Source organism: Macaca nemestrina, unplaced genomic scaffold (genome assembly GCF_043159975.1).
Source record: "Macaca nemestrina isolate mMacNem1 unplaced genomic scaffold, mMacNem.hap1 Scaffold_76, whole genome shotgun sequence".
NCBI classification, from domain to species: domain Eukaryota; kingdom Metazoa; phylum Chordata; class Mammalia; order Primates; family Cercopithecidae; genus Macaca; species Macaca nemestrina.
In genome coordinates this window covers 62023-340604 of record NW_027257867.1, presented here as the reverse complement: position 1 = coordinate 340604, position 278582 = coordinate 62023, and the positions used below count along the sequence as shown (strand labels likewise).

At 48.1% G+C, this 278582-nt stretch overlaps 1 protein-coding gene across 35 annotated transcripts; it reads left to right on the top strand.

Annotated features, from left to right (window-relative positions):
• The first annotated feature begins 36800 nt into the window (after positions 1-36800).
• LOC139361627 (disco-interacting protein 2 homolog C-like) lies at positions 36801-219358 on the top strand. 35 transcript variants are annotated; one of them, XM_071090277.1, is made up of 7 exons: positions 46159-47122; positions 72957-73074; positions 73801-73907; positions 155650-160174; positions 174258-174467; positions 176961-177095; positions 200954-201940. In XM_071090277.1, exons 4-7 carry the CDS (start codon positions 160153-160155, stop codon positions 201151-201153), a joined length of 567 nt encoding a protein of 188 aa, XP_070946378.1. In that variant the 5' UTR covers positions 46159-47122; positions 72957-73074; positions 73801-73907; positions 155650-160152; the 3' UTR covers positions 201154-201940. The 35 variants fall into 35 exon arrangements, 30 of the variants coding, with proteins under 30 accessions (XP_070946380.1, XP_070946378.1, XP_070946387.1 ...); XM_071090286.1 differs by lacking the exon at positions 73801-73907 and having other exon boundaries at positions 158111-160174; XM_071090276.1 differs by lacking the exon at positions 73801-73907.
• The last annotated feature ends 59224 nt before the right edge of the window (positions 219359-278582 follow it).

Sequence of the window (278582 nt, the reverse complement as noted above, 5' to 3'; positions counted from 1 at the left end):
TAGTTTGAGGAGGGAGGTGGCAATATGCCCTTTCTTCTAAAATTGATATGTTAAATCACAATGGACATTTACATGATTTTGAGCACTTGGGACTCCCCTGGGGTTCACTGGTATTGCAAGGTCAGGGCTGGGGATCTTCTGCTGGAGAGGCCCCCAGCGTGCCCAGCGCAGGGTCCTGAGTGTGTTGCTGCAGGACAAGCTCTGGGCTTTGCCCTGCAGCGGCCGTCGCTCTGGGAAGAGCTGGCTGCTCCAGGAATGAGGCCTATGCTCTGAAGCTCACAGTCAGCAGACCAGCAAAGGTCAGCACAGATGACCTTATATGAATCATTCATTTAACAAGCATTCATGGAATACACATTCCATGCAGTTGGAACTTAGAGTGGAAGGCCATCAGTTCACTGTTGTCTCAGCAGAACTTTGTCCCTGGGTCCCTGTTGAACTTAGAGTGGAAGGCCATCTGCTCACTATTGTCTGAGCAGAGCTTGGTCCCTGGGTCCCTGTTGAACTTAGAGTGGAAGGCCATCAACTCACTGTTGTCTGAGCAGAGCTTGGTCCCTGGGTCCCTGTTGAACTTAGAGTGGAAGGCCATCAGCTCACTGTTGTCTGAGCAGAGCTTGGTCTCTGGCTCCCTGTTGTAGCCTCTGCTCCTAGGAGGTGCACGGTGAGTGTTGGGGGACCCTCCACAGGCACAATTGCTGAACAAGGACCCCTCCCAAGGGTGTCAGCCCTAGGCCCTGAGCTCTGAAGAGGAGGAAGGCATTCCTGGGGCCATCTCCCCTTCTGGATACTGAGCTCTGCACAGAGAGAAACTCTTCCACATTCACTGCAGTGAAGTTCATACTTTAGAGACTGGGGCCTGCATTCCCCAGAATTTCCATGGCCACAGGTGGTGGCCGCACCATGTGACTGGGGTCTGCATTCCCTGGAATTTCCGTGACTGCAGGTGGTGGCTGCACCATGCGACTGGAGTCTGTGTTCCCCAGGATTTCTGTGACCACAGGTGGTAGCTGCACCATGCGACTGGAGTCTGTGTTCCCCAGGATTTCTGTGACCACAGGTGGTAGCTGTACCATGTGACTGAGGGTCTGCGTTCCCCTGAATTTCCGTGGCCATAGGTGGTGGCTGTACCATGGGAATGAGGGTCTCTGTTCTCTGGAATTTCCATGGCCATAGGTAGTGGCTGTACCATGCGACTGGGGTCTGCGTTCTCCAGAATTTCTGTGGCTGCAGGCTGTGGCTGCACCATGCGACTGGGGTATGCATTCCTCGGAATTTCCGTGGCCATATATGGTGGCTGTACCATGTGACTGAGGGTCTGCATTCCTTGGAATTTCCATGGCCATAGATAGTGGCTGTACCATGTGTCTGAGGGTCTGCGTTCTCTGGAATTTCTGTGGCTGCAGATAGTGGCTGTACCATGTGACTGAGGGTCTGCATTCCTGGAATTTCTGTGGTCGCACATGGTGGCTGTACCATACAACTGGGGTCTACATTCCCTGGAATTTCCTTGGCCACAGGCGGTGGCTGCACCATGCATCAGGTCCTCTGTCTCAGGAGTTGGTGCCATTGTCTCTGTTACTCCCTCGCCTGACACACAGAGGCAGTTCCTGACTTTATCACTCCCAGGAAACACACAGGCATCTGTTTTGGATCCTTGTTTTATTTCCCCATCACCTTTCTCATCAAAGGGAAATTCACATCCCTCTAAAGCTGAAAATGGTGTGGGGCCCCCTGGTGGTCTTTCCAAGGCATTATCAGCAGGTAAATTAGATCATGTGGGCCAGTGTACCTGAAATGAAAACAGAAAGGTAAGTCGTGTCACTAAGCTTTGGTGGGAGATTCAGGGTCTTTGTTAGTGGCAGAATCATCCAAAGTAAGTTGTTTGTTCACTGCAGATCTAGATGGTTGGCTGTGTCAGGATTAAACTTAGCCAGTGTCGACAGAGTGTCGCTTAAGCCCTCACGGAAGCGTGTCAAGTACATTGAAGAATAGCTGCCAAGTCTGCTATTGTCGGGAGAGAGGCAGGTACGTCTCTCGCTTAGCCCAGTGCTGCAGGAGGCCAGGCTCACGTCAGGCTGTGCGTGTGAGTGGGTTGGATTTTTAGCACTCTGGGACGGTAAAGCACAAACATCTATTTTTAACTTGTGGGTGACCTTCTTCTGTGCTGCTTGAGTCTCTGTGGGCCTTTCTGTTTCCTTCCTGAGGAGTCTGTGCCGGGGTCCCAAGCGTTCTCTGGGCTGCACCTCCGCGCCTGCCCAGTGAGGAGCCTCCTCCTGGTGGCTGTGGGACTGGGCTGGGCCCACACTGTCAGCATCGTCTGGGGTAAGCAAGCCCGTCCTTCCACACCTCAGTGTCCCCAGCTGTTGAACAGGGCTAATCAACTGACCGTCAGGATTAATGGGGATCAGATGCGCTCATCTCATAGCCCTGCTTGGTAAATAGCCACTTCCACTCTGTCCTCCAATGTGCTACTCTAGACTTTTTCTTTACCTCCATTTAGCCAGGTGATTCGAGGTGACAGTGACTATCAAGAGGGATGTACAGAGGAAACCAGTGGAAGAGAGCTCGAGGAGCAGACATGGGCGCAGGGAGCACAGTGCGGGGAGCACGGCTTCAGGGAGCATAGGCATGGGGAGCACAGATAGGTGTAGGGAGCATGGGCGCAGGGAGCACAGTGCGGGGAGAACGGGTGTGGGGAGCACGGGCGTGTGAAGCATGGGTGCGGGGAGCACGGGTGCTGGGAGCACAGGGCATGGAGAGCATGTGTGTACTTGCTCTGCTCTGACAGAGGCTGCCGAGCATGTACTCTGTGCTCAGATGGGTCAGAGCCTCAGTGCCTCTTTTTAAAAAAAAAAAAAAATCTTTTTTTAAAGATAGGACTTCTGTCTTCCTGGTGGCCCCTTTTAGTCGATACTCTTTTAAGCCTGCTTTTCCAGAGAAAAGCTAGGAAGGATGGCCTATCTAGGTTCCAGTCTGGGCATATCTGGAAGAATGGGTCTTTTTTAGGTTTGAGTCTGGCGTACCTGGGGACATCTTTGAACCTCCACTCAGAGTCCCAGAACCACGTGTAGAGGCTCCCCAAATGTCTGCTGTGACTTTCCCCTCTGCTCGCGGATGATGAAGAGCAGAACCTCACCCTGCCACGACCTCTGGGGTCCTCCTTCCTGGAGGGCAGTGCCTTGGTGACCAGCGTGTGTAGGAGTCTGAGCTGGCACCTTCGGGCTATGCTGTGCAGCGGGGGCTCATGCCATGGGGCATTCTTGTGTTCTGCACCGGGACTGGTGACGTTGGGCATCCTCGTGCACTGTGGACCACATGAGGTGCACATGAGCCAGACAGCTCCCGGAATTCGGAGCCTGGCTCTGTCTCAGGCCACCCACCTGTCTGTGGCATTTTTGAGGGATTGTGGGGACCGTATGAGTCTGTGTCCCCACCCTCACTGGCTGGACACCTGTGCCAGGCTGGAGTTTTATGTTTCACCATCCCCTGTTCCGAGTTGTGTGAATATTTATTTTCATTACCTACTCTCATGAGCTTTCCTTTTTTTAAAAAAAAAAATCGGAGACAGACTTTGAAGTCCCCTGGCCCCACCGTTCGTGGACCTAATGGTATTGCAGAAATTATGACTTCAATTATGTATAATAACTGGGGCTACTTTAAAAGTCATGTAAAGGAACAAGGTGGAGTAGCCATTTCAAGCTGTACATCATGCTGGATTCTTAAGTGAACATTATCAGGCTTTCAACACGTTTTCTCTTTTTATTTACTTTGGAGAATATAATGGATGCTCAGAAGCTGTTGGGATTTAGTAAGAGGAAGTTATCCTTAAGAAGCTATTTAAGCAAGGGGACGGTTGGAGTAAACGTAAATTATGAACACACACCTATTCCAAACCAGAGAAATAAAAGCATCAACTGTACTGGGGTTGAAACTTGGGTGCTAGTGTGTCTTTCCTGCCCACAGTGACTGTGGCAGTGCTGTGGGCAGGAAATTCTGGAAAGAAGACTTGGTGTCAGTGGTAATTTTTGTGACGATTCATTTGCTTTCAGCTCAAGTGACTATAGTCTTACTTGCAAATGGCTAGGTCTCCACCAATGGACCACAACACTGACATAGGACACATGAGAAATGACCCTTGGGTTTTTAACAATTATTATTTTTAATGGACACATTATAGTACATATCCATGGGATACAGTATGATATTTCAATACATGTTTTTCTTGTGTAATTAGCAACTCAGGGTAATTAGCATGTCCATCATCTCAAACATTTGTCATTTCTTAATGCTGGGAATATTTAAAATCCTCTCTTCTAGCTGCTTGAAAATATACAATAAATTGTAAACTATAGTCACCCTACAAGGCTATAGCACACTAACCCTTATTTTTACTATCTAGATGTAATTTTGTATCCATTAGACAACCTCTCCCTTTCTGCCTTCCCGCCGCCCTTTCCTGTCTCTAGAAGCCACTGTTCTACCTTCAGAGGGTAGAATATCGTTTTCCTCATAGAGATCTTTAACCTTCTTGGTTAGATTTCTTCTGAGGTATTTTTATTTTTATTTTATATTTTTGTAGTTAAATGGGATTGCTTTCTTGATTTCTTTTTTCACTGGCTCATTGTTGGTCTATAGAAATGCTACTGATTTTTATATGTTGATTTTGTATTCTGTAACTTTACTGAATTTGTTTATCAGTTCAAAGAGATTTTTGCTGGAGTCTTTTTTTTTTTTTTAAATATATAAGAGCACATTGTCTGAAAACAGACAATTAGAGTGCCTCCTTTCCACTTTGGGTGCCCTTGATTTCTTTCTCTTGCCTGACTGCTCTTGACTAGGACGTTCAGTGCTGTGTTGAATAGGAGTGGCACAAGTGGGCGTCCTTGTCTTGTTACAGATCTCAGAGAAAAAGCTCTTAGTGTTTCCCCATTCCCCATTATGTTAGCTGTGGGTTTGTCACATATGGCCTTTATTGTGTTGAGGTATTTTTCCTTCAGTGCCTCTTTTGTTGAGACTTTCTATCATGAAGCAGCGTTGAATTTTATCAAATGCTTTTTCTGTATCTATCGAAATGATATTATGGTTTTTGTCCTTAATTCTGTTGATGTGATGTAGCATGATTATTGATTTGTGTTTGATGAGCAATCCTTGCATCGTGGGATAAATCCCACTTGATCATGGTGTATAATCTTTTTGATTTGCTGTTGGATTCAGTTTGTTAGTATTTTGTTGAGGATTTTTGCATCTGTGTTCATCAGGGATATTGACCTATAGTTTTCTCTTTTTATTGTGTCCTTGTCTTATTTTGGTATCAGGGTAATGCTGGTCTTGAAGAATGAACTTGGCAGGATTCCCTCCTCTTCAATACTTTTGGAATAGTTTGAGAAGAATTGAAACAAAAATGTGTAGAATTCAGCTGCGAAGTCACCTAGTTCTGGGCTTTTCTTTGTTGGGAGACTTTTTATTATTACTTAGTCATACATGTTACTCATTATTGGTCTGTTTTAGGATTTCCGTTTCTTCTTGGTTCCATCTTGGTAGGTTGTACGTGTCCGGGAATTTATCCATTTCTTCTAGGTTTTCCAATCTGTTGACATATAGCTGTTCAAAATAGTCTGTAATGATCCCTTGTATTTCTGTGGTATCAACTGTCATTCTCCTTTTCTGTTTCTAATTTTATTTCTCTCGGATTTCTTTTTGTTTGCTTAGTGTAGCTAATGGTTTGTCTATTTTATTTATCTTTTCAAAAAACCAACATTTTTTTCTTCATTTTTATATTTGTTAGTTTCAAGTTTATTTAGTTCCTCTTTGATCTTTGTTATTTCTTTTCTTCTACCACTTTTGGATTTGATTTGTTCTTGCTCTTCTAGCTCATTGCAGTTCGTTGTTAGGTTGTTTATTTTAAATCTGTTTTTTAAATGTAGGAGTTTATTGTTATAAACTTTCCTCTTAATACTGCTTTTGCTGTATACCATAAACTTTGATATGTTGTGTTTCTGTTTTCATTTATTTCAAGAAATTTTTAAATTTCCTTCTTAATTTCTTCATTGACCCATCGGCTATTCAAGGGCATATTGTTTAATTTCTATGTATTTATACAGTTTTGAAAGTTCTCCTTGTTGTTGATTTTTTTTTAAATTAAACTTTGTGTTCTAGGGTACATGTTCACAATGTGCGGGTTTATTACATATGTATTCACGTGCCAAGTTGGTATGCTGCACCCATTAACTCATCATTTACATTAGGTATATCTCCTAATGCTATCCCTCCCCCCTCCCTCCTCCCCCCTCCCCACAACAGGCCCCAGTGTGTGATGTTTCCTTTCCTGTGTCCAAGTGATCTCACTGTTCATTTCCCACCTATGAGTGAGAACATGCGGTGTTTAGTTTTCTGTCCTTGCGATAGTTTGCTGAGAATGATGGTTTCCAGCTCCATCCATGTCCCTACAAAGGACATGAACTCATCCTTTTTTATGGCTGCATAGTATACCATGGTGTATATGTGCCACATTTTCTTAATCCAGTCTGTCATTGATGGACATTTGGGTTAGTTCCAAGTCTTTGCTGTTGTGAATAGTGCCACAATAAACATACGTGTGCATGTGTCTTTATAGCAGCATGATTTATAATCCTTTGGGTATATACCCAGTATTGGGATGGCTGGGTCAAATGGTATTTCTAGTACTAGATCCTTGAGGAATGACCACACTGTCTTCCACAATGGTTGAACTAGTTTACCGTCCCACCAACAGTGTAAAAGTGTTCCTATTTCTCCACATCCTCTCCAGCACCTGTTGTTTCCTGACTTTTTAATGATCACCATTCTAACTGGTGTGAGATGGTATCTCATTGTGGTTTTGATTTGCATTTCTCTGATGGCGAGTGATTATTGTAGCAGGACTAGCCTCAGACAAAACATGATGGGAGGCTACATGTATCAGCTAACAGAACAAAACGTTTTACACTGCTTTCTCAAACAATGTCTGGAATTTACAGATAACACTAGTAGTTTTGGTCAGGGGTTAATATTATTATTATTATTTTAACCACCAGGGCCAGGTGGTGGTGCCAAGGTCGTCTAGCTATTTATCTTACTTCTGTTTCTTTCTAACTTTTTGTTTTCTCCCCCTTCTCCTGTCTTATAAACTAGGGAAAAGGGGAGACGGGGAAAAGCTGGGAAAGACAACAGGAGAAGTGGTGGTCTCATTCTATATTATGAGCATTTTTTCATGTCTCTATTGGCTGCATAAATGTCTTCTTTTGAGCAGTGTCTGTTCCTTGTTGTTGATTTATAGCTTTATTCTGTTAGAGTCTGAGAATATCCTAGATGTTATTTCAATTTTAGAAAAAAATGTATTGAGAATTCTTTTGTAGCCTAGCATGTGGTGGATTCTAGAGAATGTTCCATGTGCTGAGAAGAATGTGCGTTTTGTATCTGTTGGATGAAATGTTCTGTAAATGTCTGTTAGGTCCATTTGGTCTACACTGGACTTTAAATTTGATGTTTTGTTGTTATTTTTTGTCTAGATGACCTCCAGTACTGACAGTGAGATTTTGAAGCTCCTACTATTGTTGTGTTGGTGTCTCCCTGTCTCTCTCTATACATATATATGTATATATAAATTTATTTGAGACAGAGTTTTGCTCTTGTTGCCTAGGCTGGAGGGCAGAGGTGCAATCTCAACTCATTGCAACCTCCACCTCCTGAGTTCAAGTGATTCTCCTGCCTCAGCCTCCCAAGTAGCTGGGATTACAGGCATGTGCCACCATGCTGGGCTAATTTTTTGTATTAGTAGAGACAGGGTTTCACCATATTGGCCAGGCTGGTCTTAAACTCCTGACCTCAGGTGATCCACCTGCCTCCACATCCCTCCCAAAATGCTGGGATTATGGGCGTGAGGCACCGCGCCCGACCTCTCTCTCTATTTAGATCTACTAATATTTGCTTTATATATCTGAGTGCTTTGTTGTTGGGTGCACATATACTCGTAATTGTTATATCCTTTTGCTATTTTGATCTCTTTATTATATAATTACCTTTTTGTCTCCTTTTTACAGTTTTTGACTTAAATTGTGATTGATCTGAAATAAATATGGCTACTCTTGCTTACTTTTGATTTCCATTAATGTGGAATGTGTTTTTCCATCCCTTCACATTTAGTCTATGTGTGTCTTTGCAGCTGAACTGAGTTTTTTGTAGGCAGCATATAGTCGGTTTTTCTTGTTTTAAATTCATTCAGGCCGTCTCTATCTTTTAATTGAGAATCTTGGGATTATTTTGCTATTGATATCACAGTCCAGACATTAAGATTTTCTCACTTAAGTCGCTTGTACACAAATTAATATGAAGAGGAAGTAGAGTTTTTCTTTTGTCCTTTTGAAGAGAGTGATGGATTATTATTTTGACTTCATGCAAGTGAGGGACTCACCATGCCTGTTGGGATTTTAGAATTTCTTTCCTGTTATTAGGAACAGCAATGATCTGTAATGGGTTCCTGGAATCATCCAGTGATGGTCTGAATATCTTAAAAGTTTCCTTTCATGTCTCATTTTCTATTTCTCCCCTAGTAGCCATGCACCCGGGGCAGGACATGGCCTTACATTTCCTTGGTTTCTTGATGATTTCTTAGGTTTAGTGTTTGACACAGTTAGGATTCTGGATAAAATCAGCCCTTCTGGGAAGTGTGTAAGTCAAACAAGGACTTTCTGGTGGCGTTATACAGGTTTCCCATGCCCCGTGAGTACAGGAATAGCCCCCTGGGGAAGGAGAATGGGCACATGATGGCAGGGAGCCATTCTTGGATGGTCCCATCGTTCTGCAGGAATTGTCATGCAGGAAGAAGAAGCACATGGCGACTGAGCTGGTAGTGATTCTGCTGATAGTTTTGATCGTTATGATTTGCTCCTGAAAGGTGATGTGGAATGAACTGCAATATTTAGAATGCTGACATTCCTTGAAACAAAGATATAGAAAAAGGCTTATAATTGCATGATGCCTTGTAGTTTTCAGCTGCTCTCATGTGGATCCTTTTTCGTCCTTCTGAAATGCTTTCCCAGGAGAGAGCGTTGTTCTTCGTGTATAGATGAGGAGCCTGGGTTTCAAATGGTTAGGATTCAGTGCACGCATTGGAATCTTTAGTTTCCTGGAACATTTTCTATTCAAGTATAGACCACATGGCCTCTAAAGGCTGGCTCATTCTTAACACCGCGAATGGGGATCCAGCCTCACCTCTGGGGTGGGTGGCAGGAACTCCACAGCCATCCTGGGTGCTCTGGGGTGGGGTGGCTGAGCTGTGGCAGCCCCTCCCAGCTGAGCAGCAAGGCTGGGGAAAGCTCATTCCATTCCCCTTTGTTCTAACCAGGTAGAGGCTTACACTGCACATTTCCTTAGCTGGGAACCTTTAGAACTTTACATGTAAATCTAGTCTGTGATCCAGGGGGTAGACACATGGGTATTCACTGTACAATTCCTACATTTTTTGTATATTTAAAAAAATTTTTTATGTGTCGTGGATGACAAAAGAAATGAGACCCCTTTGAGTTAGCTTTTCTGTACAGCATCTTCTAGAATCAGGAGGCTGGACAGGGTTTAGTTTCATCAGAAATCTGAATCTTTCTGGTCAAGAGACGGCACTATTAAGTTCTTGGTTGTGTGGTTTCTGGGAAAGAAATATTCCAAATGAGTTCCAGGAATCACCTCTGTGGGATTTCTACAGGAAAAGTGACCACTCTTGAAGCTTCGCTGTCACTAACAAGAATAATGGTGACGGTTTCTAAGCTGTCTCCAGCCAATCTTTAGTTCTTTTATGCAGAGTGCTTTTATTCCAAGTGAAGTGCCCTTCTGTTTAATAGTGACCTCCAGTTATTACAGGGATTGCAGCTGCATTTGATGGACGTGAACCTGCTCATCTCTGGCTCCCCAGCTTCGCCTCTGGGGTGCGTGGCAGGAGCTCCACAGCCATCCTGAGTGCTCTGGGGTGGGAAGTCTCTAGGGGGAGTGGACAGTGCATGGCCGGGACGTTCCTGTCCGACGTTCCACACTGGTGTATGGGCGTCTCTGCCCTGTTTCCTCCGTCCGTGCGTCTGTGGCGTTTCCTCTGTTCGTGCATCTGTGGACTGTTTTCTCCGTGTGTGCCTCTGTGGCACGTTTTCTCCGTCCATGCGTCTGTGGCGTTTCTTCCATCCGTGCGTCAGTGGCGTTTCTTTCGTCCCTGCGTCTGTGGCACTTTTCCTCCCTCCGTGCGTCTGTGGCACTTCTTCCCTCCATGCGTCTGTGGTGTTTCCTCCGTCCGTGCGTCTGTGGTGTTTTCTCCGTCTGTGGATCTGTGGCGTTTCCTCTGTGAGTCTGTGGCCTGTTTTCTCCATCCACGCTGAAGGCCGTCACTTCTCTCTAGTCACCACTTACTGATCGCTCCCTGTGTGCTGAGCCTGTGTCAGGCGTGTGGCGTGTGTCACCTGTGTGGCAGGGGTTTGCGTGACACACAGGGACACACGCTTGGGGAGCTGCAGTGTTGGGGTCATAGCCACGCAGCTCAGCCCTCGGTCTGAGGGTCTTGGTACCCACCCAGCTCTTCCCGAAGCAGTCTCGGGGCAGATCCCAGCTCTGCTTTCTCTCCTCGAGGTACCTCATGAGGTAAACTAAGCAAATCGAAAGTAGGAAACAGTTGTGAAATGAGGCCTGGGTTCAAGTGTCCTTCTCGGGACCTGCATCCTTCCTCTGTGCTTCCTGGAAAGCCACACCTGGGACGTTGGAGTTCAGGCTGTCCTCCAAACCGTTTGCTCCTCTCTGAAGAGCGCCCCCCTTGACTGGCCGTGAGCAGCTGGAGTGGATTGCAGGGAAGGGAGGTGGGTGTTCCTGTAGAGACGCCAGGTTCTTACCTGGGGAGAAAGGAGCCTGCACTGGGCAGGCCGCCCTCCTGAGGAAGGGGATGGGGTGGGAGGAGGCTCTCGTGGACAAGGGGCCCACCTCCTGCCCTCCTTCCCTCTATCCCAGTCTGTTGTGAGGGAGGGCGGGACCCTAGGTGATTTCTATGCAGATCTTCAATTATCCACGCTGTGAAACAAATACTTCTGTTTTTAAGATCAGAGGAAATCTCCTTTGTTTGTCTGCCTTTTATTTTATTTTATTTTATTTTATTTTATTTTATTTTATTTTATTTTATTTTATTTGAGAAGGAGTTGCCCAGGCTAGAGTGCAGTGGCGTGATCTCGGCTCACTGCAACCTCCACCTCCCAGGTTCAAGCAATTCTCCTGCTTCAGCCTCCTAAGTAGCTGGGATTACAGGTGCCCGCCACCACATCCGGGTAATTTTTGCATTTTTAGTAGAGATGGGGTTTCACCATGTTGACCAGGCTGGTCTCAAACTCGTGACCTCAAGTGATCCACCCGCCTTGGCCTTCCAAGGGGTTGGGATTACAGGCGTGAGCCACCGTGCCCGGTCTGTCTGCCTCTTAGTTAGAACCTGTGTATTTTATGTTTTACATTTCACTTTTCTGGGTCAGAACAGTAGTGTTTCTTTTTCGTAGTGTTGCTATGAATGTCCTTTACGATTAGGAGACTGGGTTGGCTGCCCACTGGAGAGTGGTATCAGTGGGTCACGGTCACCATCTGCCGCAGCAGCGTCCAGAGTGTTTAGAGTCTTTCCTGGACGTAGACACCCTTTTGTCTGACATTCAGATAAAACCAATCACCACATTCAGATAAAGAGGTCAGAGCTGGGAACGGTTAGTGCACATCCACCTCTCCCGAGAGTGTTCACGCCTCTTCCACGCGGGGCTAGGCTGCTGCTGAGCATGGTTCTGCTGGCTGTGGCTGTGGCCTCTTTCCTCAACCACAGCCATCGCAGGCCTGCCACAGTTTTTATTCTTCTAGAAGAGAATAGGCAACACAAGAGAAGCAAGGTATGTTAGATATGAAACCGTTAAAAATTATTTCCTCAAACATTGTATATATTTTTTGCCCATACCTAATTTGATAGCAATTTTAAAAAGATTAAAATGAAAAAAAAATTCCCCTATATTAAGTCTTTGAAAGGCATCCAACTTAGTTTTCATACAATTATTCTCTCTTTGGAGTCATACTTTATTGGTTTCAGTAATGTGTAACAAATGCACCAGCATAAACAGATTTAGGAGCAAACAACTGCTTCGTAATTATAGTTCAGCTCGCGGGGCCCGGCTGTGGGGGTGCAGCCTGCGCCTGCCTGTGCGCCAATAGGGCTGGTCACCTTGAGCATCTGGGAGTGTCTGGGTAAGTGAGGTCTGGGCAAGGCAGCATCCACACACCTGCGTAGTTCTCACTTTGTCCACGTTATCCGGCAATGCCACAAAATTATCAAGTAAGTGTTCTCCAAGCGCATATTCAGTTAGTGTTTGGAAAGTGCATAGGTACCTCATACAGCACCTTTAAGAGGAACTAGGAGCCCAGGAATGAGAGCGGGTGTGAGGCCTGTACTCTCTTTGCATAGATAAAATATGCATGTGCATATCTGAGGCCAGAAAGTTAGATTGGGGCCAGAATGTGGAAGTCCTTACCTGTGGGATACTAGGGAACCACTGAGGGTTTCGGAGAGAATCGTGTCTCTGATGTGCGGCATGCCGTGGAGCCGGGGGGTGACAGGGCAGGCTCATGCAGGGCACTCGCCGTGGCCGGAGGAGGAGAGAAGGCAGCCAGTGAGCTGAGCAATTCGGTGCCTGGGTCAGGAGGGGAAGAGGGAGTACAGGAAGGCGGATGAAGCTGCGAGTCTGCACCCCGAGGTCGCCGTTGCGCTTTGCCGGAAATCAGGAGAAGCAAGTGTGGACCTGACTCAGAGATACTTAGAGACACCACTGCAAGCTGCAAGTTTGGAAATACAGGAGGAGGCTTGGGGAAAATCTGGAGCAGGGAGCATTTGGGAGCCTCTTAGGTAGAAGTGCAGGTCAAGTAGCCAGAGTGTGAGGCGTGCATGTCCGGAGAGAGGAGGCCAAAGGAAAGCCCACATTTGGAAATGGAGGAAGGGTTGGAAGACCCAGAGAAGGCCCTGCTTAGAGTGCAGAGAAGAGCTGGATGGCACAGTTCACTAAAGCCCAGAGCCGAGAGTTTCCAGGAGAAAGTCCCAAGTGTTGCTGAAAACCAGGGGGCAGGACTCCAGTTGGAGCCTGTGAGGGGAGCCTGGCGGCCCTGATCCCTGAGAGCAGCCAGAGCCTGGGTGTCATGGTGGAAGTGGGTGGGAAGTGCAGGAAGCAGGTGGAGATGGTCCTTCAAGGCCTGGTGCTTCACACAGGTAGCCAGCTGTGGACCGAGACACAACTGGAGAGGGGCCTGAACCCGGAGCATCTCCAGGTGGAGGAGGGAGCCAGGAAGGGCAAAGGTATCTGGAAGAAAGGGGGCAGGCATGGAGCCAGGTCCCCAGGGAGGCTGCAGTCTTCTTTCCCTGTTCATGGACTGGTTGTTGGTTATTTTGAGTTCTCAAAGTCGTCCACTCGGTGCGGTCCAGAGAAAGTTCCCAGGGTCTCAAGCCGGAGCAGGCCTTGTGCTTTTCCGAACACTGTGCGTGTTGACTCAGGGTTACCGTCAATGGCTAATTCTAGCGTGTCTTTTGTTGAAGTCTGCAGAAGAGCCTCAACCAGCGCCGGCTTTTGAAGAACTTAGAAAACTTGTGTTCTTCTGATTCTGGGATTTTTGCCTGAAATGCCTCGTATATTTTTGGCTAGGTGTTGTTAGCACTTGTGTTACAGCATTTGGAGCTCTGTATTTTTGTGATGTGCTAGCTGTGAGGATGTTTAAAATTAGATTCCTAGAAATCAGGTTATAGGAGCTCTCGGCCATGCTTCATGGGTTATGTTTTGACCCCTCATAGTGGACCCCGTTGCAGTGGCTATTCTTAGTATTTGTGGAACACCTGACTGGTGATGCTAGGAGAATGTGATTTGTTTTCTTTGTAAGTCTAAAGTCTAACGACCTTGTAGAGTCTTTATACCTATCTCTTATAAATCAGCTTTAATATACTTGAAAATGTCCTCATTGTGCCCTTGAAAAGCAGGCTCACATTTTAAAAGTCATCCTTTTAAAATCCTTTTCTGCAGCCTGTGCCCTTTGTCTGTTTTGTTACCTTCACTGCAACATCATGAAACAGGGACAAGGGCTATAATCTATTTCATACACAGAGCTTGAAACAGGGACAAGGACTAGAATCTCTGTTTCATACACAGAGCTGAACTGTGCTGAGCGACCTGCTATGCTGACGTCTGTTTCTGTCATGAGAGGGAACCCAGGCCTCTTGACTTTTCCTTTTGTACATTTTCAAAAAGAATACTTTTTCCTCTCTTGGGTCCATTCCATTGTGGGATTCTCTCCTAAGGCTGTTTCTTTGCGTTCCATTTTGACAATTATGATTTATTTCTGAGATGATGAAAGGGCAGTGAAAAGGCCTGGGAAAGAGAAAGCAGGAAGAGAAGGAATTGTCTCATGATTTTAGTCAGAAGGAAATCACTCAGACAGAAACGCTATTCCAAATGGGTCAGATCCCAGGAAGTGGGATTGAATAAGTGACATGATATCGCACAACTCTGTTTTACATTCTTGCTGTTGCCAGGGGTAACGAAAAGAACGAGTATATTCATTCCGAGGTCAAATATATATCTTTGCTGACTCTGACTATAATTAGCAGAATTCGTTCAGTTCAAGTTTGAGAATACCTTTACAGAAGAGGGTCTTCGTGCACGTGTGCCTATTTCTATTTATATGTTCACACGTATTGGAGTATAAATGTGTGTGTGCTGTGTGTGAGACCTCATTATTTGAAACAAGAAATGTGCAGTAGAGCTTATTAATTACGGGAAGGTACATTTGGGGGATAAACCACTTTGTTTAGAATTGAATAATGGGGTCTTTGAGGGATGTATGTATGTATGTGTGTTTGCATTTATGTGTATGAAAGTGTGTATTGCATGTATATGTGTTGTGCATGTATGTGTGCCTTTGTGTGTAATGTACATGTGCATGCATGTGTATATGTGTGCATGTGTATTTGTGTTGCATGTATGTGTGTGCATGTGTTACATGTTTAGGCACGACTGCACATATGTGCAAGTAGGCATGCATGGATGCTCATGTGTATATAGTTATACATGTATATTTGTGCATGTTATGTCTACGCACTTACGTATGTATGTGTGTCAGAATGTGTATGTATATGCATGTGTGTTTGAGTGTTGTGTGTATGCTTGTGCGTGTGTGTTTGAGTGTTGTATGTTTGTGTGCGTGTGTTTGAGTGTTGTGTGTATGTGTACGCATCTGTTATGTGGTGGTATTATGTGATTATGTGAACGTGTGTGCATGTGTGAATGTATGTATTGCATATAGGTGTGCGTGTCCGTGTGTGTGTGTGTGTGTGTGATATGTGTCTGTGCATGCATGCATGTGCACATTTGATTTGTGAATCCTCTCTGGGAGGGGCATGTTCCTGGAGACAGTGCATGGGATCCTCCGCTGTCCTCTCAGGGAGAGAGACATTGTGAAAGTTCGAGCCATTAGGTAAACATGCCTGATGTTCTATAAAACATATATTTAAATATACCACTGGGGTTAAATATATGTTAAATGGGTGCAAAGCTGTTATATTGCATTAAAAGTCATGTTAGTACTTCCTGGTTAAAGGCTTTGTGAATGATTTCCTGTACATGGGACATAATACACCACACAGAATTACAGCAGGTCAATGGTATTTGCCAGGAGGTCTGGCTTATGATTGGTATTTCTAGTTGCAGACATGCAGGTTGAGCTTTGCTGGACTTAGAGGAGGGTCATTGACTCTGCCCACTGAATGATACCAGCGTCTCTGCTGCTTCCTTTTTCTGCCGGCTTCATCCAGAGCTGGGACAGCTGCTCTCAGACGCATTGTACTTTTTTCTACATAAAAATCTGCAGCATTTGTTAGCAGTCCAGTAGCAGACCGAGTGGCAGGTCCAGGGGCAGGTCCAGCGTCAGGTCCAGCATCAGGTCCAGCGGCAGGTCCAGCATCAGGTCCAGGAACAGGTCCAGCAGCAGGTCCAGCGACAGGTCCAGGGGCAGGTCCAGCAGCAGGTCCAGTGTCAGGTCCAGCGGCAGGTCCAGCCAACTTTCCACATGGCCCATGTGAAAATGTACCCTCTCCCTTCCATTTTTTAAAGCAGTATCATTAGTAGAGCCTACTGCCATTTCTCCTTGAGCTCCTCACAGTGGATGGTAAGCATTTGCTTTATTAAAGCAAAGTTCCGTGCTCTTTGTGCTAAGTCCCCTCTGCCTTTCTGTGAGAGGCTAGAATTGGGATCGACCCTCAGCTGTGCCAGAGCCTTGGTACATGTCTCAGTTCTGGAATCTACTCTGTGCTTGTTGCCTTCCATCCACCGACAGCCGTCTGTCTTCCTGTCACTCCTTCAACATGGAGTCCAGCAGTGTGCACACAGGTGAGCCTGTGTGAATGCTGGTTTTGTAGGATCTTATCGGGACCTTAGTCATCTTTTCACTAGGAAACCAGACACTGCAAAGGACTTAAAGAAAAGCCCAAAGAAGCCGTATCAGTAGAATCATAGAGACAGAATTCTACAACCATAGGAAATGGCATTGATTATCATGAAATGTGCATTTATGTGAGGCATAGTAAAACATCACATTTCTTACTGGGTAAGAGCTTGGAAAAGATTATGAAAGTATAACTGACTCTACTCTTGTATCGTAGAACATGGTAAAATGATGCAAGGTATTGTATAGAATGGAACAAACAGAATATAATTATATAGAGTAGCGCAGAATAGAACAAATAGCATAATGTTATATAGGGTAGCATAGAATAGAAGAAACAGTGTAACATTATGTAGTGTAGTATACAATAGGAAAAATCGTATTACATGGTCTAGAATAGAACAAGTGGGATAGTATTGTAGAGTATTCAGTTGAACTAATGACGTAGTATTGCATAGCATAATACAATCTAGATTAGAACACACAGCATAGTATTAATATTACGTAGTGTGGTGTGGAATAGTAGAGTCGCATGGCACAGAACAGAGAGGATAGTGTTCTGTAGCACTGATGCAGGAGTTTTGCTCTTTAGCTCAGCTGGGTCCAGGTTCTTGTCTCATGACCAGGAAGAAACAGGCACGGGGACATCGAAGAGTGAGTGCAGTGGAACTCGTTAAGCTAAAAGTTAAGCTCTCAGCGAAAAGAGGGGTCCTGAGAGCAGATTGCTGGTCGCCCCCTTCCCAGTTGACTACAAGGGCTTTTATATAGAAGCTGATGGGGCTGGTCTCGCTGTCTAAGGAGCAAATATCTGGTGGTTCCACCCCATTCCCTCGTGTGCATGGGGACCTTTAGTCTGCTGTGAGCATGTTTAGGAGGGCCCCCCCGTGCAAGTCCCCCTATCTGCACAAAACACGGGCTGGAGGCTCTCTGGGACCCTTCCCTTACTGTCTGCCTAAAGCAAGCTGGCTAACTCCTTTCTGTATAGAAGAAAATAGAATAGAATAGAACAGATAGTACAGCATTTTATAGTATGGAGTGAAGCTGTAGTATTCTATCATAGAGAATGGAATAGTATAGAATAGAACAAACAGATCGTACTAGTGTAGTATAGAATAGTAGCCTCAGGCAGCACGGAGCAGGGTTGTGCTCCCTATGTACAGAGTGTAACCACCAGGAGAGCGTTCTTCAGTGGGGCGTCACTGGCCCTTCATATTTCTTTGGTTCTGCGGAAATGAGGAGAGGAAGTTAATAGAGGGGGAGGAGGTTGGCTTTCTTACTTTTAAGGCGCTCATTACTTCTTGGGGATCATTTGATGGTCCCCTTTGGTAGTATTCTGTGAAGCAGTCTCTGTACTCTGTGTAGGGTGAAATGTGGGGCAGTCTGTGGACTCTGTGTAGGGTGAAATGTGGGGCAGTCTGTGGACTCTGTGTAGGGTGAAACATGAAGCAGTTGAGAAAGGATGAAGTCAGAAGTAGCTCAGCAGAGATGCACCAACTCTTACCTGGGAGACTGTGGAGCAGTCTGTGGACTCTGTGTAGGGTGAAATGAGGTGTTTTGTGTGAATTGTTGTCTCATGCCTGGCACATAGCAGAGCCTCCGTGGATCTTGCCATCGTGAACCCTCTGATAACTTCTCTACAGTGCCGTCCACACTATAAATACCACACATTGTGGGAAGTCCAGGCCTTTTCAAAGGCTGGGTTTCATTTTAACAAAATTGTTATGCCCTGCTCATTTGGAATGGCCAGATCATCCTGCACTTCTGACTTCACCTGTCCAGCTGGGTACACCTCCCTGCGTGCTGCCAAGGTTTACGGCGGAATTCCCTGACGCCACTACCCTCACTGCCTGCACCTGAATCTGCTGTGGGGTGATTTCCTTATTGGACTTGTCTGGGGACCTCCTGAGGGGTGGATGGGTCAGGACTGGGTTATCTGGGGAAGGTGTTCATGGCATTCCTGGTTGCAGTCTGTGTCTCTGTTGGAAGAGATGCTTTTAGCACATCCGTTAATCCAGACGTGATTAGCAAGGAGTGTCTCTCCCAGGTAAGAGTTGGTGCATCTCTGCTGAGCTACTTCTGACTTCATCCTTTTTCAAGTCTGTTACAAAGAGAACTTTGGTTTCTCAAGGTTTAAGAATTGATGTCAAAGAGCAATTTAGTGTTCTTTTTGAGTCAACAGCCTTGCTGTGGATGATTCATGAGTCTTTGGTGGTTAGGGCCACAGCACAATCGGTGGGCCGTCTGTTCCCCACCCTGGTGGATACTTTCTCACCCAAAGAAATGTATTCTGTTAACATGTCTCAGTTAGAATATTTTAGTAGGAGACAGAGTTATGGCTCTTGTTTTAATTTGTAATAGATGATTACTGTAGCAGGGTCAAGGTTGAGACTTGCAGTGTAGCTCATGGAAAACATTGATTAGAAACACCCAAAATATATCACCAGCTTTGTTGCTGCAGCTCCAAGGGACTAGGAATGCATATATATTTTTTCTTTTGTTATTATTTATTGTTTTTATTTTTGAGACAGAGTCTTGCTCTGTCACCCAGGCTGGATTGCAGTGGCATAATCTCAGCTCACTGTAACCTCTGCTTCCAGGGTTCAAGAGAATCTTGTGTCTCAGCCTCCCAAGTAGCTGGGATTACATGTGCCTGCCACCATGCCCAGCTAATTTTTGTATTTTTAGTAGAGACAGGGGTCTCACCGTGTTGGCCAGGCTGGTCTTGAACTCCTGACCTCAAGGGATCTGCCAACCTTGGCCTCCCAAAGTGCTTACATTACACACATGAGCCACTGTGCCTGGCCACCATGATCATTTTAAATGTGGCACTGAATATCTGCCTTTTTTTTTTTTTTTTTTAAGAAGTGCAAATGTTACCTCTCACACCTCTATTCTGTTGCTGGCCTGGGCTGGCCAGCAGGGTTCCCAGGCTCGAGGCCATGTCTGAAGTGTTGTTGGACAGTGTGGATCTGTGACCCCTTGGTCTTTGGGGACATGGGGCACCCCGAGACACCCACAGTCTTGCGAGGGCTTACGGCTCTGTGTGTGGCTGCTGTGAGGCAGCCTTCGGTGGGGAGGAAGGAGAGCAGAGCCCATCTGTCCTGGTGCGGAAAATGCCCAAGAAACCAAAGAAATGGTACAAAAAAACATCATCTGCCCTGGTGCCATTTCTGTAAAAAAAAAAAAAAAAAAAAAAAAATTCACTCTGAATGTGGTTCTGTGCTTGAGGAGGATAGAAAATACCTGGAAAGGCACAGAAAGTGTTCTTATGGGGTCAGCGCCGGGAAGTGGGATGGGAGGCTTGGGAGTGTGTGCAAAGGAGGAAGTGGCATATTTTATTCTAGTTTATTTGGTAGAGCAAGTGATGAAAGTGAAGCTTGAGTGATCAGAGCAGCTCGGCCTGGCCATGGGTAGATCCCAGCGTGTCCCGCCTCCCGCCTGCAGCTGCAGCTCTGTTTCTCAGTCACAAATGAGACAAGTGGCCTGAGGTTGTGGGCCGAGGAGGGGCAGCTCGGTGTCCCCAGCACCTGACTGTCCAGGCTGCTCTTGGGCCAGCCTGAGGGAAGGGGCGGAGGAGAGCTGGGAGGGTGCACAGTGTGTCCTCCTCCCCCGCCCTGGGACTGAGGTAAGCCCAGGCTGCTGTCAGGATGGAGGAAGATGCCCTCAGGAAGGAGGAAGAGGCCGATGGAGTTTGGTCAGCAGCCAGTGTTGTCTTTCCCACAGGGGATACGCAGTGCCCCAACTAGCAGGAAAAAACTCTGCTTTAGTTTTTAAATTTTGCTCATTCTCTTTATCGTGCTGGTCATGGTAAGATTTGGATATTGTTGGTAGGAATCAGTGTCAATTGCGTACAGTTGACTCTTGTCCAACACAAGCTTGAGCTTTGCGGGTCAACTTATAGGTGGATTTTTTCAACCAAACTCAGGGAGAAAATACAGTGTTCTGCCACGTGAAACGCATGTCGGAGGGCTGATTCTTTGTACACGCAGAAAATACAGTGTTCCTGCCATGTGAAACGCGTGTCGGAGGGCCGACTCTTTGTACACGCAGGTTCGGCAGGTCCACCTGTGGGGCTTGAATGTGCCTGGATTTGGTGTCCATGGGGTCCTGGAACCGACTCCCTGAGTCCAGCGAGGCTGGCCCCGGGATCGACTCCTTGAGGACAGCGAGGCTGGCCCCGGGACCGGCTCCCTGAGGACAGCGAGGCTGTTTCTAGTAGCAGGTGGTTTATTTTGTGTTTTCCCCCTGGCTCCACACCCCGTTCTCAAAGACACGGCTGTCACAGGGGGACCAGCTGGGGCAGGGGAAGAGTGGAGGGCACCTGGTAGAAGTGGCCGTGGACTCTCTTAGGAACGATAACCGTGACACCTACCGTAGACGAAGATGTTGTTGGTCTGCACTCTTCTCGTGTTGGTCTGGGGCATACAGTGGCCGTGGGCTGGTGTGGTCCACAGCCCCGGTCTGGGGCATGCAGTGGCTTTGGGCTGGTGTGGTCCACAGCCCCGGGCTCCGTGGTCCCTGACCCCGAAATCCCATCCGGTCCTGTGTCACCTTGGGCCAGCTGTCTCCTGAGGGGAAGGGAACAGGGAACAGCCCTCCCCGCATGGCCTCCCCAGCACCACCCACCCCCAGGACCTCCAGTGTTGACCCTGCTGGGGGCTCCTCTCTCCTGGGGGGACCTTGTCCCAACAAGAGGACTCCATGGGCTGCAGGAGGTGTCGAGCTATTTTCTCTCCTGGAACTGGGTTGCTGGCAGCTCCCAGATGCAGGAGGAAAGGCTCAGAAGTGCCTTCATAATAAGGAGTTGTTGACGTGAACTTTGGACAGCAAACACTGCTTACATTTCCTTTTCCATTTTGATGCGTTAATGGTGTGCGGCAACACCGTGACACACGGGGATGCAGGTGATGGGTGACCCCCCCGCAAGGGGGCCATGCACCTGTTTGATAAGAAGGCATGCTTCTCTTACTGCAAATAAAAACTTTTAATGGTTTTCTGCCAGAAAGACCCTGTCCTTTATGTAGGATACATAGAGGATCATTTGGCAAGGGATTGGGGATTTGGGGTTAAACTAAAAACAAATTAATTTCATTTTGTAGCACTCTGAACCCATTTGAGTTAATTATTCATTGAGAATTTGAATGGCACACACTGTTCTGACTTCCAATTTCCCCCTAATGAACGGCATTTGCTGTAACATGACAAAACCCTTAGTCTTAGAATTACTGGGTAATGTGGAAAAAGTCAAAGTTGGTTCTCTGTTGTTTTGCTTTAAGGAAATTATATTACTTTGCAGCCACTTAGTTTTCTCCTTTCCAGTAAGAAAAATTGCTTTCTTACTACCTGAAAATTCGTGAAGGTCAAGGGGACACAGGCTGCAGTGCATTAAAAGCCACCATCACATGTGGACGTGGACCGAGTTTTCCCCTGTTCTCTCCCACCATCAAATGTGGATGTGGACTCAGTTTCCCCCTGGTCTCGCCCATCATCAAATGTGGACTTTGACCCAGTTTCCCCGTGTTCTCGCCCATCATCAAACGTGGACGTGGACCCAGTTTCCCCCGTTCTTTCCCACCATCAAATGTGGACGTGGACCCAGCTTCCCCCTGTTCTTGCTAACCATCAAATGTGGACTTGGACACACTTTCCCTCTGTTCTTGCCCACCATCAAATGTGGACACGGATTCAGTTTCCCTCTGTTCTTGCCCACCATCAAATATAGATGTGGACCTAGTTACCTTCTGTTCTCACCCACCATCAAATGTGGGTATGGACCCAATTTCCTTCTGTTCTTGCCCACCATCAAATATGGGCATGGACTCAGTTTCCCTCGGTTCGTGCCTACCTTGCCACCATGGCTCATTTCACAATCACTCAGGAAAGGAAGAAACATTATTTTTAATAGGCATGAAGGCAGTTGTTTTTAACCTAAGGAACAGGACATAATTCCAGCAATGGGAATGACCAGCCGAGTGGGTCTGTGTGAGGTTTGGAAGAAAAAAAGGATTTTAAGTTCCCCTCTCTGTGTGTGCCCACCTCCCCCAGTTGAGAGTCACAGATTTAATTACTTTAATTTTGAGCTTAAAATAATTTGACAACCTAACAAAAACTACTACAGTCCTATAAAATTCTGCTGTGTGTTTGGTTTTTCAGTTGCTTTTCTGAATATGGTAAATGAATGCATTATGAGTTGTTATTTTAGTAATTGCTGTAAAAATTAATGTATGTTATAACCAAGTGTTATAAAGTTAATTTAGCACCAAAGTAAAGCTAAAGCTGCATTGATTTCCCAGTGTAGTTGTGCATAACAACGGCTCCATGAGGCAGGGGCTGTGACCCTGCAGTCTGGTGGAAGCAGGTGCCACCTGGCTGGTGCGTTCGCTGCCCGTCCCCTCTTGCTGCCAGGCAGCTTTGCAGTTTCCAGGCTATGCGGGAATTGAGGCCGGTGGTCAGTAAGAGACGGTGGGGAGTTGGGTGGTGCAGGTTGGCGTGGGGTGGAAGGAGGCGTGGAGAGCCTGGGGAAGCCTGGACAGCAGCTCCGGTACCTGCACAGGGGGGCAGGGTGCAGCGGCACGGGACAGTGAGTAGCTCCTGGAAACAGCCGTTGGGGTTTTTATAGATGAGTCTGTCTTCAGCTCTGCATCCCTTTCCTGCTGAGTCCGGGTGGAGGGTGGAGGCGTCGAGCGCTTGTTTCTCCAGGTGAGGGCCCATCGGACACAGCCAGTGTTTCCTGGAGTCCCCTCACCTGGGAACGTGCCCCTGCTCTTTTCAGAACAAAACAAATCTTAGTTAAACTTGACACATCACCTTTCCAGAAGGTGTTTAAGTCTGTATGCCTGTTAAGTCACCTAACTTTAAAGAGTAATGATACAATATGCTTCTTTTTTGGGGAGAAAACCTAGCTGATTTAAAAGATAAAATCAGAGGTTGGGGTCGCAGCATTTTGGAGGAGACTTGGTTTATGTCCTAGTGGGCAGCAGTGTTTCCTCAACTATGGTGTTTGCTCTATTATTACATTACAGAGGTGACACTTCAAGCATAGGGAAATGGAAGGCAAAAGAGCGCCCCCATTCAGAGATAAACGTTATCAACATATTCATGCACTTCCTTCTGCTGTTTTTGCTCTTCACTTTTTGTTTTAAGACCACGTTCGTAGGATGGATATATAATTGTTTATGGTGACTTTAAAAGCACCTTTCTTGCTAAAAAGAGTATTTTTTCAGTCTGGAAAATTTAGACAACATGTTTTGTTTAAAAATTAATTATAATACCACCGTGAAGTCATCAATGTTTTTATACATTTTCTTGGTCTCTTTATGGACTTAATAGATACAATTTAACAAATTGGAAATAACGTAATATTATGCATAAAATGTTTCTTGGCATTAGAGATGGAGCAGAGAGGAGGCACAGGGCTTCCCGCTGGCTGAGGTCCTCCCAGGGTGTGACCAGCAGCCTCCCAAGTTTAGGGTCTGCACGGAGTAAGATTTCTAAATTGCCTTACACCACAACCCCTGCAGCCACGCATCCCTTTGATAAGGGGGTGTAGTCTGATAGATTTTTCAAGACAAGAGTTTGCTGGATCTGAGGCTGTTTCAGCTGCTTCTGGAGACGGCAGCTCTGGGACGTTTGTGCCAGCTCTCCCTCAAGACCCCACGGATGCCACATCCTCATCTTTTGGAACCCAGTGTTGTAGAGGAGAAATCTGAAGCCAGTTTGATTTTTGCTTCTTGGTAGGAAACTGATGTTTTCAGGCTTTTCCCCTTTATTTCCATAATGAAGATGATGTCCCACCTCATCCAGAGGTGTGTTTGTTACCTTGTCGGGAATGTCCAGCCCTTATGTCCCCCTTCAGGTCCTCAGTCCCTTTCTCAACTTCCTCGCAATCCTCCCCATCTCATCCATCTTCACTGTAATTCTGTTATTTTTTTCATTTTTGTGCTCACTTTCCCATGCGACTTTTGTTCTTGTTTCACAGATGCCCGTGCCAAACTTTATGTCTGGGGCTCGAGGGCCGTGTTTTATTCTGTCTGCCTCTGCATGTACTTTTGAGAAGTGGGGTTGGAGGTTGCCCCCCAGGTGCTGTTTCAGCTGGGCCTGCCCAGACTCTGTGAATTGGGGGCGTCGGGCAAATCCCATGTGGCTCTATGGTGGGCCGTGCCGCTGAACCGTACGTCTGAGGTTTGGGGGCCGTGTTTCATTCTGTCTGCCTCTGCATGTACTTTTGAGAAGTGAGTGTGGGGGTTGCCCCCTGGGTGTTTCAGCTGCACCTGCCCAGACTCCTTGAAGTGGGAACGTCGGGCAGAACCCGTGTGGCACTACAGTGGGCTCTGGTGCTGACAGAGCAAGAAGCCGCACTCCCAGGACGTGCTTGCAGCTGTGGGCAGGACTGGGATTGTGACAGGATCATTTCCTTCTCTAAAATACATCTCAACAGTTATCCAGAGGGTTGGCTGTAGGCTTTCAACAGCTTCACTCTTCTTAGTTACCAGGAGACAATTCACTAAACAGAGTTGCTGTCAGGGTTTAATTAGGAATTTCTGCGAGAGGCTGGTGGTACAGCTCCCTCTGCAAGCCTCCTGCAGCCTACCCGTCCCCACTCTTGGGCCCAGCCACCTGCATTGGTCTGTGGAGACTGCACATTCTCTGTTCTCCTAAGGGGCTCCTGGACTTCGGGACAGCCTTGGTAAGTTGATGTGTAACTCCCAGTCTCTTCTCTCTTTAAGTAAGTACGTTCATGGAATCCTGATCTTCGAAATTGTTTCATCTTTGTAAAACAGTCATAGTTTCCTAAGCCACCTTGTGTCTGAGTGTGAATCACTTGTTATTTTTCACTGCAGAATGAACAGAACTGGAATCATAAGATTTAGAGGGTTATGAAAAGACAGAGGTTAGCATATTCCATTTTCTCACCTTTTCCTTACACTTTTTCCTTAAATGCACCCCTCGTATGTCTGTGAAGTTCTTCCCAATTCTGTAACGTCACTCCATCCGCAAGTGGAACATTTGTGAACAGTAACAAGTATTGATGTATACACCTCTGCAACCCCGCTGGAATTAATGCTTTTTATTTATGAATGGATGGTCATCAGATGGCCAGAGGGATTCCCTGTGAATTGCGGGGGTCCTCATGCCTGCTTGTGAGTGACATGCACATGGCGAGGGCTAGGGAATCTGAGTCTCTGTGATTCGAGTAGTGACATCGTTTACGCAAGGCAGGTGGATGACTCTTTGAGCTTGGCATGCTCCTGGGTGGCACAGCACAGCTGACATGGAGTGGGGCAAGGGCTTGTTCCACGAGTTTCTGTGTTTTTGTTGTTGTTGTTGTTGTTGTTATTTTTTTTGAGATGGAGTCTCTCTCTGTCACTCAGGCTGGAGTGCAGTGGCGCGATCCAGGCTCACTGAAAGCTCCACCTCCCGTGTTCACACCATTCTCCTGCCTCAGCCTCCCGAGTAGCTGGGACTACAGGTGCCCACACCACGCCCTGCTAAATTTTTTGTATTTTTAGTAGAGACGAGGTTTCACAGTGTTAACCAGGATGGTCTCGATCTCCTGACATTGTGATCCACCCGCCTTGGCCTCCTGAAGTGCTGGGATTGCAGGCGTGAGCCACCGTGCCTGGCCTGTTTTTGTTTTTTTGAGACGGAGTCTTGCTCTGTCATCCAGATTGAAGTGCAGTGTCATGATCTAGGCTCACTGCAACCTCCACTCACTGCAACCTCCGCCTTTCAGTTCGAGCAATTCTCTTGCCTCAGCCCCCCTAGTAGCTGGGATTACAGGCATGTGCCACCATGCCTGGCTGATTTTTGTATTTTTAGTAGAGACAGGATTTTGCCATGTTGGTCGGCTGGTCTTAAACTGTTGGCCCCATGTGATCCACCCGCCTTGGCCTCCCAAAGTGCTGAGATTACAGGCATGGGCCACTGCACCCGGCCCTGTGTTTGACTCTTAAATCTTCTTTTTCTTTTTAATATTTCTGTTTCTGGACGGCCACTCAGTGGATATGGAGGAAGAGTTCACAGATGTCCGTATTACATTTCTTACTTAAATTAGCCTCCCTTGAACACTGCTATAGGGTACAGATGCATGAAGGGCTGAAAGGGTGGTTGCGTCCCAGTAAGTGTGAGCGTGGAGCTGGTCTGTGAGACCCCGGTGCCAGTGAAGGCACCCGTGTGAGATGGCCTGGGATGGGGGTGTTCAGAGCCCTGACCGTGGCACACACCCTTCAGCTTTGATGTTTCAGGCCATTGCTCTGGTCATCAGTGAGCAGAAGGTCTAACAGCAGTGATATTTATCACTAGCTGTGTTGGCCAATGTGTTAGGAGGGTGAACCTGTTTGACTTAAGCTGTTTGACGGGTTTGCATTTAAATAGACAACTGGTGACCTGGTGCCTGGACGCTTGCTCTGTGACTTGCCCTACGTGGCTTCTCCCTCTGGTATGCGTTAGATGAGATGGGCGTGTTTAGGGTGGTGTGGCCCTAGACTAGAAATGCAAACCCTGCCTCACCCCAGATCTGCCCCACCCCAGTGTGACTTTTGGAGGTGGAGGCCCAGCATCCTTCACCTGCCCTCCAGGGTGATGCTGAGGATGCTGAGGTTTCAGAGCGCTGCTTTGTTGGCACTCCAGCAAGTCCTGCTTAAAGAGGCCAGGATCTGAAATGGCAGGTTACCAAATTGTATAGCAGAAAAATAGAAACGTTTCCTTAGAATGGGCGTAGGAAGAAAAATGATTTCCTTCACCATATCTGGAAAAGATTTCAAATTAGCAGGCACTATTTGGAATTATTAGTGGTCTCCTGTATTTCTTATCCTTTTTTTTGTTTTTTGTTTTTTCTTTATTTTGATACAGGGTCTCACCCTGATGCCCAGGCTGGAGTGCAGTGGTGCAATCTTGGCTCCCTGCAACCTCTGCCTCCTGGACTCAGGTGATCGTCTCACCTCAGCCCCCTGAGTATCTGGGACTACAGGCACGATACCATACCTGGCTATTTTTTTTTTTTTTTTTTTTTGTAGAGACGAGTCTTGCTATGTTGCCCAGGGTGGTCTCAAATTCAAGCATTTGTCCTGCCTCAGTCTCCCAAAATGCTTCTGTACCCCTGACCCAACAAGGAAGGACAAGAGGCGTGAGCCACACTCCTGGCCTCCTGTCTTTCCTTGTTGGAGTAGGGATGTAGAAGCACTTGCCGCAGCTGACTTGAGTATATCTCGTTTTGCTTTGTTTTCGTCACGGGTAACCTGGCAGTGCTGTGCACCAGTGCTGCTGGCCAGTTGTTTTTTCGATGGACTGGCAGAAAATCAAACTGAGACCCGGGTTCCTTTCTCCCCAGGTACTGACCAGGTGGGAGAGGAAGGACGTTATCTGAGTATCAACTTCATGAGGGCTGGTGGGGAAACGTCAACTTTAAGGTGCCTGGGATCTAAGGCATGGAACCCAGAGTGCAGCGGAACATAGGGGATGTAGCCTTGGGAGCAGAGACGTGCGGGCCAGTGCCCTCGTTCCTGGCAGGTTCTGAGTGCAAGAAAAGGTTAGTGACCCAGCCGAAGTCACGGAGCAACCTGCCAAGACCTGCCTGGATGTGTGGCTGGCATCTGTGCTGGCCCCAAAACTGCCCATTTGGGGATTCCTTGCAGTTTCAGACCCATCTAGGGGTCCGGAGAGGGTCCCAACCATGACCTCAAAGAACCAGGTGTTGCCTTGAGATCCTCCAAGGTGAGGGTAGGAATTTTTTTTTTTTTTTCAATTAGCAATAATTTGTTGTGAATGATCTTGGACCTATTTTCCACTTCTTTGTATAGGAAGAGAGACAGAATAAAAAGTCTCAATGTGCCAGATGCCATGTAATGAAGTCGTGGGGTTAACATTGTTGATTATTATGTAACATCACGTTAAGTGGAACATATTCACACGTGTCCACAGCGTGTGCGTGTGCCCAGTCCGATGAGCAGGTTGGGTTGGGGTCGCTGCTGGTTCATGCAGCCCCTCTGGGTGGTGCTTTCTCTGTGACTTGCCCAACACCGTTGCTGCTGCCTCTGTTGGAGTTCAGCCTTGACCGGCCTTGCTGCCACCAGGTTCTCGGGGCCTGTGCACCCTCTTCCCCGCGCGCACCCTCTACCCCGCGTGCACCTTCTTCCTGGGGCACACCCTCGTCTCCGCGAGCACCCTCGTCCTCCGTCCTGCCCACCCGGGGTCTGCTGTGTGTTTCTACTCAGCCCATGCCTGCCTCTTGCTGTGAGCTCAGTTTATTGAGGTGCGGTGAGAAACCAACAGAGGGGAGCAGTGTCCCAGCTTGTCAGGGCAGGAGGGAGCCTTGGGCATCTCTTCCCCAACTCTGGCGACCCACCCTTCGCGATATAGTGCTGGGGAGAGAGGTGAGTTCTAAAGGTAAGACGGCCGTGATTTCCTGAGTCTTAATTACCTAACACTGGGTCATCTGCCATGTCGCCTCATCGAAGGGCACCTCTAGAGACAAAGCAAAGCCTCTGGTGGCCGTGGGCGGGGTGGCCATGCCTGTCTGTGGGTTCTGTAGAACCTACCCAAAGCCCCTCCAGCCGTGGGGATGTTCAGGCACTTGCCGCCTGTAGGAAGTGTGCGTTAGCCACGTGGTAGGTGCGGACGCCTGGAGGGATAGGCACAGGCCCACAGGCGTGGTGAGTGTGGGAGATTTAGCCACGTGGGGACGTGTGGCGGGATAGGCACAGGACCACAGGCGTGGCGGGTGTGAGAGAAAGTGCACAGAGTGCCCAGCAGATGGCGTGTGGTCAGCGGAAGCCGTGAACACAGGCCGGGCTCGGGAGACACATTTGGAAATACACTTTAAGCAACATCAATGGATAATGCTGCGATTTGGTTTCCTCCCGTGGTCCAAAACATGTTCTAGAGATGCCGCTGCTTTGTGTGTACCTGAGACAAGGGTCTAAATGTATTAGGGCCTTGATGTAATCTGTAAGACAGGTACAAAATGCCTATTTCAACGAGGCACTGAACAAGAAAGCGTGCTCTATTCAGTGCAATGAGAATGCTTCATTGTCATAAGCAAAGTAAAATGCCCCCAAGGCGAGCTTGCCATGTGTTTAATGACCCTGGACACGAGCCTCCTAAACCTGCCAGAAAGTGCTTCCAGCGTGGCTTCATGCAGTGGTTTCATGCAGTGGCTTCAGTGGAGAATGTGCATATGTGGCTGATACTGAGAGCTGCGCAGCACCCTCCTGACCTGACGCATGCCCATGTGTGGACCGTGAGCCGGGCAGCACCCTCCCGACCTGACGCATCCCCACGTGTGGGCCATGAGCCGGGCATCCTGACCTGACAGGTCCGCATGTGTGGACCATGAGCCGGGCAGCACCCTCTTGACCTGACGGGTCTCCTTGTGCCTATTGTGGGACCTCCGTCAGTCAAACAAGTGACACATGTCAAACTGAATGCAGGGAAGAGGGTCCAGGATTGCACGCAGGCTGCATGTCTCATCCTTCTGAGGCCTTCTGGGAAGCCAGGAGGGCAGTGGGGTCTTTTGCGTGTTTCCTCCTGGTGGCTATGAATTTGTACCAATGGCTTTTTGCAAAAGGGCCCGGAGGCGGAATCAGACCCTGTCTTAGAAAGGATGACGTCTTCACGGGCACCTCTTTCCGCCACTCTAGTGCTCCTGTGATTTTTCAATATGTGCACCCTGCAGACTTCAGCCTGTTGGTGTCTTGGGGGAATAGATACCAGGATTGTTCCAATGTGTGCAAACCTGAAACAGGAATTTCTCTGCATTAAGTTGGTCACCAAAATGGGAGGTAAGGGGAGAGGGGAAGGAACTTCTTGGCCTCATCAGCCCTTTTCTTGAAACTCACAGTCAAACTTTGTCAAATTCTAGATGATGGTGCTTTAGTCGATGCATTTATGTATGTTATGTCTCGTTTTCTGAGTATGGTGCTTCGAGAATTTAAATATTAAGGTGAAATTGCCATGCACGGTTGAATTGGCACCATAATTTGACTCTCTGTAAAGCCTTTTGGTTTTCTGTTAGAGTGACTTACCATTTTTTGAGTTAACTGAAACAAACTCTGCTGTCAGCACGAAGGAACCACTGTCTAGTTAGGACATCCAATTAAATAGAATTCTCCTAAATAGAGCGTGCTCTTTTCATAAATTTTAAAAATTCATCTATTCATCAAACACATATTGAGTACTTATCACCCTGGTTGCTAGTCACTGTTCATATATATTTTTAAGGAATTACTTCCACCTAGCTCTGAAATAACATTGTATTTAGAATTTAGCCCAGAGGTGATTAAGCATGAACTTTTCTCAGCAGTCTTGTTTTCATTTTTACTTGATAACATGTTCTCAGACTCGGTGCCCAGCTGACGTTACTGTGCATTGCCCCAGGCACACACCTGGCCGGCGCTGTGTCTCTGGGGCTTTAGAGCAGGAAGGAAGGGCTGCCAGGTGTCTGGCCCTTCCATGTTTCCCTGGGGGAAGGATTAGGCCTTGGGCAGGAGTCTTGGCTTGTCTTACTGGATTAGCTGGTGTCATTCAGTCAGCTCTGCCTTGGTGTTAAGCTCTGGACTGACTCTGACCTCTGAATGGCAGAGGAGAGGATGGCGTTTTAGAATCAGTCATGCAGACCGGGGCACCCAGCAGGTCTCGGATAAAAAGTGGTGGCAATTGATCACTTCCCTTTTTGGGAGAACTGTGTGGATTGACTCAGACCTCTTTCTTTTGATTTTATCTTGAGACTTTGCAGAAGCAAAAATGCCTTTAAAAAAAATTAAATGATGGGCTTTTGTAATGTTTGTGTCTCCCCAAGATTCACAAGTTGGAATCCTCACCCGCGAGGAGATAGTGCTAGGAGGGGGAGCTTTGGGCGGTGAGGAGGTCGTGAGGGTCTCATAAATGAGATTTGTGCCCTCAAAAAAGGGACTACAGAGAGCTCCCTCGCTCCTTCCATGGTGTGCGGACCCAGTGAGAAGCGCCGTCTATGAACCAGGAAGCCCTCACCAGGCAAACCTGTCAGGCCTTGACTATGGACTTCCCAGCCTGAGACTGAGACTGAGAGCTGTGAGAAATGAACTTGTGTCATTTGCCAGCCCCTGCCCAGCCTGTGGTGTGTTGTTAGAGCAGCCTGGGTGAACGAAGGCAGGTCGTGAATTTTCTGTCATGCTTTCTGGCTTCAGATACTTGCTAGGGAGATGTCACCATCTTACCCAGGTGGAAGTGTCTGGAATCAGACGTTCCGTTATGATTTGACCTTGTTCTTGCCCCACGCCTGTGCCGTTCACACCTCCAGGTGTCTCGGCTGCCCGCGGCCCCTCCAGACGTTTCTGATTCGGGGTGTGGTGCTGGTCGCGGCCGTGCCGTCAGTGACCAGGAGTAGGAGCTCGCGCCCCTCGTGAAGCAGCAGCCTCACCCGGAAGCTGCCGAGAAGCATTTGACAGAAGGTGATCGCGCCTCGAGACTGAAACTTCCTGTTTACAGGGAATGGAGGTGCATAGTAGGGAATTTCATGATGGCCCTAGAAACAGATGCCTCTGGGGTAGGGGATATTCTGCAGGACAATGCAATGATCTTCTCGAAAAGTGAAGATCACAGATAAAAGGGGTGCGAGGCTGTCCCTGACTAAGACGGGGAAGGAGAGTCACTCAGCACAGTGTGTGCCCCGGATAGAAAAGACGTTTTCGGAACGATTGTGCTACCTGAACATAACCTGGACAACGATGCTCTGAAATCATTCTTGTCTGCCGATGATGGTACTGCGGCTGCAGAGGGGCCTTTATTCCTAGGGAACGTGTGCCTGAGGACTCGGTGAGGCAGCAGGAGCCTCTCACCTTCAAGTGGCTCCAGAGAAGAAACAAATCTGTCTCTCTGTCTGATCTACAGAGAGAGTGAGAAAGCAAATCTAACGAAATGTTAGCAGTTGTTGGAGCTCCACGTGGAGAAAACTTGACCACTCGTTGTACTGTTCTTCCACTTTTTAAATATGTTTGAACATTTTCATAATGAAAATGTGGGAAAGTAAAAATAAATCTGGAAATTAGAACGGAAGTGAGCCCAGCCAAGTGCTCTTGGGTTCAGCCGGGAAGAGCCAACGGTCCGTTGGTGTTCTCTCGACTCGTCGTGGGGATTTCCTCCTCCTGGGTTCACCACCTAGTTTTCCTTGTGATAGTTATTTTATACATAGCTATGAGCATAGGTGATACTGAAAACACACGTTTAGTGTGGTTTGTCATTAAGAATTTGGAGAACTGGCTAAATAAACCACTTGTACAGAGTTGAGATGAGCACTACCTGCCTCAGCGTCTGTGGTAACAGCTTCATTTGGGTGCAGAGCTTGGCAGAGGTTTGAGTGACTCTGTCTCGATGGTCCTCTGTCAGAGGACAAGGTTAAGCATCACCACCGAGGGCCCTGTTGAGCCTCTCGGCTGGAAGTAACCTCCCCCTGGCTGGTGAGGCAGCCTCTGAGGGCCTTTCCTGACAAAGCCCTTCACTGAGCTGCAGTTTGGCCATCTCTGCCCTCACCTCCCCGACTGCAGGGCCTCGAGGTCTCACCACCTCCAGCCTGAGCACCCAGTGCCCAGGGGCAATTTCCCACCTTCCCTGGGGGCTCAGGATTCTGGCTCCCGGGGCAGTGCCCGCAGCTGGGCCCCTCCTCCTGGGCTGGGGGTAAGGCTGGCCACGGCCTCCTGCTATGTCCCACTGGCCACTTCACCGCAGCTGCAGCCCTCACTGGGTGGCCCCTCCTGCTTCTGTTGGATGAGGAGATGCAGGCCTTCACCGAGGCTTCCTGGCCTCGCCCCTGCTGGCCCCAAGGCTGTGCCGCTTCCCCCTTCCCAGCCCCTGGTCTCTGTACAGTGTCTGTCCAGGATGTCTGTCCATCTGTCCTTGACATTCTGTCCAGAAGCAGCCACTGTCATCTTAGTTTGTGAGGGGCGAGCAGAGCCCAGGTGCGGTCGATGTGGAGATGCTCATGCACTTCAGTGTGCAGGGAAGTGAGTTCCTTCATATCTACAGCCTCTGCACAGCCAGCTGGGAGCTCACCCCATTCACAGGTGGATGTGCCTTGTTTTTTGGCCCAATCACCTGCATTAACTCAGAAGAGTCACAGTTCCCTGCTTTTCTGTCTTTCGTGACCGTCCACCTCCCTCCTCTGCCTGGGGCTGAATGGTGGGGTCTGTCGTGGGTTCGTGGGACCCTCTGTTCTTGTGCGGCCACCAGGAACTGTTATCCGGGCTGATTCCACAGGAGGAGTTTGGGGTGAGCTCCTGAGCGAGAGTTGGGAAGACTAACGTCTGTGTAAACCTTGCTTGTTCATGGTTATTCCTCTCAGTCTTCTTAAATTGTGAAAAATTGGGGACCATTTTGAAATATGGATTTAGGTATGGATTGGTGAGGAGAGAACGTTGATCTAATTGGGTTTACGTTGTGTGTGATAATTTTACACTATCCTTGGGAAAAACTGAAGATGTTGACAGGGTCATGAGAATCGTTTCTTTCTTTCTTTCTTTCTTTCTTTCTTTCTTTCTTTCTTTCTTTCTTTCTTTCTTTCTTTCTTTCTTTCTTTCTTTCTTTTCTTTTCTTTTCTTTTTTTTTTTTTTTTGAGATGGAGTCTCACTCTTGTTGCCCAGGCTGGAGTGCAATGGTGCAATCTCGGCTCACTGCAAACTCTGCCTCCTGGGTTCAAACAATTCTCCTGCCTCAGTCCCCCAGTAGCTGAGATTATAGGCGCTCACCACCACGTCCAGCTAATTTTTTGTATTTTTGGCAGAGATGGGGTTTTGCTCTTAAGGGCATTGTTCGTTAAGTATTAATTGGTGGCCTGCTGTTGAACTAATGTTAGTGTAGTGCTGACATCATCAGCCATGGCAGAAACTTACTTGGCATCCCTGGAAAAGAGGGCAGGGAAGCATAGTGCCCTGATACCACCTCATTCTCCAGTGCTACTTCCAACTCTGAGCTGATGGTCATTATGAGTGGATCTGCCCTGGACAATTAGTTTAGTGCAGCTGCCTTGGACAGTCAGGTTAAAAGTAACAAACCGCCACAAAACTCAGCTAATAAAATGTGAGGAGAGACATGGGGCACCAGGAAGGGGTGAGGCCTGTCTCCCTGTGTGCCATCTGTGTGGAGCCTCAGTACCTAGGGGACAGCGTTTACACAGAGCCCCAGGTTTTTATTAGCATTTCCCTGAATAAAATGTCACTGGTGAGCTGCGGACTGGGAGGCTTTTTCTGATGATTAGGTTTCGTAATGTGGGATCATCAGTAGGCAAGGTGGGCCTGAGGGCCATAGGATCTGGAGACTGTCCAGGGCTGCTTTCTGGGGATGACAGGCTTGTCCCTTCAGCAGTCAAGACACCAAAGAGAGTCTTTCTGAGAATAAAAGAGAGAAGCTTTTAAGGAAAAAAGCAGTTTCTCTCTCTGTTTGGGAGTTGAGTGCATTTTCCTACATTTACTCGGAGATGTTCCTTGGTTCCCACCATGTGCCATCGCCCCGCTATGGGGTAGGGTCACCCCACCTCGTACCTAACCCAGGAAAACTCCTCTGTAGTTATTTCAGAGGCTGTGTGCATTTCTCTTGCCTCAACGGGTAGAGTGAGTTTTTCTTCCTACTGTTTTTAGTCAGTTTTCTTAATCTAGCCTGTTACTGGGATAAGTTCCAGAGACGAGCAGTTTTAAAAACAATCTTTGTACGTTGAGTAGAGAGCAGTCCACCTGTAACCAGTTTGTTCTTGGAGGTACCGCAGCGGCCTTGGTTACGCGAGGGCCCCGTGGCTCAGGATGGGCCGAGGAAGGAGTGCGTGAGCAGTGGGCACTGGCCGGAGGCAGGGGAGGCGTGGCCACCTGTGGCTCGAACTCCCCCCATCCACTCTACCGCACCGCTGGGACGTGAACATTCTCGCCCTGGACGTTTTGTCTGAATGTTCAGTGCCCAGGCTCTTGGGTACACAGGCGGCCCCGGGTTTTATTTCAAAAGGGTGTCACGAACAGTGAAGTAACCCACGTGCCTAAGCTTTGATTGACATGAAGGAATGTAGAGGCTGCTGAAATCCTGGTCATTTTAGAACAAAGTATTTTATTAACAGTTTTCTAAAAGAAAGAAATCATTAAAAAATTGATCCCTGTTGAGGTAGAAGGATCTCGTCCTCATGCTCCTCAGTTCCTTCCAGAATCAGCTTCCAGTTCAGCTGCAGAACAGGTTCTGGTGGTGGCTGGAGCAGCCCAGGCACGTGCCGTCGGGTCTAAGTTCACACTGGTGTCCGTGTGGTCTCCAGTTATGGTGCGGGCCGTGGGGTCTGAGTTCACACCATTGCCCATGTGGTCTCCAGTTACGGTGCTGGCCATGGAGTCTGAGTTCACACTGGTGCCTGCGTGGTCTTCAGTTACAGTGCTGGCCATTTGTGCCTTTCTGGGAAGTTAGAAGGAGGATCATTTCATCACGTCTCTGTCCTCCCACACCTGATCTATGCTGGGCCACCGTGAATTCTTCCTTTTAACTGTTTCTCTCATCACGGGCAACACTGGTGTTCTGTGGTCAATGTTTGCCATTTCTGAAAACGGATTCTGTGTTTCTTTATATAATCACCTGGTCTCTTTTACGAATTTCGCTTTTCTTTAAGAAAATCATCGTGCTTTTATCTCTTCAATGTCAACTCTGTTCCCTGACACAGGCTCTTACCAGCTCGAAAATTAAAAGTAATCTTTGATTATACTTAATACTTTCTAAAGTTTTCAAAAGTTTATCAGCATGTGGGTTACTGAACATTGCCTGTTTATTTAATGGAAAATTAGATTCTAAGTAGAGTATTAGAGTGAAAATGATCTTTTGATTTTATTAAAATATTCAGGTGAAAATATTAAAATGCCTTCGCCAAACTTCATGCCTGTGTAGCGTGAAAACATTAAGCTGCTCTCTGCTCCCGGGAATGCATGAGTAGAGTATGTGTTTGAAAGCGTCATTCCAGTCTTAAGTTTTAGGTATTCTTAAAGGGGTTGGCTGGAGAAGTGACATTTAGCATTGAGTGAACGTTTGACAAAGATTTGTCTCGATATAAAAATAGTTAAAAACAATCTTTAGTGTTTCCTGTCAGGGTTCACCCATTAAAGAATGGTCTTGTAAAAAACTCATCGAGAGTGTCGGCGCCCAGAGGTGCTACCTTGCCCACAGTTGTGTCATCTGCTGTCACCAGGCGACACGCCCAGCGTTTAGCTGCACGTCAGATGTGGCCACGGGGCCACAGGACATCCCTGCGGACGGATGTTCTTATGCAGATTAATGAGGATGGAGACCGCTGCAGAACTGTAAGCCCCCCAGGGGCTGACGGAAGCCTGGGAATACCCGAGACACCAGAGTCGCTGCTGCCCTGGGTGGAAGGAAACCTGCCCTGGAAGATGGGAAATGCAATAAGGAGAAAGTACCAAGGTACATGATGCTGTGAAAACGGAGATGTTTTAATTAAATTAATAATTAAAATCATTTTAATTATGTGAATTATTTGAATTCATGTTAGTTCTTTTTAGGAAATTAATACTTAAAGCAAGTTTGTTTTCTGAATTGTTTGATTTAATTGAGTCAGCACAAGAGTTAGCATTGATATCTGACCCTCTTCCAGGGTTGGGGCAGAGGAGATGGGGGCAGAGGAGACAGGCCTCCCACCCGCTTTCCCCTGGAGCTCAGCCAGAATTTCCCATTGAGGAGCCCTCAGCTCCCTGAGAGCCAGGAGCTCTTGCGGAGAAGCCGCTGTCGGCATGCCACCCGCTTTGATGGCCCTGCTCTGCCATCCCTGCGCTCCAAGGGCCGGACCCTGCCGCTGCCTGTGCCAGACGGGTCTCAGGGAGGTGCCAGCCAGGGGTTATGCATGGCGGGGCCTGGGCATCGCTGTCCAGATTCCGTGGCTGCCGGTTTCATTCTCTCGCTGTTTGTCCCCCTAGCAAGACTCATGAGGTTCCTTGAGGACAAGACCCCCTCCTGCCACCTGGTCTGTTTCATGAACGTTCTCTGCACGAGTACAGCCCCGGGATGCAGCCCTCGGGAATCAGGGTGTCGGCCATAGTAGGGCGGGTCGCTCTGCTGGGCACCATGATGGATATTAACCGCTGTGCTTCACTTTGGGGACGTGTTTAAGTACAAAAGTAATTTTAAAATTTCACCATTATTTCAAGACAGCTAAGAGCCTATTAGCACAGAATCCCTGGTCTGAATGAAATCAAACGGTTCTTATTAATTATTCATGATGCCACGAATATGTAGCCTTATTTTTTATAATTGCCAGTCTGTATAATTAACCTTTCATTTGGTTAAAGTACTTAACACTAAGTAGAGCTGTAATTTCAACTGTTTATAAAGCATATGGAAGAATGTTTAAATGTTTAATTAGAAGCACTTTTTTAAGTTTCATAGAGAATTTTTTTTCTTGTCAACAAGGGTCTTTAATTATTTAAACCAAAAGAGAAAAACAGACCAGAAAAGAAAAACAACTAGTAAAGCTCGGAACTGCGAAGGTGGCATCATTCCGTTAGTCTCGGGTTTTGCTTCCTGGGTTTGTGACGTGGTCAGAGTCCTTGTCTTTGATTTCCTAACACAAGTTGTTAAAGTTGGAAGTGAGTGTGAAATTGAGTTAGTCTAGCTTTATTCTTTCACGGATGAGAAGTGAATTATCTTCAGCAAGGTGGGTGCAGGCGTGGTCCCCGGGGGTCACTGTGGTGAACAGGCCGCCCTTGTGGGGAGCCAAGTTCGTCATCACTGGGACAGAGCCCAGGACACTTCCCCAGCTGGCCAGCCTCTTCCTAGAACCTCACACATTGCAAAGGATGGAGTCCAGATCTATACCGTGAAGAAACGAGGGTGGTTACAGAAAGCACCACGATCTCAGCTGAGTGGCTCTGAGCACCCCAACGTTGGGGCACCTCAGCATCCTGTGTGGCTCAGGCTGTGCCCAGCAGGGAGGCCGGCCCGATCGAGCTGCGGTCTCCACCCTGAGAGTGAGGGCTCCTTCCCCCAGCGCGAGTTAAAGCATCATGTGTCCACCTGTGCAGTGGCTGGTCCCAGTGGCCCTGGAGGGCTGAAACCCTGGGTCCCGCCACTGGTCCGGGGCATCCGTTTCCCCTTCCTGCAGTTCCTGTGTCTGTGTGTCCAGGGGCCTCCGATCCCTGTCTTAGGACCATGGCTGAGGGGTCAAGTTCACCCGCTTTGGAGCTGGCCCGGATCTTGGTTCTGTGGATCCTCGCTGTGTGGCTCTGGAGCAGTTCTGTCCTCAGGAGATGGATCCTCACAGCCGCCTCTTGGGGCCATGAGGAGAATTAATAGGACGACCCCCGGGTAGCTGCTCAAAGCCCTGTGCGGGGCCAGCCCTGTGTCTCCACCAGTTCCTTTGCTCTGTGCTCCCCCCCACTGTCACATCGCCAGCCTTTATTTCCTTTTCCTTGGACCCGGACAGCGAATGCTCCGCTGGTCTTGGCAGCCCCTTCTCTAGTCTATCCTCAAATCACTTCCTGACGGACAGCCATGACTAGCCATCGGCGTGACCAAAACCCCACAAAATAGAACCCAACTTTCCTATTAAGCTGTACAGAGCTGTCCCAGCCCCACTTCCCACAGGCTGGCCTCATTCACCATGGGATCCGTGGTTCTCACCTGGGGCTGGGGGTGCCCCTGGCATCTGGTGGGGAGTGTCAGGGATGTCCCTCCAGGCCCAGTACAGTCCCCCAGCCAGTGGCCGGCAGACAGCAGCACCCAACCTGATGTCCCTGTGGCTTCTGGTTCCCCGAGGCTGGCTGTGCTTTGCTGCCTCTACATGTTCTCAGACGTGTGCCCTCTCTCCACCTTCACTGGTTAGCAGTGTTCCATCCATTAGAGCTCAAAGCACTGCCTCCCGGCAATGCAGCCCCTTCTCCTGGCCTACCGTCTGCCTGTGCCCCACGGTCTGTACCGTGTCCTCACGGACCGATCAGAGCGAGGCTCCCAGGGATGGAAAGGTTCCTGCTTGTGTCTCTGTCCCGCCTTCTCTGGACCCGGCACCGTGGCCTTTGCCGACAGAGGTCTTGGGTTGATTGTCAGCGAAGCAGACAATCTATATGGCTCTAAATGGCTGTGAACATGCTTGATTGGGTTATTTTAAAAATAGTTGTATATGTAAACATTTGAGTGTGACACAGGTGGATTTTTGGGCTAATGGTCTTGTTCTTCAGGGAGTAACCACAGGCCCATGCACAAGGACCATTTCCAGCCGATTTATGGAACGCTGTTCTACCTGGTTAATTTTCAACGTTATCTCAGCCTGAGAGGTAGGTCAGCATGTGACGAAGTTCACTGGTTTGAATCCTAATCTGCTCCTTAGGAGCTGCACCTTCCATGCCTTCGTTTCTTCCTTGGTTAGGTAGGGAAGGGATGAGCTACCTCAGAGTTGTGAGTGAGGCCTGCATCGAGTGACCGCATTAAAGTGACAAGGACTGCACCCGGAGTGTTGATATTTAAAGACCTTTAAACATCGCGATGCTGCATTTTGGTACCCAGGTAAAACAGCAAAGTTCTTTCAGATGCAGACACAGACCCTCGGTGAGGTGGGGGGCTGATGGCAGGAGGTGGACCACCGACCCTGTAACGAGGGCGTGGTCTGCTCGAGGCTGAACGAAGTGCACATCATTGCATGTACCACGGAAGTCCCTCTCGTGAAGTCCTGGAAGGGTCCATGTGGCTGAGCCGTGTGGTCTGTCCATGACGTCCGGCAGAAGCAGAGCTTTCGGGTGCAGCCTTGCTCTTGTGCGCACAGCCCTCAACGGTCTCAAAAGTCTGAGGCTTAAAGCAGGCTTGGGGTTTCCTTACACCTCCTGGACATCTAATTTGCCTGGCAAACATGTTTTTCTTGAGTGTAAAGGTGAAGGAGTGGGTGATTCTGGTGAAAGTGTACTAATTACTGTACTTCTGGGTCAGTGGCGCTCGGTTGAAGACACTATCTGCCCTGGATGGACATCTCTGGGATGGTGAGAACCGGTGGCTGGATGTCGCGGGGTTGCCAAGAAGATGCCAATTTTCTCCTTTTTCCTGAGTAACAACACCCTACTTTGTTTAGGGAAGCAGCACACCCAGCTGAAAATCCAATTCTCTTGTACGGCGGAGCGGCTGGTGACACAGGTCCAGATGCTGGGATGCTGATGGGGGGTCCTGGAGTGGGAGGTGTCAGGAGGCTTTCCTGACCCACAGCAGCCCTGGGCCCTTGTCCGGCCTTCTTGCCCGGGGCATGACACCTGGAGGGAAAGCAGCTTCGGGGGCCCGAGGGCCAGAAGGCAGAGTCCTGGCGTGTGAGGCAGGCCTGGGCCAGGCTCCTCGGAGGATGTCACAGACCTGCTGCCCATGCAGGGACCACCCACCTCTGAGCCCCACGCAGATTTTCCTCCATAGCCGAGTGAAATCCTGGTACAGCGAGTGAGGCAGTCAGAGGCACCTTTTGTGGAAGGAGGACAAAGCTGGAGAGAAAGAGGTTTTCCTAAAGGCACAAGGCGCTGATTCTGCGTTAGGGATAATTCCTAGGAGTGTGGTTGCTGGTGGGTGGAAAACTAGCCAGAGAATAAGTGGGAGTGGCACTTGCTGGTATTTAACTGATTCGTTCACGAATGGTCCGAACAGTTCCAGTGAAAAGAACATTTCGGACCCAGAAGTTTTCATCCTGCCTGACAATGAGCATGACCGTGGGCTGTTCCATCCTTCCTGGGCGACAGTGAGAGGGTCTCAGGCCCTTCCGGCCCTGTGCTGGCATTTCCCCAGGGTGTGTGCCCCATCCTGAATAGGCTGGAATGCCTCTGGGTGCAGCTGAGTCTCTTGAAAAGGGAAGAGACATGTGATGTGCTCTGGCTGAACAGGAAAACGAGGGAGGACAGGGAGAGGGGCCTGGAGGTGAGGAGGATGGTGAGCAACACTGGGGACAGAGGAAGTAGGGTAACACCAGGGACAGGGGGACGGAGGGTAACGCCGGGGACAGGGGATGGAGGGTAACACCACTTCTCCAGGTGCCTTTGGGGGATGCTGCCGCCTCTCGCACCCCAGAGTGAAGTCAACAGGATTCTGTCCCGAGGAGCCCCAGAGCCTGGCAGCTGGGATTGTCGCAGTATGAACCACTGTTCACTAGCTCTGCACCCTGGGACAGGCTCCCTGGTGTTTCCACCCTGGTTTCCCATCTGGACAGTGGGACCCTGAGTGTCCCCGTCCCAGCTGCGCCCAGAGCCCTGGACTCCAGCGTGTCGTCGGCACTCATTAGCGTTTCTTTTGTTGTGGTCCGTGGACGAAGTGGCTCTCTCTTTGTGTGTTCACAGCCCTCCTGCTCACTTTACCTTCTGGGAACACTTTTTACATAGCTTCGTATGTGGGGAGGACTCGAGTGATTAATGGAATGTTTCATCAGGTGCAGTTCTTCTGTTTCCCAGTTTTGACACAACATTTGGTGAAATTTCCAGGGACTCCTGTGGTCAGCCTCACGGTTTCACTCTGTCACTTTCTAATGCAGTATTCTTTGGGAGTCTTTTCAATTAAGCGCCATCATTTAAAAATAAGTTTTATAATATGCAGTTTCAGGTTAATTCTTTACCTTTGTGTCTCAGGCAGTAGCTACCTACCTGTGAGTAGTCACAAAGGTTCACGCAGTTTTCTCTAGCTGTCCCTAGCTCGTAGCTCAGCAGGTCCCTTCAGATGAGTCAGCCAGCTGTGTACCTGCATGTTCAGGATACTTGTCAGGGGCCTTCCTCAGAGCAAGACCGACGCTCACCTCATCCTTGGGACTTTGGAGCCCGCCCTGGAGAGACTCCAGCCACGTCCAAAGGGGCCGTCCGGGTCCCACAGGCTGGTGGGAGTGACTTCTGAGCCACTCCAGACCACACTTTGTGTTCCTACACCCCACAAAGCCACTTAAAGTGCCATGTTCTGGTGCTGTGTGCCTCACCAGTGTGCCATACAAGCCTGCACGGGGATCTGAGCGGGCGCTGCCTTCCTCAGGCTATGCTGGAGTTTTGGGGCAACTGGAGCACTCCTGGCTGTGATTCTCGCCACTGTCTGGGCTTCCCTAGAGGGTCTCACCTGCAGCGTGAGGACCACATCGGCAGCCACTGAGGAGCCGCCAGGTGCAGCGTTGGTCCCACTCAGTCCTTCTCGACTTTGGTGAGAGAGTAGACAGCAAAACTTCAGCTGGGAGCCCCAGGCCTTCTCTGCTTGGGGCCCTGGGACTGACATAGCACAGATCCTGCCATCCACGTGCTGGGGGCCCCGCCGTGCGGCTCCCTCCTCTGGTCGGGGGCTGCACCCTTGGGCTGTGCAGCTCCTGGTTCTCACACTCAGGGGCCCAGGGAGGGTGGTGGATGAAGAGAGAAGGAGAAGGGTGGCAGTTTGAGCCCAATTGTGTTGGCTTCATCTTCCGCCTCTTGTCCCTAAGTACATTGGCAAAGTTTTCCAGGTGAAAACTCAGAAGGGATTTTTAATGACTGGAATCTGTGAATTCCATGGAAGCCAAGTCTGTCCACCTCTTTCACCCACCTCATTTCTCCCCGTTGGGGCTGATTTTGGCAGCGTTCATAGGGGCAGGGACGGAAGGGGTGGGGGCCAGCCGTCGGCCCTGTGTCCCTCCCTTCCTCCCCTCAGCGCCACAGCATTTCGGTGTCATCCCCTTCCGTGCACGCGTCCTCATGAAAACCAAGTGCGGCTGGAGGGAGATGCCTGCGCCCACTCCCGTGACCTTCCCGGCCGGCCTGGCTGCAGCGGCCTCTCGGCAGGCATCTTTCTGGTGCTGCCTCCGTGCCCCTCCCATCACCTGATGCTCGTGTTCCTGAATCTTCACGCGTGTGCTCTGTGCAGCCACCTCACGGGCTCCCTGAGAAGGAAGACAGTGTCTCACACTGGTCAGAATGCTCTTCTCTGTCCACTGAATAGTCCAACACAGAATCATTCCTCTGTGATTATTTATGCTTTGTTATGTAGAACTGGAATAAAGAAAAAGTGAATTTAGACATTACAGCCATCAGGTTGAAGCTTAGTAATTGCATTAGGGAATTAAATGGAAGCATTTGAGCTTCTCGAGTTCTAATTCCACATCTTCGTATCCCCATCACCCCCCATACCCAGTGTCTAACAGAGCTCTTGGTCTAGGAGTTTCTTGATAAATGCTTACTGAATTGAACTGGACTGAGCTTAACATTCCCACCCAGAGTTAGAAGCCAGTCCCTGAATAAATTGCATTTAGAATATGAGTTTGATGTTACTGTGGTAAGGGGTATCCTACACGTCATAATTCCTAGTCAATATCGGGTATTTAGTCAAATAGACTCAAGTATAGAGAAGCATAGGCCCATCTGGCAAAAGGGCAAGGCACGCTGCTTTAGGTCCAGGTCCCCAATATCAACTATGAAAATAAAACGTCAACTCCAATGACAGCCCTGTCCTCAGCTGGTCACTGTTTATGCTAACAATTATAAACAGCTTGAACTTGCTGTCCTGAGAGGCAACACACCCTCCATACTCTCTGCAGTGTAGCTGCCTTGGTGGATGGAACATGCCCCTCCTCCCTCCCTCTCCCTATCCCTCCCTCCCCCCTCCTCTCTCCCTCCCTCTCCCCTCCTCTCTCCCTCCTTCCCCTCTCCTTCTTCCTATCTTCTCTCACCTTTCTCCCCCCACCTTCTCTCCTGGACAAGGGGCAGAAGAGAGGAGATCTCCGGAATCTTCTGCTTCATCCAAGCAGCTTGGGGGCAGCATCAACAGCTGCAATTTGGCTGCCCCAGCAGGTGCCTCAGGGCAGCCTTTCTAATGGGAATCCTGGAATCATGTCTTTCCTTAATGTGTCCTAAAGGCTGGAGGACATGAAGTGAAACAATGCTCCATGCTCAGTCCTGTGATTTTGTGTAATTATTGGACTTACTTTGAAATTTAACTAAATGATACCCAAGGTAGAGCATGAAAAAAAAGAAAAAACAGGCTATGGTGTTTGAAAAACAAACAAAACCGTTTGGTTTGTTGGTTTGTTCTTAGACCTTCACAGGCTCCTAGGTCACACGTTTCAGTTTCTTAGCAAGTGGCATTCTCTGCAGAAGCTGTGTCAGTCTCTGTTTGATGATGTCAGCCACAGCAGAAAGAAGCACTCCGTAGGCCCCGTGCTCAGCACCTTGGCGTGAGCTCCTGCCATCTTCTGTTCATGCTCATCACAGCTCTGTGCAGTGGGCATCCTCCTGATCCCTGTGGGAGGATGGAGGATGGAGGCGGAAGGGTGAGTGATGGCAGGATCACATGAGGGGTCTCTCCCGAGGTAGGGAGGGGAACTGGCCCAGGACCTTAGTGCCCATCGCATCCTTCTTCCTCCTCCTCTGCCTCTCTGTGACTGTTTGACTCAGGCTGCAGGGACAGACATGAGTATGTGCAGAGCCTGTGTGCACCCCTGGGAATGTGTGCTCATATTGGCAGGGAGGGATGTGAGTGTGTACAGAGCGTGTGTGCACACCCTGGCGGTGTATGCCGGCGTTGGCAGGGACAGATGTGAGCGCGTATGGAATGTGTGTGCACACCTTGGGGATGTGTGCTGGCATTGGCAGGGACAGATGTGTACAGAGCGTGTGTGCACACCTCGGGGTGTATGCTGTCGTTGGCATGGACAGACGTGAGCGTGTACAGAGCGTGTGTGCACACCTGGGGGTGTGTGCTGGTGTTGATAGGGACAGATGTGTACAGAGCGTGTGTGCACACCTGGGGGTGTGTGCTTATGATGTTTTGTAACCGGCAAATACGTGGCCTGTTGCATCGGGCGGCCCTGCGCCCATGCTGAGCCCGTCAGTGGCCCTCGGGTTGGGGTCTCCATCTGTCCAGACAGCACTCGAGTGGCTTGAGGTTTCAGATTCTTCCTCTACGGATACTTGGGCTTCCTCAGGACCAAACATCAGAACCAGCCAACTGCAAACTACAAGAACGTTCAAATGCATCTTCAGTAGGAAAAACAAAAGCAATTGGAAAAATTTTCCAACGTGACCCCGTGGTTAAGCCGTTAGATACTCCAGCCAACAGATTGAGTCACTTTAAAATTCACACCAATTAAAATGGTTGTAAGAGTTGCAGAGCTTTACCGCTAAACCTTGAAATAATTGAAGCATTCTGCTCCACTTGCTTACAAACTAGAGTTGGGGATACCTTTCAGTCCAAAGTAGCAACCTTCTAAATCCAGCTTAGATGCGAGGCTCCCACTGACACAGGAAGAGACAGTGGCCCTTGATTATTCTCCTGTGTTCAGATACTGTGTCATTTCTTTTTGTTTTTTTCTTTCTTTTTTTTTTTTTTTTTTTTTTGTATCCTGATCATCACTTCTGCTTTTCCAATTCAAACTAAAGGGAGTTTAGCTCTGTTTTGGAGAAGCTGTGGTTAGTAGTTTCTTTTCATGGTTTGCTTAATCTCTTAAGTCTGGTGCTTACATTACCCAAATAGACTTTTCTTTAGTACGACAGTGCCATAACCCAGGGCTTCTCCCTCCATATCTGCTCCCCAGGAGGCTCCCTAGGAATGGGCGCTGGAGATCCAGCCCCCCTCCATGTGCCATTTTCTTTGAGTCCAAGGTAGCTTTGGCTCAGAGAAGAAAAGAGGCCTCCGGGTTAGGTGCCTCTGACTGCTTGCTTGTGAAATGTTTAATGATAAGGCGACTTCCAAACTAATTTACACATTGATAGTTGTAGCTTGAAGTATCACCGCAGTCATAAGAACAAGAAACACTCCCATAAAGTAGATAAGCAGAAAAAAGCCATAGAAGTTTAATACAGCGCAAATAAAATGGTGTTGTAAGAATGTCCAGTGGGAAATGCTCTCAGTCCAGCCAGATCCAGCTGTGGCGTCAGTCCAGCTGTGGTGTCCTCCTGTAAAAACATTCAGCCACATGTGGCCCTGATCGCAATCACTACTCTGAATTGTGATCCAGAATGTTCTTGGGGGCCGATGCTGGGACTGTTCCAGCAGCTCAATCTGATTGGGCGTCACGGTGGTGATGTGCTTAGCGCGGCCAGCTGGGCTGAGTGGTGGCCACCCGTGCACTCGCCACGTGCAGCCGTTATTCTGGTGATGGGGTTGCATGCGCCCCGGCTTGTCCACCTGGGCTATTAAAGTACTGGGAACCCAACCGCGGGCGGTGCCTCCCGATATGGGAGCTGTCTTTTTTATCCAGGGCCCTCTGGCGCTGCAGAACCCTGCTGCCAGTCTGAGCTCACAAGGAGGTACCGGAGGGCTCTGCTGGGGCATGGAGGTCCCTGAGCAGGTGGTCGCTTATTGCTTGTGGAGTGGTCCATGGCCTGTGAGTTTATTCTCGGGGTTTGTGTGGGCGAGGTTAACCAGTTCACAGCTGGGCACTTACCCCTTACACAGGTGACACTAGTTAAAGTGGAATCTATATTAGCTCACACGGGAGTGTGTGAGGAGCTGGGAGGGTGGGGAGGCTTGGCCTTAGCACTAGGTTCCCGGGCTCCTGACGTTTCTGCGTCTTCCAGTTGAGGGGCCGTCAGAGCCGCTGTGGGTCCTGAAGACAGTGGGTGCCATATGGACCAGGGGATGCAGAAGCCTCTAGAGGCTGCGGGAGGCAAGGAGACGGTCGCTTCCCCAGAGCCAGCCCTGCCACCACTTCGACGTTAGATGGTGGGACCTGTTTTGAACTCCAGCTTCCAGAAATGTGAGAAAATAAGTCAGAGTTTAGGGCGCTAAATTTGGGGTGATTTAGTGGAGAAATAGAAAACTAGCCCACAAATGTGCACGCATTGAAATGTGCTCTGTCCAGGTGTTCACAGTGGTGTGAGGGAGATGGCATCAGGGTTCTGGGAACTGTGCAGTTTTACTGAAGGAAGGGGGCTCGCCACGCCTTTCCTCATATAACTGAAGGTATGTATGCCTGCCACACTGCCCAGGAGACAGGGACTAGAATTCTGACTTTATTTCTTATGGGAACCAAGCCACAGTCAGAACACGGTGAGGGCCGAGACGAGCTTCCTACAGCGTGAACTGGGAAGAGGAATCGCAAGTAGTTTGTGTTTTTCTACACAGACCTGTCCTTTTCAGGTTTTGTTAAGTTTTGGAAAAAGGGAGAAGCCAGGCACACCTCGGCGAGGGACAGTGTTTCTGGAGGTGGTGCGGCTTCAGCCTGAAAATGGCCGTGTGGTTGGGAGGCTCAGAAACTGCCCTCCAAGGGCACTCATCTATTCCTTATTGCAGTAATACCTCGTTTACAGAAATCCACAGAAATGACAGTGCGGGAGGCTTCTGGTCTGGATGGGTTTGTGTGGACCGAGGTCACGGGGTGTTGTCCCAAGTGCTAATCCTGACCTGGCAGAGGCTCTGTTCCCAAATAATTATTCCACAGTTTCAGAGCCTATATCTGAGTGATAGTCTTTTAACTTTGTTGCATAAAAGGAAACAAAGTATGTCTTGAGGGTCTAAAAATCCATGTGGTAATCATGGCTGTAAACTCATACATGGGGCTTTGGGATGGAGTGAAAACCACCGTCACCTGGCGTGGACGCTGCGTGGTATTTTTAGCATGGTGGCCTGCTCTTGCCTTGAACTCTATCTGCAGTGTGAGCAACAGCTGTGCATTTGAGAAATGTGGACAGGTCAGGCTTGCTCCTCCAGGGGCCTGCAGGCATCCGGGTGAGGGGCCTGGGATGAGGCCACATCAGTGGGAAGGAGCTTGGTTGTGTCAGCAGATATGTCTGCCTCTACAGGCCCGCAAGCCAGCCAGAACCCAGTTTTCCTTTGGTCATCTAATGCCAGAAGAAACCTGTTTCTTAGAGATTTTCATAATTTATATTAATGAACCATTTGACCGTACATAAAATGTTATAAATGCATGAGGCTTTACAACTTGGCAGATGTGTAACTCACATGTCATTGTACCAAACTGTTGAAGATATTTGTTTCACTTGAAGGTTGTTAGCATTTTATGTGCAAAGCAAATGCCAGTAGCATTTTGCAGGAGTATTTTGGAATTTTAAACACAGTGGGATAGTGCTGGGTCTCTGGGATACTGGTGAGGTGGACGTGACCTCAAGCTCTTGTAGCTTGCAAGCAGGATTGCTAAATTGTCACAACTGCAGTGCTGGAAAGTCAAAGTGGATTTCTGTAAATGAGGTATTAGTGCAATAAGGAACAGGTGAGTGTCCGTGGAGGGCAGTTTCTGAGCCTCCCAGACACCCCAGGAGGAAGCGGGGGACGGGGGCAGTTACCCACCAGAACCTGGACGGTGAAGCTGGGTTTGCCGGTGGCCCTGCTTGGCAGGTCATTACATGCAATAAGAAACAGGTGAGTGCCCTTGAGAGCGGTTTCTCGGCCCCCTTCAGAACCACAAGTGGAAGACGCTCCAAGGTGGGGGGTGGGGGTTCGGTTAATCCACAGGAGCCTGGATGGTGGAGCTGGGTTTGCTGGTGGTCCTGCGTGGCAGGTCATTACATGCAATAAGGAACAGGTGACTGCCCTTGAGGGCGGTTTCTCGGCCTGCTTCAGAACTGCAAGTGGAAGACGCCCCAAAGTGAGGGGGGGGCTGGTGGTCGGTTATCCAGTGGGGCCGGATTTGCTGGTGGCCGCTGCGTGGCAGGGCACGGCGTGGAGCGATGGGAGGGGAGTGGAGTGGGAATAGAGGATGCACCCTCCACAGCTACTGCTGGGAGTTGGCTCTGGTAGCAGAAGGGGCATAGATAGAGGGATTCCCATCAGGGGCAACACGACTGGGGTCCCACGTGTGGTGGATGCCGAGGTGTGGCTATATGTAATCTCAGTCTGCACAGCCGTCCTGGTGAGTGGGTTCAGTTACCTTCCCATCTCACATTTGAGAAATCTCGGGGGCTCACATCACAGCTAGGTGGGTTGGAACTAATGTCTCCGGCAGGACGTTGGCCCCAGAGCCCAGATCTTACCCGCCCCCGCTCTTTTCAGTCCACCAAGCTTGTAGAGAGGGTTGTGTGGTGGTGGGTGGCGGCTGAGAAACCAACACAGTAGAAGGCGGGGAGGAACTAAACCAGGCAGGAGACACAGGCAGTGCTTGGGAGGTCTGCACGGGGTGTGGGTGTGGGAGACACCTCTGGGCCAGTGAACCCCGTTCTGTGCTCCTGGCTTGCCCAACCTTGGCCCTCAGCCACATGCTGCGTGCTTTAGGTGAAATCTCAGTCGCTCGTGTGGTGCGGGCATCTTTTCTCCCTGGCTTTGCCTCTCTTTAAATCACGGAGTCTCAGTGGGGATGGCGGGGCGGATGGTGGTCCATGGAATTTGCCCTCCACCTCCTCATCCTTGTCCTGTCCTGTCTGGCCTGTTACCTGAATCTGTGTCTCTTCAGAGCCTGCAAATGAGTGGAGGCCACGACAGCCTCTCGCTGACCGACCTCTCAAACTTTTATTCATCAGAATAGTGTTAAATGCCGATTCCTAGGCACCCCCATTGGACTCTACGCCTGCCTAGCATGGGTACTTTGGGGAAGGTACAGAGGGTTGCTGGGCTGTTCCAGGGGGGAATTTGCATTGTTGAATGTCTATTGTGTTCCTTCCAGCACTCTACTTTCCACGCACACGTGGCATTAAACCTGGAAGACCTCTGGGTGCTGTGCTGGTGAGGAAGCCCCGGCTGGACGAGGGGCTGCTGGGGCTCGGACTTGATTCCTGGGCTGGGGGCTGCGGGCTGCGGGCTTATTCTCTTCAGTGGGTCTGCTGATGGGATGCCCTGAGAAGTCCTGCTGTGCACTCAGGGGAAGGTGCAGAGACAGGCTCAGAAAAGACAGACCATGGATTTAAAAATTCCTACTGGAAAATCTTTTATGAGCAAAGTAATTTGCATCTAACTGAAGACAATCATTGCTTGAATAATTGGTTTGTTTACAAAGTTGGTCCTATGAACAGATTAAAGTTTTCATTCATGCCTTATCTATAATGTGAATAGGAGCTATTACCGCAACTTAAATTAGCTTTAAATTTCGTATCAGATTGCAGTCCAGATTACAAACGGCTGCTTGATAATCTAATTGATAAAACGGAGGAATTTAGTGCTTGGAACCCAGAGTGAAGGGAACAGAATTGCTTTGGTTTCTCAAAAGGGTGTTGACTGAGTGGTGACCTGGGGTGAAGAGAAGTGGCTAGAGTCATTACACTCGAGGAGATGATCTGCCCCCGCCTTTCTCAGCTGTCTTCTGGACAAAACAAAGGGTGATAAATGGAAAAAATTCAGCACTGAGTTCGTCTATGCCCTGAGCTTCTCATCCAGTCATTAATGGGCTGTATCTGTGAAGCCTCCATACAGGCACAAAGGAATTAGGCTAGAGTAAGGCGGCCGGCGACCTCTGGCGTCTGGACCGCGTGTCACTTCCTAAAGCCCTTTTGGGTGAAATGACAGTGGCAATGTCGTTGTTCGGAGGAGTGTAATCTCACGTATGAGATGCAGATTTTAAACACCAAAGTCAGGAAGCTTGGTGGGAGTGGCTGTCTTCCAAGTGGTTTTCTGTGCTGCCATGGATGAGGCGTGGATGTGTCATCTGTTGGTGAGATCCACTGGTGAAGGGGCTAAGCAAACCATGGAGGTCGGGGGTGTGAAGCTGCATCTCTTCTGGCATCCCAAGGAAATACATCTTGTAAAACTTGTGAATTTGACCCTGACCCTAACCCCAACCCTGAGTGTTGAAGTCTGGTGCAGTGTCTTGAGCCCTCTTCTGCATTGAGGGTGAGTGACTGTAAATGACCGATTCCTCAGTGGTGAAAGTTCAAATGTAGCTTCCCTGAGGAAGCCAGACCTCGGTCACCCGTATCTCCATTGTAAACACTGCGGCCCCTACGCGGGTGGCTGCAAGTTTCCAGGCCTTCCTTGGAGAAGCAGCCGTGAGGTGCTTGATGATTTGATAACATCAGCCACCTTCTGTCTTCTGTCTAATCACGGTACAAATGATTCTCCTACAAGGAAATGGATCTGGTTTCTTCCTGATCGTTGGAAGAAGCAGCCTGCCTAGGGACTCCACCGTCCTCTGCACTTTCACAGCGAAGCCTGTGTCTGTCTCCAAGGAGTGTCACGTGTGTCGTGGGAATCGCTTCCTTAATTCTTCCTGCTTTTGATAGCTCGGGTAGCTCTGCCTGTTTCACCCGGGATGAGCAGCGGGTGGTCTCTGGCTGCTGTGGGACTAGGGCTTGGGGGTGCATCATCACATCCGGTGGCCTGTCCAGGTGGGCATCATTGTCTTTTGCCTGTTGCCTGAGGCAGCTGTGATGCCATGGGGGTCATGCTTGTCAGGGCCAACCCAGTTCTTCCCGTGTACACCTCTCCTGCTGGAGTGCCTTTCCTTATGATGACTTGTTGAATTAACGTGGAGAATGCAGAGAGGCTCTGGGCCTCTCTCTCTCCCATTCTTACTCCCTGGAGCTGTGAAGCCCGAGAAGGGAGCCCATAGCCAGAGGCTCCTTTAAATTTAATTAGAATAAAGATTTGATTACATAGCTAAACACATTTGAAAAGAACTTCACAGATGAAATTCCAGATTCAACCCTTCAGGCCCAGTGGCCACGTTTCGGGGCTCAGCAGCTGTAGGTGGCTGTTGTCTTTCTGTGTTGGCTGAGCAGATTGGGGCGTTTCCAGTTCAGCAGGCAACTCTCTTGCATGGCTCTGCCTGTGGTGAGGGCACCTAGGCTGGAGAGCCTCGTGGGGATCCCTTAGGCCTCCGGCTGCAGCCAGGCTGCACGGTTCCTGTGCCCCGGGTCCTCTGCAGGCCCAGATGGATCCCACCACAGAGCCAGCACTGCTAGACTTGGGTACTGTGTGCAGACAGCAGAGGGTCACGTCCGGGCCTTGCAGGGGCTGGGGTGACTGGCCTCCTTGGCCAGGCTTCTGTTTCCGAGTCTTCAGGGGAAATGCATCCACCATCCACCATCCACACCGTGCACCAGAGGAAAACTGCAGGCTTCTCTGTGGATGGTGAATTGAGATCATGCAGAGTGACTAGGTTTGGGCTCCTGAGCAGCGTGGAACCTGATACCTTTAGGTGGAACCTGACATGCCTCCATGTGTACATGGCAAAGAGAATGCAGCATTGTCAGCTTGAATCCAGATGTGCTCCCGTTTTGAGGTGGAAGGTTCTGGGAGTATTGGCCATTGGTGATTGTGCTGCCGTGGAGGACTTTGAATGCAGGCACTGGTTTGGGATAACCCTGGTTTCCTGGTCCTGTATGTGGGCATCCCTGAATATCCCGGACTGGAGGAAGGCAGGGCAGATGGGAGGGTGACAAGAGGTGTCAGGTGTTTCCAGCTTTGGGGACTGATGCCATCAGACGGCCGAGATCAGGATGGTGGTGGCCAGGGACCAAAGCAGGGGTGCGTGGAAATGCCATGTTCCTCGGAGCATGGGGAGGACCTCTTGAACTCTATTCCTGGGCAACAGATCTTCCATTCTCAGGAATCTGTGCCATTGTAATTGAGTAGCAAATTCTGTAATTGCTCTAATTACTTACTGTTAAGTCCCCATGCCAATTACCATAAATTAGCAACAGTGATAACAGTTTGCCTGGTCAAACCTTACCAAGAAAAACCAGTGGACCTAGTTTTAGTTGCCTCCAGTTCCCTCCAAATCAGATTCCTTAGCGGCTTGTGTCCCCACACTTGCTGCAGTTCCTCCTGGGCCTGGCAGGCACATTCCAGACATTCACATCTCAGCTCAGATGCAGGCGTGCACATTATTTATAGAAAATCGCACTGCGCTGTGATCGGCTTGAGCTGACGTTCTCTAGGTGGGAGGTGGAGGTTCAAAAGTTCTAATGGGATGAAAGTAGAAATATGAATTTTAAAAATTCACGTGTTATGAACTCTGTTCAGTGATTTTCTCTGAAATGAGAGACTATTTGCAGATGAGGCAGTCAGCCTGCAGCTCTCCTTAAATCTGTCCTAGACCTCGATGCCATCCTTCGGCCTCTTCCTGGGTGTGGGGTGCTCTGCTTGAAGCAAAACCAAAGGAAAGAACGTGGTCTGCATCACTACTGCAGCCAGCTCAACGCGCACACCCACTGGGAGGGGGGTTTGATCACTTAACATTTTAAATGCATTTAACATTCAACCAGCAAGTCAGCCAGTGCTTTCTGTACGCAAGCTGCCTGGCTCATGGGAACCTGACACTTGACTTTTAGGAAGAGAGTACTTGCTTCTGTGGAGTGTCAATATTTGCCTCATTTCTTGAGACTCTGCTCAAAGTGATGAACGTGAGTAAATTAGGACCTTTTTTTTGTAAATTGGGCCACAGACCTCTCTAGGCAGAGTCAGGGGAGTAAACGGCTGTGAAAGATGCCGCCTGATGTGAGCCACGGCCAGGCACTTTGGAACCTGGGATCCCATCTCCAGCCTTTCAAAGGACACAGACGAATATAAAATGCAGATGGGAGAGTTCATAATTTGGGCATCTCTGTTCTTTTGAAATCAAAGTGCAAAGAAAAAGTTTTGCCTTGAGGTCTTAACCCATACTTGTTTTTCTCCTGAGGTTTTAAGATTTTCTTAACTGCTTTTCTCTCCCCCAATCCTTGAGGAAGTTCTATCTTCATATCTTCTTAAAAGGTATGGTTAAAAGATATGGTTAAATTCAACACTGAAATATAAAAACATGCTTTCATATTTTTCTTTAAACTGAGGTATCTGACATTGGTGAAGAACTAACTGGGAGTATTGGTTTATTTTTATTTTTTTGAGACAGTCTTGCTGCGTTGCCCAGGCTGGAATGCAGTGGCACGATCTTGGCTCACTGCAGCCTCACCTCTTGGTTCACGCCATTCTCCTGCCTCAGCCTTCTGAGTAGCTGGGATTATAAGTGCCTGCCACCATGGCTGGTTCATTTTTGTATTAGTAGAGACGGGGTTTCAACATGTTGGCCAGGCTGGTCTTGAACTCCTGACCTCAGGTGATTCGCTCATCTTGGCCTCCCAAAGTGCTGGGATTACAGGCACGAGCCACCACACTCGGCCTGGGATATTCTTGATTATAATTGTAACATATCCCTTTAATAAAAACAAAACAGAACAACAACAACAACAAAACAACAGCTGTCTGAAAAGTCTCGAAATTAAAGAGCTCAATTGGACAGGGATTTGGACACCAGTTGAATGGCCCAGCACACCATAGTTACATGGGCCACTCGGCCTGTTAGGTCCTTAGGGTATTTGAAGTCATATGGATATTTGCATTTCTGCCTCTGGATATCGTGTTAGTATTCGGCTAGTGTTTGAGGGCCAGGCTCAGATCCGGGAAAACAAGAGCCCCTGCCCTCACGGCACTTCTCTTCCATGTGTGTGTGTCAGGAAAATAGAAAGCATAAGATATTTTTTTCAATGAGCTGGGAAGATGGAAAAACAAGCTTAAGATGTTTACTTGTTCAGAAGAAGGGAAGTGCAAGGAACACTCAGCTTTGTTGCTGCTGAAGGAGGCCCCTGGTGGAGGCTGTTTCAGAGGTGGGGTTTCTCTGAGAAAGGTGGTAAGAGCCAAATAGGATGCCCCATCTGGTTTGCCAGAGATGGGGAAAGTTAGTATCCCCAAAACAGCTTCAGCATTCTGGCAAAGCTTTGGAAAACCAGCTACGGTGTAGGACCTTGTTGGCCGCTGGGTAGAAGGAAAACATTGCTGGTCCTGAGGACTGTACTGTTGTTCCACTGCTATAAAGAACTATCTGAGGCTGGGTAATAAGGAAAAAAAATGTTTAATCGGCATACAGTTCTGTGGGTTGTACAGGCTTCTACATCTGGGGAAACTTACAATCAGAGTGGAAGGTGAAGGGGAGGCCGGCGTGTCTTCACATGGCTGGAAGGGGAGAGAGAGTGAAGGGGAAGGTGCCATGCACTTCCAAACAACCAGATCTCAGGAGAACGATCATGAGGACAGCACTTGGGGGATTGTGCTAAACCATTAGAAACCACCCCCATGAGTCAATCACCTCCCACCAGGGCTCACCTCCAACATAGGGTTAGAGTTCAGCATGAGATTTGGGTGGGGACACACAGCCACACCATGTCAGGCTTCCCATTCTTCTCCTGCACGTGCTTCGCAAATGGTTCTGTCATTGGTTTTTGTTTCTGTTGATACATAATATACGTACATATTTTCAGAGTGCATGTGATACCTTGATTCACCCCTATATTGACGAAATCTGTGTACTTGGGATGTCTTTCACTTTAAATAGTTTCTTTTCCTTGTGCTGGTTATGTTAAGTTATTCTCTCCTAGCTGTTTTGAAATACACAGTAGATGACCCACTGCCATCCCCCTGCTGATTTATCAATAGTAGGTCTCGTGTTCCCATTAGGCTGTGTGTTTGTGCACATTACCAGCCTCTGCCCATCCTGCTTATGAGTGGGCTCTGCTGGGCCCTGTTGACCACCTACTTTTGGCCTCCATGAGATCTGCTCTCAGCTCCTGCTTATGAGTGAGAACATGCGCCGTTTCCTTGCTTGGCTCGTTTGCTTAACGTAATGTCCTCCAACTCCATCCATGCTGCCGCGGATGACAGGGCTCTCCGCTGTGTGGTGGAGTATTGCTCCTGTGTGTGTTCGGGCCACGTTCCCTTCATCCCCTGTTGACGGGCACTCAGGTGATTCCAGACCTTGGCTACTGTGGATGGAAGCTGAGAGCAGTCACTGGCTTTATACTCGGGGGACGTGAGCCACTTTGATGTTCTCAAGCAGCCTATCCCCAAAGCCCTCCGTAGAATGCCGCATTCGTTTGTACTCATGGCTTCTTCCACTAGGATGAACAGCTGGGAAGGGGCTTTGAGTGAATGCTTGGGTTTCTGTCTTTAATTGGTACCCAGCTACACTGGCCAAGTAGAGGTCCCAGTGACCCTGGACACTACCTCACATAAGGTCCAAAGATGCAGTTAGGTTCTTTTTTTAACTTAAAAAAAAAAATGCTTTTGACCTGGGTAAGCTATGGCATCATCAGTTAGAGTTTTTCATATTGGAAAGGTGTATATTTTATTTTCTAAGAAGGAAAGAAATCCTGTTAAATACTCTAACCACAGATTAAATCATGTCAAGGAAAGAGGTACTATTTTGGGGGAAAATTACCCCTTCATGTCAAAGATCAAGGAGATGACTTACATTGTTTAATTGAGTTAATTATGAAATCTTAAGTGGTTTTAAGAAGATGAGCTGTGGATCCTACAAGACATGAGACTGATACTGATTTAATGTTAGTCAGCCCTGACAGAATGTGGCTAATATTTAAAGCTTGCTCCAGTATTGCTTGATAGATTGTAAGTTAATGTAAAGATCTGTTTGACGCTTTTATTTTACAAAATATTATTGAGAAAAAGTTTGACAGCCAAGGAACGGCCTTCAACCAATTTCTTCCTAATTTCTATCACCAGAAAATTTTGTCCTGTTAATTCCAGAATTTACTTTTGGAAAGTTCCCGTAAGGAGAGCAGAGGTATTGGTGGTTGAATGGTGACTTGAATTTAGGTGAAGATCATTAAATATTTCATAGTCATGTTTGTCTTGGTGGTTTTAGCAATTTTATATTAAACTTAGAACTGTGAGTCAAACCAAATCTGTTCTTTTGCTTTTGTGATACTCCTTTGTATGACTATACTGGTAAAGAATGATAAAATGTGTATTGGGTATTTTTTCTGTGTAGATATTAGGATTTTTAGGGGAACAAATTAATCATTCTTCTAATATACACTGTGCTGTGTGTTGGGTCCTTTGTATATTAGTTGAATCACTCTAATGAGGACCACTTGAAAGTCTGTTTCTATAGCAGATGTTTTATATGTTGACTTGTGTTATGCAAAATCCTTCATCCTCTAAGAAGACTAAGCAATGGGTTGGAGGAGAGATTTAATCACCCATTAGGTCTATTCCGAATGCCCAGAATTGAATGCAAGTACTAATTTTGTTTTTGAAGTGGTGTGTGTGTGTATGGGTGTGTGTGGTGAACTCCTTTTTAGGTCATGGGAGGGAGGTAAAGCGAAGATGAGATTTGCTGATGAACATTTGTGCATATGCTAGTGGAGAAGTCATATGACTTGACTGCACCTGCGTACTCTGATTTTGGTTTCGTTAGTGTCCGTAGCCACAAGCCTCAACTGCCTCTGGGACCCACCCTGAGGGGCTGTGGTGAGGGTTATTACAGAGTCGTGCGTCTTAGTGAAGGGCACAAACGGCCTTGTGGGCCTACTTTGGCTTTGTTTGAACGTCTAGATTGTTAAACTAAGTTTAACATTTTGAGGATTATAAATTGTGATTCTTGTCTAAGAAGAGGTTTCTGTTGTCTCTGAAGACAGGAGCCCCAATACAGAGGGTCCCTGGCTCCCAATTGTTACATATCTGATTTTTTTTTTCAACCTTGTGATGGTGTGAACTAGTCACACTCAGTGCATTGTTTGGCCCAAGATGGGCTGCCTCTGGATGAACCCGTTGTAAGTTGAAACTATGATGTCAAATGCACTTTCTATTTAGGATATTTTCAGCTTACGCTGGGTTTATTGGAACAGTTTCATCCCATGGTAAGTCAGGGAGCATATGTGCTCATAAAAGTGGAGACGATCTCATAGATACCGTGAGATATAGTGTCTCTGATGTTATAGAGATACGATGAAAACAATCAAGTGGGACTTGGAAGCCTTGGAGGGACTCACATGGGCGGCTCCTGGAATGCAATCTTGAGCGCCACTGGCTTCTGAATGTGACATCTGTACCTTCTGCTTAGCCCAGTGTGTTATCGGCTGCTCTCGAGGGCAGAGAGGTCCAGCGTTCCTGTGTTTAGGTATTTGAGCTGCCTTAAGAGGCTAGGTCAATTCTCACTGGTGTCTTCAGGGCTTTAGGCCTTCTGAACAAGCAGGAGGAAGCACGACTTTGTAGAGCTTTGGAAATCTCAACGGACTTCAGGGCCATCCCCTTTGGCAGGAGAGAGCCCCACTGGAGGCGAGCAGGGTGCCGTGCGGGCCTCTGCTGGGCCCAGGCATGTACGGACGTTGTGAGGGCCACAGGACACAGATCGGTCTTGGTTCACAACTGGTGTCGATGGCCACGCAGCATTTCTGCCAGGTACATGAGTGCGGGGACTTGGGTTTTGGGGTGTGCGTCCTGGTTGCCTAGTTGCTTGGAAGACCCCCATTCAGACCCCAGCCTGAGTCACCGTGACAGGCCTCCTGCTTCACACGCCACACGGAAGCCGTGGCGTCGGTCACTGACGTCCACCGGGTGTCAGATGTGCGTGTGTATCTTCCTTGGTCTCGGGATGTGTCTTGTTTTGAGGTTATAGTAAACGTTCTTTACGAGGGGTTTTGGATTTTTTATGTTGTTTGCAAGGAGGCAGCAGGGAGTGCTTGAGCAATGAGATCCCCTTTCCAACCAATACAATTTCAGATCCCAGCAGGTAATTAAGGCAGCGGAGCTGTGGGATCACCTTTGCAACCAATGAGAATTCAGATCCCAGGAGGTAATGACGGCAGCGGGGCGGGTGTCAGAACCCTGAACTGTGGCTGTTTCTGGTGTCTTGCCCCGCGGACAGAGCGTTCTGGGGCCTCCGTGGTCCTCTGTGGGGTGAGTGGAGCGCATGAGCTGGGTGCTGCTGGGCCCTGGCTGGCTCCCCAGCCCGGGGTTTATGCAGGACTCGTTAGACAACTTGGAACCCAGAAAGCAGCACGAGGAGAACGGGATTGTGCCTTTCTGGATCCTTGGTGCTTCCCAGTCTCAGACACTGAGTAGGCTCTGAGGGGTCTCGCCGGGAAGACTTGCACAGTCGGCCCCCGGGATGGAGTGGGGCTGCAGCGGGTCTTGCAGGAGCTGGAAGTGGGGGTGAGTGTCTCGCAAGCGGGACCTTTCAAGTGGGCCCAGCAGGATGCATCTGTGGAAATGGTGCCACCTAACGCAGGGCTGCGGCCAGCAGGACCTGAAAGGCTACAGCGGGCTGTGTTTCTGCTCTCTCTCTCTCGAGTCTCTGCACGGTTTTCCTTGGTTTTTGTCTGTTTGGAGGACGCTTCCCCCTTTCTTGCGCTTACCTAGCCTTCTGAGCTTCTTTGTTGAGTACGACAAAGCCCTGAGAAGGCATTTTTATCGCATAATTGTGTTATCCTGGTGGCTGGATAAATGACCTGCAAATGTGGGTGACTCAGGAGCTCTGAGGGTGTTCAATATCCAAGACAGAGGTGGGAAGGAAATGTTCAGGCAGGCATCAGAGGATCTGTTCTCTGCTTTACACTGGGGCCCTGGTTTGCTGACAGTCTTCACACTCGATCCAAAATGGGGGATAATGAAGTCTCACGGATTCGGCTTCAGCTGAGAGCTGCCTCCAGCACAGTCTTGTGTGAGTAACAGTTTCTATGTTTGGTGCGAAGGGCGGGCGTCAGTCAGTTGATCTTATTTGTGGTGGTGCTTATGGTGGGTTTTCCGTAAGGAATGTAGACTTTATTAGCTTTGGCAAGGGAATCCTGAGTGATAAATTGGAAGAATGTCTCAGGAAATTCTGGAACCTGCAGTGAATCTGGAATCTGTATGAAATTGAGATTTGGATTCTCACGATTTCCTAATGCTACCCCGAAACCCAGTAGTTGAGACAGTCGTAGAGCTTCAGTTGTGCTGCCCCGGTTCCCCATTTTAAAAGGGACACGTTGCTTTCCTCTAGAATGTTCTGAGCTCTGAGTGCTGCCGGCAGAGTGACCAGCTCTCTGCATCAGAGGGGAAGCCAGGGCTGCGTTCACGGCGTCGCGGCAGCCGGGAGCTGACCCTGGACCTCAGGCACGTGTGAGGCTGACCATTTTCTGTAAACTCCAAGGGTGCAGTGGTCTCCTTGGCCCTTTACAGTCTTCTGAAGCTTTTGATGTGTCTGCACTTTGTAGATTTTTCAGAAGTAGACAGCCTTTTCCCACACCCTTGGGCTGAGTTTCGTCAGAGGCTGGTGTGTGGGAAGCACCACACCCACATTCTGACAGGGAAGACTCTGGTGCCCAACTGAGGTCAGAGTGGAAATTTGTTCTTCCTTCCCTCCAGTCTGGTCCAGCTGCTCCCTGCTTGGCCAGAAGAAAATCATGCTTATTCAAGTCGTAGGCAAACCCCCGAAGTCAAACATTTGTCTTTTTTCTTTAATATGCCCATTTAGTTTATATGGAATGATAGCTAGAGAAATGCCTTTTAGGGGAAAATTAATTTCCTTAATTACAGAGAACTTTTTGGATAAAAATCAGGAGGCTATTTTGTAATAAGATCTAGTTAAATACTACAGTGGAAAGCTCCTTATATTTGGTCTTACACTTGGGCCCTGTGTGCGTGTCCGCATGCTCGTGCTCATGACGCCAGGCGCAGATGTGAACTACAGGCACAGTACATACTTTCTGGTTGCTTTTTTGAACGTCTTATTGCTTGACCTCTCCGACTCAAATGTTGAGTTATGTTGATTCTGTTCAGAATGTTTATCCCTCCGTCTAGGGTCCAGTCGTCTTTCAGGGAGGAACCGTCTTCCTCATCTCTGTCTCCTACAGTATTGTATATTTAATAGTCAAATATTTATAGGTTACATGGGTGACTGATCTGTTCATTAGGAGGAAAACAATGCCAATTTTCACATCATTATAATGGACTTGTTAAATGATTGTTAGTATAATGAAGTTTCCATGGCAAAAGAGGCTTTGCAGATGTGAGTGTAACGGACAGTGAGATGGCGGAGGACCCTGGGTTGTCCAGGCGGGTCCAGTGTCTTCACATGTGCCTTTTGAGAAGGCAGTACGAGGGTCTGCCTCAGAGGAGGAGACCTGAGGACGAGATAGAGGCCAGAGGGCTGTGGGGGTGAGGGCAAGTGTGGGGCAGGGGCAGGGTCCGGAGGGGTGCAGGACTGAGGCCGGGGCAGTGGTAGGAGGGGTGTGGGGCTGTGAGCCAAGCTGCATGGTGGCTTCTATGAATTGGGAGACTCCAGGCAGGAATACAAGCTACTGAGCCCTTGACTTCAGCCCTGGGACTCCTGACTCCCAGGGCTGAGAGGAGGTTTGCATTTGTGGTAATTTGTTGCAGCAGCAATAGGAAGCTACTGCATTGTATCTGTTCTTCACCTCCAAACCTTTGAAAAGTAACCCTGTTGTATTGGCCTTTTGTGTGCCCTAAATTCTAATGAGATGGTTTGTAGGAAATAATGGACACAAACGATGGCAGAACAAAAAGTTGGACAGAAGCAGTGTCTTCTGTGGTTCTGTAGTTTGGGTCTGGGAAGTTAGATTTCGGTCAGAGTGTGTGGTCTTGTTCAGCGTATACCTGGAGTACTTGTTCAGAGCTCCTGGGGGAGTGGTCTTTAACACTGTTAGGATTAAAACTCCAAGCACATCAGGGCCAGAGTTCCTGAGTCAGTGTTAGGCGACCTTTGAATAAGAGTTGGCATGTAGAGTCTGCCCACTTTACTAGTATGAAGAAGCAAAATCTTTTTTTTTTTTTTATTTTTTGAGATGGAGTCTCGTTCTATCACCCAGACTGGAGTACAGTGGCGAGGCCTCGGCTCACTGCAAACTCCGCCGCCTGTGCTCAAGTGAGTCTCCTGCTTCAGCCTCCAAATTGCATGATTTATTTTCCTGTTTTATATACTTAGTATGTGAAAACTCTGCAAACTTTATTAATACAAATGACATGCCAGAACTTAGGAGAATCTGGTATTTTCCCATGCAAATTAGTAGTGATGTGGAATTCCTGGGCTGATTTGGTTTTATAAGACATGGGGCAGATTCTTTGCCTTATTTCCGTGGAACTAACAATTGTTAATCACCCAGCACTCTTACCTCCCCCAACAGCTCAGGTGAGGGGGGTGTTACCCCCACTGTCGTGATGAGAGGCAGGAGACTGAGGCTTAGATGAGCAGGTGACACATTACTGTCCAGCCCCACCCACCCTGTAGTTTCCTGCCATGGCTCAGCTGTCTTCCTGCAAGAAAGGACAGACACCCTGGTGCTGGGTAGAATTCCTTGTGAACCCCTTTCCATCCTCCAGGGAGTTCTTGCTTTACAGTGGTGGCTCATGGGGAGTCCTCTGGCCCACTGAGAAAGTGACTCATGTTGTGACATTACTGTCTCTGTCCGGCTGCTGTCGATTGGGTGATTTGTAAAGAGACATTTATTGCTCACAGCTCTGGAAGCTGGAAAGTCCAAGGTCAAGGCAGTCCAAGGTCAAGGCACCTGCACATCTGGTGCCCCAGGGCCTGTGGCTCACAGACGGCAGCATCTCGCCGGGTCTTGCGTGGCAGCGGTCATCTCGTCAGAACTCACGTGGTGGAGGAGCAGGAGGGCTCCTCCAGGCCTCCCAAGAAGGACACCAACCCTGGTCCTGAGAGCAGGACCTCCCAAAGGCCACACCTCTTAATGTATCCCTTCGGAGATGGTTTCAGCATGAGGTTTTGGGGACATTCAGGCCAGAGCCATTGCTCTGCTGGGGTGTTAGGGCTGCATGGCATCATTACTGCAGCAGAGCCACAGCTTCTTATCTGCATTTGCTGCAGGAGAAGGACGCAGGTGCCTGTGCAAGTTGGGGTTCGGTGCAAGAAGTGGAGACCCTCTGGGAATCTTAGCAGGAGGAACTTAAGGACTTTGAGAACTGACACCTTAGGACTGTAGTTTTCTTCAGACTGTAAAAACCTTGGTGTGTGATAATACTGAACATTGCCTGAGCCCTGTGATCCTTCAAAACAGTGATGGTTAAGACATTCCCCTTCCCCACAACTGCGCCCCCACTTTTACTTCAAGAAGCCCGTTCCCATGTGGCTTAGGCTGACTGGTGGGATGACCATTTACCGAGGACAAGACCAGGTACAGGCCTTCAAACCCCCCTTCTCTGCCTTATAAGTGATTAGCTAAACTGCCTGTTCCCACTGATCAATCACTTCCCACCTTGAAATGGTTCTTCGTGGTGCATTTGCGCCTAGGGGGATGGACTTGTCTTTGACTGTCGCCTTCCACAGAGGACAGTTAGGGTGGGCAGGAAAGAATTCTCTGCTACAGGTCTGCATTCCTGGCTGTTTCCAGAAGTGGGAATTCTGGTGCCCTGGAGTGTGGGAATGGATTTCTAGTGTCCCAGCTTCAGGTGGAGTTGAAATTGAGTGAGGCAACCCACCACACCCATCTGGAGCCAGGGACTAGAGCCATTTTTAAAGTGGCAGTTTCTCCATAAGATTACCCAAAAAATGCGCTCAGCACGTTTCTTTCTTTCTCATATGCATTTGGCCATCTAAAATGGGAATGGTGGTTTTTTGAAGCATGGATGTAGTTTTAAATTTTGAGTATTGTAAACCTTAATGTAGCTTCTTAAAATGTTTGCCTGATTATCTGGAGATTTACTAAACCTTTGGAGTGGTAATAATGAGTTGATCTATATGACTTTGCTTTCTATGATGCAATGAAAGTACTCTAATTAAAACCTCTGCAGTTGGGTCAGCACGCGATTGGCCAAAACAAATTCTGCTTTTTGGGTTTCTTTAACCAAACAAGGGAGTAGAGTGTAGGCTGAAGTGGCAAATTCATTTCAGAGCACGCCAGAGCCCTCGTGACACCACAGAGCCACACCTAGGAAGATGTGGTTTCTGTAACAAGCTTTGGAAAACCAAAGTTCAACTTAATTATCCAACTTTGTTACAGAAAAAGCTTAGACCAGATGGCCAAAGACCTGATTGTTTCATGGTTGAGACATGGTTATAAAATTGCCCTTACTTGGTGCCAATCAGTGTTGGTCCACAGTGATACTCCTCCAACCTCACTGAATAGTTTGGAGACTGACATGAGACTGTGAAAATCTCCTTAAGGTGAAAAGGTCTCTGGAGCACCTGGGAATATCTGCACACCCGTGGCCATTCCCCTATAAGATGGAAAGGACGGCTGGGTCACGCGGGAGCATCCGCACACCCGTGGCCGTCCTCTTTAAGACGGAAAGGGCTGCTGGGGTGCCCCGCAATGTCTGCACACCCGCGGCCATTGTGGCTGTCCCCCTTTCTGCTCAGTCACCTCTGTGTCCCCGCATTCAGGCTTTGGGACACTCATGAACAGCTCGTACCCTGGGCTGGTGAGGAAAGAGTGGGAGGTTGTTCTGAGGCTCTGTCACTGTCTGCCCTGTCATGAGCTGGGCAAGGCAGTGGCAGTGACCCTGGAGGAGTCTGGTCAGTGAGGGCTCCGGCAGGAAGTGCTGAGGCTTGAGGTGGCTCTGCCAGTCGTCACCAAATGTCTTCCCTCTTATTTCCATGATTCCTTCTAGTTCTGCACCTTGCACTGCAGAGTCTCTGTGTGTCTATAAATACACATGAGTTACGATACAGGTGTCTCTTTCCCCTCTTTCAGGGGCTGGGCCCAGGGAGTGAAGTGCAAGACTCCCTTACTGCTGGATGCCCACCAGCACGAGGCACTGCCTGCCCTGCTGACGAATGCCTACAGCGAGTCCTGGAAGCCTCCTTCTGAGCACCTGGCCTGTTGACGGTGTATACGGGAGACAACGGAGCTCCCCTTGCCCCACCCTGAGCAGAGACTGGGGAGGCGGGGGCAGCACTGCCCCCATGGTGCATCCTTGGTGCATGGAGGAAAGTCTGTTTAGCCGGGCGAGGTGGCGGGCGCCTGTAGTCCCAGCTACTCGGGAGGCTGAGGCAGGAGAATGGCGTAAGCCCGGGAGGCGGAGCTTGCAGTGAGCTGAGATCCGGCCACTGCACTCCAGCCTGGGCGACAGAGTGAGACTCTGTCTCAAGAAAAAAAAAGAAAAAAAAAACACAGCCCATCCTCTCAAAAGCAGGGTGACAACCACATTTACTTCTGGAATCTTAAGAAAGGGCCTGTCTCTTTGAGAGAAGAATGTGGCATGAATGTGTGTACCTCCTTTGTTTTTTTTGAGACAGTTTCCCTCTGTCACCCAGGCTGGAGTGCGGTGGTGCAATCTCAGCTCACTGCAAGCTCTGCCTCCCGGGTTCATGCAATTCTCCAGCCTCAGCCTCCCAAGTAGCTGGGACTACAGGCACCCGCCACCACGCCTGGCTAATTGTTTGTATTTTTAGTAGAGACGGGGTTTCACCGTGTTAGCCAGGATGGTCTCGGTTTCCTGATCTCTTGATCTGTCCACTTCGGCCTCCCAAAGTGCTGGGATCATAGGTGTGAGCCACCGCGCTGGGCCGTATGTGTGTACCTCTTTACAAGTCTTGCCCGATCTTTGCATTGAAAAATTATTGAAAACCTTAAGGATGTAACTGACAAGATCTTTATAGATTTCTCCAAGTAAAAATTTGGAAAAGTGAAGTGAACCCATAATTTGTTTTATTTCTGAGTCCCACACTTGGATTTTTAAATGTGGGCAAAACATCTGTATGTTCTTCAGCCTGATTTCCGTGGAATCGTGAAAGAAACGTGCTGAAGTTGCCGTGCGGATTTTGTTATGTGGCGGTGACAAGTGGGGCTGGTCATTAAACAACTGGAGGGATCCCTATCCTTTCTGTGCTCTTGTTGGACACTAGGCACGTGCTTGGGTGTTTTCTGTGTGTGTGGACAAGATGAGGACAGAATTTCCAGATTCACACGGTGGTATCTTCTCCCTTTTCTGTTAAAACGTGTCTTCTGCTGCTTCTACATAGACCAAGTGTTTCTTTCTCTTGCCTGTCTACAGAAACGCTGTTTAACAAAAACTGCATTGTAAGCATGTGAAGCTGAATTCCACATGATAAAGCAGATAGAGATGACTGAGTATACTGTTTTGTGGAAGGAAGGTTTAAAATGATTTTTAGCTTTTTCCCTGAAATAGGGAATACTTTTAACTTTTTCCCTGAGATAGGGAATAATGAAATGGGAAAATAATTAAATTTTCCCATATAATTGTTAGATTATATTTAATTATTAGATTATTCATGTATTGCAAGGGAAAAAGGAACTAGATCATCCCATGTACCCAAATGAAAATTTAAAGGGTATGGGCGAGTTCATTTGAACTCCTTTAATTTGTTTTTGTTTGTTTGTTTTTGACAGTCTCACTCGGTTTCTCAGGCTGGGTGCAGTAGTACAATGACAGCTCTCTGCAACCCCAACCTTCTAGGCTCAAGTGATTCTCCTGCCTCAGCCTCCCCAACTGCTGGGATTTACAGGCGTTAACCACCACACACAGCTTATCACCTCTTGGAGACTAGCTATGAGTTTGGGCATTCACTGAACTATATTTTGGTTAATTCTCAAAGTTTGTCACTGTTTATCTTTAATTTGCTAAAAATCTACATATATTGTAAAATGAGTTACATTTCCTTAGCATTCACGGATTCCCTGTTAGTGGGGCAGAGACGCAGAAGGGCAGAAGGCATTCGGACGTCATCAGGTTTGCAGTTGAGTGCTTTCCCCGAACACACTGGAGCTCTGGGCTCTGTGGCCCCACGGGGGTCCTCTGTCCACTGAGGGGGCCAGGTTACCTGGGAGGTCCCTCCAGCCTCTGCAATTTTGCCCTTTTCAGGTTAACATCTCATCGTTGTCCTGGACAGCACTGTCTTTCGTTCACTGACCCATGAGTGGACAGCTGGTCAGTGGCCAGTGCTGCTTCCTTCAGCTGGGAGGTGGTGATGTGATAACACTTCCGTGGAAATTGGTTCTTGGTGTATTAAGGGTTCAGTTGTATGTTTATTTTTAATCTGCACCTCTGAATTGGTCTTTTGATTGCAAAGAGATTGCTTACTGGATTTGTTTCTGAATATTTGGTGGATAACAGGAGAACCTTGCTTATCTGTGTATTCATTTAATGTGTTTTTGCCAGGCATTTATATGGGTGTGTTAGCCCCTAGCCCACTTTCTGTGTGTGGTGGAGTCATTGAAATCATTTATGTGAAGTCTCTCTTCTATCAAGGCTAGAGGACGTGGGGTGGTGTCTCCCTAAACTAGAGGGAAATGGCATTGTTCTGCCCTCCTCCCTGGGAACGCTGGTGTTTCCAGGTCTCTGAACTTGGCTCCCACACTGGGAGAGTGGCTGTGGCTTCTGGAGCCCGTTTTGGGCGGGACTGACTCCTTCATTTGCTTTATTCCCCACCGTCTTTGCTGCTTTGTGACGCAGGGATGAGGGAGTTGGGCCCGGGGGCCTTGCCTGTGCCTGAAGGGCCCGATGCAGAAAACTCCTGGTGGGAAGGATGTTCCTTGAGGGCAGCTTTTGGAGTCTCTTCCTACTTTTAACTAAGAAGCAGCTATTCACATGGTTCTATTCTGCTGGTGTGTTTCAAAATAATTGGTGTAGAGTTGCGAAGATGTCCGAGACACCCATGATCCACTCCGGGCCAGTGCCGGGCATTGTGCTCAGATGCCTTCAGACCACATTCACATGCCAAAGATTCTTGCTTGGTTATTCTCAAACTTAAGAGAATCTAAAACGCGAGCCACGGTATGGATTTTCTCTTGAGCCCCCATGACTTTGCCTTGTATTTTGGGCATGAATGACTTCATCAAGGGGAAAGAATTTGAGGAAGGAGCCTCTGAGGCTAGGAGGGGGTGGGAAGGGGTGGGGGGAAGAGGAGGGAAAAGGAGCTGTAGAGGGAGGAACCAGGCTGGGGCTGGGGCGTCTCCCCATGATGCTCCCCCACCCCTGGCGCGAGGCCCCAGGGACTGACTGATTTTCCCACAAGAAATGTGTATAATTGCGTGTCTGTTTTGTGGGCTGGCCATTTGGATTGAGGGAATGTCTGTGTTGTGATTCCTTATTGATTCGAAGGTTGGAAAGGTTTGTGCTCAATACAGGGGTCTCTTGGTGCTATGGGAAATGTGATCGCAGCTGCCTTCTGGGTGGGGAGAGCCCTCGAGGCCATCAGTGGTGGCCGGTGTCGGCCTTCGCTTCCCTGGGTGAGCTGCCCTCAGGGTGGGAAGGGAGGCCCTCGGTGGTGGCCGCTGTTGGCCTTCGCCTCCCTGGGTGAGGGCTGCTCCATCCCCGGCTCTCCGACTCCTTGCCTGGCACCTTCCTCGTTGGGGGCCGTGATCCATCAACTTTGTCCACGCGTGTCCTGCAGACTAGTGCTGACTGCAGGTTGAGGAGTGGTCAGAGGAGGCCAGAGGAGGCCCTCGTGATGCAAAGCTAAACGTTTAATGATGGCGCTGCTGAGTGCATGAGCCACGTCAGCCCAAGAGTCTGAGTAAGAGGAAACCGCGGGGTGGAGGGAAGACTGGACAGATGGGTGCTTTCCTCGGCCCCTGGGAGCACGGCCATGTCCACGCTCAGACCTCCTGGTTTCTCCCATATTTCCATAAATAGCAAGGGAAGGATATGGGGCACCCAGGGACCTCAGGGGTATAAGCTGTGTCCTCGCGTGGCCCCAGCTGTGGCCAGTGACGTTATTCTCTTTAACCTCAGGCTTATTTTCTATAAAAACACAAAGGGACAGAAGTAGTTCAAGGGCCTGTAAAGACTTACGTAATTGTTAATAGGCCTACTTTTATGCTTTCTTATGTATTAAGAGCAAATCATGAAACAAACTCATTTCTGTTTGAAGAAATCTCTACTGCTCTCATTTTTGTGGCAAGCAGCCTTGATTCTTTGCTTAGTGAGCGTTAGTGCCCTCCTGCCCAGTGCTGCTGCCTGGCGTGTCCTCGCACACACCTCTGTCCATTGGTCTCCGTTCACCTTTCCGCCTAGAATTGTAGGAGGGGCGCTGGGATCTTAGGGCTAGAAAGAAACCCTGAAGACCACTTTTAGGGGCGACTTTTAGTCAGGGCTTCCAGAGAGACAGCCAGCCAGGTGTGCGTGTGTCTCCAGGGCGAGGCCTGCTGCAGGGGCTACAGAGTCCAAGAAGCCCCAGGACCCACAGCCTGCAAGCTATAGTCCTGAGAGGGTGTGGCTTGAAGACTTGAGAAGCGGAGGTTGCAGATCCGACCAGGGTCTGAGGAGCTGAGACCCAGGAGCACGGGCTGCAGAAGACAGATGTCACTGGCCCATCAGCCAGAGAGGTGGAGTGAACCCAGTTTTCCCCGCCTTGCTGTTTTACTCGGGCCCTGGGGGGATAGGGTGGTGCCCCCCACACCGGCGAGGATGGGTCTCCACTCAGTCCAGAGACAAACATGCATCTCACACAGAAATAATGCAGAACCAGCCATCTGGGCACCCCGGGCATGCTCAGGTTGATGCACAAAACCAATGCCGCGCGTGGCCCTGACATCTGCGTGTTCGCATCACTCCACACACATTGCTCAGTCATCGCCTTGGTGAGTTTGTAAGCTCGTTGTGTGGTTCTGGGGCTCTTTGTCCCTGGTGATGAGAGGCTCCCCACTGTCCCAGCTCAGGTATGGAAGGTGATGGCACCAGCGGCTCCTTGTTTCTCAGACACCTGAGTGGGTGCTCTGTGCAGCCAGTTCAACCTGCAGCAGCATCTGTTTCCTATGCCGATTCCATTCGGAGTATGTGCCTCCCTTCTGTTGAGGGTGCAGCCTTCTTTCAGGGAAGAACTGTGTCCTGTTCGCCTATATCGCCTGTGGTGTATCTCATGGCTGAATAAGTAGCTATAGGATACCTCGGTGGCTGAATGATAGGTTCATTGGAAGGAAAACTTTATATTTTTTTTTCTTTTTGGGATGGAGTTTCACACTCAACGCCCAGGCTGACGTGCAATGGCACGATCTTGGCTCATTGCAAACTCTCCCTCCCGGGTTCAAGTGATTCTCCTCCCTCAGCCTCCCAAGTAACTGGGGCTACAGGCTTCCGCCACCATGCCTGGCTAATTTTCGTATTTTCGTTAGAGAAGGGGTTTCACCATGTTGGCCAGGCTGGTCTTAAACTCTTGACCTCAGGTGATGCGCCCACCTCGGCCACCCAAAGTGCTGGGATTACGGCCATGAGCCCCTGCACCCAGGAACTTAATACCGTTTTTTTTTTTCCTTTAAATCGTAATGGGCTTGTTAAATGCTTACGGTTTTTTTTTTTTTTTAATTTATTATTATTATACTTTAAGTTCTAAGGTACATGTGCATAACGTGCAGGTTTGTTACATATGTATACTTGTGCCTTGTTGGTGTGCTGCACCCATCAACTCGTCAGCACCCATCAACTCGTCATTTACATCGGGTATAACTCCCAATGCAATCCCTCCCCCCTCCCCCCTCCCCATGATAGGCCCCGGTGTGTGATGTTCCCCTTCCCGAGTCCAAGTGATCTCATTGTTCAGTTCCCACCTATGAGTGAGAACATGCGGTGTTTGGTTTTCTCTTCTTGTGATAGTTTGCTAAGAAGGATGGTTTCCAGCTGCATCCATGTCCCTACAAAGGACACAAACTCATCCTTTTTGATGGCTGCATAGTATTCCATGGTGTATATGTGCCACATTTTCTTAATCCAGTCTGTCACTGATGGACATTTGGGTTGATTCCAAGTCTTTGCTATTGTGAATAGTGCCGCAATAAACATACGTGTGCATGTGTCTTTATAGCAGCATAATTTATAATCCTTTGGGTATATACCCAGTAATGGGATGGCTGGGTCATATGGTACATCTAGTTCTAGATCCTTGAGGAATCGCCATACTGTTTTCCATAATGGTTGAACTGGTTTACAATCCCACCAACAGTATAAAAGTGTTCCTATTTCTCCACATCCTCTCCAGCACCTGTTGTTTCCTGACTTTTTAATGATCGCCATTCTAACTGGTGTGAGATGGTATCTCATTGTGGTTTTGATTTGCATTTCTCTGATGGCCAGTGATGATGAGCATTTTTTCATGTGTCTGTTGGCTGTATGAATGTCTTCTTTTGAGAAATGTCTGTTCATATCCTTTGCCCACTTTTTGATGGGGTTGTTTGTTTTTTTCTTGTAAATTTGTTTGAGTTCTTTGTAGGTTCTGGATATTAGCCCTTTGTCAGATGAGTAGATTGCAAAAATTTTCTCCCATTCTGTAGGTTGCCTGTTCACTCTGATGGTAGTTTCTTTTGCTGTGCAGAAGCTCTTTAGTTTAATGAGATCCCATTTGTCAATTTTGGCTTTTGCTGCCGTTGCTTTTGGTGTTTTAGACATGAAATCTTTGCCCATGCCTATGTCCTGAATGGTACTACCTAGGTTTTCCTCTAGGATTTTTATGGTACTAGGTCTAACATTTAAGTCTCTAATCCATCTTGAATTAATTTTCGTATGAAAAAACTGCTTTAAAGTTCATGTGGAACCAAAAAAGAGCCCGCATCTCCAAGACAATCCTAAGTCAAAAGAACAAAGCTGGAGGCATCACGCTACCTGACTTCAAACTCTACTACAAGGCTACAGTAACCAAAACAGCATGGTACTGGTACCAAAACAGAGATATAGACCAATGGAACAGAACAGAGTCCTCAGAAATAATACCACACATCTACAGCCATCTGATCTTTGACAAACCTGAGAGAAACAAGAAATGGGGAAAGGATTCCCTATTTAATAAATGGTGCTGGGAAAATTGGCTAGCCATAAGTAGAAAGCTGAAACTGGATCCTTTCCTTACTCCTTATACGAAAATTAAATGCTTACGTTAATGTTTATTTTTAAAAATGTTATCTGTGACCTTTCAGCTTTTCATAGCACTTCTCGTGTGAATATTTTAAAAAGGCCCTTTAGTCGTGGGGGAGAAGGAGGTTATCCCTTTCAGCAGAGGGAGATGGAAGAACAGGCCCTGGTGGGTCTGAGCACAGGCAGTCACCCCAGCCTTGGTGCTTGCTTAGGTCTGTTCTCCGTTCACCGTAGCCGCATCCACTCTCATTGTCAGCTTAAAAATAAGCTTTTTCCTCTTTCTAATCGGAACAGTTAGTTTGTTAACCGTCACATTAAGGTATCGAGAATGATGGCTTTCAGGCCTCAGATATGACACAAGTAATAAATGCAGCTGACCCTGAACAACATGGGTTTTGAGCTTCGAAGGATCACTTATGTTAATTTTTTTTCCAACCAAACCCTTACTGAAAAAACCTGGCTTTGTGGAGGGCCGACGTTTCCTACATGTGGTTCCATAGGGTGGCCGTGGGGTCCTGTGGATACGTAGATTTGGGTAAACTCGGGGCGTGTTCTGGAATCCATGTCCCTGTGTATACAGAGGGACAATTGCAGCTTTTTAGAAGTTTGTGTCCTGCCTTGTCCTAAAAAGGTTCCAAGGTGGATGCAAAATTATTTCATTCCTTTGGTTTTCTTGGTGGGATATTGATGTTTATTCTTCAGTGTCTAATATCCTGAGTGAACAGAGTTACCGCTTCAGGAACAAAGCCAGTCTGGAAACACATATTGAGATATCCACCTTTTCTTCATGGTTTCACAAAAGGCCATGATCATATTTTATTCAGTTGAACTGTAGGAAACTGCCAATATTTGCTGTTTTTGGCCTACAAAATGGCAAGTTCGTACGATATTAAAAACAAAGGCTTCCTGGATGGGGAAAATAGGAATCGGTAAGAACCTGAAGTTCTCTGTCATGGCCTCTGAGTCACAGGTAAATAAACCTGCGTGAGGGGGAGTTGACTGTACAGTATTTTCCTTCTGTTTTGATACTGTCAGAAAAAGGTCAGTTCCAATGTGTTGGGTCCCTTTGCCTCAGCTTTGCTGCAGAAGGGACTTGCCATTATACCTCTTGTTCCCAGTGCCCAGGAGGCTGATGCCACATAGAAGACCTGCAGGTCGGTGGATGTGAAACAGGCATCGGACACGCTGTGCACCTTGGGACGCATCTGAGAAGTGTGTGCTTGCAGCAGATCTGAGGTGAGGGCGTGTTCCATCTCCTCTCCCTTCTCTGGCTTTGCAGGCCTTTGAAGTTGGTCCTGGAAGGTGAAATTAGTTAATGCTGATTTAAGCTCCAGGTCAAAGCCTGGGGGCCGAAGAGACCCGCCCTTCACTAGGAGTGTGAAGCATTGGGCCCTCCCATCAGGAGGCAGCAGGGACTCGAGAAAGCCCCACATGCCCTCCAGTTCCCTTATGTTGAAAGTTTTTGTACTCGGCCATGCCGGGTCATTTTGGGAGGTGAGTAGGGGATTCACATGGGGGTGTGCAGTATTCTTAGGTGTCAGGTGCGAGAGTTGAATTTGTAGAAGCTGTGCAGATAGGAAAGGGCCTGGCAGGGAGTGCTGTTTACACGGAGCCGATTTAACGCGAGGTCTGTGCTCTACCTGGGTCCGTGTCTGACTGCTGTCTCCCAGTCTGCAACAGGACGTTGACGTGACTTGGCGCCATCGTCCCACTCTGTGTAGATGTCTGAGGATCTGTGCGCAGCTGCTCTGTGAGAATGCGTTGTGATAATGAACTGAGAAACAGTGAACAAACCCTGAATTGGTTAGCACTGGTTCCACGGCCACTTCTGCTGTGGTTGGAGTCATTCATAATAAAGTGTGCTGGACTGCTATGCAGAGCTCTGAATTTCAGAGGCCCTTTAACTTGGCAGCTAACCAGTCGCTTCCTTCAGAAGACATTTGAGTCCCCTTTACCTACCAGGGTGACCCTGGGAGTTTGAAGATGAGTGAGACAAGCCCTCTGTGTCCTGTGGATTTTACTGTCCAGAGGGGAGACAGATGTGGATGGTGAAGGAGGCCCTATCAGAGGTCAGTGCACGTCAGTTTTGTTTCTTCAGCACTTGCTGTGTTCAGGGGGTGCCCCGGGCCATGTGCAGAGCATCTGGGGACCCTGCCCATGGCATCCCAGGCACAGCTAGCATCTGCGCCATCTTCATACTTGGCCTGAGTTTTGGGGAAGTACCGAGGATGGCTTCTGCCTTTGCTGGAGAGAGTTGGAAGTCAGGGCAGCCCTCCACAAGGAGATGATCGCCAGCTGATTCCTCAAGAAAGAGAGGTGGTCCCCACATGGGTAGAGCAGGGCAGCATGTACAGACCTGGGTGTGGGTCTGGGGCATGTGCATCTGAGTGGGTTCTGCTGGGAGACAGCAGGGGTGAGGTGTGAAGGCAAGTTGGAATTTACAGGATAAATTATCACTAAGGCGATGCCTGGAAAACATAAAATTGGGACTCTCTGGGGTAAACGTGGACTTAGGGTGACCCTGGGCGTGGGTGTTTTCAGGCTCTGAAGGCAGAGATTTAGGAAATTGGGGCAGAGCTGAGCCCCAGACGAGGATGAAGACCACCCTTGGGATGTTGAATGAGACAGGGGTGGAAACCCAGTGAATGTCCTGGGGGGTCAGTCCAGCAGGCAGGCAGCAGAGGAGACCGGTGTCCTCAAAGGCCCCTTGGGCCTACCTCTCAAAGTGCTGGGATGACAGGCATGAGCCACTGCTCCCTGCTGATACTTTTAAAATTTCTAAGCTACTCTCTCTCATACCCACTCCCGTATTTTTTTAAAAAAACCAGGTTTATGGCTATATTTTTTCCAAGGGAACCAAACAGTTACCTGTTTGAAGTACAAATAACACCGTGTTTAAAAACCGAAAATGCCACTTTGCATAGAAGTTTCCAAATACCCAGTTGGTTTGAGCCTTGCATTGCAGTGTCACTACCTGCTCTTAAATTTCTACCCGATGTATAGATAGCGAGACAGGGACGGCTCGTACATCTTCAGGTTTCAGTTCTACTACCTTGGGCTATATTTTCATTTATTTTGGCACAACTGTGGGTGTGGCAAGCAATGCCAGGGTATTTATTTTGAAGCGTGTCCAATAACAGTTGGGAAGATTTTCACATTTTTAGAATTTTCATAGTAATAGTTATAATTTACAAAGAATTTAAAATTGTGTAGTCATTATTTTGCTTTTTTCTAGATGTGCCCCGAAACAGGGTTGCTAACTATCATTCTACATCACAGGATTAATAACAGTACCCTTTTGGAGCAGATGCCTGTAATCAAGGAATTCTGCCTAGTCAGTTCACTTTAAGCGTGTTTAAAAGGTTGTCTTTATCCTAGTTGGCACCTGTGGCTATAGTTTGTTTTCACTGCTGAAGAATATTCCACGATGGAAGCCGTAATTCATCTGTTTTTCATATCGGTGGACATTTGGATTATTTTGGGTGGGTGTGTATGTCTATTCAGCCTTCATTTTTTCAGGATTTTTTGTAGAAGATAATGTAACAGTGTAACATCCTCTGCTAGGGAGCCAACACGAACCCTGATTACAGCCACACAGACTCTCACACAGACTCTCAGGCCTTGTTACCAACACACAGAACCATTTTCTTAAGTTGAAACACAGTAGCAGAACCTGAAGCCATGTGAACGGTTCCTCCGATCTTACACTTGGAATTCACTTTTTATTACTATGTCTGCTAATTAGGAAGCATATCAATTATACAGAAATCTGAGAATGTAAAATTATACGTTTATAACAGAAAAAACCTTATTTAATAGCCCAGAACACATGGCTATGTTTTTCCCTCATGCCCCACCACTGTTTTCTTTGCTTGAAATGGGAAATGACACTTGAATGCGGTTTTCTAGCGACTGTTAGCCTGGCATAGTTCTTCAGAGACAGAGGATGTAAAGCACATGGAGAATTTCTGTTTGTGGAATGTGATTTCCCGGTCGCCTCATTCAGGCTGCCGCCGCCTTCCCCTCTGGCCGCCTGCATCGTGGGACGTCTGAGAAGGTCCCTGTTTCATCCTCTGGAAATTCTGAAAAGGAAGGAGAGGAGGGTGTACAGGGTGTGGTGCATTTGTGTTGGTCTTCCAGCTTTTATCCGCTACCTTGGTTCCTGCCTTTATGTCCCTAGCTCGTGGCTTCATCCTTGTGTCTAACTCACAGGCAGACAGATGGAAAGGGAAGTTGTATTCAGCCAACAGCTTGATCTTATTCTCAAGGCTTAAATCGACTGGGTATTTGGAGACTTCTGTGCAAATGGGCATTTTTGGTTTTTAAACACCGTGTCTTATTTGTACTTGAAATGGGGTAACTGGTTCTCTTGGAAAAAATATAGGCATAAAGCTGGTTCTTAAAAAAAAAAAAAAAAAAAAGGGAGTGGGTGTGAGAGAGTGGCTTAGAAATTACACCAGTAATGGTCGGGAGTGGTGGCTTATGCCTGTAATTCCAGCACTTTGAGAGAAGGAGGCAGGTGGATCCCCTGAGGTTAGGAGTTCGAGACCAGACTGGTGAACATGGTGAAACCCCGTCTGTACTGAAAAGATGAAAATTAGCCGGGCATGGTGGCAGGCACCTGTAATCCCAGCTACTTGGGAGGCTGAGGCAGGAGAATCACTTGTACCCGGGAGGCAGAGGTTGCAGGGAGCCAAGATCGCACCACTGCACTCCACCCTGGGCGACAGAGCAGAAACTCCATCTCAAAATAGAAAAAAACCAAAAAACTAAACAAAACAAAAACCCGGTAATGAAAACCTGATTGCATCATCTGTGATGGAGATGGCGGATTATTTCATTTTTAGTGACAGGATGAATTGGATATGTTTGCAGTATTGATTTGACAAGGGAAATGGTGAGAACCAAATGTGCCGCCCAGCTTGGGCCTCGCCGTTGGCAGAAAACCGTGGCGGGCAACAGACTGGAGACTCGGAGACCGAGGGGAGAATTCTCACGCCTTGACGCTGGTGCAGTGTGTGCTTCTGGACTCCTGCTGGAGGGAGCGGCCCCTTTGCCTTGCAGACTTTGGTGCAGTGGAGACCTTAGGACCTGCCCCTCCTGGCACACCTGTGGGTGTGGCGAGCAGTGCCAGGGCTGAGGCACAGGTGTTGAGCCAGGAACGTGGGACGGGAGAGGCTGCACACGCCGGCAGGCGTCTGCTCCAGCAGCCGGGGGTTTCCGCAAGGGGGCGGGGCGTTGGTTTTCCTCCTTGAATTTGGGTGGGGAGGGTGTCCTGGAGTGCTGTGTCTGCACTTGTGTTGCTCTGAGGTCAAGTTGTGGCCCCGAGTCCCTGTCTCTCTGCCAAAGTGAGGGTTTGCCCATTTTCAGGTCAGATTTCCCTTGGGTCCGGGCCTCTAGGAGTGGGGGGTAGTCGAAGGGGGCGTGAGCACGGTGGACGCGCGTGGGCCTGTTCCTCTCCCCTCAGCTCCTGGGCTGTGTGTGAAGAGCTGCCCAGCGGAATCACCCTCCTGCCTGGTGTTTCATTCACCAGAAATCGTTCTCACTGTGGACTCTTGAGTCAAATGTAATCCAGGAATGGAACGTGCTGTTGCTGGATGCCACACACAGCATCAGGAGCCTAGTTGGGGATTATGTGATCTTACCCCACACCTTAAAAGTAAAGACTATAGTTGTCAGGCGTCTGAGCCCAAGCCAAGCCATCGCGTCCCCTGTGACTTGCACGTATATACGCCCAGATGGCCTGAAGTAACTGAAGAATCACAAAAGTGCAAATGCCCTGCCTGGACTTAACTGATAACATTCTACCAGAAATAAGTCAAAATGGCCAGTCCTTGCCTTAAGCGATGATTTTTTGTGTGTGTGAAATTCCTTTTCCAGGATCATCCTGGCTCAAAAAGCTCCCCCACTGAGCACCTTGTGACCCCCACTCCTGCCCGCCAGAGAACAAGCCCCCTTTGACTAATATTCCTTTACCTAACCAAATCCTATAAAACGGCCCCACACTTAGCTCCTTTCGCTGACTCTTTGGACTCAGCCCGCCTGCACCCTGGTGAAATGAACAGCCATGTTGCGCTCACAAAGCCTGTTTGGTGGTCTCTTCACATGGATGTGCATGACAATAGTTAAGGGGATACTGAAGTCTTTGGCAGTTCCAAGAGCTTTTTCAGTTTGTGTCGGGCCATTGTAGGCAGAAGGAAATACTTGCTTAGAGACTCTTACAGAAATGTTCGGTGCAGTGCCATTAACTCGTGGAATAAATGTGTAACTTTCCATGGCAGACCTCTGGAAAGAGATGCTCTTTGAGTGCACCCTGGCCTGCTCGCTACAAGAATCGGCCGTGTCACCCCGCTTTCCGTGGGTCTGCAGGTGTGCGTGGTCCATTGCCCTGCACTGTGGCCATGGAAGGGAAGATGATCTGGAATGCTGGCGACAGTTATCGGTGCGTGTTGATATGTGCTGCTTTCTACAGGGGAGAACATTTCTGTTTAATAAACATCTCATCTCGATGATGACTGCAAGATATTTGAGTCTCATTCAATAGTGTTTCTGGGTTCCTTCTGTTTTTAATCTGCTTTCTAGCACTAGGCAAGTGAAGACATGGAAAGTAAAAACTCATCGAACTTGTAGAGACATGGTGTTGTGTAGGAGCAGACTGTAGCCTCTGGCTCTGTTTAAAGATTGTAGTAAACCTCTTACCTGGCACGGTCAGGGTGTAAATTATCTTGTTTAATCGAAATGTGTATGAGTCAAAGCTGGCGCCTGCATTGTTGATGAAATACCAGATTTTAAGGGAACATGTCAATGTGCTGTAAGATACCAACAAAGTTCCTCACTGAGGTTCGGGGCGGGTTCGGAGCAGCTGGCCCTTAGGTCACCAGGGTCGTCTCTGGGAGCAGATGCTCAGTGTGGGCATTAGTCACTTAGCCTTTCCAGAGCCGAGGAATAGCTCTCTGTGGTGATGTTTGAAACCTGTATTTTGAGTCAGTTTGTCCCACTGGACTCGAAGTTGCCGCGTGATATCAGACCTTTGCCTCCACCGTGCGCTCGTTTTCTTGTCCCCTGATAACTGCCTCGGTTGCCCCAGCCTGACATTTGAGCCTCGTCGTTCATGGACACAGGCTCCGTGGTGGGGCCAAGGCCGCGAGTCCGGCTTGCACAATTCCTTGCCTCTCACCATGGTTTATCACATCACTCCCGGGATCTCCCATTTAGAGGAAGAGTGTCCCTTTCCTGCAGGCCCTGTGTGGTGTGGAAACCACCCCTACCTAGCTTTTTCTGTTTGAACTGTACCGTGAAGCTATTTCTGTTCTAGTCAACCGTCAGAATTTAAGGAACAGTGATTTATGTAACTTATCACACGCTTCTCAGCAATTCTTTATGAATTTCATTCTGTTGTGAAATTATTGCAGTTTTCATGGCTATGCTGGTCTCACGTTGTGGCCCTTGAAATGAATTCCCTTCCCCATTGTGTGTTAAGGGTGTGCCTGGGAGCTGTTGAGGCCTCACCTCTGCTTAGGGCAGTGGCTTTGCTCTCCTGACAACAGGAAGAATCTTATTTAGAGCACTTCTAATGTAGTTTTTGCTTCCAGACAGAGTTACTTTTTTTCACAGAGACAGCCACTAAAGTCATAAATTATGCTCAGGATGGACACACGGGTCAGCTGACAGAGTGGAGTCCAGAACAGATCCAAAGACACAAAAGCAGTTCAGTGGAATTTGAGTCTTTTCAACAAATGGTGCTGGAATTATGGGACAGCTGTATGCAAAAGAGTGAAAACAGGGAGAAATTCCTGTATGAAAAATAAGGTGGACCATAGGCCTGAATGTAAAATACCAAACTACAAAAGAAAGGGAAATTGTGGAGACCTAGGGTGAGAGCTCTTAGCCATACCATGATCCATAATCAAGGAAGAAAACAAGTAGGTAAGACTCATCAAAATTAAACTTCTAATATAAAAGACACCCCTAGGGAATTGAAGAGACACATTTTCGATAGATGGGGAGAAGATGTCTACGAACCATGCAGCCGGCAAAGGACTCGTATCCAGAATGCACAGGACTCCCACGGCTCATGACAGAGAACAAACCACCTGACTTAAAAGCGGAAGAGACCTGAACAGATGCTTCGCTGAGAAGGACGGGAGGATGGCCCGAAAGCATCTGAAATGACCTTCAGCATGACTGGTTGCACCGAGATGTGCACCGAAGCCGCAGTGAATTTGTTCACACCCCTGCTGGAGCCGCCTGACTAAGGTCTTCCGACAGCCCCAGGTGCTGGTGAGGACCGGCAGTCGGGACTCCTGTGCGATGCTGGGGTTCAGCATGGCCCGAAAGCATCTGAAATGATCTTCAGCATGACTGGTTGCACCGAGATGTGCACCGAAGCCGCAGTGAATTTGTTCACACCCCTGCTGGAGCCGCCTGACTAAGGTCTTCCAACAGCCCCAGGTGCTGGTGAGGACCGGCAGTCGGGACTCCTGTGCGATGCTGGGGTTCAGCATGGTGCAGACAGCTTGGCGGTTTCTTACAAAACTGAACTCACACAAACGTGGGTCCCAGTGACCCCAATCCTGGGTATTTACCCTAGAGAAACAGAATCTGATGCTTAAGAAAAACTGTGCCCAGATGTTAATAGCGCTGTCTATGGTTGTCCAAAACAGGTTACAATGTGCCACAGCCATATGTGGAATAATAAATACCCAGCAGCCCCGAGGCCTGGCTGTTGATCACAGGACACCCTGGGTGCACCTCCAAGCACGATGCCCAGGAAATTGTGATTTTGCGAGTGTTTTGCCACAACGCTCGCAAAAGATAGACCCGAGTCATGGGAGGACACGGAAAGGGTGGTTGCTGAGAATGGGAGGGTATGCTTATGAGGCCCCGTGAGTGGGTTTGGGGCTGTTGGACTGTTCTGCTTGTGTGATGATGATTATGGGAATATTGTGCCGAAATTCACAGAACTGAACACTGTCCACTTTACAGTAATTTTTAAAAAGTGGTAATATGTTCATTTTCAGTACTGTTTTTAATGGAAGATGGAGTTTGCAGATGATTTGTCAGGGCAAGCCTGTTTCAAGAGTTTGTAGACAATTCGTTAGGGGCCTGTCTCAGGGCCCTTGGGTTGGGTTGGGTTGGGTTGGGTTGGGTTGGGTTGAGTTGGAAAAGCCTTCTCTGTTGTGGGCAGTAGTACGGGGCGTGGAAAGGATATTGCCAAGGAAACATGTAGAATCCTTTGAGGAAACGTGTATTTCTAACTTGCTATAAGATAGAATTGGAAATTGTAATGGTTTTGTTTTCTAGAGTCTTGGTAGAATAGGGAAGACAGTGTAATAAAAGCTAATTTTGAAATGAAGAATTTTAAAGATTTTCAACAGCAATTGCTCTAGGAAGTCACCCTGGAAATGTTTTTAAAGATGTTCAATAGCAATAGCTCTAGGAAGAGTCACCCTGGAGTTGCTTCTTGAGCATTGGTTTCCTGGCTGTATCTTCCAACTTTCATTTTTAAGTTTTGCTGTGAGTTGGGGATGTGTGGGAATAGCCATCCCAGCCCTGCAGGGGGGTGCATGTGCCCCGAGGCCTGAGGCACTGTTTCAACCTAGCTTGCAACATGGGGACTCTTGTCAGTGGCTGGAGTAAGAGTACCAGCCTGGCAGGCTGGGGGGAGCCCCAGGGTGGTCTGGGCTCTGTCCTCCCTGCCTGCAGGATGGCAGCTGGAGGAGCTCGAAGGCTGCCTGCCTCGTGGCTGTCAGCGCAGCAGCCCCTCCTGGCCCTGGAGCAATCTTTGGGTCCATGAGTCTCTGCACCGGGACTTGCCTCCTGGGAACTCCGCCACAGTCCTGAGGGCCCTGGTGCCACTTTCCCGGTGGGACCCAAGCCTCAGGCAGCTGCGACCCCAGATTCGGTTGCTTTCCCTGCCGTCTCATTGCAGCACGAGTGCTCATCTCACTCAATGTAGAACCTCAGGTTCCTTCAAGATCCCCAGAGATGGAATCTCCCAATTTAACAAGATAGTTGGTGACAAGATTTGAGCGGCACTGATTTAACTCAGCTTCCAGAGTTTAAGTTCCCAAGACACAGTCCTGCTCCTTCCCTGGCCTCATCCTGTGTGGCTGGTGTGGATGCGGGGTTTCCGGAGGGTGGGGCTGAGGCAGGTCAGCCAGGGGGATGGCTCATTATTGATCGCTCAATGCCTTGAGGATAACTAGGCCTTGAGGATAACTGAGGATTAATGACCTTTATAGGGCTGTAGGTTTGGAGTATATATATATGTGTGTGTATATATACACATATTTAAACGAGGTGGACACGGTTATCACTGCATTATTCTGACATGAAACTTGGAGAGCAGAGGGTTTAGGAAACTCCTGAAGCCACACTGTCAGCGGGACTCGGGCGGTCTGGCCTTAGACCCTGCACTGTTTGCCCCTCACCACGCTGTCAGCAGACCCGGGTGGTCTGGTCTTAGAACTCACGCTGGTCGCCCCTCCCTGCCACGTTGTGGGGTTTTTCCTGCTTCTGGGCAGCATTTGATAGCTTGTGAAACAAGACCAAGACTTACTATGAGTGGATTTGCCATTATCTGAGATCCAGAACGTTTCCTGGACCTGGCGTTGCCGATGTCACGTAAGGAAAGGTAAAAACATTTTCATTGTGGTCACTGGGGCTCCTGAAATGGTATTTTTCCCAGTGAAAGTTTACTCATAAAAATCTTTTAACTCAATACTATGTGAACAGGAAGAAATGTGTTGGGCTCTAGTTAAATGTCTCAGAGCCACAGAAGTAAATGAGGGCACCTTCCGAGCACAGCCTCCCGGAAGAGGCCAAGGACGTTTGTCTGGAGGGTTTGCCATGAAGCAGGACTTGGGCAGGGCTGGTCTGCCTAGGGAGGCCTCTGCCATGATGTAGGTTAGTTGAAGTAGTTGACGGGTGGTGGCTTGAGGTCGGTGGTCCCCGAGGAAGCCCCTAGCAAGGCCGGTTTCCGTGGGATGGAAAACTGCCGTTCAGTGGCTGTAATCTTGGCTTCACGGGTCTGACATACAATCCTGCCCTCGGATACTTGGATCCCAGCCAGGTCAGATGGCCCTGAAAGGACATTCGGACTGTGATGGCTGCACCCATTCTCAGCATCTGTAGGGTCTCCTATGTATGTCTGTGTTTCCATTTTCTTTTAGCACAATTTCTCCCAGTGAAGTCGTGAGAAATAGAAGGAAAGGTGGAATGAAGATGTGATTGAGGAAAGTGTGGTGTGGTCTTCGACCTTATTTTGCCTTGGTTGGTGCTCAAGAACTCCACCTGACCTCAGAGCTGAGCGTTTCTGCCAGGAAGTCCTGCCTTTTATCCTACCTCGAGGCCTGTTGAGACACTCCAAGAAGCTTCGTTAACAAATTGCCTTTTCCTTTTACAGCAGTTGGATATATTTGCAGCAAAACAAAGGAATAACCCCCCAATATGGTGATGAAATGCATTTAAGTATAGATAGCATTCAGTCTTGAAGGGCCTGGGATTTTAATCATCTTTGGGTCATGTAACAAGTGGTGTTGGTGATTAAAATCTCCTGACAGCTTTGTTCTGCCACGTTCCTCAGTTTTGAATGATGATCTTCCTGGTGTTGTACCTTGGGAGGGGCGTTTGTGTCAGTAGAGAGCAGAGTGGTGGTTCCCAGAGGCTGCGAAAGGACAGAGGTGAGGCCCCTGAAGGACACTGGTCTTCCTGGTTTAGGGGTTTGGGGCTCAGCCACCTTCCTGTGTCCGTGTAAATTATACCCAGGATCATTTTCACTCGCCCCACTTTAGTTGAGTATTGGAGCTTCAGGATATGTGTGCCCACGTCACCTGGGCTGTGATCCTGGAGTTGGGTGAGACTGATTCCCGGGTTTATAGAATTACTCTGGGATTATTGAAAACAGAAGCACTTGAGGCATTCATAATGCTATTTCCTGAACGTAATTTATGTTCAGTTCTTCAGAAACATTTATCTGAGGAAGCATCTATCATTTTTGTTTTCTGCCACTCAGTGCTAGAAAGAATTGTGCAACACTCAAGTGAGTGGCATTATTCCTCTCCCTCCACCATGCAAGCAAGATTAAAGGTACCTCTGGCTCCCCTCAATCTTCTCATCTGCAGGGTGCCTGGCATGGCAGTGTGCTGCCTTCCGTCTTCTTTTTGGGGAGAATTAGTTGTGTTTGTGTGTACTGCTCAGCTCAGCCTCGTGCAGTTGTGTGGATGAGGAGCTTGGATGCTAGGTGACCCTCCCAGGCCTGCCTCCCACCTCCCTAGGCCTTGTTCTAAACTGACAGATAAACAGTGTGTTTTGGAAGAGGACAGCAGCAGGGCAGGAGAGAGTTTGTTCAGACTTTCTCCTTGCACTGACGTTTGAGCCTTCATCCAGCCTGGGCACTTTTACAGAGCTGCGTTTGTGTGTTGCAAACCATTCCCTCCCAGTAACCGTGCTTTCAGAGGTTTGGAAATGTGACTTAACTCATCTTCAATTTAAAGCATACTATCAAATTTTAGTGTTGAAACTGATGTATTTTATGGCCTTTATTTGATTTCTCTTGATTTTTTTTCCCATATGAGACAGGGCATCTTAAGGGACACAGCCTGGTGTTGGCCCCCTTTCCTAAGGATGGAAGTGAATTCTGAAAGCCCTTTATGTAGGCAGCGAAGGCCTCTTTTATTTTGGCCTAGTCAGGTATATAATTCTTTTTCTCTTTGGTTTTTTTGAGACAGGCAAAAAAACCTTTTTGTTGCCCAGGCAGTGGTGTGAGCACAGCTTACTACAGCCTCAACCTCCCAGGCTCAAGTGATCTTCCTGCCTCAGTCTCCTGAGTAGCCAGGACCCACAGGCACATGTTCCATGTGTCCCCATGCCTGACTTAGTTTTGTATTTTTTGTAGAGATGGAGTTTTGCAATGTTGCCCAGGCTGGACTTGAACTCCTGGACTTAAGCAGTCCAGCTGTCTCAGCCACCCAAAGTACTGAGATCACAGGCATGAGCCACCGTGCCTGGCCAAGTGTGTTTCTAATTTCAAAATTAAGAGGACACCCATCCAGTTAATTACATCTCTATTGGAACATGCTGCTTATAGTGCATTAGGAAAAATCATCCAGAACTTGGAAAAGGAGCTGGACAGACACAGCCCTTCGAGGTTGTCCGATGAACCCCTGGGGTCTTTAACTATCTGGAGGGATGTACCATGTCAGACTCACTGTTGACCGGCTGAAGCCTAGGTTTCATGAGGTTATGTGTCAGCTTGTAGTACTTTCTCTGGCAGAGATGCGAGTGACTTCTGCTCAGTGACAGGCTCATCTCAGGGACTTCATGGCCTGAGGGACGGCAGCCTGTTTGAGCTGATCGAGCAATCTCGCACTACCCTTATTTTCTGAAACGCCTATGAGTGACTTCTCACACGGTCTTTGAAGCGGCTTCATGCCCGCGCTCCTTGGTAATGATCGAATGCTTTTTTTGACCCCTCATCCCTTTCTTTGGGGTGTTCCAGTCTCAGTTCTCATGATGTGTTCTGCTTCTGCAGGAATTTCTGAAGCTGCTGAGTGTAGAAAGCACTGAGGAGGCTGTGCTCCCACCCCTGTGAGCCTTCCAGGCATCATCCTCTCCCCTTGGTGAGGCAGCGTCCATGACACACCGAGGAGGCTGTGCTCCCGTCCCCCGTGAGCTTTCCAGGCATCCTCGTCTCCCCTCCAGAAGGACAGGAGGAACCTTTCAAACCCTTCTTAAACTTGTTTTCATGTCTTTGTTTTAACAGTTTTCTTTGCATCGTCTCCCTTATCCAGAAGTGAGGGTGAACGCTGAGTTATTCACGGGAGTCAAGAAACCACACGCAGCCCAAAGTGACGTTTGTTTCCCTGAAATGATTTGTGTGTGTTCACCTTAAAATGCAACTCAGTAAAACAGGTGTGTTTTGAGGAATGACTTTAAATTACCTAGGTAAAAATGTGACAGTTAAATTTCATCATCTGTGTGGGTGTCCACAACCCCCTTCTGTGATTGCGTGTGAGTTTGTGACTTGTGGTTATTTTTGAAGAAAGAAAATCTGTTGTTGAGGACTTCAGATGGTGTGCTGGGATTCTGTAGGGTGGACATCGGGGGCTTCAGTGTGTGGCTTCCTTGAAGAGGTTCAAATTAAGGCTGAGAGTCCCTACTCCAAAATGCTCCAAAACCTGAAACATTCTGAGCTTCCTCGTGACACTCGAAGGAAATGCTCTTTAGAGCACTTTGGATTTCAGGCTGGGGATGGTCAACTGGAAAGTGAAATATTGCAAGACCCTTCTGGCCCCAGGAGCTTGGATAAGGACATGGAGGGGGCCTGTGCCAGGTATCCCTGGAGTGCAAGGCAGCCTGGGCTCTCTGACTGGTTTTTTGTAGGAGCCACAGAAGGGAAAAGAGGGTCAAAGTGGCCACGCCTGGCTCCTGAGAAGGCTGGACCAGAAGGAGGTGGATGCGGAGGACAGCAGTTGAGTCCCCAGCGTCCGGGACTCCTGTCCCTGGTGGAGTTGAGAGCCTCCTCTAGTTGTGGCCTCTCCGCTGTCAGCAGCCACTGAGGCCTGAAGGGAGAGGGGGCTGAGGAGAGGAGGAAGGATAGGCCTGCTTCTGGAGAGGGCCAGCATCGGCCTGTGCTAGCCTCGTTTGTTACTGCTGCGTCCAGTGTGCACGGCCGTGCCTCGTGGTGTAGCGGTTCCCGGGATGCACAGCGCTCTTGTCTGCAGTAACGTCTTTGTCTCCGACCCTTGGAGGCAAGTTACCTTTTTCTCCAGTGAAAAGAGGTAGAAAATCTTACAGAAATACATTTGCTCTAATGTCTGTTTTCCAATAAGACATGGTCGCTTAGGCTAAATCTTTGTGAGGTCAAGACAGGAGGATCACTTGAGGCCAAGGGGTTGAAGACCAGCCTGGACATCATAGCAAGACCCCATCTGTATAACAGAAGTTAGCTGAGTGTGGTGGTGCGTGCCTGCGGTCCCTGGTACTCTGGAGGCTGAGGTGGGAAGATCACTTAAGGCTACAGTGAGCTGCTATTGCTCCACTGTACTCCAATCTTGGCGACAGAGCCAAGACCCTGTCTCAGAAAGAAAAGTTAAAAAAAATCCAGAAATGTCATTTTCTTTTAAAATCATCCCAAAAGAAAAATCGTTTTTTTCTAAGAATGTAAAGGGTAACTGATACGATTCTTTCCTTGCATTGTTTCTCCTTTTCGAATATTTACAGTAGTCCGTCCACATCGTCTCTCATCTCATTACAAAGCAGCAGGTGTCTTTGAGGTTAGTGGTGTTTCTCTGTGTCGCACCTTGGAGAACAGCCAGCATGAAACCTCTTACCACGATCGTGCACATCGTTTGTAGTCCCAATTAAAATCCTCTCCAGAGACGCCTGTGCTGCTTATTATAGCAGAACTTTGGTTGTGCTGAAATGTGCATTCAGCTAATGGTTTTAAGTTCATATCTGAGATGATGCTGTATAATTCCTGAAGCATATGGGATCAGTAATGATTGAAGATAATTCTGGCTGATGTCATTTGGAGGATATTTTTCACTTCAAGTTAAAACTTCCTTCGCGATAGTCATTTTGGGATTCATTTAACTATGTGCTTTATTTCATAGCTCAAATTTTCATTAGTCATTTCATACCATAGGATTTTGAAAGCAGATTTGGCAAAACCTTTCTAACAAAATGTTTGCTTATGATGTCCCAAGGAACAGCACTCAGAATTGCTGGTAACTGTGGTACATTTAAGGCTGATGATAGAAGTCACTTGAATGGTAAGGGCTGCTTTGTGAGGCAGATGGGGTTTGAATCCCGACCCTCCTGATATGCAAGCCCTGACCGTGGCCTTCTCTCCTCTCCCCTGGGAGATGGGAAGGTGCCAGCATCTACCTCACAGGCCGTCCTGAGAACCTGGGACTAAGGGCTTGTGTTCCTCTTGCAGGTGGCACAGACGTGGGGGCTTGACGATACACACACTGCAGGCTGCCAGTGTCAGGGTAATCCAGTTTTAGTCATAAAGGTGGGATTTGCTTTGCTCCCCTGCAGACCAGGTGCGGTGCTGCTGTTGTAGCAGGTGTGTGGATCCTCTTGGGTGGTCCTCAGGTGGACAAGGAGTCACCGATTCGGATTCCGAGTGTTAGATGTGAGGGGACCATGGACCTCATGTGTTCAGAGGGGAGGAGTAAAAAGCTTCCCTTGTATTTCCAGAACTGTCTATCCCAGGAATGCCAAACCACTGGCTTTCACCTGACGCTGTCGTAGGTGACACTGTCTGGAAATGAGGACTCATGTTCCGCATACTTGAGCCAGTACCCGTCTCCCTCCAGGGCCGTGGCCCAGCCCTCCTCATTTCGCTGGGTTGCCAGCCTGGGGATCTGTAAGCCCAGAGACGTCTCCGGTCTCGGCCCCCGCTCCCCCTGGGGACAGGAGGTGGCTTCAGGAGGCTGGTGATGAATGCCTGAATGAAGCCGACTTGTGACTGCAGTTCTGTCTAAGGGCCTCCCCGGGTGTTAGATGTCAGTAAATGACACCTGTGTGTGGATCTCATGTGATGAGAGAAACAGTGGGGGAAACCAAAGCTTGTGGAGTCTACAGGTTCTGAACTTGGAGGTGTGTGCACCTGTGTACTTGGTGAGGGGTGTGACGTCCGGAATGAGTGTGCACGTGTGTCACGTTTGTGCATGTGTGGTTGAGTGTATTTAGCAGGTGTGGGTGGAGTGAGCATGTTCATGTGTGTCGTATGTATTTGAGGGTGTGTGTGGAGTGTGTACACGCATCATATTTGGTGAGTGTATTTGAGGGTGTGTATGGAGTACATACATGCGTTTGCGTGTATACTATTGGGTGAAGCGGTGGCATGTGTGGAGTAAGCATGCACACGTGTATGCTGTGTGTGGGGTTTCTAAGTGGTCCTCCCCTGAGCCTGCTCCTGGGCCCTGCTGTCCTGGCAGCTTCACAGTTTGGTGCGTCTTTGATTCCGGAAGATTCTGGAACCAAATTCTGAAGCTGTGATCACAAACTTGCAGCCCTGGAGGACGCTGGCCCGTGGAGCCGGCACGAGGGTCTCTCTGCTGGCCTCTCCCTGGGCTCTGTCCACAGAAGAGCATGTCCGATGATTGAGCTGTGCGGGTCTGTGGCTCCCCAGCCTCGAGTCAGCCCTCGGTTCTGTCCCACCTCTGTTTTTCTTGCTGAGGGGCTCCGGGAAGTGGTGCCTGGGATGGCGTTTTCACCCTGGGGTTGCTTGGCCAGCTGCCCAGGTGCTGGCTGCCTGAGACCTGCTGCCGTCCGGGGTGGACGGGGCTGTCGCGGGGACATCCCTGAGCACCCGCGGGAAGGCAGGTTTAGGAAGTGCCAGAGGTGAGTGGCTTCCTCTCACACTTGATTTTCTGGAAAGTTCTGGGTCTCCTGTTTTTCCCTAAGGGAAGTTAGAAACTGAGTTTCTCTTTAGGGGAACGTCTTTGCAGAGTCTGCTGTTTGAATGTTCCCCAGGTGTGGAATACTCAGGGCCATATGTGTTTGGGAACATCCGTGTCCTGAGCGAATTCAGTAAGGAATGGAGAGAGGCCTCCTATCAGCTTGGCCTCTGTTTCCAGCTTGTTGAGGGTTGACGGCTGCTGGTATCCCAGGGAGAGTTAAACACTGGGCGGTGTGGGATGGGAATGTTTGCTCTGACAAGGACAGTGGGAAAGCATCTAAACAAACGTCGCTGTTCTCCGGGCTCCTCGGGGTCGAGCTTGTTTTGTGGTGTTGAGGGAAAGCTACCCTTGTTCCTGTTCCTCACCATTTGAAAGGTGTCCAGGACACGTTCCTCTGGAGAGGTGATGTGCGTGAGTGGGGGTCAGGTCGCAGGCTCCGAGGTTATTTGGGACCTGTCAACTGATTTCCTGAACACACAAGTGCTTGGTAAAGATGTTCCTGATTAGCTAAAACATTTCAAGAGGACGTGATAGCTGGTGGTTGTTTAAAGACTATCACAATTTTCCTGTTACTTTTTAAATGCCTGTTGAATAAGGGAGGATTCACGTATTTTTATTTTCCTGTCTGCATACTTGATATTTTGTTTTTTGTTTTTCATGTGGGTGTGCAGTTAACAGGATTTAGAAGCAGTCTCAGCCCTGGGGAGACTTCAGGGCCGCCTCAGTCAGTGCTGAAGGGAGGCAGGGATTTGGGGGCTGCTACCTCCACAGGAAGGGACACCAAGGGCCAGAGGTCAGCAATCTCAGTGAGGTCACAAAGACGGGCACACCCAGCACCCTGGCCCATGTGCCTCTCCTTCACCTTTGTCTCTGCTCAAAGCTGCTCTCCTGGGTCATCACTGGTGATCTCTAGGTGCGTGCTTGCTTCTTGCAGAAGTGGTGTCTGGCTGTGGTCAGTGTGGGCCCTCAGGACTTCCCTGTTTTTGGCTCACATCAATATTGGGCAGTGGTGTATGTTTGCTTTGGAGTGGTAGATCCGGTGGATTTTTGGCTTTGCCAACTCATTTAATGCCTGTTCTCCTAGGTGCTGGGACCCTCTCCTAAGTCGCCTGTTCTCCTAGGTGCTGGAGCCCTATCATAAGCCGCATGTTCTCCTAGGTGTTGTGACCCTATCATTAGCTGTGTGTTCTGCTAGGCGCTGGGACCCTATCGTAAACTGCTTGTGAGAGATCTCGGAGGTGCTGCTTATGAGGATCCGCTGCCTGACCTGAGGTGCAACAGTTGCAATTCAAAACCACCCCCCAGAAAAATTGTCTTCCATGAAACCCATCCCTGGTGCCAAAAAGGCTGGGGGACAGCTGGCCTACCGCGGGCTAAGATGTCAGTAGATTTTTGGACTTGGGCCTCAGTTGAAGAGGATTAGATTTTGAAAGGTGGGGTTTGAAGGCTTCTAAAGGGCAGGTTTTCATCTCCAGTGGGGCCTGGCCAGAACTGGGTAGAACTGACCCAGAAGCTGACAACTAGTCAGGCTGGCTCACTGCCTGTGTCCTGTGTGTGCAGCCTTGCTGTTTATTCAATTGTCTGGTGGTGGTGTGGATTCCATCCACAGCCTCAGAGTAGTGGAAGCCATTACTTCAAGGCTGACCTTATTTAACTTTATCAAAAAGACATGAAAATCATTTAGTATAAATCTTCCAGATACCTGTATCCTTTCTTTTCCCAGAGGCTTTTAAGTATTGCAACTTAAAAATCTTCAAAAATAACTTGAAAGGAAAACCTCTAAATATATTTTTGATGAGCACCCTTGACACCTTTAATATGTGAAGTAAATTCCCTTGACTTTTGTATTCCTAGAAACTCGTTCATGTTTGCAGATGACTTTGTATTTTGTCAACAGTGGCCACTGGTTGGTGACCATCAACACCTGCCGTGTATCATTTAGAAAGTTGGATGTGGATGTATTCACTTTTCAGACACACAAACACATGGGCTGTTTTTGGTTTTGATTTTTTTGGTTTTTTTTCTCCCCCCAGCTGAATTCAAGAAAGGGAAACAAGCAGACAGAGTAAGTACCAGAAAGCGTCTAAGTGGCTGGGTGGGGGATCCTACTATGGTGTTGGATTGTGTTCTGCCAGACATCGCTCCTCGAAAAGCTGACCCTGAAACGGCTGGCATTGCCCTCACCCTGGGACATTCGTCTGTCTCACCAGAAAATGAAGAATCTGCCAGAGTACTGTGAGTCAAATTCAGTCAGAACTCGATTAACTAAGAGGCTTTGTCTCAAAGGCCAAAACATGAGGACACATTTTTAATTTTTAAGGAGTGCTTCATTGTGAGTCAGTTCTGATGTGTACTGCATTAGGAAACCTCTGAACTTCCACGGTCAGGCCCAGAACTCTGAGAGAAAGTGGTTGTGCCCTTCCCACTGTTTTTGTCACTAGCTGTATTGATTTCCTTAAAAACCCTTTTTATATGAGTTCTATTATAGTTTGAAAAAAATTCACTTAGGTAGAACTGGAAGCGTTTGCGCCGTGTTAATACTCATGACCCGTTCTGGGTCTCGGTGTATGTGTTCTGTATAAATGTACATGTGTGTATGTGGTGTACACATACTACGTGTATTTCCACTGCATGTATTTACAGTGTATAGGTATGTACACTACATTTGTGTCCTACACACGTGCATGCTGTAGGCATGCATGTACATGTGTATATGTGTGTATCTACGGGGATGATTATATGCACACTAGTTGGACACCTATCTGTTCTACATGTGTACATACATGCATGTATTTAATGCCATATACATACCTGTGTACGTGCACCATGTGGGTATGTGCACATTATTTCTGCAGATGTATATATACATATGTGCACACAAGCATGCATGTACACTATGCACACTGAATAAACTTCTGGATATGTACACAATAATACGTATACATGCTGCATATGTACGTACACTATTGCATATGTGTATACGTTTTATACGTTAGTGTACTGATGTACATTGTATACATGTGCATATGTGTACACTGCACATGTGTATGCATGCTGTAGTGCACCTACGTACATTGGATAAGAATGTATGTTATATGCATGTGTATACATATAGCAAATAGCATACCTGTGTACATACGGATGTGCATGTGTATGCCATATACATGTACATACAGGTTATAGTATACCTGTGTACACTGTATGCATATAGACGTGTGTACATGCTCTGCATGTACATACATGTTAGCATACCTATGTACATTTGCTATATGGATGTGTGTATGCTCTATGCTTGTACACACGTAGTGAACTTGTTTGTACACTATATATATTTGGATGTGTGTACACTCTATGCATGTACCCTACATGGATCTGGATGTGTGTGCACTCTGTACGCACGTAGTGCACTTATGTACACTCCACGTATTCGGATGTGTGTAAGCTCTATGCAGGTACACGTGTTACAGTGTGCCATATACGTACGTTATGTGGATGTAAATGTGTGTGTGCGCTCTATGGCACCAGGAATAGGGCTCCCGCAGGGATCCAAGAACGCACCATCTCGCTGGCACCGGAGAGTGTAGGATGAAAACAGTTGTTTGTTACAACCTAGTTGAAATTTGGCAGGTTACTCTACCCTTTGCAACGATCTAGGAACAGTCACTTCATTGATGTGTGTGTTCCTGAAATCATAAACAGCTCTGTGAGGTGTGTCTCATCCCCAGACGAGAGAGGGAACCGAAACAGCAATGACTCGGTCACTTAAGTGAGGTAGAACTAACACAGCAGCTGTCTAGCTTTCTGTATTATAACTTTGTCAGCAGCTCAATGAGAAATCGGCCCTCATCAGGAAATGTGTCCACTTTCTACTGTTCTTTATTCGTGGCGTATTAACTGCCTCGTGTTATTCCTCACGATGTAGCAAAATCCCTCCTAGAGCTGTGAATATAAACAGTTCATGACAAATGTAGTATCTTCTCTGTAACGTTGAAAACGATATGTAAGTTCATCTTCAGATATTGTTTGGAAGGATGAGAAGGAAGATGTTTAGGACAAAAGAATAGAGAGCTTTCAAGTAAACAGGGAAAAGAAGGACTTTGTGCAAAATATTTCCAAATTTGGAATTTGAGAATACTAAATCTCACATCTAAGATCATAGGTAGTTTTTTTTTTTGGGGGGGGGTTAAAATTAGTACTTGGTTTTCCATGCCTTTGGGAATTTCAGTCCTGATGGAGGATTGCAAGAATAATCTGATTTTTCAGAACAGAAGGGCAGTCTGTCTCAAAGGTAAATTCCAGGTTGTACCATAGAGAAATAGAAATTGCTGTCAACTTTCTGTAAGGTTCTTCAGTTCTTTCCTCTTCTGTGGTTAAAAAACCATCTCTGGGTTTAGTCTCAGCCAAGTTCCTCTTATGAGGTTGCCTTACATTTCGCACAGCTGTTGAGAGTCTTCATCATTCGTAGTTAACTTGTTAAAAGCAAAACCTTGTACTAGTTAGATCTGGGCACCTTGAAGGCAGGGCTCTGTTTTATATTTTTAATAAGCAGCAGGGTGATGGCAGGGCTAGGGCCCTTCATCCCATCATGCATTCCTCTGAGCTTTCAGAGCTCTCACTGCATGCTGAGTGGTGTTGGCTGTTTAGGGTTTAAATAGGAAGACGAGGCTCTGCGACTTGGGACGCTCTTACTACCTTCATAGAGAGCTTGGTGACAGTTCAGCATGACAGTTTGTGCCCCTGCTGTGTATACTTTGTTACGGCCTCACAGAAAGGGTATTGATTTAAACGTGACTAATTTCTTCATGTTTATTTTTGCCTTTATTCCTAGTTACAGTCCTGATAATTTTTCTTCCTTTAAAATCTTGCTAATGGTTAGTGAATTAGTGATAAACTATATTTACGTGTTCTCTAAATCTAGCGATTTAATTGGAGGTCATTCTTCTTGCACCATGTGTCAGTGCTATGTCAGGATGGCTCAGTTTTACATTGTCAAAGGATTAACTAGAGCAGGATGCAGCCTTACTGGAAATTGCTCGTTTGTGAAATACAGGCACTTTATTTTTTGTTATACTCGAGGTGTGTTCAAATGTAAACATTTTGAGCCGTGTTAGAAGGATATACAAGATTGTAATGAAGAAAGCAGCAACTTGATCAAGTACTAGCTAATGAATTTTATGTTTTAAGTATATGGACTGTGGACCTTGGCAATCAGTTCTCATCTTGACCTTTTATTGTTTTATTAGAATCTTGCTCTGTCACCCAGACTGGAAGGGTAGAGCCCAGGAGTACAATCTCCATTCACTGCAACCTCTACGTCACAGGTTCAAGCGATTCTTATGCCTCAGCCTCCCTAGTAGCTGGGGTTACAGGGTGTGTGCCACCATGTCTGGATAAATTATTTTTAGTAGAGATGGGGTTTTGCCATGTTGGCCAAGCTGGTCTGCAACTCCTGACCTCAAGTGATCCACCCACCTCAGCTTCCCAAAGTGCTGGGATTACAGGTCTGAGCCACCATCGCTGGCCTGACCTTCTGTTCTAATATTGGTTATTCAGTCTCGATGATAGCACCTGGTTGTATTAACTTGGGGTAGAAAGCACAATTGCAATGAATCTGGTTGTGTATATACGTGCTGACTTAGCGTTCATGGCAGCACTGTGAGGTGGGCATTGTTCCTGAAGGAAGGCCGATGGGCAAGTCGGGGCTTAGATACGGGACTTGTGGGCAATCACTGCTGTCCCATGGCTGAGATCAGGCCTGTCTGTCGCCTGTACCCTGAACTCTGAACACACAAACGAGCAACTGTCAAGAGTCGGTGCTCGAGTGTGATGTGGCCTGTGGTGTTTGCCTCGCAGCGCTGCTTTGGCTCGGGGCAACAGGGCAACAGCTCCCTCCCTCGTTCGGCTGCCTGGGAGTCCCAGGAGAACCCACTGATACCGTTTATAAATGCCGGACATCGAGCGTTCTCCTTGGTACCAGCACATCTGGAATTGGACAGCTCGGTTAGATTCTCGGCCAGCAAACCTGTACAAGAGTGTGTGAACTCTGCGTTTGCTTCGCCCGGACAAAGGTGAATTCGTGGTCACTACTGGATGGCAACAGGTGTGGCCTCAGGAGCAGCACGGAGACAGGCACCCGGGTGCAGGAAGAGCATCTGCAAGAGGGGGTGGGGAAGGTGACAGACACAGGCGCGAGTTTAGCTGTTACCGTGGATGGGGGGTGGTTGGGTAAGACCAGATTTTCTCATTGTTGCCCCTTTCTGAAAAAGACCCTGAATTGACTTCTCTGTGGCTCCTCGCGCCTCCTTGTCAGGTTGGAGGAGACTGCTCTCCTGGCTCAGGCCCTGCTTGCGGCATCACGGAAGCTGCTGTTGCTTGCCCTGCCCTCCCTGTGACGTCCTCTGTGCTGTTGTCCGGGAACAGTTCTGCCGAGCAAGCTTGGACTCTGCTCCCTTCTGCTCTTGGATTTCCTGTCTGGAAAGCTTGTGTTCTTTCCTGATTTTTGATGATGCTGAGCTATGTTTTTGCAAGGATCACGCGTGCCTATAGCAGGGAGAAGCCCCTTTGCAATTTTAACATCTTGACGCTCTCAAGCAGAGCTTGCTATCGAAGTTGACAGCCTCCTGTGTTTTTGTTTTGGCAGAAACTGAATTTCAGTCCTAGGACAGCTTCAGCACACTTGATCCTAGCTCTTCTCTCTCACTGCTCCCCTCGTGTGTGGCAGAAATCATATGCCCTGAAGTTTACCAGTCCCTTCATTTGAAAATCAGTTAGTGTATGTGATCCTCATGAGAATTTTACTTTTTATAAAAGCAATCGCAAAGACTGGGTTTTGCGAAACCAGTGTTTTATGTGTATATTAATTGCACTCACAATAAGCTTTGTCTTCTAAATATTTCATGTTTCAGATTAGCCCTGGAATCATGCCCTGGAGTAGTTTTGCTATTCCGCTTTTATTTTTGGCTAAGGTAAAGTTGAGAACATTGTGATATTAGATGTAGTGAGTCCTTTTAGTTTCTTCTATGTCTGTTTTCCTTTAAGCCAGAACCAGCAGACTGATACCAGTTTGTGAGCACCTGGCATCTCCCAGGCCTTTCCTGGGTCTTCCCTCCGCTGTCTTGTGGACAGGGCAGTCATTGGTGGAAGATGAACTTGAGAATCTGTGTGTGGAATTAAGTAAATGTCATAGCTCTCTTCTGTGACAAACTGAATGACATTAAGCCCAGTAAATTGTAACAGCAGACTTTGCACATACAAAGCATTGAACACCAGGAAGGTAACCAGGCTGCGATGCTTCTGGTCCTGCACAAGACCTCCGGTATCACAGCGCATTTAACATACTGGCAGCATTGAGTGTTTGAAAATGTTGTGTATGTACCATGTCCGTGATTTTCGAGGGCCTGGATAAACACCTCTGGTTATCGCAATCTTTATCAATGGGAGCTTAAGGTTAGTACTGGGGCAGACTGTGTTTTAAAGAATTAAGGTGTCTCGAGTATGTTTCAGTTTTCCCATGAAGAAGAAACATGTCAGCTGTTCTTTCCTAGACTGTGGCTATCACAGTGCCCCACCACGGTCGGTCACATGTTTACTTCCCCTCCATTTAACCGGGCTGGGCTTGGGCCAGAGTACTTCGGTTGTCAAATGTCATATGAGGCTGAGGAACTGTCTTCTGCTTCATCATTAGCTTATGGAAACACTGTTTTCCAAAGCATACTCTCCTTTATCATTTGTGTTTATATAAAATAATGGAATGGTTATTTTAACTGTGCAGTTTCCTATGTTTGGTTATTTAATTGCAGAAAGATAATGGTTTTATTTTGCTAAAATCTGTGCTAGGAATTGTGCAAAATCTTTGTGAAATGCCCAGTTTACTAGCTTAAGTTATAGATCTTTGTATAGAAAAGAAAAAGCCTATTGCTACAAGGAGCATTGTCTTTATCGATGCAAAAAGCTTTAAACTTATTGGCCGTGTAGTAGGTAAAAATGCATCAGAATGTGACGAAAATTGAGAAAAGCATTGAAGTTTTAAAATCTGCTCTGCAGTTTTCTTCAACTCCCTTGCAAGATACTTAATTTGAATAAAAGACAGAATAAAGTGTTCCCACTGAGGAAAGTGGCAGGAGGACTGTTTAGAATGTGTTCTGAATCTGAGCAGTCCTGCCACACTCGTCTGTGATGTGGTGGTGTCCATGGTGTCACTTTTACAGAACTTTAAGAATGCCTCTGTGAATAAAATACATTTTATTCTTAGTATTTCTGTTTTGAGTTTTGAGGTGTGTAAAACATGTTAATGGTTTCTTTCCCTTACAGAATTTGCTTGTTCTTTTTTTTTTTTTTTTTTTAAATGCCTACAAGACTCTGAAGCACATTAATCGCTTAAAAAGGAAAGAAAAAAAAAAGGGCCAGGCGTGATGGCTCACGCCTGTAATCCCAGGGCTTTGGGAGGCCGAGGCGGGTGGATTGCTTGAGCCTCGGAACTCGAGACCCAGGGAACCAGCCTGGGCAACCTGGTGAAATCCCATCTCTACGGAAAACACACAAATTAGCTGGGCATGATGGCTGCACACCTGTAGTCCCGGCTACTCCAGAGGCTGAAGAGAATCGCTTGAGCCTGGGAGGCGGACCTTGCAGTCAGTGGAGATCACGCCCCTGCTGTCAAGCCTTGACAGAGTTGGGACCCTGTCTGAAAAACAGCAACGTTCATAACGTATGGGTGAACTGCCCGGCTGCTCTGTCTAGAGTAGAATAAATCTAATTATGTTTTTGCCTTTTATTAGCATTGAAATTTTCTTAATTATCCCTTTGTTTTCATTACATTGTAGCAATATATTGCCGCTTAGAGTCTGGAACAAGTAGGCTTCTCTGGATCAGGTTCTTACTGGATGGCTAAAACTTAGAATGATTTTTCCCTTCCTTGGATGTGACTTATAGAACTTTGCCTTTTGAGGTGATGTGCTGCATTTGATAGCGGACACAGGAATGCCCGAAGAATTCACTTACAGGGCTAAAATATACGTGCTTTGTAGTGTTTCCCTCCTAGAATGAAAACGGTACCTCTCATTTGTGGGTCGATGATGCTATTTGCTGAAAACTTTTAAAATTTTATTTATTTTATTTTATTTTTTTCAGACGGAGTCTTGCTCTGTCGCCGAGGCTGGAGTGCAGTGGTGTGATCTTAGCTCTCTGCAAACTCCGCCTCCTGGCTTCACGCCATTCTCCTGCCTCAGCCTCCCGAGTACGTGGGACTACAGGTGCCCGCCAGCACGCCTGGCTAATTTTTTGTATTTTTGGTAGAGACGGGGGTTTCATCGTGTTAGCCAGGATGGTCTCGATCGCCTGACCTTGTGATCTGCCTGCCTCCTTCTTCCAAAGTTCTGGGATTACAAGCATAAACCGCCGCCCCCGGCCAAATACATGTTTGTTTACTGCCTCAGTCCTACGTTGGGTAGCCCTGTTCTTCGTCGAATATTCAGGGAGCGGGGGCATCTTGAGTCTTGAAAGGTGTGCTCTGCGAGATGGGAATCTTCCGGCTGCTTATTTAGGGAATCCTGCCGGCTGTCATTTACTGGAGAGCGCAGTTTCCTGGCTGCCCTGGTCTTTGAGGGGAGGGAGACTGAGGGGTCATTTTCCCACCTGGACCAATGTGTTTATTAAACCTGGTTTGTGTATCATTTGGATCTTTTTATGAAGGAAAAGCTACATCTGTGACTTTCAGATGAGTGGAAGTCATGTTAAAAAATATATATATATATATAAATATATATATATATAAATATATATATATATATATATATATTGGCTACTATGGAGAAGTTTTGTTCTTGTGACCTGTGAATACAGTCACAGGAGAGCAGAATGTTCACGGTGTGGGTGCTTACAGTGTACATGCAGAGTCACATTCTTCACTAGTATTACGTTAAAAAGTGACAAATAAGAGAAAAATATTTTGCTCATTACAACGTCGGTAAGAAGCTGGCAGCACTCTTGTTTTTGGAGGGGTGTGAAGGGAATATTGAGAAAGTGTCATCAACATTAGACTCGCCCACTCTGCAAATCCTGTGCCAGCTGGAGTGAGGATCCCGTGATGGAAAGATGCACCCCTGTTCCCGGAAGGAGTTGAATCTTTGTAGCGCTCAGGACGCATGGTTCATCTCTATATAAAGGCAGAGTGTGAAACGCCGTGGAGGCTGAGAGAAGCGATGTGGTTAGCAAGTATGAGTGAGACGTTTGGGGCTTGTTAGCACCTGGCGTGTGTGCAGCAAGCTTTGCTATCTGCACATGTGTGATCCTTAGAACACTGGCGTCTGGAGCCATGGGGGCTGTCGAGGGCCCCAGCTCCCGGCGGGCTGAGGAGTTCCCTGTTACCACCAGGATAACCATGATTTTTGAAGGCTGTCACTCAATCCCAAGTCCTGGAAGGGGGCTCCTTTCAGAGAGGAAAACACCCCTAGAGCCTCAGGCAGAATTCAGTGATTTTTCTTATAATGTTGCTTAGATTTCGCAAACATGAAACCAAGAACATATTTCAGAATGCTTATGGTTCTTTTGTAACCATGGAAACAAAGTAAGTTGCAGTCGATGGACAGTTTGCGGAAGCTGAACTGCCTACATCGTGAGCACGGCGCTCTCCCTACCGCCCTGGGCCTTGCTCCGGTTTTCTGGGGAGGCTTTGCAGGGCCTCTTGGCTGGGATACCTCTCTCATGTCCAATGTTGCTACCCCTGGTCACAGCCATACTGCTGGGCACCTGCGACGTGAGGTCACTGAGTGGACACGGAGCCGCGGGGCAGCAGTTGGTCAGGAGGTGGCATCCACATGGTCCGAAACAGGTTTCTGTTCATTAAGAATGATCATTGCAATAAAAACAGAGTGAAAGAAAACTCTACTGACCTGAGAATGCGTCCGCTGAGTTCCATAGGGAAGTGCAGTGAGGAAGGTGAGGGCTGAAAGGAAATGAGGGAGGGAGAGGAAAGGAGAGAAGGGAAGCGAAAGGGGGAGGGCGGATGGGAGTGAAGAGGGAGATGGAGGAGGAAGAAGAGAGAGGGCGGTGGGCAGGAGCCTGGGAAATGTGTCCCAGAGCCGGTTCCTGACCGTCGTGGGTGCGTCAGAGCTGATCTTCCAGGAGAGGTGGCCTGGGAGGGCTGACCCTTAGGAAGTGAGGGCCAGGGGGAGCTGATTTTTTGGCCCTCAGCGGGGCTGTTGTTGACCTGAGATACAGTCGATAGTTTTCCTGAAGAGATCGTCTGCACAGCCACCGTTTGCTGCCAGGTTGGAGACAGAAGTGCTCCTCCCCATGGATTCTTTCTAGTTTGTGGATTTTTCCCAGTTTACCTGAGCAGCCTGTCAGTGGAAATGTCGGGGATTACTAACATGTCTCCATTCTACAGAGCAGTCGACCAGCTTCCAATCCTGTAGTTGTTGGGGGCACCATTCCGGTCCTGTCAGTGCCGGCCCAGCGTGGAAGCCGCAGCCCGAGGCGCTGGGAAACCTGCGGGGCTCTCACTGCCAGGGTTCTGATGGGAATCGAGCGCTGGAAGAAAGATGTCCTTAGGGCAGAGCCTGGCGAGGAGGGGGTGCTGCTGTTGCAGCAGTACATGGAATTTCAAATGACAAATGAAACAAGCTTTTAATTATGACCAGAGCCCTATGCTCTGCGTTTCTTCAAATGGAAATGTTGTGCTGAAATGAAATTGCTGTTAATCGGTTGCCTCATGCAAGACGCAAGACGGAGGGCTGGGAGCAAAGTAGAACGTGGACTTATCTACAAAGCTTCCTCCTCTCAGACTATCATCAGCTGGATGGTGCTACACAGGAATATGTGAGAATTCGTGTGAGAAAGGTGATGGGTGCAGACCTGTGTGACCGGCAGGTGTGGGGGAGGTTTGAGAGAAGCTTTTGGCTGAAGTGATGTCAGATGCAGGAGCTGAAGTGTGATGTCTGTCTGGATGGAAGAGCACACACGCCTCTGGGCTGCGGGAAACAGATAAAGGAGGAGGTGGACAGACGTGAGTCGTGTCTTAGGAATGGTAGCAATTCAGGCAGACCCAGGATCAGGCTCCCACGGGGGAGGAGTGGATATCAGGACCCAGGGAGCGTGGGGCGGGGGTCATGCCCAGGCCTCTGCGGGTCTTGCTCTTGTGTCAGCAGGGCCCTGTGCTTGCCCTCCTTAAAACTTTCCTGATCCATAAAACGGGCACGACAAAATCCACCTTGTGACACTGAAGCTTAAATGAGATGATGTACATGGTGTCTTCCTTCCCTTCCTGACACATCCTAGACTCACAGCTATGGTAGCAGCGACAGACTGGATGGAATGCTGGAGCCCCCTTGCGCCTGGTGAAGCCACATGGATTTGTGCAGTGCTGGCGACTGTCTCTGAAAGCCTTTGGTCATGGCAGTGGCAGCCTGGAGTGGCTCCTGGCATACTTGAGTCTGTGGAGTGCAAGGTTGACTGGAGCTCCGGGGCCATTGATACTGTCCAGGGGTGAGCTGATGAGGCCCTAAAACATGGGGGGAAGGCCGAGAGGACTTGGCTGCCAGAAGCATTGTAGATTTCTGGCTTCGAGAACTTGCTGACTTATGGACATAGGAAGGTAAACCCAGATGGCTCCAAAATTGTAAGTCCAGAAGAAAGGTGGGAGGGTACAATTGCTGACTAGGTCATGGTTGCCCTGTCCCTTTGTTTCTGGCCATCGTTTCTCCTCCCTCCCCCTGCCTTTGTGGGCTGGAGGGCCTGAGCCTGCACAGCGGTCTATTTCATGATGACAATGGCCGATTATTACCCTGCAGTAAGAAGTCTCTCCATTTTATTTGGCAGCAGTAGTTAAATAAATTTAAGGAGTGATGGTGTAGTAGTATTTGTTTTGTTTGTGCTTTTTTTTTTTTTTTTTTTTTTTTTTTTTAGTGTCATTTAACTGAATGTTATTTCCAATTTCACTGATCACTTTGAGAGGCCAAAACATGCTTTGATTTGTTATTTTGTGTTTGAGCTAGTTTATTGCCTCACAGGAATGCCAAGTATTCTGTTGTCACACATCATTAAGTATCTCAAATTGTGTTACTATAATACTTAGCTGAATTACCTCCCTTATTTTGGCTTTTAAAAATCTAAAATCTGTGTGAAACACAGGATGGTGCATCTCCATTGAGGGTTGTTGAGAAGTGTGACTTTTGCTGGCATGCTTGAGAATCAGTGACATTATTTTATAGAAACACTTTGTAACTGACAGCAAAGCTAGAAGCTCCTGTAAAGGGCAGAGTAGGCAACGTGTGATGCTTTGAGGGCCATAGAAGTCTCTGCATATATTTCTTTTGTGAAAACGTCAAAGTGTAAAAATCACTTCTGGTTCCCTGGCCAAGGCTCGGTCGGGGATCGTGGTTTGCAGACCCTTGACAGCAGCTTAGCTGAAAGCTGGTCTCCCATGCGGTGAGCAGGAGCCTACCTCATTGCTTCAGCCAGAAAGATGCTGCCCTCATGCTGAAATTTACTTCAAACAAACTTGAAAGCTCTGGCACCGCTGCTCATTTCCATACTGTTGCAGGCTATCTAAAATACGGAGGATGCCGTGGCGTTTTGATTTTGTTACTCCTCTTGAAGGGCTCTGAGATGGCTCATCGCGAGTTAGACATTTGCAGAAATGATCAAGCAGAGCTGCAGTCATCTTGCAGATCAAGTGACGTTTTTTCTGAAAGCTTGTTACAGGCTTAAATTTCTGATCCCGTTCCATCCACTGATCTTGTATGATTGGTTTTGTTTTGCACCCATTTGGGTCTGTGAAGCGTCTCCCCACCGTGGTAGAACTTTAGCTCTGATTTCATGCATGATTCGATATCCTTACTCCTCTTCTGTGAGGAGAAAGCGCTGTAGCTCCTGCGTGGTTTCCGGCCCCTCCCTGCACGCGGATGGATTGGGAGGTATTTGTGGTGTGTGAACTTGCTACCCCCAAAGGCTCCTTGTTGACTCCCCTGGACCAGACTCTTCCCTACTCCCATGGACTGCACTCCTCCCTCCTGGTTCATTCCCCGGACCACATTCCTCCCTCCTCCTCCCTGGCTCACTCCCCTGGACCACACACGTCCCTCCTGGTTCACTCCTTGGACCACACTCCTCCCTCCTGGTTCACTCCCTGGATCACACTCCTCCCTCCTGGTTCACTCCCTGGGTCGAACTCCTGCCTCCTGTTTCACTCGCTGGGCCGAACTCCACCCTCCTCCCTCCTGGTTCACTCTCCTGTGTCCCCACGCCTCTCTCCTGGTTCACTGCCCTGGGCCCCCACGCCTCCCTGTTGGTTCACTGTCCTGGGCCCCCATGCCTCCCTTCTTCTTCACTCCCCTGAGCCCCCACTCCTCCCTACTCCCCTGGGCCACTTTCCTCCCTCCTGGTTCACTCCCCTGGGTCCCCACTCCTCCCTCTTGGGGTCGTGTTAGTTTCTGCTGTGCTTGTGCCAGCACGATAAGGCTGAGTGGCAGCTCCAGGGCTATGGCTGCGCGCGCAGCTGTGGTGTTAGTGCAGAGAACTGTGGGGATGCAGCTGCCCTTGCTGTGATGCTTCGAGTGTCACAGTCGGTATGGGAAACTGGGTGGGATGTGGATGTCCCAGGAAGGGACAGGAGCCTCCCCTCAGCCTCTGTCAAACAGTTCTCAGCCAGGCATGGTGGCTCATGCCTGTAATCCCAGCCCTTTGGGAGGCCGGGGTGGGTGGATCACCTGAGGTCAGGAGTTGGAGACCAGCTTGACCAATGTGGTAATTTTTGACACGTTAAGGATTAAGGAAAATGACTCTCACTCGTTTGCCTTGCTTTTTAATTGATGATTGGTGTAGCCCAGTAGTCTGAACTTGTTAAGCAACCATTCTTACTGAAAGACTAATGTTTAAAAGTCTCTTCCTCTGGACACGTCTTTGGCTGCTGTAATCAAATGCAATGTAATCAAATGCAATGTAATCAGCACTGGTTAATGGCTTTCCTTGTTTGGCTAACAAATGCTCCTCAGAAACTTTGGTTTCTTGTTATTTTCATTTATAATTATGTTTTAAGCCTTCTAATTTTTCTAGCTTTCCTGCGAGTTGGGAATAACTGTGATGGGTGCTTAGTTTGGGATGTTGACGTATACTCTATGCCCAGCTACTATGCCATTGTGTGAACACTGATTTCTCACTTTCTCATGAAGACTGATTTCACCTAGTTTGGTAAATTCTATTAATTTTAAGGAAGGGAGTGGAATGCAACTGCTGTTAGGAGGCTTTTTTAAGGATCGGGGAAATGTTGCCATGATTATTACCGTTACAGAAGGAACATAAAAATACGTGCTGCCTTCAGTCATGATGAATATGTAAGTCCGCGTCTGGGACTGCAGAAAACGGCAGCCCCAAATCTTAAAATCGTGTGGATGTACCAAGCCCATCTGCAGGGCACTGTGGAGCAGCCTGCATTAGCCGAAGTTGGCCCACAAGCCCTGAGGGATGGTGTCTGAGTTATGATAAGGCTCTGACTTGGGATTTAACAGATCTCCTAATACTGTGATATTCTAAACAAAGACACGATAATGCCCAGGGAGCCCAGTGGGCACCTGTAGGCAGTGCAGGTGAGAAAAGGTTCCAAAGAAGCTTCCTGCAGCTCAGCTAGGAGGATTCTGTAAGGCAGTAGACACATCAATGTTCACATAGGAGTGTTGAGCTATATTCATTCCTTTTAAGCAGCCAGGCTTGTGTGTGTTTTTAGGGGCACTCACATAGCGCCCCTTCCACCCTCACTGCCGGTTGTGCCTGTTTGATGTTGCGGATTTCTGTGTTAAGTGTGTCCACTCTCCAAATGTATCTCTGTCTCTAGAATATTTTAGAGTAGATCATTTATTGTTTAAACGCTTGCTTTTAGTGAGGAAGAAATCTTTAAAACGGGCCATACAGACCCTGCTATAAATGTTGAACAATGGAATGTGTAATGTTTAACACGTCGTGTTTAAAGTAGAAGACAGTTTAATTTAGAAATCCTGTTGGAATGCCAACTTAAATTACCACCATCCGTATGCATATGGAAAAGAATGAGAGAGAATGTGTACAGAATTGGAATTTTGTCTATTTTGTCGAGATTCTGTAATGTATCAGGTACAAGCCTCACTTCATGATTTAAATGCATGAAGCTGAAATTACAAAACTTGACAAAAACATGCCTTTGAATAGTGAGCCTTTATCCTCCTTGAAATAGTGATTTATTCACTAAAATGTCCACCTGCAACTTTGTCAAACACATTTGTTGCATTAGTTCTCAAGTGAGCTCAGTTTTCCAGACAGGGAGATTATTATTGCTTAGTGTTTGTCCTGATGATGTTGGTGAACAGGGAAAATCCTATGATGTGGATCCTCTGTGTGTGTTACACAGCAGACGCGGCCTGCCCAACCCTCTGCCTGTAACTGGGAAGCTTGACTGTCGGGATCATTGTAGAGAACCTTGAGGAAAGCAAAACAAAAAGCCTCTGGAGTAGCCAAAGATGTAGCTGATTTCATGCAGTAAAACTTACACATTTTTCTTTAAAATGCATCCTTCGGAACCTCAGTTTGCTGATTATTTTAGAATTACTGTAGTCTGCTGACAGCAGTCGTGGGAACAGGTGCATGGCCCGGCTGGTGCAGGGGGTCTCAGAGCGGAGTCACACTGCTGACACCGAAGGAGGGGCTGGAGCCATCACGCTCGTGACTCGTGCAGATGGCCTTGGCTGACCTCCAGAAGAGAAAACGTCAGTATCCAAGGAGGAAAAAGTCTATTAATTTCATGAGTGTTTGCCTTCGCAGTGGCTACAACCCTGAGTTTGTGGCACCTGCTGTCTCTGGAATGAGGAGTCTTCCCTTCCTGGCAGACAAGCTCTAGATGGGCACAGGAGCTGTGGTTGCTGGATTGAAGAGGTTTCCTTCTTGGGGAGGTGGCCTTCGAGCCTGACATGAAGGAAGCTGTGACTGGCGGGAAAGGGCCTTGGAGACAGTGTATTTACCAGGAGGGTCAGTGACTGAGAACCATCCTGTTCCGAGTGTTGCCATTCTGGTTCTAGAGTAAACTTGGGGAGAAACAACAGCCAAAAGCCTCGAGGAATATTCTGTGATGTTGATCACGTTTGGTAGATTTGTTGCTGAGACTCTGAAATGAGAAGCCCGGGAGGTGCAGGTCTATCAGGCCGTGGGACGTGGGAGAGCTGCTGCTTCAGGGGTTGGAGTCCCCGTGCCAGAGGCTCAGTCCTGCAGAGACTTTTGCACAGTGGGCAACTGCTGCCTCTGGTTGATTGTGAGTCCCCCAGATGAATACCCATGAAAGGTACCATGTCAGTAAAGAGTCAAACTCTGTGAAGCATTTGGAGATTTATTCTGAGCCAAATGAGTTACCATGGCCCTTGATATTACCCTCAGGAGATCCTACGAACGTATTCCCGAGGTGGTCAGAGCCCAGCCTGGTTTTATAGCTTTTAGGGAGACATGAGACAATCGATCAAATAAATGTAAGATGTACATGGGTTTGGTCTGGAAAGGTGGGACAACTGGAAGCAGGGGTGTCCAGGTCATAGGTAGATTTGAAAATTTCCTGATTGACAGTTGGTTAAGAGAGTTGTCAGATAAGGGGTTGTGGAGACCAAGGCTGTGTCATGTGGAGGAAATCCTCCAGGTAGCTTCGGAGAGAATAGATTGTAAATGTTTCCCATCAGACTAAACGTCTAAGTTCTGTCTAATTCCAGAAGGGAGGTAGGGTGATGAGGCAAGTCCGACCCCCCAGCGATCATGGCCTGGACTAGTTTTTCAGATTAGCTTTGGAATGCCCTTGTCAAAAGCCGGGGCTGTTCAGATGGCCAAAGTGGCTTCGAATTCTAATGTTTTTACAACCAGAAGGTGATTGTGTTTTTTTCTGTGGATGACAGCCAGTGTGGTAATTAATATTTTGTTAGCAGATTAAGTTGGAAGTCAATGTGTTTTCATGTATGTTAATTATTAAATCATCAACAAACAGAGAAGGGCTTACTTTGAAACCAGCCTGAGACTCAAGAGACTCATCAAAGAAAACGATGGACTTGGGAGAACTGATTCACGTGTTTACTGCGCCAAGTTTCAGGCATTATGAGAAGTCTGTGCTGATACATTGTGACTTGAGAACTTAAATCTTGATGGACTCTTAAGAGTGAGGCTTTTTTCTTTTTCTTTTTCTTTTAAACGGTCAGCGTTTCTGTCTCCTGTGTTTTGTCTTCCAGCTGTGGAGCACTTTAGGTTTGTGTTCACGTGGCGTTGTTCGCTGAACCACCAGGTTTGTGGCTCCGCGGTCCTGCCCGCCTTGATCGCGTCTTCCCCGCCCCGTGGGTTTTATCCTGAGGACGGTTCTCCGCTGTGTGGAGTGGAGGATCAGTGGACAATGGCTTTACCGACTCATTTTCTATGTAGCTCCCAGTTTCTCAAAATCATAATTGTCTTGGATTCCCTGTGAACTGGGAGTCAGGCCTTGGGCACAGTGCTGGGTGGCCTTGGGTGCAGTACTGGGGAAGGAGGGAGAGATGAGAATAGGAAGGATGGGTTTGTCAGGGGAAGGACCCCTTTGCCGCATTCCTGTGTCTGTTTTAGGTTAAAGATGAATGGCCGGGTGGTGGATGTCTCCCCTGCTGTGGCTGGACCTCGCTGTGCTGAACCCTGAGCAGGGGCCCCAGCAGCTGCCTCCTGCCAGGCCGGGGCCACAGGGCTGGGCTGCTGCCTCTAGGGTGGGTTGCGAGGGCTCGTGCCAAGTTGCAAGGGTCTGCACCGCTCCTGTGTGACCTGAGGGGCATGGGGGAAGCTGGTCTGTGCTCCTTACCTGGGAGAAGTTGAGCTCACCTGGGCCAGAGCCTCTGGGGAGGTATTAAGGCAGAGGCCTGGAATTCCTGCTTTCCCCAGACAGCAAGAAAGCTCAGTGTTGCACCTGCTCTGAGATGCCCTCAGCAGCCATATATAGTTGACTTGAACATGAGGGAAGGTGCCAATTAACCCGGCTCTGTGGAGAGCTTTGAGGAGTCCAGGCCCTGGGCCCCGGGCTTTTTAATATGTTCCTTCCTGAACAAAAAAGAACAAAAGGTCCCTGTGGCTGATGCTGACTGCAAGGGGTAGGACATGCCGAGCTTGCGTGGGGCTTGCCCCTGAGTTTTCCTGGTGCTCCTCCCAGCTCCCACGGACACCAGCCTCTCCAGGCCGAGGCTTGTCCTGTTTAGACCCTTGTTGGTGGGGTCTGTGGTCCTGGATCGAGGGCCCAAGCACTTCTTTCATGATTATAAATGATTCACCAGAGACGCACGGCTGCCCCCAAACATCTCACGAGCATGAGATACAGCCAGTGTCGCCGCCGCAAGCTCATAATTCTAGTGGAAAGAGGAAATTTTACTTTTAATGTGCTCGTGTGACTCAGATGCAAATATTTAATTCCCGTTCAACTTTCAAGACCTTGAGAACCTCTGAGATTCCTTGAAAGCTGTTCCTTTGCCCCACGACTAACTCTCCTGTGGAAGGAGGCTGGGGTGGTCCGCGGCGTCTGGGGTCCTGCTGCGTTCTCCAGGATTCCTTAGGTTTCATCATTAGTCCCAGCTCTTCAGCAGGTGGAGCTGATTGACTCTGACATTTCCATTATATTGTTCTTGTGTTGCCTCAGTTAACTTAGAATAATCAGTATTTACCAGAAATAATTGATGGCGAGATGGGAATTATTGGTGATTCCCTGACATAGGCAGCCTGTATAGATAAGCGTGTTACACGGTGTCTGATTTCTGAGATGTTGGTCCAAACATTCTCAGCAACACACTTTGAAGGGTAGATTCCTGTGCAGGAGAAGCTGCTTTTCCCCGAGACGCGGTGGCGGCCCCTGCACTGGCATGGCAGGGTGGGCGTGTGACTGGGCAGGGCTGGACCTGCTCCTGTCCGCCCCTGTGCGGGGCGCGTACCTCCGCACCACATGTGTGTCGAGGGTGCCTGCCTTTGTTCCCCCAGCTCGAACTCATAGAATTGTATACCTTCCTGACACATTCCTGCATAGAGATGATTAGATCTGGGGGCTGAATCTCAATCTCACATGCATGTAGGTAAATTATTCACGTAAATGACTTGGGTCCTCCACGTTCAGGGTCAGGAGGCGCGGGGTGGGTTTGGAGACAACTGCCTGGCCTCAGGAAGTTTCTCTCAGAGCCTGTTTCTTTCTCTAGCAAAGTAAATGATGCCTTCCTCACGGGGCTTGACACACGCTCAGTACTCAGATGCTGTCTGGTCTTTATTATAGTTAGTATTTGGGGAACAGCATGGCTGGTAAGAAAATGCGTTATCTTTACAATTTATAGAATGTCACACAAGGCAAGCGTGAAACCGGGACTCTACCCTAATCTGAAGGTGCTGGTGCTTAGTCTTCTGAAGCATTTTGTTGTAATTCTGGCGTGTGTCAGCCAAGTCATATGATGGCACCGCATGCGTGATGCCAGCTCAGTTACCTTGGAACGGGGAGCCTGAGGCTGCCAGGGAGCAACCCTCCTACCTCCAGCCTTCGGCGGTTTCTCTCTCTCCTTCCCTCTGTCCCTCCCTATCCCCCACTCCTCCTTTCCACTCCTGCTCCCCTCCCTACCCCCCTCACTTACTCTACAACAGAGGTCCAGACTTTGACAAATCCCAGCTGGGCCTATTTATCACTGGGCTGGGAAACCAGAGGGAAAGGGGCCCAGTTACTACAAAAATAGAGAATTGAAATAGAATGTGAACTACTTTTGCGTATTTTTTATTTTAATCTGAATATGAAAGGCAAGTATCAGCATAAAAAGGGTGCTAACTGCGCCACACAGCTCCAAGTCTGCCTTGTCGGGGCTCCGTGGGTTCCCACGCCCTGGCCTTCTCTATGAGTGTCTGGACACGCCGTGGCTGCGAAAGGAGCATTCAGTTATGGTCCTTTGAATGTTGCAGAGTCATGTTTAATAAAAAAATCTTCACGTTTACCCACAGCCAAGTCTTGATTTAATAACAGGTACTGCAGGTCTCTGGGTGGGCCTGAGCCTCTGTTTTAGAAGCAGCCGCACCATCCGAGGGGCAGGTCCGTGTGGGCTGGCAGGCGGCCTGGTCCTTGGAGCACAGGGTGGACCTGACCCAGTCCTGGCAGTGGGGGGCCTTGCAGTTCTAGAATGTAGTGATGCAACCTGTGGCATAAATAAAAAGCCTCATGTGCCCCCATGAGAAGCTGGGGCTTCCCCTCAGTACTGTGGTGTGCTGTGTTTGTGATCGTGCAGATGTAAAAGGGTGAGGGAGATGTCTAAAAACTAGGCTCCCAAAGACAGCCCTTCATGTCGGGTGCTTTCATGTGTGTATGTACACCTGTTTGACGAGTGTACACCTTCACGCGTGCACCTGTTTCACGCATGCACACCTGTTTGTGCATGTGCCTGTTTCACACTTGTGCCTGTTTCGCGTGTGTGTGTGCCTGGGCATTCCCCTTGTATTGCGTCATACGTTGTATTTTACAGATTGTTTTTTTTCAGTTTGTATCGTGAGCTTGTAACGACGTCGTGAAGAAAAGAGGGGATCCTGGCAGCCTTTGGCTCTGAGAAACGTGATGTCACGGGAACAGATGAGACAGCCCGGGTGAGGCCGGCAGAGGCCATCGTGGCCTGGGAGTCCGTGCACATCCACTGTCTGTCGCTGTGTGACAAGTGACCACAAAACTAGGGGCTTAAGGCAAAGTACACGTACGACTGTACAGCTTCTTCAGGTTGCAAATTCAGGGCAGCCTTGCTGAGCGGCTCTGGCCCAGTCCCCCGGGTCACCGTGAAGATGCTGTCCAGGGCTGCAGCCGTCTGTAGGCTCAGCTGGGCTGGAGGTTCTGCTCCAGGATGCTGTGCTGACGTGTCTGCGGGCAGAGGCCTGGTCCTCCACACCTGGTCCCTCCCTGGGGCTGCCAAGTGCATTCCTGCCCAGGGCCGCTCCTTTCCCCAGAGACGTAGCAGTGCTGGTCTTATGCCCAGCGTCAAGGTGGCCGGGTCAGGAGCAAAGACTTGTTTCCCCTACTCGGCGGCTACTCCTGCAGGGCTGGGAGACAGTGGAGGTCGCGCAGGAAGGTGTTCGCTGAAGACCGTGCTCTGTGACTTGACGGGTGTTCCTCCCAGGAGGGTGAAATGGAGACTGGACGCTGGGAGCGGCATCCTGCGTGACCCCACGTGTAGTGGGCTCACAGCAGAGCTAAGTCCTTCCTTTACAGATACTTTTCAGAGTTTGCCCGTCTTTAGATTCTCTGATTAACATGTCTGAGGAGGGTCCCAGGAGTCTGCCACCTGCCAGGCCAAGGAGGTTCCCTACATGTAGCTGGTACCCTGACACCCTGAGAAATGTGACTCGAGAGGATCATCTGAGTTTCCTAAATGAGTCACCTGCCTTCTCTTCCCTGTGCTTTTATGCCTCCCCCAGGGTGGGTCAGTCCTGTCAGCCGCAGCGATACCTGCATGCTGGGGTTCCAAGGAGATTGGGGGTGTGTCGGGTCCCCCAGGGAGATTCGGTGACTGAGGATGCTGTCATAGCAGCCAACATGTCCCTATCGTTTTCACTTTTAATGAAGTTCAGTTACTAGGTTTTCTGAGGCACAATGATGTCCTTGTGAAAAATTGGTGATCAGGGAAGCAAGCAAGTGTGGGAAAATGATCCTGCCCTTAAATCTAAAAAATGATGAAACAGCAAAGAGCCCTGAAGAGCCCATGAACCTCCTCATGGGGCAGTGAGGAGACACCTCAGTAATGGCTTAAAAAAAAATGAGATCATACTGAAGAAAAAGTACACTAAATTTTGGGTCTCCTATGGGTAAAGAGATTGTGGTTTACATTTTGGAGGCATGCATTTATATACTTATTTATTTTTCTTTGCTGGATTTAGAATTAGTTGAAATAATTGTGTTTTTTAAATTTAAAAAAATGGGGTATACGAAGTCTAATCTCTTTGTGACATTTCTGTACTGTGAGACTCCACATACAAAAGTGAAGCCCAGACTGTCTGTCTCTAATGAGCCAGAGAGAGGTGGTCATCTCCTGCAGGCCGGTCTGGTCTCCAGGCATCTGGCCATCCTCCCAGTCTTGGGCACACCTGCATCACTGGTGCTTCCTGCCAGACTGTGACTCTGCCCAGGTTTCAGGAGCACCCGGAACTGTTTTCCTAGGGCCTCCTGCTTTGTCCTGGCTCCTGGAAGCACAGGCTTTTGATGAAGGACTCTCCCCACTGCTAGGTAAATTGGTGATTGCCCCACAGTCTGTGTTTCTTGCATGGGGCGCAGAGCGTCTGGGCGTGGTGTCGTGGCCCTGGAGCCAGCTCTAGGACTGCCCGGCGGCCTTGCCTCCGCCCCTCATCTGGGAACAGGGCGGTGGGGAGGAGAAGGAAAGCAGGGTCTTGCCCCTTCTGCGTCTCGAGAACACGGGAACACATCGTCCCATTGCCTCGCACCATTCACAGCCCAGGCTTGTGTGAAGTATTATTTTATAACCTCCCCTGACAATGATGTATTTTATATAAGCAGCACATAAAGTGGTAATTTAATACCCTATCGAGGAGGATTAAACAATAAGGAGCAGATATCGCTGTAGAAAAGTTACTTTATCCGGGAAACATTTATCTACTGCAGGTGGATGTGAACCATGGCTTCCTCCTCGGTGGCTCCTGACGAGCCTATGAGATTCTGTCCTGTTCGCCACTGTTAGTTATAAGCTACACCTTTCCTTCTATGATGTTAGTTACAAGCTCTACCTTTCCTTCTATGATGTTAGTTATAAGCTCTACCTTTCCTTCTATGATGTTTATTTCTTGCCTGTTCACCACTGTTACAGTTAAAAGCTATACTTTTCCTTCTGCGATGTGTATTTCTTCCCTATTCACCACTGTTAGTTACAAGCTATACCTTTTCTTCTGTGCTGTATATTTCTTGAAGGCATGGACTAAATCCTAATTCCACAGTATTTGATGAACACGCTCAAGAGATACTTGTTTGAATGAATGGATTAATGGAAAATAGAAGTGGTGACTTCACTTTTAATTCATTATGTCAAACTTTGTTTACATGGAAAATTTTATGGTCCTTTGGATAAACAGGGCCTCTGTGCAGGGTTGTTAGAGATTGTGAGAGTGCCTCAAATGGCTCTGTGGCTCTAGGCCCACAAAGGTCTTTCAGGGACTTGGTGGCGGCACCTGTGTTGAAAACTGAGTTCTGCAAATCCATTCGAGTGACCTGCCAGCACACACAATCCTACTTCCCAATTGATTTCTGCACAGAGGCTTCTCCTGAATGCCCCAGGTGAACGTGGGTTTAGCCAGCACTGCTGGGCTTCCACAGCAAGCCAGGGTGCTGCAGGGATGAGAGAGAAGAGGGGCAGGACCAGGATCTTCTTGGGACCCAGTCCCCGTGTGGGGACGCTGCCTGGCCTGGCTCTTCTGTGGGAGGTCAGGGAAATGATGGCATGGAGGGACTGTTGGCACGAGCTGCTTGCTCAAACATAGATCCCAGTTCTGTGTGAGAGGCAAAATAGAAATTTATGTGGATATCATCAGTAACATAGCAAATATGGGCTTCTTCCCTAGGGTGGCTGTGACCCTCTTGCTCATCTGCTGAGCAAAGGCCAGGCCCGGCCTTCTGGGCCTCCACAGTGAGCTTTTCCCAAGCTCTGTCCACTCCGTGGAGATGGCCAGAGCCAGGGCAGACAATGGGGTGTTTGCCACTTTTTGTTTTTCTTTTTCGAGACGGAGTCTTGCTCTGTTGCCCAGGCTGGAGTACAGTGGTGTGATCTCGGCTCAGTGCAAGCTCCGCCTCCCAGGTCACGCCATTCTCCTGCCTCACCCTCTCGAGTAGCTGGGACCACAGGTGTCTGCCACCACACCAGGCTAGGTTTTTGCGTTTTTAGTAGAGACGAGGCTTCACCGTTTTAGCCAGGATGGTCTCGATCTCCTGACCTTGTGATCCACCCGCCTCGGCCTGCCAAAGTGCTGGGATTACAGGCATGAGCCACCACACCCGGCCAGGTATTTGTCGGTTTTTGAAAGCTACATTTAAAGAATGAAATAGACTGAACAGAATTACTTCCTTTTGAATGTTTAATACTTAATCTACCAGAACACTTAAATACAGTTAATGTATTCAAATAATAAGAAAGAACTTTCCCTCCATTTCCAAAGCAAAAGTATAAACAATCTTTTACTTGGCAGGGATTTCACTATGTTTCTTAAAAGCCGGCAAGCACTTTTCCTGAAATAGACCCGTCTCTTCCTCTGCATAGATCCTATGAACATTTTAGCTACATTTCTGCTATATCTTGATGTGTGATAGATTATAGAAAATTCCTTGCTACTGGAACTTCACGATGCTTTCCTTTTAAACATCAAATAGAAAGTATGGATAGTAAATCTCAGATTAGTTGCCATTCTTGGTCTTGGTAGAGCTGCCACCAACAGCCTCTGTCAATTACAACAGAGTGTGTCTCCCCAGCAACTAGGTTTAGATTGCAGACCAAGCCAGGATCACCCAGGATTCAATGCAACGTCTTCCAAAGCTGTAGCCACTGCTCCTGGAAAAGATTTGAGAAGCCCTCCCTTTGATGCCTGTGCATGGCTGTTCTCAGATCACAGCAGCTGCAGCAGCATCTCGGAGGATGCCGGCAGGGGTGTCCTGGGTACTGACTCCACGGCAGGGGCCTGCAGTATCTGAATGAAATGGCCGTGACACTGTGCACCCTAGAGGAATCCACAGCCACGTTTCAAAGGTGCAGTGGCCCGAGGTGAACCCCAGAGCACTGAGGAGCCTGGAGTTGACCTGTCACAACTCCATTGAGAGAACTGACTGAATTCCGAACCTGTGCGGGCAAAAGATGGCTATTTGCGCTTGGCTCCTTCCCAGGACAGGGCAAGGGAGGTTGTCTGTACAGCTAGTGGGAGCTTGACTCTGTTCACACTCGGGGCTGAGTCACGCTCCTTTCTGTGAGCCCAGGGAAGATAGACATGCCTAGCTTTCCTGGAAGAGGGCCCTGATGAGTCGAAGCTGAGCTTCAAGATGTTCGGTGTTGTGGTGTGCGTGGCGGGTTCCGAGTCGGTGTGTGCTGAGTGGGGACCCGGCTGCTGCTGTCGCTATTGGGCTCAGCAGACGCTGCGGGGGAAGTGGCTCCTGTGGTACTTGGTTTTCTCCTCACAGAGGTGGGTTTCCCTGCGGTGAAGGTGTTGGTGCTGTGACAGGCAGCCTGGCAGGAGGAAAGGTGCTCGTGGGGTTGTGCCCCGAGGTCCCCTTCCACTTGAGGAGTAGGAAGTGGGTTTGGGACCCTGCTTCCCGCTGCGCTCCCTTGCTAGGTTCTTGGCCTCGGGGACCGGGAGAAGCTGAGTAGAGGCCTGAAACCTGGACCCCTTCCACAGCCTCCGCGGCACTTGTGGTGGTATGCGGGACATGGCCCTTGGAACTCCAAGCCCTACCCTGGCATGCCCGCCCACTGGGGCGTCTCGGGCACCTGCTGTGTGCTAGGCTCCGTGGTGGGGTGGGCGGTAGCAAGGGCTGTGGGGTAGAGTGGACACGGTACGCGGATGATGAGAAGCGTCAGGGAGGCAGTGAGAGCACAGCTGAGACCTGCAAGGAGGGGACTGGCTGTGGGTGTTGGGGCTCAGGGAGCTGCCTCTACCCAGAGCCACAGTGGCCAGTGAGGGCAGAGCAGGGGACCGAGGCCCAGGGAAGCCGTGTGTATGGTTCGCATCAGGTGTGCGGGTCTGCCGGGCTGTGCGGCCCTTCTCAGTCCTGGCTGGGCCTGGGGTCCCAGAGGGAATGGAGGGTCTTTGCATCTCCCTCCTCTTGCTTCCCTGCTGCTTCCTGGTCAAGGGATGCTTCTTTATTGCAACTCTGGCAGTTATTGTGCATACTAAGAGGAGTTTCACAAAATCATAGGGGGAGAGGCGGACTAGGGATTCATTTTTTTTCTCCCCCTGATTTTATACGGAGGCTTCTACTATCCCTTAGTGTGGAGGCAGAGTGCAGATGCTCTACAGTTCTCTGTCCAGGAAGAGAAGAGCTGCTGGGAAGCCACAGAGCTGATCATTGCAATAGCTCTGACATTTTAAAGTGGGAAAATGCTGATGTCTATAATAATCAGAGTAAAACTTCAGTAGCTTCAACATAAAGATTCTGAGATGATCTTAGAGCCATTTCGTCCCTAGATCCTTCTACAGTGTGGAGTGTGACATCTCTACCAGCCGCTGGTCAGTGGCCGCCTGGGGGTAACTGAATGCTTGAAGTGTAAATGAGAACTTCTAATTTTATTTAATTTTAGTCAAATTTAAATAGCTCTATGGGCCGGGCACCGTGGCTCATGCGTGTGTTCCCAGCAGTTTGGGAGGTCGAGGCGGGTGGATCATGTGAATTCAGGTGTTCAAGACCAGCCTGACCAACAAGGTGAAATCCCATCTGTACTTAAAAATATAAAAAATGAGTTGGGCGTGGTGACAGGCGCCTGTAATCCCAGCTACTCGGGAGGCCGAGGCAGAAGAATCACTTGAACTCGAGAGGCAGAGGTTGCAGCAAGCCGAGATCGAGCCACTGCACTCCAGCCTGGGTGACAGAGGGAGACTCTGTCTTAAGAAAAAAAAAAGATTTTAAAAAACCCTACATGCCCCTAGTTGCCTCTGTAGGAGACGGCATGGTTCCAGAAGGTAGACTTTGTGTTGAGGACTCTGCAGCGTCAGGCTGGAGACAGTCTCCCTTCCTAGCAGCGTGGGCCGCTGGGTCCTCTACCAGAAGGGATGGTGGCGTCTCTGGGAGGTATTTGTGGACTCAGATCTGTGTGGATTAGTGACTTGTGTTACTCACAGATACTTAATTTTATGGGTAAATGAATACCTGGACTGGCTGCAACTTCAGGGCGAGATTCGGGAGTAGGGAGTGAAAAGTGACGACGGAACCCTGGGCTTGTCCTGCCATCCCCAGGACCCGGTCGGGGTGCCTTCTCGTCTGAAGTCCCAGCACGTGGTCAGGGTACCCCTCCCCTCTGAACCCCCCCGGAAGTGATCGGGGCACCAATCCCCTCTGAAGCCCCAGCACCTGGTCGGGGCACCCCTCCCTTCTGAATCCCCCAGCACATGGTCGGGGAGCCCCTCCCTTCTGAATCCCCCAGTACCTGGTCGGGGCGCCCCTCCCTTCTAAAGCCCCCAGACCTTCCTGGCCTGCGGTGCTGCTTCTCCAAATTCTGCCCTTGGCTGTTTTCTAGGAATCACCTGTACCCGAACAGGCTGCGTGTGTCACTTTTTGTCGGATCTGGGTCGACGGTGAAGCTCATTTATCTTGTCTTCCTCCTCACGTGCCATATCTCACCTGTTGTCTGTCTGAGTTTGTGTGAGTGCGTGTTGTGCGTTCTCAGGCTGTGCTTGGTGCTTAGGTGACAAGAACGTCTTAGAGCAAGGGACTGCCTGCTCCAAAGGACGCTGTGAATGAATGGAGACACGGTTTACTTGTGGGGTTTAAATTTCCTTGGTGTTGGAGGCAATTAGGGGGAAACAAGGTCTAAAAAAGCCCCTGGGGATGAGGAAGGCAATAATGAAAGAAATTACTCTATACACACTTAGCAGTTGGTTTAATTTGTAGGTGAATTTTGCATTTTGAGAACTACTAAAGCTATTGTTTGTAGGGATTCCTTGATGAGCTTCTTGTTTTCTGTCAAGTAGAAAGTAAAGTGGATCGGTTTTGCCTTTAATTCTGACTGACTAGAATCTACTTCCTTTTTCCCCCCCATTCACGTTAGGGTGGGGATTGGACTAGAAGAGCTGTAGGATCTCTTTATTTCTGATCTTAAATGAATTTTTTCTTTAATTAGTTTTTTTGTTTGTTTTGTTTTGTTTTGTTTTGTTTTCGGTGAGCTATTACTTTTTCCTTCAATGCACTGTTCTTTGGTTTGGAAAACGGGCTCTATTTGTACCGTGCTTTAAATGTACACAATGGTTCTAAATTGCTACTTTTCGTTAAAGTTAGATACAACATCTTAATTGAAATGTCATCCATAATTGAGGCACAGTCTGAGGCCTGGAGACCCCTCTTGTCACTTCCTTCCAGCCGTGTCTCCTTCTCTGGCCACGTTGCCCCTGGCCACATCTCCTCCCCCCACCACGCCGTGTCATCCCCCCACCACGTCACCTCTGGTCACATCAACTCCCTCCCGGCCACATCACCTCTGGCCTCACTGCCTGCCTCCCTCTCTCCCTGGTAGCCTCTGTGACTCCTGCTGTCTACCCTCCCGTGGGTCTGTTCAAGGCTCCTTCCCCGTTTTCCACTCCTGAGTGGGTCTCAGGGCCTGGATGTTTCACAGGATGCAAGTTTCTTCCCTTCCAGCCGCGGGTCTCTGAGCGACAAGTCCAGAGAGGGCACTAAGCTCTCCTTACCCACCTCGAGGTCCCGAGCCCTGACCGCCGACCACCAGGGCTTTTCTGCAGGGTGTGGGGCAGACTCATGCGTGAATTGGACAAAAAAGGTGCTTCTAGGAATCCTTGTTTTAAGTGCACTGGAGCAGAGATGGGGAGAGGGGACCACCGGGTTTGCTCAGAATTGGGCCCTGCTCACAGCCAATGAGGCAACATAAGCACCTCCTAAATGAAGCATTCCACACACTGATTTTACACATGACGGTTGTGATGGCTGGAAAAGGCTTCACACAACGAGTGAGTTTGAGCTGCATTTGAAGGAAGAACAGGTCCCTGTAGGTGGAAATGAAAGATAAGGGTGACCCAAGCCATCAGCAGCAGCGGGGGTGGGGTGGTACAGACTCCCCATGGATGGTGGGCATGGCTGAAATGCAGGAGAGGGCAGGGGTGCGAAGGAACAGCAGGGCGGCAGTAAAATTCCCCTGCAGAGAGGGGACGTGACTGAGATATTACCACATGTATACAACTGAGAGATGATCTGAGGATGATTTCTGGGAGCCTATGGGAAGAGCACGTGGTCATCATCAGTTCCCGGGATCTCTTTTTATGAAGTGAAAACAGTCATGCCTCTGTCTATCTTGTGAGCTGTTAAGATCAAATCAGATAATCTTCAGCAAGCCTTGTAAATGCTAAAGGTTATGACAGACTGTTCCAGCCCGCTTGTCTCCACCCTCCTTTCCTATTCGGTAACGTGAACCCTGCTGGGTACCTCACTATCTGCCTGGCTTCCTCCTCCATAACGTGAGCCTTGAGTACTTGCTGGGTACCTCGCTGTGCACCTTCCTTCCTCAGTAACGTGAGCCCTGAGTATTTGCTGGATACCTCGCTGCCTGCCATACAGCTGGCTGTAGAATTGTCAAACGCACTTGACTGGCACATAAACAGAAGTGCTCGCCAGGCCTTGGAAGGGCTTTCTGACATGTGGGTGCCTTCTGTTCCCTGTTAGGCTGGAGCTGCAGGAGCCCTCCTAGACCAGACAGAGGACCAAGGCTGGGGCCTCGGGGTGGGGGCTGGGGGATCTCCCTGGGTGTATTGTGTGGGTGAGAGCAAACTTCAGTCCCGCTGTGGCATTGGGATTCAGGGTTCCTTCTGGAATGTTCTGAGTGAGAAACAGGAAGTGTGCACAGGTGCGTCTTCTGCGGATTTTATGGTTATCTCTTGGGAGAGCACTGGTGCCTCTGAACTATGAACCTGCAGAACCACTTCTTCCACTAACGGCCGCCTTTATATAAAGAATGACTTACAAAAGATGCCACTTCAGATGGAGGTATTTGCAGGTGTGGCCTGAAAAATGAACAAAATGACTTTCATCTCAAGGAAAGTACCTTACATTATTCCCAATGATAGACATTTGAGCTTTCCAGCGAATATTAAAATATAAAAATCTTGTGTCTACCACTTTCTCATGTGATTAATGATATTGATGCGGTTTGGTTTGGTTTGGTTTGGTTTGGTTTGGTTTGGTTTGGTTTTTTACATATAACGAAATGTGGAAGCTGCTCATAACTCTGAATTAGTGTTATCTAACCAATGTGTGATTACAAAATCGTGTGCTGGTAAAAGCCATTCAAGTGCAAGACGGACCAGTTGACTTAGAAGGAATTGGGGCAGAAAGGTCCAACGAGCAGAGCACAGACTGTGTTGCAGACAGCCTGTACGGAAGTGCCACTTGTTACATTTGGCAGCAGAGAATAACTAAAGTGATCTGAAAACACAGTGAAAATACCGCTTCCTAATTGTATATCAGTATGGGGTTGGACTTTCTTCATAAACTTCAGTCACGGTTCTACAGCCCACTGAACGCAGATGCAGGCATGAGAACCCTGCTGTCTGAGGTGCAGAGATGTTTGGTGTTTTCACAGCACCACAAACTGTTGCCACGCTGCTGCTTATTTTGGAAAATGGTTTCTTCTTTAAGACTGTGTTAAGGTGTAATGACTTTATCCTTGTAAAATAAACTAAATTGTTACTTTTTTTTTTTTTTTTTTTGAGACAGAGTCTTGCTCTGCCACGCAGGCCGGAGTGCGGTGGTGTGACCTCAGCTCACTTCAACCTCTGCCTCCTGAGTTCAAACGATTCTCCTGCCTCAGCCTCCCTAGTAGCTGGTACTACAGGTGTTCGGCACCATGCCAGGCTAATTTTTGTATTTTTAGTAGAGACGGGGTTTCACCATGTTGGCCAGGCCGGTCTCGAACTCCTGACCTCAAGTGATCCACCTGCCTCTGCCTCCCAAAGTGCTGGGATTACAGGCATGAGCAGCCACCACTCCCGGCTTGATGAGAAAGCTTTTTTGTGCTCTTTAATAAAGTGCAAAGGGTTCCTGAGACCCAAAAGTTTGAAAACCACTGGCTTAAACTGACAAAATTGTCCACGATTCTTCAGTGTATCTTCTAATCTGTTGATGGAGAAAGGACGGTAAGGGATGCTTTACTTTTTGCCTTTCACAACTCAGTGGTGCCGGGACAACTTGGGTATCCACATGGAAAAGGATGGACTGGACCCTTCCTCACCGTACAAGCAAAGCTCAACATGAATCCAACGTAAGGAGCTGACTGAGACCCATTCTGTCAGTCTGCTGGGTACCATAACGGACACCACAGACCGTGCGACTTAGACAATAGCATCTTATTTCCTTTTTCCTGGAGACTGGAAGCCTGGGATCAAGGTGGGGGCAAGGTTGGATTCTCTGGGGCCTCACCCCATGCTGTGTAGATGGCGTCTTCTCTGCGTCTTCACAGGTTTCTCTTATGTGCATGGAGCACTAAGGACTGTGTCTAAATTATCTTAAAAGAACACCAGTCATACTGGATCAGGCCCTACTCTTAAGATCTTATGGGACCTAAATTACCAAGCTAAGGCCCTGTATCTAAATACAGTGACATTTTAAGTTTCTGGGGTTGTGACTTTAACATGGAATCTTGGGGGGCGGGGAATGGGACAGTTCAGCCCATGACACCTTCAGGGGAGAATCCTCGAGAAACTGTTAGGTTGGATTAGGCAATGTTTCCTTGGCTGAGGCGTCTAAAGCTATAACAAGCAACTGAAGGGAAAAAGACGGTATCAAAATTAAAAATGTTCATTTCAGAGGATACTATTAAAGTAAAAAGACAACCCACAGAACAGGATACATTATCATGATAAGGACCTGATATCAAGAATATATTTTAAAGCTCTTAATAAAAATCCAATTTAAAAATGGAAAAAGGATTTGAATAGACATTCTCCAGAGAAAGACATATAAATGCCTTAAAAAGCACGTGAGATGTTTAGCAGAATTCGTCATCTTAGAAATGGAAATCAAAACCACTGAGATACCACTTCACAACCACTGGATGGGTAAAATCCCAGTATTGGACAGTGACTTGGTGGTGAATTTGGGAAAACTGAAATCTTGATATATTGCTAGTGGGAAGGGAAGTAAAATGGTACAGTTGATTTGGAAAAGTCTGGCAGTTCCTCAGAAAAGTTATGCATGAAATCACCATACGACCCAGGAATTTCACTCCTAGGCATATGCCCAAGAAAATTGAAAACATTTTTACAAACAAAAAAAAAAATCTTATGCAAGAATCTTCAGAGCAGCATTATTTGTAGTAGTAGAAACAGTCCAGGTGTCTGTCAACAGGACACTCACTGTGAGATTCCACTCACCTTGGACGTGAAAGATGTCAGCACCGAAGGTCACGCCAAAGATCATGCACTGTACGATTCTTCTCACAACAGATGTCCAGAATGGGCAAATCCAGAGAAACGGAAGTCGGCTGGCAATTGCCAGGTGCTGGCGGAAGGAAGGAGCAGGTGCTGACTCTTAATGGGTTCAAGGTTTCTTTGGCCCATGGTGAAAAAGTCCCAGAATTACATACTAGTGGTTGATGTGCAGCTTTGAGAATGTGCTAAAAAGACTGAATTGTATCCTTTAATATTGGGGCTTTTATGGTTTGTAAATTCCTTTCAATTTAAAAAGGAACTCAAGAACTTCTTTGGTGTTGATATTTAGATGGTGAAAGAGACAGTATCCAAAACAAGTTACTATGTAACTCACGTCGACAGAGTTAAACTTCATATTCTGAGGATCTTAAAGGAAGTGTGTGAGCCTAGGAGACACAACGATCCTACACTAGATGTTACACCCCATCTTACTGATTTCTATCTCTCATAACCATATTCAGGGAAAACCGACATGTAAACGTGAGCTACATGCTATGCAGAGGCACACTCCTCTTACCCGGATGATCTTTAGTGGCACAGTAAGAGATGAGGTCATAGCAACGTTAGTTTAGTTAAATTTCTATGGCAACAGAAATTTGGCACATCTGATGAGTTAGATCTCTCTGCACAGCTCCTAATGGGGTTGCCCATTTCTGTCTGGTGTCTGTGTATATTCTTGCTGTGGAAATAAGTGATAGCACCTGCACAAACACTTGCCCGGAAACGTGCACGAAGCTGGTGAAGGCAGAGGACAGGCAACAGGGAAGCATGGCTCAGCCCTGGCAAAGAAGACCGTTATTCCGAACGCAGAAGATTCAGGAACACAGTCGTTGGGAAGACTGGTGATGTCCGTGGATCTCACTGCTGTTGTGTTGTATCTGTGCAGCGAGTTACCGGAGCTGTCAGAACCGCACGTGTTGGTATTGGTATCATCACTCAATGCTTCTGACTTTTCCTGGTGCTGAGGATGACTGCATGTGGCGGAAGCAAAGTACTGACCTAGCACAGATCATCAGATCCCAGTTCTTTTTTATGAAGGGGGGCAGGATTAGAACCATCCCCCCACACTCCCCAATCCTATAAGAACTGGGATCTGATGATCTGTGCTGTTGAGAGAGGCAGGGTTAGAACGCCCCACTCCCCAATCCCATTGTTGAAAATAATAGTTGGCTTGGGAGGGTTTTTTCTCCTAAGGTTGAAGCTGTGCATTTCTGGAGCCTGGGCTGTCAGCCATGGTGACTGGGGAATGCTGGGGCTGCGGTCGTCCGGCCGCTGGTGGGTCCTGCCTCTTTGACACCGTTCATTTCTGAAGCTTGCTTTCCCCGGTGTTGGAAGTAGCAGCACTGGAAGAATGGCCGCCTTCCTACAGTGAAGCTCTGGCAGAAGAGGAGAAGACACGGAGCGTCTGTTCAAGGACGTGACGTTCTGGGCACCGCACCATGCGTTCTGCTTCTCAGCGGTGCCTCTTGGTTGATGTTACCATCACCTGGCATTTCCCAGGAGGTAACTCGCAGATGTCACACTGATGGAAAGCCGCAGCAGCGCGGTTCGAGTCCAGGGCCAGCTGGAGCACATCAGCAAGGTCAGGCTGGATACATGTGCTTGCTGACAGGAAAATGACAGGAAATATGTCATTTCAGGGAAATGACAGGAAATGTGCTTGCTGACAGGAAAATGACAGGAAGACGACAGGAAAGAGGCCCATGAGGAGAGGAACCAGTGGATTCAAGGCGGGGAACTGAAGGAGCGAGTCATCACAGGGTGGGAGGCTCAGGAGCCAGCAGGCAAGTGGGATGTGGCCTCAGGGTGCTGCTGGGTTGGTGAGGGGCCTTCTGTGACTTTTCTAAGAGTGCAGTCAATTGTAGGGGTGGGTGCCGGCTCCCGGCTCCCGCACATAAGAGCCAAGCGTCTTGCAGGAGACCAACGTGTGCACTGGGAGTTCCTAGTTGCGTGTCCCAGCATGCGGCCCAGAGGCCCCTGACAAAGCTCAGTGCACCAGGGACACAGTGGACTTTTGGTTCCTGACCCAACGAGGAAGTGAGGGAGTGAGTGAGGGCCGAGACACAGATGCAAGGATGCACAGGATGGGGTGCAGTCAGGTGGAGAGTCATGCTGTGGGGTCCGGGAGAGATGGGTTCGAGAATAAATGGGACCGGGTTGCAGTCAAGTGGAGAGTCATGCTGCTGGGGTCTGGGAAATGTGTTGTGTTTGCTTCTATGTGAACAGCGGGACCTGAGCATGTCTGTGCTTTGACGTTTAATCTGTACACTATCCTTGGCAGGGTGTGTATCTCTGTGGCAGAGGACACCCCGGCCACAGTGGATGTCAGTGGCGGTGGCTGGACTCACGGTCCGTGAATGTTGCATGATCGAACGCGTTTGGTACATTCTCAGCTCCTGCCCAGGTGCCTCCCGAGTATCCGGTGCTGTGGCTCCCCACACCCTTCCCATCTGTGTGTAGCATGACCACCATCTTCCTACCATGTGTTTGTGCTACCACGGCTGCCATGTCTAACGGGCGCTTTGCTTTCCAGCTACTTTCCTATAACCAAACCCTTGAACGACTTTGCCTGCGTTTCAGAGATGATTAGGGTATTAGTCTTTCAAGATTGCTCTGAGGATTTCCAAAAGCAAATGCAACTTACAGGGTGCAAGATATTGGAAATGACAGTAATTATAGATGAGTTTTCTCAGTGTGTTGATTGCGGTAAAATTACATAGCACTCTATTTTTAAGTGTATGGTTTGGAGGCATTAAGTGTGTTCACACTGTGGTGCCACGATCACCGCCATCCATCTCCAGAACTTCCTGGTCTCCCCACGCTTGAAACTCGGTCTACCCAACACCAGCTCTCCTCCCGCCCCAGCTCTGGGAAGCACTACAGGTTGCTTACAAAATAGGCTTTTTCAGTAAGAGAAGGGGAAGGAAAAGAGCTCTAAAGACTGTCTTGAGATTTGAGGAAGTGTTTTAGGTTTTGTTGTCTGGTTCCGGGTGTAAAGGAACTATTGAAGACGTGGGAAGGCGAAGGTCTGTGATCTCAGGAAGTGCTGGGCTGGGCAGCTTTCCCGCTGTGACGGGGGCACTTGCCCTCAAACCCGCCTGAGATAATCGCGTGAGGATGGTGCTGCATTGTGACAGCTCTGAACTTGGTCTCCTTGAACGTTGCCAAGTACATAAGCTTTGGCGGTTACCGTCTAATGTCTGCGGGAGACCTAGAATTTGAACATTGTTGACTTTAGAACACTCTCATTTTTATAACACTCTACCTGTTCTCAACAATAGGAAATATGCTGTGTCCTTTTTTTTAACGCCTTAATATTCTGTGTTGCGGTGGCAGTAGTTGCAGCGGACGCTACTTCTGGTTCATGGTCATCGCCAAACACAAGCTTCTGGAAACCGTGTGAAAAATGAAGGGGAAAGTGCTTTTCTGCAAAGGGCTTTTTTGAACATCCTGTTTTTTTCTGGAATATCTGTTGTGGTGTAAAACGTTTTCATATTTAGGGGTTTGTAACGTGTTTTATACTGGTTAGCTTTGAAACCCCATGTTTTTGCATGTCATGGGGCTGCTTTATCCTATTCTGTGATATAGCTGGTTTGCAAAACTATTGGTTATTTCACTTTAAAAACCAAAGCAGCTTACAGATTGAGTGTGATTCCTGTAAGAATTTAATTGTAAAATTGATTTGTGTTCAATAAGCTTACTGGAATGGCTAGATCCGTGGACAAAAAGATAAGAACATGTCAAGTCTCTGGGCCAGGAAGGACTTCCAAATAATACAAGTGATACACGGTAATTTCTTAACAAACAATTAGATTTAGTATATAACTGGTTTAAAACCTCTATATTTTCTATTATAGCCATTCCACAGTGCCCATGGGGGTGGGCTGCAGGACTGCCTATGGAATCCAAGGTCTGTGGGCACTCAGGTCCCTGCAATAAAATGGCATCGTGTTTGCATATGACATATGCACATCCTCCTGCAGACAGTCATGTCAGGGTTGCTCGTAACAGCTATACCATGCACATGCCATGCGAGTAGTTGTTTAATGAATAATAAAGTCTGAATGCTTAGTACAAACACATTAAAAAAAAATCTTGATCTATGGTTGGTTGAATCCACAGGCCTGGAACCCCGGGAGAGAGTACAAACTCTAGAAGCAAAACGAACAAAGCACTTGAGGTCAGCAGTGACGGGTGTGGAATCACACTGAATCTCATGTGTTTTGCTGTCTGTGTCACTGTGTCCCGTGTAAACGGGAATCATTTGTAGCTTAAGGTAAAATAGGTAACAGGAAACACTACAGAATGGGCACGAAGGCGCGCCACTCATTACCCCGTGTTACAGCCAAGCATCTGCCTCCTGGGGAAGGATCTGTTCTGTGGGGAGACTAGATGTTGATGATTTCCGGATGTGTGAAGGGAAACTCCCTCCGAGAAGCGTGGCTTTGGCCGGAGCACATCAGATGAGAGTTAGCGCGGCATGGAGTTTCCACAGTGCCCCTCAGGCCTGCTGCTTCTCTCCTCTCCCCACCCCTGGCCCTGACGCTTATCAAGGGAGGAAAGTTCAGCTCCAGCTGAGCCCCGCACAGGGCTGTGGGTCTCTAGGGCAGGTGCCACCTTCGTCTGAACAGGCTGTGTCAGAGGAGGGTCTGGCTGTACTTGAGCTGTGAGAGATGCTCTGAGAGATCCAGCATCCTGAAAACCCAGGTGCTGAAGGTTCCTCCTCTTCCACCATCCTGCGGGGAAGGGGGTCTTATCCTGCTTCCCCTCAACCCGAGCTGACTTCTTGTCTGTTCTGTACACCTAGGTTTTCAGAGCAGTTATTGTTAATCATCTAGCAGACAAACAACCATAAGGTGATAGCCTGGGAGGGTAGACGGCGCTGGAAGGTAGTTTTCTGAATAACAGCGTTCAGTTTCCTGTTTTGCCGTCATTTGACCCAAGGCCCCAAGATAATTGAAATACCGTCAGCCAAACACCGATTTTTTACCTGAGGTTTTTTTTTTTTTTTCTTTTTAAGTTATGGGTGCAAACTTATAACCAGGGACCTGACAAAAGAGAAGGATTTATTTGCAAAGTGAATGTCGGGGATGGTTGGCATTTGCCAACTCTGACTAGCAGGGACCCAGGCTGCTTCCGTTCTGCCGCCCGACTCCTGACCCTCCAGCTCCTGACCCTGTTCCCACCAGCAGGAAGAGGAGCGGGAAGGTGCCTTTTCCCCTTTAAGGGGATGAGGTGAGAGTTGCACCTGCCAGTTTGCTAGTCCCTGGGGTGATTCTCCAGCATGGGTGGGAGTTGGGTTTGGAGGCCTGAGCCCCGTGAAGCTGGGGTTGCTGTTCCCTGAGCAGCAGGAAACTGGACTCTGGGAAGTGGGGTCAGAGGGTAGCATCCGCAGGAGGGGCCTCTCGTCCCGTTTGACATCTTCACTGCAAAAGGGGGTGTGGGCTTCATGGTCCATTGACAAATAGAACGTTATTTTTGTGTTGTTTTTTAAGCACATCGAATCCTAATTCCTTTGGCCTTTACTAAAGTGGCATTTTGTAATTCCACATGATTTCATTGATATACTCGCAGGAAAGAATGCTTCCTGTAAACCAGAAGGATCTCTGAGACGGTTCTCGGCCCATAGAGAGTTCATTTTCCCAAGGTGAAAGACACAGCCTCAGGCGGGGTTGAGGACACACTGCAACAGCCTCAGGAAGTCCTGGACATGTGTCCAAGGTGTTTGGGACACAACTTGGTCTTACACATTTTAGGGAGACGTGAGACATCAATATATATGAGATGTACGTTGGTTCGGTCCAGGAAGGGAGGCACGGCTCCAAGCAGGGATGGGTTTCCAGGTCACAGGTAGATCAGACAAATGTGTTTCTGGTGTACCTTTCCAGAGGAAGCAGCCAGATCCGCATTTATCTCCGTGTGCAGATGGGGACTTTGAATTCTCTCCTCTGTCCATGAGGAATTTCCTTGTGGATCGGTTGTGAGGGAGGTACGTGGCTTTTTTTCCTCCTCCCCCCAGTAGCTGTCTCTGTTCGGAAGAGCATGGGAGGCAGGTTTGCTCTAAGCTCTTCCTCACTATGACGTCCCTTTATCGTAGTGATTTTGGGGTCCTGAGATGTAGTTTCAACTTCATGTTTCTGAACACACTGGCACTGGAAACAGTATTGTAGGAGGCATCTAACTTACTTAGAAGAAGAATCTATTTGGAAGGACTTGAGCACATTCCTCCTTGAGAGAACCAAGCCTTTGTTTAGTTTGCTTTGCCCTGAGGCTGTTACGCTGCCCCAGGCTGTGCGGCCTTAGAAAGCTGTGCCCCTGTGAGCTACTGCCTGTGGAATCTGGTGACTTTGAAGTTAATCCAGCAGCTACATGTTTTGGAAAGCAGATTGCCTCTTAAAGTGTTGGTGATTATGATTCTAGCACTAGAATTTCAGTGTGTATTTTCCACCTTCTTACTTTGTCTCCTCATACACTGAGATACTGCTGCATTTGCCCTTAGGCTTCACGGAGGGAGGGTCAGTTCTCACCCTTTCTTAGATATTGATCTTGAACGGACAGAATCGAGATTCAGAAAAACTCTCGAGCTGTGAGAGTGTGCTGATATCTATGTAAGTGGGGTTCATGTGTCAAACTCAGGTTTAAGAAAAACCAATTCTAGGCTGGGCATAGTGACTCACACCTGTCATCCCAGCACCTTGGGAGACTGAGGTGGGCAGTTCACTTTTGAGCCCAGGAATTCGAGACCAGCCTGGGGAACATAGCAAGACCCTGACTCTACAAAAAATTAAATAGGAGTGGTGATGTATACCTGTGGGCCCAGCTACTTGGAAGCTGAGGCTGGAGGTTCACCCAAGCCTGGCAGGTTGAGGCTGCAGTGAACCATGATAGCACCACTGTACTTATGGTGCACTGTGCCTGAGTGACAGAAGAACAACCACCCCCCCACACACAAAGTATCAATTCATGCAGTGGCCAGTTCTGCTGGGACCACCTGTTAAGGCTACTCTGGGCCTCACGGTGTGAGAAGGGTCTGTCCAGCGGTGAGAAGGAGTGGCTTGAAGGCCTAAAAGCCAGTTGCTGTGGTTCAGCATGACTGCGGGTGTGGAGTTGGGGGAACGGCTCTCCATGGCATGAGTGGGTAAACGGATGGGCTTCCAGAACGAGCCCCTGTGACTTTGCCTGGTTTGCATCCGTCCAATACAAATCCACAGGCTCTTACTCTAGCAGCTTCTGCCGGGGCTGATGGACTGGCCTGGGGACAGAGGGTGCCCTCAGAGCCTCAGGGTGCTGTCTGGTTTAGGAAGAGCACTTAGTCACCTAGATCTAGGATTTATGACACTACAAGGGGACTTGTCACACTCGGAGCAGCAGCCATCTGCATTCTAGACTTGGTTCTAGGTGAAGTATTTTGGAGCCTGTTGGTACCCTGTGTTCTGTTTATGTGTAAAACAAGTTAGAGTTATAACTAGTTAAAACCTATTTTTAAAATTTTGCCACAGAATATGGCAATTGTGGTGGAGCCTGGCCAGAGACCCCCACACTTGGACGCTGCCGTGTGCTGGGGCTGCAGGCGTTGACTGCATCTGCTGTCCCTCCCGGCGTGTCTGTGTTCTTGACACGGGCGCCCATCGAGGCTCGGCCTGTGAGAATCGTGCCACCGTTTGTCTCCATGTTCCTCTGAGGTTCCGCAGACTTCACGGTCCCATGGCAGAGCGTACGGTATCTGCTTGCGTACGCTCTGATTTCCCCAAACCCCAGGACAGGCCAAGAGTTAGTTACACACAACTGCAGAGGGCCCCGTGGTGTGGATTTGCGGTGACACAGCCTTTCCCCAGCTCGGCCTTCGTCTCCAGAGTTGGCTTTAGGGCGATAGAAGCTTCCTTCAGACTGGGGGGCCCTGAAGCTTTGGTGCTAGGAATTCGGTGAGCAGCACGGATGATACCCCATTTCTCTGCATTTGTAGCAATAGTTGTTAACATGACCACGAGATGTACAGAGGAAGGAAAAAGGAGGTTTTATTTTCAGAGTAACACTCTGTGCTTTGGGAAATGTGGTCTTGGGGGAGCTGTAAGCACACGCCCCTCAGGAGGAGAGGAGGCCGCGGCGTTACACGTTCCGGGGTTTGTTGGCTGTGTGTGTTCATCGGGCTCAAGGAATGTCTGAACGTTTACAGGGAAAGTGGGGTTTGTTCATCCGGTTCGTGCAATGTCTGAACACTTACAGGGAAAGTCTAGCACACATGCAGTGAGTTAACCTGTAACATCCATGTTCGCCTTGGGGCGAGCGTAACATTTGAAATGAAGTGGACTGGGCGTGTCATATACAAAGGTGAGCTGTTGGGTGCAGATGTTTATGCGCAGCCTCAGTCACAGCCAGGACTGGCTCAAGGTCTGCAGCTTGTGGCGGGAAAGGACACTCACGAGGTCATTCTGTCCAGTTGGGGCTGCCGGCAGGGTCCGGGGGGGGGGTTGTCTGGTCAGCCAGCGTCTGGAGTCCACCCAGGTCCCGTGGACAGCGTTCCTCTAAACCAGGCTTCTGATTGTGGAGGAGACTTCATGCTGGTTAACACACTTTACAGGAGTACTGCCGTGGGGCTTTGGGGTTGACCTTCCCTATGATGCCAGTTACATTTCTCTTCAGATCTCATCATAGCCACAGAGATTGTACCTCCTCTGACAGCTGGGGGTGCCATGTTGATATAGTAATTTATTGTATTAAACTTTTTATTACTATTTTAATAACCTTTTTTTTTTCTTTTTAAAGAGATAGGGTATTGCTGTGTTACTCAAGCCAGTCTTGAACTCCTGGCCTCAAGCAATCCTCCCACCTCGGCCTCCCAAAGTGCTGGGCTTATAGACGTGAGCCAGTGCGCCCAGCCTACAGCCATGTTTTTAAAACTCAGCTGTTTAAAAATCCTACTCCTTTCACCCCCTCAAGCAGGCTGGTTGGCCTTGTGCAAACTGGGGTGTCACGATCTTAGCCTCCCCCTTTTATTTTTCTCTTTGGCCTCAAGTTCTGATGAGAACAGCAGTTACAAAATGGGCATTAGGTGATTCTTCCGTTACTAAAGCCAGAATTCTCACCAGTTGGAGATGTTTGTCCCCAGGATCCCAGAAAGCTGTTTTGAATCAAGCCCGTAGTAAATAAGTAAGGAACTAAACTCTTGGTCCTCTACTTAGTACCAGGGGAATGGGTTAGTTGCTGATGCCCTTTGATCTGTGCTCACGTGCTGCATCTCATCACGGGAAGCAGAGTTGCCCTGTGGAATAAAGCCCGGCTCATGGTGGCAGGTCGAGACGCTCGGGGCTGTCAGTCCCTTATACAGCGGCAGACTTGGAGACTCAGCATCGCGTGCAGAGCCCGGGCAACCGGAGTGCATCCACTTTAGAGACCACACGGACGGTCGGTAAGGTGGACGTCCGGGCATATGGCCTTGATAGGCCCACTGCGAGATGAATTAGGAATTCGTTAGCAAAGAAATCAAACTCGCCTATGGGTCCCAGCTGCTTGGAAGGCTGAGGCGGGAGGATTGCTTGAGCCAGAAAGTCAAGGCCGCGATGAGCCATGATTGTAATACTGTACTCCGGCCTGGGTGACATAGCGAGACTCCAAGTCAAAAAAAAAAAAAAACACAAAAAAACCCCTCAAACCTTACTCTTCATAGCAGGAGGGAGAATTTGTCAAAGTAACTGCAACAAAATCTTAGATGATATAATTTCAGTGGCTAAGTGAGCTGTCCATCCCACGTGGCTGGCTCACAACGCAACAGAGCCAGGTGCTGCTGCAACTGCCCCCCTCCCCACCCGATTGCTTGTGGACATTTTCTGTTTCCCCATATCTCCCTTTTGGATACATAGCTCGCTACTTTATAGCTAAGCATCAGTAAAACAGGTTGTCTATTTTGAAAAGTAACTATTATGTCTTTTAAGGACAGAAAATGAAGCAGGTGACAATAGCATGGCGATCTGGTGAATAGATTTAGAGGAATATTTAATACTTGGCACCACTCTGAACCCTTCTTCTCTCATGCTAAGTTACAGCTACCGCCTTCTAGGACAAAACACTTTCAGCTCTGTGAGTAGGAATTAAACATGTTCTAAATCAGAAGTTTTAGTTAAGCAGTATTTTACGTGAATGCCCAGATCCTAAGTGTTTACTGTACTGGGGTGTGGTGTTGAAGAAGGAACGAGGGCTTGGGGCTGTGTTTATGGTGCAGCGTCCGGGTTCCCATATGTGAGATGAGGGCCATGAGACACGGCCTGGAAGGTTCAGACTGTGGGATTGAATGGATCTACCCACTCCTGGAAAGCCTCAAGTCTAACTTGACTTGGGCTGGTTTTAGGGAGATGCTGGCAGCGCTGCCCTCACAGGTTACCGGGAGGGGCTCTGGCACCGTCCCCGTCAGGTGTCTCATGATCAGTCCAGCTTGCTCTTCTCAGAAGCTGCTGGTCGTGTTCTCGTTCCTGTTGTTTGTTGCGTGTTATTTAGGGTTCTGTTCATGTGGGGACCTAGGAATTTTTCACAGTGAGAGGAGAGCCGCTGAGCCGCCTTCCTGCCTGGACGCCAGCCCCACGGAGGACCGTAACTGCTTGAGGTTGGCTTCTGCCCCCGGCCTCACCTGTGGAGGCATTGATGCAGTGGTACTTTCTAAGCTCCTGGGGCACACAGTGCTGTTGTGTGGATCCACAGGCTACTGTGGCGTCCAAGCACGTGCTCCCGGAGGAGAGGACTCTGCGGGCACTGATAGTGGGAGCTGGCTGAGAGTCCAGCAAGTGAGACTCCCTGTGACGTGCACAGCTGCCATCTGCACAGCCCCTCCTGACGCCAAGATGGTCGTGCGATAAATGTACAAAGCGCGTCTCCAGCAAAAAGCCGCCAAGTGTCCACATCCAGGATATCCACCAAGGTGGCCTTTTGGTGTTAATCCGATGAATGTGAGCGGCAGGTGGTCTGCATTGAGTGTGACTGTGCCACTGCAGTTTTGTTCTCATGTCTTGATGAGCATGAACGGTTCCTGACGAGGGTAGGTAAGGATGCTGTGACCTGAGACTCTGCAGTACTGTAGCTTGAGGAACCAAGGAGTTCTTCTCTCTTGCAAAGCCGTCAGGGAGGATGTTCCAGGCTGGTGACTGCTCCATGAGGTATTCAGAGATCCAGGTTTCTTCCCGACCCCTGCTCTGCATTCCCAGGGACATGGCTGTCCTTGCTGTGGTTGGGACTGGGTGATTGCCATGCTGGCAGGGGAGGCTTAAGGTGAGAGTGGCCGTGATTTACCTAAGTTACATAATGGCAGGGAGCCTGGGAGTAAAGTGTAGCCGTAGCCTTGAGGATGGATGATGGGTGTTGGTGAACGACTGGCTGCACTCACCGCACCTGGCCCAGGAATGGGGAAGGATGGCTGAGTATGCCATTCAATGGTACCTGGTTCTTTCAGATTTGACTTCCTTACGGATTTTCTGCTGTAAAGAGGAGAGAGCCTGTGGTTCTAGGCCAAGCATCTCACTCATCTCATAACATCTTGTATCCCTCAGCCAACATTTATGTCAAGTTTTAGAAGTCCTATCAAACTGGCAAGCATTTCTCAGTTTGGTTTAACCATTGGATTTTATATCTGTGTCTGCATCTCTATTTTACATCTATGTGGTTATTTGACACTCTGTAGTACCTTTGTAATAGGTTCTCTTTGGTGGAAGTTACTTTCAACAAACCCTTGCTACTACTTGAATTTTCAAGGTTGCAAGTAGAAAGGAGAGAATAAAAACCACATCTTCTCTAATTTTAAAATTTGTTGTTTCTCAAATCACACCAGAAGTACAGATATTACAAATTACAAAAGCAACCAGAATCAAGGTTAAGAGATTTCTGGGCGATTCTGGCTAATCAGCAGTATTTGCTGAGGTGTGTGCAGCAGACCAACATGCCAAAAAGCCCGGGACGGGGGAGAGATGGGAGGCCAGGCTGTGACTTCGGAGGTGCTGTTGCCTCAGGGAGAGGAGCCTAGATGTAGAGAGGATAAATGGACACAGGTGTGACCACCGCCATCCTTGCCGTGGCACGGAGGTCTTTGTACAGGGACCTTTGTGAGCTGAGTTAAAAATTGAAACAGAGAGTGCAATGCATTCTTAGTTTTTAAAATAAAATGCTAATAGAGAACATTTTGTTTGTAAGAATGTAAAATGTTACATCTTTGTTAAAGAATAATAATTTGCTTCTGAGATCTTTGTGACTGAGATTTGAAATCTTAAGTATGGTTTTTTCTTCCATGTTTTATACATATGCACGTATACACATACATGTAAGGTATATAAAAGGAAAATAAGCATATCTGTATTCACATTTATATACACTTCCATAATGTGTATACTTCTAGTCACACATAAGTCTAAGAGACTATGACTTGACTTGATAACCATGAGAGGGTAATTAAATAATTTATCTGCTCTTAGCCTTGCTTTTGTATGTGAGCAGGGACCCTGCGAAACGCGCCTCCCGCGTTCCAGGCCTCACACAGCCCGTGCCAGGTTTTGGAAGCAGGAGTTTGTCTGCAGCCACTTCGGGAAACATGTGGTTGCCAGGATTGCCTAGAGCTCCAGGCTGTCTCCAGTCCCAGCCTCCCTGGGGTAGAAGCTGCCCTACCAGGGGCCTGGACATGGACGTTAGGGCCTGGAGCCAGGGAGCGCTCCTGAAGCGGGGGGCTCCCCTCACGGTTGGGCATGAGAACCGAGGATAGGAGGCGGAACCAGCCTCGGGCCAGTGCACGGCCTCCCTGAAGTGCTTGCGGGAAGCCCCAGCTGTACTTTGCTGACCCCATAGACAGCACCACACTCTGTGAGATCCCCCTGGCCCACCCCTCAGGTTCCTAAAATGATGAAGGTTTCCTGAGCTCTGAATTTTTAGGTCTAGGCTAAAAAGTCCTGGGACAGGCTCACAGGGTTCTTTATGTAGAAATGATGAGTGTGCTGGTGACTCAGAGCAGGCACTGTACCCTCACTCCAGGGTCCTTTGTGCCAGGTGGAAACGAGCGTGTGGGTCACCCAGAGTCCCTGCATCCTCACTCCAGGCACTGCTCTTTGGTTTCTTAATTAAAAGCCTAAAAGCCTTGATAATGAAAATGCATTCTCCCCAGAGAGTCGAGTTTCCGGTTATGGAGGCTCACCTGTAAATGCCGTGCCAGGTCAAATATGCTGAGATCTGGGCCAGGTCCTGCTTCCTGCTCACGGCCAAAGCAGGTACTTCATTTGGGAGGTGACCCAGGGGGATATCTGAGAGGCCTGCCGGTCCCCGAGGGATGAATCCGCTGGCCTTCACATTCTGCTCCGGCCTCCATCAGCTCCTTCCTACCTGCAAACTGCCAGCTTTGACGTTGCCATCATTGGAGATATGTTAGGGACTTGGTATGGGTTGACACCCATAGGACCAGCAGATCGTGAAAAGGTGGGAACCAGGGCTGGGAGGGTGGTGACCACGGCCAAACTGAGAACCGTGGTGGGCTGGGAGGTCCATCTTCTGTCTGAAGTGTTTTTTAAAATAAAAAACATTGTCTCAGGAGCATGAGAGGGGAGGCCACAGACGGGGAGAACGCATCTGTAAAAGACTCATCTGATAAAGGCTGTTATCCAAACCGTGCAAGGAACTCTCAAAACTCAACAAGAAAATGAACAACCTGATTAAAAATGGACCAAAGACCTGGACAGATACCCCAACAAAGAAGATACACAGATGGCAAATCTACACGTGGAAAGATGGCCCGCGTCTTATGTCATAGGGCGAGGCGTCACTGTGCACCCATCGGCCTGGCCAAAACCTGAACTCCGACACCACCACGTGCTGGTGGGTGTGTGGGCATCAGGACCCTCACTCATCGCTGGGGGAAGTGGGGCAGCTCCTGTGGGAGGCAGCATGGCGGTTTTCCGTGGAACTAAGCTCTCCGACCACAGAAGCAATCACAGTCCTGGCCGTTTACTCGGAGGAGCTGAAAGCTTACTTCCATGCGGAAATGTGCACACAGACATTGACAGCAGCTTTATAATTGCCAAAACTAGAAAGCAACCAAGATGCCCTTCAGTAGGTGAATGGATAAACTGTGGTATGTCAGATACTGGGATATTATTCAGCACTAAAAAGAACTGGACCCCTAAGCCATGAAAAGACACAGAAGGATCATAAACGCATGTTGCTAAGTGAGACTCCAATCTGGAAAGGCTGCCTGCTGTCTGAGTCCAACCACAGCACAGTCTGGAAAAGGCAAAGCTGTGGAAACAGTCAAACAATCAGCGGCTGTCAGGGGTTGGGGAGGGGAGAGATGAATGGGAGGAGCATAGGGGGTGTGTAGGGTGGGGCAGCAACTCCAGGTGGGGCTTTCATGGGGGATCCATGCCGTTCCACGTCTGTGAAACCCACAGAGTGAGCAGCAGCAGGCCGAGTCCTCGTGTGAGCTGTGGACTGTGGGTGGTGGTGCCGTGTTGATGCGGGTCTGTCGGTCGTAGAGACATGCTGGTCTGGTGAGGGCAGGAGAATGATGGAGGCTGTGCCTGTGCTGGGAAAGGATATGTGAGGACTCTCTGTACTTTCCTCTTGATTTTGCTATGAACCGAAAACTGCTTTTAAAAACGTCATTGAAAAGGCAAACAAAAAAGTGCTGGCCAGACAACATCAGTGTGAGGGTGTGGCCTGTGTTCTACGTTCAGAATTTCCCTTTTAGAATACACGTATCTAAATTTTTCAAAGTTAAACCTTTGCATTAAGTAACTCACTACCAAGTTACAGTATCAGCTTGAGCACTGCCAGGATGGCCAGGATCCTGTATCCTGACAGGCTTCTCCCCTTACAGGTGCAGTTGACGTCCATGGCCACATCCCAGTAAGCGGCAGGACTGGAATCAGGAGTCAGGCTTTGCGGGACAGAGAGGAAGTGTGAGATCTTGTAAGCACGTGGCTGAGGGCGGGCAGGGAGGAGCCCGTGGCGCAGGGAGCCGGCAGGGATGACTTTTTGACCAGTTTTCCTTATCGCTGAGGCCTTCTTAGACTTGGGGAGTTGGGAGTCCCCACTCTCGGGTGCCTCAGAAACCAAAGGCTGCTTGTAATGCTCAAGTTCCAGATGCCTCAGGGAGAGGTACCTGGGTTGTTGGGTACAGTTCCGTTATTTGCTGCTCGGTGGGATTTGCCCGCAACATTTCTGATTGTTTTTAAGAGCTGATGTTTGAGCTGCTTAAAATCACATATGGATGTCGATTTATCTATAAAAGTTAAGAATGGAATTTGAGTGCAAAGAGTTGTGAAAATGCTCAAGGTGATGTACTAATGTATACATTACATTTGTGGAAATATTTGAAAGTTCAGGATTTACATTAAACACTTCTCTTGATTTTTGTAATATCTACCTGTCATTTTCCCATTTGATTAATAGATGTCAGAGGGCTTAAATTTTGAGTGCCTGAATTCACTGAAATTAAAACTTCTTACATCAAATGTAATTAAACTGAATGTAGCAACAGTGCATGCTTTTATAAGTACTGATCAAAAAATATATAAAAACACATATCCATGAACATGCAGATGGGGGCAACATATTAAACCATGGAAGTAGAATTAGTATTGTTTTCTGAGAAGACAAATTTTTAAAAAGCTAAGGGGTCTTATAACTTTCTAGTTTCCAACTTATTTACCCTAAAGTGGAAGATTGACAGCAGCAGAAGAGGAGATCCTGGGCCAGTGCAGGCTCTGGGAGCAGCGGGGTGAGTGCTGGAAGGAGCTGGCTGGAGGCAGAGCCAGGGAGGTGCTCAGGCAGGCCAGGACGGCCTCAGGGCACGCGGCTCAGTGAGTGAGAAAAGGTTCACATTTCTTGGAGAGCCCTTGACTCTGCCCACGGAAAACCCAAACTCCTTCCAACGGGGATGTGCATCTCATGTAAAAGTTGTTACTCCCAGAAAGAAAACCAGTGGATGTAGAAATATTACGTATGCAGAAATTACTTCAAATTTGTTTCTAACCTTATCCTTTTCTTCCCCCATCTTAATGTGTGGTGACTTTCTGCAGGTGACGCACACATCTTAGGAGAGGGCTGTATTTCAGTTGCTGTTGGCTCTGATGTGACTTTGTGGTGTCCGATGTTCTTGTTCTGAGGTTCTGCCCAGAACGTGGCTCCTCCCTGCTGAGCGTTGCTTGTTGAAGGCCCGTGTGGAAACTTTCCCTGTAAGCTCGTTGACCGCAGCAGTCTTGGTTAAGAAACCTTTGGACCTCCTGAGACTTCACACAGCCTTCTAACCTTTCTAGTGTGTCCTTTTCATTTTACTGTTCCCCGTTAACCCAGATGTTTTCTAGAATGTAAGTAATCTGCTGAATGCACGGTGGGGGGTGCCCTCCGTTGGCTCTGGGGAGAAGCATCGCTGTTTCTCCGGGTGGAGCTTCCCGCCCACCATGGTGTGCTCCAAGACGCAGCAGGGTTCTTTGGCAGAAATAATCGTCGAAGGCCTGCGTCTCCGTGGCAGGGTGGCTGTGGGTATGGGACCTCGCGGCCATACCGGCCCCTCCCTATCAATGGCACCACGGAGAGGAGCAGGGGGAGGCCTGGGATCTGTCTCCAGAGTCACAGCTGTGCTTCCGAGACTGCGTCGTCCGTTTGTAACTAGACATGCAGAGAAAGTGTTGGAGATCAGCAGGAGACGGTGTCTGTCCCTAATGAGCTCAGGCGTGCCCTTGAGAGGGTCAGGTTTCTGTGCGGCTGATCTGGACTCAGCCTGGCTGTGGCAGTGCAGGTGACTGCTGGGCTTTGGCAAGGCTGCACCCACTATCCGTCTGAAATGGCCCCCTTCCCTGGCTCGCGGTGTCAACTGGGCCCCCAGGCCTGATTTCCCGCCAGGACGGAGGCCCTGTGTATGTGTCGGGGATGGGGGAGGTGGGGGTCCTACTTTATTGCCGTATCCAATGCCACGCGGGGTCAGCACTCAGGAAACATGTGCTGTGTGGGTCAGCGATTGAGTTCAGAAACCTGGAAAATTCAGCAGTGTAGGCTTTGGGCATGACCCGTCCAGCCTTGGGGCTCTTTCTTTCTCTGAATTTCCTTCCATGGCATCCTCCTCATCCCAGGGGCCCCTGTTCCCATATGGCTGTTGGCAACTTCACAGGTTCCTCTGCCTCCCCTCCCGGGCCCTGGTGTGGCTGGGGCAGCTAGTAGCTGTGCAGACCCCACAGCCAGTAGATCATTGGTGCCAACGCCTTGGGCCTGGTTTACTTGAGTCAAGGACGGCAGTACATGGCTGAGCCCACCCCGAATGCCTGGATCGGAAGGCCTTGGGTTGCAGAGGGGTGGGGGTTGGATATTGAAGGACAACCTGCAAAGCAGAAGGGGAAATGGCTGTGCTGATGGGCAGCTAGAGGAGTCTGTGCAGAGCCTGGGACCCAGTGCAGACACAGAGCTGACATGGGCAACGCAGTGACACGGCCACCGTGGAAGTGGGCAAAGTTACAGGCTTCAGACCGATATGGAGGGGCTGGTCTAAAAGGATCCTCATTTTCCTTTAATCCTAACAATTGCTGGCTTACAGGGTGGGGGAGTGAGATCTGTGGTGGCCGCGAGGAGAGACAGGGATTTTAATTAAACCCCTCTTTCTGGGAGAGGGGAGTAGCCGTTTCTGTAGGGCGGTGAGCATCGTCATCTCAGGCAGCTCAGGCTGCTGTAACGAAACACCATTGACTGAGCGGCTTATGAACAACAGGAATTTGTTTCTCACAGTTCTAGCGGCTGGAAGGCAGGATCAGGGTGCCGCACGGGTGAATTCTGGTGTGGGCTCTTTCCTGGTTGGCACACACCTTCTCTCTGGCCCTGACACAATGGGAGGGTGAGGGATTTGCTGGGCCCCTTTCTGAGGCACAAATCCCATTCAAGGGTCTCCAGCCTCGGGAACTCATTACCTCCCAAAGACCACCTGACAGCATCACATTGAGGCTGAGGATTTCAACCTGTGTTTTGAGGGGCAGGCAGGCAGTTTGTAACCGTCACCCTCTTTGTGTATTTCTGACTCAACATTGAGTCTGCCTTTGGCTCTCCAGTGGACAGAGCCTGTGTGGACACTGAGCAAGGTCAGAGCTGCAAGCATGTACACATCGGGGGCAAGGGAGCTGCCAGGGGTGTGAGAACGGGGTTTCAGCATCAATCGGAGCTGCTTTCCTGGCAAATGTACTCATAAGCTATCCTGGCAACATTTGCTTTTCACGAAGAGTCGATGAGGCAGTGGGGGCAGCAGGCGGTGTTGCCAGAAGCTTGGAACTGATGAGCAGCAGAGAAGGGGCAGAGGCCACGACCTTGGGGTAGTCAGCAGTGCCAGGTGTCTGCCCTCCAGGCCTCACGTCTGTGACTGTGTAGAGACCGAGCCGACCGGGGCTTGCCGGCCAGTGTGGCTCTCATACAGGTGATTATCGCATTGTGCTTTCTATGTAATGTTCCCTCAACCCCACGCCCACCCCACCAATTTCTGTGCCTAGCAGAAATCATGCTGCGTTTCCTTGATGAAGCCTTGAGTTTCCTGTGGAGATGTAGGAATAGCATGATTTGGCTCACGTCAAAATACTTTGCAGTGAAGCTGCACGGAAGAGGTTTCTAGGCTTCCATTTGACGTTTTCAACAATGCCTGAGTGTTACAGGACCGTCTTGCTTGTTAATAAAGCACCAGATGAAAAAGGCTACTGGTTAATAAAGGAGACTTTTTACATTAGCACAGAGAGGGTGGCTTGAGATAAATTCAGCGTAACGTAGGTGTGTTGGTAAGCCATCAAAAGGACCATCTCTCTGCTGGTGACACATGTTTTCCGGTATTGGTTTTGTTCTGTAAAAGGATGACTGGCATTCGGCAGAGTCATTCCAGAATTCACCTGGAAGGCGTCCACATGGTGCCTTGTTTTCTCCTGACATTCTGGGCACCACGAGGGATTATTCCTGTCTTCAGCACTAGCAGGAGACTTTTCCTGAACACCTGCTCCTCTTTGGCGTTGTGGGTGTGAAGGGGTCAGAGTGAGCCTGTCTTCATGGAGTTTTCAGACACCATGGGGATAGTGTGGCACGAGTGTCGGGCTCGGGTGGGAGGGAGACTTTCCCCAGAAAACAGCTGCCGTTTCCAGGACGGCCCTCGACCCCTCCTCCCTCTGTTCCTCTGCGTCATGTCTGAATTAAGGCTGTTCTATCGTAGCGGGGGTGTCATGTTAACTGGAAGTGTGCTTTTTTACTGGGCAGTAAGTAAATTAATGGTACATTTGCCAAGGACAGCGAGGTTTGATTTGATGAATCCAGTGGGGGAAAGGAGAAGGGGCTTGGCTGTGTGGGGATGTATGTGATGGGAGCAGAATGGAGTAGCCATGCAGGCTGTTGGGATGGAGGGGCCACGCCCACATTTCCATGGGATCCGTCGCTGTTTGTGCCACTAGACCTGAACCTCTGTCTCTACTTCTAACACCCGTATAGTGAGGAAGCCCCTGATGGGCCTGAGTTGTTACTTCCCATGGCCATCGCTGGGAAATGCCCCAGACGCCTCTCCAGGCTGGTGACGGCCCTGGGGCTGGACACTGGCTTTGTCCTGAGTTGTTTCTTCTTGTGGCCATCGCTGGGAAGTGCCCCGGACACCTCTCCTGGCTGGTGACGGCCCCAGGCCTGGACACTGGGTTCGTCCTGAGCTCTGCGAGGGGCTTTGGCTCCACGTGCAGCAGGCATCTGTGCATCCCTTTGGATGTGAGATGTTGGCGCTCGGCTTGGAGGCCAGCGCAATCTGGGTGTGGTCAGGATCCAGTTCATCCTTTGGAGAGAGAGCACCTGCCCAGGGACCCCTCTGAGGTACATAGTCATGCAGTGCCCTCACAGGATGCCCGGTCCCCCGAGAACTTCCCGCCATTCCCCTGGACCCTCAGGTATGGGAGTCAAGTGTGGTGTGTGTGTCACAGGCGGGGGTACTGAGGACACCACGTGCCTGCTCGTGCGAAGACCTGAAGTGCTGCTTGAGCTCGTTCCCAAGGGGCCGTTGGCATCTGGGGGCCTGTGGGTGTCTTTCCACTGGCAGGAAATAATGGGTGGCCCATGTTACCTTTTGTGTCTTTTTTTTTCTTTGCCGAAAAGCCCTAATGCCAACGTCGCTGTCCTGCTATTGGAACCGCCCACCTCAGGCTCACTGGCCCTCCTGTTTCTGGGCTGCTGCAGTGTTGTGTTGGGGTAACTGTATTAACTTCGTTTGAATTTTCTTCCTGTTCTTTTGGAATAAGTGTTGATAGTTTGTGCTGCTTGTTCACCCCAGAGGCGAGGATGTCCTTTAGGCCTGGAGGAGCACAGCCCCTAGAGGGAGGTGCCGGGCCTCTACCTCTCATGTCATCAGCAGCCCTCTCCACACGTCTCCTCTTCACTCCTCGTGCCCACGGCTGGGGTCACGGGCCGCTCGCTCTGCTGTTTGAGATCCTCGGAAAAGATGTTTGCCCTGAAGAGAGATTGGGGGTGTGTGGCTGATTTTAAATAGGAGGAAATGATTGTAACAGAATGAGCAATGCCTAGCACTTAGTCTCAGGCTTGAGAAATTGTGTTTTAGAAGCAAGGTATCCCCAACTCCGGTTTCCTTCAAATTAAATCTTTTAAAGAGTCCACAAATATAAATAGTTAAAGCCTAAAACTATGCAACAGAGGGCCTAGAGCCCAAGCCACTGCCACCTCTGACTCCAAGACACCTCAAAAACTTGGCCCTCCTCCTCAGAGAACCCCCCTTCTGCTCCTCCTTCCACACTGCTCCCTCCACAGTGCTCCCTCCACAGTGCTCCCTCCACACTCCTCCCTCCACACTCCTCCCTCCACACTCCTCTTCCGCCCCTCCCCTTCTTCCTTCCCTTTCCCTTCTTCCTTCCTTCCTCTCCCCTTCTTCCTTCCTTCCTCCCCTTCTTCCTTCCTTCCTCCCCTTCTTCCTTCCTTCCTCCCTTTCCTCCTCCCTCCTCTACCTCCTCCCTCCTCTTCCTCCTCTTCCCCCTCTTCCCCCTCTTCCCCCTCCCTGTCCTTGGGCAACCTCCATGGAACTCTGGTTCAAAGTCACTGGTCTGTGGGGCCGCCCATTTGATAGACGACCACGCTGGGGATCAGACACAAGTGACTGACTCAGACCAGCTCGCATGTCGTCTCCTGCCTCCCGTAACACCGGGTTGTCCCTAATGGAAGAGAATCAATGATGCTGCTTCACTGATCTCCAGGGAAAACAGGTTGATAACAGGTTATAAACATGGGAATGTTTTGGAAAAAGCGTCGTCCACTTGTCAGCTCCATCTCTCCTGCCCGGAAGATGTAGGGGAAACCTGCCTTCAGCCCACCCTCATCCCATAACAGGACAGAGGACAAAGGGGCAGAGACCCAGGTCCTGTCAGTGCCCTCAGGAAACCCCCCATTTCCTCCTCATGGTGGAAGTGGAAACCATCCCACTGGACTAGATTTTCCCGGGAAGCCCCTTCACCCCGAAAGCAAGGAATCTGGTTTGAGCACACACCATTCTCGGTGCCATGACTTTCTGCTGCTGAACCCTGCATACGTGGCCCATTGATCTTGCTAGTCCAGTGTTACTGGGTCCTGGGAGTTTCTGTGGGCTGATGGCAGGTGTTTACCATTGTGTTCAGAGGGGAGAACAGAACTTTATTTGTCGAAATCAGATGATAACCATTGCCATGTGATTCCTTGGGTTGGTTTGGGTGGGGGGTGCTCAATGCTTTTCCTGAGGGCTAAGTTCTAGTTTGAGACCGTCTCTCTTTGTCGCCCAAGCTGGAGTGCAGTGGTGCGATCTTGGCTCACTGCAACCTCTGCCTCCTGGTTTCAAGCAGTTCTCCCTGCCTCAGCCTCCCAAGTAGCTGGGATTATAGGTGTGTGCCACCACGCTTGGCTAATTACAAAAATATTTAATATAGGCTGGGTTTTGCCATATTGGTCAGGCTGGTCTCGAACTCCTTGCCTCAAATGATCGGCCCACCTTGCCCTCCTAAAATACTGGGATTACAGGCTTCAGCCACTGTGCCCGGCCTGATCCTGACATCTTTTAAAGCTGCCTTCATGTACCAAAAGCCAGTCTATGTTTGAAAATCAGTCTTGAAGAGCCTAGGAGGAGAGGGATAAGCTTCAACTAGGTGAATAACTATGCATATGTTAAAAATATGGGCCAAAATCCTACCCCAAATGTTAACTCTTCTGCTTTGCGTATTATATCCATTTATAGTTATTTCAGCACTAAGATTTTTAAAGACTCTTTTGATAATTATGGAGAAATTACTATTAAAACTCAGCTGCATTTGTAACACTTCAAAGAACTAATTGGATGACATCATTTTTCCCAGAGACATTTTGGATTGTTATATAATTAATGTTTATCTCTTTGCCAGAAATCTTTTTTTTTTCTTTTCCAGAACAGATACCTGAAAAGAAAATTTCCTTTGCATTAAGTGTTATTTCACTGTGTGACAATCAATTTTTGAACGTGAGAACAAGATCATCATGTATTTTGGGGATAAATCTTGCTTAATAGTGATAATGCTAAGTGTTAAAATTATGCAACAATTTGTTTCTTTGAAAATTACTATTTGCCTGCTCACCAGGTGGGAGCTGATGAGAACGTGGATGTAAAAATTAAATTGTATTTAGCTTGTATAAAAGAAGTTTTAAAAAAAAAAAAAGCTTTTTTTTTTGTTTTGTTTTGTGCTACTACTGAAGTTGCTTCGTTGTGGAAATGAGGTTATTGCAGGCACCTAGAATTTTATCTCCTTGTACAATGGGAAGAAATTCTCCAACAAGCACAGGAATCTGACTTTCTGATATTGAGACTCCTAGGCATCAAGCCCCGTGGAAAGGTTGGTGATTTACGTGAGCGTTGGCGTTGATGTGGGCACCCTCCAAGCCGGACGCAGGGAGCAGGGAAGGGCAGAACAGGCCCCTCAGGAGCCATGAGAAAATCAAGTGTTGGCAGCAGTGGTGAGGGTTGATGTCAGGGGCCAGGAGGAGGTGGTGAAGGGAGTATGTGCCTCAAGGCAGCCCTGGAACCCGTGGTCCCTGCAGTGAGGTCTGATCTGCAGGGGATGTGGACGGCCATGTGGCGAGGCCCACGGACAGCCTGGACTTGGCTGCCTCAGAACTCTGGTGGACGTTGCAAACGGCCCCACAGGGTTGCAGTGCACATTCCTCGGACAGAGAGAAGACGCTTGTAACTGTTCTCGGCACGAAGCCAGCGCCCTGTGAACAGTGGCCACTGCTGTCGTGACTGAGTGCCGTGCAACTGGAGGCATTTGCTCTGCTCAGTTCACTTAATTGGGCCAGGAATGGGGTTGCCCTGCCTTCAACAAGCTTGACGCATTGAACGAGGACTCAGTAAAGTACTCTGTAAATATGCTCTCCTGGCTAGAGTGAGCAAAGCCCAGGGAGAGAGTGGTTCCTCAGTATTAGACAGGTGTTTGGCGGGGCCAGCTGTGTGGCTGCCAGAGCGAATGTGACCAGGAAGCCTCTGTTCCCCCGGAGGTGGCCAGCGTAACTGTTACACGTGCCGTAGGTAGAAAGTGGGCACTGCTGGGAAACTTGCTCATGCTGCTGTTTCCTGATTGGAAATTCAAGGTTTCTGAGCATCCTACATCGAATTTGTACATTGCTGAGACTGTACACCTTTCAACACTTGTTTTTTCCTGCTTTTCGGATCTATACAACCTGATATTTGGCCGTGGCTTCCAGAACAGGCTGGATGCAGAGTGAAGTCCTCTCCTCACTGTCAATCTTTGCAGATGTCTTTCTTGAGAGTCTCAATTAGGTTTTTACTTAACTAGACTTTTTAAATTGCCATGCACATAACTCTACCAGTTACAATCGTGAGCTAACATGGGATTTTGGTTTTACTTTGATGAATGTTTAACATTTGCATGCTGGATGTAGGGGTGGAGGTCATTTATCTGCTTTTCATTTCCTTCTTGGTTATACTTAGTGACTTTCAGGTACGGTGTGGAAAGCCTGGTACAGGGTGAATTGCAGGCTGCAGTGTGGCGCGGTGGACGAGAGGCGTGGGCTGCAGTGTGCACAGTGGATGAGAGTGAAGCTATTTCCATCCTGGAGGGAAACACACAGGAAACAATTTAAAAAACTGATCATCTAGCTTGAATGAGGTCCAACAAATTCAGTTTGCAAAGTTTAACTTCCAAGTTAACTTAGTAACTTTTCCCCTAAGTCATTAATTTAGTAGCTTATGTTTATTGCCTAAAGCATAATAGTCATAAATTCTAAAATGAAGGACTAAACATGTAATAATTTAGGCATACAGCACCTGAAGGGAAAACTGCCAGTATGCTAAAATATTGGATACAGATGCTCAAAAAATATAATGTAGCATTCTTACAATGCATGTGCTTTTAGCATGTAACTTGGTGAGTAGTTTTGAGCTATATTTGTAGGAATGTGTATCTTGAATACTTTAGGACACCACTGGAGATGTGTGCTTGAGAGGTATAAATACTGAATGTTCTTCTCCCTTCCTTTAAATGAAAAACATTAGCTCCCTTGATTTTTATTTTTATTTTTTGAAGTGGACTCTCACTCTTGTTGCCCAGGCTGGAGTGCAGTGAGGCAGTCTCGGCCCACTGCAACTTCCGCCTCCAGGGTTGAAGTGATTCTCCTGCCTCAGCCTCCCCAGTAGTTGGGATTACAGGTACCCACCACCATGCCCCGCTAATTTTTGTATTTTTATTAGAGATGGGGTTTTGCCATAGTGTCCAGGCTGGTCTCAAACTCCTGACCTCAGGTGATCTGCCCACCTCGACCTCCCAAATTGCTGGGATTACAGGCGTGAGCCACTGCGCCTGGCCAGCTCCCTTCTATAATGATTTATACAGTTGTTTTTGCTTTTCGTTTTTTCGAGACGGTGTCTCACTCTGTCGCCCAAGCTGGAGTGCAGTGATGCAAATCTGGGCTGACTGCAGCCTTCACCTCCTGGGCTCAGGTGATCGTCCCACCTCAGCTTCCTGAGTTGCTGTGACTAGACACACGTCACCATGCCCAGCTTTATTATTATTATTATTGGTATTTTTAATAGAGACAGGGTTTTGCCATGTTTTCCAGGCTGGTCTCGAGCTCCTGGGCTCAAGCAATCTCCTGGCCTCAACCTCCGAAACTGCTGGGATTACAGGCGTGAGCACCACATTTGGCCCATTTTTTTTTTTCTTCCAGGATTAGGAGTCGACTTTCAGAAAATCCTTCAACCTTGCAAGCTTAATTTTCCATAAAAGTATTCCTCTAGGATAAAAACAAGACACAAAGAAGTACGTGTGGACTGCAGTTAAAAATTTTCAACACAACTTAGCTTAGGAAAGTTGACATTTACAAAGAGCAGGAGGCCCGTTCAGTGCCTTCTAGGCACTGGGAATGGCGGTCTGTGGGCGACCCTAACATGTGCGGCGTCCTGAGACGTGATCGTGGTGTTCACGCTTTTACCGAGGGCTTCCCGGGAGTACCAGAGGCTGTTCTTCTGCAGTCGGCCAGCCAGGCAGCAGCTGCTGGAGAAGGAACAAATAGCAAAAGACAGATGTACACGGTGTTATTGTGGCAGAGAGGTTAAAACCAGGGTCACTTTGTTCTTACAGTTTTAAAAAGCTAATAATGAAGTCCTTAAATATGTTTAGGATTTCAAAGTAGTTGTGGGTGTGTCTGTGTCTCTAGCTCCCGTTCGGGTGCTTCCTGCGAAGAGAGCTCAGAGACGCCACCTTTCCTTGATGAGGTGACAGGGCCTGGAGAGGTGTGAACCCCGTGGTGGGGGGATGACTGACCTGGGGTGAGTCTGGGTCAGTGTGGGGATCCAACCCCACTCCACATTCCTGTAGGGAATCCATAGTTCTAAGTCTTTATGATAGGGGTAAAAATAACCTGGAAGAGGTGTTATTTTTTAAGAAGTAAGTGCCATGCTCTTTTTTCCTCATACTTTTCCGTGTTTAAGCAGCATTGAAGGATAAGGCACTAGTAGCATGTTGTTTTGAAAACAATGTTGTTGGTTATTTTACGTTGAATATGGTACTAAGGTTGCCTGGTAACAGAAGTTTTCCTTAAACAACATAGAACTCTGTTGAATCTGTTGCCCCATTGGCTGAGCCGTCTGAAATCAGTGCAGTAGCAGCTGAAGAGGCCTCTTCCCCTTGGAGGAAGCCGCTGGATTGGCAGGAGGCACCGCGCTTGACTGAGGGAGTGAGGCGCCCTTGCAGGGACCCCACGTGGCCCCTGCAGCTCTCTCCTGCCCCCTGCTGGTTGGCCAAGCAGCCTTGCGACAGTGTGCTCAGTGTGAATGTTCACTGGGGCAGGCCAAGGCTTTTGTTCCAGAAACACTGACTTCAGAAATGGCCGGCTGTGTGTGTTGAGCATGGCAAGAAAGACTTACGTGTGTCTTAAACCTCTTGAACAAAGCAAGTTGATGTTTCAAATGCATCTCGAAGGCTAATGACTTTGCTATGGTCAATATTCAGGAGAAAAGAGGGTTTGATGAAACAGAAAGACAGGAGTGGCAAGGGACGTGCTTGTGCCCCGTATGACTAAGCGATGTCCTGGCCGTTCCACACCACGGCCTCTGAGCAGCCAGCCTGCGGATACTGGGTCAATTTAGATACCCTTGATCTCTGCAGAGGTTTGATCAGGTAGCCCAAGAGCAGATAAACACAAACGCTGACTGGAAACCCTGGCACACGGAGACACTGGAAACAGCAAGCTGCTATTAACATCATAGTAAGAGAGTCGCCTGCTCTCAGGGGTGTCAGTTTCTTTTGCTTCTAGACGTTCATCTGCGTTACAATACAGTTTTGCTCAGTTTATCCCCATTACTCCACTGTCTTCGCTGTTAAAGTCTCAGCCAGCACTTAGCTCTGACACTGCAGGAGTTTCACTGTGCGGCTGACCAGGCCTACCTGGCTTGGCTGTAAAGCAGGTGAGATTTTCCGGAAGGCAGTAACGAGAACCCGAGGCAGGAAAGAGCATTGCTGGTCTACATAGGGCAGTGCACCTGCAGCAGAGCATGTACGTGCACGTTCAGGCTAAACAGGTGTAGGAGAGAAGAAAATCACCTACAATTAGTCACTTAAAATGCCACACACCCAACCCTTGAGACCCTAGCACATAGAGCAGTAGTGGTCTTGGAGATGGCAGGTGTGCTGAAGTCTGATTTTCTCACTTAGCTTTTCCAGCAGCGTTTTCCTCATCTCTAAGCTGGGGCTAACAACTGCCACGCGTAGATTTGTGCATGGAACCGTGCGTGTAAAGTGGGGTAGCCCCCAGGACCTAGGAAGGACTCGTGGTCAGTGTCGGTGGTCATGCGTGCTGTACGGGTCCCCCAGGAAGATGATTGCTACAGATAACTCCCTCCGTTCAATGTCACTGAATGTAAAAGGTGGGACATTGGCTTCTGATGTGTCTGGTTTGCTGTAGGCCACGCTGCACCCCGTGGTTCCTGAGCCCTGAGCTGAAGTACATCCTGCTGCATCGCCTGTGTCGCTTTTGCTGTGTCACTTAGAGCTCCTGCCCTGGGAAACTTCCTCGCGCCTGACGAGCACCACAGTTTGCAGCAAGACCTGTCCAAAGCGTGGACTGCGAGAGCCCCGCTGTGGTCCTCTCCTCTCCATGTTGGGAGCGACTTTGTGGGGTTTGTCGGCCCTTCTCTCAGGTGTCCTGTGTCTCATGGATCAGCCGACGAGCCCCGTCTGGAGGAGCACTCTGCAAAACGCTGCCGGCCACCCAGATCTCCTAGCGCAGAGTGAGGCCACATCTGCAGACTTGACCGCACAGAGTCCCGAGGCATTCGGCAAGAAGGGGAGTGGGATGTGTGTGAGATCCCACTGCGGAAGCCGGCTCTGCTCCGTACTCTGCGTGCGGGGTGCCTGATGTTCAGACCTGCTGTGTCTATCGGGGGCCATGGCGGGGTGGTGGGAGTGGGGGCAGGGAGCAGCGTGGATGGATCCAGGAAAGGACTTAGTTGAATCCCAGCTGCCCACATACCTGTTGCTGGTCTTGGACAAGGTCCCTAGTTTCTCTGGGCTTTCGGTTTGATTGTAAGACTAGGACGCCGCCCTAGTCTGAAGATGTCGGTGTGTGCGGGAATGCCTGGCGCAGTCACCATGGGTTTTCCTTCAGCCTCCTCCGTGCCCCTCCCTGGGTCAATCAGTATCCATGCGTGCCACAAGTAAATTACAGTCCCTCCGAAAACCAGTTGACCCGAGTTTTATGGTCGAGCATGGTGAGTGTCCTTGCCAGGAAATGCCACTAGATGTCTTGGGCCTGCTCCTCTACCTCCACAGCAATCCCCGGAACAGGCTGGTTCAGGACGTGGGAGGTGGGAGTCGGTGTTGTACCTAGGACAGGCTGAAGTCAAAGGCTCATTTGCTCTGTGAGGGGTGATCAGGATGACACATCAAGTGGAGCCCCATGGCTGACCCTGGAGGTGGACGGTCGGGTCGGATTGGCTGCCCTCCAGCACGTGTTTCGAGTGATGCCTTCCCTGGGTTACGCAGCCCTGATCTGTAGGGCACAACTTCCCAGCTCCAGCCAATCTGGTCTTGCCGTCTCCTTCCAAGAAGGTAGGTGCGGCGCAGTTGCCTTTAAGCGGCTCCTTCTGGACACCGCAGGGCAGCAGCAAGCAAGCATGGGCGACTTTTTTCTTACGTTGACCACAATACGCGGGGCCAGCTTTGCACGATCCCATTCAGCATCACACGTGTGCATCGGCCACTCACCTGTCCATCTGCCACAGACAGGCTTGGACAGGACCATTGAGTGGCCTTTACGGCAAAGAGCCTAAAGGGCTCACAGGAAACCTGGACCCAGCGCAATGGTAACAGCGCAGCAATACCTGTCATTGATCAAGGGGTATTCTGGGCCCGACATGGTGTTAAGTGATCCAGTTCGGTTAGCACTCTTAGAATTAACCCCCTTTTGCCTATCAGGAAATCGAAGACGGAGGGCATTAACGCCAGGGAGCAGGGAGTAAGGGGACACACAGAGGGGCTGAGGGGCTGGGCATTCTGAGCCCACGGATCTGCCCACAGGCCCCGGCTGCACGGGCACCAGGGCTGCTGCTCTGGAGGGGATGAGGAGCTCTGGGGAAAAGATGGAGCCTGACGTGGGTAAGATTTGGATATTTTCAGAAGAGATTTTCAGCCTGGAATGAGGGTGTAAGTGACTGAATCGGAGTGATGAGCCAGATAGCCCGGCTGCGGGAGCTCCCCTGTGGGGTGAGGGAGGAAGGCCTTGGGGGCGTGTGGCTGAGCAGAGGCGCTGGGTCGCCAGGAGCCGCCGCGGGTTTGGAAAGGGGGAGAAACGCAGCGCCCTGCACTGCAAGGGCACCGAGACGTGGTTGTGGTTCTTCCTGACCGTGACAGGCACAAATGGTGCTGATGGTGGAATGCACGGAGTTTGCCTTCAGAGAACTCCTGCTGTCTTTTAAAACCTGGGCCTCTCATTTAAACTTGGTGGCCTCAGGTGAATGGTCAGAAACAGTTTCTGATGAGGTTGCAGAGACTGTGCATGGCCTCTGATTGTGCACATCCTGTGATTGTGTATAGTCTCTGATTGTGGCCTCTGGCCTCTTTGTGGCCTCTGATTGTGTGGGTCTCTGTGTGTGGTCTCTGATTGTGTGTGGTCTCTGATTGTGCTCAGTCTCGGATTGTGCGCGGCCTCTGATTGTGTGCGGCCTCTGATTGTGGGTTGTGTGAGTTTCCCGGGATTAAGTAGATGAGCCTCGTGCTGGAGCAGGTGTGCCTTGTGTTGGGCATGTGGATAAAGAAGTTTAACCCATCCCCTCTTTGAGAATGGCAGGGCAGTAACAAAGGCGGTTGATTTATACATGGCCATCCTCGTGAGGTGAGGACCTGAAAGGTTTACTGCTTTCCCGGAAAGCTGCTCTGGGCGTCACCATCACTGATCATGGACAGCAGCTCAGAAGCCCCCTTAAGGTGCAGGGAGGGACCGGCGCTGGTCCTGTCTGTGCCCAGGCTGCTGGTCACCCTGACGGCCAGGCGATGGCTGCCTGTGCACGAAGCTGGGGTTAGAGTGAATTTGGGCAGTGTCGGCTTTGATTTAGGTCAAGACTGATCAGTCTTCCTAAAATACTAGCCATGAAAGCTTTCATAGATTGTAGTTCTTTGGGAGATTTATATGTGGTTTTTAAAGCACAGGGCCCATGGCCAGTGTTGAATTACATTTTGTTCAGTGTAACTGACAGGACACTGGACCTGAGTCTCAGGCCTGCCACAGGGTTCAGGGAGCTTCAGAGAGGGAGATGTTTGTGCTCAAGTTTTCGCAGATGGGATGGGACATGGGCATGGGGCTGGAATGCTCTAAACTTCAATCTTCAGTCATCGGTATCACCTGTGCACACGCATATCGTTTTCAAAGATGGACAAGCTTTTGGGAAATATCTGAAGACTTTTCCAGTTTTGAAAGAAGCCGGGATGACACTGGAAACGTCAGGTGTCTTGGCTGCTGATCAGGTCCATCACCACGCACATGGTCCCTAACCTGGCCCACCTCTGATCATGCACAGCGGGTGACGAGGTCCATAACCTCACACTTCTGTGCACAGCAGGTGACCAGGTCCCTAACCTCAAAAGCTTCTGATTGGGTGCAGCTGGTGACCAGGTCTGTAACTTCACATGGCTCTGATTGTGCAGAGCTGGTGACCAGGTCACTAACCACCCACACCTCTATTCATACCCAGCGGGTGACCGGGTCCATCACCTCACACCTCTGATTGTGCATAGCAGGTGACCAGGTCTGGAACCTTGCACACCTCTGATCGTGCACAACGGGCGACTAGGTCCATGACCTCACGCCTCTCTGCACAGTTGGTGACCAGGTCCATAACCTCACACCTCTGATCGTGCACAGCTGGTGGGCGCAGGACCCACTTCAGTGAGGGGCTGACTTCCCAGGTGTGAAGGGGGAATGTTGTGTGGCTCGCTAAGCCCCTCCATGCTTTGGGGGCTCCAGGCTGTGGCCGGCAAGTAGGAGGTTGTCCCAGGAGGCTGCTGTGTGTTGGGGATGGGAGGCAGCTGCAGGGTGGAAGTACGATGTTGTCGTAGGGGGCCACTGTGGGGGGGTGGGACGGGAGGCAACTGCAAGTTGGAAGTAGGATGTTGTCCCAGGAGGCTGCTGTGTGTGGGGGAGGGAGGAGGCAACTGCAGGGTGGTGTGGTGGTCCCCGTGCCACTGATTTCAGGTTAAAATAGAATGTGGACCTCTTTTTACCATAGTTTTTAATTACTCCGCTAGTTTGTGTTGCTGTCTCTTGCTATGAAGTCCACAGTCTGATGTCTCTGTGGTCCCCATGTTTCCCTTCTGCTTGTGTTACCCGATCCTGTGGGTCAGCTGTGAGGAAACCACTCTCCACGCCTCATCTGGAGTGGTCTCGAGCTGGGTGTGCTGGTCTCCTTGTGGGCTAAAGTGTTCTTCTGTTACTGTTTTCTCTGTTTTTTGACCAAATTTAGCAGACTTGTGTATGATACAAACACTTTAAAAAACGTCTTTTGCCTTTATGAAAAAAACACTTGCATTGCTTTAAAATGAACCTTTCCTGTGTCTCCATCCTTCCTCACAGATTGCTCTGTGTTAGAAACTCGGTGGTGTGTGCGCTTCATGGCCTCATTCCATCAAGCACTGTAACCTCTGATTGCAAAAGTGACTACACTCAAGGCAAAAAACTTCGCAAATGTTGGAAATAATGAACAAAAACAATATATTGTTCTCTTGTCACCCTGAAATGGCTACTCTTAATATTTTGATGTAGTTCTTTGAATTCTTTTTAAGTAAAGTTGCTTCTAACACAAGCACTTTGATTATATTGATCAAATTATATTCAGGAAATAAGGAGAAAGTAAAAAGAATATCCAGTTTGGGGCAAAAAGGAAGACGACATAGAAAGAGGCTGTAAAACTCCCTGCAACTTGAAAAGCTGGGTTGTGGTGGCTGTGGTTTTGTTTTTACTGTGAGAGACCACAGGATTCTTCTTGGCACTGAAGGGCAATAAGATAATACCCTGTGTGTGTGCTGGTGGCTGTATAAACCGAGCCGCATGTCCTCTTTCGAAGCAGAGAAAGCATGAGGTTTGAGGTAGTGGTTTGGTAACTTTTGGAAAGTCTGTTTGTAGGACTGCACTGCAGAGATTAGGTCAGTCTGAATTAGAATCGAATGATCTGTTCAGGCCTTGGGAGCTTTCTACACCGGGTGTACGCCTGTTCTGGATGTGGTGTAGAAGGAACAGGACTGGGAGGGTTTCTTGCTTCCCAGTCATAGAAATGCCTGCAATTATCACTGTTTGTTGTTTCTCGGGAAGCTATTTTGGGAAGGAAGTGTACGTTCCAAGGCTGCTGGTTGGCCTTTCATCACCCTGGGGGTCTTGGTGTGGGTCACGGGAGCTGTGACTGCTCACGCGTGCAGCTCTGTCTCTCTCGCTGCCGCGCCGGTAGACAGCTGGTCACCAACACAGTGTGTGTCCCAGTGGCCTTTGAGAAGAATTCTCTACATCATTTTTATACAAGGTCCTTTTTCCTTTCAATGTCAACATCGTGCCTTCTAGCCAAGCGATATGTTCTTGCAGAAACAGGAAGTGTGGCCCAAGTGAGAAATGAGGGAATTGATCCATAACTGCTATCAGTTTTTATAGAGTTGAGCCATTGTAATTTATACACAAACATGTTAAATCTGTAGAAGTGAGTCACGGTGCCAGACCCTCACAAATGCCGAATGTCTACGTGGGACCTCTCTTCTATCGGGTCCACATCACAAGAAGAAAAGTCGCTCAAATGCAGGACGGAGTGGACGTGAATCTCCGAAAACTCCATGAATCAGAGTGACTGCTTTCCCAATTGCTGGTCTCCCCATTTGAGGTTGTGAGATTCCCGTTCTGAAGCTCCTTCAATTTCCCAGCATCCATTTCACTCCTTCATGGAGATAACAGACTCACACTGATACCTTGTTCTCAGATTTTCTAATTAGAAAAAGCACATATTTCACAAGAATTGTCCAGCTAACTCACTCCTTAGCCTGGGGTAAGCCACATACCTCTTTTCTCTTTAAAATACTCACCTTTCAGAACTCTTGGTAAATAAGAATAGGAAGGTACCATGACTTTGGCCACAAGCAGTATTATGTATAATGTGCAAGTGAGTGCCTTGAGAGCCATGGTTGCTAAAAACAAATTTTCTCAGAAGAGAAAAATGTAAGCAGTTCTTGACATGATCGTTAATTTTGTTTTGCCTAAATAACATCTTGTCGTTGTACAGGGATACAGGACGTTGCTGAGTATTGACCGGGGCGAGTGGGTCCTGCTGCCCCACTGTGTGATCCTGAATATCGACAGGGGTGAGTGGGTCCTGCTGCCCCACTGTGTGTGACAAGCCCTTTGTTTCTGGCCTGGAAATGTCCTGGCTCTTTCAGTGCATTGGGGTGGTGCTGGCCCCCTTTGTTAGTTTGCATGTGAGGCAAAATCTCACGCCTTTCACTCTTGTTGACATACAGATGCCAAAGCTTTGAACAAATTCTTACTAAATCAAACCCAGAAATATGTAAAAGGGATAAGAATACCATGAACACTTAGAGTTTGTTCTCATGATCTGTAGTTTTGCATTGCACATTTGGCTCATCATTCAAAAATCAATGTAATTCACCATATTAACAAAAAATAAAGCAGAAAACCCATTTTATCCTCCCGGTAGACACTGGAAAACATCTGTTGAAATTTAATAGTCCTTATACGAATTTCCTATCACATCAGGAACAGAAGGGAACTTTCTCCGTTTGATAAAGGCCACTCCTGAAAAACAAGAGCTGACCCCCCTCCTCGGTGGTGGCAGCCGGGGAGCTCTGCCCACAGTCAGGGGTGTCGGGAGCATGGCCATTCTCCGTGCTTCAGGTTCGCATGGTGCACACTGGGGCCCTCGTCCGTGAAGTTAGTTAGGAGAACTAAAAGGCATAAAGACTTGGAAGCAGGGGGAGATGCTTGATGTACAGAAGACACAGGGCCTTATTTAGAACATTTTAGGAAATGTACAAACAACCAGAAATGGTGTGAATTTTGCAAGCATGCAAGATGGACTCTTCGCAACAGATGTATACAGATGCCCAGTGGCCCATGAGAGGTGCTCACCAGGGAGTCATTGGGTAAGTACAACTTAAACCCGCGAGGTTCCCCTTCACAAGAGTGGAGAAGGGAGGACAGTAGCAGGTGCTGGTGAAGATATGACAGACTGGATCTCAGACTGATGGAGACTTAAAATGGCACAGCCACTTCAGCAAATGTGGCAGTTTCTTTAAAATGTGTACACTTACCATATGGCTCAGCAGGTATGCTGTAGACGTTCACCAAGGAGAGCAGAAAATGTGTGTCCTTGTAAAAGAATGCACATTATCTCCAGAGTAAATTGTCATAGCCAAGAACTGGAAACAACATAAATCTCTCTCATCTGGAGAAACATGAGCAAATTCTGATATATTCATACATTGTCCTAGTTCCCAGCAGGAAAAACGTACAAAATGCTGAAACCAAAACAGACAACGGGGATGAGTTCCAGGAGCCTTGAACTGAGCAGAGAGTGAACACCACGCCGTGGAGTCCATGTGACAACGGAGAATCTATGCGAGTCTCGGGTGACGGAAGAGCGCCAAGAACACTCCTCGAGAATGAACAGTGGCTGTCTCTTGAGGGCTGGGATTGACTGGGAGGGGACTTGTGGGAACTTTGATGCAAAAGATTTGATTAGGGTAATAGATTTCCATTTATCGAAATGCGCCAAGTGTACTCAAGATCTGAACATTTCACTGTGTATACTTTGTACTCCCTACCTTCCAAAAAAACAATGAAAAAATAATTACAAATGAGCACTGAACTCGATAGATTTTTCACCGTGGTATTAGATAGCAATTCTGAAAGCATTTCTGTATCTCCAGACTTAAGCAAATAAGCTTAATAAATCAGTGAATATATTGAGTGCTGCAGGTGCCAGGTTTCTTTCTTGGTAAGAGGTAGAAATAAGAAAAGGCCAAAGCCTGGAATGGATCACGTGGGATTAGGTTGCAGCAGGAGGTACAAGTATCAGCTGGTGGCTCCCGACAGATGTAGACAGGGATAGAAGTGCCTGTGGATGGGTGTGGGTGCACATGCGTGTACATGCGTGTGTGTGTTCTACTTGCCGGCAATGCCCAGCAGCACCCGGTGCCCACTCTTAGCTTCCAAACTCCGTTCTTCACTAGAAGGAGCCCTGGTCTAAGGGCTGGGGAATCCGGTGTCAAATCTGGGACCAGTTGAGCAACAGAACAAACCATTGTAACTATGAATCATAACCCACGAAGCCAGACTCCGTGAGTATATATGGACATATGTAAATGAATGCTGAAAGATAAAATTATTTTTCAGTGAATATGGAAGATCTAATGATTTAGAAGGAATGACAGGAAATCAGTGGATGCTAAAACTAGTAGTGGAGAATTCATGGAAAACAGAATATGCACATAGTGTCAGGGTGTCTCCTCCCAAATCTTAATTTCAACGCGAGAAGTAGCATCTTTGCTTTGGAGGCACTTAAGCACCACCTTCACTGAGTTGCCGATGTTAACATTGTCACGTAAGACAGACTTCTGCGGTGTCCCTGCTAAAATGCATACTCCTGAGTCTAGTCCGGAAGATACCAAAATAAAGGACAAGCTGTGAAATAACTGACCTGTATTCTTTAACATTTCCAATTTCAGGAAACACAAAACCTGAGAAACTTGGATGCTGGACGGGTAAAAATCACATGACAAATCAATTCATCATCCTGGATTGGATCGTAGAAGAAGACAAAGTAAGAAAATTATGGAGACAGTTGACAGCATTTGAAAGTGAACTTTGTATATGACAGTTAAATTTCCGGATCTTGAGGAAAGTGAATGTGAGAGCATATCCTTGTGTTTAGGAAATACATTGAAACATTTAGGTATGGAAGGATATAGTATCTGATATTTATTTTCATTTGACTTAGAAAATTCATGGGGGAGGGGGGAAAGCAGTGATGTAAGATAGGAGCAGTTGGGCCTAAGTTGAGCCTGGTAAGTTATGTGGAAATTCACTACGCTGGTCTTGCAGATTTTCTGTGTCTTTGAAATTACATCCAAAAAGTTTAAAACGGAGAATATGCAAAACAAAAAGCGATTTGTGGAAGTGAGTGGACTGTCACCTCATTGATCCCTTCAGTTTTCGGCCATGAGCCAAGTCAGTCACATAATGGTTTTTGACCTGGGAATTAGAAATAGTGGCCAGATGACCAGGCTCTTTATCTAGTTAGGGAGAGAAGTGTGCACAAAGGCTGACAAGACCAAGCAGTGCGATGAGCTGCTTGTGGGCGTGATGCTGAGGGTCTGGGTCCTGTCTCAGGTGGCAGCTTGGGGGTTTTAAGCCAGAAAGCCACGTCTGATTCTCTTTCAGTGGGATCATTCTCGCAGCTTCAGAGAAAACTGCCCCAACTCGTCTTCACTCACGCTGGCCATTTTTGGTGGTGGTGGTTTTATTCTGCTAACACCGTTCTCACTGACAGTTTAGGGCCTTTGAGCGGATTTTTGCCTGTGTCTCGAAGATTCTCGTCTTGACAGCCGGTATGTTTCATTCCTGTTGTTCCGATTCTGTGTTAAGAGGGTTCTTCCCTGGCTTCACAGTTTGGAGTTGCTGCTGCATCTGTCTCTGCTTTAATTCTCTAGCCCATCTATCACTTGTCTCATCCCTTAAGAAGTGGCCTGCGTGAGATGCCATGAGACTGTCTGCCTTATCACCACTGCGACCCCAACCCGTAAGGACTTACAGAGAAGGCATTCAGTGAATGTGTGGAATTAATGTAATGGGTTAATAGCCACAAAATGTCTTAATGGTTGTTTTAGTCCATTTCCATGCTGCTGATAAAGACATACCCGAAACTGGGAAGAAAAAGATTTAGTTGGCGTTGCGGTTCCGCATGGCTGGGGAGGCCTCAGAATCATGGTGGGAGGCGAAAGGCACTTCTTACATGTCAGCAGCAAGAGAAAACGAGGTAGAAGCAAAAGCGGAAACCCCGATAAGCCATCAGATCTCATGAGACTTATTCACTATCACGAGAATAGCACAGGAAAGACGGGACCCAGTGATTCAGTTACCTCTCCCTAAGTCCCTCCCACGACACATGGGGATTCTGGGATGTAGAATTCAAGTTGAGATTTGGGTGGGGACACAGCCAAACCATATCCATAGCCAACACAGTCCTGGCCCATGGCCGGTGTTGAGCTGAGCTGCGACCGTGGCTGTGTGAGTTGGGGTGCGAGGCGTGCACACGCCTCTCAACGGTACAGTGAAAGGATTTGGAGGCTCAAACGTGTGACCTACAAAGAATCTCCAAAGATCAAGGTGCATTCACCCTAAAAAGAAAAATCTCAGTGCAGTTTACACCCAGTGTTTGCTTGCGGATATGGATTCTACAGTTAATAAAATGAATAATTAAAAGTCTGTGAATAAATTTTAATGTCTTTATGGAACTGTAAACACTGATTTTCTTTCCTCACCCACCCATCTGTTGGTGAGTTTCAGAAGGTGGATGAACCGTGCTGCGGGGACAGAGAGGAGGGTGCAGCTTGGCCTCTGGGACCTAAGCTGAGAACTGAGTGACTGAGCTCTCTCCATTTCAGACGTCCACACGGAAGCTGTCCAGGCGGCTCTGGCCAGACACAAAGAGCAGAAGATGGCGGTGCCTATGCCTTCCAAACGCAGGTCCCTGGTCGTGTAGACCTCCATGGACGCCTACACCCCTCCAGGTAAGGGACACGCTCCCCGACGCTGCCTCCTGAACATGCTGGGCGCCTCAGAATTGACCGCTAGCCCAGAAGTTGGGTTTTTGCCTTCAAAATCATGGTGCAGAAATGCAGATTTTGTGAACCAGAAGTCCGAAAACAGTGCATGAAAAGTAACACTATGTATCTGTATAAATACACATTTTTAACTTTTCATCAAGATTGATACATATGATACATACCAGTAAAATCTCACACAGTTTTATTCATTTAATTCCTTGTAGGGAAAAGGGAAGAGTTTGTAACCCTATGGGTGGAATTGGACTTTTCTTCTGATTAGGCTGTTGCATGCATATTCTCAAATCTTCAGATAAGTGTGCTACATTATTGGATTGTTTTAGAACAAGCGAATTGGACAGTTTAGGCAGCTACCCGAATCAGGTCATAAACTTTGCCTGCAAGGTGCCAGCTAGTATTTTAGTTCCTGCAGGCCATAAGGTCTCTCACAACCACTCAACTCTGCCCTCAGCCATGGGTGACAGCAAGTGCGTATGACTGTCTACCAATAAAACTTTATTTACAAGAACAACAGACCAGATTTGGTGCAGGGACCTGCCAACCCCTGATCTAAATTACTGAAGGTAATAGCCAATTTATATTTCTGCTATATAATACTGCTTTTCTTTAATCTTGAATTTTACATAACTACCCCAATTCTCTATTTTCTCTGCCCAAATAATTATAAACTACATTTCATGATCTTCACACCCAAGTAAAGCAGAAAGTTTAGTTATCCAGATACTTGTTAGAGACACGGATTGAACCTATGCTATTTGGTGTTTAGTTTCTGTGATTTTGATTCCAACATTATTCATGCCGTTGTTGCAAGCTTGTCTTCTCAAAGGACCTGAATCACCTTACATCCCACGTTGAAGCTACATATCACTTTAAATGACCCAGTATTTTTGCTCCAATACCAAAGAAACTTAAGGTACAATACGAATAGTTGAAAATGTACAACATTTTCGGGAGTATTTTTACTTCTGAAATTTAGCTTAGTCTTGGCAAGCAGTGAGACAGAAGGACGTGCTTCAGATCAGAGCTGAGGTCAAGCGTACGTCCACATTACTACAGGCAGCTCCTGAGTTTCACCTTTACATACCTTTACAAATGAAGGTACTGGAATTTAAAGGACAGAACTTAGAGTGCATCATTTTGGGTTTTCGTTGCTTTTTGTTTTGAGACAAGGTCTTGCTCTGTCACCAAGGTTGGAATTCAGCATCATGATGGCAGCTCTTGGCTCACTGCAGCTGTGACCACCTGGGCTCACGCGGTCCTCCCACTTCAACCTCAAGCAGCTGGGACCACAGGTGCTCGCCACCACACCCAGCTAATTTTTAAGTGTTTGTAGAGACAGGGTGTTCCTATGTCGTTTCTGTTTCTCATTGACACATAACGTGTTCTTCATCGAAAGAACGCAGTGCCAGCCAGGCAAGGGAGTGAATGCCATGCTAGCAAGTTGTTGACAAGGGAGCCCTTTCTGCCAACGTGCTCCTTTGGGCTCCTCCCTTTCCTTATTTTAATATTAAGCCACAGCACATAATGAAGGACTGGGCACGATAGCTCATGCCTATAACTGCAGTAATTTGGGAACCCAGGGCAGGTGTATGGCTTGAGCCCAAGGGTTCAAGGTCAGCCTGGACAACATGGCAAAATGTACAGAAATGCCTTTTGTACATCTTGTCTTCACCAAAAGTACAAAAAATTAGCTGAGCCTGGTGGTGTGCACCTGTAGTCCCAGCTACTTGGGAGGCTGAGGTGGGAGAATCACTTGAGCCCGGGAGGCAGAGGTTGCTGTCAGCTGAGATGGCACCACTGCACTCCAGCCGGGGCAACAGAGCAAGACCCCCATCTCAATTAGAAAAAAATAACGATAATAAATGCAGACTCTTTAAAAATGATTAGGCCAGGCATGGTGGCTCATGCCTCTAACCTCAGCAGTTTGGGAAGCCAAGGCAGGCAGATTGCTTGAGTTCCCAGCATTTGAGACTAGCCTGGGCAACATTCCAAAGCCCATCCCTGCAAAACATACAGAAATCAGCCAGGAATGGTGGTGTGTGCCTGTGGTCCCAGCTGCTCGGGAGGCTGGAGTGGGAGGATCAGGGTGCAGTGAGCCATGATCGTGCCACTGCACTCCAGCCTGGGCAACAGAGCAAGACCCTATCTCAAAAATAACATGCTTACTCCTGTTTGTTTAGTTAATGGTTATAATTTGCCAAAACTTATGGCAAAATAATTGTATTTGTATGTGTTCTTTGTGTAACTAACAACATGGACGTAAAACATTTCAAGGGTTGAAATATTTTAAACCAAATTTTTGGCACTAACCAGTATGTAAGGCAACGGGCATTTTTCTTGACCACTTTGTATAAGAGAAAAGACTTTGAAATGGAAGAAACAGTGCGGTTACGGTTATTTGCTTATTTCTCGTATTGAATCCAACCGCTGACAAATGTTACTGGGTCATGTGTGATGAATAACCTCCTTGTACAGATGTCTGCAAAATATAAAAGAATATTATTTGAAATGTTATTTTTGTGAAATATTTGGATTTGACCAACAGTTTTATATAAGCCATAAAGCATCCTTTGTAAATTTTCATCAGGAGTCCTCTTGATATATCATATGGGGCAGTTTTGTAAAATCGTAAATGTCAATGTCATAAAAATTTTTTACTCCCAGCCTATTTGTGCTTAGCGATAGTTTGCATGTTTATTACCGTACTTACTTGATCCAAATCTTAGCTGCATTTTCTTACCTATTTTTCTTGGTTGTTGGTAACAGTGGTTAGATCTTACTCAGTTTCATTGCCCTTCAGAGAATGTTCTTGAAGTTTATCTTCTATGAAATGACTGGCTGCTGACCTGGATCCTAGTTTCTGGAGAAACTCTCATTAGGATTGTCGCAACGCTAGTATTCTATGGGTGAAACTTTCCTTTAGTTTCCGAATGTAAAGATAAAAGAATAATTTGCCAAAACTACTTCTAGCCATGATGAGAGAACAGGGACCCAAATCACCCATCTGCCCTAAACAACTGTAAAACTGCACAAAACGAATGAGGTGGCTGTTTTTAGTCTGTGACCACAGCTGTACCAGCCAGAACCTGAGGGCGAGGGCAGGAGAATGAATGAGATGCACCCACAGTACACTTGCCCTCTGGAGAACACCTGCAGACCGTGGTGCCGAGAGTTCAGGTGTGGGCGGAGTATGGCCATCCTACCACATCCAGAAGGCGGAGCTCGGAGAGAGCTCAGGTGTGGCGGAGCATGGCCGTCCTACCATGTCCGGGAGGGGGAGATCAGAGAGAGCTCAGGTGTGGGCGGAGCATGGCCATCTTACCACGTCCAGGAGGGGGAGACCCAAGTGGGTGCAGGATGGGAGCTCTCCACAGATTCACACCAACAGCGAATCCAACCAAGCCTGCCCATGTCACGATGACCCAGCCGTGCCTGTGCTAACTGCTAAAACAAGAGCTGGAAAGCTTCAGAGGGAGGTTAGGGATCCTGAGTGTGCTCAACAAGTTACCCACAATGTGTAATATTCAGCAAATAATCACCGCATACACAGAGAAACGGGGGGTAGAATCTGTGGTCAAGAAAAAGGCAGTAAAAAGTGCACACACATGCAGGATGGTCTCTGTCACTCACCACATGCGGCGGCTGAGCACATGACGTGTGCCTGGTCTGAACTGGATTTGCTGCGTGAAAGACATGCCAGTTAATATAAAAAATAGAAAATATTGTATTTGTTTTTTTTTTTAATTTGAGACGGAGTCTAGCTCTGTTGCCCAGGCTAGAGTGCAGTGGTGTGATCTCGGCTCACTGCAATCTCCGCCTCCCGGGTTCATGCCATTCTCCTGCCTCAGCCTCCCAAGTTGCTGCCCACTGCCACGCCTGGCTAATTTTTTGTATTTTTAGTAGGCACGGGGTTTCACCGTGTTAGCCAGGATGGTCTCGATCTCCCGATCTCGTGATCCACCCGCCTCGGCCTCCCAAAGTGCTGGGATTACAGACTTGAGCCACCGCATCCGGCCTATTTGTATTTCTTATTGCAAGTATAGCATGAGCATTTTGAGTTAAAAATATACCAGTAAAATTAATTATACCTGTTTATATATTTATATGAGGCTACAAGGAAGGTTTCAAGTTCTATAACAGGACTCTCATAATTCTGTTGGAAAGTGCCAGTCTACATGTCTGATACAGCAGAAAACTGAGTTTTTAAATCTGCAATTATAAATATTTAGGGAATCAGAGTACAACGTGTCAGAGAATGAAAATATTTTAATTCTTGAGCCAGAGGAAGGGAAGACACTTTTCACTATAATGCAGTTGGGGAATTTCAGGTTCTGTACACGATAATCTTGAGAATTGTCACTCCCTCCTCACAGGTAAAAAGCTGAGCAAACTGAAAAATCAGCAGCTCTTCTTAAACCTGCAAGAGACGTGAGGTCACCGGCAAGCCACTGTCCCCAGATTGGCTGGACAGGTAAAGCAGATGAATCACCATACACTGGAGCACAATGCTCCAAGGAACCCACGCTGGGATTGGAAACCCTGAACTGGAATTGACAAATTGCTGTGGTGAGGTGTGGCCACGTCTGAGAGTTAAAACCTCCAGGAGGCCTGTGCATATGGGTCTCATGCTTTTGTGAGTTGTATCATCAGAAGCTCAATCAGGTTCTCGAAGTAAACATCAGAGAAAAATCCCCTCATACTTACTACAGGGGAAAGAGAATAGGAATCATTTTTCAATATGCAAGTGCACTCTTCACTAGGTCCACCTTCCTGAGAAGCTAGTTAAGTGGAGACTAACCTGGTGGGATTTTATCAGAGCCTTCTGACCTGGGAGAAAGGGAAATACCCAACTCCAACCTCCAGAGCTGAAAAGCAAAAAAGAACGGAGTATCCAAGCACTATGGGACTTCCACAGAGGCATAAAATATGCATAACGGTAATACAAGGGGGAAGAAAGAGGAACAGAAGAAATATTTGTAACAGTAATAGCTGAATTTCCTCAGATTAATGCCAGACACCAAACCATAGATCCAGGAAGCTCAAGAAACACCAAGAAGGATAAATGTAAAAACGATGACGACAAAAACAAAACAAAAATAAACTCTATTTGGGCATAAAATATTGAAACTATGGTGAATCAAAGATTAAAAAGCAAAGAAACCAGAGTAATCTCCTTCCCTATGGAGGATCAAAGATAAGAATTATTTTCAACTTCCCCTCAAAAACCATGAAAGCAAGAAGTGGAGTGAAGTATTTAAACTATTGAGAGGAAAAAAATTCCATTAACCTAGAAGTCTATACTCTGTGAAATTATCTTTCAAAAGTGAAGAAAAAGAAAAGACCTTCTCCTACAAAAATTGAAAAATTTGTTGCCGGTAGACCTGCCTTGCAAAAAATGTTCAAAGTTCTCTAGAGAAAATAGTAGAGGTCAGTAACTCAGCTGTGCACAAAGAAAGGAAGAGCACAGTCTGTTTACAGGGCTCACAGCTGTCATCCTAACACTCTGGGAGGCAAAGATGGGAGTAGAGCTGGAGGCCGCTTAGTTGAGACCAGCCTGGGCAACGTTGTGAGACTCTGTCTCATTAAAAAAAAAGCCAAACGTGGTGGCCAACACCTATAGTGCCAGCTACTTTGAGAGGCTGAGACGGGTCACTTCTTGAGCCCAGGATCCCGTTCAAGGCTGCGGTGAGCTATAATGATGCTGCTCCACTCCAGCCTGGGCAACAGAGAAAGACCTTGTCTGTTTAAAAAAATAAATAGAAAAACAAAAAGCATTAAAGAAGAAATAGTGAAGGTAGAAGAAAATCTTTCATTTTTCTTAACAGATCTAACTTAACAGTTCATTCATAATAGCGACGGTAAATATACTGTATTATATGCTTATGTATATGTCATATACACACACTTAAATATAAGTGAAATGAATGAGAGCAGTGATACCCAAGGGATGGGAGAGAGCAATTAGGAATTAGGGTTATTTTGTTATTATAGTGTGCTTGCATTATCAAGAAACCAGTGTAGTGTCATTTGAAAGTGGACTTGGGTTACTTGTAAATTTATATTGCAAATTCCAAGGCAGCCACTTAAAAAAAAAAAAAAAAAAAGTAACTGATATGCTAAGAAAGGAAAGAAAATAAATCATAGAATATGCTCAATAAAGACCACAAGGAAAAAAAAGTGAAAGACAAAAACAAAGAACAAGGGCAACAAATAGAAAATAGTAACAAATATGGTAGATGTTAATTCAACTGTATATTATTACTTTCAATGTCAGTCCAAATGCACCGAACTATATATTATCTATAAGAAATCCACTTTAGATATAAAGACATACATATAGATCAACAGTAAAGGGATGGCAAAAGATATAAATGTTAACACTAATTTTTTGGTGTGCAATGGCCTGATATCTCACTGCAACCTCTGCCTTCCAGGTTCAAGTGATTCTCCCTCAGCCTCCCGAGTAGCTGGGATTACAGGCATTTGTCGTCATGCCTGGGTAATTTATTTATTTTTTCTATTTTTGTACAGATGGGATTTCACCGTGTTGGCCAGGCTGGTCTTGAACTCCTGACCTCAGGTGATCATTCTGCCTTGCCCTTCTAAAGTGCTGGGATTACAGGCATGAGCCACCGTGCCCGGCCAACACTCATTTTGAAAAATGGAAGTGGTGATATTAATTTTAGACAGAGTCGACTTTACATCAAGGAAAGTTACCAGAGATGACTATTACGTAATAAAGAGGTCAATACTCCAAGAAGATGTAACAATCCTTAAATGTACTTTTGCTAACAAAGTATCAGAATTCCAAAGTAAAAACTGATAAACTTCAAGGAGAAATAATTAACCCACTATTATAGTTGGAGACGTTAACACCCCTTTATCAGAAATGGACCAATTCAGTAGCCAGAAAAGCAGTAAGGACAAAATTGAAATCGGCATCCTCAGTCAACTGTATGTAACTGAAGTTTATAGACTATTTCCTCCAACAGCAGCAGAATACACAACATTCACCAAGACATACCATGTTGTGGTCCATTAAACACACCTTAACACATTTAAAAGAATAGGAATCAAACAAGTATGTTCTCAACCACAGTAAAGTAGAAATCAATAATGGACGACTGGAAAATATATTAGGATATTAAACAGTACACTTATACATAATACATTGTTCAAGGAAGAAACCTGAAGATTTCTTTGAATTTTTGAAGTAAATGAAAATGAAAACTTGTTAAAATTTGTGAGCTGCAGTGACAGTAATGTTTATAGGGAAATTTATAGATTTAAATGCATACGTTAAAAATAAGATCTAAAATCAATCAGCTTCCACCTTCGAAAACTAGAAAAAGAACATCCAATTAAATTCTAAGCAGGAGACAAATAATGAAAGAGCAGAAATCAATACATTGAAAACAGAATATCAGTAGAGAAAAATCAATGAAACCAAAAGCTGGTTCTTTGAGAGAAAATCTGTAAGCCTCTAACAAGAAAAAGAAATACAGCAGATAAATTACCAATATCAGAAATGAAATAAGGGACATAACTACAGATCCCATGGACATTAAAAGGATAATAAAAATTATGAATAACTCTATGGCCACAAATTTGATAACGTGGATGAAATGAACCAATTTCTTTAAAGACAGAATTTGCCAAAATTTGAACAGGAAGAAACGATCTGTATGGGCCTGTATCTGTTAAATTGAATCAGTGGTTAATAACCTTTCAAAACAGGAAGTGCCAGGCCCAGATGGGTTCACTGGTGAATTCTACCAAATATCTAAGAAGAAATTATACCAATTATCTACAATCTCTTTCAGAACATAGAAGCTGAGGAATACTTCTTAACTCATTCTATAGAGCCAGCATCATTTTAATATCAAATACCATTTTAATAACAAAATATTACAAGAAAACTACAGAACATCTCTCATGAACATAGATGCAGTAATCTTCAATAAAATATTAGCAAATCTAGCAAAAATTGTGCACTAAAACCACATGGAATTTCACGTATCCAAAGCCGGTTTAACATTGAAAAGCCAATTAACGTAATTCATCACATTAATGGGTCAAAGACTAACAGATGCCTCATCTAAGAAGATATAGAGATGGCAAATCGACGTATGAGATGATGCTTCACATCACGTGTCATAGAGAAATGCAGATGAAAGCAACAGTAAGATATCACTACACCAGAATCCAGAACACTATCAACACCAAAGCCTGTGAAGATGTGGAGCTGTGGGAATTCTCTCTCATTCATGGCGGGTCTTAATAAAAATAGAACAGCCTTTAGGAAGACAGATTGGTGGTTTCTTACAAAACTATACTCTTACCATATGATAAAGCAATTACACTCCTTGGCATTTGCTCAAAGCAGTTGAAAACTTATGTCTACACACAAAAGCCTGCAAGTAGATATTTAGAGCAGCCTTATTCATAGATGTCAAAACTTGGAAGCAACCAAAATGCCCCTCAGTAGGTGAATGTATAAGTGAGCTGTGGTACATCCAGACAATGGGATATTATTTGAGGCTGAAAATAAATGAGCTATCCATAAAAAGACACGGAGGAAACTTAAAGGGCATATTGCTAAGTGAAAGAAGCAATCTGAAAAGGTTGTTGTATGATTCCAGCTTTACAACATCCTGGAAAAGGCAAGACTATGGAGACTGTAAGAAGATCAGTTGTTGCCAGGGGGAGGCAGGGATGAATAGGCAGAGCAGGAGAGTTTTTAGTATCATGTGATCTCTGTATGATACTGTAATAGTGGATACATGTTATGCATTTGTCCAGAGCCATATATTGTACAACACCAAGAATGAACCCTGATGTGAATGATGGAGTTGGAGTGGTAATGATGTTTCACTGTAGAAGTATCAGTTGTGACAAATGTACCAGTCTGGTAGGCAATGTCCATGATAGGAGACGCTGTGCATATATAGGGTATACATGAGACATCACTATGAAGCTGGAAAATATGACACTGAGATGAAATGGCGCTGATGGGCTTAACAGGTTGGAGAAGGAAGATGAAGTCTGTGGGCTCGAAGGGAGATGAAAAGGAATTAACCAAAGTGAAGCCCAGAGAAACAAAATGAAAGGAAAGCCAACAGAACCTCAAGCTCCTGTGATACGTCAATATACTTGTAATACAAGAAGGAAAAGAGAAGAGCAAGAACCTTTGAAAACAGGAGTCAAAATTTTCTCAGATTGATGTCAAACACCTGTGTCCGGCCCCGAGAAGTTCAGTGAACTCCAAGCAGAACAAGTATAACAAGAAGCACATCCGAGTTCATGATAGCCAAAGTACTGAAATCCCAAGATTAAGAGGAGATCCTGAAAGGACTCAGAAGGAAAAGACACGTTACATACCAGAGAAGCATTTCAAAAACGCGTGACTTCTGTGAAGATACAGTGGAGACCAGAAGACCATGGAAAGACATTTTTTTAAAGCACTAAAAGCAGGAGAAAGGCCTGTCAACTCATATCCAGGGAAAATCTCCTTTATAAACAGGGGTGAAACAACACATTCCCAAATATGAAAGCTGAGAGAATGTGTTATCAGCAGAACTACACTATAAACGTGCTAAAGAATGTACTTGGCTGATTGCAAAGGATATCAGATGAAAGGTTAGCTCTACGGAAAAGAACCCTAGAAATCATAACAGTGCACTCTAAATTTTCTAGAATATAAAATCATAGAATATTTTACTCTGATTTTATGGTTTTTGGTTTTTTTATGATCTTATAATTTTATGATATAAAATCATACAATGTACACACTTCTCTATGCCTCCTTTACCTGTTTTGAAGTCCTTGCTGTACCATGCACCAGTAGTTTATTTCTTATTATTTATTTATATTCTATTTGATAGATATGACACATTCTGTTTATTCATTTACCAGTTGGTTATTCATTGTTTCCATATTCAGCTGCCATTGACATTAATGTACATATCTTTGTGTATGCATATAATTTCTTTTATCTTAAGTGGATGCCAAGTAGCATGATTGAGTCTTATTGTAAGTTTAGGTTTAGCTTTTTAAAAACTGCCAAATTATTTACAAAATAACTGCACCATTTCACATTTCCACCAGCAGCATATGCTCATCCCAGTTTCTCCACATCATCACCACCAATAGTTACTGTTATTTTTATTTTTGTCATTCTAATTGATGTGGAATGGTATATCATTGTGTATTTACTTTGCAACAATGAATGATGCTAAGCATTTTTAATGTGCTTATTAGCTTTTAATGTGCTAATTCCTATTCATAGCCATTTGTATATATTGGTAAAATGTTCAGATTTTTTGCTCATGTTGTAAATGGGTTGGTTGTCATCTTATGGGTTACAGGTGCCTTATGCAATCTGAATATAAGAGTTTTACAGATGTAACGTTTCTCAGTGAAAGAACAAACTACTATGTAGCAGACAGAACAAAGCCTTTCCCCCAAGATACCCAGGTCCTATTCCCCAGAACTTATGAACCTGTTGTCTGAAGTGGTTAAAAGGCATTTTGCAGCTGATTAATTTAAGATCTTGAGATGGGACCATTATCCTGGTTTAAGTAGGTAGACCCACTGTAATCAAGAAGGTCCTTAAAAGAGAAAAGAACTGGAGACTGGATTGATGCACTTTAAAGATGAAGAGGGGCCATGAGTCAGGGACACAGGTGGCCTCTAAAAGTTGGGAAAGGTAAAGAAATGGATTCTCCTTTGAAGCCTCCAGAAGGAACGTAGTTCTGCTGACACTTAGATTTTACACTTCTGACTTCTTCATCAATAGGATAATAGATTTGTCTTGTTGTAAGCCACTAAGATCAAGGTAATTTGTTACATTAGTTATAGGGAGATAATCATCTTTTAAAACTTACTAGTTTTCTATTTTAATGAAGTCCATTTCACTAATTTTCATGGGTTGTGTCTTTGGGAGTTTTAGAAGTGTCATGGTCTTACTGTTCTTTCATTTAGGTCTGTGATCCATTTGGAGTTAATTTTTGTGTGTGCAGTAAAGATCTAAGTCGGATTTTTGTTTTCGTTTGGTTTGGGGGATTCTTTCCCCCACGGTTTTTCTTTTTGGTGTGTGGGTACCCAGTTGCCACTGCAACATTTGTTGAAAAAACAAACTACCTTTCTTTTACTGAATTGTCTTGAGACCTTTGTCAAAAATAAATTAATCATAAATATAAGGCTTTATTTCTGAGTTTAATTCTGTTCCTTTGATGTATACATCTATTTTTGTGCGAATACCACTGCCTTAATAACTATGACTTTATGTAAAGTTTTGAAATCAGATAGTGAAGTCTTCCAACATTGTTTCCCTTTTTCAAATTTATTTTGGCTATTGTAGGTCCTTTGTATTTCCAGATAAAATTGAGAATAAGCTTTCCATTTCACACACAGCCTTCTGGGATTTTATTAGGCAGTGCCTTGAATTAATGGAACAGTTTTGGAAGAATTGTCTTGATAATGCTGCGTTTTCGAATTCACGATCATGAATCTGCCTCCATTTATTTAGTTTCCATTTATTTGGATCTTTAATGTCTCTCCGTAATGTTTTATAGTTGTCATTGTACACATTTTGCACCTTTTTGTTAGAAGTTCAGCTGAATGTCTTCTGCTTTTGATGCTATTGTGAATGGAACGATTTTCTTAATTTTATTTTCAGGTTTTTTATTGCTAGTATATGTATATCTTTATCTTGTGTCCTATGATCCCATCAAACTTTGTTTTAGTAATTTTTGGTGTACTTCTTGCCATTTTCTACATGCCAAAGTCAGGTCATCTATGAATAAAGACACTTTTATTCCTTTCTAATCTGGATGTCTTTATTACTAAACTTGTTAATTTATTTCACCAGCTAGAACCTGCCAGATAATGTTGAATAAAAGTGGCAAGAGGGGACATCTTTGTCTTGTTCTCCATCTTAGGGAAAACGCATTCTATTGTTTACCATTAAATACAATGTTAGCTGTGGCTTTTCAGGAATGTACTTTAACAGGTTGAGGAAATTGCCTTCTATTCATGGTTTGTTGAGTTTCGTTCTCTTGAATTTGTCAGTACTTTTCTATGTCTCCTAAGGTTAACACGCGGTTCTACTCCGTAATTCTTTACCGCGTATGACATTAATTCAGTTTTGAATGTTAAATCAACCTGACTTCCTGTCCCCATGGTGTGTAATTCTAGTCACCACTGGTCATGCTGTATCATCCATTTCATATGCTGCTTGCTTGGTTTGCTGCTATTCTGTCGAGTGTCTATATCACATTATTCTGCAGGTTTCTTGGAAAAGGTAGGTGGGAGTGAGGAATGAAAGATTGGAAAGGGTTTTGAGAAGACGTTCTGGGGAGATGGTTGTGCTCCAAATGGACACCTGGTTGTGTACCTTTCTCAAAAGTCTCAAGGCTGTGTCAGTTTTACTTTTACTTTTATATAAATTGTGTAAGTTTTCTTAAAAGGCAGGGTCGGCCAGGCGCAGTGGCTCATGCCTGTAATCCCAGCACTTTGGGAGGCCAAGGCAGGCAGATCATGAGGTCACGAGGTCAGGAGATCGAGACCAGCCTGGCCAATATGGTGAAACCCCGTTTCTGCTAAAAATACAAGAATGAGCCAGGCATGGTGGCACTTGCCTATAATCTCAGCTACTTGGGAGGCTGAGGCAAGAGAATCACTTGAGCCGGGGAGTGACAGGTTACTGTGAGCAGAGATGACACCACTGCACCCCACCCTGGGCAACAGAGCAAGACTCTGTCTCAAAAGAAAAAAAAGCAAGATGATAGAGAATTTTCAGGCTCCTAATATTATTGCTTGTCTAACAAGTAAACTTTTTAAAAAATTCCCAAACAGCGTAAGTCATGTGACAGTGGTAATAAGTGTGAATATTGTTTGCCCTTACTGTCTTTTAAGAAGCAAACCAGTGTCTTAAGATTATTTGCTGTGACTCCTTCTCTCACTCAATGATCTGGAGCTGCTCACCTGAGCCAGCGCCTCCCATCACTCACTTGTAGGTAGGATTCTGAGTGTCATTCTTACGTTGAAGTTTAACAAATACAGCAGCAATTTATTCCCAAAAACCTTGGTGCTGCATGAAAAGTTATTAAATGAAAAATGTTCTCGCGAATTATAGTGAAAAAAGGGATGTATTTTCTCATAATCCAAGATATCCAATTTGTACAGATAGAAAAATCAATAATGACAATGTATAAGAAACGAATAGTGTAAAGGTGAATAGATTTGAGTGCAAAATGTAACATGAGGGTTTGTTGTGTGCCCCAGAGGAAAGCGGGGAGGTGGAGGGGCCGCTCTATGTGAGGCACATTCTGCTTTCCCTCCTGTTACCATCATCAGCGTCTTGATCCTTAGAGAGCTGCATGGGTATCGAACACACCGATGTAGAAATAAATCAGCTGCATGGGTATCTAACACACTGACATAGAAAGAAATCAGTTGTATGGGTAACTAACACACAGACGCAGAAATCACCTGCATGGGTATCTAACACACCGATGTAGAAACAAATCAGCTCTATGGGTAACTAACACACAGATGCAAAAATCACCTGCAAGGGTATCTAACACACACACCAACGTAGAAATAAATCAGAGCCCAGAAGAGCATCTCAGCCCCATCTCGGGGCTAAACATAGTCACACTGAGACTCCTGAGAGCTGCACAGGCCCTCCGCCTCCCCTTGCCCTCTCACTTTCTGACTGACACAAGAAAACACTTGGTTTCTTCCCAAACTGCTGTGTAGAGGAAATGTGTCAGTGCATCTTTGAGATGACAGTATCAAACATCTTATAGCATGTTTGTATAAGGTGCTTTGGAAGCAAAATTCATTATGCTAAAATAAATGGTTCATTATCTGAAAAGTGGTTTAAATTCTCAAGAGTGTCTACGGCAAAAAGTCATTAAACAACTGTTCAGACTTGCGTGAAGTAAATCTGTGTTGGAGGGACTGAGATTGTAGTGCCTGTTTTTGCTGCAGCATATAGCAAATTGCCTTTCTTCTTACACAGATACCTCTTATGGCTCAGAAGATGAAGGCTCAGTGCAGGTGGACTCCCAGGGCGCCCCGACCTCCAGCCAGGGCAGCATCAAAGTGGAGCACTGGATCAGTCAGGCCATCCACGGCTCCACCACGTCCACCACCTCCTCGTCCTCCACGCAGAGCGGGGGCAGCAGAGCTGCCCACAGGCTAGCGGATGTCATGGCCCAGACCCCCATGGGTGAGCACGCTTCACAGTGTCTTTCTGTGCCTGTTGTCTAAACCCCTTTGTGTGTGCACGTTTTCCTCTGTTTGTATCTTGGCTGTGGAATCCCTTAGTGGAAAGAGCGCAGAGCCCCTCTGGCCCCTGGGGTGCTTTGGTTGGATTGTTTCTGGAAGCTGCTGTACTGCTTTTCTCATGCCCAGGTTCCTCCCACAGCTGGAATTCCAGGGGCCTTGTTACTGGGGAATCCCGCAGCCATATCCGAATTCCAGGGGCCTTCTGTTTTATAAGTCCTTTCGTGTTCCTGGGGAATCCTGCAGCCATATCCGCTTCTATCTTTTCTTCTCACTTATGCTCCTGCGTGAAACCTTAACAGTCCCAGTCAACAGGACAGGGTTTTAAAGTGTGCTCCTCCTGACCACGGGAGTCATTTAAGGAAACGAGGGCTTTAAGCACGGCCGCTTTACGCTGCTGTCTGCCACAGGTGTTCAGATTTCTTGGGCGTGGCGCACTGTCTTGTGTAGGTTCTATGACAAGGGAGATCCTCTGTATTAGAAAAAGAGCAAAGTTAGGATCACTGCCCTACAACGTTTGAAGATGCCGTGGAAAAGGAGTGAAGTGAGAATTACTAGAGCTAGAGTCGACACGTGGGGGAGCCACGATGAGCCTCGCGTCGCTCTGCCTTTGAATGGTTCAGGAGAAAATGTTTTCCATCAAGTATGGGACTTGGGTTGAATAGGTTTTGGTGTGTGTCTCTATTAAAGCAGTAACCGGAGATGACTGTGTACCACTTCGCCGATGACGGAGCACGAGCCGCAGGCTCAGACCCTCCCGGCACCAGCTACCACAGGAAAGCCTGATCTCTGCAAAACCCTCAGTGGGAAGCAGGTGGACGTCATGTGTGATCAGATAGCCGACAGACACCCCAGAACCCCAGAATGTTCACTTCTAGATCACTGACTCCTTCACACCCAGAGGTGTTTGGGATTGACTTGGGTCCCAGCCCCTTCGGTGCTCACTGACACTGAAAGCGTCAACTGTTTTCTGTCTGGAACAGGAGTTTGCTGTCAGGAGAGCTGGGTCTGTCTCACTTTTCCCAATTACTGCTGCTGGGATCTTGAAGTCCCTTCTCCTGCTTTAGGCTTGAGTGAGGGAAAAAAAATTGAAAACAATAATTTTTCTCTCTCAACTGTTGTGAGTATAAAGGAGAAAACAGAAATACTCTTTAAAAGTTTGCAAAGTAGTACTCAAATGCAAAGCAGTGTTAAACTTCAGTTTGACACAGTTTCAGGAACATGTACACTCGTTTATGTGAATTAATAACCCTACCTGAAATCACAGCAGGCTAAACATTGAACAGAAATGTGTGACTGCTACGTATTTTTCCATAATAAAATTCCATGTGTATATTGGATTGCAGGATAGTGGCCAAGGCTCTGCCAGACGTGAACGGGGAGGCCAGACACCGCCTCTGCCACTTGGTGGAAGCATTTGTATCCTCAGATTTTATTCAATTTTAAGAAAATGCACAGAATCTTACCAAGGAAAACACATATTTTTGAATAAATGGATCACTGCACTTGGGCCTCCCTGTGTGGGTTTACCCTTTCAATACTGGAGGAAGTTTTAGTACAAAGAATTAATTTATCCAAACTATGAGGGGCTCCTAACTCATGTACGTCAGGGCTCAGTGTGACCCAAATGTAACTCTCGGCTGATCGCGTTCCGGTAATTTCTAATTGGGCACAAAGATAATCCTCCTAGACTATCTGGAAATTTTCTATAAGTTTGGGAGTTTTTTGGAAAAGCTGTGACAAAATAATGAAACTTGAAGAGCAGAAATATTTTGTGTGGCAAAAGAAGAGAAGTAAAAAGTCAGATGTGCATTTGACCTTCTGAGATAATCAGAAGCCTGTGAATGAGAACTTAGCATCTGTGATCATGTGTGCGTGAGTGTTCTAAGGAGTCCAGGCACAACATAGTCACACTGGCCAACCCCCCCGCCCCGATCCTACATGGTCATAGCCATTACTGTTCCCATTTGATGAAGAAACTGAGGCACGGAGAGCTTTAGGGACATCCCCAAATCCCCAGAAGTTTTCAGAGCTGGGTTTCCATTTCCAGGCCCTGGGCTCCAAAGCGCGAGTAAAGCCCTGGGCTGTGTGGACGGTGGCCGACAGGAAACGGGACCCTTCCATGAACACACACACGCTTCCTGGCGCCCTGCCATTGCCGGTCTAACGTTATTCTAGTTAAAATGCCGCTGACGTGGCTCCTGTTAGGAAATTGAGGTTTCACCGAACTCTACTCCATTTTCGGCAACATGAGTTATGCTGGGGTCCCCCTTTGTGCCAGATGTTTGTGGCAGACGTGGCTGAGATCGGCTTTGGCTTCTCACGGCACCCCCACGGTGAGCGTCTGCGCTCCCGTCTCTTCCTGAGCTATGGCTTGCTCAACCTGCAGAGCAAACGCCACAACCACCAGAAACACTCATGATGTGCTTCTTTACAGATAATCATTCTGCACCTCCTGACGTAACCACGTACACCTCAGAGCACTCCATACAGATGGAGCGACCACAGGGTTCCACGGGGTCCCGGACAGCGCCCAAGTACTGCAACGCCGAGCTCATGGAGACCGGGGATGGTATGTCCCAAAGCAGAGATGCGTTTTTTTCTGGGAAACGGTTTGTGCTGATGTCCCGTTCTGTGCCCGTGACTGGGTGTGTTTCTTCCTGGGGTGCAATCTGCTGCCATTTTATCTGCTGAATAACGAACAGTGGTTCAGCAACTGAGAAATTCTTGTTCAGGTGTTAAGACCGTGAACAGTCACTTAGAAGGGCAAGATGAAGTTAAATGTACAACAGAATTACTGTTAGATGGGCCGATATGTTGCTTTAGACTTCGGAGGAAAGAGGGTCTTTTTATCCATGTTGGACAGAGATGTCAGCGACTTGGTAACAGGCTGCGGCCCAGGGCTGCTTCTTCCTTCCTGTGGCCTGGTCTTGGTATGTTCTGATTACAGCGGCGGTTTGTATCACCTAGCCGCTGTTCTATTTAAGTCTTAGTCCTTCCCCGGGGTCATAAAAGTCAGTGTAGAACCTAGCAGTGAATGAAATACAATGCCCCCGTGTGAAGCCTCATCGAGCAGCCTTGGAATGGCGTAATCTTGTAGTGCACGGGACTCGCAGGCGGACAAGGCGGCCTATCCGAGCCCCAACAGGTAGACACGGAGGACTATCGGAGCCGCAACAGGCACAGTGGACAGGCACAGTGGCCAGGGAGGACAGCGCGGTTTTGTGGATCCACAGGACACTGTGGCGTCCAAGCACGTGCTCCCAGAGGAGAGGACCCTGTGGGAGCTGATGCTGGGAGCTGGCTGAGATTCCAGCGAATAAGACTCCCTGTGACATGCACAGCTGCCATCTGCGCTGCAGCTCCTGATGCCAAGATGGTCGTGCGATAAATGCACAAAGCGCATCTCCAGCAAAAAGCCGCCGAGTGTCCACATCCAGGATATCCACCACGGTGGCTTTTTGGTGTTAATACGATGAATGTGAGCAGCAGGTGGTCTGCGTCGAGTGTGACTGTGCCACTGCAGTTTTGTTCTCATGTCTTGATGAGCATTGAACGGTTCCTGACGAGGGTAGATAAGGATGCTGTGACCTGAGACTCTGCAGTATTGTAGCTTGAGGAACCAAGGAGTTTTTCTGTCTTGCAAAGCCGTCAGGGAGGATGTTCCAGGCTGGTGACTGCTCCATGAGGTATTCAGAGATCCAGGTTCCTTTCAGACCGCTGCTCTGTGTTCCCACGGACACGGCTGTCCTTGCTGTGGTTGGGACTGGGTGATTGCCACGCTGGCAGGGGTAGGCTTAAGGTGAGAGTGGCTAGGATTTACCTAATCTACATAATGACAGGGAGCCTGGGAGTAAAGTGTAGCCATGGCCTGGAGGATGGATGATGGATGTTGGTGAACGACTGTCTGCACTCACCTCAGCTGGCCGAGGGATGGGAAGGACGACTGATGATGCCGTTCAATGGTACCTGGTTCTTTCAGATTTGACTTCCTTATGGATTTTCTGCTGTAAAGAGGAGAGAGCCTGTGGTTCTAGGCCAAGCATCTCACTCATCTCATAACATCTTGTATCCCTTAGCCAACATTTTTGTCAAGTTTCAGAAGTCCTATCAAACTGGCAAGCATTTCTCAGTTTGGTTTAACCATTGGATTTTATATCTGTGTCTGCATCTCTATTTTACATCTATGTGGTTATTTGACACTCTGTAGTACCTTTGTAATAGGTTCTATTTGGTGGAAGTTACTCTCAACAAACCCTTGCTGCTACTTGAATTTTCAAGGTTGCAAGTAGAAAGGAGAGAATAAAAACCACATCTTCTCTAATTTTAAAATTTGTTGTTCCTCAAATCACACCAGAAGTACAAATATTACAAATTATAAAAGCAGTCAGAATCAAGGTTAAGAGATTTCTGGGTGATTCTGGCTAATCAGCAGTATTTGCTGAGGTGTGTGCAGCAGAGCAACATGCCAAGAAGCCCGGGACGGGGAAGAGTTGGGAGGCCAGGCTGTGACTTCAGAGGTGCTGTTGCCTCAGGAAGAGGAGCTAGATGCAGAGAGGATAAATGACCACAGGTGTGACCACCGCCGTCCTTGCCGCGGTACGGGGGCCTTTGTATGGGGCCCTTTGTGAGCTGAGTTATGAACCAGATGAAGGCTGTGCAGGCGTGTGAGAATCCAGGCCAGACTCGACGGGTGGAGGCTTGGCAGAGGTGAGGGGCCAGACAGCCTCGCTAAATGTGCAGTGGCTCACTGCAGACAGTGCCCATCAGTCGCCGGACAGACCGGCTTGAACTTCAGCCCCCATGGCAGCTGCCTTTACCTGTCTGCCTCCACCTTCTGAGGCCTAGAGGCGTCGCAAATGTGTGGTTTTTAAACAGATTTGGATGAGTTGTTTTCTGCACAACACACTTTGACAGACGGAGGCTGGTTCTCCACAGTGGCCCCAGGGACTTGGCAGGGACTGGTGGGACAGAGCCTCAGAGCACAGCACCAGCTCCCTGGGAGAAGACGGTGCCCGTGGGACGGAAGAAAGAAGAGGCACACAGTGCTGAGGCGTGAACTCTAGTTTGCTCTTAGACATGACACACATGCCTTCTGGAAGTTTGCATGAAGCACTGCTAAAGCCACCAGTGCGGATAGGTCCTTAGATCAGGAGACCCAGAACACAGTTGTATTTGAAATCCTTCACATGCTGCAGTCTCTTCAAAGAGGACTACAAGTCATCTCTAATAACGTTGTAAAATTAATTTTTTATTAAGTGCCATGGCTTTTTTTTTTTTTTTTTTGTGGGGTAGGGCCGGTGTGTGACAGTAAAACAACAGACGCAGTGACACAGCTGGTGGGTGTTGGCTCTGGGCCCCAGTTGGGCAGTTGTATGAAAAGAAACCGAAAAGTCTCTACAGTGGTATGAACCGAAACACCTGGATTATGTGTTTTCATGTATTTGACATAAATGTGCACATTTGTACGCTAAACGCACATTTTTCTATATGTAATAAAATTCACACCTTTAAATAGTTAACATATATTTTATTTTAGGACCTCCCCCACGATGTGAGGACTAATAGCCACCCCCTCTCCCCCCCGAATATTAAGAGCCACATCGCAGGGCGGTGAGGCACCCCTCGCGAGGTGGGGACTAATCGCCACCCCCTCTCCCCCTCTGGCTATTAGGAGTCACCTCGCAGGGGGGTGAGGCACCCCCACAAGGTGGGGACTAATAGCCACCCCTTCTCCTCCCGCTGGCTATTAGGGGCCATGGTGGACTCACAGCCTGTTTATGATATTGTGAGTAATATCATCTCCCTCTCTGGAAATTATGAACTCTTTCACAGATGGGTGTATACCCTCAGTGTGTACACCGTCAGAGGGTGTACACCCGTCTGTATTGGGAGTAATATCCTCTTCCTCCCTGAATGTTAAGAAGAATATCCCAGGACTGTTTGTACTCCCTGCATTATTGGGTGTCATATCTTCCTCTCCCACGTGGAAATTAGAAACAATATCACTGGGGGCATGTACACCTTCTGTAATATTTAAAGTAATATCATCCCCTTCCCTCCAGGATCATGGGAACAATATCCCTGGGGAGTGTACACTTTCTGCCATATATGTCATAATATCATCCCTCCCGCCTTGAAACATTATGAAGGACCATCTCACACGGGGTGTACAACCCTTGGTGCGATATTGGGAATGCAATTATTCTCTTTTCCCCCGGCATATTTGGAAAAATATCAGAGTGAGTGTACCCCTCCTGCCATATGAGGATTACTATCCTCTTCTTCCTTTCTGGATATTAGAAAGAATATCACACGTGGGTTTGCACTTTCTTCGATATCTGGAGTCATGTCATCCTCTCTTGTTTTGAATGGCAAGAACAGTGCCTTGGGGGGGATGTACACACCCTGTCATATTGGGAGTAATATTGCACTCTCCCCTCCTTGATAATTAGGAACAACATCCCATGCTCTCTGTCCCTGGATATTAAGAACAACATCACAGGTAGGTGTACACCCCCTGCGGTATTAGGAGTAATATGATTAATTATTAAACATCCATGATCGATATTAACAATTATCAATGATACTATTAATAGGATACTGTTATGGATAATTATTTTAAATATATGATTATGCATGCTTAAAATAATTGCTAATATTGTTATTTTATTACCAGCATCACTTAATATTGATTTAAGTAACAATTGCTGATATCATTATTTTATTAGTAGTGATATTACTACTGATTATTAATGCTAATCGTTAACATTTTTAACTATTTTACTATCTTTATTGTGATTATTAATGTCGATGATTACTCTTAATTTTTCTTATATTTATTAATATTAATAATTAATAGACTTGTTCCTGATATCCAGCGGGGAGGGGATGATATCACTCCCAATATCGAAGAAAGTGTACACCCCACTATGATGTTATTCCTAACAGCCAGGGGGTAGAGGATGACATTATTGAAACTATGGCAGTGGGTGTACCTCCCTTCGGTCGTCTTGTTCCTTATATCCTGGGTGGGAGAGGATGATACAACTCCCAATATCGAAGGGGGCGTAGACCTCCCCCGTGATATTGTCCCTAACATCCAAAGGTGGAGAGGATGATATTTCTTCTGATTTTACAGGGGGTGTACACCACCCCTATGATATGGTTCCTAATATCCAGGGGGCGAGAGGATGATATTAGTCTCCATATTGCAGGAGGTGTACACTCCCTAGTGATATTGTTCCTAGTATCCAGGGAGGGAGAGGACGATATCACTCCCAGTATCGCAGGGGGTGTACACCTCCTTGTGATATGGTTCCCTATATCCTGGGAGGGAGACGATGATACTAGTGGCAAAATCGCAGAGGGTGTACACACCCACTGTGATATTGTTCCAAATATCCAGAGGGAGAGAAAATGATATGACTCCCAATATCACAGGGGGTGTACATCCTCCTGTGATATTGTTTCTTATATTCAGGGGGAGAGGATGATATTACTCCCAATATCGCAGAGGTTGTACACACCTCCTGCGATATTGTTCCTAATATCCCGAAGGGGAGAGCATATTACTCTCAATATGGCAGTGGGTGGTACACCTCCATTGTAATATTGTTCTTAATATCCATGATGGGAGAGGATATGACTCCCAATATCGCAAGAAATGTACGGCCGCCTGTGATAGAGTTCCTAACATCTAGGTGGGGAGAGGATGATATTACTGCCCATATCGCAAGAGTTGTAAAACCCCTTCGATATTTTGCATACAGTCCTGAGGGGAGAGGATATTATTCCCGATAGCGGAGAAGGTATACACCCCCCTGTGACACTATGCTTAATATCCGCATTGGGAGACGATGACGTTACACCCAATATCACAGGGGATGTACACCCACCCTGGGATATTGTTCCTTATATTGAGAGGGGGAGAAGATGCTATTGCTCCCAGTGACGCAGGGGCTGTGGCTGTACACCCCTCCTGTGATATTGTTCTTAATATCCTAGGGAAGAGAGGATGGTACTACACCCAATATCTCATGGGCTGTACGGTGTCCGCTCAGAGATGTGTGGGGCTCTCTTACACAAGTAACTCCTTCTCTAACTTTAGCCACATGCTGGTCATCCAGGGGCCTCCTAAAATCCAGGAGTATAAAAACCAGTGGAATTTCTGAGAACCAAAGATGGCGCATGGCTCTGGTTGGGCTGCCACAGGCAGTTTTGTGAAAAGACAGAGATGTATTTCTCATAGTCCTGGAGTCTGGAGGTCCAAGGTCAAGGTGGGTTCAGGACTGGCTCCTCCTAAGGCATCTCTCCTTGACTGTCAGATGGCATCTTCTCTTGTGTCCTCGTGCGGTTGTCCCTCAATAGATGTCTGTGTCCTGATCTCTTCTTACAAGGGCATCAGTTCTAATGACTTCGTTACCTTCATCACCTCTTTAAAAGGCCTATCTCCACATACAGACACATTCTGAGGTCCTTGGTTAGGACTACAACCTGGGAATATTGGGGTATGCAATTAAACCTGAAGCAGATGGGGTCTTATAACCTGTGTCACCCAAGCTCATGCCAGAGCCCCATGAGGAAGCCCCAGGTCCCCCCTTTGATATGGTTTAGCTGTGTCCCCACCAAAATCCCGTCTTAAATTCTCATGTGTTGTGGGAGGATGGAAGTGATAATTTGACAGCAGAGAAGACAGTTGCTGCCAGGGAGGGGAGAGGGGACTCCAGACCTCCGAAGGTTGGAGGGTCCCAGGCCCTGGGCAGAGCAGGCAGCCCCACCCCTGTGACACCCCTGAGGATGGCTCAGGAGTCGGAAAAGGTGGAATCATATGTAGAGGCTGGTTGGGGAGATAGGAAGTTGTTGAATGAGTTTTTAAATGTTTCCATCAAAATTCTTACTGCACCCTTGGTGTTGGTGGGGACCAGTGGCTTCTCCATGTGCCTGGCTTCTTCCTGGCTCTGACTCTGGGAGCCTGGCCTGGCCTAGGGCTGCTGGTTGGATTCATTGCTGGCAGCAGGTAGAAGGTGGAGGAGGGAGAGGAGCTGTCCTCAGTCCTCTCTTACTCATGCCTGTCCACGTTAGCAGCCCCTCCCCAGGCATCCCTTGCCCATAATCTGGGGAGTGCTATTCTCACTTCCCTTGGGCCCTGCCCACCGATCTCCAAAGAATCCCGTCAGTGACTCCTTTTAATCACCTCTTTGCCTGTGACAAAGTCTTCTGGGACCTCCTGACTGATACAAGGGGAAGCCTGGCTATCTGTGCAACTTGTAAAAGTGAAGTGAGTCATTCACACTGGCATGTATCTACAAGTCACACAGCTTTGCAACTGGAGTGACTTTAAGCTCATCTAACCAAACCTTCCATGACAGATGAGGACACCCAGAATCATAGGATAGAAGTGACTTGCTCCCATCTGGGTCCGCCACGCTGAGACTCAAGCGCAGAGTCTAGCAAAGCACACTTCGTCCTCCCTTAGAAGGAAGATCCTACCCGCACGGCTTACCTCCAGCTACCCTAGGTCCCCCCACTCTCCCTTAGAGGGAAGTTCCTGCCAGCATGGCTCACCTCTACCTACTCTAGGTCTCCCCCACCCTCCCTTAGAAGGAAGGTCCTGCCAGTATGGCTCACCTCCACGTACCCTAGGTCTCCCCACCCTCCCTTAGAAGGAAGGTCCTGCCAGCATGGCTCACCTCCACCTACTCTGGGTTTCTCCCAACCTCCCTTAGAAGGAAGGTCTTAGAAGGCAGCACGGTTCACCCTCTCCTAACCTAGGTCTCCCCCACCCTCAGAGGGGAGTCTTTGGGTCAGTCACAAGACTACTCCGGACATCTGTAAGAACAAATGGTTTCCAGCACAGTCCTTTCCTGGGGTCTGCATTTTCCCTCTGGGATGCTTGGAAGTTGAAGGGGTCAGGCAATTCAAGTTCTCCCTGGTATCTCAGGGGCCACTGACACACAGGAAAATGTGCTGCTCTGCTCGCTGTTTGACTTTGATGGATGCAAATTTGTTCTAAATGAGCCTGACATTCATTAGCATGTAAACATATGTTACTGGTGGCGGCTCGCAGGGCCACATGCTGATGGATTTTATGGGCTGCCCCCGCCGGACATCACCAGGCTGCCTGGGTCTGTGCTGCTTCTGGCTAAGGCTCCAGATGTTTTGGTGCACTGTGAAGTAGACATTTTCGCTACAGGGTTATGTTTTTTTCCAAAAAAGAAACACAGACAAATCTGTGAAAAGAACTTGAGTTTATGCGCCGATCTACTGGAAGGAGACTCTTAGAATGTCAGCTGCTCAGTGTCTGCTTTGACTCCCGGGCAGTTCTCTCTGTCCTGTGGCTCAGATTCTATGGGGCTGAATTATACATTTGATTCCAGTTCTGCTCAATATTTCCCCACAAGTAGTGCTGTGGATGCGACTGATGCCTTTAGAGATATCTGCAGCAGGAACAGTGCAGAGAATACAACACGCCATGCTAAAATATTTTGAGCTGAAAGCAATTAAGAAGCGCTCTGGCCTTCCCTCTAGTTTCTGAAAAGCACACAACATAATCATATTATACAAAGACAAAAGTGCCCTTTCTCCCCTCTCTGCCAGAAAGGACGCAGCTCAATCTCTGTAGACAACTTCAGACCCTTATTCAGGAAACAGCACCAGAGGAATTTACACAAAAATCTATCATTTATTGGCCTTCCCACAATTTGTTGCCCCCAATGACCCAAAGTCCTTTTACTTTGTCTTGGCACTTCTAGAAACATTTATTATCCTTGTTGAAGATGTTATATAAAAGAAAGGTCTGAGCTGTCTCTTTGAGATTCCCTCATTCCCTGTGTATCTCTCATGTATATATGAAATATACATGCTAATAAACCTCCGCTTGCTTTTTTGGGGGTTCATCTGTCTTTTGTTATAGGAACCCCAACCAATGAAGCTAAGATGGGTGGAAGAAAAGATTACATTTTTCTCCCCTGTAGTAGCATTATTCTAGCAATAGCATTATTATTATTTTTTTTTTGGTAGATTTCTGTTGAATACACACACACACACACACACACACACACACACACACACACACAGAGCAATGTAAAAAGAAAGAAGTGTGGGGAGTTCTGATGAAATTTTAGGTCCCAGAGATACCTAAATATGTTGAGAAGTTGTCTTTAAACATTGATTTTTTTCCCACATTTATTCTCATATTTTTGATATTTTTTTCTTCTGAGATACCATTTCTAGATTGTTTTCTCTACATTTCCTTGCAAGTCCGAGAGAGTATGCTGGTTAGTAGTGTGTCCAATGCACTACCTCTGTCCTTGTCAGTAAAGAAATGTAGAAATTGAGAGGGATGTGAGAGTCACGCTACACAGAGATGGAAACACAGATAGGAGGTAAGTAAAAACACGTGAAAACCCAGCATTTCTGGAACTCTCACCTACTCCTGTGCCGATATTCATCCTTCAGCTCTGCCTCCGTTCTTCCTTTCTTTTCTCATGCTATGGGGTCTGCTTTGGAGACGTTATCTACTTTCATTCTTCCAAAGTCAAGCTTCTAGCTTTGGTTGGAACTGCAGACCCATTTACTCATTCAGCAAATACTTTCTAAGCACATGGATAGTCACTGAGAATACCGTGGTTCACCAACATGACCGTGGCCCCTGCTCTCACGAACCTGCAGCCTGATGGGGAGAATGGGCACTAATAAGACAATCACTCTAATGGGTTTCTGATGAAGAATTCAGGAAAGCACACCAAAGAAAGGGAAGCGGGGTTCTCTAAATTTATGCTGTAAAAGAATCTGGCGTATCTTGGGATGAGAGGTAGAAAACCGATGCATTCTGGAAGGTATGATCCCCTTGCAGTCTGGAGAGAAGTAGAGGTTGATTGTTGAGGGCGGTGGAGTGTAGGGACACCACGGTCTAAACAGAGATGGGGGTGCTGCAGAATGCCTCTTGCAGCAGGAAACAGGCACGTGCAAGGAAGTAAGCACGGGAGAAAGTGGCACAAGGCAAGAATGAAGGCAGGCAGGCAGGGGCTGGGAGATGATGGTAGATGCTTTATTCTCTTAATAACAGCAACAGGATGCTGTTGAAAGCACTTGAGGGAGGTGGGGAAGTGGGTATGACATGTTTTGTGTTTGTAAAATTATCACATTGTCTTACCAAACTATACTCCCTATTTTTTAAATTTTACTTTAAGTTCTTGGATACATGTGCAGGTCTATTACATAGGTATACATGTGCCATGGTGGTTTGCTGCCCCTGTCAACCCATCATCTAGGTTTTAAGCCCTGCATGCATGAGGTATTTGTCCTAATGCTCTCCCTCCTCTTGCCTCCAACCCCCAACAGGCCCCCGTGTGTGTCGTTCCCCTCCCCGTGTCCATGTGATCTCATTGTTCAACTCCCACTTATGAGTGAGAGCATGTGGTGTTTGGTTTTCTGTTCCTCTTTTAGTTTAGTTTGCTGAGAATGATGGCTTCCAGCTTCATCCATGTCCCTGCAAAGGACAGGAACCCATTCTTTTTTATGGTTGCATAGTATTCCGTGGTATATACGTGCCACATTTTGTGTATCCAGTGTATCATTGATGGGCACGAGATATCCTCTTAACATGTGATCCAGCTATTGCACTGTTCAGTATTTATCCAAAGGAGTTGAAAACTTGTGTTCACAGAAAAACCTGCACACGGACATTTATAGAAGCTTTAATCATAATTGCTAATTTTATTGCAGCTTTATTCATAATTGCTCAAACTTGGAGGCAACGAAGAAACCAAAATGTTCTTCACTAGGTGAGTGGATAAATAACCTGTGATATATCCAAACAATGGCATATTCTTCAGCACTGAAAGGAAGTGAGCTGTCAAGCCATGAAAAGACACTTAGGAACTTTAAACATGCACGGCTACACAAAAGAGACCCATCAGAAAAGACTAAAGGACATTCAGAAAAAGGCCAGACTATGGAGTGAAACTATCCGTGGTTCCCAGGTGTTGGGAAGAGGGAGAGATGATGAGGTGGAACATGGAAATTTTTAGGATTTTAGTGCAACTGCTCTGTACGATGCTATCATGGTGGATACATGTCATGACACCTTTGTTCAAACCCATAGAACCAGCACCAAGACGGAGCCCTCATGTAAACTGTGGACTCTGGGTGACAATATGTCAACGTCGGTTCTTCAATTGTTACAAACGCTCCCTCTGGGCAGGAGAGTTTTTAGTGGGGGAGGCTGTGCACGTGGGGGAAGGGAAGGCATATAGAAGGACTCTCTGCACCTTTCCCTCAATTTTTCTGTGAAGGTGAAACTGCCTAAAAGATAGTGTATTTTTTAAAAATAAAGGAAAAAAAGGAAACAAAAAGTCCTCACGAAAATCAAATGAGAAAATGATCACACTGGGTGCTTCAGGTCAAAATGGAAGAACAGGGGCTGTATTTACCATCCCACCTGATGACTTTTTCCTCACTGCTTTTCAGCATTTTTTTGGAGTCTAGTCAGTGCAATAAGGCAAGTTAAAATATATAAAATGCACCCTTATTAGAAAAGATTTAAAACTATCTGGATCTGCAGGTGACGTGATCACCTGTGTGGAAAATCTCCTGAAATCACAAAAAGCCACTAAAACTAATAATAATAAATTACTTACTAATAAGTGAGTTTGGAAAGCTTGCAAGATACAAGCTAAACACATAAGCAATATCTCTTTATACACTGGCAAAGAAATAATTGGAAATGGAAATTTACAAAGCAATATTATAGCACATCAAAACATGAAATACCTCAGACTAAATCTGACAAAAGATGTGTAAGATCTATACACTGAAAAGCAGGCAGTGATGTTGAAATAAATTAAAGAACTAAATAAATGAAGTGATATATTGTGTCCATGGATCAGCAGGCTCAATATTGTTAAGATGTCAGTTCTGCGCTTGTGGATCAGAGGTTTAATGCAATTCCAATCAAAATCACAGCATGATTTTTATTTTTATTTTTATTTTTCAGTAGAAATGAACTAGCGGATTCCAAAATGTGTCTGGAAATTTAAAGAACCCAACAGAGCTAAGACAACTTGGAATAAAACGGTGGAGGACTTACCTGAACTACCAAGATAGTGTGGTATTGGTATAATAAGAGAAAACTGGGTTAATGAAACCTCCTAGAGGGTCTAGTAATAATCTCACAAACATGTTACATATACGTAGTAGATTTTTGAATAAAGGTTCAAAGACATCAAATTAGAGAAAGGACGATAATGATAGAAGGATTAAATACCGTAGGCCAAAAAGAGAAAAAAGAGCTCCTGTTAAATATCTTCACATTGTTGTCACTCATGCAATTCAATTCACATTTTGTGTGTCTAAAAGTTGAGCAGACTTCTTCATTCTCTTTCCCCAATTCACTCCACAGAGATGCTGATGTCTTTCAGTGGAACTTGGAAGTTTGCTCTTCTTCTTAAAATGACTCTCTTAGATACTGTTTATGCAAGAAGTTGTGGGACTGTAACTTACAAATACTGTTCTAAACCTTGGAATCACACGTTCCCCTTTTTCTCTACTTATCGTTTCTAGTAAGTTTCCCATTTCCTCTTTCTCCTTCATATTTACACTGCATTCCTTTTAGTTCAGGCTTTTGTTACCCCACTTGATCTCTTGATGTGGTCACCTGAATGCCCTTCGTGTCACAGCCTCCTGGAATCCTTCCTTCATGACCCTGCAGAACTGCCCTCCAGACCCGCAGGTGTGACCCGGAATCAAGGATCTCAAAGCCGAGTGGGATCTGAGAGGCTATCTAGACCAATCCTCCATTACAGACGTAAACCTTTTGATGACTTCACTTCAGAGCCCAAAATATTTGCACTGCAGGCAGAATCACCTAAATCACTTAATGTGATGTTCAGTCTTCCCGTGGTATCTTCCTCTCTGCATCTCCCTACTTTCGGTCAGCCATTTCTCACTCATGACACCGAACCCTTCATTCACATCACATTATTGTTCTTCTCCACACACACACACACACACACTTGTTTTCTGCCTGGGTTTTTTGTTATATTATTCCCTCTGCTGGAACTACCATTTTCCAAGATCTGACTACAGAATTTTAACGTATTCCTCAGAATGACTCACATATCACATATTCGACCAAATGGCTGCAGATTCTGTCACCTCCTCTCTTGTCCTATGGCAACATGGAGACTCTTCTTCTCTTAGCCAATAGGATTTATCATGGTCCTTCTTTATCTTAACAATAGTTTAGCAGGACTGAGAACTGGGAAGTAGATTTTTCTCCCAGGGGTGAGCACTGTCTTAGTTTAGCAGATCTCCCTGGGTCTCCACTCTGGTTGTAGAAAAGCAGCCCATAGGGCATGGTGGGGAGGAGAAGAAGGGGAATTAAGCTGTGGTGCATGAAGATGGACAGTTGTGACCCGTACTCCGGGGTTGGGAGTTGAGGCCACTAGGAAGGAGAAGCTGTAAGGATGAAGACGAGGCATAAAAAGTGATGCAGGCCGGGTACGGTGACTCATGCCTGTAATCCCAACACTTTGGGAAGCCAACGTGGATGGATCACGAGGTCAAGAGTTCAAGACCCGTCTGACCAATATTGTGAAACCCTGTCTCTACCAAAAATACAAAAATTAGCTCGGTGTGGTGGCACATACCTGTAGTCCAGCTACGCGGGAGGCTGAGGCAGGAGAATCACTTGAACCCAGGAGATGGAGGTTGCAGTGAGCCAAGATCATGACACTGCACTCCAGCCTGAGTGACAGAGCGAGACTCCATCTCAGAGAAAAGAAGTGATGCATAGTAACAAGACTGCCCGAGGAGAAAAGGAAATCAGCAACCTTCTCCAGGGTGGGATAGCTGAAGACCCTTTAAGAACAAAGGTGTCTACTTTCCTTCTTAGGATGCTCTATCGTGATTTAATGAACCCCTCACAATCTACTGTATTCAGTATTTGGCATGAGTCAATTTAGGGGAATTCTAGAAAACATAGCTGGCTGTTATCAGGTTAATGTAGATTGGGAGGAAGGGAAAAACCCCAGGAGCCACGTAGGAAGGACAATACGTGAAAACAGAAGAAACTTGGAGTCAGTTCACCCTTCAAACAAAATCCAGTTTCCAGAAGACATTGTGAGGGCTGCTGGGTCTTCCTCACCTGCAGATGGGGGATTCCAGATACTTATACTTGAATCTCACAGGATGGGGTGATCACCACCTGCTCTCAAATGGGATGAGTTACAATATCTTCTATCGGGAGGCAGTAAATAAGAGGTTAGGTACACGTCTGTAGTCATCACAATTCTGTCAAGATTGCTATTTTTACTTCCATGTCATAGATGGAGAGCATGATGCTTGTGGAAATGATTTGCTCAGGGTCTCACCATCAAAAGTGGCAGAGGAAAGATTCCAACATGTTTTAAAAGCTGCAAACTGAGCCGACTCCCATCCATGCTGTCATACCGACTGAGATTTCAATCCTCCTGAAGGCAGGAAACTTATTCCATTTGCTTTTATACTCTCCATAACACTAATGAGCAAGTTTTGCTCAAAGTAACACGGAATATTTTGCTGACTCAAGGGGTAAGAGAAGAGACTTAAATGACACCATCACAAGTCAACATTCAAGGAACAGAGACATTTAGCATTAGCTGTCTCAGTCAAATCAACAAACATGCACATTTATCCTTTACATGGGAGTAAGACAGCAAACACAATTGAAAAAATGAGCCAAGTGTAAAAAAAATGTGTCACAAAGGGATGGATTTAGACAGGAGAGCAGTGAAGTAGGTTATAAAATGGTCAGCATAATCCATTTTAATGAATTATTAGCTGAAACATGCAAAGCATTTAGGATTTCTGGGAGAAGTGTACAAACACACCAAATGTTTGTCCGACATTTTCTTCACTGCTTCTGTCTTTCCACAGGGCTAGAGATGATGTTGACCAACGGCCTTGGGAGGAGAGGTTGCAGCTGAGCCCACACCCTCTCAAACTCCTTCAGACTGTTTCTGTTTTTGTAGACTACTTTACCATTAACAACAAATCCTAAGATTTAATCAGTACAGCAGTCATTGGCCAGAGTTCAAATTTCTGATTTGAAGGAATCTGCACTCTGCCTGCCAGGATCGACTATTAATGGCTTCGTCCAGAGAGGAGCTATGTCTTTGCTCACTACAGAACAGTATTGAGGCTTCGAAAGGGGTATTTTGCTGGTCACCTCCTGGTCATCCTTCTGCTCACCAAGAGCAGATACTGTTCTCAGCCCCTTACATTTACAAGGTCGTTTAATTCTCACATAGCCCTTTCAGATAGATGCGACTATTACCCCCCTTTTACAGAGGAGGAAACCGAGAGGCAGAGGACATAGGTGAATTGTCCCAGATCACAGAGCTGGCTATGGAGCTGGGACTTGCACCCGGCCAGCCTGGCTCCAGAGTTCACTGCCCTCCTCCTGTACAGCACGTGTGACCTGCAGTAATCACCGCCCAAACAGGCAGGCACTGCGGATAGCCAAGCACACCTCTTCCGACTTCAGCACGGAGGAAGGTTCGTTTTCATTCTGGTGTTCAGCTCAGTTAGGACTGTTTTTATCACAAGGACGCACAACCCAGAAAGCTCAGTCACGTGCCGTTGCCTTCTACGGTCATGGTTTTCTACTTTTTGGCCCCATTTTCCTGAGGACTTGGCCTGCTGGGACGTGAATGATGCGTTACTACTGTAGAGACAGAGGTTCAGGTCTAGTGGCACAAACAGCGACAGACCCCATGAAAATGCGGGCGCGGCCCCTCCATCCCAACAGCCTGGATGGCTGCTCCATTCTGCTCCCATCACACACGTCCCCACCCAGCCACGCCCCTTCTCCTTTTCCCTACTGGATTCATCAAATCAAACCTCACTGTCCTTGGCAAATGTACAATTAATTTACTTACTGCCCAGAACAAAAGCGCACTTCCAGTTAACATGACACCCCTGCTGTAATAGAACAGCCTTAATTCAGACATGATGCAGGAGGGCCGTCCTGGAATCGGCAGCTGTTTTCTGGGGAAAGCCTCTGTCCCACCTGAGTCCCACCTGAGCCCGACACTTGTGCCACACTATCCCCATGGTGTCTGAAAGCTCCATGAAGACAGGGTCACTCTGACCCCTTCACACCCACAACGCCAAAGAGGAGCAGGTGTTCAGGAAAAGTCTCCTGCTAGTGCTGAAGACAGGAATACTTCCTCGTGGTGCCCAGAATGTCAGGAGAAAACAAAGCACCATGTGGACACCTTCCAGGTGAATTTTGGAACGACTGTACCGCATGCCAGTCATCCTTTTACAGAACAAAACCAATACCGGAAAACATGTGTCGCCCGCAGAGAGATGGTCCGTTTGACGGCTTACAAACACACCTACGTTACACTGAATTTGCCTCAAGCCACCGTCTCTGTGCTAATGTAAAAAGTCTCCATAATTAACTACTAGCCTTTTTCATCTGGTGCTTTTTAACAAGCAAGACAGTCCTGTAACACTCAGGCATTGTTGAAAACGTCAAATGGAAGCCTAGAAACCTCTTCCGTGCAGCTTCACTGCAAAGTATTTTGACGTGAGCCAAATCGTGCTATTCCTACATCTCCACAGGAAACTCAAGGCTTCATCAAGGAAATGCAGCATGATTTCTGCTAGGCACAGAAATTGTTGGGGGGGGGGCATGAGGTTGAGGGAACATTACATAGAAACCAACCCCGATAATCACCTGCATGAGAGCCACACTGGCCGGCAAGCCCCGGTCGGCTCAGTCTCCGCACAATCACAGGCGTGAGTCCTGGAGGGCAGACACCTGGCACTGCTGACCACCCCAAGGTCGTGGCCTCTGCCCCTTCTCTGCTGCCCATCAGTTCCAAGCTTCTGGCAACACCGCCTGCTGCCCCCACTGCCTCATCGACTCTTCGTGAAAAGCAAATGTTGCCAGGATAGCTTATGAGTACATTTGCCAGGAAAGCAGCTCCGATTGACGCTGAAACCCCCTTCTCACACCCCTGGCAGCTCCCTTGCCCCCGATGTGCACATGCTTGCAGCTCTGACCTTGCTCAGTGTCCACACAGGCTCTGTCCCCTGGAGAGCCAAAGGCAGACTCAATGTTGAGTCAGAAATACACAAAGAGGGTGACGATTACGAACTGCCTGCCCCCCAAAACACAGGTTGAAATCCTCACCCTCAATGTGATGCTGTCAGGAGGTCTTTGGGAGGTGATGAGTTCCTCAGGCTGGAGACCCTTAAATGGGATTTGTGCCTCACAAAGGGGTCCAGCAAATCCCTCACCCTCCCATTGTATCAGGGCCAGAGAGAAGGTATGTGCCAACCAGGAAGGAGCCCACACCAGAACCCACCCAATAGCACCCTGATCCTGCCTTCCAGCCTCTAGAACTGTGAGAAACAAATTCCTGTTGTTCATAAGCCACTCAGTCAATGGTGTTTCGTTACAGCAGCCTGAGCTGCCTGAGATGACGATGCTCACCGTCCTAAAGAAAAGGCTACTCCCCTCTCCCAGAAAGAGGGGTTTAATTAAAATCCCTGTCTCTCCTCGCGGCCACCACAGATCTCACTTCCCCACCCCAAAAGCCAGCAGTTGCTAGGATTAAAGGAAAATGAGGATTGTTTTAGACCAGCCCCTCCATATCGGTCTGAAGCCTGTAACTTTGCCCACTTCCACGGTGGCCGTGTCACTGCATTGCCCATGTCAGCTCTGTGTCTGCACCGGGTCCCAGGCTCTGCACAGACTCCTCTAGCTGGCCATCCAGCACAGCCATTTCCCCTTCTGCATTGCAGGCTGTCCTTTGATATCGAACTCCCACCTTTCTGCAACCCAAGGCCTTCCGATCCAGACATTCGGGGTAAGCTCAGCCATGTACTGGAGTCGTTGACTCAGGTAACCCAGGCCCAAGACGTTGGCACCAACCGTCTACTGGCTGTGGGATCTGCATAGCTACTAGCTGCCCCAGCCACACCAGGGCCCGGGAGGGGAGGCAGAGGAACCTGTGAAGCTGCCAACAGCCATATGGGAACAGGGGCCCCTGGAAGGAGGAGGATGCTATGGCAGGAAATTCAGAGACAGAAACAAAGAGCCGCAGGGCTGGACAGGTCATGGCCAAAGCCTACACTGCTGAATTTTCCAGGTTTCTGAACTCAATCGCTGACCCACACAGCACATGTTTCCTGAGTGCTGACCCCACGTGGCATTGGATACGGCAATAAAGCAGGACTCCCACCTCCCCCTTCCCCAACACATACACAGGGCCTCCGTCCTGGCGGGAAATCAGGCCTGGGCGCCCAGCTGGCACAGCGAGCCTGGGAAGGGGGCCGTTTCAGACGGACAGTGGGTGCAGCCTTGCCAAAGCCCAGCAGTCACCTGCACTGCCACAGCCAGGCTGAGTCCAGATCAGCCGCACAGAAACCTGACCCGCTCAAGGGCACGGCTAAGCTCATCAGGGACAGACACCGTCTCCTGCTCATCTCCAACACTTTCTCTGCATGTCTAGTTACACACGGACAACGCAGTCTCAGAAGCACATCAGGCCTCCCCCTGCTCCTCTCTGTGGTACCACTGATGGGGAGGGGCCGGTATGGCCGCGAGGTCGCATACCCACAGCCATACCACGCAGGCCTTCGACGATTATTTCTGCCAAAGAACCCTGCTGCGGCTTGGAGCACACCATGGTGGGCGGGAAGCTCCACCCGGAGAAACAGCCATGCTTCTCCCCAGAGCCAACGGAGGGCACCCCCGACCCTGCATTCAGCAGATTGCTTACATTCTGGAAAACATCTGGGTTAATGGGGAACAGTAAAATGAAAAGGTCACACTAGAAAGGTTAGAAGGCTGTGTGAAGTCTCAGGAGGTCCAAAGGTTTCTGAACCAAGACTGCTGCGGTCAACGAGCTTACAGGAAAAGTTTCCACACGGGCCTTCAACAAGCAACACTCAGCAGGGAGGAGCCACGTTCTGCGCAGAACCTCAGAACCAGAACATCGGACACCACAAAGTCACATCAGAGCCAACAGCAACTGAAATACAGCGCTCTCCTAAGATGTGTGCGTCACCTGCAGAAAGTCACCACACATTAAGATGGGGGAAGAAAAGGATAAGGTTAGAAACAAATTTGAAGTAATTTCTGCATACGTAAAATTTCTACTTCCACTGGTTTTCTTTCTGGGAGTAACAACTTTTACATGAGATGCACATCCCCGTTGGAAGGAGTTTGGGTTTTCTGTGGGCAGAGTCAAGGGCTCTCCAAGAAATGTGAACTTTTTCTCACTCACTGAGCCGCGTGCCCTGAGGCCGTCCTGGCCTGCCTGAGCACCTCCCTGCTCTGCCTCCAGCCAGCTCCTTCCAGCACTCACCCCGCTGCTCCCAGAGCCTGCACTGGCCCAGGATCTCCTCTTCTGCTGCTGTCAATGTTCCACTTTAGGGCAAATAAGTTGGAAACTAGAAAGTTATAAAACCCCTTGACTTTTTAAAAATTTGTCTTCTCAGAAAACAATACTAATTCTACTTCCATGGTTTAATATGTTGCCCCCATCTGCATGTTCATGGATATGTGTTTTTATATATTTTTTTTAAATCAGTACTTCTAAAAGTATGCACTGTTGCTACATTCAGTTCAATTACATTTGATGTAAGAAGTTTTAATTTCAGTGAATTCAGGCACTCAAAATTTAAGCCCTCTGACATCTATTAATCAAATGGGAAAATGACAGGTAGATATTACAAAAATCAAGAGAAGTGTTTAATGTAAATCCTGCACTTTCAAATACTTCCACAAATGTAATGTATACATTAGTACATAACCTTGAGCATTTTCACAACTCTTTGCACTCAAATTCCATTCTTAACTTTTATAGATAAATCGACATCCATATGTGATTTTAAGCAGCTCAAACATCAGCTCTTAAAAACAACCAGAAATGCTGCGGGCAAATCCCACCAAGCAGCAAATAACGGAACTGCACCCAACAACCCAGGTACCTCCCCTGAGGCATCTGGAACTTGAGCATTACAAGCAGCCTTTGGTTTCTGAGGCACCCGAGAGTGGGGACTCCCAACTCCCCAAGTCTAAGAAGGCCTCAGCGATAAGGAAAACTGGTCAAAAAGTCATCCCTGCCGGCTCCCTGCCACGGGCTCCTCCCTGCCCGCCCTCAGCCACGTGCTTACAAGGTCTCACTTCCTCTCTGTCCCGCAAAGCCTGACTCCTGATTCCAGCCCTGCCGCTTACTGAGATGTGGCCATGGACGTCAACTGCACCTGTAAGGGGAGAAGCCGGTCAGGATACAGGATCCTGGCCATCCTGGCAGCGCTCAAGCTGATACTGTAACTTGGTAGTGAGTTACTTAATGCAAAGGTTTAACTTTGAAAAATTTAGATATGTGTATTCTAAAAGGGAAATTCTGAACGTAGAACACAGGCCACACCCTCACACTGATGTTGTCTGGCCAGCACTCTTTTGTTTGCCTTTTCAATAGACGTTTTTAAAAGCAGTTTTCCGTTCATAGCAAAATCAAGAGGAAAGTACAGAGAGTCCTCACATATCCTTTCCCAGCACAGGCACAGCCTCCATCATTCTCCTGCCCTCACCAGACCAGCATGTCTGTACGACCGACAGACCCGCATCAACACGGCACCACCACCCACAGTTCACAGCTCACACGAGGACTCGGCCTGCTGCTGCTCACTCTGTGGGTTTCACAGACGTGGAACGGCATGGATCCCCCATGAAAGCCCCACCTGGAGTTGCTGCCCCACCCTACACACCCCCTATGCTCCTCCCATTCATCTCTCCCCTCCCCAACCCCTGACAGCCGCTGATTGTTTGACTGTCTCCACAGCTTTGCCTTTTCCAGACTGTGCTGTAGTTGGACTCAGACAGCAGGCAGCCTTTCCAGATTGGAGTCTCACTTAGCAACATGCGTTTAAGATCCTTCTGTGTCTTTTCATGGCTTAGGGGTCCAGTTCTTTTTAGTGCTGAATAATATCCCAGTATCTGACATACCACAGTTTATCCATTCACCTACTGAAGGGCATCTTGGTTGCTTTCTAGTTTTGGCAATTATAAAGCTGCTGTCAACGTCTGTGTGCACATTTCCGCATGGAAGTAAACTTTCAGCTCCTCCGAGTAAACGTCCAGGACTGTGATTGCTCCTGTGGTCGGAGAGCTAAGTTCCACGGAAAACCGCCACGCTGCCTCCCACAGGAGCTGCCCCACTTCCCCCAGCGATGAGTGAGGGTCCTGATGCCCACACACCCACCAGCACGTGGTGGTGTCGGAGTTCAGGTTTTGGCCAGGCCGATGGGTGCACAGTGACGCCTCGCCCTATGACATAAGACGCGGGTCATGTTTCCACGTGTAGATTTGCCATCTGTGTATCTTCTTTGTTGGGATATCTGTCCAGGTCTTTCGTCCATTTTTAATCAGGTTGTTCATTTTCTTGTTGAGTTTTGAGAGTTCCTTGCACGGTTTGGATAACAGCCTTTATCAGATAAGTCTTTTACAGATGCGTTCTCCCCGTCTGTGGCCTCCCCTCTCATGTCCCTGAGACACTGTTTTTTATTTTAAAAAACACCTCAGACAGAAAATGGACCTTCCAGCCCACCACGTTCTCAGTTTGGCCGTGGTCACCACCCTCCCAGCCCTGGTTCCCACCTTTTCACGATCTGCTGGTCCTATGGGCATCAACCCATACCAAGTCCCTAACATATCTCCAATGATGGCAACGTCAAAGCCGGCAGTTTGCAGGTAGGAAGGAGCCGATGGAGGCCGGAGCAGAATGTGAAGGCCAGCGGATTCATCCCTCGGGGACCGGCAGGCCTCTCAGATATCCCCCGGGTCACCTCCCAAATGAAGTACCTGCTCTGGCCGTGGGCAGGAAGCAGGACCTGGCCCAGATCTCAGCATATTTGACCTGGCACGGCATTTACTGGTGAGCCTCCATAACCGGAAACTCTACTCTCTGGGGAGAATACATTTTCATTATCAAGGCTTTTAGGCTTTTAATTAAGAAACCAAAGAGCAGTGCCTGGAGTGAGGATGCAGGGACTCTGGGTGACCCACACGCTCGTTTCCACCTGGCACAAAGGACCCTGGAGTGAGGGTACAGTGCCTGCTCTGAGTCACCAGCACACTCATCATTTCTACATAAAGAACCCTGTGAGTCTGTCCCAGGACTTTTTAGCCTAGATCTAAAAATTCGCAGCTCAGGAAACCTTCATCATTTTAGGAACCTGAGGGGTGGGCCAGGGGGATCTCACAGATTGTGGTGCTGTCTATGGGGTCATCAAAGTGCAGCTGGGGCTTCCCGCAAGCACTTCAGGGAGGCCGTGCACTGGCCCGAGGCTGATTCCGCCTCCTATCCTCCGTTGTCATGCCCAGCCGTGAGGGGAGCCCCCCACTTCAGGAGCGGTCCCTGGCTCCAGGCCCTAACGTCCATGTCCAGGCCCCTGGTAGGGCAGCTTCTACCCCAGGGAGGCTGGGACTGGAGACAGCCTGGAGCTCTAGGCAATCCTGGCAACCACATGCTTCCCGAAGTGGCTGCAGACAAACTCCTACTTCCAAAACCTGGCACGGGCTGTGTGAGGCCTGGAACGCGGGAGGCGCGATTACCCTCTCATGGTTATCAAGTCACGTCATAGTCTCTTAGACCTATGTGTGACTAGAAGTATACACATTATGGAAGTGTATATAAATGTGAATACAGACACGCTTATTTTCCTTTTATATACCTTACATATATGTGTACACGTGCATATGTATAAAACATGGAAGAAAAAACCATACTTAAGATTTCAAATCTCAGTCGCAAAGGTCTCAGAAGCAAATTATTATTCTTAAATTCTAAACAAAGATGTAACATTTTACATTCTTACAAAACGTTCTCTATTAGCATTTTATTTTAAAAACTAAGAATGCATTGCACTCTCTCAATTTTGATTTTTAACTCAGCTCACAAAGGCCCCTGTACAAAGGCCTCCGTACCGCAGCAAGGATGGCGGTGGTCACACCTGTGGCCATTTATCCTCTCTACATCTAGCTCCTCTCCCTGAGGCAACACACCTCCGAAGTCACAGCCTGGCCTCCCAACTCTCCCCCGTCGCGGGCTTCTTGGCATGTTGCTCTGCTGCACACACCTCAGCAAATACTGCTGATTAGCCAGAATCGCCCAGAAATCTCTTAACCTTGATTCTGGCTGCTTTTGTAATTTGTAATATCTTTACTTCTGGTGTGATTTGAGAAACAACAAATTTTAAAATTAGAGAAGATGTGGTTTTTATTCTCTCCTTTCTACTTGCAACCTTGAAAATTCAAGTAGCAGCAAGGGTTTGTTGAGAGTAACTTCCACCAAAGAGAACCTATTACAAAGGTACTACAGAGTGTCAAATAACCACATAGATGTAAAATAGAGATGCAGACACAGATATAAAATCCAATGGTTAAACCAAATTGAGAAATGCTTGCCAGTTTGATAGGACTTCTAAAACTTGACATAAATGTTGGCTGAGGGATACAAGATGTTATGAGATGAGTGAGATGCTTGGCCTAGAACCACAGGCTCTCTCCTCTTTACAGCAGAAAATCCGTAAGGAAGTCAAATCTGAAAGAACCAGGTACCGTTGAACGGCATACTCAGCCATCCTTCCCCATTCCTGGGCCAGCTGCGGTGAGTGCAGCCAGTCGTTCACCAACAACCATCATCCATCCTCCAGGCCATGGCTACACTTTACTCCCAGGCTCCCTGTCATTATGTAGATTAGGTAAATCACGGCCACTCTCACCTTAAGCCTCCCCCGCCAGCATGGCAATCACCCATTCCCAACCACGGCAAGGACAGCCGTGTCCCTGGGAACGCAGAGCAGGGGTCGGGAAGAAACCTGGATCCCTAAATACCTCATGGAGCAGTCACCAGCCTGGAACATCCTCCCTGACGGCTTTGCAAGACAGAAAAACTCCTTGGTTCCTCAAGCTACAATACTGCAGAGTCTCAGGTCACAGCATCCTTACCTACCCTCGTCAGGAACCGTTCATGCTCATCAAGACATGAGAACAAAACTGCAGTGGCACAGTCACACTCGACGCAGACCACCTGCTGCTCACATTCATCGTATTAACACCAAAAAGCCACCGTGGTGGATATCCTGGATATGGACAATCGGCGGCTTTTTGCTGGAGATGTGCTTTGTGCATTTATCGCACGACCATCTTGGTGTCAGGAGGGGCTGTGCAAATGGCAGCTGTGCAGGTCACAGGGAGTCTCAACTCGCTCGACTCTCAGTCAGCTCCCACTATCAGTGCCCGCAGAGTCCTCTCCTCCGGGAGCACGTGCTTGGACGCCACAGTAGCCTGTGGATCCACACAACAGCACTGTGTGCCCCAGGAGCTTAGAAAGTACCACTGCATCAATGCCTCCACAGGTGAGGCCGGGGGCAGAAGCCAACCTCAAGCAGTTACGGTCCTCCGTGGGGCTGGCATCCAGGCAGGAAGGCGGCTCAGCGGCTCTCCTCTCACTGTGGAACTTCCTAGGTCCCCACATGAACAGAACCTAAATAACACGCAACGAACAACAGGAACGAGAACACGACCAACAGCTTCTGAGATGAGCAAGCTGGGCTGATCATGAGACACCTGACGGGGACGGTGCCAGAGCCCCTCCCAGTGACCTGTGAGGACGGCGCTGCCAGCATCTCCCTAAAACCAGCCCAAGTCAAGTTAGACTTGAGGCTTTCCAGGAGTGGGTAGATCCATTCAATCCTACAGTCTGAACCTTCCAGGCCGTGTCTCTTGGCCCTCATCTCACATATGGGAACCCGGACGCTGCACCATAAACGCAGCCCCAAGCCCTCGTTCCTTCTTCAACACCACACACCAGTACAGTGAACACTTAGGATCTGGGCATTCACATAAAATACTGCTTAACTAAAACTTCTGATTTAGAACATGTTTAATTCCTACTCACAGAGCTCAAAGTGTTCTGTCCTAGGAGGCGGTAGCTGTAACTAAGCATGAGAGAAGAAGGGATCAGAGTGGTGCCAAGTATTAAATATTCCTCTAAATCTATTCACCAGGTCGCCATGCTATTGTCACCTGCTTCATTTTCTGTCCTTAAAAGACAAAATAGTTACTTTTCAAAATAGACAACCTGTTTTACTGATGCTTAGCTATAAAGTAGCGAGCTACGTATCCAAAAGGGAGATATGGGAAAACAGAAAATGTCCACAAGCGATCGGGGTGGGGGGGCAGTTGCAGCAGCACCTGGCTCTGTTGCGCTGTGAGCCAGCCACGTGGGCTGGACAGCTCACTTAGCCACTGAAATTACATCATCTAAGATTTTGTTGCAGTTACTTTGATAAATTCTCCCTCTTGCTATGAAGAGTAAGGTTTGTTTTTTTTGTTTTTGTTTTTTTTTTTTGACTTGGAGTCTCGCTGTGTCACCCAGTCCAGAGTGCAGTATTACAATCATGGCTCATCGCGGCCTTGACCTTCTGCCTCAAGCAATCCTCCCGCCTCAACCTTCCAAGTAGTCGGGACCCAAAGGCGAGTTTGATTTCTTTGCTAACGAATTCCTAATTCACCTCGCAGTGGGCCTGTCAAGGCCATATGCCCGGACATCCACCTTGCCGACCGTCCATGTGGTCTCTAAAGTGGATGCACTCCGGTTGCCTGGGCTCTGCACGCGATACTGAGTCTCCAAGTCTGCCGCTGTATAAGGGACTGACAGCCCCAAGCGTCTCGACGCGCCACCTTGAGCCGGGCTTTATTCCACAGGGCGACTCTGCTTCCCGTGATGAGATGCAGCACGTGAGCACAGATCAAAGGGTATCAGCAACTAACCCATTCCCCTGGTACTAAGCAGAGGACCAAGAGTTTAGTTCCTTACTTATTTCCTACGGGCTTGATTCAAAACAGCTTTCTGGAATCCTGGGGACAAACATCTCTACCTGGTGAGAATTCTGGCTTTAGTAACGGAAGAATCACCTAAAGCCCATTTTGTAACTGCTGTTCTCATCAGAATTTGAGGCCAAAGGTAAAAATAAAAGGGGGGCTAAGATCGTGACACCCCAGTTTGCACAAGGCCAACCAGCCTGCTTGAGGGGGTAAAAGGAATAGGATTTTTAAACTGCTGAGTTTTAAAAACGTGGCTGTAGGCTGGGCGCACTGGCTCACGTCTATAAGCCCAGCACTTTGGGAGGCCGAGGTGGGAGGATTGCTTGAGGCCAGGAGTTCAAGACTGGCTTGAGTAACACAGCAATACCCTATCTCTTTAAAAAGAAAAAAAATGGTTATTAAAATAGCAATAAAAAGGTTAATACAATAAATTACTATGTCAACATGGCACCCCCTGCTGCCAGACGAGGTGCAATCTCTGTGGCTGTGAGGTCCGGAGAGAAATGTAACCGGCATCATAGGGAAGGTGGACCCCAAAGCCCCACAACATTACTCCTGCACAGTGTGTTAACCAGCATGAAGTCTCCTCCACAATCAGAAGCCTGGTTTAGAGGAACGCTGCCCACTGGACCTGGGTGGACTCCAGATGCCGGCCGACCAGACAGCCCCACCCTGGGACCCTGCCGGCAGCCCCGACTGGACAGAATGGCCTCATGAGTGTCCTTTCCCGCCACAGGCTGCAGACCCCGAGCCAGTCCTGGCTGTGACTGAGGCTGCGCATAAACGTCTGCGCCCAACAGCTCACCTTTGTACATGACACGCCCAGTCCACCTCATTTCAAATGTTACACTTGCCCCAAGGCGAACACGGATGTTACAGGTTAACTCACTGCATGTGTGCTAGACTTTCCCTGTAAGTGTTCAGACATTGCACGAACCGGATGAACAAACCCCACTTTCCCTGTAAACGTTCAGACATTCCTTGAGCACGATGAACACACACAGCCAACAAACCCCGGAACGTGTAACGCCGCGGCCTCCTCTCCTCCTGAGGGGCGTGTGCTTACAGCTCCCCCAAGACCACATTTCCCAAAGCACAGAGTGTTACTCTGAAAATAAAACCTCCTTTTTCCTTCCTCTGTACATCTCGTGGTCGTGTTAACAACTAGTGCTACAAACGCAGAGAAACGGGGTATCATCCGTGCTGCTCACCGAATTCCTAGCACCAAAGCTTCAAGGCCCCCCAGTCTGAAGGAAGCTTCTATCGCCCTAAAGCCAACTCTGGAGACGAAGGCCAAGCTGGGGAAAGGCTGTGTCTCTGCAAATCCACGCCACGGGGCCCTCTGCAGTTGTGTGTAAGGAACTCTTGGCCTGTCCTGGGGTTTGGGGAAATCAGGATGCAAGCAGATACCGTATGCTCTGCCACGGGACCGTGAAGTCTGCGGAACCTCAGAGGAACACGGAGACAAATGGCTGCACGACTCCCACAGGCCAAGCCTCGATGGGCGCCCGTGTCAAGAACACAGACACGCCGGGAGGGGCAGCCGATGCAGGCAACGCCTGCAACCCCAGCAAGCAACAGCGTCTCAGTGTGGGGGTCTCTGGCCAGGCTCCACCACAACTGCCATATTCTGTGGCAAAATTTTAAAAATAGGTTTTAACTAGTTATAACTCTAACTTGTTTTACACATAAACAGAACACAGGGTACCTACCAACAGGCTCCAAAATACTTTGCCTAGAACCAAGTCTAGAATGCAGATGGCTGTTGCTCTGAGTGTGAGGAGTCCCCTGTAGTGCCATAAATCCTAGATCTAGGTGACTAAGTGCTCTTCCTAAACCAGACGGCACCATGAGGCTCTGAGGGCACCCTCTGTCCCCAGGCCAGTCCATCAGCCCCAGCAGAAGCTTCTAGAGTAAGAGCCTGTGGATTTGTATTGGACGGATGTAAACCAGGCAAAGTCACAGGGGCTCGTCCTGGAAGCCCATCCATTTACCCACTCATGCCGTGGAGAGCCCTGCCCCCAACTCCACACCCGCAATCACGCTCAACCACAAGAACTGGCTTCTAGGCCCTCAAGCTACTCCCTCTCGACCCTGGACAGACGCTTCTCAAACCATGAGGCCCAGAGTAGTCTTAACAGGTGGTCCCAGCAGAACTGGCCACTGCATGAATTGATACTTTGTGTGTGGGGAGCCTTAGCTTCCCGAGTAGCTGGGACCACAGGTGCACATCACCTCTCCTATTTAATTTTTTGTAGAGTCAGGGTCTTGCTATGTTGCCCAGGCTGGTCTTGAATTCCTGGGCTCAAAAGTGAACTGCCCAACTCAGCCTCCCAAGGTGCTGGGATGACAGGTGTGAGCCACTATGCCCAGCCTAGAATTGGTTTTTCTTAAACCTGAGTTTGACACATGAACCCCACTTACATAGATATCAGCACACTCTCCCAGCTCGAGAGTTTTCCTGAATCTCGATTCTGTCCGTTCAAGATCAATATCTAAGAAAGGGTCAGAACTGACCCTCCCTCAGTGAAGCCTAAGGGCAAATGCAGCAGCATCTCAGTGTATGAGGAGACAAAGTAAGAAGGGTGGAAAACACACACTGAAATTCTAGTGCTAGAATCATAATCACCAACACTTTAAGAGGGAATCTGCTTTCCAAAATATGTAGCTGCTGGATTAACTTCAAAGTCACCAGATTCCACAGGCAGTAGCTCACAGGGGCACAGCTTTCTAAGGCCGCACAGCCCGGGACAGCGTAACAGCCTCAGGGCAAAGCAAACTAAACAAAGGCTTGGTTCTCTCAAGGACGAAGGTGCTCAAGTGTTTCCAAATATTCTTCTTCTTCTAAGTAAGTTAGATGCCTCCTACAACACTGTTTAGAGTGCCAGTGTATTCAGAAACATGAAGTTGAAACTACATCTCAGGACCCCAAAATCACTACGCTAAAGGGACGTCAAGGTGAGGAAGAGCTTAGACCAAACCTGCCTCCCATGCTCTTCCTAACAGAGACAGCTACTGGGGGTGGGGGGAAAAGCCACGTACCTCCCTCACAACCGATCCACAAGGAAATTCCTCATGGACAGAGGACAGAACTCAAAGTCACCATCTGCACACGGAGATAAATGCGGATCTGACTGCTTCCTCTGGAAAGATGCACCAGAAATGCATTTGTCTGATCTACCTGTGACCTGGAAATCCCTCCCCGCTTCGAGCCATCCATCCTTCCTAGACTGAACCAACGTACGTCTCACATGTATTGATTCCTCACGTCTCCCTAAAATGTGTAAGACCAAGTTGTGCCCCAAACACCTTGGACACATGTCCAGGACCTCCTGAGGCTGCCGCAGTGTGTCCTCAACCCCTCCCTAAGGCTGTGTCTATAACCTTGGGAAAATGAACTCTCTATGGATCGAGGACTGTCGCAGAGATCCTTCTGGTTTACAGGAAGCATTCTCTCCTGCGAGTATATCAATGAAATCATGTGGAATTACAAAATGCCACTTTAGTAAAAGCCAAAGGAATTAGGGTTCTATGTGCTTCAAAAAAAAAAAAAAAAAGTAACGTTCTATTTGTCAATGGACCATGAAGCCCACACCCCCTTTTGCAGTGAAGATGTCAAACGGGACGAGAGGCCCCTCCTGAGGATGCTACCCTCTGACCCCACTTCCCAGAGTCCAGTTTCCTGCTGCTCAGGGAACAGCAACCCCAGCTTCACGGGGCTCAGGCCTCCAAACCCAACTCCCACCCATGCTGGAGAATCACCCCAGGGACTAGCTAAGTGGCAGGTGCAACTCTCACCTCACCCCCTTAAAGGGGAAAAGGCACCTTCCCGCTCCTCTTCCTGCTGGTGGGAACAGGGGCAGGAGCTGGAGGGTCAGGAGTCGGGCGGCAGAACGGAAGCAGCCTGGGTCCCTGCTAGTCAGAGTTGGCAAATGCCAACCATCCCCGACATTCACTTTGCAAATAAATCCTTCTCTTTTGTCAGGTCCCTGGTTATAAGTTTGCACCCATAACTTAAAAAGAAAAAAAAAAAAACTCAGATAAAAAATCGGTGTTTGGCAGACAATATTTCAATTATCTTGGGGCCTTGGGTCAAATGATGGCAAAACAGGAAACTGAACGCTGTTATTCAGGAAACTACCTTCCAGCGCCGTCTACCCTCCCAGGCTGTCACCTTATGGTTGTTTGTCTGCTAGATGATTAACAAAACTCTTCTGAAAACCTAGGTGTACAGAACAGACAAGAAGTCAGCTCGGGTTGAGGGGAAGCAGGATAAGACCCCCTTCCCCGCAGGATGGTGGAAGAGGAGGAACCTTCAGCACCTGGGTTTTCAGGATGCTGGATCTCTGAGAGCATCTCTCACAGCTCAAGTACAGCCAGACCCTCCTCTGACACAGCCTGTTCAGGCGAAGGTGGGCACCTGCCCTAGAGACCCACAGCCCTGTGCGGGGCTCAGCTGGAGCTGAACTTGCCTCCCTTGGTAAGCGTCAGGGCCAGGGGTGGGGAGAGGAGAGAAGCAGCAGGCCTGAGGGCCACTGTGGAAACTCCATGCCACGCTAACTCTCGTCTGATGTGCTCCGGCCAAAGCCACGCTTCTCGGAGGGAGTTTCCCTTCACACATGCGGAAATCATCAACATCTAGTCTCCCCACAGAACAAATCCTTCCCTAGGAGGCAGACGCTTGGCTGTAACACGGGGTAATGAGGGGCGCGCCTTCGTGCCCACTCTGTAGTGTTTCCTGTTACCTATTTTACCTTAAGCTACAAATGATTCCCGTTTACACGGGACACAGTGACACAGACAGCAAAACACATGAGATTCAGTGTGATCCCACACCCGTCACTGCTGACCTCAAGTGCTTTGTTCGTTTTGCTTCTAGAGTTTGTATTCTCTCCCCGGGTTCCAGGCCTGTGGATTCAACCAACCATAGATCAACATATTTTTTAATGTGTTTGTACTAAGCATTCAGACTTTATTATTCATTAAACAACTACTCGCATGGTATGTCCATGGTATAGCTGTTACGAGCAACCCTGACATGACTGTCTGCAGGAGGATGTGCATATGTCATATGCAAACACGATGCCATTTTATTGCAGGGACCTCAACGCCCAAAGACCTTGGATTCCATAGGCAGTCCTGCAGCCCACCCCCATGGGCACTGTGGAATGGCTATAATAGAAAATATGGAGGTTTTAAACAGTTATGTACTAAATCTAATCTTTTGTTAAGAAATTAATGTGTATCACTTGTATTATTTGGAAGTCCTTCCTGGCCCAGAGACTTGACATGTTCTTATCTTTTTGTCCACGGATCTAGCCATTCCAGTAAGCTTGTTGAACACAAATCAATGTTACAATTAAATTCTTACAAGAATCACACTCAATCTGTAAGCTGCTTTGGTTTTTAAAGTGAAATAACCAATAGTTTTGCCAACCTGCTATATCATAGAATAACAGGATAAAGCAGCCCCATGGCATGCAAAAACATGGGGTTTCAAAGCTAACCAGTATAAAACACGTTACAAACCCCTAAATATGAAAACGTTTTACACCAAAACAGATATTCCAGAAAAAAACAGGATGTTCAAAAAAGCCCTTTGCAGAAAAGCACTTTCCCCTTCATTTTTCACACGGTTTCCTGAAGCTTGTGTTTGGTGATGACCATGAACCAGAAGTAGCGTCCGCTGCAACTACTGTTACAGCAACACAGAATATTAAGGGAAAAAAAAAAAAAAAAAAGGCCGAGCGCGGTGGCTCAAGCCTGTAATCCCAGCACTTTGGGGGGCCAAGACGGGCGGATCACGAGGTCAGGAGATCGAGACCATCCTGGCTAACACGGTGAAACCCCATCTCTACTAAAAAAAAAAAAAAAAAACCTAACCGGGCGAGGTGGCGGGCGCCTGTAGTCCCAGCTACTCGCGAGACTGAGGCAGGAGAATGGCGTAAACCCAGGAGGCGGAGCTTGCAGTGAGCTGAGATCCGGCCACTGCACCCCAGCCTGGGCGACAGAGCGAGACTCCCTCTCAAAAAAAAAAAAAAAAAAAAAGGACACAGCATATTTCCTACTGATGAGAACAGGTAGAGTGTTATAAAATGAGTGTGTCCTAAAGTCAACAATGTTCAAATTCTAGGTCTCCCACAGACACTAGATGGTAACCGCCAAAGCTTATGTACCTGGCAACGTTCAAGGAGACCAAGTTCAGAGCTGTCACAATGCAGCACCATCCTCACGCGATTATCTCAGGCAGGTTTGAGGGCAAGTGTCCCCGTCACAGTGGGAAAGCTGCCCAGCCCAGCACTTCCTGAGATCACAGACCTTCGCCTTCCCACGTCTTCAATAGTTCCTTTACACCGGGAACCACACAACAAAACCTAAAACACTTCCTCAAATCTCAAGACAGTCTTTAGAGCTCTTTTCCTTGCCCCTTCTCTTATTGAAAAAGCTTATTTTGTAAGCAACCTGTAGTGCTTACCAGAGCTGGGGCGGGAGGAGAGCTAGTGTTTGGTAGACCGAGTTTCAAGCGTGGGGAGACCAGAAAGTTCTGGAGATGGATGGCGGTGATCGCAGCACGACAGTGTGAACACACTTAATGCCACAAAACCATACAGTTAAAAATAGAGTGCTGTGTAACTTTACCACAATCAAAAAACTGAGAAAAGTCATCTATAATTACTGTCTCCAATATCTTCCATCCTGTAAGTTACATTTGCTTTCGGAAATCCTCAGAGCAATCATGAAAAACTAATACCCTGTCGTCTCTGAAACGCAAAGTCGTTCAAGGGCTTTGGTTATAGGAAAGTAGCTGGAAAGCAAAGCGTCCGTTAGGCACAGCAGCCGTGATAGGACAAACACACGGTAGGAAGGTGGTGGTCATGCTACACACAGATGGGAAGGGTGTGGGGAGCCACAACACCCGATGCTTGGGAGGCACCTGGGCAGGAGCTGAGAATGTACCAAACACGTTCGATCATGCAACATTCACGGACCCCGAGTCCAGCCACCACCGCTGACATCCACTGTGGCTGGGGTGTCCTCCCAGCCTGTGATGGCTCGCTCCTTCGGTTAACTGCCTTGAATCTACTGGTTCCTCTCCTCATGGGCCTCTTTCCTGTCGTCTTCCTGTCATTTTTCTGTCAGCAAACACATTTCCTGTCATTTTCCTGAACTGACATGACATTTCCTGTCATTTTCCTGAACTGACATGACATTTCCTGTCATTTTCCTGAACTGACATGACATTTCCTGTCATTTTCCTGTCAGCAAGCACATGCGTCCAGCCTGACCTTGCTGATGTGCTCCAGCGGCCCTGGACTCGAGCCGCACTGTTCCATCAGTGTGGCATTCGCGAGTTACCTCCTGGGAAATGCCAGGTGATGGTAACATCAACCAGGAGGCACAGCTGAGAAGCAGAACGCATGGTGCGGTGCCCAGAACGTCACGTCCTTGAACAGACGCTCCGTATCTTCTCCTCTCCTGCCAGAGCTTCACTGTAGGAAGGCGGCCATTCTTCCAGTGCTGCTACTTCCAACACCGGGGAAAGCAAGCTTCAGAAATGAACGGTGTCAAAGAGGGAGGACCCACCAGCAGGGCTACCGGCAGCCAGACAACCGCAGCCCCAGCATTCCCCAGCCACCATGACTGACAGCCCAGGCTCCAGAAATGCACGGCTTCAACCTTAGGAGTAAAAACCCTCCCAATCCAACTATTATTTTCAACAATGGGATTGAGGAATGAGGTGTTCTAACCCTGCCTCTCTCGACAGCACAGATCATCAGATCCCAGTTCTTATAGGATTGGGGAGTGGGGTGGGGTGGGGTGGTTCCTAACCCTGCCCGCCTTCATAGAAAAGAACTTGGATATGATGACCTGTGCTAGATTAGCACTTTGCTTCTGCCATATGCAGTCATCCTCAGCACCAGGAAAAGTCAGAATCGTTGAGTGATGACACCAATACCAACACACGCCGTTCTGCGGCTCTGGTAACTGGCTGCACAGATACAACCCGATAGTGGTGAGGTCTAAAGACATCACCAGTCTTCCCAAGGATTGTGTTCCTGAATATTTTGCGTTTGGAATAACGGTCTTCTTTGCCAGGGCTGAGCCATGCTTCCCTCTCGCCTGTCCTCTGCCTTCACCAGCTTCGTGTGCGCTTCTGGACAAGTGTTTGTGCAGGCGCTATCACTTATTTCCACAGCGAGAATATACACAGACACCACACAGAAATGGGCAACCCCGTTAGGAGCTGTGCAGGGAGATCTAACTCATCCCATGTGCCAAATTCCTGTTGCCATGGAAATTAAACTAACTAAACTAACGTTGCTATGATCTCATCTCTTACTGTACCACTAAAGATCATCCGGGTAAGAGGAATGTGCCTCTGCATAGCATTCAGCTCACATTTACATGTCGGTTTTTCCTGAATATGGTTATGTGAGATAGAAATCAGTAAGATGGGGTGTAACATACAGTATAGGATCGTTGTGTCTCCTAGCCTCAAACACTTCAAGATCCTCAGAAAATGAAGTTTAACGCTGGGGACGTGAGTTACATAGTAACTTGTTTTGGATACTATCATATCAACACCAAATAACTTCTTGAATTCCTTTTTAAATTGAAAAGCAATTTACAAAGCACAAAAGCCCCAATATTAAAGAATACAATTCAGTCTTTTTAGCATATTCTAAAAGCTGCACATCAACCACTAGTATGTAATTCCGGGACTTTTTCACCACAGGCCAAAGAAACCTTGAACCCATTAAGAGTCAGCACCTGGCTCCTTCCTTCTACCAGCCCCTGGCAATCACCAGCCAACTTCCTTTTCTCTGGATTTGCACATTCTGGACACCTGTTGTGAGGAGAATCGTACAGTGCATGACCTTTGGTGTGACCTTCGGTGCTGACATCTTTCACGTCTAAGGTGAGTGGAATCTCAGTGAGTGACCGGTTGACAGACACCTGGACTGTTTCTACTACTATGAATAATGCTGCTGTGAAGATTCAGGCATGACATACTTTTTGGAAAAATGTTTTCAGTTTTCTTGAGCATATGGCTAGGAGTGAAATTGCTGGGTCGTACGGTGATTTCATGCTTTTCTGAGGAACTGTCGGACTTTTCCAAATCAACTGCACCATTTTACTTCCCCTCCCACTAGCAATATATCAAGATTTCAGTTTTCCCCAATTCACCAACATGTCACTGTCCAATACTGGGGTTTTACCCACCCATCACGGTGGTTGTGAAGTGTTATTTCACGGTGGTTTTGATTTCCATTTCTAAGATGACGAATTCTGCTAAACATCTCATGTGCTTTTTAAGGCATTTATATGTCTTTCTTTGGAGAGTGTCTATTCAAATCCTTTGTCCATTTTTAAATTGGATTTTTATTAAGAGTTTTTGAATATATTCTTGATATCAGGTCCTTATCGTGATAATGTATCCTGTTCTGTGGGTTGTCATTTTACTTTAATAGTATCCTCTGAATTGAACATTTTTAATTTTGATACCGTCTTTTTCCCTTCAGTTGCTTGTTATAGCTTTAGACGTCTCAGCCAAGGAAACATTGCCTAATCCAACCTAACAGTTTCTCCAGGATTCTCCCCTAAAGGTGTTATGAGCTGAACTGTCCCCCTCCCCCAAGATTCCATGTTAAAGTCACAACCCCGGAAACCCAAAATGTCACTGTATTTACATACAGGGCCTTTAACTTGGCAATTTAGGTCCCATAAGATCTTAAAAGTAGGGCCTGATCCAGTATGACTGGTGTTCTTTTAAGAGAATTTAGACACAGTCCTCAGTGCTGCATACACGTAAGAGAAACCTGTGAGGACACAGAGAAGAAGCTGTCTACAAAGCATGGGGTGAGGCCCCAGAGAATCCAACCCTGCCCGCACCTTGATCCCAGGCTTCCAGTCTCCAGAAAAAAGGAAATAAGATGCTATTGTCTAAGTCGCACGGTCTGTGGTGTCCGTTATGGTACCCAGCAGACTGACAGAATGGGTCTCAGTCAGCTCCTTACATTGGAACCATGTTGAGCTTTGCGTGTAGGGTGAGGAAGGGTCCAGTCCATCCTTTTCTATGTGGATACCCCAGTTGTCCCAGCACCATTGAGTTGTGAAAGGAAAAAAGTAAAGCAACCCTTGCTGTCCTCTCTCCATCAACAGATTAGAAGATACACTGAAGAATCATGGACAATTTTGTCGGTTTAAGCCAGTGGTTTTCAAACTTTTGGGTCTCAGGAACCCTTTGCACTTTATTAAAGAGCACAAAAAAGCTTTCTCATCAGGCCGGGAGTGGTGGCTGCTCATGCCTGTAATCCCAGCACTTTGGGAGGCAGAGACAGGTGGATCACTTGAGGTCAGGAGTTCGAGACCGGCCTGGCCAACATGGTGAAACCCCGTCTCTACTAAAATACAAAAATTAGCCTGGCATGGTGCTGAACACCTGTAGTACCAGCTACTAGGGAGGCTGAGGCAGGAGAATCGCTTGAACTCAGGAGGCAGAGGTTGAAGTGAGCTGAGGTCACACCACCGCACTCCGGCCTGCGTGGCAGAGCAAGACTCCGTCTCAAAAAAAAAAAAAAAAAAAAAAAAAAAGAACATAATTTAGTTTCTTTTACAAGGATAAAGTCATTACATCTTAACACAGTCTTAAAGAAGAAACCATTTTCCAAAATAAGCAGCAGCGTGGCAACAGTTTGTGCTACTGTGAAAACACCTAACATCTCTGCACCTCAGACAGCAGGGTTCTCATGCCTGCATCTGCGTTCAGTGGGCTGCAGAGCCATGGCTGAAGTTTATGAAGAAAGTCCGACCCCCTACTGATATACAATTAGGAAGCAGTATTTTCATTGTGTTTTCAGATCATTTTAGGTATTCTCTGCTGCCAAATGTAACAAGTGGCACTTCCGTACAGGCTGTCTGCAACACAGAGTCTGTGCTCTGGTCGACGGGCCTTTCTGCCCCAATTCCTTCTAAGTCGACTGGTCGGTCTTGCACTTGAATGGCTTTTACCAGCACACGATTTTGTAATCACACATTGGTTAGAAAATACTGGTTCAGAGTTATGAGCGGCTTCCACATTATATGTCCCCCCAAAAAAAAAACAAAACAAAACAAACAAAACAAAAAAAAAAAACCCCACGTCAGTATCACCATTGGTCACATGAGAAAGTGGTGGACACAAGATTTTTATGTTTTAATATTCACTGGAAAGCTCAAATGTCTATCATTGGGAAAAATGTAAGGTACTTTCCTTGAGATGAAAGTCATTTTGTTCATTTTTCAGGCCACACCTGCAAATACCTCCATCTGAAGTGGCATCTTTTGTAAGTCATTCTTTATATAAAGGCGGCCGTTAGTGGAAGAAGTGGTTCTGCAGGTTCATAGTTCAGAGGCACCAGTGCTCTCCCAAGAGATAACCATAAAATCCACAGAAGACGCACCTGTGCACACTTCCTGTTTCTCACTCAGAACATTCCAGAAGGAACCCTGAATCCCAATGCCACAGCGGGACTGAAGTTTGCTCTCACCCACACAATAAACCCAGGGAGCTCCCCCAGCCCCCACCCCGAGGCCACAGCCTTGGTCCTCTATCTGGTCTAGGGGGGCTCCTGCAGCTCCAGCCTAACAGGGAACAGAAGGCACCCACATGTCACAAAGCCCTCCCAAGGCCCAGCGAGCACTTCTGCTTATGTGCCAGCCAAGTGCGTTTGACAATTCTACAGCCAGCTGTACGGCAGGTAGCGAGGTACCCAGCAAATACTCAGGGCTCACGTTACTAAGGAAGGTGCACAGCGAGGTACCCAGCAAGTACTCAAGGCTCACGTTATGGAGGAGGAAACCAGGCAGATAGTGAGGTACCCAGCAGGGTTCACGTTACTCAGGAGGAAAGGAGGGTAGAGACAAGGGGGCTGGAACAGTCTGTCATAAGCTTTAGCATTTACAAGGCTCGCTGAAGATTATCTGATTTGATCGTCACAACAGCTCACAAGATAGGCAGAGGCAAGACTATTTTCACTTCATAAAAAGAGATCCCGAGAACTGATGATGACCACGTGCTCTTCCCACAGGCTCCCAGAAATCCTCCTCAAATCATCTCTCAGTTGTATACATGTGATAATATCTCAGTCACGTCCCCTCTCTGCAGGGGAATTTTACTGCCGCCCTGCTGTTCCTTCGCACCCCTGCCCTCTCCTGCATTTCAGCCATGCCCACCATCCATGGGGAGTCTGCACCACCCCACCCCCGCTGCTGCTGATGGCTTGGGTCACGCTTACCTTTCATTTCCACCTACAGGGACCTGTTCTTCCTTCAAATGCAGCTCAAACTCACTCATTGTGTGAAGCCTTTCTGTCATGTGTAAAATCAGTCTGTGGAATGCTTCATTTAGGAGGTGCTTATGTTGCCTCATTGGCTGTGATCAGGACCAAATTCTGAGCAAACCAGGTGGTCCCCTCTCCCCATCTCTGCTCCAGTGCACTTAAAACAAGGATTCCTGGAAGCATCTTTTTAGTCCAATTCATGCATGAGTCTGCCCCACACACTGCAGAAAAGCCCTGGTGGTCGGTGGTCAGGGCTCAGGGCCCCCCAGGTAGGTAAGGAGAGCTTAGTGCCCTCTCTGGAGTTGTCGCTCAGAGACCCACGGCTGGAAGGGAAGAAACTTGCATCCTGTGAAACATCTAGGCCCCGAGACCCACACTCAGGAGTGGAAAACGGGGAAGGAGCCTTGAACAGACCCTCGGGAGGGCAGACAGTGGGAGCCACGGAGGCCACCAGGAAGGAGGGAGGCAGGCAGTGAGGCCACAGGTGATGTGGCCGGGAGGGAGGTGTTGTGACCAGAGGTGAGGTGGTGGGCGGATGACACGGCGTGGTTTGGGGAGGAGATGTGGCCAGGGGCAATGTGGCCAGGGAAGAAGACACAGCTGGAAGGAAGTGACAAGAGGGGTCTCCAGGCCCCAGACTGTGCCTGATTTATAGATGACATTTTACTTAAGATGTTATATCTAACTTTAAAGAAAAGTAGCAATTTCGACCATTGTGTACATTTAAAGCACGGTACAAATTGAGCACATTTCCCAAACCAAAGAACCGGGCATTGAAGAAAAAATTCATTTAAGATCAGAAATAAAGAGATCCTACAGCTCTTCCAGTCCAATCCCCACCCTAACGTGAATGGGGGGAAAAGGAAGTAGATTCTAGTCAGTCAGCATTAAAGGCAAAACCGATCCACTTTACTTTCTAGACAGAAAACAAGAAGCTCATCAAGGAATCCCTACAAACAGTAGCTTTAGTAGTTCCCGAAATGCAAAATTCACCTACAAAGTAAATCATCTGCTAAGTGTGTATAGAGTAATTTTTTTCATTATTGCCTTCCTCATCTGCAGGGGTTTTTTAGACCTTGTTTCCCCTTAATTGCCTCCAACACCCAGGAAATTTAAACCCCACAAGTAAACTGTGTCTCGATTCATGCCCAGCGTCCTTTGGAGCAGACAGTCCGTTGCTCTAAGACGTTCTTGTCACCTAAGCACCGAGTACAGCCTGAGAACGCACAACACGCACTCACACAAACTCAGACAGTCAACAGGTGAGATACGGCACATGAGGAGGAAGACAAGATAAATGAGCTTCACTGACACCCCAGATCCGACAAGAAATGACACACGCAGCCTGCTCTGGTGCAGGTGACTCCTGGAAAACAGCCAAGGACAGCATTTGGAGAAGCAGCACCGCAGGCCAGGAGGGTCTGGGGGCTTAAGAAGGGAGGGGCGCCCCGACCAGGTACTGGGGGATTCAGAAGGGAGGGGCTCCCCGACCAGGTGGCTGGGGGATTCAGAAGGGAGGGGTGCCCCGACCAGGTGCTGGGGCTTCAGAGGGGATTGGTGCCCCGATCACTTCCTGGGGGCTTCAGAGGCAAGGGGTACCCTGACCACGTGCTGGGACTTCAGACGAGAAGGCACCCCGACCGGGTCCTGGGGGCAGCAGGACAAGCCCAGGGTTCCGTCGTCACTTTTCACTCCCTACTCCCGAATCTCGCCCTGAAGTTGCAGCCAGTCCAGGTATTCATTTACCCATAAAATTAAGTATCTGTGAGTAACACAAGTCACTAATCCACACAGATCTGAGTCTACAGATACCTCCCAGAGACGCCACCATCCCTTCTGGTAGAAGAACAGCCCAGGGGCCCACGCTGCTAGGAAGGGAGACTGTCTCCAGCCTGACGCTGCAGAGTCCTCAACACAAAGTCTACCTTCTGGAACTATGCCGTCTCCTACAGAGGCAACTAGGGGCATGTAGGGTTTTTTAAAATCTTTTTTTTTTCTTAAGACAGAGTCTCCCTCTGTCACCCAGGCTGGAGTGCAGTGGCTCGATCTCGGCTTGCTGCAACCTCTGCCTCTCGAGTTCAAGTGATTCTTCTGCCTCGGCCTCCCGAGTAGCTGGGATTACAGGCGCCTGTCACCGCGCCTGACTATTTTATTTATATTTTTAAGTACAGATGGGATTTCACCTTGTTGGCCAGGCTGGTCTTGAACACCTGACCTCACATGATCCACCCGCCTCGACCTCCCAAACTGCTGGGAATACACGCATGAGCCACGGTGCCCGGCCCATATAGCTATTTAAATTTGACTAAAATTAAATAAAATTAGAAGTTCTCATTTACACTTCAAGCATTCAGTTACCCACAGGTGGCCACTGACCAGAGGCTGGTAGAGATGTCACACTCCACACTGCAGAAGGATCTAGGGACGAAATGGCTCTAAGATCATCTCAGAATCTTTATGTTGAAGCTACTGAAGTTTTACTCTGATTATTATAGACATCAGCATTCTCCCACTTAAAAATGTCAGTGCTATTGCAATGATCAGATCTGTGACTTCCCATCAGCTCTTCTCTTCCTGGATAGATAACTGTAGAGCATCTGCACTCTGCCTCCACACTAAGGGATAGTAGAAGGCTCCGTGTAAAATCAGGGGGAGAAAAAAAAATGAATCCCTAGTCCGCCTTCCCCCCTACGATTTTGTGAAACTCCTCTTAATATGCACAATAACTGCCAGAGTTGCAATAAAGAAGCATCCCTTGACCAGGAAGCAGCAGGGAAGCAAGAGGAGGGAGATGCAAAGACCCTCCGTTCCCTCTGGGACCCCAGGCCCAGCCAGGACTGAGAAGGGCCGCACAGCCCGGCAGACCCGCACACCTGATGCGAACCATACACACGGCTTCCCTGGGCCTCGGTCCCCTGCTCTGCCCTCACTGGCCACTGTGGCTCTGGGTAGAGGCAGCTCCCTGAGCCCCAACACCCACAGCCAGTCCCCTCCTTGCAGGTCTCAGCTGTGCTCCCACTGCCTCCCTGAGGCTTCTCATCATACGCGTACCGTGTCCACTCTACCCCACAGCCCTTGCTACCGCCCACCCCACCACGGAGCCTAGCACACAGCAGGTGCCCAAGACGCCCCAGTGGGCGGGCATGCCAGGGTAGGGCTTGGAGTTCCAAGGGCCTCGTCCCGCATCACACCACAAACGCCACGGAGGCTGTGGAAGGGGTCCAGGTTTCAGGCCTGTACTCAGCTTCTCCTGGCCCCCGAGGCCAAGAACCTAGCAAGGGAGCGCAGCCGGAAGCAGGGTCCCAAACCCCCTTCATGCTCCTCAAGAGGAAGGGGGCTTCAGGGCACAACCCCACGAGCGTCTTCCTCCTGCCAGGCTGCCTGTCACAGCCCCGACACCTTCACAGCAGGGAAACCCACTCCTGTGAGGAGAAAACCACCAAGTACAACAGGAGCCACGTCCCCCGCAGCGTCTGCTGAGCCCAATAGCGACAGCAGCAGCCGGGCCCCCACTCAGCACACACAGACTCCGAACCCGCCACGCACACCACAAGGCCGACCATCTTGAAGCTCAGCTTCCACTCGTCAGGGCCCTCCTTCCAGGAGAGCTCGGCATGTCTATCTTCCCTGGGCTCACAGAAAGGAGTGGGACCCAACCCCGAGTGTGCACAAAGTTAAGCTCCCACTAGCTGTGCAGACAACCTCCCTAGCCCTGGACTGAGAAGGGGCCAAGCGCAAACAGCCATATTTTGCCCGCACAGGTACGGAATTCAGTCAGCTCTCTCAATGAAGTCGTGACAGGTCAACTCCAGGCTCCTCAGTGCTCTGGGGTTCACCTCGGGCCACTGCACCTTTGAAACGTGGCTGTGGACTCCTCTAGGGTGCTCACTTTCACGGCCCATTTCATTCAGACACTGCAGGCCCCTACCGTGGTGTCAATACCCAGGACACCCCTGCTGGCATCCTCTGAGATGCTGCTGCAGCTGCTGTGATCTGAGAACAGCCATGCACAGGCATCAAAGGGAGGACTTCTCAAGTCTCCTCCAGGGGCAGTGACTACAGCTTTGAAAGACGTTGCACTGAATCCTGGGTGAGCCTGGCTTGGTCCGCAATCTAATCCGGGTTGCTGGGGAGACACACTCTGTTGTAATTGACAGAGGCTGTGGGTGGCAGCTCTACCAAGACTGATAATTGCAACTAGTCTGAGATTTACTATCCATACTTTCTATTTGATGTTTCAAAGGAAAGCATCGTGAAGTTCCAGTAGCAAGGAATTTTCTACAATCTATCACATTAAGATACAGCAGAAATGTAGCTAAAATGTTCATAGGGTCTATGCAGAGGAAGAGATGGGTCTATTTCAGGAAAAGTGCTTGCTGGCTTTTTAGAAACATAGTGAAATCCCTGACAAGTAAAAGGTTGTTTATACTTTTTCTTTGGAACAGAGGGAAAGTTCTTTCTTATTATTTGAATACATTAACTATATTTAAGTGTTCTGGTAGACTGAGTATTAAATATTCAAAAGGAAGTAATTCTGTTCGGTCTATTTCATTCTTTAAATGTAGCTTTCAAAAACTGACAAATACCTGGCCGGGTGCAGTGGCTCACGCCGGTAATCCCAGCACTTTGGGAGGCCGAGGCTGGTGGATCACGAGGTCAGGAGATTGAGACCATCCTGGCTAACACGGTGAAGCCCTGACTCTACTAAAAACGCAAAAAAATTAGCCTGGTGTGTTGGCGGACACCTGTGGCCCCAGCTACTCGAGAGACTGAGGCAGGAGAATGGCGTGAACCTGGGAGGTGGAGCTTGCACTGAGCCGAGATCACACCACTGCACTCCAGCCTGGGCGACAGAGCAAGACTCCATCTCAAAAAAGAAAAAATAAATAAAAAGTGGAAAACACCCCATATCTGCCCTGGCTCCGGCCATCTCCATGGAGTGGACAGAGCTTGAGAAAAGCTCACTGTGGAGGCGTAGAAGGCCAGGCCGGGCCTGGCCGGGCCGGGCCTTTGCTCAGCAGATGAGCAAGAGGGTCAGCCACCCTAGTGAAGAAGCCCATGTTTGCTATGTTACTGATGATACCCACATAAATTTCTATTTGCCTCCCACACAGACCTGGGATCTATGTTTGAGCAAGCGACTCATACCAACAGTCCCTCCATGCCATCATTTCCCTGACCTCCCCCAGAAAAGCCAGGCCAGGCAGCGTCCCCACACGGGCACTGGGGCCCAGGAAGATCCTGGTCCTGCCCCTCTTCTCTCTCGTCCCTGCAGCACCCTGGCTTGCTGTGGAAGCCCAGCAGTGATGGCTGAACCCACGTTCACCTGGGGCATTCAGAAGAAGCCTCTGTGCAGAAATCAACTGGGAAGGAGGGCTGTGTGTGCTGGTGCTGGCAGGTCACTCCAATGGATTTGCATAACTCAGTTTTCAACACAGGTGCGCCACCAAGTCCCTCAAGCCCTTTGTGAGCCTAGAGCCACAGAGCCATTTGCGGCATTCTCACAATCTCTAACAACCCTGCACAGAGGCCCTGTTTTTCCAAAGGACCATAAAATTTTCCGTGTAGACAAAGTTTGACATAATGAAATAAAGTGAAGTCACCACTTCTATTTTCTATTAATCCATTCATTCAAACAAGTATCTCTTGAGTATGTGCATCGAATACTGTGGAATTAGGATTTAGTCCATGCCTTCAAGAAATATACATCACAGAAGAAAAGGTATAGCTTGTAACTAACAGTGCTGAACAGGCAAGAAATAAACATCATAGAAGGAAAGGTAGAGCTTGTAACTAACGCGTCATAGAAGGAAAGGTGTAGCTTATAACTAACAGTGGTGAACAGGACAGAATTTCACAGGCTCATCAGGAGCCACCGAGGAGGAAGCCATGATTCACATCCACCTGCAGTAGATAAATGTTTCCCGGATAAAGTAACTTTTCTACAGTGATATCTGCTCCTTATTGTTTAATCCTGCTCGATAGGGTATTAAATTACCACTTTATGTGCTGCTTATATAAAATACATCATTGTCAGGGGAGGTTATAAAATAATACTTCACACAAGCTTGGGCTGTGAATGGTGTGAGGCAATGGGACGATGTGTTCCCGTGTTCTCGAGACGCAGAAGGGTCAAGACCCTGCTTCCCTTCTCCTCCCCACCGCCCTGTTCCCAGATGAGGGGTGGAGGCAATGCCGCCGGGCAGTCCTAGAGCTGGCTCCAGGGCCAGGACAGCACGCCCAGACTCTCTGTGCCCCATGTGACAAATACAGACTGTGGGGCAATCACCAATTTACCTGGCAGTGGGGAGAGTCCTTCGTCAAAAGCCTGTGCTTCCAGGAGCCAGGACAAAGCAGGAGCCCCTAGGAAAACAGTTCCGGGTGCTCCTGAAACCTGGGCAGAGTCACAGTCTGGCAGAAAGCACCAGTGATGCAGGTGTGCCCAAGACTGGGAGGATGGCCAGATGCCTGGAGACCAGACCGGCCTGCAGGAGATGACCACCTCTCTCTGGCTCATTAGAGACAGACAGTCTGGGCTTCACTTTTGTATGTGGAGTCTCACAGTACAGAAATGTCACACAGAGATTAGACTTCGTATACCCCATAATTTTTAAATTTAAAAAACACAATTATTTCAACTAATTCTAAATCCAACAAAGAAAAATAAATAAGTATATAAACGCATACATCCAAAATGTAAGCCACAATCTCTTTACCCATAGGAGACCCAAAATTTAGTTTACCTTTTCTTCAGTATTATCACTTTTTTTTTTAAGCCATTACTGAGGTGTCTCCTCACCGCCCCATGAGGAGGTTCATGGGCTCTTCAGGGCTGTTTGCTGTTTCATCGTTTTTTAGATTTAAGGGCAGGATCATTTTCCCACACTTGCTTGCTTCCCTGATCACCAATTTTTCACAAGGACATCATTGTGCCTCAGAAAACCTAGTAACTGAACTTCATTAAAAGTGAAAACAATAAGGACATGTTGGCTGCTATGACAGCATCCTCAGTCACCGAATCTCCCTGGGGGACCCGACACACCCCCAAACTCCTTGGAACTCCAGCATGCAGGTATCGCTGTGGCGGACAGGACTGACCTACCCTGGGGAGGCATGAAAGCAAAGAGAAGAGAAAGCAGGTGACTCATTTAGGAAACTTCGGTGATTCTCTCGAGTCACGTTTCTCAAGGTGTCAGGGGAGAGCCACATGCAGGGAACCTCCTTGGCCTGGCAGGTGGCAGACTCCTGGGACCCTCCTCAGACACGTTAATCAGAGAATCTAAAGGCGGGTAGACTCTGAAAAGTATCTGTAAAGGAAGGACTTAGCTCTGCTGTGACCCCACTACACATGGGGTCACGCAGGATGCTGCTTCCGGCGTCCAGTCTCCATTTCACCCTCCTGGGAGGAACACCCGTCAAGTCACAGAGCACGGTCTTCAGCGAACACCTTCCTGCGCGACCTCCACTGTCTCCCAGCCCTGCAGGAGTAGCCGCCGAGTAGGGGAAACAAGTCTTTGCTCCTGACCCGGCCACCTTGACGCTGGGCATAAGACCAGCACTGCTACGTCTCTGGGGAAAGGAGCGGCCCTGGGCAGGAATGCACTTGGCAGCCCCGGGGAGTGGCCAGGTGTGGACGACCAGGCCTCTGCCCGCAGACACGTCAGCACGGCATCCTGGAGCAGAACTTCCAGCCCAGCTGAGCCTACAGATGGCTGCAGCCCTGGACAGCATCTTCACAGTGACCCGGGGGACTGGGCCAGAGCCGCTCAGCAGGGCTGCCCTGAATTTCCAACCTGAAAAAGCTGTACAGTCGTACGTGTATGTTGCCTTAAGCCCCTAGGTTTTGGGGTCACTTGTCACACAGCGACAGACAGTGGATGTGCACGGACTCCCAAGGCCACGATGGCCTCTGCCGGCCTCACCCGGGCTGTCTCATCTGTTCCCGTGACATCACGTTTCTCAGAGCCAAAGGCTGCCAGGGCCCCCTCTTTTCTTCACGACGTCGTTACAAGCTCACGATACAAACTGAAAATACCCAATATGTAAAATACAACGTATGACGCAATACAGGGTGAACGCGCAGGCACATACACAGGCGAAACAGGTGCATGCGCGAAACAGGTGTATGAACACAGGAACAGGTGTACATGCATGAAAGAGGTGAACGTGTGAAGGTGCACACGCGTCAAACACGTGTGCATATACACATGAAAGCACCAGACATGAAGGGCTGTCTTTGGGAGCCTGGTTTTTAGACATCTCCCTCACCCTTTTACATCTGCACGATCACAAACACAGCACACCACAGTACTGAGGGGAAGCCCCAGCTTCTCATGGGGGCACATGAGGCTTTTTATTTATGCCACAGGTTGCATCACTACATCCTAGAACTGCAAGGCCCCCCACTGCCAGGACTGAGTCAGGTCCACCCTGTGCTCCAAGGACCAGGCCGCCTGCCAGCCCATACGGACCTGCCCCTCAGATGGTGCAGCTGCTTCTATAACAGAGGCTCAGCCCTACCCAGAGACCTGCAGTACCTGTTATTAAATCAAGACTTGGCTGTGGGTAAACGTGAAGATTTTTATTAAACATGACTCTGCAACATTCAAAGGACCATAACTGAATGCTCCTTTCACAGCCACGGCGTGTCCAGACGCTCATGGAGAAGGCCAGGGCGTGGGAACCCACGGAGCCCCGACAAAGCAGACTCGGAGCTGAGTGGCGCAGTTAGCACCGATTTTGTTTGACACTTGCCTTTTATATTCAGAATAAAATAAAAAACAAGACGCAAAAATAGCTCACATTCTATTTCAATTCTCTATTTTTGTAGTAACTGGGCCCCTTTCCCTCTGCTTTCCCAGCCAAGCGATAAATAGGCCCAGCTGGGATTTGTCAAAGTCTGGACCTCTGTTGTAGAGTAAGTGAGGAGGGTAGGGAGGGGAGCAGGAGTGGTGAGGAAGATTGGGGGATAGGGAGGGACAGAGGAAAGGAGAGAGAGAGAGAAACCCCCGAGGACTGGAGGCAGGAGGGATGCTCCCTGGCAGCCTCAGGTTCCCCATTCCAAGGTAACTGAGCTGGCATCACGCACGCGGTACCGTCATATGACTTGGCTGACACACGCCAGAATGACAACAAAATGCTTGAGGAGAAGACTAAGCACCAGCATCTTCAGATTAAGGTAGTGTCCCGGTTTCACGCTTGCCTTGTATGACATTGTATAAATTGTAAAGATAACACATTTTCTTACCAGCCACGCTGTTCCCCAAATACTAACTATAACAAAGATCAGACAGCATCTGAGTACTGAGCGTGTGTTAAGCCCGGTGAGGTAGGCATCATTTACTTTGCTAGAGAAAGAAACAGGCTCTGAGAGAAACTTCCTGAAGCCAGGCAGCTGTCTCCAAACCCACCTCGTGCCTCCTGACCCTGAAGGTGGAGGACCCAAGTCATTCACGTCAATAATTTACCTACATGCATGTCAGATTGAGATTCAGCCCCCAGATCTAATCATCTCTATGCAGGAATGTGTCAGGAAGGTATACAATTCTATGAGTTCGACCTGGGGGAACAAAGGCAGGCACCCTCGACACAGATGTAGGGCGGAGGTGGGCGCCCAGCGCAGGAGCATGTCCAGCCCTGCCCAGTCACACAGCCACCCTGCCATGCCAGTGCAGGAGCCGCCACCGCGTCTCGGGGAAAAGCAGCTTCTCCTGCACAGGAATCTACCCCTCAAAGTGTGTTCCTGAGAAGGTGTGGACCAACATCTCAGAAATTAGACACCGTGTAACACGCTTATCTATACAGGCTGCCTATGTCAGGGAATCACCAATAATTCCCATCTCGCCATCAATTATTTCTGGTAAATACTGATTATTCTAAGTTAACTGAGGCAACACAAGAACAATATAATGGAAATGTCAGAGTCAATCAGCTCCACCTGCTGAAGAGCTGGGACTAATGATGAAACCTAAGGAATCCTGGAGAACGCAGCAGGATCCCAGACCCCGCGGACCACCCCAGCCTCCTTCCACAGGAGAGTTAGTCGTGGGGCCAAGGAACGGCTTCCCAAGGAATCTCAGAGGATCTCAAGGTCTTGAAAGTTTAATGGGAATTGAATATTTGCATCTGAGTCACACGAGCACATTAAAAGTAAAATTTCCTCTTTCCACTAGAATTATGAGCTTGCGGCAGCGACACTGGCTGTATCTCATGCTCGTGAGAGGTTTGGGCACAGCCGCGCATCTCTGGTGAATCATTTATAATAATGAAAGAAGTGCTTGGGCCCTCGATCCAGGACCACAGACCCCACCAACGAGGGTCTAAACAGGACAAGCCTCGGCCTGGAGAGGCTGGTGTCCGTTGGGGCTGGGAGGAGCACCAAGGAAACTCAGGGGCAAGCCCCACCCAAGCTCAGCATGTCCTACCCCACGCAGTCGACATCAGCCACAGGGATCTTTTGTTCTTTTTTGTTCAGGAAGGAACATATTAAAAAGCCCGGGGCCCAGGGCCTGGAATCCTCAAAGCTCTCCACAGAGCCGGGTTAATTGGCACCTTCCGTCATGTTAAAATCAACTATATATGGCTGCTGAGGGCATCTCAGAGCAGGTGCAACGCTGAGCTTTCTTGCTGTCTGGGGAAAGCAGGAATTCCAGGCCTCTGCCTTCCTACCTCCCCAGAGGCTCTAGCCCAGATGAGCTCAACTTCTCCCAGGTGAGGAGCACAGAAAAGCTTCCCACATGCCCCTCAGGTCACACACGAGCGGTGCAGACCCTTGCACCTTGGCACGAGCCCTCCCAGAGGCAGAAGCCCAGCCCTGTGGCCCCGGCCTGGCAGGAGGCAGCTGCTGGGGCCCCTGCTCAGGGTTCAGCACAGCGAGGTCCAGCCACAGCAGGTGAGACATCCACCATCCGGCCATTCATCTTTAACCTAAAACAGACACAGGAATTTGGCAAGGGGTTCCTTCCCCTGACAAACCCATCCTTCCTGTTCTCATCTCTCCCTCCTGCCCCAGTACTGCGCCCAAGGCCACCCAGCACTGCGCCCAAGGCCTGACTCCCAGTTTCACAGGGAATCCAAGACAATTAAGAATTTGAGAAACTGGGAGCTACACAGAAAATGAGTCGGTAAAGCCAGTGTCCACTGATCCTCCCCTCCCCACAGCGGAGAACAGTCCTCGGGATAAAACCCACGGGGCAGGGAAGACGCGATCAAGGTGGGCAGGACAGAGGAGCCACAAAGCAGGTGGTTCGGAGAACAAGGCCACGTGAACACAAAGCTAAAGTGCTCAGCGGCTGGAAGACAAAACACAGGAGACAGAAACACTGACCATTTAAAAAGAAAAGAAAAAAAAAGCCTCACTCTTAAGAGTCCATCAAGATTTAAGTTCTCAAGTCACAATGTATCAGCACAGACTTCTCATAATGCCTGAAACTTGGCGCAGTAAACTCGTGAATCAGTTCTCCCAAGTCCATCGTTTTCTTTGATGAGCCTCTTGAGTCTCAGGCTGGTTTCAAAGTAAGCCCTTCTCTGTTTGTTGATGACTTAATAATTAACATACTTGAAAACACATTGACTTCCAAATTAATCTGCTAATAAAATATTAATTACTACACTAGCTGTTATCCACAGAAAAAAACACAATCACTTTCTGGTTTTAAAAACATTAGAATTCGAAGCCCCTTTGCCCATCTGAACAGCCCCGGCTTTTGTCAAGGGCATTCCAAAGCTAATCTGAAAAACTAGTCCAGGCCATGATTGCTGGGGGGTCGGACTTGCCTCATCACCCCACCTCCCTTCTGGAATTAGACAGAACTTAGACGCTTAGTCTGATGGGAAACATTTGCAATCTATTCTCTCCAAAGCTACCTGGAGGATTTCCTCCACATGACAAAGCCTTGGTCTCCACAACCCCTTATCTGACAACTCTCTTAACCAACTGTCAATCAGGAAATTTTCAAATCTACCTATGACCTGGACACCCCTGCTTCCAGTTGTCCCACCTTTCCAGACCAAACCCATGTACATCTTACATTTATTTGATTGATTGTCTTATGTCTCCCTAAAAGCTATAAAACCAGGCTGGGCTCTGACCACCTTGGGAATATGTTCTTAGGATCTCCTGAGGGCAGTATCAAGGGCCATGGTAACTCATTTGGCTCAGAATAAATCTCCAAATGCTTCACAGAGTTTGACTCTTTGCTGACACGGTACCTTTCATGGGTATTCATCTGGGGGACTCACAATCAACCGGAGGCATCAGTTGCCCACTGTGCAGAAGTCTCTGCAGGACTGAGCCTCTGGCACGGGGACTCCAACCCCTGAAGCAGCAGCTGTCTCACGTCGCATGGCCTGATAGACCTGCACCTCCAGGGCTTCTCATTTCACAGTCTCAGCAACAAATCTACCAAACGTGATCAACATCACAGAATATTCCTCGGGGCTTTTGGCTGTTGTTTCTCCCCAAGTTTACTCTAGAACCAGAATGGCAACACTCGGAACAGGATGGTTCTCAGTCACCGACCCTCCTGGTAAATACACTGTCTCCAAGGCCCTTTCCCGCCAGTCACAGCTTCCTTCATGTCAGGCTCGAAGGCCACCTCCCCAAGAAGGAAATCTCTTCAATCCAGCAATCACAGCTCCTGTTCCCATCTAGAGCTTGTCTGCCAGGAAGGGAAGACTCCTCATTCCAGAGACAGCAGGTGCCACAAACTCAGGATATTAGCCATTGCGAAGGCAAACACTCATGAAATTAATAGACTTTTTCCTCCTTGGATACTGACGTTTTCTCTTCTGGAGGTCAGCCAAGGCCATCTGCACGAGTCACGAGCGTGATGGCTCCAGCCCCTCCTTCAGTGTCAGGAGTGTGGCTCCACTCTGAGACCCTCCTGCATCAGCCAGGCCATGCACCTGTTCCCACGACTGCTGTCAGCGGACTACAGCGATTCTAAGATAGTCAGCAAGCTGACGTTCCGAAGGAAGCATTTTAAAGAAAAATGTGTAAGTTTTATTGCATGAAATCAGCTACATCTTTTGCTACTCCAGAGGCTTGTTTTGCTTTCCTCAAGGTTCTCTACAATGATCCTGACAGTCAAGGTTCCCAGTTACAGGCAGAGGGTTGGGCAGGCCGCGTCTGATGTGTAACACACACAGAGGATCCACGTCAAAGGATTTTCCCTGTTCACCAACATCATCAGGACAAACTTTAAACAGTAATAATCTGTCTGTCTGGAAAACTGAGCTCACTTGAGGACTAATGCAACAAATGTATTTGACAAAGTTGCAGGTGGACGTTTTAGTGAATGAATCACTATTTCAAGGAGGATAAAGGCTCACTATTCAAAGGCATGTTTTTGTCAAGTTTTCTAATTTCAGTTTCATGCATTTAAATCATGAAGTGAGACTTGTACCTGATACATTACAGAATCTCTACAAAATAGACAAAATTCCAATTCTGTACCTTCACTCTCATTCTTTTCCATATGTGTACAGATGGTCGTAATTTAAGTTGGCATTCCAACAGGATTTCTAAATTAAACTGTCTTCTACTTTAAACACTACGTGTTAAACATTACACGTGCCATTGTTCAACATTTATAGCAGGGTCTGTATGGCCCATTTTAAAGATTTCTTCCTCACTAAAAACAAGCGTTTAAACAATAAATGGTTTACTCTAAAATATTCTAGAGACAGAGATACATTTGGAGAGTGGACACACTTAACACAGAAGTACGCAACATCAAACAGGCACAACCAGCAGTGAGGGTGGAAAGGGCGCCATGTGAGTGCCCCTAAAAACACACACAAGCCTGGCTGCTTAAAAGGAATGAATATAGCTCAACACTCCTATGTGAACATTGATGTGTCTACTGCCTTACAGAATCCTCCTAGCTGAGCTGCAGGAATCTTCTTTGGAACCTTTTCTCACCTACACTGCCTACAGGTGCCCACTGGGCTCCCTGGGCAGTATCATGTTTTTGTTTAGAATATCACACTATTTGGAGGCCTGTTTAATCCCAAGTCAGAGCCTTATCATAACTCAGACACCATCCCTCAGGGCTTGTGGGCTAACTTCGGCTAATGCAGGCTGCTCCACAGTGCCCTGCAGATGGGCTTGGTGCATCCACACGATTTTAGGATTTGGGGCTGCCGTTTTCTGCAGTCACAGATGCGGACTTACAGATTCATCATGACTGAAGGCAGCACGCATTTTTATGTTCCTTCTGTAATGGTAATAATCATGGCAACATTTCCTCGATCCTTAGAAAAGCCTCCTAACAGCAGTTGCATTCCACCCCCTTCCTTAAAATTAATAGAATTTACCAAACTAGGTGAAATCAGTCTTCATGAGAAAGTGAGAAATCAGTGTTCACACAATGGCATAGTAGCTGGGCATAGAGTGTATGTCAACATCCCAAACTAAGCACCCATCACAGTTATTCCCAACTCGCAGGAAAGCTAGAAAATTTAGAAGGCTTAAAACATAATTATAAATGAAAATAACAAGAAATCAAAGTTTTTGAGGAGCATTTGTTAGCCAAGCAAGGAAAGCCATTAACCAGTGCTGATTACATTGCATTTGATTACAGCAGCCAAAGACGTGTCCAGAGGAAGAGACTTTTAAAGATTAGTCTTTCGGTAAGAATGGTTGCTTAACAAGTTCAGACTACTGGGGTACACCAATTATCAATTAAAAAGCAAGGCAAACTAGTGTGAGTCATTTTCCTTAATCCTTAATGCGTCAAAAATTACCACATTGGCCAAGCTGGTCTCCAACTCCTGACCTCAGGTGATCTGCCCGCCCCGGTCTCCCAAAGTGCTGGGATTACAGGCGTGAGCCACCACGCCTGGCTGAGAACTGTTTGACAGAGGCTGAGGGGAGGCTCCTGTCCCTTCCTGGGACATCCACATCCCACCCAGTTTCCAATATCGACTATGACACTCGAAGCATCACAGCAAGGGCAGCTGCATCCCCGCAGTTCTCTGCACTCATGCCACAGCTGCGTGAGCAGCCGCAGCCCTGGAGCTGCCACTCAGCCTTATCGTGCTGGCACAAGCACATCAGAAACTACCAAGCCCCCAAGAGGGAGGATTGGGGACCCAGGGGAGTGAACCAGGAGGGAGGAATGTGGCCCAGGAGAGTAGGGAGGAGTGGGGGCCCTGGGGAGTGAACTATGAGGGAGGCGTGGGGGCTCAGGGGAGTGAACAAGGAGGGAGGCGTGGGGGCCCAGGGCAGTGAACCAGGAGGGAGGAGGGTGGAGTTCGGCCCAAGGAGTGAACCAGGAGGGAGAAGTGTGGTGCAGGGGAGTGAGTCAGGAGGGAGGAGGGAGGAAAGCGGTCCAGGGAATGAAGCAGAAGGCTCTGGGTGTAGCAAGTTCACACACTACAAATACCTCCCAATCCATCCGCGTGCAGGGAGGGGATGGAAACCACACAGGACCTGCAGCACTTTCTCCTCGCAGATGAGGAGTGAGGATACCGACTCATGCACAAAATCAGAGCTAAATTTCTACCACGGTGGGGAGACGCTTCATAGACCCAAATGGGTACAAAAAGAAACCAATCATACAAGATCAGTGGATGGAATGGGATCAGAAATTTAAGCCTGTAATGAGTTTTCAGAAAAAACTTCACTTTATCTGCAAGATGACTGCAGCTCTGCTTGATCATTTCTGCAAATGTCTAACTCATGATGAGCCATCTCAGAGCCGTTCAAGAGGAGTAACAAAATCAAAACGCCACGGCATCCTCCGTATTTTAGATAGCCTGCAACAGTATGGAAATGAGCAGCGGTGCCAGAGCTTTCAAGTTTGTTTGAAGTAAATTCCAGCATCAGGGCAGCATCTTCCTGGCTGAAGCAATGAGGTAGGCTCCTGCTCACCGCATGGGAGACCAGCTTTTAGCTAAGCTGCTGTTAAGGGTCTGCAAACCATGATCCCCGACCGAGCCTTGGACATGGATTTTTACACGTTGAAGTTTTCACAAAAGACATATATGCAGAGACTTCTGTGGCCCTAAAAGCATAACACGTTGCCTACTCTGCCCTTTACAGGAGCTTCTAGCTTTGCTGTCAGTTACAAAGTGTTTCTATAAAATAATGTCACTGATTCTCAAGCATGCCAGCAAAAGTCACACTTCTCAACAACCCTCAATGGAGATGCACCATCCTGTGTTTCACACAGATTTTAGATTTTTAAAAGCCAAAATAAGGGAGGTAATTCAGCTAAGTATTATAGTAACACAATTTGAGATACTTAATGATGTGTGACAACAGAATACTTGGCATTCCTGTGAGGCAATAAACTAGCTCAAACACAAAATAACAAATCAAAGCATGTTTTGGCCTCTCAAAGTGATCAGTGAAATTGGAAATAACATTCAGTTAAATGACACTAAAAAAAAAAAAAAAAAAGCACAAACAAAACAAATACTACTACACCATCACTCCTTAAATTTATTTAACTACTGCTGCCAAATAAAATGGAGAGACTTCTTACTGCAGGGTAATAATCGGCCATTGTCATCATGAAATAGACCACTGTGCAGGCTCAGGCCCTCCAGCCCACAAAGGCAGGGGCAGGGAGGAGAAACGATGGCCAGAAACAAAGGGACAGGGCAACCATTACCTAGTCAGCAATTGTACCCTCCCACCTTTCTTCTGGACTTACAATTTTGGAGCCATCTGGGTTTACCTTCCTATGTCCATAAGTCAGCAAGTTCTCAAAGCCAGAAATCTACAATACTTCTGGCAGCCAAGTCCTCTCGGCCTTCCCCCCATGTTTTAGGGCCTCATCAGCTCACCCCTGGATAGTATCAATGGCCTCGGAGCTCCAGTCAACCTTGCACTCCACAGACTCAAGTATGCCAAGAGCCACTCCAGGCTGCCACTGCCATGACCAAAGGCTTTCAGAGACAGTCGCCAGCACTGCACAAATCCATGTGGCTTCACCAGGCGCAAAGCGGCTCCAGCATTCCATCCAGTCTGTCGCTGCTACCATAGCTGTGAGTCTAGGATGTGTCAGGAAGGGAAGGAAGACACCATGTACATCATCTCATTTAAGCTTCAGTGTCACAAGGTGGATTTTGTCGTGCCCGTTTTATGGATCAGGAAAGTTTTAAGGAGGGCAAGCACAGGGCCCTGCTGACACAAGAGCAAGACCCGCAGAGGCCTGGGCATGACCCCCGCCCCACGCTCCCTGGGTCCTGATATCCACTCCTCCCCCGTGGGAGCCTGATCCTGGGTCTGCCTGAATTGCTACCATTCCTAAGACACGACTCACGTCTGCCCACCTCCTCCTTTATCTGTTTCCCGCAGCCCTGAGGCGTGTGTGCTCTTCCATCCAGACAGACATCACACTTCAGCACCTGCATCTGACATCACTTCAGCCAAAAGCTTCTCTCAAACCTCCCCCCACACCTGCCGGTCACACAGGTCTGCACCCATCACCTTTCTCACACGAAATCTCACATATTCCTGTGTAGCACCATCCAACTGATGATAGTCTGAGAGGAGGAAGCTTTGTAGATAAGTCCACGTTCTACTTTGCTCCCAGCCCTCCGTCTTGCGTCTTGCATGAGGCAACCGATTAACAGCAATTTCATTTCAGCACAACATTTCCATTTGAAGAAACGCAGAGCATAGGGCTCTGGTCATAATTAAAAGCTTGTTTCATTTGTCATTTGAAATTCCACGTACTGCTGCAACAGCAGCACCCCCTCCTCGCCAGGCTCTGCCCTAAGGACATCTTTCTTCCAGCGCTCGATTCCCATCAGAACCCTGGCAGTGAGAGCCCCGCAGGTTTCCCAGCGCCTCGGGCTGCGGCTTCCACGCTGGGCCGGCACTGACAGGACCGGAATGGTGCCCCCAACAACTACAGGATCGGAAGCTGGTCGACTGCTCTGTAGGATGGAGACATGTTAGTAATCCCCGACATTTCCACTGACAGGCTGCTCAGGTAAACTGGGAAAAATCCACAAACTAGAAAGAATCCATGGGGAGGAGCACTTCTGTCTCCAACCTGGCAGCAAACGGTGGCTGTGCAGACGATCTCTTCAGGAAAACTATCGACTGTATCTCAGGTCAACAACAGCCCCGCTGAGGGCCAAAAAATCAGCTCCCCCGGCCCTCACTTCCTAAGGGTCAACCCTCCCAGGCCACCTCTCCTGGAAGATCAGCTCTGACGCACCCACGACGGTCAGGAACCGGCTCTGGGACACATTTCCCAGGCTCCTGCCCACCGCCCTCTCTCTTCTTCCTCCTCCATCTCCCTCTTCACTCCCATCCGCCCTCCCCCTTTTGCTTCCCTTCTCTCCTTTCCTCTCCCTCCCTCATTTCCTTTCAGCCCTCACCTTCCTCACTGCACTTCCCTATGGAACTCAGCTGACGCATTCTCAGGTCAGTAGAGGTTTCTTTCACTCTGTTTTTATTGCAATGATCATTCTTAATGAACAGAAACCTGTTTCGGACCAAGTGGATGCCACCTCCTGACCAACTGCTGCCCCGCGGCTCCGTGTCCACTCAGTGTCCTCACGTCGCAGGTGCCCAGCAGTATGGCTGTGACCAGGAGTAGCAACATGGGACATGAGAGAGGTATCCCAGCCAAGAGGCCCTGCAAAGCCTCCCCAGCAAGCCGGAGCAAGGCCCAGGGCGGTAGGGAGAGCGCCGTGCTCACGATGTAGGCAGTTCAGCTTCCGCAAACTGTCCATCGACTGCAACTTACTTTGTTTCCATGGTTACAGAAGAACCATAAGCATTCTGAAATATGTTCTTGGTTTCATGTTTGCGAAATCTAAGCAACATTATAAGAAAAATCACTGAATTCTGCCCGAGGCTCTAGGGGTGTTTTCCTCTCTGAAAGGAGCCCCTTCCAGGACTTGGGATTGAGTGACAGCCTTCAAAATCACGGTTATCCTGGTGGTAACAGGGAACTCCTCAGCCCGCCGAGATCTGGGGCCCTCGACAGCCCCCACGGTTCCAGACGCCAGTGTTCTAAGAATCACACATGTGCAGATAGCAAAGCTTGCTGCACACACGCCAGGTGCTAACAAGCCCCAAACGTCTCACTCATACTTGCTAACCACATCGCTTCTCTCAGCCTCCACGGCGTTTCACACTCTGCCTTTATACAGAGATGAACCATGCGTCCTGAGCGCTACAAAGATTCAACTCCTTCCGGGAACAGGGGTGCATCTTTCCATCACGGGATCCTCACTCCAGCTGGCACAGGATTTGCAGAGTGGGCGAGTCTAATGTTGATGACACTTTCTCAATATTCCCTTCACACCCCTCCAAAAACAAGAGTGCTGCCAGCTTCTTACCGACGTTGTAATGAGCAAAATATTTTTCTCTTATTTGTCACTTTTTAACGTAATACTAGTGAAGAATGTGACTCTGGATGTACACTGTAAGCACCCACACCGTGAACATTCTGCTCTCCTGTGACTGTATTCACAGGTCACAAGGACAAAACTTCTCCATAGTAGCCAGAATATATATATATATATATATATATATATATATATATATATATATATTTATATATATTTATATATTTATATATATTTCATATATAAATATATATATATATATTTTAACATGACTTCCACTCATCTTAAAGTCACAGATGTGGCTTTTCCTTCATGAAAAGATCCAAATGATACACAAGCCAGGTTTAATAAACACATTGGTCCAGGTCGGAAAATGACCCCTCAGTCTCCCTCCCCTCAAAGACCAGGGCAGCCAGGAAACTGCACTCTACAGTAAATGACAACCAGCAGGATTCCCTAAATAAGCAGCCGGAAGATTCCCATCTCACAGAGAGCGCCTTTCAAGACTCAAGATGTCCCCGCTCCCTGAATGTCTTACAAAGAACAGACTACCCAACTGAGGACTGAGGCAGTAAAGAAACATGTTTTCGGTCGGGTGCGGCGGCTCACGCTTGCAATCCCAGCACTTTGGGAGGACGAGGCAGGTGGATCACAAGGTCAGGAGATCGAGACCATTCTGGCTAACACGGTGAAACCCCCTTCTCTACCAAAAAAAAAAATTAGCCAGGCATGGTAGCGGGCACCTGTAGTCCCACGTACTCTGGAGGCTGAGGCAGGAGAATGGCGTGAAGCTGGGAGGTGGAGTTTGCAGTGAGCCGAGATCGTGCCACTGCACTCCAGCCTGGGCGACAGAGCAAGGCTCTGTCTCAAAAAATTAAAATAAATAAAATTTAAAATGTTTTCAGCAAATAGCATCATCGACCCACAAATGAGAGGTACCGTTTTCATTCTAGGAGGGAAACACTACAAAGTACGTACATTTTAGCCCCGTAAGTGAATTCTTTGGGCGTTCCTGTGTCCGCTATCAAATGCAACACATCACCTCAAAAGGCAAAGTTCTATAAGTCACATCCAAGGAGGGGAAAAATCATTCTAAGTTTTAGCAATCCAGTAAGAACCTGATCCAGAGAAGCCTACTTGTTCCAGACTCTAAGCAGCAATATATTGCTACAATGTAATGAAAACAAAGGGATGATTAAGAAAATTTCAATGCTAATAAAAGACAAAAACATAATTGGATTTATTCTACTCTAGACAGAGCAGCCGGGCAGTTCACCCATACGTTATGAACGTTGCTGTTTATCAGCCAGGGTCCAAACTCTGTCAACAAGGCTTGACAGTAAGGGCGTGATCTCCACTCACTGCAAGGTCCACCTCCCAGGCTCAAGCGATTCTCTTCAGCCTCTGGAGTAGCCAGGACTACAGGTGTGCAGTCATCACGCCCAACTAATTTGTGTGTTTTCTGTAGACACGGGATTTCACCAGGTTGCCCAGGCCGGTTCCCTGGGTCTCAAGCTCCCAGGCTCAAGCAATCCACCCGCCTCGGCCTCCCAAAGGGCTGGGATTACAGACGTGAGCCATCACGCCCGGCCCTTTTTTGTTTTGTTTTCTTTTTAAGTGACTAATGTGCTTCACAGTCTTGTAGGCATTAAAAAAAAAAAAAAAAAAAAAAAGAACAAGCAAATTCTGTAAGGGAAAGAAACCATTAACACTTTTTACACTTCTCAAAACTCAAAACTGAAACGCTAAGAATAAATGTATTTTATTCACAGAAGCAGCATTCTTAAAGTTCTGTAAAAGTGATACCATGGACACCACCACATCACAGATGAGCGTGGCAGGACTGCTCAGGTTCAGAACACATTCTCAACAGTCCTCTTGCCCCTTTCCTCAATGGGAACACTTTATTCTGTCTTTTATTCAAATTAAGTATCTTGCGAGGGAGTTGAAGAAAACTGCATAGCAGATTTTAAAACTTCAATGCTTTTCTCAATGTTCGCCACATTCTAATGCATTTTACTGACTACACGGCCAATAAGCCTAAAGCTTTTTGCATCGGTAAAGACAATGCTCCTTGTAGCAATAGGCTTTTTCTTTTCTATACAAAGATCTATAACTTAAGCTAGTAAAATGGGCATTTCACAAAGATTTTGCACAATTCCTAGCACAGATTTTAGCAAAATAAAACCATTATCTTTCCGCAATTAAATAAGCAAGCATAGGAAACTGCAGTTAAAATAACCATTCCATTATTTTATATAAACACAAATGAGAGAGTAGAGTATGCTTTGAAAAACAGTATTTCCATGTGCCAACGATGAAGCAGAAGACAGTTCCTCAGCCTCATATGACATTTGACAACCGAAGTACTCTGGCCCAAGCCCAGCCCGGTTAAATGAAAATGAAGTAAACGTGTGAGTGACCGTGGTGGGGCACTCTGATAGCCACAGTCCAGGAAAGAACAGCTAACATCTTTCTTCTTCATGGGAAAACCGAAACATACTCGAGAGACCTTGATTCTTTAAAACACAGTCTGCCCCAGTACTAACCTTAAGCTCCCAACGATCAAGATTGCTATAACCACAGAGGTGTTTTTCCAGGCCCTCGAAAATCACGGACATGGTACATACACAACGTTTTCAAGCACTCAATGCAGCCAATTTATTAAATGTGCTGTGATACCGGAGGTCTTGTGCAGGACCAGAAGCGTCGCAGCCTGGTTACCTGTCCTGGTGTTCAATGCTTTGCATGTGCAAAACCTGCTGTTACAATTTACTGGGCTTAATGTGATTCCGTTCGTCACAGAAGAGAGCTATGACATTTACTTAATTCCACGCACAAATTCTCAGGTTCACGTTCCACGAGTGACTGCTCTGTCCACGAGACAGCTGAGGGAAGACCCAGGAAAGGCCTGGGAGATGCCAGGTGCTCACAAACTGGTATCCGTCTGCTGGTTCTGGCTTAAAGGAAAACAGACATAGAAGAAGCTAAAAGGGCTCATTACACCTAATATCACAATGTTCTCAACTTTACCTTAGCCAAAAATAAAAGCGGAAAAGTAAAACTACTCCAGGGCATGATTCCACTGCTAATCTGAAACATGAAATATTTAGAAGACAAAGCTCATTGTGAGTGCAAGTAATATACACATAAAACACTGGTTTCACAAAACCCAGTCGTTGCGATTGCTTTAATAAAAATTCTCATGAGGATTGCATACATTAACTGATTTTCAAATGAAGGGACTGGTAAACTTCAGGGCATATGATTTCTGTCACACACAAGGGGAGCAGTGAGAGAGAAGAGCTAAGATCAAGTGTGCTGAAGCTGTCCTAGGACTGAAATTCAGTTTCTGCCAAAACAAAAACACAGGAGGCTGTCAACTTCGATAGCAAGCTCTGCTTGAGAGCGTCAAGATGCTAAAGTTGCAAAGGAGCTTCTCCCTGTATGGGCACGTGTGATCCTTGGGAAAACATAGCTCAGCATTATCAAAAATCAGGAAAGAACACAAGCCTTCCAGACATGAAATCCAAGAGCAGAAGGGAGCAGAGTGCAAGCTTGCTCGGCAGAACTGTTCCCGGACAACAGCACAGATGACGTCACAGGGAGGGCAGGGCAAGCAACAGCAGCTTCCGTGTTGCCGCAAGCAGGGCCTGAGCCAGGGGAGCAGTCTCCTCCAACCTGACAAGGAGGCGCGAGGAGCCACAGAGAAGTCAATTCAGGGCCCTTTTCAGAAAGGGGCAACAATGAGAAAATCTGGTCTCACCCACCCCCCACCTGCCACGGTAACAGCTAAACTCGCACGTGCGTCTGTCACGTTTCCCAACCCCTCTTGCAGGTGCTCTTCCTGCACCCGGGTGCCTGTCTCCGTGCTGCTCCTGAGGCCACACCTGTTGTCATCCACTAGTGACCGGGATTTCACCTTTGTCCGGGAGAAGCAAACGCAGACTTCACACACTCCTGTACAGGTTTGCTGGCCGAGAATCTAACTGCACTGTCCGATTCCAGATGTGCTGGTACCAAGGAGAACGTTCGATGCCCGGCATTTATAAACGGTATCAGTGGGTTCTCCTGGGACTCCCAGGCGGCCGCATGAGGGATGGAGCTGTTGCCCTGCTACCCCGAGCCAAAGCAAGGCTGAGAGGCACACACCACAGGCCACATCACACTCGAGCACCGACTCTTGACCGTTGCTCGTTCGTGTGTTAAGAGTTCAGGGAGCCGGGCGCGGTGGCTCAAGCCTGTAATCCCAGCACTTTGGGAGGCCGAGACGGGTGGATCACGAGGTCAGGAGATCGAGACCATCCTGGCTAACACAGGTGAAACCCCGTCTCTACTAAAAAATACAAAAAACTAGCCGGGTGAGTTGGCGGGCGCCTGTAGTCCCAGCTACTCGGGAGGCTGAGGCAGGAGAATGGCGTAAACCCGGGAGTCGTAGCTTGCAGTGAGCTGAGATCCGGCCACTGCACTCCAGCCTGGGCGACACAGCGAGACTCCGTCTCAAAAAAAAAAAAAAAAAAAGAGTTCAGGGTACAGGCGACAGACAGGCCTGATCTCAGCCATGGGACAACAGTGACTGCCCACAAGTCCCGTATCTAAGCCCCGACTTGCCCATCCATCCTTCCTTCAGGAACAATGCCCACCTCACAGTGCTGCCATGAACGCTAAGTCAGCACGTACATACACAACCAAATTCATTGCAATTGTGCTTTCTACAACAAGTTAATACAACCAGGCGCTATCATTGAGACTGAATAACCAATATTAGAACAGAAGATCAGGCCAGGGATGGTGGCTCACACCTGTAATCCTATCACTTTGGGAAGCTGAGGTGGGTGGATCACTTGAGGTCAGGAGTTGCAGACCAGCTTGGTCAACATGACAAAACCCCATCTCTACTAAAAATAAATTATCCAGACATGGTGGCACACACCCTGTAACCCCAGCTACTAGGGAGGCTGAGGCATAAGAATCACTTGAACCTGGGAAGTAGAGGTTGCAGTGAACGGACGTCGTACTACTGTGCTCCACACTTCCAGCCTGGGTGACAGACCAAGATTCTAGTAAAAAAATAAAAGGTCAAGATGAAAACTGATTGCCAAGGTCCATGTTCCATATACTTCAAACATAAAGTTCATTAGCTGGTACTTGATCAAGTTGTTGATTTCTTCATTACAATCTTGTATATCCTTCTAACACGGCTCAAAATGTTTACATTTGAGCACACCTCGAGTATAACAAAAAATAAAGTGCCTATATTTCATAAATGAGCAAGTTCCAGTAAGACTGCATCCTGCTCTAGTTAATCCTTTGACAACATAAAACTGAGACTTCCTGACACAGCACTGACACATGGTACAAGAATAACGACCTCCAATTAAATCGCTAGATTTACAGAACACAGAAATATAGTTTATCACTAATTCACCAGCGATTAGCAAGATTTTAAAGGAAGAAAAAGTATCGGGACTGTAACTAGGAATAAAGGCAAAAATAAATATGAGAAATTAGTCACGTTTAAATCAATACCCTTTCTGTGGGGCCGTAATAAAGTATACACAACAGGTGTGTAAGCTGTCATGCTAAGCTGTCACCAAGCTCTCTATGAAGGTGGTAAGAGCGTCCCAAGTCACAGATCCTCATATTCCTATTTAAACGCTACACAGCCAACACCACACTCGGCACGCAGTGAGAACTCCGAAAGCTCAGAGGAACGCATGATGGGATGAAGGGCCCCAGTCCTGCCATCACCCTGCTGCTTATTAAAAATATAAAACAAAGCCCTGCCTTCAAGGTGCTCAGATCCAGCTAGTACAAAGTTTACTTTTGACGAGTTAACTACGAATGATGAAGACTCTCAACAGCTGTGCGAAATGTAAGGCAACCTAGTAAGAGGAACTTGGCTGAGACCAAACCCAGAGATGGTTTTTTAACCACAGAAGAGGAAAGAACTGAAGAACCTTACAGAAAGTTGACAGCATTTTCTATTTCTCTATGGTAGAACCTGGAATTTACCTTTGAGACAGACTATCCTTCTGTTCTGAAAATTCAGGTTATTCTTACAATCCTCCATCAGGAGTGAAATTCCCAAAGGCATGGAAAACCAAGTACTAATTTTAACCCCCCCCCAAAAAAAACTACCTACGATCTTAGATGTGAGATTTAGTATTCTCAAATTTCAAATTTGGAAATATTTTGCACAAAGTCCTTATTTTCCCTGTTTACTTGAAAGCTCTCTATTCTTTTGTCCTAAACATCTTCTTTCTCATCCTTCCAAACAGTATCTGAAGATGAACTTACATATCATTTTCAATGTTAACAAAGAAGATACTACATTTGTCATGAACTGTTTATATTCACAACTCTAGGAGGGATTTTGCTACATCGTGAGGAATAACACGAGGCAGTAAATACGCCACGAGTAAAGAACAGTAGAAAGTGGACACATTTCCTGATGAGTGCCGATTTCTCATTGAGCTGCTGACAAAGTTATAATACAGAAAGCTAGACAGCTGCTCTGTTAGTTCTACCTCACTTAAGTGACCGAGTCATTGTTGTTTCGGTTCCCTTTCTCGTCTTGGGATGAGACACACCTCACAGAGCTGTTTATGATTTCAGGAACACACACATCAATGAAGTGACTATTCCTAAATCATTGCAAAGGATATAGCAACCTGCCAAATTTCAACTAGGTTGCAACAAACAACTGTTTTCATCCTACACTCTCCGGTGCCAGCGAGATGGTGTGTTCTTGGATCCCTGCGGGAGCCCTATTCCTGGTGCCATAGAGCACACACACATTTACATCCACATAGTGTACGTATATGGTACACTGTAACACGTGTACCTGCATAGAGCATACACACATCCGAATACGTGGAGTGTACATAAGTGCACTACCTGCGTAGAGTGCACACACATCCAGATCCATGTGGTATCCATGCATAGAGTGTACACACATCCAAATATAGTGTACAAACAAGTTCACTACGTGTGTAAAAGCATAGAGCATACACACATCCATATAGCAAATGTACATAGGCATGCTAACACGTATGCGCATGCATAGCACGTACACCCATCTGTATGCATACAGCGTACACAGGTATACTATAACCTGTATGTACATGCATATGGCATACACATGCACATCCGTATGTACATAGGTATGCTATTTGCTATATGTATACACGTGCGTATAGCATACACTCTTTTTTTTTTTTTTTTTTTTTTTTTTTTTTTTGAGACGGAGTCTCGCTCTGTCACCCAGGCTGGAGTGCGGTGGCCGGATCTCAGCTCACTGCAAGCTCCGCCTCCCGGGTTCACGCCATTCTCCTGCCTCAGCCTCCCGAGTAGCTGGGACTACAGGCGCCCGCCACCTCGCCCGGCTAGTTTTTTGTATTTTTTTTAGTAGAGACGGGGTTTCACGGTGTTAGCCAGGATGGTCTCGATCTCCTGACCTCGTGATCCGCCCGTCTCGGCCTCCCAAAGTGCTGGGATTACAGGCGTGAGCCACCGCGCCTGTCCAATAGTATACACTCTTATCCAATGTACGTAGGTGCACTACAGCATGCATACACATGCGCAGTGTACACATATGCACATGTATACAACGTACATCAGTACACTAACGTATAAAGCGTATACACATATGCAACAGTGTACATACATATGCAGCATGTATATGTATTAGTGTGTACATATCCAGAAGTTTATTCAGTGTGCATAGTGTACATGCATGCTTGTGTGCACATATGTATATATATATCTGCAGAAATAATGTGCACATACCCACATGGTGTACGTACACAGCCATGTATATGGCATTAAATACATGCATGTATGTACACATGCAGAACAGATAGGTGTCCAAGTAGTGTGCATATAACCAAAGTGACCATAGATACACACATATACACATGTACATGCATGCCTACAGCATGCACGTGTGTAGGACACAAAGGTAGTGTACATACCTATACATTGTAAATACATGCACAGTGGAAATACACGTAGTATGCGTACACCACATACACACATGTACATTTATAGAGTACACATATACCGAGACCCAGAACGGGTCATGAGTATTAATACTGCGGAAACGCTTCCAGTTCTACCTAAGTGAATTTTTTTCAAACTATAATAGAACTCATATAAAAAGGGTTTTAAGGAAATCAATACAGCTAGTGACAAAAACAGTGGGAAGGGCACAACCACTTTCCCTCAGAGTTCTGGGCCTGACCGTGGAAGTTCAGAGGTTTCCTAATGCAGTACACGTCAGAACTGACTCATGCTAAAGCGATCCTTAAAAATTAAAAATGTGTCCTCATGTTTTGGCCTTTGAGACAAACCCTCTTAGTTAATCGAGTTCTGACTGAATTTGACTCACAGTACCCTGGCAGATTCTTCATTTACTGGTGAGACAGACGAATGTCCCAGGGTGAGGGCACTGCTAGCCCTTTCAGGGTCAGCTTTTCGAGGAGCGATGTCTGGCAGAACACAATCCAACACCATAGTAGGATCCCCCACCCAGCCACTTAGACGCTTTCGGGGACTTACTCTGTCTCCTTGTTTCCCTTTCTTGAATTCAGCTGGGGGGGGGAACCCAAAAAAATCAAAACCAAAAACAAACAGCCCATGTGTTAGTGTGTCTGAAAAGTTAATACATCCACATCCAACTTTCTAAATGAGACACGGCAGGTATGATGGTCACTGAACAGTGGCCACTGTTGACAAAATACAAAGTCTTCTGCAAACATGAACGAGTTTCTAGGAGTACAAAAGTCAAGGGAATTTACTTCACATATTAAAGGTGTCAAGGGTGCTCATCAAAAATGTACTTAGAGGTTTTCCTTTAAAGATATTTTTGAAGATTTTTAAGTTGCAATACTTAAAGGCCTCTGGGAAAAGAAAGGATACAGCTATCTGGAAGATTTATACTAAATGATTTTCATGTCTTTTTGATAAAGTTAAATAAGGTCAGCCCTGAAATAATGGGTTCCACTACTCTGAAGCTGTGGATGGAATCCACAACACCAATTGAATGAACAGCAAGGCTGCACACACAGGACACAGGCAGTGAGCCAGCCTGACTAGTTGTCAGCTTCTGGGTCAGTTCTACCCAGTTCTGCCCAGGCCCCACTGGAGATAAAAATCTGCCCTTTAGAAGCCTTCAAACCCCACCTTTCAAAATCTAATCCTCTTCAACTGAGGCCCAAGTCCAAAAATCTACTGACATCTTAGCACCTGTTAGGCCAGCTGTCACCTAGCCTTTTTGGCACCAGGGATGGGTTTCATGGAAGACAATTTTTCTGGGGGGTGGTTTTGGATTGCAACTGTTCCACCTCAGGTCAGGCAGCGGATCCTCATAAGGAGCACCTCCGAGATCCCTCACATGCAGTTTACGATAGGGTCCCAGCGCCTAGGAGAACACACAGCTTATGATAGGGTCCCAGTGCCTAGGAGAACATGCGGCTTACAAGAGGGTCCCAGCGCCTAGGAGAACACGCGGCTTATGATAGGGCCCCAGAACCTAGGAGAACATGCGGCTTATAATTCAGCCACCGAGGTATCCTATAGCTACTTATTCAGCCATGAGATACACCACAAAAGATATAGGCGAACAGGACACAGTTCTTCCCTGAAAGAAGGCTGCACCCTCAACAGAAGGGAGGCACATACTCCGAATGGAATCGGCATAGGAAACAGATGCTGCTGCAGGTTGAACTGGCTGCACAGAGCACCCACTCAGGTGTCTGAGAAACAAGGAGCCGCTGGTGCCATCACCTTCCATACCTGAGCTGGGACAGTGGGGAGCCTCTCATCACCAGGGACAAAGAGCCCCAGAACCACACAACGAGCTTACAAACTCACCAAGGCGATGACTGAGCAATGTGTGTGGAGTGATGCGAACACGCAGATGTCAGGGCCACGCGCGGCATTGGTTTTGTGCATCAACCTGAGCATGCCCGGGGTGCCCAGATGGCTGGTTCTGCATTATTTCTGTGTGAGATGCATGTTTGTCTCTGGACTGAGTGGAGACCCATCCTCGCCGGTGTGGGGGGCACCACCCTATCCCCCCAGGGCCCGAGTAAAACAGCAAGGCGGGGAAAACTGGGTTCACTCCACCTCTCTGGCTGATGGGCCAGTGACATCTGTCTTCTGCAGCCCGTGCTCCTGGGTCTCAGCTCCTCAGACCCTGGTCGGATCTGCAACCTCCGCTTCTCAAGTCTTCAAGCCACACCCTCTCAGGACTATAGCTTGCAGGCTGTGGGTCCTGGGGCTTCTTGGACTCTGTAGCCCCTGCAGCAGGCCTCGCCCTGGAGACACACGCACACCCGGCTGGCTGTCTCTCTGGAAGCCCTGACTAAAAGTCGCCCCTAAAAGTGGTCTTCAGGGTTTCTTTCTAGCCCTAAGATCCCAGCGCCCCTCCTACAATTCTAGGCGGAAAGGTGAACGGAGACCAATGGACAGAGCTGTGTGCGAGGACACGCCAGGCAGCAGCACTGGGCAGGAGGGCACTAACGCTCACTAAGCAAAGAATCAAGGCTGCTTGCCACAAAAATGAGAGCAGTAAAGATTTCTTCAAACAGAAATGAGTTTGTTTCATGATTTGCTCTTAATACATAAGAAAGCATAAAAGTAGGCCTATTAACAATTACGTAAGTCTTTACAGGCCCTTGAACTACTTCTGTCCCTTTGTGTTTTTATAGAAAATAAGCCTGAGGTTAAAGAGAATAACGTCACTGGCCACAGCTGGGGCCACGCGAGGACACAGCTTATACCCCTGAGGTCCCTGGGTGCCCCATATCCTTCCCTTGCTATTTATGGAAATATGGGAGAAACCAGGAGGTCTGAGCGTGGACATGGCCGTGCTCCCAGGGGCCGAGGAAAGCACCCATCTGTCCAGTCTTCCCTCCACCCCGCGGTTTCCTCTTACTCAGACTCTTGGGCTGACGTGGCTCATGCACTCAGCAGCGCCATCATTAAACGTTTAGCTTTGCATCACGAGGGCCTCCTCTGGCCTCCTCTGACCACTCCTCAACCTGCAGTCAGCACTAGTCTGCAGGACACGCGTGGACAAAGTTGATGGATCACGGCCCCCAACGAGGAAGGTGCCAGGCAAGGAGTCGGAGAGCCGGGGATGGAGCAGCCCTCACCCAGGGAGGCGAAGGCCAACAGCGGCCACCACCGAGGGCCTCCCTTCCCACCCTGAGGGCAGCTCACCCAGGGAAGCGAAGGCCGACACCGGCCACCACTGATGGCCTCGAGGGCTCTCCCCACCCAGAAGGCAGCTGCGATCACATTTCCCATAGCACCAAGAGACCCCTGTATTGAGCACAAACCTTTCCAACCTTCGAATCAATAAGGAATCACAACACAGACATTCCCTCAATCCAAATGGCCAGCCCACAAAACAGACACGCAATTATACACATTTCTTGTGGGAAAATCAGTCAGTCCCTGGGGCCTCGCGCCAGGGGTGGGGGAGCATCATGGGGAGACGCCCCAGCCCCAGCCTGGTTCCTCCCTCTACAGCTCCTTTTCCCTCCTCTTCCCCCCACCCCTTCCCACCCCCTCCTAGCCTCAGAGGCTCCTTCCTCAAATTCTTTCCCCTTGATGAAGTCATTCATGCCCAAAATACAAGGCAAAGTCATGGGGGCTCAAGAGAAAATCCATACCGTGGCTCGCGTTTTAGATTCTCTTAAGTTTGAGAATAACCAAGCAAGAATCTTTGGCATGTGAATGTGGTCTGAAGGCATCTGAGCACAATGCCCGGCACTGGCCCGGAGTGGATCATGGGTGTCTCGGACATCTTCGCAACTCTACACCAATTATTTTGAAACACACCAGCAGAATAGAACCATGTGAATAGCTGCTTCTTAGTTAAAAGTAGGAAGAGACTCCAAAAGCTGCCCTCAAGGAACATCCTTCCCACCAGGAGTTTTCTGCATCGGGCCCTTCAGGCACAGGCAAGGCCCCCGGGCCCAACTCCCTCATCCCTGCGTCACAAAGCAGCAAAGACGGTGGGGAATAAAGCAAATGAAGGAGTCAGTCCCGCCCAAAACGGGCTCCAGAAGCCACAGCCACTCTCCCAGTGTGGGAGCCAAGTTCAGAGACCTGGAAACACCAGCGTTCCCAGGGAGGAGGGCAGAACAATGCCATTTCCCTCTAGTTTAGGGAGACACCACCCCACGTCCTCTAGCCTTGATAGAAGAGAGACTTCACATAAATGATTTCAATGACTCCACCACACACAGAAAGTGGGCTAGGGGCTAACACACCCATATAAATGCCTGGCAAAAACACATTAAATGAACACACAGATAAGCAAGGTTCTCCTGTTATCCACCAAATATTCAGAAACAAATCCAGTAAGCAATCTCTTTGCAATCAAAAGACCAATTCAGAGGTGCAGATTAAAAATAAACATACAACTGAACCCTTAATACACCAAGAACCAATTTCCACGGAAGTGTTATCACATCACCACCTCCCAGCTGAAGGAAGCAGCACTGGCCACTGACCAGCTGTCCACTCATGGGTCAGTGAACGAAAGACAGTGCTGTCCAGGACAACGATGAGATGTTAACCTGAAAAGGGCAAAATTGCAGAGGCTGGAGGGACCTCCCAGGTAACCTGGCCCCCTCAGTGGACAGAGGACCCCCGTGGGGCCACAGAGCCCAGAGCTCCAGTGTGTTCGGGGAAAGCACTCAACTGCAAACCTGATGACGTCCGAATGCCTTCTGCCCTTCTGCGTCTCTGCCCCACTAACAGGGAATCCGTGAATGCTAAGGAAATGTAACTCATTTTACAATATATGTAGATTTTTAGCAAATTAAAGATAAACAGTGACAAACTTTGAGAATTAACCAAAATATAGTTCAGTGAATGCCCAAACTCATAGCTAGTCTCCAAGAGGTGATAAGCTGTGTGTGGTGGTTAACGCCTGTAAATCCCAGCAGTTGGGGAGGCTGAGGCAGGAGAATCACTTGAGCCTAGAAGGTTGGGGTTGCAGAGAGCTGTCATTGTACTACTGCACCCAGCCTGAGAAACCGAGTGAGACTGTCAAAAACAAACAAACAAAAACAAATTAAAGGAGTTCAAATGAACTCGCCCATACCCTTTAAATTTTCATTTGGGTACATGGGATGATCTAGTTCCTTTTTCCCTTGCAATACATGAATAATCTAATAATTAAATATAATCTAACAATTATATGGGAAAATTTAATTATTTTCCCATTTCATTATTCCCTATCTCAGGGAAAAAGTTAAAAGTATTCCCTATTTCAGGGAAAAAGCTAAAAATCATTTTAAACCTTCCTTCCACAAAACAGTATACTCAGTCATCTCTATCTGCTTTATCATGTGGAATTCAGCTTCACATGCTTACAATGCAGTTTTTGTTAAACAGCGTTTCTGTAGACAGGCAAGAGAAAGAAACACTTGGTCTATGTAGAAGCAGCAGAAGACACGTTTTAACAGAAAAGGGAGAAGATACCACCGTGTGAATCTGGAAATTCTGTCCTCATCTTGTCCACACACACAGAAAACACCCAAGCACGTGCCTAGTGTCCAACAAGAGCACAGAAAGGATAGGGATCCCTCCAGTTGTTTAATGACCAGCCCCACTTGTCACCGCCACATAACAAAATCCGCACGGCAACTTCAGCACGTTTCTTTCACGATTCCACGGAAATCAGGCTGAAGAACATACAGATGTTTTGCCCACATTTAAAAATCCAAGTGTGGGACTCAGAAATAAAACAAATTATGGGTTCACTTCACTTTTCCAAATTTTTACTTGGAGAAATCTATAAAGATCTTGTCAGTTACATCCTTAAGGTTTTCAATAATTTTTCAATGCCAAGATCGGGCAAGACTTGTAAAGAGGTACACACATACGGCCCAGCGCGGTGGCTCACACCTATGATCCCAGCACTTTGGGAGGCCGAAGTGGACAGATCAAGAGATCAGGAAACCGAGACCATCCTGGCTAACACGGTGAAACCCCGTCTCTACTAAAAATACAAACAATTAGCCAGGCGTGGTGGCGGGTGCCTGTAGTCCCAGCTACTTGGGAGGCTGAGGCTGGAGAATTGCATGAACCCGGGAGGCAGAGCTTGCAGTGAGCTGAGATTGCACCACCGCACTCCAGCCTGGGTGACAGAGGGAAACTGTCTCAAAAAAAACAAAGGAGGTACACACATTCATGCCACATTCTTCTCTCAAAGAGACAGGCCCTTTCTTAAGATTCCAGAAGTAAATGTGGTTGTCACCCTGCTTTTGAGAGGATGGGCTGTGTTTTTTTTTTCTTTTTTTTTCTTGAGACAGAGTCTCACTCTGTCGCCCAGGCTGGAGTGCAGTGGCCGGATCTCAGCTCACTGCAAGCTCCGCCTCCCGGGCTTACGCCATTCTCCTGCCTCAGCCTCCCGAGTAGCTGGGACTACAGGCGCCCGCCACCTCGCCCGGCTAAACAGACTTTCCTCCATGCACCAAGGATGCACCATGGGGGCAGTGCTGCCCCCGCCTCCCCAGTCTCTGCTCAGGGTGGGGCAAGGGGAGCTCCGTTGTCTCCCGTATACACCGTCAACAGGCCAGGTGCTCAGAAGGAGGCTTCCAGGACTCGCTGTAGGCATTCGTCAGCAGGGCAGGCAGTGCCTCGTGCTGGTGGGCATCCAGCAGTAAGGGAGTCTTGCACTTCACTCCCTGGGCCCAGCCCCTGAAAGAGGGGAAAGAGACACCTGTATCGTAACTCATGTGTATTTATAGACACACAGAGACTCTGCAGTGCAAGGTGCAGAACTAGAAGGAATCATGGAAATAAGAGGGAAGACATTTGGTGACGACTGGCAGAGCCACCTCAAGCCTCAGCACTTCCTGCCGGAGCCCTCACTGACCAGACTCCTCCAGGGTCACTGCCACTGCCTTGCCCAGCTCATGACAGGGCAGACAGTGACAGAGCCTCAGAACAACCTCCCACTCTTTCCTCACCAGCCCAGGGTACGAGCTGTTCATGAGTGTCCCAAAGCCTGAATGCGGGGACACAGAGGTGACTGAGCAGAAAGGGGGACAGCCACAATGGCCGCGGGTGTGCAGACATTGCGGGGCACCCCAGCAGCCCTTTCCGTCTTAAAGAGGACGGCCACGGGTGTGCGGATGCTCCCGCGTGACCCAGCCGTCCTTTCCATCTTATAGGGGAATGGCCACGGGTGTGCAGATATTCCCAGGTGCTCCAGAGACCTTTTCACCTTAAGGAGATTTTCACAGTCTCATATCAGTCTCCAAACTATTCAGTGAGGTTGGAGGAGTATCACTGTGGACCAACACTGATTGGCACCAAGTAAGGGCAATTTTATAACCATGTCTCAACCATGAAACAATCAGGTCTTTGGCCATCTGGTCTAAGCTTTTTCTGTAACAAAGTTGGATAATTAAGTTGAACTTTGGTTTTCCAAAGCTTGTTACAGAAACCACATCTTCCTAGGTGTGGCTCTGTGGTGTCACGAGGGCTCTGGCGTGCTCTGAAATGAATTTGCCACTTCAGCCTACACTCTACTCCCTTGTTTGGTTAAAGAAACCCAAAAAGCAGAATTTGTTTTGGCCAATCGCGTGCTGACCCAACTGCAGAGGTTTTAATTAGAGTACTTTCATTGCATCATAGAAAGCAAAGTCATATAGATCAACTCATTATTACCACTCCAAAGGTTTAGTAAATCTCCAGATAATCAGGCAAACATTTTAAGAAGCTACATTAAGGTTTACAATACTCAAAATTTAAAACTACATCCATGCTTCAAAAAACCACCATTCCCATTTTAGATGGCCAAATGCATATGAGAAAGAAAGAAACGTGCTGAGCGCATTTTTTGGGTAATCTTATGGAGAAACTGCCACTTTAAAAATGGCTCTAGTCCCTGGCTCCAGATGGGTGTGGTGGGTTGCCTCACTCAATTTCAACTCCACCTGAAGCTGGGACACTAGAAATCCATTCCCACACTCCAGGGCACCAGAATTCCCACTTCTGGAAACAGCCAGGAATGCAGACCTGTAGCAGAGAATTCTTTCCTGCCCACCCTAACTGTCCTCTGTGGAAGGCGACAGTCAAAGACAAGTCCATCCCCCTAGGCGCAAATGCACCACGAAGAACCATTTCAAGGTGGGAAGTGATTGATCAGTGGGAACAGGCAGTTTAGCTAATCACTTATAAGGCAGAGAAGGGGGGTTTGAAGGCCTGTACCTGGTCTTGTCCTCGGTAAATGGTCATCCCACCAGTCAGCCTAAGCCACATGGGAACGGGCTTCTTGAAGTAAAAGTGGGGGCGCAGTTGTGGGGAAGGGGAATGTCTTAACCATCACTGTTTTGAAGGATCACAGGGCTCAGGCAATGTTCAGTATTATCACACACCAAGGTTTTTACAGTCTGAAGAAAACTACAGTCCTAAGGTGTCAGTTCTCAAAGTCCTTAAGTTCCTCCTGCTAAGATTCCCAGAGGGTCTCCACTTCTTGCACCGAACCCCAACTTGCACAGGCACCTGCGTCCTTCTCCTGCAGCAAATGCAGATAAGAAGCTGTGGCTCTGCTGCAGTAATGATGCCATGCAGCCCTAACACCCCAGCAGAGCAATGGCTCTGGCCTGAATGTCCCCAAAACCTCATGCTGAAACCATCTCCGAAGGGATACATTAAGAGGTGTGGCCTTTGGGAGGTCCTGCTCTCAGGACCAGGGTTGGTGTCCTTCTTGGGAGGCCTGGAGGAGCCCTCCTGCTCCTCCACCACGTGAGTTCTGACGAGATGACCGCTGCCACGCAAGACCCGGCGAGATGCTGCCGTCTGTGAGCCACAGGCCCTGGGGCACCAGATGTGCAGGTGCCTTGACCTTGGACTGCCTTGACCTTGGACTTTCCAGCTTCCAGAGCTGTGAGCAATAAATGTCTCTTTACAAATCACCCAATCGACAGCAGCCGGACAGAGACAGTAATGTCACAACATGAGTCACTTTCTCAGTGGGCCAGAGGACTCCCCATGAGCCACCACTGTAAAGCAAGAACTCCCTGGAGGATGGAAAGGGGTTCACAAGGAATTCTACCCAGCACCAGGGTGTCTGTCCTTTCTTGCAGGAAGACAGCTGAGCCATGGCAGGAAACTACAGGGTGGGTGGGGCTGGACAGTAATGTGTCACCTGCTCATCTAAGCCTCAGTCTCCTGCCTCTCATCACGACAGTGGGGGTAACACCCCCCTCACCTGAGCTGTTGGGGGAGGTAAGAGTGCTGGGTGATTAACAATTGTTAGTTCCACGGAAATAAGGCAAAGAATCTGCCCCATGTCTTATAAAACCAAATCAGCCCAGGAATTCCACATCACTACTAATTTGCATGGGAAAATACCAGATTCTCCTAAGTTCTGGCATGTCATTTGTATTAATAAAGTTTGCAGAGTTTTCACATACTAAGTATATAAAACAGGAAAATAAATCATGCAATTTGGAGGCTGAAGCAGGAGACTCACTTGAGCACAGGCGGCGGAGTTTGCAGTGAGCCGAGGCCTCGCCACTGTACTCCAGTCTGGGTGATAGAACGAGACGCCATCTCAAAAAATAAAAAAAAAAAAAAGATTTTGCTTCTTCATACTAGTAAAGTGGGCAGACTCTACATGCCAACTCTTATTCAAAGGTCGCCTAACACTGACTCAGGAACTCTGGCCCTGATGTGCTTGGAGTTTTAATCCTAACAGTGTTAAAGACCACTCCCCCAGGAGCTCTGAACAAGTACTCCAGGTATACGCTGAACAAGACCACACACTCTGACCGAAATCTAACTTCCCAGACCCAAACTACAGAACCACAGAAGACACTGCTTCTGTCCAACTTTTTGTTCTGCCATCGTTTGTGTCCATTATTTCCTACAAACCATCTCATTAGAATTTAGGGCACACAAAAGGCCAATACAACAGGGTTACTTTTCAAAGGTTTGGAGGTGAAGAACAGATACAATGCAGTAGCTTCCTATTGCTGCTGCAACAAATTACCACAAATGCAAACCTCCTCTCAGCCCTGGGAGTCAGGAGTCCCAGGGCTGAAGTCAAGGGCTCAGTAGCTTGTATTCCTGCCTGGAGTCTCCCAATTCATAGAAGCCACCATGCAGCTTGGCTCACAGCCCCACACCCCTCCTACCACTGCCCCGGCCTCAGTCCTGCACCCCTCCGGACCCTGCCCCTGCCCCACACTTGCCCTCACCCCCACAGCCCTCTGGCCTCTATCTCGTCCTCAGGTCTCCTCCTCTGAGGCAGACCCTCGTACTGCCTTCTCAAAAGGCACATGTGAAGACACTGGACCCGCCTGGACAACCCAGGGTCCTCCGCCATCTCACTGTCCGTTACACTCACATCTGCAAAGCCTCTTTTGCCATGGAAACTTCATTATACTAACAATCATTTAACAAGTCCATTATAATGATGTGAAAATTGGCATTGTTTTCCTCCTAATGAACAGATCAGTCACCCATGTAACCTATAAATATTTGACTATTAAATATACAATACTGTAGGAGACAGAGATGAGGAAGACGGTTCCTCCCTGAAAGACGACTGGACCCTAGACGGAGGGATAAACATTCTGAACAGAATCAACATAACTCAACATTTGAGTCGGAGAGGTCAAGCAATAAGACGTTCAAAAAAGCAACCAGAAAGTATGTACTGTGCCTGTAGTTCACATCTGCGCCTGGCGTCATGAGCACGAGCATGCGGACACGCACACAGGGCCCAAGTGTAAGACCAAATATAAGGAGCTTTCCACTGTAGTATTTAACTAGATCTTATTACAAAATAGCCTCCTGATTTTTATCCAAAAAGTTCTCTGTAATTAAGGAAATTAATTTTCCCCTAAAAGGCATTTCTCTAGCTATCATTCCATATAAACTAAATGGGCATATTAAAGAAAAAAGACAAATGTTTGACTTCGGGGGTTTGCCTACGACTTGAATAAGCATGATTTTCTTCTGGCCAAGCAGGGAGCAGCTGGACCAGACTGGAGGGAAGGAAGAACAAATTTCCACTCTGACCTCAGTTGGGCACCAGAGTCTTCCCTGTCAGAATGTGGGTGTGGTGCTTCCCACACACCAGCCTCTGACGAAACTCAGCCCAAGGGTGTGGGAAAAGGCTGTCTACTTCTGAAAAATCTACAAAGTGCAGACACATCAAAAGCTTCAGAAGACTGTAAAGGGCCAAGGAGACCACTGCACCCTTGGAGTTTACAGAAAATGGTCAGCCTCACACGTGCCTGAGGTCCAGGGTCAGCTCCCGGCTGCCGCGACGCCGTGAACGCAGCCCTGGCTTCCCCTCTGATGCAGAGAGCTGGTCACTCTGCCGGCAGCACTCAGAGCTCAGAACATTCTAGAGGAAAGCAACGTGTTCCTTTTAAAATGGGGAACCGGGGCAGCACAACTGAAGCTCTACGACTGTCTCAACTACTGGGTTTCGGGGTAGCATTAGGAAATCGTGAGAATCCAAATCTCAATTTCATACAGATTCCAGATTCACTGCAGGTTCCAGAATTTCCTGAGACATTCTTCCAATTTATCACTCAGGATTCCCTTGCCAAAGCTAATAAAGTCTACATTCCTTACGGAAAACCCACCATAAGCACCACCACAAATAAGATCAACTGACTGACGCCCGCCCTTCGCACCAAACATAGAAACTGTTACTCACACAAGACTGTGCTGGAGGCAGCTCTCAGCTGAAGCCGAATCCGTGAGACTTCATTATCCCCCATTTTGGATCGAGTGTGAAGACTGTCAGCAAACCAGGGCCCCAGTGTAAAGCAGAGAACAGATCCTCTGATGCCTGCCTGAACATTTCCTTCCCACCTCTGTCTTGGATATTGAACACCCTCAGAGCTCCTGAGTCACCCACATTTGCAGGTCATTTATCCAGCCACCAGGATAACACAATTATGCGATAAAAATGCCTTCTCAGGGCTTTGTCGTACTCAACAAAGAAGCTCAGAAGGCTAGGTAAGCGCAAGAAAGGGGGAAGCGTCCTCCAAACAGACAAAAACCAAGGAAAACCGTGCAGAGACTCGAGAGAGAGAGAGCAGAAACACAGCCCGCTGTAGCCTTTCAGGTCCTGCTGGCCACAGCCCTGCGTTAGGTGGCACCATTTCCACAGATGCATCCTGCTGGGCCCACTTGAAAGGTCCCGCTTGCGAGACACTCACCCCCACTTCCAGCTCCTGCAAGACCCGCTGCAGCCCCACTCCATCCCGGGGGCCGACTGTGCAAGTCTTCCCGGCGAGACCCCTCAGAGCCTACTCAGTGTCTGAGACTGGGAAGCACCAAGGATCCAGAAAGGCACAATCCCGTTCTCCTCGTGCTGCTTTCTGGGTTCCAAGTTGTCTAACGAGTCCTGCATAAACCCCGGGCTGGGGAGCCAGCCAGGGCCCAGCAGCACCCAGCTCATGCGCTCCACTCACCCCACAGAGGACCACGGAGGCCCCAGCACGCTCTGTCCGCGGGGCAAGACACCAGAAACAGCCACAGTTCAGGGTTCTGACACCCGCCCCGCTGCCGTCATTACCTCCTGGGATCTGAATTCTCATTGGTTGCAAAGGTGATCCCACAGCTCCGCTGCCTTAATTACCTGCTGGGATCTGAAATTGTATTGGTTGGAAAGGGGATCTCATTGCTCAAGCACTCCCTGCTGCCTCCTTGCAAACAACATAAAAAATCCAAAACCCCTCGTAAAGAACGTTTACTATAACCTCAAAACAAGACACATCCCGAGACCAAGGAAGATACACACGCACATCTGACACCCGGTGGACGTCAGTGACCGACGCCACGGCTTCCGTGTGGCGTGTGAAGCAGGAGGCCTGTCACGGTGACTCAGGCTGGGGTCTGAATGGGGGTCTTCCAAGCAACTAGGCAACCAGGACGCACACCCCAAAACCCAAGTCCCCGCACTCATGTACCTGGCAGAAATGCTGCGTGGCCATCGACACCAGTTGTGAACCAAGACCGATCTGTGTCCTGTGGCCCTCACAACGTCCGTACATGCCTGGGCCCAGCAGAGGCCCGCACGGCACCCTGCTCGCCTCCAGTGGGGCTCTCTCCTGCCAAAGGGGATGGCCCTGAAGTCCGTTGAGATTTCCAAAGCTCTACAAAGTCGTGCTTCCTCCTGCTTGTTCAGAAGGCCTAAAGCCCTGAAGACACCAGTGAGAATTGACCTAGCCTCTTAAGGCAGCTCAAATACCTAAACACAGGAACGCTGGACCTCTCTGCCCTCGAGAGCAGCCGATAACACACTGGGCTAAGCAGAAGGTACAGATGTCACATTCAGAAGCCAGTGGCGCTCAAGATTGCATTCCAGGAGCCGCCCATGTGAGTCCCTCCAAGGCTTCCAAGTCCCACTTGATTGTTTTCATCGTATCTCTATAACATCAGAGACACTATATCTCACGGTATCTATGAGATCGTCTCCACTTTTATGAGCACATATGCTCCCTGACTTACCGTGGGATGAAACTGTTCCAATAAACCCAGCGTAAGCTGAAAATATCCTAAATAGAAAGTGCATTTGACATCATAGTTTCAACTTACAACGGGTTCATCCAGAGGCAGCCCATCTTGGGCCAAACAATGCACTGAGTGTGACTAGTTCACACCATCACAAGGTTGAAAAAAAAAATCAGATATGTAACAATTGGGAGCCAGGGACCCTCTGTATTGGGGCTCCTGTCTTCAGAGACAACAGAAACCTCTTCTTAGACAAGAATCACAATTTATAATCCTCAAAATGTTAAACTTAGTTTAACAATCTAGACGTTCAAACAAAGCCAAAGTAGGCCCACAAGGCCGTTTGTGCCCTTCACTAAGACGCACGACTCTGTAATAACCCTCACCACAGCCCCTCAGGGTGGGTCCCAGAGGCAGTTGAGGCTTGTGGCTACGGACACTAACGAAACCAAAATCAGAGTACGCAGGTGCAGTCAAGTCATATGACTTCTCCACTAGCATATGCACAAATGTTCATCAGCAAATCTCATCTTCGCTTTACCTCCCTCCCATGACCTAAAAAGGAGTTCACCACACACACCCATACACACACACACCACTTCAAAAACAAAATTAGTACTTGCATTCAATTCTGGGCATTCGGAATAGACCTAATGGGTGATTAAATCTCTCCTCCAACCCATTGCTTAGTCTTCTTAGAGGATGAAGGATTTTGCATAACACAAGTCAACATATAAAACATCTGCTATAGAAACAGACTTTCAAGTGGTCCTCATTAGAGTGATTCAACTAATATACAAAGGACCCAACACACAGCACAGTGTATATTAGAAGAATGATTAATTTGTTCCCCTAAAAATCCTAATATCTACACAGAAAAAATACCCAATACACATTTTATCATTCTTTACCAGTATAGTCATACAAAGGAGTATCACAAAAGCAAAAGAACAGATTTGGTTTGACTCACAGTTCTAAGTTTAATATAAAATTGCTAAAACCACCAAGACAAACATGACTATGAAATATTTAACGATCTTCACCTAAATTCAAGTCACCATTCAACCACCAATACCTCTGCTCTCCTTACGGGAACTTTCCAAAAGTAAATTCTGGAATTAACAGGACAAAATTTTCTGGTGATAGAAATTAGGAAGAAATTGGTTGAAGGCCGTTCCTTGGCTGTCAAACTTTTTCTCAATAATATTTTGTAAAATAAAAGCGTCAAACAGATCTTTACATTAACTTACAATCTATCAAGCAATACTGGAGCAAGCTTTAAATATTAGCCACATTCTGTCAGGGCTGACTAACATTAAATCAGTATCAGTCTCATGTCTTGTAGGATCCACAGCTCATCTTCTTAAAACCACTTAAGATTTCATAATTAACTCAATTAAACAATGTAAGTCATCTCCTTGATCTTTGACATGAAGGGGTAATTTTCCCCCAAAATAGTACCTCTTTCCTTGACATGATTTAATCTGTGGTTAGAGTATTTAACAGGATTTCTTTCCTTCTTAGAAAATAAAATATACACCTTTCCAATATGAAAAACTCTAACTGATGATGCCATAGCTTACCCAGGTCAAAAGCATTTTTTTTTTTTAAGTTAAAAAAAGAACCTAACTGCATCTTTGGACCTTATGTGAGGTAGTGTCCAGGGTCACTGGGACCTCTACTTGGCCAGTGTAGCTGGGTACCAATTAAAGACAGAAACCCAAGCATTCACTCAAAGCCCCTTCCCAGCTGTTCATCCTAGTGGAAGAAGCCATGAGTACAAACGAATGCGGCATTCTACGGAGGGCTTTGGGGATAGGCTGCTTGAGAACATCAAAGTGGCTCACGTCCCCCGAGTATAAAGCCAGTGACTGCTCTCAGCTTCCATCCACAGTAGCCAAGGTCTGGAATCACCTGAGTGCCCGTCAACAGGGGATGAAGGGAACGTGGCCCGAACACACACAGGAGCAATACTCCACCACACAGCGGAGAGCCCTGTCATCCGCGGCAGCATGGATGGAGTTGGAGGACATTACGTTAAGCAAACGAGCCAAGCAAGGAAACGGCGCATGTTCTCACTCATAAGCAGGAGCTGAGAGCAGATCTCATGGAGGCCAAAAGTAGGTGGTCAACAGGGCCCAGCAGAGCCCACTCATAAGCAGGATGGGCAGAGGCTGGTAATGTGCACAAACACACAGCCTAATGGGAACACGAGACCTACTATTGATAAATCAGCAGGGGGATGGCAGTGGGTCATCTACTGTGTATTTCAAAACAGCTAGGAGAGAATAACTTAACATAACCAGCACAAGGAAAAGAAACTATTTAAAGTGAAAGACATCCCAAGTACACAGATTTCGTCAATATAGGGGTGAATCAAGGTATCACATGCACTCTGAAAATATGTACGTATATTATGTATCAACAGAAACAAAAACCAATGAAAGAACCATTTGCGAAGCACGTGCAGGAGAAGAATGGGAAGCCTGACATGGTGTGGCTGTGTGTCCCCACCCAAATCTCATGCTGAACTCTAACCCTATGTTGGAGGTGAGCCCTGGTGGGAGGTGATTGACTCATGGGGGTGGTTTCTAATGGTTTAGCACAATCCCCCAAGTGCTGTCCTCATGATCGTTCTCCTGAGATCTGGTTGTTTGGAAGTGCATGGCACCTTCCCCTTCACTCTCTCTCCCCTTCCAGCCATGTGAAGACACGCCGGCCTCCCCTTCACCTTCCACTCTGATTGTAAGTTTCCCCAGATGTAGAAGCCTGTACAACCCACAGAACTGTATGCCGATTAAACATTTTTTTTCCTTATTACCCAGCCTCAGATAGTTCTTTATAGCAGTGGAACAACAGTACAGTCCTCAGGACCAGCAATGTTTTCCTTCTACCCAGCGGCCAACAAGGTCCTACACCGTAGCTGGTTTTCCAAAGCTTTGCCAGAATGCTGAAGCTGTTTTGGGGATACTAACTTTCCCCATCTCTGGCAAACCAGATGGGGCATCCTATTTGGCTCTTACCACCTTTCTCAGAGAAACCCCACCTCTGAAACAGCCTCCACCAGGGGCCTCCTTCAGCAGCAACAAAGCTGAGTGTTCCTTGCACTTCCCTTCTTCTGAACAAGTAAACATCTTAAGCTTGTTTTTCCATCTTCCCAGCTCATTGAAAAAAAATCTTATGCTTTCTATTTTCCTGACACACACACATGGAAGAGAAGTGCCGTGAGGGCAGGGGCTCTTGTTTTCCCGGATCTGAGCCTGGCCCTCAAACACTAGCCGAATACTAACACGATATCCAGAGGCAGAAATGCAAATATCCATATGACTTCAAATACCCTAAGGACCTAACAGGCCGAGTGGCCCATGTAACTATGGTGTGCTGGGCCATTCAACTGGTGTCCAAATCCCTGTCCAATTGAGCTCTTTAATTTCGAGACTTTTCAGACAGCTGTTTTGTTGTTGTTGTTGTTCTGTTTTGTTTTTATTAAAGGGATATGTTACAATTATAATCAAGAATATCCCAGGCCGAGTGTGGTGGCTCTTGCCTGTAATCCCAGCACTTTGGGAGGCCAAGGTGAGCGAATCACCTGAGGTCAGGAGTTCAAGACCAGCCTGGCCAACATGTTGAAACCCCGTCTCTACTAATACAAAAATGAACCAGCCATGGTGGCAGGCACTTATAATCCCAGCTACTCAGGAGGCTGAGGCAGGAGAATGGCGTGAACCAAGAGGTGAGGCTGCAGTGAGCCAAGATCGTGCCACTGCATTCCAGCCTGGGCAACGCAGCAAGACTGTCTCAAAAAAATAAAAATAAACCAATACTCCCAGTTAGTTCTTCACCAATGTCAGATACCTCAGTTTAAAGAAAAATATGAAAGCATGTTTTTATATTTCAGTGTTGAATTTAACCATATCTTTTAACCATACCTTTTAAGAAGATATGAAGATAGAACTTCCTCAAGGATTGGGGGAGAGAAAAGCAGTTAAGAAAATCTTAAAACCTCAGGAGAAAAACAAGTATGGGTTAAGACCTCAAGGCAAAACTTTTTCTTTGCACTTTGATTTCAAAAGAACAGAGATGCCCAAATTATGAACTCTCCCATCTGCATTTTATATTCGTCTGTGTCCTTTGAAAGGCTGGAGATGGGATCCCAGGTTCCAAAGTGCCTGGCCGTGGCTCACATCAGGCGGCATCTTTCACAGCCGTTTACTCCCCTGACTCTGCCTAGAGAGGTCTGTGGCCCAATTTACAAAAAAAAGGTCCTAATTTACTCACGTTCATCACTTTGAGCAGAGTCTCAAGAAATGAGGCAAATATTGACACTCCACAGAAGCAAGTACTCTCTTCCTAAAAGTCAAGTGTCAGGTTCCCATGAGCCAGGCAGCTTGCGTACAGAAAGCACTGGCTGACTTGCTGGTTTAATGTTAAATGCATTTAAAATGTTAAGTGATCAAACCCCCCTCCCAGTGGGTGTGCGCGTTGAGCTGGCTGCAGTAGTGATGCAGACCACGTTCTTTCCTTTGGTTTTGCTTCAAGCAGAGCACCCCACACCCAGGAAGAGGCCGAAGGATGGCATCGAGGTCTAGGACAGATTTAAGGAGAGCTGCAGGCTGACTGCCTCATCTGCAAATAGTCTCTCATTTCAGAGAAAATCACTGAACAGAGTTCATAACACGTGAATTTTTAAAATTCATATTTCTAATTTCATCCCATTAGAACTTTTGAACCTCCACCTCCCACCTAGAGAACGTCAGCTCAAGCCGATCACAGCGCAGTGCGATTTTCTATAAATAATGTGCACGCCTGCATCTGAGCTGAGATGTGAATGTCTGGAATGTGCCTGCCAGGCCCAGGAGGAACTGCAGCAAGTGTGGGGACACAAGCCGCTAAGGAATCTGATTTGGAGGGAACTGGAGGCAACTAAAACTAGGTCCACTGGTTTTTCTTGGTAAGGTTTGACCAGGCAAACTGTTATCACTGTTGCTAATTTATGGTAATTGGCATGGGGACTTAACAGTAAGTAATTAGAGCAATTACAGAATTTGCTACTCAATTACAATGGCACAGATTCCTGAGAATGGAAGATCTGTTGCCCAGGAATAGAGTTCAAGAGGTCCTCCCCATGCTCCGAGGAACATGGCATTTCCACGCACCTCTGCTTTGGTCCCTGGCCACCACCATCCTGATCTCGGCCGTCTGATGGCATCAGTCCCCAAAGCTGGAAACACCTGACACCTCTTGTCACCCTCCCATCTGCCCTGCCTTCCTCCAGTCCGGGATATTCAGGGATGCCCACATACAGGACCAGGAAACCAGGGTTATCCCAAACCAGTGCCTGCATTCAAAGTCCTCCACGGCAGCACAATCACCAATGGCCAATACTCCCAGAACCTTCCACCTCAAAACGGGAGCACATCTGGATTCAAGCTGACAATGCTGCATTCTCTTTGCCATGTACACATGGAGGCATGTCAGGTTCCACCTAAAGGTATCAGGTTCCACGCTGCTCAGGAGCCCAAACCTAGTCACTCTGCATGATCTCAATTCACCATCCACAGAGAAGCCTGCAGTTTTCCTCTGGTGCACGGTGTGGATGGTGGATGGTGGATGCATTTCCCCTGAAGACTCGGAAACAGAAGCCTGGCCAAGGAGGCCAGTCACCCCAGCCCCTGCAAGGCCCGGACGTGACCCTCTGCTGTCTGCACACAGTACCCAAGTCTAGCAGTGCTGGCTCTGTGGTGGGATCCATCTGGGCCTGCAGAGGACCCGGGGCACAGGAACCGTGCAGCCTGGCTGCAGCCGGAGGCCTAAGGGATCCCCACGAGGCTCTCCAGCCTAGGTGCCCTCACCACAGGCAGAGCCATGCAAGAGAGTTGCCTGCTGAACTGGAAACGCCCCAATCTGCTCAGCCAACACAGAAAGACAACAGCCACCTACAGCTGCTGAGCCCCGAAACGTGGCCACTGGGCCTGAAGGGTTGAATCTGGAATTTCATCTGTGAAGTTCTTTTCAAATGTGTTTAGCTATGTAATCAAATCTTTATTCTAATTCAATTTAAAGGAGCCTCTGGCTATGGGCTCCCTTCTCGGGCTTCACAGCTCCAGGGAGTAAGAATGGGAGAGAGAGAGGCCCAGAGCCTCTCTGCATTCTCCACGTTAATTCAACAAGTCATCATAAGGAAAGGCACTCCAGCAGGAGAGGTGTACACGGGAAGAACTGGGTTGGCCCTGACAAGCATGACCCCCATGGCATCACAGCTGCCTCAGGCAACAGGCAAAAGACAATGATGCCCACCTGGACAGGCCACCGGATGTGATGATGCACCCCCAAGCCCTAGTCCCACAGCAGCCAGAGACCACCCGCTGCTCATCCCGGGTGAAACAGGCAGAGCTACCCGAGCTATCAAAAGCAGGAAGAATTAAGGAAGCGATTCCCACGACACACGTGACACTCCTTGGAGACAGACACAGGCTTCGCTGTGAAAGTGCAGAGGACGGTGGAGTCCCTAGGCAGGCTGCTTCTTCCAACGATCAGGAAGAAACCAGATCCATTTCCTTGTAGGAGAATCATTTGTACCGTGATTAGACAGAAGACAGAAGGTGGCTGATGTTATCAAATCATCAAGCACCTCACGGCTGCTTCTCCAAGGAAGGCCTGGAAACTTGCAGCCACCCGCGTAGGGGCCGCAGTGTTTACAATGGAGATACGGGTGACCGAGGTCTGGCTTCCTCAGGGAAGCTACATTTGAACTTTCACCACTGAGGAATCGGTCATTTACAGTCACTCACCCTCAATGCAGAAGAGGGCTCAAGACACTGCACCAGACTTCAACACTCAGGGTTGGGGTTAGGGTCAGGGTCAAATTCACAAGTTTTACAAGATGTATTTCCTTGGGATGCCAGAAGAGATGCAGCTTCACACCCCCGACCTCCATGGTTTGCTTAGCCCCTTCACCAGTGGATCTCACCAACAGATGACACATCCACGCCTCATCCATGGCAGCACAGAAAACCACTTGGAAGACAGCCACTCCCACCAAGCTTCCTGACTTTGGTGTTTAAAATCTGCATCTCATACGTGAGATTACACTCCTCCGAACAACGACATTGCCACTGTCATTTCACCCAAAAGGGCTTTAGGAAGTGACACGCGGTCCAGACGCCAGAGGTCGCCGGCCGCCTTACTCTAGCCTAATTCCTTTGTGCCTGTATGGAGGCTTCACAGATACAGCCCATTAATGACTGTATGAGAAGCTCAGGGCATAGACGAACTCAGTGCTGAATTTTTTCCATTTATCACCCTTTGTTTTGTCCAGAAGACAGCTGAGAAAGGCGGGGGCAGATCATCTCCTCGAGTGTAATGACTCTAGCCACTTCTCTTCACCCCAGGTCACCACTCAGTCAACACCCTTTTGAGAAACCAAAGCAATTCTGTTCCCTTCACTCTGGGTTCCAAGCACTAAATTCCTCCGTTTTATCAATTAGATTATCAAGCAGCCGTTTGTAATCTGGACTGCAATCTGATACGAAATTTAAAGCTAATTTAAGTTGCGGTAATAGCTCCTATTCACATTATAGATAAGGCATGAATGAAAACTTTAATCTGTTCATAGGACCAACTTTGTAAACAAACCAATTATTCAAGCAATGATTGTCTTCAGTTAGATGCAAATTACTTTGCTCATAAAAGATTTTCCAGTAGGAATTTTTAAATCCATGGTCTGTCTTTTCTGAGCCTGTCTCTGCACCTTCCCCTGAGTGCACAGCAGGACTTCTCAGGGCATCCCATCAGCAGACCCACTGAAGAGAATAAGCCCGCAGCCCGCAGCCCCCAGCCCAGGAATCAAGTCCGAGCCCCAGCAGCCCCTCGTCCAGCCGGGGCTTCCTCACCAGCACAGCACCCAGAGGTCTTCCAGGTTTAATGCCACGTGTGCGTGGAAAGTAGAGTGCTGGAAGGAACACAATAGACATTCAACAATGCAAATTCCCCCCTGGAACAGCCCAGCAATCCTCTACCTTCCCCAAAGTACCCATGCTAGGCAGGCGTAGAGTCCAATGGGGGTGCCTAGGCATCGGCATTTAACACTATTCTGATGAATAAAAGTTTGAGAGGTCGGTCAGCGAGAGGCTGTCGTGGCCTCCACTCATTTGCAGGCTCTGAAGAGACACAGATTCAGGTAACAGGCCAGACAGGACAGGACAAGGATGAGGAGGTGGAGGGCAAATTCCATGGACCACCATCCGCCCCGCCATCCCCACTGAGACTCCGTGATTTAAAGAGAGGCAAAGCCAGGGAGAAAAGATGCCCGCACCACACGAGCGACTGAGATTTCACCTAAAGCACGCAGCATGTGGCTGAGGGCCAAGGTTGGGCAAGCCAGGAGCACAGAACGGGGTTCACTGGCCCAGAGGTGTCTCCCACACCCACACCCCGTGCAGACCTCCCAAGCACTGCCTGTGTCTCCTGCCTGGTTTAGTTCCTCCCCGCCTTCTACTGTGTTGGTTTCTCAGCCGCCACCCACCACCACACAACCCTCTCTACAAGCTTGGTGGACTGAAAAGAGCGGGGGCGGGTAAGATCTGGGCTCTGGGGCCAACGTCCTGCCGGAGACATTAGTTCCAACCCACCTAGCTGTGATGTGAGCCCCCGAGATTTCTCAAATGTGAGATGGGAAGGTAACTGAACCCACTCACCAGGACGGCTGTGCAGACTGAGATTACATATAGCCACACCTCGGCATCCACCACACGTGGGACCCCAGTCGTGTTGCCCCTGATGGGAATCCCTCTATCTATGCCCCTTCTGCTACCAGAGCCAACTCCCAGCAGTAGCTGTGGAGGGTGCATCCTCTATTCCCACTCCACTCCCCTCCCATCGCTCCACGCCGTGACCTGCCACGCAGCGGCCACCAGCAAATCCGGCCCCACTGGATAACCGACCACCAGCCCCCCCCTCACTTTGGGGCGTCTTCCACTTGCAGTTCTGAAGCAGGCCGAGAAACCGCCCTCAAGGGCAGTCACCTGTTCCTTATTGCATGTAATGACCTGCCACGCAGGACCACCAGCAAACCCAGCTCCACCATCCAGGCTCCTGTGGATTAACCGAACCCCCACCCCCCACCTTGGAGCGTCTTCCACTTGTGGTTCTGAAGGGGGCCGAGAAACCGCTCTCAAGGGCACTCACCTGTTTCTTATTGCATGTAATGACCTGCCAAGCAGGGCCACCGGCAAACCCAGCTTCACCGTCCAGGTTCTGGTGGGTAACTGCCCCCGTCCCCCGCTTCCTCCTGGGGTGTCTGGGAGGCTCAGAAACTGCCCTCCACGGACACTCACCTGTTCCTTATTGCACTAATACCTCATTTACAGAAATCCACTTTGACTTTCCAGCACTGCAGTTGTGACAATTTAGCAATCCTGCTTGCAAGCTACAAGAGCTTGAGGTCACGTCCACCTCACCAGTATCCCAGAGACCCAGCACTATCCCACTGTGTTTAAAATTCCAAAATACTCCTGCAAAATGCTACTGGCATTTGCTTTGCACATAAAATGCTAACAACCTTCAAGTGAAACAAATATCTTCAACAGTTTGGTACAATGACATGTGAGTTACACATCTGCCAAGTTGTAAAGCCTCATGCATTTATAACATTTTATGTACGGTCAAATGGTTCATTAATATAAATTATGAAAATCTCTAAGAAACAGGTTTCTTCTGGCATTAGATGACCAAAGGAAAACTGGGTTCTGGCTGGCTTGCGGGCCTGTAGAGGCAGACATATCTGCTGACACAACCAAGCTCCTTCCCACTGATGTGGCCTCATCCCAGGCCCCTCACCCGGATGCCTGCAGGCCCCTGGAGGAGCAAGCCTGACCTGTCCACATTTCTCAAATGCACAGCTGTTGCTCACACTGCAGATAGAGTTCAAGGCAAGAGCAGGCCACCATGCTAAAAATACCACGCAGCGTCCACGCCAGGTGACGGTGGTTTTCACTCCATCCCAAAGCCCCATGTATGAGTTTACAGCCATGATTACCACATGGATTTTTAGACCCTCAAGACATACTTTGTTTCCTTTTATGCAACAAAGTTAAAAGACTATCACTCAGATATAGGCTCTGAAACTGTGGAATAATTATTTGGGAACAGAGCCTCTGCCAGGTCAGGATTAGCACTTGGGACAACACCCCGTGACCTCGGTCCACACAAACCCATCCAGACCAGAAGCCTCCCGCACTGTCATTTCTGTGGATTTCTGTAAACGAGGTATTACTGCAATAAGGAATAGATGAGTGCCCTTGGAGGGCAGTTTCTGAGCCTCCCAACCACACGGCCATTTTCAGGCTGAAGCCGCACCACCTCCAGAAACACTGTCCCTCGCCGAGGTGTGCCTGGCTTCTCCCTTTTTCCAAAACTTAACAAAACCTGAAAAGGACAGGTCTGTGTAGAAAAACACAAACTACTTGCGATTCCTCTTCCCAGTTCACGCTGTAGGAAGCTCGTCTCGGCCCTCACCGTGTTCTGACTGTGGCTTGGTTCCCATAAGAAATAAAGTCAGAATTCTAGTCCCTGTCTCCTGGGCAGTGTGGCAGGCATACATACCTTCAGTTATATGAGGAAAGGCGTGGCGAGCCCCCTTCCTTCAGTAAAACTGCACAGTTCCCAGAACCCTGATGCCATCTCCCTCACACCACTGTGAACACCTGGACAGAGCACATTTCAATGCGTGCACATTTGTGGGCTAGTTTTCTATTTCTCCACTAAATCACCCCAAATTTAGCGCCCTAAACTCTGACTTATTTTCTCACATTTCTGGAAGCTGGAGTTCAAAACAGGTCCCACCATCTAACGTCGAAGTGGTGGCAGGGCTGGCTCTGGGGAAGCGACCGTCTCCTTGCCTCCCGCAGCCTCTAGAGGCTTCTGCATCCCCTGGTCCATATGGCACCCACTGTCTTCAGGACCCACAGCGGCTCTGACGGCCCCTCAACTGGAAGACGCAGAAACGTCAGGAGCCCGGGAACCTAGTGCTAAGGCCAAGCCTCCCCACCCTCCCAGCTCCTCACACACTCCCGTGTGAGCTAATATAGATTCCACTTTAACTAGTGTCACCTGTGTAAGGGGTAAGTGCCCAGCTGTGAACTGGTTAACCTCGCCCACACAAACCCCGAGAATAAACTCACAGGCCATGGACCACTCCACAAGCAATAAGCGACCACCTGCTCAGGGACCTCCATGCCCCAGCAGAGCCCTCCGGTACCTCCTTGTGAGCTCAGACTGGCAGCAGGGTTCTGCAGCGCCAGAGGGCCCTGGATAAAAAAGACAGCTCCCATATCGGGAGGCACCGCCCGCGGTTGGGTTCCCAGTACTTTAATAGCCCAGGTGGACAAGCCGGGGCGCATGCAACCCCATCACCAGAATAACGGCTGCACGTGGCGAGTGCACGGGTGGCCACCACTCAGCCCAGCTGGCCGCGCTAAGCACATCACCACCGTGACGCCCAATCAGATTGAGCTGCTGGAACAGTCCCAGCATCGGCCCCCAAGAACATTCTGGATCACAATTCAGAGTAGTGATTGCGATCAGGGCCACATGTGGCTGAATGTTTTTACAGGAGGACACCACAGCTGGACTGACGCCACAGCTGGATCTGGCTGGACTGAGAGCATTTCCCACTGGACATTCTTACAACACCATTTTATTTGCGCTTTATTAAACTTCTATGGCTTTTTTCTGCTTATCTACTTTATGGGAGTGTTTCTTGTTCTTCTGACTGCGGTGATACTTCAAGCTACAACTATCAATGTGTAAATTAGTTTGGAAGTCGCCTTATCATTAAACATTTCACAAGCAAGCAGTCAGAGGCACCTAACCCGGAGGCCTCTTTTCTTCTCTGAGCCAAAGCTACCTTGGACTCAAAGAAAATGGCACATGGAGGGGGGCTGGATCTCCAGCGCCCATTCCTAGGGAGCCTCCTGGGGAGCAGATATGGAGGGAGAAGCCCTGGGTTATGGCACTGTCGTACTAAAGAAAAGTCTATTTGGGTAATGTAAGCACCAGACTTAAGAGATTAAGCAAACCATGAAAAGAAACTACTAACCACAGCTTCTCCAAAACAGAGCTAAACTCCCTTTAGTTTGAATTGGAAAAGCAGAAGTGATGATCAGGATACAAAAAAAAAAAAAAAAAAAAAAAAGAAAGAAAAAAACAAAAAGAAATGACACAGTATCTGAACACAGGAGAATAATCAAGGGCCACTGTCTCTTCCTGTGTCAGTGGGAGCCTCGCATCTAAGCTGGATTTAGAAGGTTGCTACTTTGGACTGAAAGGTATCCCCAACTCTAGTTTGTAAGCAAGTGGAGCAGAATGCTTCAATTATTTCAAGGTTTAGCGGTAAAGCTCTGCAACTCTTACAACCATTTTAATTGGTGTGAATTTTAAAGTGACTCAATCTGTTGGCTGGAGTATCTAACGGCTTAACCACGGGGTCACGTTGGAAAATTTTTCCAATTGCTTTTGTTTTTCCTACTGAAGATGCATTTGAACGTTCTTGTAGTTTGCAGTTGGCTGGTTCTGATGTTTGGTCCTGAGGAAGCCCAAGTATCCGTAGAGGAAGAATCTGAAACCTCAAGCCACTCGAGTGCTGTCTGGACAGATGGAGACCCCAACCCGAGGGCCACTGACGGGCTCAGCATGGGCGCAGGGCTGCCCGATGCAACAGGCCACGTATTTGCCGGTTACAAAACATCATAAGCACACACCCCCAGGTGTGCACACACGCTCTGTACACATCTGTCCCTATCAACACCAGCACACACCCCCAGGTGTGCACACACGCTCTGTACACGCTCACGTCTGTCCATGCCAACGACAGCATACACCCCGAGGTGTGCACACACGCTCTGTACACATCTGTCCCTGCCAATGCCAGCACACATCCCCAAGGTGTGCACACACATTCCATACGCGCTCACATCTGTCCCTGCCAACGCCGGCATACACCGCCAAGGTGTGCACACACGCTCTGTACACACTCACATCCCTCCCTGCCAATATGAGCACACATTCCCAGGGGTGCACACAGGCTCTGCACATACTCATGTCTGTCCCTGCAGCCTGAGTCAAACAGTCACAGAGAGGCAGAGGAGGAGGAAGAAGGATGCGATGGGCACTAAGGTCCTGGGCCAGTTCCCCTCCCTACCTCGGGAGAGACCCCTCATGTGATCCTGCCATCACTCACCCTTCCGCCTCCATCCTCCATCCTCCCACAGGGATCAGGAGGATGCCCACTGCACAGAGCTGTGATGAGCATGAACAGAAGATGGCAGGAGCTCACGCCAAGGTGCTGAGCACGGGGCCTACGGAGTGCTTCTTTCTGCTGTGGCTGACATCATCAAACAGAGACTGACACAGCTTCTGCAGAGAATGCCACTTGCTAAGAAACTGAAACGTGTGACCTAGGAGCCTGTGAAGGTCTAAGAACAAACCAACAAACCAAACGGTTTTGTTTGTTTTTCAAACACCATAGCCTGTTTTTTCTTTTTTTTCATGCTCTACCTTGGGTATCATTTAGTTAAATTTCAAAGTAAGTCCAATAATTACACAAAATCACAGGACTGAGCATGGAGCATTGTTTCACTTCATGTCCTCCAGCCTTTAGGACACATTAAGGAAAGACATGATTCCAGGATTCCCATTAGAAAGGCTGCCCTGAGGCACCTGCTGGGGCAGCCAAATTGCAGCTGTTGATGCTGCCCCCAAGCTGCTTGGATGAAGCAGAAGATTCCGGAGATCTCCTCTCTTCTGCCCCTTGTCCAGGAGAGAAGGTGGGGGGAGAAAGGTGAGAGAAGATAGGAAGAAGGAGAGGGGAAGGAGGGAGAGAGGAGGGGAGAGGGAGGGAGAGAGGAGGGGGGAGGGAGGGATAGGGAGAGGGAGGGAGGAGGGGCATGTTCCATCCACCAAGGCAGCTACACTGCAGAGAGAATGGAGGGTGTGTTGCCTCTCAGGACAGCAAGTTCAAGCTGTTTATAATTGTTAGCATAAACAGTGACCAGCTGAGGACAGGGCTGTCATTGGAGTTGACGTTTTATTTTCATAGTTGATATTGGGGACCTGGACCTAAAGCAGCGTGCCTTGCCCTTTTGCCAGATGGGCCTATGCTTCTCTATACTTGAGTCTATTTGACTAAATACCCGATATTGACTAGGAATTATGACGTGTAGGATACCCCTTACCACAGTAACATCAAACTCATATTCTAAATGCAATTTATTCAGGGACTGGCTTCTAACTCTGGGTGGGAATGTTAAGCTCAGTCCAGTTCAATTCAGTAAGCATTTATCAAGAAACTCCTAGACCAAGAGCTCTGTTAGACACTGGGTATGGGGGGTGATGGGGATACGAAGATGTGGAATTAGAACTCGAGAAGCTCAAATGCTTCCATTTAATTCCCTAATGCAATTACTAAGCTTCAACCTGATGGCTGTAATGTCTAAATTCACTTTTTCTTTATTCCAGTTCTACATAACAAAGCATAAATAATCACAGAGGAATGATTCTGTGTTGGACTATTCAGTGGACAGAGAAGAGCATTCTGACCAGTGTGAGACACTGTCTTCCTTCTCAGGGAGCCCGTGAGGTGGCTGCACAGAGCACACGCGTGAAGATTCAGGAACACGAGCATCAGGTGATGGGAGGGGCACGGAGGCAGCACCAGAAAGATGCCTGCCGAGAGGCCGCTGCAGCCAGGCCGGCCGGGAAGGTCACGGGAGTGGGCGCAGGCATCTCCCTCCAGCCGCACTTGGTTTTCATGAGGACGCGTGCACGGAAGGGGATGACACCGAAATGCTGTGGCGCTGAGGGGAGGAAGGGAGGGACACAGGGCCGACGGCTGGCCCCCACCCCTTCCGTCCCTGCCCCTATGAACGCTGCCAAAATCAGCCCCAACGGGGAGAAATGAGGTGGGTGAAAGACGTGGACAGACTTGGCTTCCATGGAATTCACAGATTCCAGTCATTAAAAATCCCTTCTGAGTTTTCACCTGGAAAACTTTGCCAATGTACTTAGGGACAAGAGGCGGAAGATGAAGCCAACACAATTGGGCTCAAACTGCCACCCTTCTCCTTCTCTCTTCATCCACCACCCTCCCTGGGCCCCTGAGTGTGAGAACCAGGAGCTGCACAGCCCAAGGGTGCAGCCCCCGACCAGAGGAGGGAGCCGCACGGCGGGGCCCCCAGCACGTGGATGGCAGGATCTGTGCTATGTCAGTCCCAGGGCCCCAAGCAGAGAAGGCCTGGGGCTCCCAGCTGAAGTTTTGCTGTCTACTCTCTCACCAAAGTCGAGAAGGACTGAGTGGGACCAACGCTGCACCTGGCGGCTCCTCAGTGGCTGCCGATGTGGTCCTCACGCTGCAGGTGAGACCCTCTAGGGAAGCCCAGACAGTGGCGAGAATCACAGCCAGGAGTGCTCCAGTTGCCCCAAAACTCCAGCATAGCCTGAGGAAGGCAGCGCCCGCTCAGATCCCCGTGCAGGCTTGTATGGCACACTGGTGAGGCACACAGCACCAGAACATGGCACTTTAAGTGGCTTTGTGGGGTGTAGGAACACAAAGTGTGGTCTGGAGTGGCTCAGAAGTCACTCCCACCAGCCTGTGGGACCCGGACGGCCCCTTTGGACGTGGCTGGAGTCTCTCCAGGGCGGGCTCCAAAGTCCCAAGGATGAGGTGAGCGTCGGTCTTGCTCTGAGGAAGGCCCCTGACAAGTATCCTGAACATGCAGGTACACAGCTGGCTGACTCATCTGAAGGGACCTGCTGAGCTACGAGCTAGGGACAGCTAGAGAAAACTGCGTGAACCTTTGTGACTACTCACAGGTAGGTAGCTACTGCCTGAGACACAAAGGTAAAGAATTAACCTGAAACTGCATATTATAAAACTTATTTTTAAATGATGGCGCTTAATTGAAAAGACTCCCAAAGAATACTGCATTAGAAAGTGACAGAGTGAAACCGTGAGGCTGACCACAGGAGTCCCTGGAAATTTCACCAAATGTTGTGTCAAAACTGGGAAACAGAAGAACTGCACCTGATGAAACATTCCATTAATCACTCGAGTCCTCCCCACATACGAAGCTATGTAAAAAGTGTTCCCAGAAGGTAAAGTGAGCAGGAGGGCTGTGAACACACAAAGAGAGAGCCACTTCGTCCACGGACCACAACAAAAGAAACGCTAATGAGTGCCGACGACACGCTGGAGTCCAGGGCTCTGGGCGCAGCTGGGACGGGGACACTCAGGGTCCCACTGTCCAGATGGGAAACCAGGGTGGAAACACCAGGGAGCCTGTCCCAGGGTGCAGAGCTAGTGAACAGTGGTTCATACTGCGACAATCCCAGCTGCCAGGCTCTGGGGCTCCTCGGGACAGAATCCTGTTGACTTCACTCTGGGGTGCGAGAGGCGGCAGCATCCCCCAAAGGCACCTGGAGAAGTGGTGTTACCCTCCATCCCCTGTCCCCGGCGTTACCCTCCGTCCCCCTGTCCCTGGTGTTACCCTACTTCCTCTGTCCCCAGTGTTGCTCACCATCCTCCTCACCTCCAGGCCCCTCTCCCTGTCCTCCCTCGTTTTCCTGTTCAGCCAGAGCACATCACATGTCTCTTCCCTTTTCAAGAGACTCAGCTGCACCCAGAGGCATTCCAGCCTATTCAGGATGGGGCACACACCCTGGGGAAATGCCAGCACAGGGCCGGAAGGGCCTGAGACCCTCTCACTGTCGCCCAGGAAGGATGGAACAGCCCACGGTCATGCTCATTGTCAGGCAGGATGAAAACTTCTGGGTCCGAAATGTTCTTTTCACTGGAACTGTTCGGACCATTCGTGAACGAATCAGTTAAATACCAGCAAGTGCCACTCCCACTTATTCTCTGGCTAGTTTTCCACCCACCAGCAACCACACTCCTAGGAATTATCCCTAACGCAGAATCAGCGCCTTGTGCCTTTAGGAAAACCTCTTTCTCTCCAGCTTTGTCCTCCTTCCACAAAAGGTGCCTCTGACTGCCTCACTCGCTGTACCAGGATTTCACTCGGCTATGGAGGAAAATCTGCGTGGGGCTCAGAGGTGGGTGGTCCCTGCATGGGCAGCAGGTCTGTGACATCCTCCGAGGAGCCTGGCCCAGGCCTGCCTCACACGCCAGGACTCTGCCTTCTGGCCCTCGGGCCCCCGAAGCTGCTTTCCCTCCAGGTGTCATGCCCCGGGCAAGAAGGCCGGACAAGGGCCCAGGGCTGCTGTGGGTCAGGAAAGCCTCCTGACACCTCCCACTCCAGGACCCCCCATCAGCATCCCAGCATCTGGACCTGTGTCACCAGCCGCTCCGCCGTACAAGAGAATTGGATTTTCAGCTGGGTGTGCTGCTTCCCTAAACAAAGTAGGGTGTTGTTACTCAGGAAAAAGGAGAAAATTGGCATCTTCTTGGCAACCCCGCGACATCCAGCCACCGGTTCTCACCATCCCAGAGATGTCCATCCAGGGCAGATAGTGTCTTCAACCGAGCGCCACTGACCCAGAAGTACAGTAATTAGTACACTTTCACCAGAATCACCCACTCCTTCACCTTTACACTCAAGAAAAACATGTTTGCCAGGCAAATTAGATGTCCAGGAGGTGTAAGGAAACCCCAAGCCTGCTTTAAGCCTCAGACTTTTGAGACCGTTGAGGGCTGTGCGCACAAGAGCAAGGCTGCACCCGAAAGCTCTGCTTCTGCCGGACGTCATGGACAGACCACACGGCTCAGCCACATGGACCCTTCCAGGACTTCACGAGAGGGACTTCCGTGGTACATGCAATGATGTGCACTTCGTTCAGCCTCGAGCAGACCACGCCCTCGTTACAGGGTCGGTGGTCCACCTCCTGCCATCAGCCCCCCACCTCACCGAGGGTCTGTGTCTGCATCTGAAAGAACTTTGCTGTTTTACCTGGGTACCAAAATGCAGCATCGCGATGTTTAAAGGTCTTTAAATATCAACACTCCGGGTGCAGTCCTTGTCACTTTAATGCGGTCACTCGATGCAGGCCTCACTCACAACTCTGAGGTAGCTCATACCTTCCCTACCTAACCAAGGAAGAAACGAAGGCATGGAAGGTGCAGCTCCTAAGGAGCAGATTAGGATTCAAACCAGTGAACTTCGTCACATGCTGACCTACCTCTCAGGCTGAGATAACGTTGAAAATTAACCAGGTAGAACAGCGTTCCATAAATCGGCTGGAAATGGTCCTTGTGCATGGGCCTGTGGTTACTCCCTGAAGAACAAGACCATTAGCCCAAAAATCCACCTGTGTCACACTCAAATGTTTACATATACAACTATTTTTAAAATAACCCAATCAAGCATGTTCACAACCATTTAGAGCCATATAGATTGTCTGCTTCGCTGACAATCAACCCAAGACCTCTGTCGGCAAAGGCCACGGTGCCGGGTCCAGAGAAGGCGGGACAGAGACACAAGCAGACACAAGCAGGAACCTTTCCATCCCTGGGAGCCTCGCTCTGATCGGTCCGTGAGGACACGGTACAGACCGTGGGGCACAGGCAGACGGCAGGCCAGGAGAAGGGGCTGCATTGCCGGGAGGCAGTGCTTTGAGCTCTAATGGATGGAACACTGCTAACCAGTGAAGGTGGAGAGAGGGCACACGTCTGAGAGCATGTAGAGGCAGCAAAGCACAGCCAGCCTCGGGGAACCAGAAGCCACAGGGACATCAGGTTGGGTGCTGCTGTCTGCCGGCCACTGGCTGGGGGACTGTACTGGGCCTGGAGGGACATCCCTGACACTCCCCACCAGATGCCAGGGGCACCCCCAGCCCCAGGTGAGAACCACGGATCCCATGGTGAATGAGGCCAGCCTGTGGGAAGTGGGGCTGGGACAGCTCTGTACAGCTTAATAGGAAAGTTGGGTTCTATTTTGTGGGGTTTTGGTCACGCCGATGGCTAGTCATGGCTGTCCGTCAGGAAGTGATTTGAGGATAGACTAGAGAAGGGGCTGCCAAGACCAGCGGAGCATTCGCTGTCTGGGTCCAAGGTAAAGGAAATAAAGGCTGGCGATGTGACAGTGGGGGGGAGCACAGAGCAAAGGAACTGGTGGAGACACAGGGCTGGCCCCGCACAGGGCTTTGAGCAGCTAGCCGGGGGTCGTCCTATTAAGTCTCCTCATGGCCCCAAGAGGCGGCTGTGAGGATCCATCTCCTGAGGACAGAACTGCTCCAGAGCCACACAGCGAGGATCCACAGAACCAAGATCCGGGCCAGCTCCAAAGCGGGTGAACTTGACCCCTCAGCCATGGTCCTAAGACAGGGATCGGAGGCCCCTGGACACACAGACACAGGAACTGCAGGAAGGGGAAACGGATGCCCCGGACCAGTGGCGGGACCCAGGGTTTCAGCCCTCCAGGGCCACTGGGACCAGCCACTGCACAGGTGGACACATGATGCTTTAACTCGCGCTGGGGGAAGGAGCCCTCACTCTCAGGGTGGAGACCGCAGCTCGATCGGGCCGGCCTCCCTGCTGGGCACAGCCTGAGCCACACAGGATGCTGAGGTGCCCCAACGTTGGGGTGCTCAGAGCCACTCAGCTGAGATCGTGGTGCTTTCTGTAACCACCCTCGTTTCTTCACGGTATAGATCTGGACTCCATCCTTTGCAATGTGTGAGGTTCTAGGAAGAGGCTGGCCAGCTGGGGAAGTGTCCTGGGCTCTGTCCCAGTGATGACGAACTTGGCTCCCCACAAGGGCGGCCTGTTCACCACAGTGACCCCCGGGGACCACGCCTGCACCCACCTTGCTGAAGATAATTCACTTCTCATCCGTGAAAGAATAAAGCTAGACTAACTCAATTTCACACTCACTTCCAACTTTAACAACTTGTGTTAGGAAATCAAAGACAAGGACTCTGACCACGTCACAAACCCAGGAAGCAAAACCCGAGACTAACGGAATGATGCCACCTTCGCAGTTCCGAGCTTTACTAGTTGTTTTTCTTTTCTGGTCTGTTTTTCTCTTTTGGTTTAAATAATTAAAGACCCTTGTTGACAAGAAAAAAAGTTCTCTATGAAACTTAAAAAAGTGGTTCTAATTAAACATTTAAACATTCTTCCATATGCTTTATAAACAGTTGAAATTACAGCTCTACTTAGTGTTAAGTACTTTAACCAAATGAAAGGTTAATTATACAGACTGGCAATTATAAAAAATAAGGCTACATATTCGTGGCATCATGAATAATTAATAAGAACCGTTTGATTTCATTCAGACCAGGGATTCTGTGCTAATAGGCTCTTAGCTGTCTTGAAATAATGGTGAAATTTTAAAATTACTTTTGTACTTAAACACGTCCCCAAAGTGAAGCACAGCGGTTAATATCCATCATGGTGCCCAGCAGAGCGACCCGCCCTACTATGGCCGACACCCTGATTCCCGAGGGCTGCATCCCGGGGCTGTACTCGTGCAGAGAACGTTCATGAAACAGACCAGGTGGCAGGAGGGGGTCTTGTCCTCAAGGAACCTCATGAGTCTTGCTAGGGGGACAAACAGCGAGAGAATGAAACCGGCAGCCACGGAATCTGGACAGCGATGCCCAGGCCCCGCCATGCATAACCCCTGGCTGGCACCTCCCTGAGACCCGTCTGGCACAGGCAGCGGCAGGGTCCGGCCCTTGGAGCGCAGGGATGGCAGAGCAGGGCCATCAAAGCGGGTGGCATGCCGACAGCGGCTTCTCCGCAAGAGCTCCTGGCTCTCAGGGAGCTGAGGGCTCCTCAATGGGAAATTCTGGCTGAGCTCCAGGGGAAAGCGGGTGGGAGGCCTGTCTCCTCTGCCCCCATCTCCTCTGCCCCAACCCTGGAAGAGGGTCAGATATCAATGCTAACTCTTGTGCTGACTCAATTAAATCAAACAATTCAGAAAACAAACTTGCTTTAAGTATTAATTTCCTAAAAAGAACTAACATGAATTCAAATAATTCACATAATTAAAATGATTTTAATTGTTAATTTAATTAAAACATCTCCGTTTTCACAGCATCATGTACCTTGGTACTTTCTCCTTATTGCATTTCCCATCTTCCAGGGCAGGTTTCCTTCCACCCAGGGCAGCAGCGACTCTGGTGTCTCGGGTATTCCCAGGCTTCCGTCAGCCCCTGGGGGGCTTACAGTTCTGCAGCGGTCTCCATCCTCATTAATCTGCATAAGAACATCCGTCCGCAGGGATGTCCTGTGGCCCCGTGGCCACATCTGACGTGCAGCTAAACGCTGGGCGTGTCGCCTGGTGACAGCAGATGACACAACTGTGGGCAAGGTAGCACCTCTGGGCGCCGACACTCTCGATGAGTTTTTTACAAGACCATTCTTTAATGGGTGAACCCTGACAGGAAACACTAAAGATTGTTTTTAACTATTTTTATATCGAGACAAATCTTTGTCAAACGTTCACTCAATGCTAAATGTCACTTCTCCAGCCAACCCCTTTAAGAATACCTAAAACTTAAGACTGGAATGACGCTTTCAAACACATACTCTACTCATGCATTCCCGGGAGCAGAGAGCAGCTTAATGTTTTCACGCTACACAGGCATGAAGTTTGGCGAAGGCATTTTAATATTTTTACCTGAATATTTTAATAAAATCAAAAGATCATTTTCACTCTAATACTCTACTTAGAATCTAATTTTCCATTAAATAAACAGGCAATGTTCAGTAACCCACATGCTGATAAACTTTTGAAAACTTTAGAAAGTATTAAGTATAATCAAAGATTACTTTTAATTTTCGAGCTGGTAAGAGCCTGTGTCAGGGAACAGAGTTGACATTGAAGAGATAAAAGCACGATGATTTTCTTAAAGAAAAGCGAAATTCGTAAAAGAGACCAGGTGATTATATAAAGAAACACAGAATCCGTTTTCAGAAATGGCAAACATTGACCACAGAACACCAGTGTTGCCCGTGATGAGAGAAACAGTTAAAAGGAAGAATTCACGGTGGCCCAGCATAGATCAGGTGTGGGAGGTCAGAGACGTGATGAAATGATCCTCCTTCTAACTTCCCAGAAAGGCACAAATGGCCAGCACTGTAACTGAAGACCACGCAGGCACCAGTGTGAACTCAGACTCCATGGCCAGCACCGTAACTGGAGACCACATGGGCAATGGTGTGAACTCAGACCCCACGGCCCGCACCATAACTGGAGACCACACGGACACCAGTGTGAACTTAGACCCGACGGCACGTGCCTGGGCTGCTCCAGCCACCACCAGAACCTGTTCTGCAGCTGAACTGGAAGCTGATTCTGGAAGGAACTGAGGAGCATGAGGACGAGATCCTTCTACCTCAACAGGGATCAATTTTTTAATGATTTCTTTCTTTTAGAAAACTGTTAATAAAATACTTTGTTCTAAAATGACCAGGATTTCAGCAGCCTCTACATTCCTTCATGTCAATCAAAGCTTAGGCACGTGGGTTACTTCACTGTTCGTGACACCCTTTTGAAATAAAACCCGGGGCCGCCTGTGTACCCAAGAGCCTGGGCACTGAACATTCAGACAAAACGTCCAGGGCGAGAATGTTCACGTCCCAGCGGTGCGGTAGAGTGGATGGGGGGAGTTCGAGCCACAGGTGGCCACGCCTCCCCTGCCTCCGGCCAGTGCCCACTGCTCACGCACTCCTTCCTCGGCCCATCCTGAGCCACGGGGCCCTCGCGTAACCAAGGCCGCTGCGGTACCTCCAAGAACAAACTGGTTACAGGTGGACTGCTCTCTACTCAACGTACAAAGATTGTTTTTAAAACTGCTCGTCTCTGGAACTTATCCCAGTAACAGGCTAGATTAAGAAAACTGACTAAAAACAGTAGGAAGAAAAACTCACTCTACCCGTTGAGGCAAGAGAAATGCACACAGCCTCTGAAATAACTACAGAGGAGTTTTCCTGGGTTAGGTACGAGGTGGGGTGACCCTACCCCATAGCGGGGCG

What these genes read in the sequence shown, in the direction of transcription:
- LOC139361627 (XM_071090279.1), top strand. Translation starts at nt 160,153, where the DNA reads ATGGACGCCTACACCCCTCCAG. An exon ending in GGACGCCTACACCCCTCCAG is followed by an intron (nt 160,175 to 174,257) that starts GTAAGGGACACG and finishes CTTCTTACACAG; the next exon opens with ATACCTCTTATGGCTCAGAA. An exon ending in GCTCATGGAGACCGGGGATG is followed by an intron (nt 177,096 to 200,953) that starts GTATGTCCCAAA and finishes ATGCCTCCACAG; the next exon opens with GTGAGGCCGGGGGCAGAAGC.